This window comes from Coregonus lavaretus (assembly GCF_964263955.1).
Source record: "Coregonus lavaretus genome assembly, chromosome: 24".
Lineage (NCBI taxonomy): Eukaryota > Metazoa > Chordata > Actinopteri > Salmoniformes > Salmonidae > Coregonus > Coregonus lavaretus.
Genome location: NC_140011.1, coordinates 1,931,163 through 2,219,520, shown reverse-complemented (window position 1 = coordinate 2,219,520; position 288,358 = coordinate 1,931,163). Strand labels below are relative to the sequence as shown.

Here is a 288,358-nt window from a genome sequence, read left to right as displayed (position 1 = left end):
CTGACTTTGTTTCCTCCATCCAACAGGTCCAAGTTATCCTGTGCATTATAGGTTGACATTGAGAAAATATGAAACAAATTGTTACTTTAAAAGTATACAGTACAATGCAATGTTACTCCCTTATATATCACACAGTATCCTGTGCATACAGTATACCAAATAAACTTTGATTTTGATTTGGTAACATAATATTGATGGAATATGAGTACATTATAGTGAGAACATACGCACCGTTTATGACTTTAACCACATCTTCAATGCTCTCCAGGGTTGTTCTCGGGCTCCGAGAACTTCATCACACCTGTGTCGTATATGATGAGTGGTAGCAATTATTGCTGTCAACAAAAAGTCCGCTATGCTGCATCGTGTTCGAGGCTTTTATTAAAATCACGAATTTACAGCATAGATACAGACTCGCGATGTCCGGAGAACGGCTCCCCAGATTGCTATGGCCGTTCTGCCGTCTCATCGTTTACCCCCTATTTATAAACAATGCAAAAAGAGGAGTGACTCCCCTCTTCTGGCCAATCACCAGTCTCCCCTGGGGCATCACCCTCCCAACGCTACATTTGAACTAAGATCATAAAACAACATTCTTTGTTCCTCCAAAACATTTAACAAAGGCATAATCTTCAGATACGATATTCCCCCCCTTTCGAGACGAAATAAACGTCTCGAAAACAAACAGAATAAGATTATGACTATTAACCATTTATCTTATTGAGTATCTTTAACATTAAACCAAACACATTCTCCTCTAGAGTGTAAATACCTTTCTATGAAATACCTGTTTATGAAGTGTGAATACATTACTATGACATATGAAGTGTGAATACATTACTATGAAATATGAAGAAATCTCTATGGAGTGTAAGAGCGAAAAACTGTCTGGCAGCCATCCATCCATATCAATCAAGACAGTAAAATTCTCTCACGGTCCCTCTGCCCCAGGCAACCACCGTCGGTACTCCAGATAACCTCATAAACCATGTAAATGCATTTTGAAACTATGATGCAACTAAATACACATGTAAGGCCCTGCAAACAAAATCCTATCCATAACCATCCACTCTAAAGGCTGGTCAACCCATTGGACCTCAAAAGTGGACCTCTCCCTACCTAGACTTTCTGTCCCTAAGCATTCACCGAAATAAACAAAAACATCTAAGATCCTTACATGTAGTCAATAACATCAAACATCATTCTACAAAATTAATCCCTGAGGCTATTACACAATTATGTATTACACATGTCTATATTTCATTGCCGATACTGGAATGTAGTCCACTACACTTCATCTCCCCGTAGTCTCCTCTTCCAATGGACTTGTTGATGATGGAATCAGCCACACCCTCCTTGTTTCATCTCCTCCAGTCATATTGTCCCTTCATATTGTCTTTGTCTGAATATTCCAATCTCCCCATGTTCTCCCAAATGCCTCTGGAATGAAAAGAAAAGAAACGACCAAACAGTATCTTTTGCAAAACAGCCACTTTCAAATTAAACCTCAATTTCACCTAAGAATTTAAAAAATGATATATAAATGATGTATGAATCACATAAACCTATCCCCCCCTTTGATTCATAAATCATATCAAAATCATCCCAATATTGAAAAAAAAAATTTTTGAAAAAGAATCAACTCATTAAAAAATGATATTTATCCATCAGTAGTCCATCCATCTTCCTCCAGATCCGGAACAGTCAACACCGGCATCGGAGTGTTGTCTCCAGGAATCACTCTCCAACCTATCTCAATATCATAACTTTCTCAAAGATCAGTAACAAATTACAAACATCACAGTGTTATCAAAGCTGTCATTAACCCATCACTGCCCCTACTGGCCTAATTGATCTTGCAACCAAATCTTCTCAGATCTCCCAAACACATCCCTTATAATGCATCTATAACCCCAGTGATCTTATCTGAACTATCTGGACTCAAAGTATAACTAATATTTATCAATATGATCTTCCCAAATGTTACACCATACCATGAATAAAGTCCCCCCTTCTCCCTTAGACTTATTCTTCAATGATAGGCTTGAAGCCTATGACATGTCGCTTTTCATCCTATTTTGAACTCTAGTTTCAAATTGATCTGTGTTCGGTGCTATTCCTCTTTTAATAGTAAAAGCCTCATATGGAAGCTTCAACGTTGACATGTAACCAAATCCTGTTAATTCATAATGTAAGAATATATATTTTATCATCACAAACCCACCAAATATCTCTAAAATTCCCCATAGTCATAGGCAAAAGCTAATCTTTTACCCATCAAAGTCCTGCTCTTCTTACTACCTGATACCTAAAAAGTAACATATTTCTCATTACTACCCTTAAGGTCATGCTTATCCAAACTTATCATATAACATCACACTCTGATCTTCCCATAAACATACCCCTTACCTCATATGTTTTATTAGAACAAAAACAACTTTTATCCCTCAATATTTCACCTGAATACTTCAGGATTCCATTGTTACCTGATATTCTTTTCCCATTTAACAATTCCCATATTAATTCACTTAACCCAATTCCACCTAACCCTAGGCTTAAACCACTGTTCTGACAACTACATTATTTTATCTGTCAATGACTGTTGCCAATACCCCAGTCATGACAAATCATAAGACTGACCCATACCTGATAGAGGCTGCGCAACCGTCTAACATGTTTGGGATGGAATTCTCAACAGACATGGACCCTCAAGATTCCTCACTGATCTTACAGAATGAGTTAATCTATCTCTAATTTCCACAACCGAAGAACGAGCGGTACTGATCAGATACCTCTCCCTGTTCCGTCATTAAAATCAAAGACCTCATCCTGTATCTCCATGATGAATCTATATTCTCTCTACTACTCTCTGTTCTCCTATTTTAACCCTATTCGTACTATCATTGACAACACTCTCCATCCGTAACCTAAACCCCTGAGTCCTTCTTGCTAACCCCCTTTAATTTCAGAACAGTTGTTGTCGGTATCATACTCCTATATTTGCTATTGCCATAGTATCATTAATCCCTTCCAAAGTTACCATTAAAGTAGTTGATTTAGCTGCTGTATCAACCCTAATTACTTCTAGTGCAAAGTTTCCCATTATCCTCGGTGTATTATCTACTGTTGGAGTGACTACTGTCCATTCAGTTCTACTCCTCCTGAACTCCCTCAATGACTGTGGAGGCTACCACAGACCTCAACTCTTCCATTATAAGCGTTACTTTATGAATTACATAGCCCTTTAACCAATAATTCCTAACCGGAACAAATTCTAATGCTTGCCCTAAATAAGTACACATATATTCTCCCTGACCTTTCTCTGTAACATTACGCAACATAAGTGAACAGTCACTCCTAACCCTCTTCTAAACTATACCTCCTTTTACTCCTGGTCCTGATAACAATACTTATTCTCCATAATTATCTCTCCATATGGGAGGAACGTCCCCATCCTAAACCCTAATAAGTATTTTCCCCCTAAAATTGGTGCTGTATTGGTTCCCTTATAATCAAATGCGATATATTTATGGCTTTAATAACTATCCATGTTGAAAGAGTTAAATTGCTTCTCCCTGTTGTTCTAATAGACTGAAGTGTTAATGTCCTTATTTACTCCTAGTTTTCCCCCAGTTTTCCCCTATATCTCAGTCCTTTCTCTAAATCCCTGACTTTCAAACTTTTGATTACACAAAATACACCTATAATGACCTTGATCTCCCTGCTGGAAACTGTAAATATAGATACTCAATCACCCTCAATCTTCTCTTATCATTCAGCAACACATACTTTCTCAATGCATCTGCCCCTATCAGATCTAAACTCCTACCCTATCTTCCCACTAAACTTTAAAATGTCCTTCCTCACTGTTCTCTCTCTGTCTTACTACTAACTTTGAAACTTAGCTTACTGTCTCAGAGTTCTTCCAACCCTAATCTACTCCTAACTTATTTTAATCTAATCTTTTCTCTCATAACATTTAAAACCTTTTCCCCTGATTTTCACAAAATCCCTTACCACCAAATTTGTAGAATATGTGATTGGGAAAGTTCCCCACCTGCTTCTGACTCATTACACACAGACTTGGCAAAACGACTAACCACCTTTTAGCCTAGCCTGAAATCCCTTAATGTAAGAATGTAACCCAGAATAACAGTCACCCTATTAAGTTTATTTTCCCAGACAGATTGTCTAATAGGCAATCTAATAGATTATCATCCTTCCTATGATATTATCTTTTTAAGCAAATGATTCCCAAAAACCCTACTTTTTAAAATATTCTACCAGACAGTCAGTCGTCTAGTGTACATCTTATTGTACGCTTCAATTTACACCATGCATCTCTTTCCCAACAATGCCATAGGTATATTGTCCTAATATTAGTATGTCTCTTTTACTTCCTCTTTGACTTTTATAGCAGAGCTCAATTGATTCCCTAAGAGTAATTAAACTGTTTTACTACATCAAATCCCTATCCTACCCTAATTAATTTTACATAGTGAGATGTTTAACCTATTTAGGCTGAACACATACATTTTCCCACTATTCACTATCACTTCTAATGGCCGGTTGTTTCAACTGTTAGCTATTTTCTCTTCCCCTCTAATCGAGGCTCTCAGCAATGCACCCCCCTTCCGGATCTTCTAGACACTAACAGGTGCCATTATGTGTCTGTCCAGAAACTGGCTTTGGATATGAATCAACTGGTACCCCCCTTGGCTGGTACAATTGCCTTTGATATTGTTCAGTTAAAGCTGTAACAGTGATTGTTGATTTGGTTCACTCTGATTCTTCATAACCAAAACTTATCTTCTCCACCCGTTGTATGATTGAGTTTTCAGAGTTTCTTCTTCTCCAATTCTTGGGATCCTCTCAGCAGTTTTCTTAGTCCTGTTCCTTCTCGTCGTTGACATATCAGTATTCTTCAACCTTAGTTCTAAGTTCTGTCCTTGAAATATCATCTTCCATCATCTTCTTACTTTTCTTCTGTGCCAGTCCTTGTAGGACAAACTCCTCTTGAAAATAAAGCACCTTTAATCTCCAAATCTTCATCGCTTTCTTCATCTTCAACTTCCATCAGAGATCAAATCTCGTGTACCCTTCTTCGTTTCTCTCTTGCCAACTTCCTTCTGATCACAGAGTCATATCCACCCATGACCTCTCTCAATCACTCTCATCTTCATCATCCTCATCTCCTTAAGTTCCCAGACATCCCGGTTTTCCTTCCTTCTGGAGTTTTGAATTCATCTTCATCTCTGAGGCAATAATCACTCTCCTGAATGATGACTGGAACTGAGGATAAACATCCCTAAGCTGTACTTTTTCTTCTCGTAAGGTGGGTGTCTTTTTGCTGAATCCATATGTGAGAAAGGTGTACTAACTTCTGCCATTAGTCTCTCCTAACACTACCTTAGTTAAATAATTACTATTTTAGTCAATTTTCCCCTATATCAACCCTTTTAAATTCCTTTATTGTGAACTATGTTATTTTAGACTGTATAGCCTCTGGCTTCCCCCCTTAAATTATTAATATAACCCTAACAACCCCCAAAAAAAACAAAAAAAATTCTTTTTTCCCAAAAAAAACTAAAATAAAATATGAATATTAAAAAATTCAATTAAATGCCTTATTCAAAAACCATTCAATTAAAAAATTAAAAACCAATTAAAAACTCAATTAAAAATTATGAATAATTTAAAACCAATTATTTATTCCTATATCACCAATTTATCAATTAGTGTTGACTATCTTACCACAACCCATCAAATGCAAGTAAATGCAAGTTAGTCATCTTCAGACTAAAATACCCATAAACAAAGCCTTTAACCCCTTGCTCTAACCCCTAATTATCATAAATTTACAGAAGAATCCTCAATCCATCCTTGATTCCCAACACATCTGTAATCAAACCCCAGTGATACAGAGCTTCCAAAATACAATTTTTAATGAAATAGTATTTGCCAAGCCTATGTAAAATTGTCATAACATCACATATCTTTAAATTGGAAAATGTTGCAACCTAGCCTGATATCTGATCCTCTGCTGCGTCATGTGATGTCACGTCATGTGACGTCACGCCACGCACACGTCAGCCCCTCCTCTCTCTCTCGTCTCGCCTCGCCGTTCCATGTTCCTCTCATATTTCAAAAAACATAGAAACACACAAGATTTCAGCAGTTTATGCAATTAACCAAGTTATCCACATTCAATATTCGTCCGTTTTACATTCGCTCTAAGACTTTAACTCAGGACGAATTATAGATCGCTCAAAAACATTTAAATTTTATTTTCATCCGTCATTTAATTTAATTTAATTCAATCTATTATAATCCGTTATTCAATTCAATGCATTATACTTCGTCAACATATATTTAATTTATAAATGTACTACATCTCAACAAATAGTTTCACGTTCGAATAACAGCCGTTTAACACCTAGGAGATTCTTTCCAAACTCTCTATTCGGTGGCTATTTTCCCCTTCAGACCCCCCCCAAATGGGACCTATGACCCTTACCCATAATGCCGTGTTTTGTAGGCTTAGCACATAACCACATGTTGTAGTTTTAGCCCTGTAAAATCACACGCATGCGCACATCCAATCAAAAACACATTTTCACCTCCACTAAACGGATACCAGTCCAGCTGTACCTTTCGTTCCCCTCCTAGTCAAACAACATTTAACAGCGCTCACAAAACATACAACCTGACTTACAGACAGTGACAAGTTTAAGAGACTTTAATCCATCGCAATGGAATCTCTAAGGATATCCGTTAGCATGTAGCACACCACACAATTAGCATGTAGCATTAGCATTTAGCTTAGCCCAAGGGACACTGCGACACAAAACACAGTTAGCATTTAGCCTTAAGCATTAACATTAGCATTTAGCCACGATGTACCACGTGGCCTGAAACAATCCAGCATTAACGCCAACCTCCAGCTAACTGCAGCCTACTAGCTATACAAATGAACACCCCGCACCGTGGCCAAATCATCATCATCGCAATTATCTCCGTCTAACTTTTTGTTGCCTTGAAAGATGAATCTCATATCAAGCGGTTATCCCCAACATATCTCCCGTCGGCTATAGAAGAAGTATAACATAAATACAACCATTCACTTCATAATTCCCGCTTAAGGAATCAACCTGACCCAATCTAACTAAGTCCGGATTTGTAGCCCATTCCTAAAGAATCGCCTCGATCAAGAGGTCTTTTCCGTATTCACGGTGCCCTAACTATGCAGACGTCTTCCACCATTTATTCTCTACCAATCCATTGTCACCCGTTACCAATGAATTATACACTTTCAATACTTAAATCCTACCGTTTAATGCTCTACATTCCAATTAACTGCCGTTCTTGATGGAATAAATTTTAGCAGACTCCAGTCGACCGCAATAACACCACCGATGCCAGGTCATAATGGAACATCCCTTCAATGTACACAAGTCATATCCAATCTAACCAACTCCGAAGCGGTAAGAACACTTTTTTCGGCCATGCTTCAGAGAGTTAGCCTGGCGGTTGACTGAAACACAGAAGAGATGCAAACCCAGCCCCACATTGGGCGCCATTATGTCGTATATGATGAGTGGTAGCAATTATTGCTGTCAACAAAAAGTCTGCTATGCTGCATCGTGTTCGAGGCTTTTATTAAAATCACGAATTTACAGCATAGATACAGACTCGCGATGTCCGGAGAACGGCTCCCCAGATTGCTATGGCCGTTCTGCCGTCTCATCGTTTACCCCCTATTTATAAACAATGCAAAAAGAGGAGTGACTCCCCTCTTCTGGCCAATCACCAGTCTCCCCTGGGGCATCACCCTCCCAACGCTACATTTGAACTAAGATCATAAAACAACATTCTTTGTTCCTCCAAAACATTTAACAAAGGCATAATCTTCAGATACGATACCTGCCACACCCGATTATTCGCCCTCATTCACTTCCATTTCACCTCCAGACCTCGATCCGGCGTACAGCTCACTCTGCTTACACTTTCCACAATTCTTCTTCAAAGAATCATCCCCCTTTTTTCCGCCATCTTCAACCGATTCAAGCTCACCCTCTACCTCCCTCACTCTCTTCGACCTCCTCCGCCACTCTTTTTCCCTCCATTTCCCATTTCTTGTCCACTTCCAGATATGCACCGAGTCTGAGATGATTAGCGCAAAGACACACCTAGCCCAAAAGGCCAGGCCAAGGAGGCTTAGGGCTCAACCCCCTTGTTTTTTTGTGTGTTTTTTTAACAATCCTTCTGTCTCTTCCCCTTCATCTATAAGGGATCATAGCTTTCACCTGGATTCACCTGGTTAGTCTATGTCATGGAAAGAGCAGGTGTTCTTAATGTTTTATATACTCAGTGTATATATACTCTACCAGTCAAAAGTTTGGACACACCTATTCATTCAAGGGTTTTTCTTTATTTGTACTATTTTTTACATTGTAGAATAATAGTGAAGACATCAAAACTATGAAATAACACATATGGAACCATGTAGTAACCAAAAAAGTGTTATGGTGGGAAATACACATGCAGAGATCATCCGTTCACCTACACCGCGTCTCACAAAGACACAGCGGTTGGAACCAAAAATCTCCAATTTGGACTCCAGACCAAAGGACACATTTCCACCGGTCTAATGTCCATTGCTCATGTTTCTTGGCCCAAGCAAGTCTCTTCTTCTTATTGGTGTCCTTTAGTAGTGGTTTCTTTGCAGCAATTTGATGGTGTATCAATACTGGTTGAGAGAATGCCAAGAGTGTGCAAAGCTGTCATCAAGGCAAAGGGTGGCTATTTGAAGAATCTCAAATATAAAATATATTTTGATTTGTTTAACACTTTTTTGGTTACTACTTGATTCCATATGTGATATTTCATAGTTGTGATGTCTTCACTATTATTCCTCTTCTGGCTGTGCCGGGTGGAGATCATAAGAGTACATGGCCGTTCTTTTGCAGTGATATTTGCTGTATCTGACCATTTCTGAAAGACAAAAACAATTGTAAATTGTTGTGGACCTCTAAACAGATCATTTGAATTCAATAATGTTTTGCAAACCCTGTGTAGCTCAGTTGGTAGAGCATGGTGCTTGCAACTCCAGGGTTGTGGGTTTGTTTCCCACGGGGGACCAGTATGAAAAAAATGTATGCACTCACTAACTGTATGTCGCTCTGGATAAGAGCGTCTGCTAAATGACTAAAAATTAATAATATGCTGCACTGCCCACGAATTCTGAAACATTTGTCTACTCTGAAAAAAATGAAAACTACAGTAAGCCTACTTACAGTGGTAGCCTACACACTTAAGTACAAAATATCAACTGTCTGTTCACCTGTTAAATTCTACTGTACGTTATAAGCCACTCTCCCTTTCGGATGCATAGAGCAAAGACTGAAATTCTAATCGGCCTAATTAAACGAGAAATATGCATGGTAATTTGTTGTATGGCCACTTCGGGAATATGAACTAATAATGCCTAGAAAAGGTGAGGAATTTATTCTGCAATGGTTATGATATACAGTGCCTTCAGAAAGTATTCATGTAAGGTTCTGTATTTATTTTCTTAGTCAACCGTGTTCTTGAACGTAGCCCTCTTTCTTTGTGTTCTTGAACGTAGCCCTGTCTTTCATTTCTGTTAATTGATTTCACCTGTGTTAGTTACTCACTTGGTCTCATCAGCTCCTTATTTAGTTCAGTTCATTCTGTTTGTGCCTTGTGAGGTATTGTTCGTTTTGACTCTACTAAGCTTTTTCCTAGTGTAGTGTATTGAGATTATTATGGTGTTAAATGTTTTTTAAGTGGAACTGAAAGAATGTTGATTCTAGTATCAAGAGGGAATGTTTTAGTGTAACGCCACATACAACAGACAGGAAGTGTGTTGTAGACAGGGGAGACTGGTGATTGGCCAGAAGAGGGAGCCCATCTTTTTGCATTGTTTATAAATAGGGGTAAACGAAGAAGAGAGGCAGAGCAGCCATTCTGAGGCGTCGCTCTCCGGGTGTCATGTCACCTGTCACTTATGCTAAAGCTTGTGATCTGAATAAACTTATGATCAAGGATTCAGTATGAGCGGACTCCTTTGTTTATCAGCAATAATTGCCACCACTCACTCGATACGACAAATGGCGCCCAACGTGGGGCTGGTCTGCATCTCTCCTCTGCTTCATTTATAGCCGCCAAGCTAACTCAAGCTAACTCGGTCTGAAGTCATGACCAGGCAAGGGTGAGTTTTTTCCTCACAAGCTTTGTGAGATTGTTAGTTTTGATACTGCTTGTGTACACTGGAGAGGTGTACCATACGACCGTGCCTCGTGGAGTTATTGCTGATTACTGGGGGTCTGGCTAATCATTATCAATTGTTGCACTGGTAGACAGGGCGGAAAGGGGGAGAGTAGGTTTGGAATTTTAGAGCGATCGATGGTAGAGATATTAACGGCAGATATTGGCAGAATGAAGTCAGGAATACATATTTAGGGCATTGTGAATCTGTTAAAGACCTCGAAACGAGGCGACTCGCAGGAGTGGGCTACAACTCCTGGGCGACGTATTAGACTTCGTCAGGTTGGTTCTGGGAACCATGAGTTGAACGATTGTATTTATGTTATACTCCTCTTATAGCCGACGGGAGATATGTTGGGGGTAACCGCTCGATATGATATTCATGGCTCAAGGCAGCATAAAGTTAGCGGAGATATGGATAATGATTTGGGCACAATGCAGGATATTTATTTGTGTGGTAGGCCGCAGTTAGCTAAAGGCTAATTCTAAGTGCTTGATTGTGGTTCAGGCCACGTGGTACATAGCGGCTAAGGCTAATTCTAAATGCTGGAGTGTGGGTCATGCTACATTGTACATAGCGGCTAATGCTAAATGCTAATGCTAAATGCTAATTGTGTTGCGTGCTACATGCTAACGGATATCCTTAGAGACCCCATTGCGATGGATTAAAGTCTCTTAAACTTGTCTCTGTGTGTGTAAGTCAGGTTATATGTTTTGTGAGCGCTGTTAAATGTTGTTTGACTATGAGGGGGAAACGGGAGGTACAGCTGGACTGTTATTCTGTCTGTTTGGGGAGGGAGTAGAAAATCTCCCTTCCACGGTGAAAAAGTATTTTAGAATGTATGCGCATGCGTTTAATTTTGCGACACTACACTACAGAAAGGGGGAGTTTATGGCACGAGATTAGGACACGTTTTGTTATACGGCACTAAACTACACCACGAGGGGATGCTAAAACTACAACAAAGGGGATTGTGGGTACAGGGTCATATCTCTGTGGGGCCTGCGTGTCGCAGGGAGAGAAATAGACACAGACGAGGAAACAAAGAGAAGATATATTTTGACACGAGTATTCTAGTTTAAACGGCGGATGGTTAAAGATGAAACTTGTTTTGTGACCTATTGAATTTATAAATTAAATATATGTTGGCGAAGTATAATGAATTAAATTAAATGACGGATTAAAATTAAATAAAAATGTTTTTGAGCGATCTATTTAGTCCTGAGTTAAATGACGGATTAAAATAAAATACGTAATGAATTAAATTAAGTCTTGAAGCGAATATGAACGAAGGAATATTGAATATGCTTGAAATAACTCCGTGATTGCATTAACTACTAAAATCTTTTCCTGTGTCTCTGTTCTTTTGTCATCTGAGGGAACGAGAGGAGAGAGGAGATACAGGAAGTGCTGACGTGCGTCACGTGACAAGGTGTGACGCAGGCAGAGGATCAGATATCAGGCTAGTTCACAAAATCATCCCTTACAAAATATTTGATGTTATGACCATTTCACATAGGCTTGGCAAATACTATTTCATTAAAAATTGCATTTTGGAGGCTCTGTGCATCACTGGGGTTTGATTACAATTGTGTTGGGAATCAAGGACTGACATTATTCTGTAAATTTAAGATATTTAGGGGTTATAGAGCAAGGGGTTACAGGCTTTGTTTTTGGGATTGCTTTGAAGTTGACTAACTTACATTTACTTGCGTTTGATAGGTTGTGGTAAGATAGCCACCACTAATTGATAAATTGGTTTGAATTATTCATGATTTTTAATTGATTTATTAAAAAAAAAAATAATAATAATAATGGGGGGTTGTTTAGGTTTATATTAATAATTACAGGGGGGAAGCCATAGGCTATATAGTCTAAAATAAGATAATTCATAATAAAGGAATATAAAAGAGTAGTTACAATGGGGAGAAAGGACAGCAAGGCTATATGAAGGTGATTACACCGATTGATATAGTACAAAATAGTGACCCTTTAACTAAAGTATTGCGAGGTTATCCGGCAAGTGAAACAAAAGTTGCCCTTCATTCTCAAACAAAAACTGATAAAAGATTCCAGCGATAAGATAAACAAAGCTATAGAGATAAGGCTAAGGGAAGGAGAGCTTAGGGATGTTTATCCTCAGCTTCCAGGGATCATCCAGGAGGGTGATTGTTGCATCAGAGATGGAGATGAACGAATAATAGATAGAGGACAAGCAGAAACGACAATAAAGATGAATCCAAAACTCCAGAAGGAAGGAAATGAGATGTCTGGAAGAGAAGATGGAACTTAAAGAAGACGAGGATGATGAAGATGAGAGTGATTGAGAAGAGGTCATGGGTGGATATGACTCTGTGATCAGAAGGAAGTTGGCAAGAGAGGAAAGAAGGATACTAGAGATTTGATCTCTGATGGAAGTTGAAGGAAGAAGGATACAAGAGATTCGAGTTCAGATGAAGACAGCGAGAAAGAGGAGACTGAAGGTGCTGTGTATTCAAAAGGAGTTTGTCCTACAAGGACTGGCACAGAAGAAATAGAAGGAGATATAGACCGATGCTTATCAGGCCTGGAGGAAGCGAGGACTTTGGGAGAGGTAAGAGAGTTAGAGGAACAGCTCGAGACGCTGAAGATACAGAAGAGGAGAAACTGCTGAGAAAATAATCCCAAGAATTGGAGGAGAAGAAGAATACATTGAGGCCAAGCAGCTGAAGAGAAGTAAGAAGATGATGGAAGATGATATTTTGAGGACAGAACTTAGAATATAAGCTGTTGAAGAATCCTGATATGTCAACAACAAAGAACAGGACGAAGAAACTCTGAGAAAACTCAATCATACAACTGGTGGAGAAGAGAAGCTTTGGTTATGAAGAATCAGAGTGAACCAAATCAACAATCACTGTTACAGCTTCAACTGAACAATATCAAATGCAATTGTACCAGCCAAGGGGGTACCAAATGTTCCATATCCACAGCCAGTTTCTGGACAGACACATAATTGGAGAGGAAGAGGACGAGAAGAAATAGAAGGAGGAGGAAGATTTCAGCTACACTTCCAGCAACTTTCAGAAGACTGTTATAATTGTGGACAGATTGGGTACTTTACCTGTGAGTGCAACAAGTCAGGAGGAAAAACAGAGAACATTTTTAAGGAAGATACAGGGGCAATTCAAGATCACCTGTTCTCCAGGTGAACCCTAAAGATTCTAGAGTGCCTAGAAGATCCGGAAGGGGGGTGTCAGCTGATAGCATCGATTAGAGAAGAAGAGAAAATAACTAACAATTAAAGTAAAACCAGAGGACTATGAGAAGTGATAGAGTTTAGTGGAAAAACTTATCTGTGTTCAGCCTAAAGAGGTTAAACATATCACTATGTAAAATTGACTAATTAGGATAGGGATTTGAGGTAGTAAACAGCTAATTACTCTTAAGGAACCAAGTGAGCTATGCTATAAGAACTCAAAGAGAAATTAAAATAGACATACTAATATTAGAGCATATACCTATTGCAGTGTTGGGAAGAGATGCATTGTTTAAATTGAATTGTACAATAAGATGTACACTAAACGGCTGTCTGGTAGAAGATTTTAAAAAGTAGGGTTTTTGGGAATCGTATTTGCTTAAAAAGATAATATCATAGGAAGGATGATAATCTATTAGACTGCCTATTAGACAATCTGTCTGAAAAATAAAGTTAAAAGGGGTGACTGTTATTCTGGGTTACATTCTTACACTAAGAGATTTCAGGCTAGGCTAAAAGGTGTTTAGTCGTTTGCCAAGTCTGTGTGTGAAGAAGTCAGAAACAGGTGGGGACTTTCCCTATCACATATTCAAAAAATTTGGTGGTAAAGGGATTTTGTGAATAAATCAGTGGAAATGTTTTTTAAAGGTTAGGAGGAAAACATTAGATTAAAATAAGTTAGGAGAACTAGGTTGAAGGAACTCTAAGACAGTAAGCTAAGTTTCAAAGTTAGTAGTAAGAGAGAGAGAACAGTAGTGAAGGACATGTTAAAGTTTAGTGGGAAGATATGGTAGGAGTTTAGATCTGTTAGGAGCAGATGCATTGAGAAAGTATGTGTTGCTGAATGATAAGAGAAGATTGAGGGTGATTGAGTATCTATAGTTACAGTTCCCAGCAGGGAGATCAAGGTAATTATAGGTGTATTTTTTATAATCAAAAGTTTGAAAGTTAGGGATTAGAGATAGGACTGAGAGTTGGGAAAAAGTGACACTAGTGGTGATAGATGGAAGTACAAGCAAAGACTTCAAATCTTTGGAAAATTGATTAAGTAACAATAAGGACATTAACACTTCAGTCTATTAAAACAACAGTGAGAAGCAATTTAACTCTTTCAACATTGATAGTTATTAAAGCCATAAATATATCGCATTGATTATAAGGGAGCCAATGGCTCCAGCACCAATTTTAGGGGAAAAAATACTTATTAGGGTTAGGATGGGGACGTTCCTCCCACATGGAGAGATAATTATGGAGAAGAAGTGTACTTATCTAGTGCAAGCATTAGAATTTGTTCCGGTTAAGAATTATTGGTTAAAAGGCTATGTAATTCATAAAGTAACGCTTATAATGGAAGAGTTGAGGTCTGTTGTAGCCTCCACAGTCATTGAGGGAGTTCAGGAGGAGTAGATTACAGTAGCCACTCCAAAAGTAGATAATACACAGAGGATATTGGTAACTGTGCCACTAGAAATAATTAAGGTTAATACATACTTTAATGGTAACTTTGGAAGGGATTAATGATACGATGGCAATAGAAAATGTAGGAAGTATGACACCGACAACAACTTTTCTGAAATTAAAGGGGGTAGCAAGAAGGTAAAATAGGAGAACAGATAGTAGTAGAGAGAATATAGATTCATCATGGAGGTACAGGATGAGGTCTTTGATTTTAATGGCAGACAAGGAGAGGTATCTGATCAGTACCGCTCGTTAGGGGAGAGAGAAACTAAAGGGAGTGGTTTGATTCTTCTGTTGTGAAAATTAGAGATAGATGGGCAGGTTCCAGCAGCTCATTCTGTAAGATCAGTGAGGAATCTTGAGGGTCCATGTCTGTTGAGAATTCCAGCAACAAACATGTTAGAGACGGTCGCTCGACCTCTATCAAGTATGTGTCAATCTTATGCGTTGTCATGACTGTGGTATCAGCAACAATAATCAGTAACAGATAAAATAATGTCGTTGTCAAAACATTTGTTTAAGCCTAGGTTTAGGTGTTATTGGGTTAAGTGAATTAACTTGTGTGAATTTGTTGGATGGTAAAGAAAAATCAGGTAACAGCGTAACTGAAGTATTGGAGGTGAAACCAGTGAGGGCTAAAAGCTGTTTGTTCTAATAAAACATATGAGGTAAGGGGTATGTTTGTGGGAATATCAGATTGTGATGTTATATGATAACTTTGGGTATGCATGACCTTAAGGGTAGTAATGAGAAATATGTTACTTTTTATGTACCAGGTAGTAGGAACAGCAGGACTTTGATGGTTAAAAGATTAGCTTTTGCCTGACAATGTGACTATGGGGAATTTTAGAGATATTTGGAGGGTTTGTGGTGATAAAGCATATATATTCTTACCTTATGGATAGACAGGATGTTGTTACATGTCAACGTTGAAGCTTCCATATGAGGTTTTTACCATTATAAGAGGGGTAGCACCGGACACAGAAATCTGAAGCTATATTTGAAATTGGATGAAAAGAGACATGGCTACATGTCATAGTCTTCAAGTCTATCATTGAAGGATACATCTAAGGGAGAAGGGGGGACTTTTTCCATGGTATGATGTAACATTTGGGAAGATCCTATTGATGATAATAGTTATACTTTGAGTCCAGATAGTTCAGATAGTTATATATGCATTGAAGAATATAAGGGATGCATTTGGGAGATCTGAGGGAGCAGAAGTCAGCGAAGACTTGGTTGCAAGATCAGGTAGGCCAGTAGGGGCAGTGATGGGTTACATTTAATGGCAGCTTTGATAGCACTGTGTGATGTTTGTAATTTGTTACTGACCTTTGAGAAAGCTATGATATTGAGATAGGTTGAAGAGTGATGTCTGGAGACAACACTCAGATGCCGGTGTTGACTGTTCCTGATCTGGATGAAGATGGACAAGTGGAACTGAATGGATAAATATCATTTTTGATTATTTGATGATTTTTCCCAAAAAACAAAAAAAAAAAATCTTTTTTTTTTTCAATATTAGGGTGATGTTGGTATGATTTTATGAATCAAGGGGGGAAGAGGTTAATGTGATTCATACATCATTTATATATAATTTATATATTCTTAGGTGATATTGATGGTCAATTTGAAAGTGTTGTTTTGCAAAAGATACTGTTTGGTCTTTCCTTTTCTTTCAGAAGCATTTGGGGGAACATATGGAGATTGAAATACTCAAACAGGGACAATATGAAGGGACAATATGACTGGAGGAGATGAAACAAGGAGGGTGTGGTCGATTCCATCATCAACAATCCATTGGAAGTCGAGACTACGGGGAGATGAAGTGTAGTGGACTACATTCCAGTGTCTGCAATGAAATATAGACATGTGTAATACATAATTGTGTCATATTCTTAGGTATTAATTTTTGTAGAATGATATTTGATGTTATTGAATACATGTGAGGATCTTAGATGTTTTTGTTTATTTCGGTGATGTTTAGGGACAGGGAATTTAGGCAGGGAGAGTTCCACTTTAGGGTCCAATGGGTTGACCAGCCTTAGAGTGGATGTTTTTGGATAGGATTTTGTTTGCAGGGGCTTACATGTGTATTTAATTGCATCATAGTTTCAAATGCATTTACATGGTTTATGAGGTTATCTGGAGTACCGAAGGTGGTTGCCTGGGGCAGAGGGACCGTGAGAGAATTTTACTGTCTTGATTGATGGATGGAAGGTTGCCGGACAGTTTTTCGCTCTTACACTCCATAGAGATTTGTTCATATTTCATAGTAATGTATTCACACTTCATAAAGATAGTAATGTATTCACACTTCATAAACAGTTGTTCATATTTCATAGAAAGGTATTTACACTCTAGAAAATAATGTTTTTGGTTTAATGTTAAAGATACTCAATAAGATAAATTGTTACTTGTCATAATCCTATTCTGTTTGTTTTCGAGACTTTTAGTTTGTCTCGAAAGGGGGGAATGTAGTGTATTGAGATTATGATGGTGTTAAATGTTTTTTAAGTGGAACTGAAAGAATGTTGATTCTAGTATCAAGAGGGAATGTTTTAGTGTAACGCCACATACAACAGACAGGAAGTGTGTTGTAGACAGGGGAGACTGGTGATTGGCCAGAAGAGGGAGCCCATCTTTTTGCATTGTTTATAAATAGGGGTAAACGAAGAAGAGAGGCAGAGCAGCCATTCTGAGGCGTCGCTCTCCGGGTGTCATGTCACCTGTCACTTATGCTAAAGCTTGTGATCTGAATCAACTTATGATCAAGGATTCAGTATGAGCGGACTCCTTTGTTTATCAGCAATAATTGCCACCACTCACTCGATACGACACTAGCTCGTTTGTTAGAACCAGTTTTAGCCTTCAGTCCTAGTTTTGTTTCGCCTACCTGTGTATGACCATTGCCTGCCTGTGACCACGATTCCTGCCTTTTGCGATAGCGAAATAAACACCTGCCACGCTCTGCGCGTTAATCTACACCTTTTTCTCCCTGAGTATTCATTACAATTCACACCCCTTTTACTTTTTCCAAATGTTGTTGTTACAAAGTGGGATTAAAATGTATTTAATTCAAATGTATTGTTAGCGGTCTACACAACATACTCTGATGTTAAAGCGGAAGAAGAATTCTAACATTTGTAATAAATTTAAAAAAGAGACAAATATTGAACCCCCTGAGTCAATACATATTAGAATCCTTCCTCTCCAGCAACTGAGTTAGGAAGGACGCCTGTATATTTGTAGTGACTGGGTGTATTGAAACACCATCCAAAGTGTAATTAATAACTTCACCATGCTCAAAGGGATATTCAATATCAGATTTTTCTATTTTCTACCAATACGTGCTCTTCTTTGCGATGCATTGGAAAACCTTCCTGGTCTTTGGTTGAATCTGTGTTTGAAATTCATGGCTCGACTGAGGGACCTTACAGATAATTGTATGTGTGGGTACAGAGATGAGGTAGTCATTCAAAAATCATGTTAAACCCTGTTATTGCACACAGCGTGAGTCCATGCAACTTATTATGTGACTTGTTAAGCACATCTTTACTGTTAATTTGACTAAATAAGCAACATATACTGTATAAATGAGGATAAGCTTGACTACATTTTAGCTTTATCAGTAGCAAAACACTGACTCTTGAAGACAAGATGTGCAAGGGTGGATAGAGAGTTTGGGTAGTTATATTTAGCTGTAAGAGTTTGATACTGCTAAGCAACTGCCCAACATGAACTCAGAAACAATTCAATTAATTATTCTCAGAAGGAAAAAAGCTATTTGAATTTACATGGTCAGAATTAGGGGCCTAACCCAAACTTGAGATTTGTGCTCTTAACTTGAACTTTCATGAAAATGATAAATCACTGTCAACGGGAGATTTTCACCAAAGATCAACTTGCGCATCTTTTATCTCAAGTTGGGATTTAACCATAGGTGAGAAGGTGAAGAGAGCCAACAACAAACCCCACAAAATGGTTGCCTCTCAAGTTTACACCCTTTTGACCCTGGCTGTCCCTTCTTGCCAACAAAGCCTCTATGGCTCTCTGGACGTCCATCCTCAGTACTCATGTTAGCAAACTGAGCCTGCTGAACTGACCGTGCTCACCCTTTGACCCAAACCTCACCCCTTCTCTCCCTCTTCCTTCTCAGCAGGGGTGCCCACTTCCTGGTCTCCCACTCACAGGCATCATGGGTAAAGTTGAAAAGGTGAAAGAGGGGTTACGGCAGTCAGTGGGTTGTGTGTGTGTGTGTGTGTGTGTGTGTGTGTGTGTGTGTGTGTGTGTGTGTGTGTGTGTGTGTGTGTGTGTGTGTGTGTGTGTGTGTGTGTGTGTGTGTGTGTGTGTGTGAAGGGTGAAAGCGGATGGTGGTTTGAAAGCCACTGCTCCAGTTTACAACCACAAGCATTTCGCTACACCCGCAATAACATCTGCTAAATATGTGTATGTGACTAATACAATTCAATTTGATTTGGGCACTGGGCCATAAATCAATTATTTCGCCCCCTCAGGACCAACAACGCTACCCTTTCTGTGGCCTGGATTTTGACAGTTCTGGGGGTAAACTTCCTTCCACCTTCCCTCCTTGCCCTACCCAGTAAACTGCCCAGTGTGTGTGTGTCAGTGTGTGTTTACAGCTACAGTGCCTTGCAAAAGTATTCAGATCCCTTGGATTTCTTCACATTTTATTGTGTTAGAAAATGTCATTTTTGTCAACAATCTATACTGAACAAAAATATAAATGCAACATGGAACAATTACTTTTTTTGTTGTTGGTATTTTACCCCCTTTTTCGTGGTATCCAATTGATAGTTACAGTTTTGTCCCATCGCTGCAACTCCCGTACGGACACGGGAGAGGCGAAGGTCAAGAGTCGTGCGTCCTCCGAAACACAACCCAACCGAGCCGCACTGCTTCTTGAAACAGTGCTCGCTTAACCCGGAAGCCAGCCGCACCAATGACAGGGCAACCGAGTCAGCGTGCACCCTCCCCAACCCTGGGCCAAATGTGCGCCGCCCAATGTGTCTCCCGGTCGCGGCCGGCTGCGAAACAGGCTGGACTCGAACAAGGATCTCTAGTGGCACAGCTAGCAATGCGATGCAGTGCCTTAGACCACTGTGCCACTCGAGAGGCCAACATGGAACAATTTCAATGATTTTACTGAGTTACAGTTCATATAAGGAAATCAGTCAATTGAAATAAATTAATTAGGGCCTCACCTATGGATTTCACATTACTTGGCAGGGGCGCAGCCATGGGTGGCCCTGGGAGGGCATAGGCCCACACACTGGGAAGCCAGACTCAGCCAAACATAATTAGTTTTTCCTCACAAAAGGGCTTTATTACAGACAGAAATACTCCTCAGTTTCCCGCAGGTGAAGAAGCTGGATGTAGAGGTCCTGGGCTGGGGTGGTTACACGTGGTCTGCAGTTGTGAGGCCGGTTGGACGTACTGCCAACTTCTCTAAAACGACGTAGGAGGTGGCTTATGGTAGAAAAATGAACATTAAATTCTCTGGCAACAGCTCTGGTGGACATTCCTGCAGTCAACATGCCAATTGTACGCTCCCTCAAACCTTGATACATCTGTGGCATTGTGTTGTGTGACAAAACTGCACATTTTAGAGTGGCCTTTTATTGTCCCCAGCACAAGGTGCACCTGTGTAATGATCATGCTTCTTGATATACCACACCTGTCAGGGGGATGGATTATCTTGGCAAAGGGATGGAAACAGGGATGGAAACAAATTTGTGCAAACATTTGAGAGAAATAAGCTTTTTGTGCATCTGGAACATTTTTGGGATCTTTTATTTCAGCTCATAAAACATGAGACCAACACTTTACATGTTGCTTATATTTTTGTTCTGTATACATACACAAAATACTACATAATGTAAAAGTGGAAGAAACATTTTAAATAAAATAATAATAACTAAAATATAGTTGTTGCATAAGTATTCAGCCCCTATGTTTAGGCAAGCCTAAATTTGTTCAAGAATCAAATGTGGCTTAACAAATCATAGAATAAGTTATATGGAATAATCGGGGTTGACATTATTTTTTAATGACTAATCCTTCCTCTGTTCCACATACATACATTTACATTTTAGTAATTTAGCAGACGCTCTTATCCGGAGTGACTTACAGTTACAGTGGGGGAAAAAAGTATTTAGTCAGCCACCAATTGTGCAAGTTCTCCCACTTAAAAAGATGAGAGAGGCCTGTAATTTTCATCATAGGTACACGTCAACTATGATAGACAAATTGAGAGAAAAATAATCCAGAAAATCACATTGTAGGATTTTTTATGAATTTATTTGCAAATGAAGGTGGAAAATAAGTATTTGGTCACCTACAAACAAGCAAGATTTCTGGCTCTCACAGACTTGTAACTTCTTCTTTAAGAGACTCCTCTGTCCTCAACTCGTTACCTGTATTAATGGCATCTGTTTGAACTTGTTATCAGTATAAAAGACACCTGTCCACAACCTCAAACAGTCACACTCCAAAGAGCTGTCAAAGGACACCAGAAACAAAATTGTAGACCTGCACCAGGCTGGGAAGACTGAATCTGCAATAGGTAAGCAGCTTGGTTTGAAGAAATCAACTGTGGGAGCAATTATTAGGAAATGGAAGACATACAAGACCACTGATAATCTCCCTCGATCTGGGGCTCCACGCAAGATCTCACCCCGTGGGGTCAAAATGATCACAAGAACGGTGAGCAAAATTCCCAGAACCACACGGGGGGACCTAGTGAATGACCTGCAGAGAGCTGGGACCAAAGTAACAAAGCCTACCATCAGTAACACACTACGCCGCCAGGGACTCAAATACTGCAGTGCCAGACGTGTCCCCCTGCTTAAGCCAGTACATGTCCAGGCCCGTCTGAAGTTTGCTAGAGTGCATTTGGATGATCCAGAAGAGGATTGGGAGAATGTCATAAGATCAGATGAAACCAAAATATAACTTTTTGGTAAAAACTCAACTCGTCGTGTTTGGAGGACAAAGAATGCTGAGTTGCATCCAAAGAACACCATACCTACTGTGAAGCATGGGGGTGGAAACATCATGCTTTGGGGCTGTTTTTCTGCAAAGGGACCAGGACGACTGATCCGTGTAAAGGAAAGAATGAATGGGGCCATGTATCGTGAGATTTTGAGTGAAAACCTCCTTCCATCAGCAAGGGCATTGAAGATGAAACGTGGCTGGGTCTTTCAGCATGACAATGATCCCAAACACACCACCCGGGCAACGAAGGAGTGGCTTCGTAAAAAGCATTTCAAGGTCCTGGAGTGGCCTAGCCAGTGTCCAGATCTCAACCCCATAGAAAATCTTTGGAGGTAGTTGAAAGTCTGTGTTGCCCAGTGACAGCCCCAAAACATCACTGCGCTCTAGAGGAGATCTGCATGTAGGAATGGGCCAAAATACCAGCAACAGTGTGTGAAAACCTTGTGAAGACTTACAGAAAACGTTTGACCTGTGTTATTGCCAACAAATGGTATATAACAAAGTATTGAGAAACTTTTGTTATTGACCAAATAGTTATTTTCCACCATAATTTGCAAATAAATTCAATAAAATCCTACAATGTGATTTTCTGGAATTTTTTTTCTCATTTTGTCTGTCATAGTTGACGTGTACCTATGATGAAAATTACAGGCCTCTCTCATCTTTTTAAGTGGGAGAACTTGCACAATTGGTGGCTGACTAAATACATTTTTTCCCCACTGTAGTACAGAACTACATTAGTCAAGGACTGAACTACATACATTTAAAACACATAGCCTACATATCAGTACATACACACAATATCTAGGTCAAATACATAATACAGTGCAAATGACAATACAAGATACACTACCGGTTAAAGGTTTTAGAACACCTACTCATTCAAGGGTTTTTCTTTATTTTTACTATTTTCTACATTCTAGAATAATAGTGAAGACATCAAAACTATGAAATAACACATATGGAATCATGTAGTAGCCAAAAAGGTGTTAAACAAATCAAAATATATTTTATATTTGATATTCTTCAAATAGCCACCCTTTCCCTTGATGACAACTTTGCACGCTCTTGGCATTCTCTCAACCAGCTTCACCTGGAATGCTTTTCCAACAGTTTTGAAGGAGTTTCCACATATACTGAGCACTTGTTGGCTGCTTTTCCATCACTCTGCGGTCCGACTCATCCCAAACCATCTCAATTTGGTTGAGGTCGGTGGATTGTGGAGGCCAGGTCATCTGATGCAGCACTCCATCACTCTCCTTCTTGGTAAAATAGCCCTTACACAGCCTGGAGGTGTGTTGGGTCATTGTCCTGTTGAAAAACAAATGATAGTCCCACTAAGCCCAAACCAGATGGGATGGCATATCTCTGCAGAATGCTGTGGTAGCCATGCTGGTTAAGTGTGAATTCTAAATAGATCCCAGTCAGTTTCAACAGCAAAGCACCCCCACACAATAACACCTCCTCCTCCATGCTTTACGGTGGGAAATACACATGTGGAGATCATCCGTTCACCCACACCGCGTCTCACAAAGACACGGCGGTTGGAACCAAAAATCTCCAATATGGACTCCAGACCAAAGGACAAATTTCCACCGGTCAAATGTCCATTGCTCATGTTTATTGGCCCAAGCAAGTCTCTTCTTCTTATTGGTGTCCTTTAGTAGTGGTTTCTTTGCAGCAATTCGACCAGGCCTGATTCACACAGTCTCCTCTGAACAGTTGATGTTGAGATATGTCTTTTACTTGAACTCTGTGAAGCATTTATTTGGGCTGCAATTTCTGAGGCTGGTAACTCTGATGAACTTATCCTCTGCAGCAGAGGTAACTCTGGGTCTTCCATTCCTGTGGCGGTCCTCATCAGAGCCAGTTTCATCATAGCGCTTGATGGTTTTTGCGACTGCACTTAAAGAAACTTTAAAAGTTCTTGAAATACTCCGTGTTGACTGACCATGTTACAACACAACTGATTGGCTCAAACACATTAAGAAGGAAAGAAATTCCACAAATGAACTTTTAAGAAGGCACACCTGTTTGTTGAAATGCATTCCAGGTGACTACCTCATGAGGCTGGTTGAGAGAATGCCAAGAGTGTGCAAAGCTGTCATCAAAGCAAAGGGTGGCTATTTGAAGAATCTCAAATATAAAATATATTTTGATTTGTTTAACACTTTTTTGGTTACTACATGATTCCATTTGCATTATTTCATAGTTTTGATGTCTTCACTATTATTCTCCAATGTAGAACATTTTAAAAATAAAGAAAAACCCTTGAATGAGTAGGTGTTCTAAAACTTTTGACCGGTAGTGTATATTAAATGGCTTTGTCTCTTCACTGTCCCCTTTGTGCAGTAAGATGTTATTTTATCTGTTATCATTTGTCCATTATTCTTTTTAAAATGTGCCTGTGCTTAGCTCCATTCTGTAAATTTTTTGTAGTGAAAAACTCCCTAGTCCTTAACGATTACAAGCATACCCATAACATGATGCAGCCACCACTATCCTTGAAAATATGGAGAGTGGTTCTCAGTCATGTGTTGTATTGGATTTGCCCCAAACATAACACGTTGTATTGAGGACAAAAGTGAATTGCTTTGCCACATTTTTTGCAGTATTACTTTAGTGCCTTGTTGCAAACAGGATGCATGTTTTTGAATATTTTTATTCTATACAGACTTCCTTCTTTTCACTCTGTCAATTAGGTTAGTATTGTGGAGTAACTTCAATGTTGTTGATCCATCCAAATTTTTCTCCTATCACAGCCATGAAACTCTGTAACTGTTTTAAAGTCACCATTGATTGGCCTAATGGTGAAATCCGTGAGCGGTTTCCTTCCTCTCCGGCAACTGAGTTAGGAAGGACGCCTGTAACTTTGTAGTGACTGGGTGTATTGATACACCATACAAAGTGTAATTAATAACTTCACCATGCTCAAAGGGATATTCAATATCTGCTTTTTTTATTTTATTTATACCAATAGGTGCCTTTCTTTGTGAGGCATTGGAAATCCTCCCTGGTCTTTGTGGTTGAATCTGTGTTCGAAATTCACTGCTCGACTGAGGGACCTTACAGATGATTGTATGTGTGTGGTACAGAGATGAGGTAGTCATTAAAAATCATGTTAAACACAGAGTGAGTCCATGCAACTTATTATGTGACTTGTTAATCTAATTTGTTGAACGTATTTAGGCTTGCAATAACAAAGGTATTGAATACTTACTTATTGACTCAAGATATTTCAGCTTTTCATTTTCAATTAATTTGTAAAAAGAATTCCACTTTGACATTATGTGTAGGCCAATGACAAAAAATCTCTATTTAACCCATTTTAAATTCAAGGGGTGTGAATACTTTCTGAAGGCACTGTAAGTATGTTAAAAAGCAGCTTTTCTGTATTGGAATGGTGTGGGCGTATACCTGTCATTTAAAATATTCATGTGAGTAGACAGCTGATTGGCCAGCTCTATGAGGAAATAGCAAGCATTTTTTAAATGGTCTTTTTGAGATACAAGTGTTTTTTTCTCCAATTTATGCTTTAGCCACAAATACGAGTATAGGATGAGTCAACAACCTTATTTGGATATGAGTTAACAGAATATTAACTTTTCCAAGTGAGATTTTCATTGGACAGTTACTTTAAACCTAACCTAACCTATGACCTGACCATCACCTTATGTTTTACTGCCCCCCAGTTGCAAGAGGTGACATCCCCAAAAACACCCCAAATAACTATACAACACAAATGGCTCATAGCCTCCCACACATGCATTCTGTCCCTAACACTAAAACTAAAACTGAAACGAAATAATATAAAACTAAATTGAAATATTTTTATACAACTAAAACTAAATAAAAACTAGCAAATCAGGTCTGAAAACGAATTGAAACTTAATTCCAAATAAAAATCGAAAAACAAATAGAAATAAAACTAATAGAAAAACACAAAACTATAATAACCTTAATGTGCACTCTGTGCTTGTGAGCATTTGTGGGTGTCAAACCTGGCTTTGAGAACATGACTTGTAAAATAGCTTAAAGCCATCCTGTTTGACTGATCATGAACAAATAAATGATTTGGTTTGAACCAATCATGTAAAGATTAGTGACTAAAGGAGGAAATAAGGGTGCATTTTAAAAGTATTAGAAATGTGGCTTCAGTGTGGACATTTCAAAGGGAGGAACAGCTGCCCCTCGAGGATCTGAAAGCCTGAGTACTTCACCGACATCAGAGGAGCAAGCAGCTCATTCAAGACCAGCCTTAAATCTATCGAGCCATTCTACTCCACCTGATCCAGAATAATCACTGTGATTCAGTCATCCAGGTCGTTCAGAAGACCAAAGAGAAGGCCCCGTCAGTCACCCTCCACAACCCCTCAGTCACCCTCCAACCTCTAAGGGACAGTTCAAAATTTTAATTGTCATAAAGAAATGCACCCTCCCCTCCCCTTGTACTGTAAAAACAAATTGCACCCCCTCTCCCCTCATAGAATTAACTCAAAATAATGTTTATGACCAAGTATAACAATAACTGTGTTTAAAAATGTGGATATAGACTTTAACACTTCAGCATGCTTTTGTGGCACAGTCGATGCCAATCAAGGCTACAGGCTTGGCTATATACACAGGGTACATTAAGCTCTCGACCCACTCCACTACAGCCCTGTCGATGTGGGTGGGGGCGTGCTCGGCCCTCCGTTTCCTGTAGTCCACAATCAGCTCCTTTTTCTTAATGATGTTGAGGGAGAAGTTGTTGTCCTGGCACCACACTGCCAGGTCACTGACCTCCTCCCTATAGGCTCTCATCATCGTCAGTGATCAGGCCTACCAACGTCGTGTCGTCAGCAAACTTAATGATGGTGTTGGAGTCGTGCTTCGCCATGCAGTCGTGGGTGAACATGGAGTACAGGAGGGGACTAAGCACGCACCCCTGAGTAGCCCCGTGTTGTGGGTCAGGAAGACCAGGATCCAGTTGCAGAGGGAGGTGTTCAGTCCCAGGGTCCTGAGCTTGGTGATTAGCTTGGAGGGCACTATGGTGTTCGATAGTCTCGAACAGAGCTCGTCCAGTTTGCTCTCAAGTGATTGTACATTCGCCAATAGAATGGAGGTGGTTAGATGACAAAAATGTCTCAACTACAGTTGCTGCATGTAAAAACTGAAAGAAGAAAGACATAGGACAAAGTGATCTTCTGTTAGACAACATAGTCTCGTCCAGATGCCGGCTCTTCTGCCTCTTTTGTGCCGTCACTTCCTCTTTCGAGTCCCGGAGATTAGGGCCTGGTCCGAAGTAAGCAGATCGTCCAGAGTTGCCGATTCGTTGAAGTAGAAATTGTTATCCAAATTGAGGTTAGTGATCACTGTTCTGCTGTCCAGATGATGATAGATGATAGATTCGGTGATAGGAAATGATGGCGGAGACATTATGTACAAAAAAAGCTAAGATCAATCATACAGTATGGTGGTTATAGGCATACTGTGAAATAGACTGCAAGTGATTTAAAAAAGTGGAATTTTGATAATATTACCGTTATATCAACACACTCGTCACTCCCGTTTAACAACTCTAACTTGCTTTGGCACAGCAGGCATCAAGCCACTTGCCGATAATGTTGCATAAAACGTTTGATAGGTGTATAATTTTTATTGAACACAATCAAAGTTAATAAAGATGCCTTCAATTGGCCAAATTATATGCATGCCCAATTTAAGCAATTTTTTTTTACAATGTGATACTGTGCTCCAAAGAGAACTTGAAATAACATGATGTGATCAATTAAATAATCAAAAGAAAAATATTTGATTGTATTAGCCTAGTGGTTATAAGTATTTAGGCATATCATGTGAAATGGGCCTCATGTGAAATCATTGTCAAACGTGCAAGAGATATTGTTATTAGTGATGCTAATCTTCGACATATTTCTGACATATTATTATTATTAATGGGACTTGCGAAGCAAAAGTCCTGACTTTAAATCTTCGTCATACTTCTTCTTCTATCAGCTACTTTGACCACTTTGCCAACAACTTAGACAAAAAGTTAGAGGGTATGACATCTTGCTATTCAAATCTGGACAGAACAGAATTATCTCTTATGAATCAAATGTTACAGCTGTTTGTCGGAGTTTAGAGTGACAAAAAGTAGCTAGCTAACATCAGCTAACAGCTCTCTCATCTCTCATCATTGAGTAGCCCAAATGTGGCCGTTGTGAGTACATGTGGCAGCTCAGGCAAAAATTGTGCCCCGTGCTCTAAATAACTCAACTGGCTAGTTTGCCTGTCTGTAAAGAGAAGGGCAGGCTGTACATTGATCCTGCTGCTCTGATTGGATAGAGTGAAGCTGTCTCTGTTCACTCGCTTCATATTTCAAACGATGACTTCTCATGGCACTTCTTTCAGTTTTCACACACAACAACTGTAGATTAGACTCTGACCACAACTACTGACCAACAACTACTGACCACAAACACACTACTGACCACAACTACTGAACCACAACTACTGACCATCTTGAAGAACGATCTGGCCTTAAAGGCCATGTACTCTTATAATCTCCAACCGGCAAAGCCAGAAGAGAACTGGCCACCCCTCAGAGCCTGGTTCCTCTCTAGGTTTCTTCCTAGGTTCCTGCGTTTTTCCTAGCCATCATGCTTCTACATCAATACAGATTTTTGGGGTTTTAGGCTGGGTTTCTGTATAAGCACTCTGTGACATCTGCTGATGTAAAAAGGGCTTTATAAATACATTTGATTGATTGATTGACCACAACCACAAAACTACTGACCACTACTGACCACGACTAATGAACCACACATCTACTTACCAAAACTACTGACCACAACTACTGACCACACCTACGACCACAACTACTGATCACAACCACACAACTACTGACCACAAACACACAAGTACTGACCACAACTACTGACCACGTCCATATTGCAGGGCCTAAAGAACCTGCAACACAACCACACAACTACTGACCACAACTACTGACCACACAACTGCTCAACTACTGGCCTGGTCTGCACTAGCTCTGGTCCAGCTCTCGTCCTAGGCATAGCTAACTAGCTCTGGTTTGCACTAGCTCTAGTCTAGCTCTGGTCTGCTCTATAAATTATAACAACTGAAATGTGCATAAATTAGTTTATAATACCCACCAACAATAATTATAACTCTTGAACTGTTCAAGCTAGTGACATCAAACCAAAAATGTTCAGGCTATCCTATTCTATCAACCAACCAACCAATCAATCAATCAATCAATCAATCAATCAATCAATCAATCTTTTCATCTACCTACTTTTTCCAACTATAAACAGTCACCACCATTACTATTGCAGACACTACCACTACTAGAACTTATTTCAAAACCATACATACTTTAAAACAAGCTAGCAAGCACAACACATTTTCTTCAGGAAATTTACTTTTCAGTGATCACTGTTAGCCTAAAGAGTTTATTTATTAGATAGAACTACAGCTAGCTATCAGTAGGTTTACATACAAACCTATTCAACAGAGTTAATTTGACTACCACAAAAATATTTTTAAAGCGCTGTTATCACAAGATTCACCATTATATTTCTCTCCCCAATTAATATCCTAAAACGTTCTAATCATTACTAAAATCAAACTTAATTTACACTGAACATTTAAAAAAAGTTAATTGTGCATCAATTTATCTGAAACCCACAGCATGAATGATTCAGAGTTGCTTTGCTGTGTTGTCCACATGATCCTGCCTTTTTCCCCCCTTCATCTGACAGAAGATCGCTTTGTCCTTTGCCTTTCTTCTTTCAGTTTTCACACGCAACAACTGTAGTTGAGACATTTTTGTGATCTAACTGCCCCACAATCTAAAGTAATAAGGTTGATATAGTAGTCTATCAAAGTAATCAGACCAATTATTTTACAACATTTTACTTTGACTATATGTAACTGCTTTGCTTTAAATAGTAAAGTAAAATTATTTTCAACTTCTTCCTTAACCACAAAAATACTTTAAGAGCTAAAGCAAGCCCCACAACTTTACTTGTAAAGTTACCATACTTGTAAAGTTACCATCTAGTTATTATTATTATTATTATTATTATTATTATTATTATTATTCCCACCGCTACTTCTCCTACAGCTAGTATGTGAAACATACCATTTCAACTTTATAATGCAAATATTATTTTAAGGTGACCAAAAGATGCAATTTTTTTAACACTGCTGTTCATGCACCTTTTAAGATACACACTCCAAACCAACTTAAAAATGCAGAAGACTCCACATTACAAACCCTGTAAAAAATAATTCTGATAACTATTATACCTTTTACAATACTCAACTTTTTGTAACTCCAAAAACTCCTATTAGTTAACACGGTGTTTCAAAACAAAGCTTAATTGCCTAGCAATCCAGCAACCAGTTTCATAAGAACAAGTAACTTGTTTTATGAGCTGAATTATGCAAATGTTGTCAAAATAACTTGTAAAATACCTGATGTTTCCTATAGTCCTCCAAATGCTTTTTCACTGATAAAATAAGCCATTTAGAATTCAGTCAATATCACTAGTGCTAGCAAAAAAGTAGCTAGCTAGCTAGCTAGCAAGTTTCTTATGTCTCTAGCTGGCTAGCTAGCGCTGTCTTTTAACAAATACAGACTAACTAGCTAGCATGCCATCCTTCAACATCTAAATCTGAGGTACCGTATGGAGCCCCCACAGATTTTTTAGCCCCTGGGGCCCCTAAAAGACTGCAGACTGTACCACTATTTTACAAACCTTTAATCTACAAAAAGTAATCGCCTTTGAAAAGTAATATACTGTATTTCTTGCCTATACTTCTTGCCCTGGATCTTCTGAAAGCCAAAAGGTATGACAGTAACACACTGTATATTACAATGAGTACAGAGGGAAACACAGCAGTCATGTAGGCTAAATTGTAGAAACAAATGGCTAATAAAGCTACTTTGCAATCCCCATATCAGGAGCTAACTACAGCTGTAACTGGGAAAATATCGCAGGCATTAGGTTGGAATAGTTCACAATTGCTGTGGACAATTATTTCAAGCTGTCTTTCAGTCAGAACTGTGCCTGGCACACAATCTTTTACTTTCAACCTGTTTCATGGACAAAAGTATGACACACTAGTTTTTCTAATTCCAGCTGAAGTGTATTTGTACATCAAGCTGCCTCGCTACAGTAACAGGAGTTAGGTTTCTGCTCCTATGAGTAGTCCGCCTCGCTCGTGCTAGGCTACTTATTTACTTACACATGGACTTTTGGTGGTGATTGTTGATCTGAGGCAGCATCATAATTCAGAATAATAATAATTGGGTCAGTGGAGCCAAACACAGCAACAGACAGAATATACACCCCCCAAAAGAGTTGAGTACAGCATCAAAAGCTCTGGAACTAACCAGCTAATTTACTAGTGGCTATTAAGCAAAAGGAACTCGTGGCCTTGGACCTGACACCATGTAAGTGTATGGTGTAGATCAACCAATGCCGCATATCAACCAATGACAGGCATGTTACAAAAACATAGGAGACGTACACAAGGGTCTCTAAACTATAACATACAGTATAAGATCTTGCCTAATTGGGGTCAAAGGCTGCCACAGCCCCCAGGGGCCAAAGCTGTGGTGCCTCCATATCTAAATATTTTTGGAGTAAATGAATCTACAGTGCCTTCAGAAAGTATTCACAACCCTTGACTTTTTCCACATTTTGTTGTGTTACAGCCTGAATTTAAAATGGATTAAATTGAGATTGTGTGTCACTGGCCTACACACAATACCACATAACGTCAAAGTGTAATTATGTTTTCATTTATTTTATTTTTTTACAAATTCATAATAGATGAAAAGCTGAAATGTCTTGAGTCAATAAGTTTTCAACCCCATTGTTATGGCAAGCCTAAATAAGTTCAGGAGTAATGATGTGCTTAACAAGTCACGTAAAAAGTAGCATGGACTAGTTTTTTACACAATTTTTGAATGACTAACTCATCTCTGTACCACACACATACAATTATCTGTAAGCTCCCTCAGTCGAGCAGTGAATTTCAAAAACAGGGAGGTTTTCCAATTCCTCGCAAAAAATAGCACCTATTGGTAGATGGGTAAAAATAGAAAAAGCAGACATTGAATATCCCTTTGAGCATGGTGAAGTTATTAATTACACTTTGGATGGTGTATCAATACACCCAGTTGTTACAAAGATACAGGCATCCTTCCTAACTCCAGGGCCGGATTAAGAAATCATAGACCACGGGGCTTAGTTTTTGTATAGCCCTCCCATAGCCATAATAACGTTTGCCATGTGGCATGGGTTACAGTTGAGCAGAGGCGTTTTTAGGATTTCCACACAAGGGGAAAAAATCTACCTTTTAAAAACACATTTCATGCAATTCTACGTAATTTATATGACAGATGTTAGGTGAACCTTTTTTTATACCACACAAATTACAGAAAAACCCAATTCCAGTGGGTCAGAAGTTTACATACACTAAGTTGACTGTGACTTTACACAGCTTGGAAAATTCAAGAAAATAATGTCATGGCTTTAGAAGCTTCTGATAGGCTAATTGACATCATTTGAGTCAATTGGAGGTGTACCTGTGGATGTATTTCAAGGGCTACCTTCAAACTCAGTGCCTCTTTGCTTGACATCATGGGAAAATCAAAAGAAATCAGCCAAGACCTCTGAAAAAAAATGTTGGACCTCCACAAGTCTGGTTCATCCTTGGGAGCAATTTCCAAACGCCTGAAGGTACAACGTTCATCTGTACAAACAATAGTACGCAAGTATAAACACCATGGGACCACGCAGCTGTCATACTGCTCAGGATGGAGACGCGTTCTGTCTCCTTGAGATGAACGTACTTTGGTGTGAAAAGTGCAAATCAATCCCAGAACAGCAAAGGACCTTGTGAAGATGCTGGAGGAAACAGGTACAAAAGTATCTACAGTTGAAGTCAGAAGTTTACATACACTTAGGTTGGAGTCATTAAAACTTGTTTTTCAACCACTCCACAAATGTCTTGTTAACAAACTATAGTTTTGGCAAGTCGGTTAGGACATCTACTTTGTGCATGACACAAGTAATTTTTCCAACAATTGTTTACAGAGATTATTTCACTTATTATTCACTGTTTCACAATTCCAGTGGGTCAGAAGTTTCATCTGTACAAACAATAGTACGCAAGTATAAACACCATGGGACCACGCAGCCGTTATACCGCTGTCACGGATTCAGCCGAGGCTGCTCCTCCTCCTTGCTCGGGCAGGCTTCGGCGTTCGTCGTCCCCGGAGTACTAGCTGCTGCCGATCGATGTTTCGGTGTTTGTCTTGTTTAGTCTTTATTATGTACACCTGTTTCCCATTATGTTTGATTGTGTTCCCTTTAATACCCTCTGTGTCTCATTGTGTATTGTGCGTTATTGTTTTGATCTTTGCGGCAGTTGCCCTTGGGTTTTGTTATTTTCCCTCGCTGTTCGAGGTTGCCAGTGTACTTTGTTTTGTTGCACTGTATCTAGTAAAAGTTCTGCAGTAGCTCTGTGTCCTGCTCTTGACTTCGCCTACCGCATACACGTCGCCCTGACAGAATAACGCACCTATTAGACATGGAGTCAGCAGGAGCGGCGGTGCCAGCTGGATCAATAGAAGAGCGCGTAGAACAACAAGCGGCTATGATCCAGGCTCTCGGCACCGCCATGGAACAGGTGGTGAAAACCGTGGAGCGATGGAAAAGAAGAAGTTGGTCTACACCTCCTCCGACGATACCACCACCATCAGCTATGCCCATCGCTTCATCTCCGGAGTCCAGTGGGATTCGGCTCTCGCTCCCGAGGGCTTATGATGGCACAGCTGCCGGGTGTCAGAGTTTCCTGCTCCAGGTGGAACTCTACCTGGCAACCATCCACCCGGCGCCCTCGGGATATGAGAGCGTGTCCGCCCTCATCTCCTGTCTGTCCGGCAAGGCGCTGGAGTGGGCCAACGCTGAGTGGGGGGGAATAGACGCCGACACAGTCAACTATGCAGAGTTCACCCGCCACTTCAGGGCAGTATTCGATCATCCACCAGAGGGTAAGGTGGCGGGTGAACGTCTATTCCACCTTCGACAGGGGAGGAGGAGCATGCATGAGTTCGCACTGGACTTCCGGACACTGGCTGCCAACGCGGGATGGAATGAGAGGGCCCTCATCGACCACTACAGATGTAGCCTGAGGGAGGACGTGCGTCGGGAATTGGCCTGCAGGGACACCAACCTAACCTTCGATCAACTGGTGGACATGTTGATTCGATAATTTCACCCATAAGTTAGGGATTCCTATAGTTCCAGTGGAGGTGCCCTTCCCTATCCATGCCCTAGATAGTCGCCCTTTGGGGTCTGGGTTGATTAGGGAGGTCACGGTGCCGCTCAGGATGAAAACGCAGGAGGGCCATGAGGAGATAATTCGGTTGCATTTGATTGACTCTCCTGCGTTTTCCATGGTGTTGGGGCTTCCCTGGTTGACGTCTCATGACCCCAACATTTCATGGCAACAGAGGTCTCTCAAGGGATGGTCTGATCAGTGTGTTGGGAGGTGTGTGGGTGTTTCCGTAGGGGCCACGACGGTGGAAAGTCCGAACCAAGTTCCCACCATGCACATTCCACCTGAATATGCCAATTTGTCTCTCGCCTTCTGTAAAAAGAAGGCGACTCAATTACCACCCCATCGACAGGGGGATTGTGCGATAAACCTCCAAGTAGGCGCTGCGCTTCCACGTAGCCATGTGTATCCTCTGTCTCAGGAGGAGACGACGGCTATGGAAACATATGTCGCCGAATCGCTGAGACAAGGATACATACGGCCGTCCACTTCCCCTGCGTCCTCGAGTTTCTTTTTTGTGAAGAAGAAAGATGGGGGTTTACGCCCGTGTATTGACTACCGTGGTCTCAATCAGATCACCATCAAATATAGCTATCCACTCCCTCTGATTGCTAGTATGACGGAGTCATTACACGGGGCGCGATTCTTCACAAAATTGGATCTCAGGAGTGCGTACAACCTGGTGCGCATTAGGGAGGGAGATGAGTGGAAGACAGCATTCAGTACCACCTCGGGTCACTATGAGTACCTCGTCATGCCATACGGGTTAATGAATGCTCCTTCAGTCTTCCAATCGTTTGTGGATGAGATTTTCCGGGACTTACATGGACAGGGTGTAGTGGTGTATATTGATGACATTCTAATATACTCCGCTACCCGCGCAGAGCATGTGTCCCTGGTTCGTCGGGTGCTTGGTAGACTGTTGGAGCATGACCTGTATGCAAAGGCGGAGAAATGTCTGTTCTTCCAGGAATCCATCTCCTTCCTGGGACACCGGTTGTCCGCGTAAGGGGTGGAGATGGAGATTGACCGTGTTTCAGCCGTGCGCAATTGGCCGACTCCCTCCACGGAGAAGGAGGTGCAGCGGATTTTGGGTTTTGCCAATTACTACCGGAGGTTTATCCGGGGCTTTGGGCAGGTAGCAGCTCCCATTACCTCTCTGCTAAAGGGGGGTCCGGTGCGTCTGCAGTGGTCGGCTGAGGCGGATCCGGATCCCTCTTTGGTGTTCCAAGTTGAGGTGGATGCATCCGAGGCTGGGATCGGTCCTGTACTGTCTCAGCGCTCGGGTACGCCACCTAAACTCCGCCCCTGTGCTTTCTTTTCTAAGAAGCTCAGTCCGGCGGAGCGCAATTATGATGTGGGGGACAGGGAGCTTTTGGCTGTGGTGCAAGCCCTGAAGGCGTGGAGGCATTGGCTTGAGGGGGCTAAACACCCTTTTCTCATTTTGACTGACCATCGTAACCTGGAGTACATCCGCGCGACGAGGAGGCTGAACCCTCGCCAGGCTAGGTGGGCCATGTTTTTCACCCGATTTGTGTTTACGCTCACCTATAGACCAGGGTCACAGAACGCTAAGGCAGACGCCCTGTCCCGACTATATGACACAGAGGTGAGGTCCATTGAGCCTACTCCCATACTTCTAGAGTCTTGTCAGGTGGCACCAGTGGTATGGTAGGTTGATGCGGACATCGAGCGGGCGTTACGTACCGATCCTACTCCCCCACAGTGTCCAGAGGGTCGGAAGTACATGCCGCTCGAGGTTCGTGATCGATTAATATATTGGGCTCACATGTCACCTTCCTCTGGCCATCCTGGTATTGGACGGACAGTGCACTGCCTTAGTGGAAAGTACTGGTGGCCCACTTTGGCTAAGGACGTGAGGGTTCACGTTTCCTCCTGCTCGGTGTGCGCTCAGTGTAAGGTGCCTAGACACCTACCCAGAGGGAAATTACAACCCCTACCCGTTCCACATCGACCGTGGTCTCACCTCTCGGTGGATTTCGTCACGGACCTTCCCCCCTCCCAGGGGAATACGACGATCTTGGTCGTTGTGGATCGGTTTTCAAAGGCCTGCCGTCTGATTCCTATGCCAGGTCTCCCTACAGCCTTACAAACTGCTGACGCCCTGTTTACGCACGCCTTCCGGCACAACGGGGTACCTGAGGATATAGTGTCTGATCGGGGTCCCCAGTTCACCTCTAGAGTCTGGAGGGCGTTTATGGAACGCCTGGGGGTCTCCATTAGCCTTACCTCAGGGTTTCACCCCGAGAGTAACGGGCAGGTGGAGAGAGTGAACCAGGATGTGGGTAGGTTTCTGAGGTCCTATTGCCAGGACCGGCAGGGGGAGTGGTCGGAATATGTCCCCTGGGCAGAAATCGCCCAAAACTCACTTCGCCACTCCTCAACTAACCTTACGCCTTTTCAGTGTGTGCAAGGTTATCAGCCGGTCCTGGCACCTTGGCATCAGAGCCAGATCGAGGCACCTGCGGTGGACGAGTGGTTTCGGCGCTCTGAAGAAACCTGGAACGCTGCGCATGTCCATCTACAGCGAGCGATCAGACGGCAAAAAGCGAGCGCCGATCGCCACCGCTCTCGACCCGAAACCTGCCCCTTCGCCTGCCCTGCCGGAAGCTGGGTCGGCGGTTTGTGGGGCCTTTTAAAGTCCTGAGGACATTGAACAAGGTATGTTATAGGTTACAACTGCCCATGAATTACCGCATTAACCCCTCGTTCCATGTGTCTCTCCTCAGGCCGGTAGTAGCTGGTCCACTCCAGGAGAGTGAGGTAGGAGAGGCTCCTCCGCCGCCGCTGGACATCGAGGGGGCTCCGGTGTACTCAGTCCGTTCCATCTTGGATTCGAGGCGTCGGATGGGCGCCTGCAGTATCTCATGGAGTGGGAGGGGTACGGTCCAGAGGAACGGTGTGGGGCCCTAGGAGGGACATCCTAGATCCCTCCATGTTGAGAGATTTCCACCGGAGTCATCCGACTCGCCCTGCTCCGCGTCCTCCTGGCCGTCCCCGAGGCCGGGATCGGCGCACGGCTGGAGCCGCGCGTCAAGGGGGGGGGGGGGGGGGGGTACTGTCACGGATTCAGCCGAGGCTGCCCCTCCTCCTTGCTCGGGCAGGCTTCGGCGTTCGTCGTCCCCGGAGTACTAGCTGCTGCCGATCGATGTTTCGGTGTTTGTCTTGTTTAGTCTTTATTATGTACACCTGTTTCCCATTATGTTTGATTGTGTTCCCTTTAATACCCTCTGTGTCTCATTGTGTACTGTGCATTATTGTTTTGGTCTTTGCGGCAGTTGCCCTTGTGTGCGGGTTTTGTTATTTTCCCTCGCTGTTCGAAGTTGCCAGTGTACTTTGTTTTGTTGCACTGTATCTAGTAAAAGTTCTGCCAGTAGCTCGGTGTCCTGCTCTTGACTTCGCCTACCGCATACACGTCGCCCTGACAACCGCTCAGGAAGGAGACACGTTCTGTCTCCTAGAGATGAACGTACGTTGGTGCGAGAAGTGCAAATCAATCCCAGAACAACAGCAAAGGACCTTGTGAAGATGCTGGAGGAAACAGGTACAAAAGTATCTATATCCACATTAAAACGAGTCCTATATCGACATAACCTGAAAGGCCGCTCAGCAAGGAAGAAGCCACTGCTCCAAAACCACCATAAAAAAGCCAGACTACGGTTTGCAACTGCACATGAGGACAAAGATCGTACTTTTCTGGTCTGATGAAACAAAAATAGAACTGTTTGGCCATAATGACCATCGTTATGTTTGGAGGAAAAAGGGGGTTGCTTGCAAGCCGAAGAACACCATCCCAACCGTGAAGCACGGGGGTGGCAGCATCATGCTGTGGGGGTGCCTTGCTGCAGGAGGGACTGGTGCACTTCACAAAATAGATGGCATCATGAGGAAGGAAAATTATGTGGATATATTGAAGCAACATCTCAAGACATCAGTCAGGAAGTTAAAGCTTGGTCGCAAATGGGTCTTCCAAATGAACAATGACCCCAAGCATATTTCCAAAGTTGTGGAAAAATGGCTTAAGGACAACAAAGTCAAGGTATTGGAGTGGCCATCACAAAGCCCTGACCTCAATCCTATAGAAAATGTGTGGGCAGAACTGAAAAAGCGTGTGCGAGCAAGGAGGCCTGCAAACCTGACTCAGTTACACCAGCTCTGTTAGGAGGATTTTGGCCAAAATTCACCCAACTTATTGTGGAAAGCTTGTGGAAGGCTACCCGAAAGGTTTGACCCAAGTTAAACAATTTAAAGGCAATGCTACCAAATACTAATTTAGTGTATGTAAACTTCTGACCCACTGGGAATGTGATGAAATAAATAAAAGCTGAAATAAATCATTCTCTCTACTATTATTCTGACATTTCACATTCTTAAAATAAAGTGGTGATCCTAACTGACCTACGACAGGGAATTTATACTTGGATTAAATGTCAGGAATTGTGAAAAACTTAGTTTAAATGTATTTGGCTAAGGTGTACAGTGGGGAGAACAAATATTTGATACACTGCCAATTTTGCAGGTTTTCCTAGAAGGCGAGGTCAGTACAGGTGCATCAAAGCTGGGACTGAGAGAATGAAAAACAACTTCTATTTCAAGGCCATCAGACTGTTAAATAGCCATCACTAGCACATTAGAGTCTGCTGCTGCCTATTGAAATCACTGGCCACTTTAAGAAATGGAACACTAGTCACTTTAATAATATTTACATATCTTGCATTACTCATCTAATACGTACAGTGGGGAGAACAAGTATTTGATACACTGCCGATTTTTCAGGTTTTCCTACTTACAAAGCATGTAGAGGTTTGCAATTTTTATCATAGGTACACTTCAACTGTGAGAGACGGAATCTAAAACAAAAATCCAGAAAATCACATTGTATGATTTTTTAGTAAATCATTTGCATTTTATTGCATGACATACGTATTTGATACATCAGAAAAGCAGAACTTAATATTTGGTACAGAAACCTTTGTTTGCAATTACAGAGATCATACGTTTCCTGTAGGTCTTTGACCAGGTTTGCACACACTGCAGCAGGGATTTTGGCCCACTCCTCCATACAGACCTTCTCCAGATCCTTCAGGTTTCGGGGCTGTCGCTTTAGTTACATATGGGGTAAAAAAACATAAAGTCAAAAATACAACAGAAAATATATATACAGTGTGTGCAAATGTAGCAAGTTATGGAGGTAAGGCAATAAATAGGCTATAGTGCAGAATAATTACAATAGTATTAACACTGGAATGCTAGATGTGCAAGAGATTATGTGCAAATAGAGATACTGGGGTGCAAAAGAGCAAAATAAATAACAATATAGGGATGAGGTAGTTGGGTGGGCTAATTACAGATGGGCTGTGTACAGGTGCAGTGATCGGTAAGGTGCTCTGACAACTGATGCTTAAAGTTAGTGAGGGAGATAAGAGTCTCCAGCTTCAGAGATTTTTGCAATTCGTTCCAGTCATTGGCAGCAGAGAACTGGAAGGAATGGCGGCCAAAGGAGGTGTTGGCTTTGGGAATGACCAGTGAGATATACCTGCTGGAGCGCAGACTACGGGTGGGTGCTGCTATGGTGACCAATGAGCTAAGATAAGGCGGGGATTTGCCTAGCAGTGATTTATAGATGGCCTGGAGCCAGTGGGTTTGACGACGAACATGTAGTGAGGACCAGCCAACAAGAGCGTACAGGTCACAGTGGTGGGTAGTGTATGGGGCTTTGGAGACAAAACGGATGGCACTGTGATAGACTACATCCAATTTGCTGAGTAGAGTGTTGGAGGCTATTTTGTAAATGACATCGCCGAAGTCAAGGATCGGTAGGATAGTCAGTTTTACGAGGGCTTGTTTGGCAGCATGAGTGAAGGAGGCTTTGTTGCGAAATAGGAAGCCGATTCTAGATTCTAGATTTAACTTTGGGTTAAAATGGTCACAAGAACGGTGAGCAAAAATCCCAGAACCACACGGGGGGACCTAGTGAATGACCTGCAGAGAGCTGGGACCAAAGTAAAAAAGCCTACCATCAGTAACACACTACGCCGCCAGGGACTCAAATCCTGCAGTGCTAGATGTGTCCCCCTGCTTAAGCCAGTACATGTCCAGGCCCGTCTGAAGTTTGCTAGAGTGCATTTGGATGATCCAGAAGAGGATTGGGAGAATGTCATTTGGTCAGATGAAACGAAAATATTACTTTTTGGTAAAAACTCAACTCGTCGTGTTTGGAGGACAAAGAATGCTGAGTTGCATCCAAAGAACACCATACCTACTGTGAAGCATGGGGGTGGAAACATCATGCTTTTGGGCTGTTTTTCTGCAAAGGGACAAGGACGACTGATCCGTGTAAAGGAAATAATTAATGGGGCCATGTATCGTGAGATTTTGAGTGAAAACCTCCTTCCATCAGCAAGGGCATTGAAGATGAAACGTGGCTGGATCTTTCAGCATGACAATGATCCCAAACACACCGCCCGGGCAACAAAGGAGTGGCTTCGTAAGAAGCATTTCAAGGTCCTGGAGTGGCCTAGCCAGTCTCCAGATCTCAACCCCATAGAAAATCTTTGGAGGGAGTTGAAAGTCCGTGTTGCCCAGCGACAGCCCCAAAACATCACTGCTCTAGAGGAGATCTGCATGGAGGAATGGGCCAAAATACCAGCAACAATGTGTGAAAACCTTGTGAAGACTTACAGAAAACGTTTGACCTGTGTCATTGCCAACAAAGGGTATATAACAAAGTATTGAGAAACTTTTGTTATTGACCAAATACTTATTTTCTACCATAATTTGCAAATAAATTCATTAAAAATCCTACAATGTGATTTTCTGGATTTTTTTTCTTCTCATTTTGTCTGTCATAGTTGACGTGTACCTATGATGAAATCCTTCTACCCCCCCTTACCCCACCCCAAAGAGAAAAATAAATAAAAATAACATATTGTAAAGTTGTTGTTCCACTGGCTATCATAAGGTGAATGCACCAATTTGTAAGTCGCTCTGGATAAGAGCGTCTGCTAAATGACGAAAATGTAAATGCTGCTGATGGCCATTAGTAGCCTACCAAACTTGCTAACTGCCTGGTACTCAGCACTCTATTGTCCCTCTAACCACTCTGACATCAATGCAAATCTAAACAAACACTTCATGAGAGCCCATGAGCTCATGTTGCGCAACATTACTAATATTAAGCACATTGCTTCTCGTTACAACAGGAACCACGGGAAAAGCGTCCTCCAGTCACTATGTAAGTGCATAGATTACATGTATTTTTCCCCTGCCCCAGGTCCAGAACAGAGGCTGGGAAACGCACAGTATTAAATAGAGCCATGACTACATTGAACTCTGCCACCCCAGGTAACTAAAGCTAGCAATAAAACCAGTTAAAAAACAGATAAAAGAACACCTTACTGCACAAAGGGGACTGTGAAGAGACACCGCCATTTTATATATATATATATATATTGTATTGTAATTTGCACTGTACTATGTATTAGACCTAGATATTGTGTTTATGTACTGATATGTAGGCTATGTATGATGTTAAAAATTGATGTATTTCAGTCCTTGACTAATAATTGTCTGTACTATGTCATGTGGACCACATGAAGAGTAGCTGATGCTTTTGCAGCTGCTAATGGGTATCCTAATAAATACCAAATTTGGTGTTTTGATAATGGTGGTGGAAAACGCTGTCTCAGGCGCCGCTCCAGAATCTCCCATAAGTCTTCAATTGGGTTGAGATCTGGTGACTGATACACACAATTTAACCCCACTATCACACACACAATTTAACCCCGCTATGCTACTTTGAGACCACTTTTAAAGTCACAGATCTCTTCTTCTAGCCATGGTAGCCAATATAATGGGCAACTGGGCATTTTTATATATGACCCTGAGCATGATGGGATGTTAATTGCTTAATTAACTCAGGAACCACACCTGTGTGGAAGGACCTGCTTTCAATATACTTTGTATCCCTCATTTACTCAAGCACTTCCTTTATTTTGGCAGTTATCTGTATATTGCAGTAATATGTTTCATTCAAAAATGTTTCAAGTCAAATGAACTTGATTTGGTGGTCCTCTGTAGCTCAATTGGTAGAGCATGGCGCTTGTAACGCCAGGGTAGTGGGTTCGATCCCCGGGACCACCCATACGTAAAAATGTATGCTTTGGATAAAAGCATCTGCTAAATGGCATATTATATTATATTATTATTTGGAATTATTGCAATGGTTGTGTTACAATAACGTGGGGACCATTCAATTTGATTGTTTCTGACTGCTATCATTAGTAGCATACATTTCGATGAATGTCTCTTTACGCAAGGCATTGGAAATAATTAAAAGTTGATGAGAAACATAGCTAACTAGGAAAAAACTAACATTTTCAAAACGCTACTGTCTGTTACTATGCACAATAATCAGTTTTCTACAGCCTGCAGCTTACATTAGCAATCAGCAATATGCCACTTAAGCGTCCAAAAGGGAATTATCCTATTATTCATATTTGAGAATGTCAATAAAGGGTTTCCTGTAAATATTTAAGTGCTTGCAGACTGGTTGACTCCCATTTCAAAGAGCAGCGTGTGCTCACTTCACTTTCCTTTTTCTTGTTGTATTTTACCCCCTTTTTCTCCCCAATTGCAATCCAATCTCATTGCTGCAACTCCCCAACGGGCTCGGGAGAGGCGAAAGTCGAGTCATGCGTCCTCCGAAACATGACCTGCCAAACCGCGGTTCTTAACACCCGCCGGCTTAACCCGGAAGCCAGCTGCACCAATGTGTCAGAGGAAACACTGTGCAACTGACGACCGAAGTTAGCCTGCAGCACGATGAGCAAGGTAAAGCCCCCGGGCCAAACCCTCCCCTTCCCCGGACGACGCTGGGCCAATTGTGCACCGCCCTATGGGACTCCCGGTCACGGCCGGTTGTGACACAGCCGTGGATCGAAGCCGGGTCTGTAGTGACGCCTCTAGCGCTGTGATGCAGTGCCTTAGACCGCTGCACCACTCGGGAGGCCTTGGCTTTTTTTTGGTCAACTTTTCACATACATTTTGCCTTCACATTTCAATTTAGAACACATTTGTGAAATTAAAATAGACATTTAAAAATCATTGCCAACCCCAACCCGCCCGACAACCTCAGAACGGTCATAAGAAAAACAACATACTTCTCTTTCTTGGGCTTGGTGTTGATGTCTCCTAGTACGTTGATGTCGGAGAAGTCTATCCTGAACTTGCTGAGCAGTGTGGCCATCCTGAGGAGAAAATGGAATAACAAACGCTTTATAAAACACTGAAGCCACATTTCATGCAACTTACATCCAAGAGCTCCGGAGAGACCGCACAAGCCACTGAGGACATCAAGAAGCCATTTGAAAGGATTGCCGCTGTTTGAAGTAGCACAGCGAACAGGTGCGAGCTGAAGTCGATATTTTGGAGAGAAAAAAAAGCTGTTGTGGCTGTTGAGAGGCTTTCTGTTTATGACAGTCATTTCCCTAGGCTTTTTTAAATCTAGGGATAACTTCTCCTCAAAACATTTTCAGCGTCAGCGACTCCAAACATGTCATGTCTGCCTAGGTACGGCGACTTTTATATCCAACAACTTTTATATCAAAGGGATACTTGAATCCTCAATTACATGCGGAGAGTTTGGATGGGATATTATTGCAATAAAGTATTGAACGAATGATGTCCAAAAAAGATAGATTGCCAATACTGAAACTTTTTTAAATTAGTGAGGAAATGTCTGTTCCTGGTTTTTCAAGTAATGAACGCACAAACATGTGGCTTGTGACACACACACACACACACACACACACTCTAGGGTGGAAGGCCTGGGTTGCCAGTGCGGTGCTAATTTTAGCCAACAAAAGGAGGCAGGAGGCAGCTGTGGGGGACAATGAGAGTGAGGGTCAGGACATTTGCGTTGGACAATAACACTGCCGCCACGTTGGTTTGTAATTTACAGAACACAGAGAGAAAGAGACTGAAAGAGAGAGACAGAGAGAAAACAGAAGAGTGGGAGAAAGAGAGAGATAGAGATGAATAGAATCAGAAATAGTGTGAAAGAGAGAGAGAAAGATAGAGACCCTAACCTGCTTCTGTGAAGCGAATACAACAATACATTGTTATATAAAAAGACATGCAGATTTAATGTGGTGGTGGAACAACGTGGATTTAATCCCGTAGGGCCGTGCCCATGCCAGTCAGTGACTAAGCAGTATTTTTGGAAGGCGATGCAGCTTAGGGCTCTGACGGGCAGCTAAGAGCAGAGCGAGCTCATTCCTCGAACCAGTAACACACTGATCTTATTTAGCATTGGAGGTATTAGGGGTTTGAGAGTTTTAGAGGGAATTTGCCAGACAGACCTAAATCTAGGATGTAAGAGAATATAAAAATGTATTACTCATTATGGAATGGAAAGAATGGAAGAATAGGAAAATGCGTCATTCACTAATACAATGTACAGAACAAGTATTTGATACACTGCCGATTTTGCAGGTTTTCCTACTTACAAAGCATGTAGAGGTCTGTAATTTTTATCATAGGTACACTTCAACTATGAGAGACGGAATCTAAAAAAATAAAATCCAGAAAATCACATTGTATGATTTTTAAGTAATTAATTTGCATTTTATTGCATGACATAAGTATTTGATCACCTACCAAACAGTAAGAATTCCAGCTCTCACAGACCTGTTAGTTTTTCTTTAAGAAGCCCTCCTGTTCTCCACTCATTACCTGTATTAACTGCACCTGTTTGAACTCGTTACCTGTATAAAAAACACCTGTCCACACACTCAATCAAACAGACTCCAACCTCTCCACAATGGCCAAGAACAGAGAGCTGTGTAAGGACATCAGGGATAGAATTGTAGACCTGCACAAGGCTGGGATGGGCTACAGGACAATAGGCAAGCAGCTTGGTGAGAAGGCAACAACTGTTGGCACAATTATTAGAAAATGGAAGAAGTTCAAGATGACGGTCAATCACCCTCGGTCTGGGGCTCCATGCAAGATCTCACCTCGTGGGGCATCAATGATCATGAGGAAGGTGAGGGATCAGCCCAGAACTACACAGCAGGACCTGGTCAATGACCTGAGAGCTGGGACCACAGTCTCAAAGAAAACCATTAGTAACACACTACGCCGTCATGGATTAAAATCCTGCAGCGCACGCAAGGTCCCCCTGCTCAAGCCAGCGCATGTCCAGGCCCGTCTGAAGTTTGCCAATGACCATCTGAATGATCCAGACGAGGAATGGGAGAAGGTCATGTGGTCTGATGAGACAAAAATAGAGCTTTTTGGTCTAAACTCCACTCGCTGTGTTTGGAGGAAGAAGAAGGATGAGTACAACCCCAAGAACACCATCCCAACCGTGAAGCATGGAGGTGGAAACATCATTCTTTGGGGATGCTTTTCTGCAAAGGGGACAGGACGACTGCACCGTATTGAGGGGAGGATGGATGGGGCCATGTATCGCGAGATCTTGGCCAACAACCTCCTTCCATCAGTAAGAGCATTGAAGATGGATCGTGGCTGGGTCTTCCAGCATGACAACGACCTGAAACACACAGCCAGGGCAACGAAGGAGTGGCTCCGTAAGAAGCATCTCAAGGTCCTGGAGTGGCCTAGCCAGTCTCCAGACCTGAACCCAATAGAAAATCTTTGGAGGGAGCTGAAAGTCTGTGTTGCCCATCGACAGCCCCGAAACCTGAAGGATCTGGAGAAGGTCTGTATGGAGGAGTGGGCCAAAATCCCTGCTGCAGTGTGTGCAAACCTGGTCAAGACCTACAGGAAACTTATGATCTCTGTAATTGCAAACAAAGGTTTCTGTACCAAATATTAAGTTCTGCTTTTCTGATGTATCAAATACTTATGTCATGCAATAAAATGCAAATTAATTACTTAAAAATCATACAATGTGATTTTCTGGATTTTTGTTTTAGATTCTGTCTCTCACAGTTGAAGTGTACCTATGATAAAAATTACAGACCTCTACATGCTTTGTAAGTAGGAAAACCTGCAAAATCGGCAGTGTATCAAATACTTGTTCTCCCCACTGTATATACTAAAGTATGTGGACACCGCTTCAGATTAGTTGATTCGGCTATTTTAGCAACACCCGTTGCTGACAGGTGTATTAAATCGAGCACACAGCCATGCAATCTCCATAGACAAACATTGGCATTAGAACGGTCTTACTGAAGAGCCCAGTGACTTTCAACGTGGCACCGTCATAGGATGCCACCTTTCCAACAAGTCTGTTTGTCAAATTTCTGCCCTGCTAGAGCTGCCCGGGCAAATGTAAGTGCTGTTATTGTGAAGTGGAAATGTCTAGGAGCAACAACGGCTCAGCCGCGAAGTGGTAGGCCCCACAAGCTCACAGAACGGGACCGCCGAGTGCTGAAGCACGTAAAAATCGTCTGTCCACGGTTGCAACACTCACTACCAAGTTCCAAACTACCTCTGGAAGCAACGTCTACACATTAACTGTTTGTCGGGAGCTTTATGAAATGGGTTTCCATTTCCATGGCCAAGCAGCCGCACACAAGTCTAAGATCCCCATGCGCAATGCCAAGCGTCAGCTGGAGTGGGAACGCGTTCTCTGGAGTGATTAATCACGCATCACCATCTGGCAGTCCGACGGACAAATCTGGGTTTAGCAGATGCCAGGAGAACGCTACCTGGCGGAATGCATAGTGCCAACTGTAAAGTTAGGTGGAAGATGAATAATGGTCTAGGGCTGTTTTTCATGGTTCTGGCTAGGCCCCTTAGTTCCAGTGAAGGGAAATCTTAACGCTACATCATACAATGACATTCTAGACGATTCTATGCTTCCAACTTTGTGGCAACAGTTTGGGGAACGCCCTTTCCTGTTTCAGCATGACAATGCCCCTGCTCACAAAGCGAGGTCCATACAGAAATGGTTTGTTGAGATCGGTGTGGAATAACTGGACTGGCCTGCACAGAGCCCTGACCTCAACTCTATCGAACACCTTTGGGATTTTTTTTATATTTATTTCACCTTTATTTAACCAGGTAAGCCAGTTGAGAACAGGTTCTCATTTACAACTGCGACCTGGCCAAGATAAAGCAAAGCAGTGCAATAAAAACAACACAGAGTTACATATGGGGTAAAAAACAAAGTCAAAAATACAACAGAAAATATATATACAGTGTGTGCAAATGTAGCAAGTTATGGAGGTAAGGCAATAAATAGGCTATAGTGCAGAATAATTACAATAGTATTAACACTGGAATGCTAGATGTGCAAGAGATTATGTGCAAATAGAGATACTGGGGTGCAAAAGAGCAAAATAAATAACAATATAGGGATGAGGTAGTTGGGTGGGCTAATTTCAGATGGGCTGTGTACAGGTGCAGTGATCGGTAAGGTGCTCTGACAACTGATGCTTAAAGTTATTGAGGGAGATAAGAGTCTCCAGCTTCAGAGATTTTTGCAATTCGTTCCAGTCATTGGCAGCAGAGAACTGGAAGGAATGGCGGCCAAAGGAGGTGTTGGCTTTGGGAATGACCAGTGAGATATACCTGCTGGAGCGCAGACTACGGGTGGGTGCTGCTATGGTGACCAATGAGCTAAGATAAGGCGGGGATTTGCCTAGCAGTGATTTATAGATGGCCTGGAGCCAGTGGGTTTGACGACGAACATGTAGTGAGGACCAGCCAACAAGAGCGTACAGGTCACAGTGGTGGGTAGTGTATGGGGCTTTGGAGACAAAACGGATGGCACTGTGATAGACTACATCCAATTTGCTGAGTAGAGTGTTGGAGGCTATTTTGTAAATGACATCGCCGAAGTCAAGGATCGGTAGGATAGTCAGTTTTACGAGGGCATGTTTGGCAGCATGAGTGAAGGAGGCTTTGTTGCGAAATAGGAAGCCGATTCTCGATTTAACTTTGGATTGGAGATTCTTTATGTGAATCTGGAAGGAGAGTTTACAGTCTAACCAGACACCTAGGTATTTGTAGTTGTCCACATACTCTAGGTCAGACCCGCCGAGTGAGGCGCTGTGTGCTCTAAACAACTATTGGCTAGTTCTTCTGTGCGTGCTGGTAGCTGAAAATTACTTTTATCTGATCACAGATAATTACAACAAATATTTGTGTCATAATCGTATTTTGAAAATTCTTCTCGTTTACTCCAAGTACTCGGTACACCCCTATTGAAAATGGTTGTCTAGCAATGATCAATAACCAACTTGACAGAGCTTGAATAATTGTTTTAATAATAATGTTTTGTACAATCCAGGTGTGCAAAACTCTTAGAGACTTAACCAGAAAGACTCACAGCTGTAATCACTGTCAAAGGTGATTCTAGCATGTATTGACTCAGAGGGTTTGAATACTTATGTAATCAAGATATTTTAGGGGTGTGTTGTCTACCATCATTCACTTCAAAAAAGTATTTTACAAACATATGCGTCCATTACAATCTATGCAAGAATCAGAATGCATGATTTGTCACCAGTACTTGAAAATGTGAACAAAACATTAAATAAAGGAATTATTAATACACAAATCATTTTCTGAAAGTGATTTATTGATTCAAGTGGCCCGTGCCGGTGTTATGATACTGATGATTTGTTGCCACAGATGGTCTGTTTACGTTTCTACTGTTGTGGCTAGATGGAGTAGCTAGGCCTACAACAGCTCTTTCTAGTGGTCGCGTCGGGGACAACAGTTGTTGACAATTGTAGCATTGTAGCTAAGCTTAACCCTAACCCTTATTCTAACCTTAATCTCATTATCTTAACCTGCTACGTTTATTCACCTGGCCTGCTGCGTTAGATCTCCTAATCTGCCACGTTAATTATCCTAACTTGCTATGTAAACAAACCATCTGTGGAGACAATTCATCAATACCACCACTCCGGCAGCCAATCACATCACCCTTGACACTCACTTGGAGCCATTCAGTGTTGTTGTTTATGTATGTAGCTAGTGGGCTAAGCTGTAGCATTAGCATTGTCTTTCAAAAGGAGACTCACAAATTCTGGAGATTTTTGTCAATTCTGACAATGATTCCAAGTATGACAGTGATCAGATTCTGACAGTGACAATGAGGAGCTGCCCCCCAAAATTGTGGCCATTGAGAACCCTGAATCTGAGGACCCCTTGCCCACCGACAAAGTCCCAGGTCCCTCTGAAGATGCTGGTGGTGATGAAGTACAGGAGGTCCGCGGTAGCTTGAAGGCTTCCAGCCATTTCACCCCTCCTTGCCCTGCTGTTGGCTTTGATGAGTCCCAGTCTGGAGTGCAAAGCCCCTTGCCATCTCCCTCTGAGGCAGAGTGCTTCAAGCTGTTTCTGACAGAGGAGCTGGTGGGAGAAATAGTGGAGGAGACCAATCGCTATGCCTTGGAGCTAAAAGAGAAGAGAGAGCCACAGAGAAGGTGGACCACCTGACAGGAGGGAGAAAGATCAAACCAGACTGTGTGCTTGACTATAATCGCAAAATGGGGGCAGTGGATAAGGCGGACATGATAAACAGCTTTGTGGCATGCGCTCGGAAAACCACCAAGTGGTATAAGAATATATTTTTCCCTCTGATCGACACTGCTGTTGTCCTCAATGGCCACATACTGTTGAAGTCGGAAGTTTACATACACCTTAGCCAAATATATTTAAACTCAGTTTTTCACAATTCCTGACATTTAATCCTAGTAAGAATTCCCTGTCTTAGGTCAGTTAGGATCACCACTTTATTTTAAGAATGTGAAATGTCAGAATTATAGTAGAGAGAATGATTTATTTCAGCTTTTACTTCTTTCATCACATTCCCAGTGGGTCAGAAGTTTACATATACTCGAATAGTACATTTTACATTTACATTTTAGTCATTTAGCAGACACTCTTATCCAGAGTATTTGGTAGCATTGCCTATAAATTGTTTAACTTGGGTCAAACGTTTCGGGTAGCCTTCCACAAGCTTCCCACAATAAGTTGGGTGAATTTTGGCCCATTCCTCCTGACAGAGCTGACACGTTTTTTCATTTCTGCCCACAAATGTTCTATAGGATTGAGGTCAGGGCTTTGTGATGGCCACACATTTTGCCACAACTTTGGAAGTATGCTTGGGGTCATTGTCCATTTGGAAGACCCATTTGTCACCAACCTTTAACTTCTTGACTGATGTCTTGAGATGTTGCTTCAACATATCCACATAATTTTCCTTCCTCATTATGCCATCTATTTTACAATTACATTTTAGCCATTTAGCAGACGCTCTTATCCAGAGCGACTTACAGGAGCAATTTGGGTTAAGTGCCTTGCTAAAGGGCACATTGACAGATTTTTCACCTAGTCGGCTCAAGGATTAGAACCAGCGACCTTCGGTTACTGGCACAATGCTCTTACCCTCTAAGCTACCTGCTGCCCTTTGTGAAGTGCACCAATCCCTCCTGCAGCAAAGCACCCCCAACAGCATGATGCTGCCACCCCCGTGCTTCACGGTTTGGATGGTGTTCTTCGGCTTGCAAGCAACCCCCTTTTTCCTCCAAATATAACGATGGTCATTATGGCCAAACAGTTCTATTGTTGTTTCATCAGAACAGACAACATTTCTCCAAAAAGTACGATCTTTGTCCCCATGTGGAGTTGCAAACTGTAGTCTGGCTTTTTTATGGCGGTTTTGGAGCAGTGGCTTCTTGCCGAGCTGCCTTTCAGGTTATGTCGATATAGGACTCCTTTTACTGTGGATATAGATACTTTTGTAACTGTTTCCTCCAGCATCTTCACAAGGTCCTTTGCTGTTGTTCTGGGATTGATTTGCACTTTTCACACCAAAGTACGTTAATCTCTAGGAGACAGAACGCGCCTCCTTCCTGAGCGGTATTACGGCTGCCTGGTCCCATGGTGTCTATACTTGCGTACTATTGTTTGTACAGATCAACGTGGTACCTTCAGGTGTTTGGAAATTGCTCCCAAGGATGAACCAGACTTGTGGAGGTCTACCATTTTTTTCTGAGGTCTTGGCTGATTTCTTTAGATTTACCCATGATGTCAAGCAAAGACGCACTGAGTTTGAAGGTAGGCCTTGAAATACATCCACAGGTACACCTCCAATTGACTCAAATGATGTCAATTCGCCTATCAGAAGCTTCTAAAGCCATGACATCATTTTCTGGAATTTTCCAAGCTGTTTAAAGGCACAGTCAACTTAGTGTATGTAAACTTCTGACCCACTGGAATTGTGATACAGTGAATAATAAGTGAAATAATCTCTGTAAACAATTGTTGGAAAAATTACTTGTGTCATGCACAAAGTAGATGTCCTAACCGAATTGCCAAAACTATAGTTTGTTAACAAGACATTTGTGGAGTGGTTGAAAAACGGGTTTTAATGACTCCAACCTAAGTGTATGTAAACTTCCGACTTCAACTGTAGTTCACCGCCAGCTAACAAGTGAGATGATTACTGAACAAGGTTTTTTGTAATTGGACATACAGTTCACATACAAATCAAATACAGTTCTATCATGCAATTATATTGACAATATCTCACCCACCTCCCCACTCCCTTAGGTATCCACCTTTCCCTTTCCCTCATCCTCCCTACTCCCTCTTCAAACAGTATGTTGCTGGCATACAAAAGCTGTCCTCAATCTTCGGCATTAAAGATGTCCAGTTCCAGTTATGATGTTGGCAAGTTATGTTAAATACTGTGTGTGTGGTTTCTGAAAGTACAGATTAAAGAGGAATTATTAGTAATTAGAATAAAATATCAGGATATAGCAATAAAACAATATTACAAGTAACATAATAACTAAATAGCTCCATAAGGAGGCAGGGCAGAGCTATGTAGGCCAAATGAATACACAGGCCAATGCAATGGTCATGATAAGGCCAGGGCAGCTTCAAAGGATACAACATAAGCGAATACTTATTTGACGCCATTAGCATTGTTTTACAGAACTAATAGAAAAATGTAACTACATAAGCACAATTGGATATAACACCATAAAGGTTATAAAATCAGTACCTCGCGTCTCCGCGATTATAAAGGAATAGACACAGAATACATTATGCTCCATACCACAGGAGGTTGGTGGCACCTTAATTGGGGAGGACGGGCTCGTGGTAATTCCTGGAGCGGAATATGTGGAATGGTATCAAATACATAAAACACATGGTTTCCATGGTTTCCATGTGTTTGATGCCATTCCATTAGTGCCGTTCTGACTATTATTATGAGCCGTGCTCCCCTCAGCAGCCTCCTGTACTCCATACATAAATACGGTGTCCTACAGTAGAAATGACATAACATGATATACAGAAACTGTATTATGATAAGGTAATAAGGCACTTACTTTGATAGGAACGCACAGAGTAATTATTAGTAGGGAAAACAACAATGAAAGCAATGCGAGTGCCAGCCGGAAAATGCACCAGAGGGGAAAAGTTTGGGCAGGATCTGTTCTGATCATATGGTGGGGACGCTATATTGAAGATGTTTGCCTGTTCTGGTCTGGCTCAGAAGATGAGCTTATTTCCTTCCACCAATACCTTAACATTATTAACCCTAACATCAAACTAACTATGGAGTACAGCAAGGATAACATTCATTTTTTGGACCTTGACATCAGTAAAAATGACAAAGGTTATTTGCACACATCAGTCTTTAGGAAGCCTACAGATGGGAATAGCATTCTGAGGGCAGACAGCTTCACCCCAAAAGGCTAAATGAGAACATATACATATGGCCAATTCCAAAGAGTCCGCAGAATTTGGAAACAAACTGCAGTGTCAAATCTGCTGAATTGGAGAATCGCTTCTTGAATTGGTGTTACAGCGCTCAGGTTCTGAAAGATGCAGGTACAGTGGGGAAAAAAAGTATTTAGTCAGCCACCAATTGTGCAAGTTCACCCACTTAAAAAGATGAGAGAGGCCTGTAATTTTCATCATAGGTACACGTCAACTATGACAGACAAATTGAGATTTTATTTCTCCAGAAAATCACATTGTAGGATTTTTTATGAATTTATTTGCAAATTATGGTGGAAAATAAGTATTTGGTCACCTACAAACAAGCAAGATTTCTGGCTCTCACAGACCTGTAACTTCTTCTTTAAGAGGCTCCTCTGTCCTCCACTCGTTACCTGTATTAATGGCACCTGTTTGAACTTGTTATCAGTATAAAAGACACCTGTCCACAACCTCAAACAGTCATACTCCAAACTCCACTATGGCCAAGACCAAAGAGCTGTCAAAGGACACCAGAAACAAAATTGTAGATCTGCACGAGGCTGGGAAGACTGAATCTGCAATAGGTAAGCAGCTTGGTTTGAAGAAATCAACTGTGGGAGCAATTATTAGGAAATGGAAGACATACAAGACCACTGATAATCTCCCTCGATCTGGGGCTCCACGCAAGATCTCACCCCGTGGGGTCAAAATGATCACAAGAACGGTGAGCAAAAATCCCAGAACCACATGGGGGGACCTAGTGAATGACATGCAGAGCGCTGGGACCAAAGTAACAAAGCCTACCATCAGTAACACACTACGCCGCCAGGGACTCAAATCCTGCAGTGGCAGTACATGTCCAGGCCCGTCTGAAGTTTGCTAGAGTGCATTTGGATGATCCAGAAGAGGATTGGGAGAATGTCATATGGTCAGATGAAACCAAAATATAACTTTTTGGTAAAAACTCAACTCGTCGTGTTTGGAGGACAAAGAATGCTGAGTTGCATCCAAAGAACACCATACCTACTGTGAAGCATGGGGGTGGAAACATCATGCTTTGGGGCTGTTTTTCTGCAAAGGGACCAGGACGACTGATCCGTGTAAAGGAACGAATGAATGGGGCAATGTATCGTGAGATTTTGAGTGAAAACCTCCTTCCATCAGCAAGGGCATTGAAGATGAAACGTGGCTGGGTCTTTCAGCATGACAATGATCCCAAACACACCGCCCGGGCAACGAAGGAGTGGCTTCGTAAAAAGCATTTCAAGGTCCTGGAGTGGCCTAGCCAGTCTCCAGATCTCAACCCCATAGAAAATCTTTGGAGGGAGTTGAAAGTCCGTGTTGCCCAGCGACAGCCCCAAAACATCACTGCTCTAGAGGAGATCTGCATGGAGGAATGGGCCAAAATACCAGCAACAGTGTGTGAAAACCTTGTGAAGACTTACAGAAAACGTTTGACCTGTGTCATTGCCAACAAAGGGTATTGAGAAACTTTTGTTATTGACCAAATACTTATTTTCCTCCATAATTTGCAAATAAATTCATAAAAAATCCTACAATGTGATTTTCTGGAGAAAAAAAATCTAATTTTGTCTGTCATAGTTGCTCCTGAGCTCCTGAGTGGCGCAGTGGTCTAAGGCACTGCATCGCAGTGCTAACTGTGCCACTAGAGATCCTGGTTCGAATCCAGGCTCTGTCGCAGCCGGCCGCGACCGGGAGACTCATGGGCGGCGCACAATTGGCCCAGGGTAGGGGAGGGAATGGCCGGCAGGGATGTAGCTCAGTTGATAGAGCATGGCGTTTGCAATGCCAGGGTTGTGGGTTCGATTCCCACGGGGGGCCAGTATAAAAAAAAAATATGTATTCACTAACTGTAAGTCGCTCTGGATAAGAGCATCTGCTAAATGACTAAAAATGTAAAATAAAAAAAATCATAGTTGACGTGTACCTATGATGAAAATGACAGGCCTCTCTCATCTCTTTAAGGTGGAGAACTTGCACAATTGGTGGCTGACTAAATACTTTTTTTCCCCACTGTATAAGGGCCGGACGACTTGACAGAGACAACTTGTTGCTAAGGGGAGTGCCTTGTGATGCACCAGAGAGAGTGTACTTTGTCACAAAATACAGCACTGAAGCAGAGAACATTAAAATAATCATCCAAAGTGATACACTACTACGCCAAGTCTTCCCAGAGGCACCAGTCATAAGCTTTAAGAGATGTCCAACCCTAAATTACAAATTAGTCCACAGCTATCTTCCTAGTGACTCTCAAAAAACTTGGCTAGACCACAAACCCAGAGGTTATTTTAAATGCTACCAGTGCAACCATTGCAGAAATATTGCACAGAAAAAGTATTTTGTTGACACAGCTTCTAAAATGGAGTATCAAGTCAAGCATTTCATTAACTGCAAAACCACTCATGCCATCTACAGATTGGAATGTCCACAGTGCAAGGTGTTCTACATTGGACAGACAAAAAGACACCTTCAAGACTACCATAAGGGTAGGCAATGACGACTACCCCATGGCAAGGCACTACAAGTCCTTACACGATGGCGACCCTGCGCTATGGGTATTGATCATGTTCCGGCCTCAATTAGAAAAGGGGACAATCTTAAACAGCTAAACCAAAGGGAAAGTTTTTGGATTTACAAACTACAGGCCACTAAGTGTCCTGGTTTAAATTAATATATTGATTTCTCACCTTTCCTGTAGGGTCGTGAGAGGTCCCTTTGCTGTCATCTAGTGGGCATTTTGCTGTATTGCCCTCAGCTATGTTTAGACTGTTATGGTCCATGTTTGCTGTGATCTAGTGTACTATAAAATAGATGTCTCTCCTATTCTTAACACTTTGCCCAGCCATATTCAAGGTTAGAACTACCTTTCTAGGGGTTCTGGTGCTTCTAGCCTTGATAAGCATTTTTGATACCATATCTACAGTATTTCACTTTTTAATGTGTATAGAATTGCTTACTAGGTTTTGTCCAATGAATTCTGTAACCACTCCCCCTTCAAATTAGGGTTGATTGGAAAAGCTGTTTAAAAGAGGACATTGTATTATCATATCTTTGTAATCCCTGACGAAGGCCATGCAGCCGAAACGTGTCAGAGTTCATAAACTTTGTTTCCATTGAACATGCCATACAAATCAAGGCATTTTTATTAATGAAGAGTGCCTTGGTCCTCCTTTCTTTTTGATGACCAATTTACCCCTTTTACCAAACAGCACCTTCTGTCTACCAAAACCTACTATTGTGTACCTTAGCAGTGCTTCCCTTCCTTCTTTTTTTTCTTCTAATAGTTTACATGCTATCAATAATCTAAGCCAAGCCTGTCTGTTTTGCCCCATAGTTGTGCACGCGTTGGTTTTGTTGCTAAACAACCAACCTGTCTATAGGCTCCTGCCCTATGGGACGTTCTGGCTCGGACAAGGCCACAACTTTCAATTATACTGAACAAAAATATAAACGCAACATGTAAAGTGTTGGTCCCATGTTTCATGAGCTGAAATAAAGATCCCAGAAATGTCCCATACGCCCAAAAAGCTTATTTCTCTCAAATTTGTGCACATATTTGTTTACATCCCTGTTAGTGAGCATTTCTCCTTTGCCAAGATAATCCATCCACCTGACAGGTGTGGCGTATCAATAAGATGATTAAACAGCATGATCATTACACAGGTGCACCTTGTGCTGGGGACAATAAAAGGCCACTCTTAAATGTGCAGTTTTGTCACAACACAATGCCACAGATGTCTGAAGTTGAGGGAGTGTGCAATTGGCATGCTGACTGCAGGAATGTCCACCAGAGCTGTTGCCAGATAATTTAATGTTCATTTCTCTACCATAAGCCGCCTTCAATGTCGTTTTAGAGAATTTGGCATTACGTCCAACCGCAGATCACATGTCCAGGACCTCCACATCCGGCTTCTTCACCTGCGGGATCGTCTGAGATCAGCCACCCGACAACTGATGAAACTGTGGATTTGCACAACCAAATAATTTCTGCACAATCTGTCAGAAACTGTCTCAGGTAAGCTCATCTGCGTGTTCGTCAATTGCATTTTATCGATGGCAATTTGAATGCACAGAGATACCGTTACGAGATCCTGAGGCCCATTGTCATCACATTCATCAACCGCCACCACCTCATGTTTCAGCATGATAATGCCCCATGTCACAAGGATCTGTACACATTTCCTGGAAGCTGAAAATGTCCCAGTTCTTCCATGACCTGAATACTCACCAGAGATGTCACCCATTAAGTCTGTTTGGGATTCTCTGGATCAACGTGTATGACAGCATGTTGCAGTTCCTGCCAATATCCAGCAACTTCGCACAGCCATTGAAGAGGAGTGGGACAACATTCCACAGGCCACAATCAACTCTATGCAAAGGAGATGTGTTGCGCTGCATGAGGCAAATGGTGGTGACACCAGATACTGACTGGTTTTCTGATCCACGCCCCTACCTTCTTTTTTAAGGTATCTGTATTCCCAGTCATGTGAAATCCATAGATTAGGGCCTAATGAATTTTTTTCAATTGATTTATTTCCTTATATGAACTGTAACTCAGTAAAATCTTTGAAATGGTTGCATGTTGCGTTTATATTTTTGTTCAGTGTAATTGCATTAGTTTTGTATAATTCTCAAATTCGTTCAATCCGCTTAATTTATAGCTTTATAATGTGTATACACTAATTTTCCTTTTATCTTTAGGTCCTGCAAAGGTTTACAGTAAACCCACAGAGATGTCTTCATTGGAGAATGACTCCTCTCTGGGAGACACACATGGACTGAATACAGAGCCCTCACCTAGAGACACTGAATCCAATGTTGAGCAGAGCAGATGAGAGCTGCTCTGCCAGAGGGCACTGGCAACGGGAGAGAGAGGAATAAAAGCCAGAAAAACAGAAATACTACTAAAGGGGCACAATCCAAAGAAACAAAACGCTTCAAGTGTGATGTTTGTTAGAAGACCTTCAGCCGGAAACAAGTGGCTGGTACAACACAAGCTAACTCACACAATACCCTTCAAATGTGATGTTTGTGAAAAGACATTCAGCAGGAAAGGGTCACTGGAAGCTCACAAGCTAAGTCACACAAGTGTGCTGTTTGTGAGAAGACCTTCTGCCTGAACCGCTTGCTGGTACGTCACATGCTAATTTACACAGGGGATAGACAGGCCATTCGCTTGTGGTCAATGTGGCAAAACATTTAGAATAGCCAAGCAGCTCGAACATCACATGTTGCATCACAAAGAAAAAACATTTAGTTGCAAAGTCTGTGGAAATACATTCTCTACAAAGAAAGATCTGAAACAGGGTTTCACGTCAAGGACTCTGTTTATGGTGCACAAAAGAATCCACACTGGTGAAATACCATACAGCTGTGTGTGGAAAGAGTCACAGACAGCGTGGTGGCTTAAGAATTCATTAGTGATGTGCAGTTTGTGAACATTTCGTTATTTTTGAATGACTCTTTTTACTGCCTCGAGAGTCATGATTTGTTTTTCTGAGTGACTCATTAATTTTAGTAGTTTGTTTGACCTGCTGGCCGCAATGAATTCTACTGCAGGATTAGTACGCGCTCCTCCGGTGACTCCGGAGATGTGCTCCGACCAACAACTGTCTGTCATATACAGTTGAAGTCGGAAGTTTACATACACCTTAGCCAAATATATTTAAACTCAGTTTTTCACAATTCCTGACATTTAATCCTAGGTCAGGTCCTCTGTAGCTCAATTGGTAGAGCATGGCGCTTGTAACGCCAGGGTAGTGGGTTCGATCCCCGGGACCACCCATACGTAAAAATTTATGCCCACATGACTGTAAGTCACTTTGGATAAAAGAGTCTGCTAAATGGCATATTATTATTATTATTATTAAAGTTAGGATCACCACTTTATTTTAAGAATGTGAAATGTCAGAATAATAGTTGAGAGAATAATTTATTTAAGCTTTTATATATTTCATCACATTCCCAGTGGGTCAGAAGTTAACATACACTCAATTAGTATTTGGTAGCATTGCCTTTAAATTGTTTAACGTTTCGGGTAGCCTTCCACAAGCTTCCCACAATAAGTTGGGCCCATTCCTCCTGACAGAGCTGGTGAAACTGAGTCAGGTTTGTAGGCCTCCTTGCTCGCACACGCTTTTTCAGTTCTGCCCACAAATGTTCTATAGGATTGAGGTCAGGGCTTTGTGATGGCCACTCCAATACCTTGACTTTGTTGTCCTTAAGCCATTTTTCCACAACTTTGGAAGTATGCTTGGGGTCATTGTCCATTTGGAAGACCTATTTGCGACCAAGCTTTAACTTCCTGACTGATGTCTTGAGATGTTGCTTCAATATATCCACATAATTTTCCTTCCTCATGATGCCATCTATTTTGTGAAGTGCACCAGTCCCTCCTGCAGCAAAGCACCCCCACAGCATGATGCTGCCACCCCCGTGCTTCACGGTTGGGATGGTGTTCTTCGGCTTGCAAGGCTAACCCTTTTTCCTCCAAACATAACGATGGTCATTATGGCCAAACAGTTCTATTGTTGTTTCATCAGACCAGAGGACATTTATCCAAAAAGTACAATCTTTGTCCCCATGTGCAGTTGCAAACCGTAGTCTGGCTTTTTTATGGCGGTTTTGGAGCAGTGGCTTCTTCCTTGCTGAGCGGCCTTTCAGATTATGTTGATATAGGACTTGTTTTACTGTGGATATAGATACTCTTGTACCTGTTTCCTCCAGCATCTTCACAAGGTCCTTTGCTGTTGTTCTGGGATTGATTTGCACTTTTCACACCAAAGTACATTCATCTCTAGGAGACAGAACGCGTCTCCTTCCTGAGCGGTATGACGGCTGTGTGGTCCCATAGTGTTTATACTTGCATACTATTGTTTGTACAGATGAACGTGGTACCTTCAGGCGTTTGGAAATTGTTCCCAAGGATGAACCAGACTTGTGGAGGTCTACAATTTTCTGAGGTCTTGGCTGATTTCTTTTGATTTTCCCATGATGTCCAGCAAAGACGCACTGAGTTTGAAGGTAGGCCTTGAAATACATCCACAGGTACACCTCCAACTGACTCAAATGATGTCAATTAGCCTATCAGAAGCTTCTAAAGCCATGACATCACTTTCTGGAATTTTCCAAGCTGTTTAAAGGCACAGTCAACTTAGTGTATGTAAACTTCTGACCCACTGGAATTGTGATACAGTGAATAATAAGTGAAATAATCTCTGTAAACAATTGTTGGAAATATTACTTGTGTCATGCACAAAGTAGATGTCCTAACCGACTTGCCAAAGCTATAGTTTGTTAACAAGAAATGTGTGTGGAGTGGTTGAAAAACAAGTTTTAATGACTCCAACCTAAGTGTATGTAAACTTCCGACTTCAACTGTATGTGTGCAGGCAAAATAGACCATGCTGCAGGCAGCTTAGAGAAGAAAAATACATGTTTAGAACTGATAATTGATTGCATAGTTCAAGAATGAATGCATGCAATTAATTGATTATTGAATGTTATGATGGACACAGCTTTGTAGAACCAAAACATACATAGTCTCTGCTCAACAAACAAGAGAATGAATAGTTTGGGGTGCTGCAGCTCGCAAATGGTATTGTGCTTATCACCTTCACAGCAGTCAAGCAATGCATTCCGCCAAGAGTTGTTCACAATCTGGTCCAGTTGCGGCCACAACTAGACCTTGTTTCAAATGTACCAATAAATATTATTATTTGTATGCCTAGCAATCAACAAATGTATATTGTTTAAAGCACACTTCTTAAAGTCTCAGTCACAAATGACTGTTCACCCATGACTGCGTGGCCAAGCACGCCTCCAACTCAATCATGAAGTTTGCAGACGACACAACAGTACTAGGCTTGATTACCAACAATGACGAGACAGCCCACATAGACGGGACCGCAGTGGAGAAGGTGGAAAGCTTGAAGATCTTTGGCGTACAGATCACTGACAAACTGAAATGGTCCACCCACGCAGACAGTGTGGTGAAGAAGGCGCAACAGAGCCTCTTCAACCTCAGGAGACTGAAGAAATTTGGCTTGGCACATAAAACCCTCACACACTTTTACAGATGCACAATTGAGAGCATCCTTTCGGGCTGTATCACCGCATGATACGGCAACTGCACCACCCGCAACCGCAGGGCTCTCCAGAGGGTTGTGCAGTCTGCCGAACGCATTACCGTGGGCAAACTACCCGCCCTCCAGGATACCTACAGCACCCGATGTCACAGAAAGGCCAAAAAGATCATCAAGGACATCAACCACCCGAGCCACAACCTGTTCACCCCGCTATCATCCAGAAGGCGAGGTCAAGTACAGGTGCATCAAAGCTGTGACTGAGAGAATGAAAAACAACTTCTATTTCAAGGCCATCAGACTGTTAAATAGCCATCACTAGCACATTTGAGTCTGCTGCTGCCTATTGAAATCCCTGGCCACTTTAAGAAATGGAACACTAGTCACTTTAATAATGTTTACATATCTTGCATTACTCATTTAATACGTACAGTGGGGAGAACAAGTATTTGATACACTGCCGATTTTTCAGGTTTTCCTACTTACAAAGCATGTAGAGGTCTGTAATTTTTATCATAGGTACACTTCAACTGTGAGAGACGGAATCTAAAACAAAAATCCAGAAAATCACATTGTATGACTTTTAAGTAATTCATTTGCATTTTATTGCATGACATAAGTATTTGATACATCAGAAAAGCAGAACTTAATATTTGGTACAGAAACCTTTGTTTGCAATTACAGAGATCATACGTTTCCTGTAGGTCTTGACCAGGTTTGCACACACTGCAGCAGGGATTTTGGCCCACTCCTCTATACAGACCTTCTCCAGATCCTTCAGGTTTCGGGGCTGTCGCTGGGCAATATGGACTTTCAGCTCCCTCCAAAGATGTTCTATTGGGTTCAGGTCTGGAGACTGGCTAGGCCACTCCGGGACCTTGAGATGCTTCCTACAGAGTTACTCCTTAGTTGCCCTGGCTGTGTGTTTCGGGTCGTTGTCATGCTGGAAGACCCAGCCACGACCCATCTTCAATGCTCTTACTGAGGGAAGGAGGTTGTTGGCCAAGATCTCGCGATACATGGCCCCATCCATCCTCCCCTAAATACGGTGCAGTCGTCCTGTCCCCTTTGCAGAAAAGCATCCCCAAAGAATGATCTTTCCTCCATGCTTCACGGTTGGGATGGTGTTCTTGGGGTTGTACTCATCCTTCTTCTTCCTCCAAACACGGCAAGTGGAGTTTAGACCAAAAAGCTCTATTTGTGTCTCATCAGACCACATGACCTTCTCCCATTCCTCCTCTGGATCATCCAGATGGTCATTGGCAGACTTCAGACGGGCCTGGACATGGGCTGGCTTGAGCAGGGGGACCTTGCGTGCGCTGCAGGATTGTGTTACAGGATTGTGTTACGTAGTGTGTTACTAATGTTTTTCTTTGAGACTGTGGTCCCAGCTCTCTTCAGGTCATTGACCAGGTCCTGCCGTGTAGTTATGGGCTGATCCCTCACCTTCCTCATGATCATTGATGCCCCACGAGGTGAGATCTTGCATGGAGCCCCAGACCGAGGGTGATTGACCGTCATCTTGAACTTCTTCCATTTTCTAATAATTGCACCAACAGTTGTTGCCTTCTCACCAAGCTGCTTGCCTATTGTCCTGTAGCCCATCCCAGCCTTGTGCAGGTCTACAATTTTATCCCTGATGTCCTTACACAGCTCTCTGGTCTTGGCCATTGTGGAGAGGTTGGAGTCTGTTTGATTGAGTGTGTGGACAGGTGTCTTTTATACAGGTAACGAGTTCAAACAGGTGCAGTTAATACAGGTAATGAGTGGAGAACAGGGGGGCTTCTTAAAGAAAAACTAACAGGTCTGTGAGAGCCGGAATTCTTACTGATTGGTAGGTGATCAAATACTTATGTCATGCAATAAAATGCAAATTAATTCCTTAAAAATCATACAATGTGATTTTCTGGATTTTTGACCTATGATAAATATTACAGACCTCTACATGCTTTGTAAGTAGGAAAACCTGCAAAATCGGCAGTGTATCAAATACTTGTTCTCCCCACTGTATATACTGTATTCTATAATATTCTACTGTATCTTAGTCTATGCCGCTCTGTCATTGCTTGTCCATATATGTACAATTGAAGTCGGAAGTTTACATACACTTAGGTTTGAGTCAATTGGAGGTGTACCTGTGCATGTATTTCAAGGCCTACCTTTAAACTCAGTGCCTCTTTGCTTGACATCATGGGAAAATCTAAAGATATCAGCCAAGACCACAAAAAAACAATTGTAGACCTCCACAAGTCTGGTTCATCCTTGAGAGCAATTTTCAAACGCCTGAAGGTACCATGTTCATCTGTTCAAACAATAGTACGCAACTATAAACACCATGGGACCACTTAGCCGTCATACCGCTCAGGAAGGAGACGTGTTCTGTCTCCTAGAGATTAACGTACTTTGGTGCGAAAAGTGCAAATCAATCCCAGAACAACAGCAAAGGACCTTGTGAAGATGCTGGAGGAAACAGGTACAAAAGTATCTATATCCACAGTAAAACGAGTCCTATATCGACATAACCTGAAAGGCCGCTCAGCAAGGAAGAAGCCACTGCTCCAAAACCACCATAAAAAAGCCAGACTACGGTTTGCAACTGCACATGGGTACAAAGATCGTACTTTTTGGAGAAATGTCCTCTGGTCTGATGAAACAACAATAGAACTGTTTGCCCATAATGACCATCGTTATGTTTGGAGGAAAAAGGGGGTTGCTTGCAAGCCGAAGAACACCATCCCAACCGTGAAGCACGGGGGTGGCAGCATCAAGCTGTGGGGGTGCTTTGCTGCAGGAGGGACTGGTGCACTTCACAAAATAGATGGCATCATGAGGAAGGAAAATTATGTGGATATATTGAAGCAACATCTCAAGACATCAGTCAGGAAGTTAAAGCTTGGTCGCAAATGGGTCTTCCAAATGGACAATGACCCCAAGCATACTTCCAAAGTTGTGGCAAAATGGCTTAAGGACAACTAAGTCATCACAAAGTGGTCATCACAAAGCCCTGACCTCAATCCTATAGAAAATGTGTGGGCAGAACAGAAAAGGCATGTGTGAGCAAGGAGGCCAACAAACCTGATTCAGTTACACCAGCTCTGTCAGGAGGAATGGGCCAAAATTCACCCAACTTAATGTGGGAAGCTTGTAGAAGGCTATCCGAAACGTTTGACCCAAGTTAAACTATTTAAAGGCAATGCTACCAAATACTAATTGAGTGTATGTAAACTTCTGACCCACTGGGAATGTGATGAAAGAAAGAAAAGCTGAAATAAATTATTCTCTCTACTATAATTCTGACATTTTACATTCTTAAAATAAAGTGGTGATCCTAACGGACCTAAAACAGGGAATCTTTACTAGGATTAAATTTCAGGAATTGTGAAAAATTGAGTTTAAATGTATTTGGCTAAGATGTATGTAAACTTCCGACTTCAACTGTATATATTCTTAAATTCCATTCCTTACTTAGATTTGTGTGTATTGGGTATATGCTGTGAAATTGTTAGATATTACTTGTTAGATATTACTGCACTGTCAGAGCTAGAAGCACAAGCATTTTGCTACACCCGCAATAACATCTGCTAAACAAGTGTATGTGACAAATAACATTTGATTTGATCTATAGGCTATATTTCAACTTGTGAATTTGAAATCATTTTCTAATCATTTTTATTTTCTAATAGAAGTAGCCCATTTCACTGTTGCGGACAATTTATATTTGGGGTTTTGCTGAACCGGACAAACTTCTTCTCTCTTTGATGAGAGCCCAAGCACCTCCCTAGTTTTTCCCCAGATCAAGTATACAGACATTTGCGCAGTCTAGCACAAACTTTTTCCCCCTGGCACATTTTCTGGCTGGCGCTCAGATTGCCTTCATTGTTGTTTTCCTTACAAATAACAAATAATGTGCGTTCCAATCAAAGTAAGTGCCTTATTTTCTGTATATTGTGTTGTTGTGTCTACTGTAGCATACCGTATGTATGTATGGAGCATAATGTATTTACTATTTTATTCACGTTTTCAAGTACTGGTGACAAATCATGCATTCCGATTCTTGCATAGATTGTAATGGGCACATATGATGTGTTTAAAATACTTTTTTGAAGGTCGTACTGATTATGATGAGCTAATGCTAAGCTATTTGCCAGCTATGTGTGGCGCCATGTTTGTTGACATTATACAATGCATTCAGGCTGTCACGTAAACTCTGTCAGACCAAATATGTTATAACAAAATGAGATGAGGGATAGGGCTGTGGCGGACAATCCATTTCGTCAGCCGGTGATTGTCAAGCAAATAACTAATGGTCTCACGGTAATTGACCGTTAATTGACATACACACATTTAGCATCTCCTGGCTTCCACATATAGCCCACAAGCCATTTAAAAAAGTATAATAAATCCATGTAATATAGCCTACACCTTCACAATAAATCCATTATTTCTCTTAGACAGGTCTAAAGAAAAATTATCTGAAAAAAATGTAGTCTATTTCAAAAGAACAGAATAGCATACTCTGAGTTGTCCTTATGTTAGTTCCTGATGTGGCTATGCCAAATGGCTGTGGGCTACACTAGCTCATTTAGCAGACAAGATTTGCTTAGAGTTCCATGGCATTATTTTATAGTATTAAGAATACAAATGAACATAGCTGAATAAAATAGAAAGGATATTAATCTATATTCTAAGTTGAGCAGTTAATAATAATAATAATATGCCATTTAGCAGACGCTTTTATCCAAAGCGACTTACAGTCATGTGTGCATAAATTTTTACGTATGGGTGGTCCCGGGGATCGAACCCACTACCCTGGCGTTACAAGCGCCATGCTCTGCCAATTGAGCTACAGAGGACCACAAAGAAACAGGTATTTTCATATGCTTAATTTAGAGTTATTTATGTAACTTTAGTTGTGATACAAATGTTGGACTATATGTTTATATTTTTTACTTTTACCCCCTTTTTCTCCCCAATTGGTAGTTACAGTCTTGTCCCATCGCTGCAACTCCCTTACGGACTCGGGAGAGGCGAAGGTCGAGAGCCATGCGTCCTTCGAAACACAACCCTGCTAAGCCACACTGCTCCTTGACACACTGCTTGCTTAACCCGGAAGCCAGCCAAACTAACGTGTCGGAGGAAACACCATCCAGCTGGCGACCGAAGTCAACTTGCAGGCACCCGGCCCGCCACAAAGAGTCGCTAGAGCGCGATGGGACAAGGAAATACCGGCCGGCCAAACCCTCCCCTAACCCGGACGAGGCTGGGTCAATTGTGCGCCGCCTCACGGGTGTCCCGGTCACAGCCGGCTGTGACACAGCCTGGGATCGAACCCGGGTCAAGTGGTGATGCCTCAAGCACTGCAATGATGCGCCACTCGGGAGGCCTATATGTTTTGATTTTGTATATACAGTGGGGGAAAAAAGTATTTAGTCAGCCACCAATTGTGCAAGTTCTCCCACTTAAAAATATGAGAGAGGCCTGTAAATTTCATCATAGGTACACGTCAACTATGACAGACAAATTGAGGAAAAATATTCCAGAAAATCACATTGTAGGATTTTTTATGAATTTATTTGCAAATTATGGTGGAAAATAAGTATTTGGTCACCTACAAACAAGCAAGATTTCTAGCTCTCACAGACCTGTAACTTCTTCTTTAAGAGGCTCCTCTGTCCTCCACTCGTTACCTGTATTAATGGCACCTGTTTGAACTTGTTATCAGTATAAAAGACACACCTCAAACAGTCACACTCCAAACTCCACTATGGCCAAGACCAAAGAGCTGTCAAAGGACACCAGAAACAAAATTGTAGACCTGCACCAGGCTGGGAAGACTGAATCTGCAATAGGTAAGCAGCTTGGTTTGAAGAAATCAACTGTGGGAGCAATTATTAGGAAATGGAAGACATACAAGACCACTGATAATCTCCCTCGATCTGGGACTCCACGCAAGATCTCACCCCGTGGGGTCAAAATGATCACAAGAACGGTGAGCAAAAATCCCAGAACCACACGGGGGGACCTAGTGAATGACCTGCAGAGAGCTGGGACCAAAGTAACAAAGCCTACCATCAGTAACACACTACGCCGCCAGGGACTCAAATCCTGCAGTGCCAGACGTGTCCCCCTGCTTAAGCCAGTACATGTCCAGGCCCGTCTGAAGTTTGCTAGAGTGCATTTGGATGATCCAGAAGAGGATTGGGAGAATGTCATATGAAACCAAAATATTACTTTTTGGTAAAAACTCAACTCGTCGTGTTTGGAGGACAAAGAATGCTGAGTTGCATCCAAAGAACACCATACCTATTGTGAAGCATGGGGGTGGAAACATCATGCTTTGGGGCTGTTTTTCTGCAAAGGGACCAGGACAACTGATCCGTGTAAAGGAAAGAATGAATGGGGCCATGTATCGTGAGATTTTGAGTGAAAACCTCCTTCCATCAGCAAGGGCATTGAAGATGAAACGTGTCTGGGTCTTTCAGCATGACAATGATCCCAAACACACCGCCCGGGCAACAAAGGAGTGGCTTCGTAAGAAGCATTTCAAGGTCCTGGAGTGGCCTAGCCAGTCTCCAGATCTCAACCCCATAGAAAATCTTTGGAGGGAGTTGAAAGTCTGTGTTGCCCAGCGACAGCCCCAAAACATCACTGCTCTAGAGGAGATCTGCATGGAGGAATGGGCCAAAATACCAGCAACAGTGTGTGAAAACCTTGTGAAGACTTACAGAAAACTTTTGACCTGTGTCATTGCCAACAAAGGGTATATAACAAAGTATTGAGAAACGTTTGTTATTGACCAAATACTTATTTTCCACCATAATTTGCAAATAAATTCATAAAAAATCCTACAATGTGATTTTCTCGATTTTTTTTCTTCTCATTTTGTCTGTCATAGTTGACATGTACCTATGATGAAAATTACAGGCCTCTCTCATCTTTTTAAGTGGGAGAACTTGCACAATTGGTGGCTGACTAAATACTTTTTTCCCCCACTGTATTGTAAGGCTGCATGATGTGACTCTAATGATGATTTGAAAAAGGTTGCATGAAATGCATGAGCTCTGCTTTGATTTTTGCGCAGGCTGTACACGCTTCATCAGTCTCTCATTCACAGTTTGACAAGCACTTGATAATGCCTCAAATTTCCCGGCTGCATCTCCTTTGTGTGGCTGTAATGCCCCCTAAAACAAATCCATGCCTTTTGCGGCCAGTGCCCTTGTGGCCTTGGGCTGAATATAATAATTATAATTCCCTTCTCCCGGCTGCATGCCAAAGTACCTTTCACTCACATGGCTCTCCATCACATGATCGGGTCTTTCTCACAGGCTACAAGTGAAGACAGACACATCCGGGACGTAACTGCGTGTGTCCTTATCCAATTCCAAAGCGCATATTACTGTCCACATTTACTTTTCGTCAGCCAACAAGATGAGTAGGCCGAACGAACAGCAAAAGCACTAGCCTATGTCAATCTGCTATCCCCCATAGTACAAAAGTTGACATATTCAGTGCAATAAATAAATATTCCCAACATAGTCTGGGACGGTTGTGGGATGCGATAGATTCCAAATTAATACAACCACTAGCACAAAAAATATATATTTTAAGCAATGAGCCTGAATAGATGTTGATAAACTATTAGGCTATTTCTTCACATTCTAAGCGCAGCAATGCACACATGGCAGTAGGCTATAAGCGCAAATGTTCCATTAGCAGAAAACACCATTCTCAAAAGTGACCACAAATGCGATTATGCATGTAATGCTTTTATAATAAAGGTGCATTTTAATGGTGAAAATTATCTTCCCCAAACTTGAAACTCGCGAGCTGCGGATGTATGCCAGTTAGGCTTTATACCCGTTGTAAAGAGGATTCATGTGCTTAATTTTAAGAAGTTATTTGGCCACTTTAGTTCTGATACACACATTATCAAACCATATTGGCCTATGGGCTAGGCTACATGAGGTGTGCGACTATGATTTGAAAAATATTGCTAAAAAAAGCATGTGCTGTTTCCTGCCTTAAACTGGGCATCATTCACAAGTGATAATATATCATTCTATGTCAATCTGCTGTCGGAGCTAGAAGCACAAACATTTCGCTACACCCGCAATAACATCTGCTAAACACGTGTATGTGACAAATAACATTTGATTTCATTTTGATTTGATTTGATAATATATCATTCAAAAGTGATAGGCTAATATTGTCATCCATCACACTATTCTTGATTTGATCTTGTCTTTACACATACTAAATAATATATGTGTGAAATTTGTTTTGATTTAGAATGGACCAATATCTTGCACCTGTCAATACATGTCATCTATGCACTTAAATAGCGAAAGGAGGAAGCTTTTCCTGTGGTTCATTTTCATGCCAGCCAGGTAGGCTATACTCCAGTTGTAAAGAGAAGCAATGTGCTTAATATTAGGAAGGTTGAGAAATAAATATAGTAGGTCTAGCCTATAGAAAGCTGATGGGATCCTCTTCTTTTTAATGGAGGTCATCACTCTGTTTTCTAAAGCAATTGCATAGCCTATAGAAATGTTGCGCAACATGAGCGTCTGCTAAATGACTTAAATGTAAATGTAATGAGCTCATGGGCTCTAATGAAGTGTTTGATTAGATTTTCGATTACATTTGCATTGATGTCAGACTGATTAGAGAGACAATAGAGTGCTGAGTACCAGGTAGTTAGCAAGTTTGGTAGGCTACAAATGACCATCTGCAGCATCAGAGCCTAATTTGACTGCTGTCATGACTCATGACCGCCGGTGTGGTGGTAATACGGTCACCGTAAAAACCCTAGTCCAGACACCACATGATACAATTTGTTCAGGACTATAGGTTACACTCTTTCGTCTCTCTGTGTTTCATAATTTTCCTTCAATTCGAAGAAAGCGAAGGTAACCTGCCTAAATGACTTCCGCCCCGTATCACTCACGTTGGTAGCCATGAAGTGCTTTGAAAGGCTGGTCATGGCTCACATCAACACCATCATCCCGGAAACCATAGACCCAGTCCAATTCGCATACCACCCCAACAGATCCACAGATGACGCAATCTCATTCACACTCCACACTGCCCTTTCCCACCTGGACAAAAGGAACACCTATGTGAGAATGCTGTTCATTGACAGCTCAGCGTTCAACACTATAGTGCCCACAATGCTCGTCACTAAGCTAAGGACCCTGGGAATAAACACCTCCCTCTGCAACTGGACCCTGGACTTCCTGACGGGCTGCCCATAGGTGGTAAGGGTAGGCAACAACACATTTGCCACGCTGATCCTCAACACGGGGGCCCCTCAGGGGTGCGTGCTTAGTCTCCTCCTGTACTCCCTGTTGACCCACGACTGCGTGGCTAAGCACGACTCCAACACCATCATTAAGTTTGCTGACGACACAACGGTGGTAGGCCTGATCACTGACAACGATGAGACAGCCTATAGGGAGGAGGTCAGAGACAACAACCTCTCCCTCAACATGAACAAGACAAAGGAGATGGTCGTAGACTACAGGAAAAGGAGGGCCGAACACGCCCCCATTCATATCGACGGGGCTGTAGTGGAGAGCTTCAAGTTCCTTGGTGTCCACATCACCAACAAACTATCATGGTCCAAACACACCAACAAAGTTGTGAAGAGGGCACGACAACGCCATTTCCCCCTCAGGAGACTGAAAAGATTTGGCATGGGTCCCCAGATCCTCAAAAAGTTATACAGCTGCACCATCGAGAGCATCCTGACCGGTTGTATCACCGCCTGGTATGGCAACTGCTCGGCATCCGACCGTAAGGCGCTACAGAGGGTAGTGCGTACAGCCCAGTACATCCTTGGGGCCAAGCTTCCTGCCATCCGAGACCTATATACTAGGCAGTGTCAGAGGAAGGCCCAAAAAATGGTCAAAGACTCCAGTCACCCAAGTCATAGACTGTTCTCTCTGCTACCAAAAGGCTCCTTAACAGCTTCTACCCCCAAGCCATGAGACTGCTGAACAATTAATGAAATGGACACCCGGACTATTTGCATTGTCAACTTTTTTGAAAATATTTTTTTTTTTTGTAATTATTTTCTTAACTCTATTTTCTTAAAACTGCATTGTTGGTTAAGGGCATGTAAGTAAGCATTTCATGGTAAGGTCTACACCTGTTGTATTCAGTGCATGTGACAAATAACATTTGATTTGATAATCATATGATTTATGAGCAGAATCTAACCTGGGGTGTATTCATTAGTCGGATTCTGTTGCAAAGCATTTTGTCTGTTGCAAAATGTTTTGCAACGGAAATCGTTTACTCCAAACGTAAAACATTTTGCTATGAAAATTAGAGTTTCTATTGAACTAATTCAAGTAAGTTTGCTTCTGTTTGGTTTACCAAACAGTAAACGGTTTCGTTGCAAAACGTTTTGCAACAGACAAATGTTTTGCAATGGAATCCAACTAATGAATGCACCCCTGTGTATGATCAGCTGTTGACCCTATCAGAGAGGGTGGAAAATACAAAAAAATGTCATGGTTTGACTATCCAGTAGCGGTGCGTGGGTAAAATCACTGGGGAAGCCAAGCCCCCCCCCAAAAAGCCATATTACAACCTATGTGTTGTGATAATTGCGTTATCTGCTCTATTACCTATTTGTTCATATGCCTTGCGACCATGATATACAGGCCTAACGGTCTGTGTACACTAGCATGCGGTAAATCACCGCATCCCGCATCGGCTGCCCAGAGTGGCTCGCTTTTGGGTGTGCTGGCAGCATATAGCAGCACTTCGGTTGTGCATCAAGAATTCAGCATAGCAAGTTTGTATGAAGGTCTGGTTATTAAATGTATAAATAGTTTAATCCATTCTCCATTTCATGCACATGCATCTTTCTATCTATCTATCCAATGTTATCATGATTTGTTATAAGATATATTATACTTTAGTCATCCACAATGACCTGGCGATGTAAAAATCTAATAATTACATTATCTTCCATATTCCTGCAGCTACAGTACCTTGCAACTGGAGATTCCTTCAAAACGATTGCCTGCAGTTACTGTGTAGGGCACTGCACGGTTGGGTGACCAGGGGCATCTGGGACTGCCTCGTGGGGGAATTCAGGTGTGTGAAGGCTACCTGTGTCCTGCATAACTTCATGAGGATAGACACGAGGACCAGGAGGGGACCTGCAGCTCGCCGCCGTGTGCCAGAGGAGAGGTCTGCTGCTCTGCAGGATGTTGCAAGGATGGGGGCCAACAACGCAGCAAGGGAGGCAATGCGTGTGTGGGAGATCTTCACCACCTACTTCTTTGAAGAGGGTGCTGTTCCCTGGCAACACCATATACTATACTATGCAAAGGCTCTTTTAAGAACCACCCACATTGCAATAAGAGTATTTTTCCATTTACTTAGCTATGTCAACTGAAGTTATTCAGTTTCCAGTTTCTCTCCCTTTGATTTCTACTTCTCAGGTGAGGGTGCTGTTCAGGTAAGGGTGATGTCTGTACAAAAACAAAATAGGCTCTTTGAAGAGTCACCCATATTGAACAATTAGACACCCTACAACCCACACCTACAAACGTATGTATCAATCTGATTGAGGGATTGTGTTGTGCAATAAGCAGGCTCAGGCCGAGTGGCACAGTGGTCTAAGGCACTGCATCGCAGTGCTAGCTGTGCCACTAGAGATCCTGGTTCGAATCCAGGCTCTGTCGTAGCCGGCCGCGACCAGGAGACCCATGGGGCGGCGCACAATTGGCCCAGCGTCGTCCAGGGGAGGGAAGGGAATGGCCGGCAGAGGATGTAGCTCAGTTGGTAGAGCATGGTGTTTGCAACGCCAGGGTTGTGGGTTCGATAAAATAATGTATGCGCTAACTGTAAGTCGCTCTGGATAAGAGCGTCTGCTAAATGACTAAAATGTAAATGTATAACTGTGGCTCCTTCAAAGAACAGGCAAGAGGACCAACCATGGAGAATAGTAAGACACTATTATTTATATTCATATAACTATGCTATATTGTTTGTCCTCGTGTGTCAATACATGTTTTTTAGTATAAAGTACTCTGCAGCCACTCAGTGTGGACACCAGGTGAGGCCACATACACAGATTCCTGTTGAACACTGTCTCTTTAACTACATTATTTTCTCAATAACAGTCTCTCCTTCACTTCATCCCTCTCCCCCCTTCTCCCTAAATCCTCTAGGTTATATCAGCTGTGTCAGTGAACCCCTCCCACTTCTGAACTGCCTGACACATAGACGGCACAGCATGATCAGAGGTGAGAGGTCAATTGGTCAACAGGAAGTATTATTAAAGAGATGCTTTACATTAAAATACAGACAGAGATGTAGTAGTCCCAGAGTTAATGATCCAAGGTTTTGCATTTCACCTCCTGATGATGATGACTGACAGTGTTAGAATACAAAAAAAACACAAGGCTTAATCATGCGATTTCTGTCTCCATCTGTCTCTTGTCTGCAGGTATGTTTTGATGTGAGAGAGGATGCCAACCTCCAGTCCCGTCATCACCACCTCACCCGCTCTAAGATAACTCTCGGCCAACTGGGGCCTCAAGGCTGGTTATGAGACACCGCTAGAGACACTATTATGTAATTGTGATGAACTGAGAGAATATTAGGGTAGCACTGTAATTCATTAATCATATGCTGTCTTCCCTGCTCCTCTGTTCTTAGCTCTTTCCCTTTCTGTCTTTGACACTCTCTCACACCTCTCTCCCCACCTCCTCTTTCTTCCTCTGTTTTTATAATGCACACCAGATGTGTGTTGAAGTACAGATTGAACTTGCATTTATAATATAATATTACAATTATAATATTTATAATGCATGTATTATGTATTTATAACACTTGGATAATGAACTTCTTTCAATAACGCTTTTCACATTCTCTACTGGAATTGGTTCACATTCTCTACCGGTTGAAATTAAGTCTCTAATTTGATTAAATACTACACATACCCTGTGTCCTCAGATCAGTGCAGATGAAGGAAATTAGATATTGAGATTAGCCTGTTTTGGAGTATTTACATGATGGACAGGAAGTGTAGTGTACTGTTTAAAAAATTCTGGTTCTGTTAATTAATTAATTACAAATCAGCCTTAACTAGGATGGAAGCAAATGTAAGTAATTATAACATCATAACGAATCATTTGAAAAATGTACAGTTGAGAGGAATACACTATCAGTCAAAAGATTGGACACACCTACTCATTCAAGGATTTTTCTTTACTTTTACATTGTATAATAATAGTGAAGACATCAAAACTATGAAATTAACACATATGGAATCATGTAGTAACCAAAAAAGTGTTAAACAAATCAAAATATATGTTATATTTGAGATTCTTCAAATAGCCACCCTTTGCCTTGATGACAGCTTTGCACACTCTTTGAATTCTCTCAACTAGCTTCATGAGGTAGTCACCTGGAATGCATTTCAATTAACAGGTGTGCCTTCTTAAAAGTTAATTTGTGGAATTTCTTTCCTTCTTAATGCGTTTGAGCCAATCAGTTGTGTTGTGACAAGGTAGGGGGGGGGGGGGGGTATACAGAAGATAGCCCTGTTTGGTAAAAGACCAAGTCCATATTATGGCAAGAACAGCTCAAATAAGCAAAGAGAATCAACAGTCCATCATTACTTTAAGACATGAAGGTCAGTCAATACGGAAAACGTCAAGAACTTTGAAAGTTTCTTCAAGTGCAGTTGCAAAAACCATCAAGTGCTATGATGAAACTGGCTCTCATGAGGACCACCACAGGAATGGAAGACCCAGAGTTACCTCTGCTGCAGAGGATAAGTTCATTAGAATTACCAGCCTCAGAAATTGCAGCCCAAATAAATGCTTCACAGAGTTCAAGTAACAGACACATCTCAACATTAGCTGTTCAGAGGGGACTGTGTGAATCAAGCCTTCATGGTCGAATTGCTGCAAAGAAACCACTACGAAAGGTCACCAATAATAAGAAGAGACCTCCTTGGGCCATTAAACACTAGCAATGGACATTTGTCCTTTGGTCTGGAGTCCAAATTTGAGATTTTTGGTTCCAACCGCCGTGTCTTTGTGAGACGTGGTGTGGGTGAACGGATGATCTCTGCATGTGTATTTCCCACCGTAAAGCATGGAGGAGGAGGTGTTACAGTGTGGGGTTGCTTTGCTGGTGACACTGTCTGTGATTTATTTAGAATTCAAGGCACACTTAACCAGCATGGCTACCAAAGCATTCTGCAGCGATACGCCATCCCATCTGGTTTGGGCTTAGTGGGACTATCATTTGTTTTTCAACAGGACAATGACCCAACACACCTCCAGGCTGTGTAAGGGCTATTTTACCAAGAAGGAGAGTGATGGAGTGCTGCATCAGATGACCTGGTATCCACAATCCCCCGACCTCAACCCAATTGAGATGGTTTGGGATGAGTTGGACCGCAGAGTGAAGGAAAAGCAGCCAACAAGTGCTCAGCATTTGTGGGAAGTCCTTCAAGACCGTTGGAAAAGCATTCCAGGAGAAGCTGGTTGAGAGAATGCCAAGTGTGTGCAAAGCTGTCATCAAGGCAAAGGGTGGCTATTTGAAGAATCTCAAAATATATATTTTGATATGTGTAACAGTTTTTTGGTTACTACATGATTTGACGTACAAAATAGTAAAAATTAAGAGAAACCCTGGAATGAGTAGGTGTGTCCAAACTTTTGACTGGTACTGTATGTTAGTTAATATAGAGAGAAACGATTATGCATATTTTTTTGTCATAAAGTTAATTTACGAAAATCGCTATTTAGCAAGCTAGCTGACTAGCTAACATTAGCCAGCTAGCTAGCTAGATTTATGGGCGTGCTGACATGAGTATGAAATTGTAATTTGTGTTGTTTAATGTTTCAGGGACTGTTTCATCCACACACCACCAAAAAAGGAATAACATATTTGCATACACATAACTAGAAAGCATGAATTTAATGCCATTCTTGCTTAAACAATGCATTTCAACATTTCTCATCACCCAATTTCTATTACTTTTTTTTACACAGGAAACCCTGTACAATCTCTATCCTCTATTGCTGACTTTCCATCTAACATTATTTTTCAACATTTCTCAAATCTAATTACCTCTGTTATCAACTAAATTATAGCCACCTCTTATGAAACCCCCAATCTGTCATTGTTTAGAATACAGCAGATATAGGTAACAGTCCTTTCTAAGTAGGCTACAAATAACACCAAACACATGCCATAGTTGACCAGCATATATTGAATTTATCTCCATAGTATTAATATCCAATGTAGTGATTGACGTTCCTTAATGGAAAGCCTAAATTGGCTTTGTACAATATTATATTAATTATGTCTCACCCATGACGTATGTGTACATTTGGGTGAGCAAGTTAATATATAATTATTATTCCAATTATTATTTTATGAAGTCTCTAGCCTCTCATTCAACCCAAATCCCCATCATCAAATATACTCCCAGTAGAACTGAAGAAAAAAAAAAAACAGACTGTGATTTCCAGGACACTGCCCCTTTGTTTCTGGCCTCACTATCTCCCCGAGAAATGGCACTCCCTTAAGGTCTCTCCCGATCTGCTCTTGGTAAACTGCAAACCTTTTAACCTCAATATGTGTTGCTGTGCTTTTCTCCACCCTATCAAAGTATTTTTAATGGTCCTGCTTATCTCTGGTCTCATTTCACTGAGGAACACTATATTTTTAATTGCTGATGGTAGGGCGTATCATTCCCCTGTCTCTGGTCTGGCTCGGGTATGCCACTGTTTGCGTTAAACACATATTTAACCCTCTCTAAGTACTGACTGACAGTCTCACTATCCTCTTGTTTACACTCATGTACTTTAGAGAAGTCTGCATGACGATGGTAATGTTCTCTGAGGCTATTACACAATTCAGTTATTTTCCCAACATACTCTCCGTGATCGGCCCATGGCAAAAGTGCCCTCTGGGCATCCCCTGAAACCCACTGCCCTCTAACATCTAAGGTTGCTGGGGCCACTTCATCCCCTGCCAATAGATTAGGTAAGGCTATCAGTGGGTACTGGCCCCCTCCTACTCTCTCATCTCCTGACTCATAATGACTCCCTCCTGAGCTTAGCTCTGAATCCTCCTGTTCCTCTCTTTTCTGTTTCTTTAGATCATTACCACAATTTACATGCATTTGTTTAATCATGGACTCTAGTTTAATTACTCTCTTTTCTGTTTAATTTCTGCAATGACCATTTGGGTTGCTGCTGTTATTCCAAACATTTCATTAGAACCTAAACTGTACTATCTTCCTTTGCCTTATCCTCAACCCCCCTCTCTGCTCCCTCAGTTTCCCCTTGGTTCTGGTAAGGGGGTGGAAACTCCAAAATGGCAGCCTGCTGTGGCACCCTTCCCCTCACCACTACCACCTCATCGTCTGGATTTATTCCTCCAGGCCTGTTCTGCCAGGGAGGTGTATAGTCTCGATCTAGACCTTTCTACAGGGGGAGCTGTGGGTTCTGTCTTAGACCTCTCTCTCTCTCTCTCTCTCACTGCTTCTTTCTCCTTTACACACCTTATGTATCTGTTTAAGCATGGATTCGAGTTTATCTGCGTCCAGACGTCCCTCAAAACCATACCTCTCCCTCCACCTGGTTACATAATGGAGAATTCTTCTATCCCTGGATTCCATAAATCTCTCATCTCCGGTTGACCCCGGGACCTCCTTGGAGGGTTTGCTTCCCATATTGGCAAGACTCTTTGATCGTCCAATACCCAAAACTTTGAACAATTACTTTATGGCTTTTACCAAATTCCTGAATCTCACCTTTATTTGAATTTAGATTACTTCCAACTCTCTAATAATTGTTTTTGTCACTTTAACTGAGTTGTTAGGTATTAAATAATTTTACAATTTTGCCTTTAATGATTTATTCGATCTTTAATTAATTTCTTATATGTTTCTTCCTCAAAATAGTCAATTATAATTACTTACTTCCTCACACAACCTATTTTGGTCCATGTCTTTGGAATGTATTCTTAGATGTGACTTTTGAGCAAATATTAAGTCTCACGCAAGATTATTGGTTAACACTACCGGCAACTTGGAGTTTGTACTTAGACAAATTACGGCCCCAATTTCATGACGTGGAGTTTGTACTTAGACAAATTACGGCTCCAGTTCCATGACTTGGAGTTTGTACTAAGACAAATTACGGCTCCAGTTTCATGACTTGGAGTTTGTACTAAGACAAATTACGGCTCCAGTTTCATGGAACGGATAGAGTTACTGCTAATCTACAGTTGTTTGTGACTTATAATATTATATTTCTCACACATACTATTTTAATTCCTCCTGGTGTACTTTTGACAACCCTCTTTCACATTGTCTCAACACAAGGCTAGTTTATGTTCGGTAATGGCCTCTCTACCCGGAGTCTATTTCGGAACCCCCCCCCCCACTCCCCCCTCCCCCCTTTGCTACACCACTAGTATTTCCTACTTATTTAGAATACTCACGCGCGGTTTTCTCTAGATAAGCGTCTAAAAACACGATGGCAAGACTTCCTTGAGGTTTTTGGTAATCATTCTCTGTCCTTTACAAGAATTACAACAGTTATTCAGATAATTTCCCCCAAAACCCATGAGTAAAGACTACTGACCTTATTCTTGTAGCTGGGACTCAATTTGGTTGGATCTCGTCACCGTTCCTGTCGTGAACAAGTTCACCGCCGGCCTGGATTAACCCTCAATCTTAGAGGTTAGGACTTTGTCCCACGGATCTTAGATCCGCCCGTGCACAGTTTCGGGGTTCCCTGGGACGACAGACAACGGGTGTTGAGATCCGGCTCGAAGGACCAAGCTGTTACGAGAATTTCTATCCCAATGTTTCAAAAAAATGAATTTATTACTCAGTCTGTATCCCAGAGGTTGTAAATCTCTAATAATCAGACCAAGCAGCCCAGCATACAATCATCAGGGTTTATTCATGAGAACGTTCTAAAACAAAATGGTCGTAAAATAAATGTATATGCACACGTCAGAGAAAAAATCCCTCCCCTCTGTAGGCAGGCTGTAGTTTCCCACTTTATAATTGCTCTCCTGACCATCAGTTCACACACACACACACACACACACACACACACACACACACACAAACCTAACAGTTTCTCTCCTCCCTAAATTCCTCAGTTATCTTGGTTTCTCAGTTGCCTGTAGACAGTTATCCTTGTCCTTTGTTGTCTGGCCTAACTCTTACTCACATTGCTAAATAGTAGCACAATGTCATAATCTTTCCTGGTCCTACACTCACACATTACCAGGTAGTATATTCTAACACATCTCACACAGTTTCAGAGTGTAATAATTAGTCACTACTAAGAAAGTACTAATCATACTTAAAACAATAACATTTCACATCTATATTTAAGGGTGGAACATTTAGTCATTACTTTTAACCTGATTCCTATATCACAGGTGTAGCATATCAAGAAGCTGATTAAAAGGCATGATCATTACACAGGTGCACCTTGTGCTGGGGACAGTAAAAGGCCACTCTAAAATGTGCAGTTTTGTCACACAACACAATGCCACAGATGTCTCAAGTTTTGAGGGAGCGTGCAATTGGCATGCTGACTGCAGCAATGTCCACCAGAGCTGTTGCCAGATAATTTAATGTTAAGTCCCGAGTTGAGCTCACTCAGTTTAGGGCAACGCTGATTGGCTATTATTATATTTTTAAAATAATCAAGGGAGGCCAAATGCTCATAGCTTCCCTTGCATGCCATACAACATGCCATACAACAGAGGCATTTGGCCTCCCTTGATTATTTTAAAAATATAATAATAGCCTTGTGACTGCAGGCCGCCCAACAACCTGCCCGCTTGACCCCATCCCCTCCTCCCTTCTCCAGACCATCTCCGGTGACCTTCTCCCCTACCTCACCTCGCTGATCAACTCATCCTTGACCGCTGGCCATGTCCCTTCCGTCTTCAAGAGAGCGAGAGTTGCTCCCCGTCTCAAAAAACCAACACTCGACCCCACTGATGTCAACAACTACAGACCAGTATCCCTTCTTTCTTTTCTTTCCAAAACTATTGAGCGTGCCGTCTTTAGCCAACTCTCTTGCTATCTCTCTCAGAATGACCTTCTTGATCCAAACCAATCAGGTTTCAGGACTGGTCATTCAACTGAGACTGCTCTTCTCTGTGTCACGGAGACTCTCCGCACTGCTAAAGCTAACTCTCTCTCCTCTGCTCTTGTCCTTCTAGACCTGTCTGCTGCCTTTGATACTGTGAACCATCAGATCCTCCTCTCCACCCTCTCCGAGCTGGGCATCTCCGGCGCGGCTCACTCCTGGATTGCGTCCTACCTGACCGGTCGCTCCTACCAAGTGGCGTGGCGAGAAGCTGTCTCCGCACCACGTGCTCTCACCACTGGTGTCCCCCAAGGCTCAGTTCTAGGCCCTCTCCTTTTCTCCCTATACACCAAGTCACTTGGCTCTGTCATATCCTCACATGGTCTCTCCTATCATTGCTACGCTGACGATACACAACTAATCTTCTCCTTTCCCCCTTCTGATAACCAGGTGGCGAATCGCATCTCTGCATGTCTGGCAGACATATCAGTATGGATGACGGATCACCACCTCAAGCTGAACCCTGGCAAGACGGAGCTGCTCTTCCTCCCGGGGAAGGACTGCCCGTTCCATGATCTCGCCATCACGGTTGACAACTCCGCTGTGTCCTCCTCCCAGAGTGCGAAGAGCCTAGGCGTGACCCTGGACAACACCCTGTCGTTCTCCGCCAACATCAAGGCGGTGACCCGCTCCTGCAGGTTCATGCTCTACAACATTCGGAGAGTACGACCCTGCCTTACACAGGAAGCATCACAGGTCCTAATCCAGGCACTTGTCATCTCCCGTCTGGACTACTGCAACTCGCTGTTGGCTGGCCTCCCTGCCTGTGCCATTAAACCCCTACAACTCATCCAGAATGCCGCAGCCCGTCTGGTGTTCAACCTTCCCAAGTTCTCTCACGTCACCCCCCTCCTCCGCACACTCCACTGGCTTCCAGTTGAAGCTCGCATCCGCTACAAGACCATGGTGCTTGCCTATGGAGCAGTGAGGGGAACGGCACCTCTGTACCTTCAGGCTCTGATCAGTCCCTACACCCAAACGAGGGCATTGCGCTCATCCACCTCTGGCCTGCTGGCTCCCCTTCCTCTGCGGAAGCATAGTTCCCGCTCAGCCCAGTCAAAACTGTTCGCTGCTCTGGCACCCCAATGGTGGAACAAGCTCCCTCACGACGCCAGGACAGCGGAGTCACTCACCACCTTCCGGAGACATTTGAAACCCCACCTCTTTAAGGAATACCTGGGATAGGATAAAGGAATCCTTCTACCCCCCCCCCCCCCCAATTGTAAAGTGGTTATCCCACTGGCTATAGGGTGAACGCACCAATTTGTGAGTCGCTCTGGCTAAGAGCGTCTGCTAAATGACGTTAATGTGCCCTTGAGCAAGGCACTTAACCCTAATTGCTCCTGTAAGTCGCTCTGGATAAGAGCGTCTGCTAAATGACTAAAATGTAAATGTAAATGTAAAATGTCATATTTTTCACCAGACAGCATCAGATAGATGGGCTACACATACAGAGACAAGGGAGCGCTGTTTTGGGGGGGGGAAGCTTGGCTTCCCTAGGCATCCATGAATACACGCCACTGTGACTGAGCTGGCAGAACAGTCATTGCATCCTGTGAATCCAAAATCATAAAGCTGGCTTTTATTTTGAAAAAGGTGAAATTGACCCGGAAGAACATTGCTAAGTAGCCGGAAGAAGGTTTGCCGAAAAAAATTGCAACAAGAGGCATGCATCCATAGAGAATGATAGAGGCCTCTAGTGGCCAATAATCTTTTTTGTATGGGCAGTGTCATTGAGGGCTCCCACCATTTTAATGTAGTCAACTGGGTGGGACTTCCGACTTCATTTGCTGATCCCTACTGGTGACCCTATTGGAGTCATGTCCAACCAGGTCATCAGGAGGGGTAAGCCAATCGTGAAGAAGTAAATTGACTACTTCAAAATGGAGATTGCCTCAGTGGCGCTGCCTATGCTGTCACGGACGCTATTATAGCACAGATACATAAATGAGTCCTCTATCTATCTCTATGGGTGCATCATTACCTTAGTGGATGCATCCATCGAGCTGGATTGGACATAGCTACCTAACGGTAGTAAATGTATTAATCTACGTTTAGGTAAATCGTGACTGTATATGCAATAGTATTGGTGCGTGGAATGCTTAACATTAGATAATCGTTAACTTCGGAAAGAAGCAGATGACCTCATTCCAGTTAGCCAGCCAGAAAAGCTAACGTAACGTTTATTTTCTCAGCTGATAAACTAACGACTTTTTGACATCTAGCAAAATGGACTATTCTGATATTTATAACTAGCGTTCTATTGTTTTGTAGAACGCAAAGAATAACTGGTTTTCCTGTCCGCCTTGGCTAGCTAGCTTGTGAGCTAGCTAGCACAATACCTCCCACCGATACGGGTTCTACGGGAAATGGTAAGTTTTACTACCTTTTCTATAGCTAGCTTTTTACTAATAGCTAGCTAGATCACGTAAATGTTCTTAATGTTGACGTTAGTTTCAGTAGTAAGGTGCATTGTACACAAACGTTAGCTAGCTACTTGGCTAGCTAGCCAGCAACTAACAGTTCAAGGAATGTAACTAGCGTTTGCTAAAGTTAACGTTGCCTAGTTAAGCTAGCTAGCCATCAGCCAAGCTATCTAGCTTAGCTAGACAACGCGTTAACTGTAGCAAACCCTAGTTACATTCCTTGAACTGTTAGCTATTACTTTAAATAAAAGGGGCAAAGCTAGCTAGATAGTCAGAACAGTAGATGTTCTACTCAAGAGGCAGTCTTGTCTCTACGTTAGTTAGCTAATAACTAATGTTGCCTTAAACATGTAACGTTCAAGTAGGTAACTAGCTAGGCCTAAGTAAACAATTGAGGTAGACATTTGTTGGTAGTGTTAATGAAGTCAAAGGTGATCTTTGAGAACAATGTATTTTAACCACGTTTTAAAGGTAAACTCGGCGAAATGACGTTGACACCAACAGCACCGCAGTTATTGAGATAAGCGAGATGTAATGCTTCACTCTGTCACATACATGATCTACCCATGTGCACAGATTCGCTTCACGCTGTTAGTTTGGTAGCCACGGGACCAAAACAATCAAGAACTTTAGCCTCGCGTTTCAACACTCTTAGCTGTTGCATACATTTACCCACTAAGTTGTTTGTTTACTTTCTGCATCTACATCATGTCGCTGAGTCTACCTTTAAACAAATAATAATGGTATGTAGAGAATTATCATAATTACTGAACCCTGTAACCGCAGGTCGACGTTCTCATGTGCCCATGGAGAAGGCGGCCTTTGAGGGGTGGCTGGAGTCGGTCTCCACCTCTTTCCTCACACTGAGCGACCAGCAGCGCAACCAGACCCTGGACCAACTCATCTCGCTGAGCGGTGCTGTCCAGCTTCGGCACCTGTCCAACGTACTGGAGGCGCTGCTCAAGCGGGACTTCCTGCGACTGCTGCCCCTGGAGCTCACCTTCTACTTGCTGCACTGGCTCGACCCGCAGACCCTGCTCACCTGCTGCCTGGTGTGCAAGCAGTGGAATAAGGTCAGGCTCTCTCTGTCATGGTGGTGTATAAGCAGTACAACCAAGGTCTGGGGCCCGTTCAGCAGGACACAATGTTTTGGAACGTTCAGATAGAAAAACATGTTATGTAGGACAAACATGAAGAACAATGAATCATGTTGGCTCTATTCATGGCATTTCTATCTGCAACGTTAGACAACGTTTGGAAACTGAATGTGGCCCAGGCTTCATGTTCTACCCTTTTCACACCATCGTGCTGACCCGAACCATACTGTGCTGGCTTGGTTATTTTCTTTCTACTTTCACCTTTCCAGTGTGGTTCCGGCAACTATTGGTGGATGCATAACCAGGCCAGCACAGTACAACTCAGTATGTGTGAAAGGGGTATTTGTTAATAGCTGGTGTGCAAGTAATTGAATAAGGCCAGGGTCTCCCACATATGACACTAGCGACAGATTTTCATGGGAATATTCTAGAATCCGCATAAAGAAAATGTGCATTTTCCAACCAGTGGTGTTTCGACCAAACTGACTTGTTGTGGATAAAAATCAGTGGGTGACGACATAGTACACTCAATGTACTTTTTGCTTAAGTTTTCATTTACCGGATACAAATCTAAAGTTCTCAATGTGTTTCCATCGTATTTTCAACTGTACCGATAGTTTTGTCACAAACTGTTGCGTTAAATAACAAACGTTCCTACTCTGGTCTTGGCACGTGCACTCTAGTCAACAGCTCGCAGATACAGTGCGGGTAGGCTAGTCACATAGTCCCGTGTAGCTTAGTTGGTAGAGCATGGCGCTTGCAACGCCAGGGTTGTGGGTTCGATTCCCACGGGGGACCAGTATGAAAATGTATGCACTCACTAACTGTAAGTCGCTCTGGATAAGAGCGTCTGCTAAATGACTAAAATGTAAATGTAAAATGAGGTTATTATGGAAATTGAGAATATTTTTATTTGTCAAGCATCGATCATCATGTCACCAGAATAAGACCTTCGATATTTATTGGAAAGGTGCATCAAGATCACCGTGCACTTTCACCACCCTATGAAGTTCATAACTTATTTAATCAGTAGCCTAATAAACTGCATGGTTTTCCCGAGTGGTAGTACCACACATCCATATCATTGTGTGACATCGCGATATGTTGGTTATTATATCAATATTTGCGCATAAAGGCGTTTCCACTGCCATTTCTCGCATAATTAATTTTACTGACACAAAGATCCCACCATGTCGAACAAAAGAGATTCGGTCGGCATTTATAAAATTCTACCGAAACTTCCTGTTTCCATCACAGCTGTTGTGATTTTTTTTAAATACAGTATTACTTTACTCGCATAACTGGATGGAAACGTGTTTACTGATAACATTTTGTTGAAGGATTGAGATAAAAAATGTACTAGTGGTGCAAGTAAGGACCTATTTTAACATGTGTGTTGTAAAATGGGACTTACTCCAACATTACTGAGGTTAACTTGGATATTGGACCTCCACATTTTGAACATTTCCTCCTAAGATTTGCCTCGGTTAGATTTGACGTATGTTTGGGTTTCTTTGTCCTCAGTTCCGGTTTAACTATATAATGTTTTTGGTAACTCCCGCAGGTGATCAGCGCGTGCACAGAGGTGTGGCAGGGTGTGTGCCGGGACCTGGGCTGGCGCATCGACGACTCCATCCAGGACGCGTCCCACTGGAAGGGTGTCTACCTCAAGGCCAAGCTGCGCATGATGCAGTTGAAGGACCAGGAGGCCTTTGAGACGTCGTCGCTCATCGGGCACAGTGCGCGCGTCTACGCCCTCTACTACAAGGACGGCCTTCTCTGCACAGGTGGGTTATAGGCGTATGGTCATTCTGGGGTGTGGTGGAGTGGTCTTCAGTGTTCTACCATAACTTTGACCGGGCGGCCCTCTTACTTTACTCTGTGCCGTCTTTTGCCTCTGTTGGGTTGAATTTAAGGTTTAGGTGTTAGCATCTGTGAATAATGCTTCAATTTGCCCTTTTGTGCAAAATTGAGTATCTGTAACAATCGCTAGTTTGCTGGAGGTCTTTTGTAGTCTGTTAAAATGTTGCCGTTACATTCATACATGTAATTGTTTAATTCCTCATTGTAAAACTCACATTATTTCGTAGGCTCTGATGACCTTTCTTTAAAATACAATTTTAAAGCTGCAACCTCTAATAGCTCCGATGCAATAATTTAGTTCACCAACGTTTCGACAGCCAAGCTGTCTTCATCAGCGTTTCATTGTGTGTAATTCCGCATTGTAAAATTCACAAATTATTTCGTAGGCTCCGATGACCTTTCTGCCAAACTGTGGGATGTTCGCACCGGGCAGTGCATCTACGGCATTCAGACGCACACCTGCGCCACAGTGAAGTTTGACGAGCAGAAGCTGGTGACGGGGTCCTTTGACAACACCATCGCCTGCTGGGAGTGGAGCACGGGGGTCAAGATCCAGCAGTTCCGTGGTCACACGGGTGCAGGTCAGTGTACCGCTGGGGTCCCTACCTTTCCCAGTTGCTGACTTAGGGGTGTTACATCCATTGTTCATTTGGGTTTTAGGAAATAACTTTTGTGAGTTAGGCATTCTTGTGCCTTGTGGTTCCTAGAGACAGCTGGACTGTGCTGATCTGTGGGTTTTTGATTGACAGGCAAATATGAACTCTGTGATTTTATGCATGGGAGCTGCCACTTCAAGTAGCCTCCATAGCCCGGTTGCAGAGACCGTATCAGGGTCTAAATGGCTCTATTTTACAATAATAAAAACATCTTAAGGCTACGAATTATGATGTTCACAAATGGCATAGCCATGTGTGTTGGTGTACTAACGCCAGGTCTCTCTCCTTGGCTCTGGCAGTGTTCAGCGTGGACTACAACGATGACCTGGACACGCTGGTGAGCGGCTCTGCCGACTTCTCGGTGAAGGTGTGGGCCTTGTCGGCAGGCGCCTGCCTCAACACCCTCACGGGACACACAGAGTGGGTCACCAAGGTAAACCTGGCTGTCAACCTCCTGTCCTGGGTTACGTTCAGGATCGCTGCCCAACTGCAGATTTTGAATTGGAAAATGTAATCAGCATGTTTGTGGGGATCCATTGAGGACCTGGGGCAGAATACCACAACACTTTTTTTGCTAATCTTTATCACATAATGAGTAGATATTTGGGATGCAAGGTGATTTGTAGATCAGTGATTGTGCCCATTGTCTTGTGCAAATGCCTGTGAAATGGATGAAAGGAGAAGGTTTTGCAGTGTTGCAATCCATAACAAAGGCCTATCTAGCACATTCACTGTTTTTTTTGTTTTTTTTGCTGGTACGTTTTGTCTACAAACTGCAAGCTGCCCAGTGTAAGAATACTAGATGAAGGACCCAAACCTGTCTCGCATCTTAAGACTATCAAACCTTTTCCCCTGTGTAGGTGATTCTTCAGAAGAGTGAAGTAGAATCCATGGTGCACTGTCCTGGTGACTACATTCTGTTGAGTGCAGATAAATATGAAATAAAGGTAATATGGTTAATTCATTTGTGCTTCTTTGCATCTGCTGCTTCTTCAACTTTCATGCAATAATTGACCCTGTGCTCTGTCTTTTGTCACTGTAATACTTAAGATGTTTGACCACAGTGCTGTGTTATCTCTACAGAGATGCATATATTCACACACCCATTCATTTGTTTATATGTATCATTGGTTATTTCACAGGTTTGGCCTATAGGCAGGGAAATCAACTGCAAGTGCTTGAAGACCCTGTCTGTGTCAGAGGACCGTAGTGTGTGTCTGCAGCCTCGCCTGCAGTTTGACGGCCGCTACATTGTCTGTAGCTCGGACCTGGGGGTCTACCAGTGGGACTTTGCCAGCTTCGATATCCTCAGGTAAAAACTGCCCAGGGCCTTGTTTCCTGATAGAAACAGAACTTTAACCCTCAAAACAACCAGGTTGAAAACGACTTGCTGTGAATAAGCCACAAAATCCTCAGAACTTTGGAGTGAGTATATCACTGACAATATCCATGGTTGCGAACAAAATGAGTTGTGTGGGTGTTCATACATGGAATGTAACGGAGCTCTTTATACCTGCCAACAATCAGTTGCTGAATCTCCTCCTTCTTTCCAGGGTCATCAAAACGCAGGACCCTGCCAACCTCTCCCTGCTCAGCTTCGGCGAGGTGTTTTCGCTCCTCTTCGACACCGACTTCCTGTATGTCATGGACCTGAGGACAGAAAAGATAACGGGCCGTTGGCCTCTGCCTGCCTACAGGAAGTCCAAACGAGGTTCCAGCTTCCTGCCGGGAGTCACCTCCTGGCTCAATGGGCTGGATGGGCGAAATGACTCTGGCCTCGTGTTTGCCACGAGCATGCCTGACCATAGCATTCACTTGGTTCTGTGGAAAGAAAACCGATAGAAAGCTAGCGGCGAAACCTACGATGGCTAGGTTGTCAATTGCTATGTAAACGGGGTGCTCCGACTTTCGAAACCCACCGCCAAGTTAGATAATGCATGGGCCAAAGTTGTTTTTCTACCTTTTTTCTCTCGACACATGCTCTCATACATACATACATACATGCATCATGTGACATGCTGTCAGAAAGAGTATTGGAGATGGCTTCACCAACCACCATAAGACGCACCGAAACGCTGCTATGAATACAAGGGGATGAAAGGCCCAGTTCAGAGGGCCAAGGCAGCAGTTGGTTTTAGTTCCAACCCTGCCATGGGTCCTCTAACTTTGAAGGAAATACAAGGACCGGGAGGGTGGCTGAATGAAGACCGAACTCTCGGAAAACGGCGTGGTCAATGACAAAAGTTGTCTATAACCATTATTGACTGTGACAATTTTACAAAAACATTGCAAAACATGTCAGGCTCTACAGCTGTAGACATTTCCCCTGTATTACCATGTATCAGAATTTTTTAACTTCGGGCAGGGTTCTCCAAGCAGCAACGAGGCGGGGAGTTGCCTTAATAACACAGTACTTCTTTACAAGGAAGTACATCTATGACTTTGGCACAGTGTGGCCTAGGTTTTTCCTAGACTGTCACCAACCATCCCCATGAGAGTTTGATGTTGAAATGTTCAAAGTGGTTTGGTGCATCGGATTTGTACCATATGAAGCTTTGTTGGATATTCAATGTAACTCCATAGTTTGATAATGCTTTTCTTAGGGGTGCTTGTTTTTAAAGTCAACTTCAGACATTTAGTTGTGCCTTTTCATTTGATTTGAATATTCACCTAGGTGTGACAAATCAAACTAAAATTCAATTATTACTAGGCACATTGCAATAAGATAATGACTGCGTTGTAATTGTATATCTTTTTTTATCTTTTGTACTCTCCATACTATAACCAACGCATATAATGTATTTCTAATCTTACTAGGCTTGTCACGATACCAACATTTTACAAATGATACCAGGCCAAGTATCACGATACCATGTTGGAAAAAAATCAGTGGCCTAGCATCCTGTTTGCCCCGGACGCTTGTTCACATTTTCTAAACGTTCTCCAAAAACCTGTCACTGAAATTCACACTTCTACTCAATACAACACATTGAATTTAACTTCACACTGTTCAGTGTATAATATAATACTGCATAGAATGGCTAATTTGCTCATTTGCAAAGGCCTACATGGAATGGGAGGAAGGAATATACATACATAATGATCTGCATGACATTGTCATTAAGTGGACAACACTCTGTCTCCCTCACACTCATTCACACACACACACACCACTCTCCCTCCCACAAACACACATACTCCCATGCTCACAAGTTTGAAAAGGATAGGCACCAAACAGAATTTAAGGAGCACCAGAAAGTAATAGATTTTTGATATAGGTTAGGCTTACATTAGGCCTATATTAATCCTACCTTTTGAAGCACATCTCATGAGTAGCAGACCCTTTTCCTTTCTTCCTGTGCCAATCAAATTAGCCTAAACCTACTGTCAAGTTACCAGGTTGTTAGCTAGCTAGGGAACATGACTGAACAACGTTGTTTGTTATCAAACCAATAATTAAAGAACCGGTATTAGTTTAAAAAGGCCCGCGACATGGTTTGTGAAATTATATAAAAAGTTTGCGAATCCCGATAAAGAAAAAAAGGCATCTCCGGTAATATGGGTCATATTTTTTGAACTGTTTAGCCTAGCTCGAGATGATAAATTTTTTTGCTGTAAAGCTGCAAGCATGCCTGTCACGAAACGGTGCTCTGTAGCTCAATTGGTAGAGCATGGCGCTTGTAACGCCAGGGTAGTGGGTTCGATCCCCGGGACCACCCATACGTAAAAATGTATGCACACTTGACTGTAAGTTGCTTTGGATAAAAGCGTCAGCTAAATGGCATATTATTATTATTATTATCTCTCTGACACTAACGCTGCATGACGGTGAACTTGCAAAGTCTACTCGGACTGGTCGATGCGCTTGGTTATAACAGGCGATAAATTATACTATGTATCAACATTGCTCGCTTTGCGCGCTACTCCAATGTAACAAATGTACACATCTAACAGACTCATCAGGGCTAAATTATATATTTTAAAACTGACGGAGGAATAGACTCGCATGAAGAGCAGACAGAGAGAAGCATGTGAGTGAGGGCTGGTAGAGGATGCAGCGCACTGATTACAGCTGACACCTGATATGAAAGTGAAGTGGATATCATTGGACCTGCGCATACAAGAGACTAGTGGCTGTTCCTTAAATTCAACTGAATTTATCAACAAAACTGACTTTATAAACATTTTATAACAGGCACCAGCAGGTTCTTTAGATAGGTAGGGCTGAAAAAGTCGGTAGTATCATGAAACGGTACTACGGTATTCTAAAATGTTGGTATCGTAAGTATCATGCCATTTTGGTACCTTGATATTACCGTGGTACTGGTATACTGTGCAACAAAATCTTACCACAATTTACCCTACAGGATTCACTTGAATATTTATTGTGAATTGCAGTATTGAAGTATAGAGAAGGTTTCTTTTTCGACAGGCTTTGAAGTTGCACGTTTGCACAATGTAGTGATTGAGAGTGAGCAGGTGGTTATCAGCTTGGGAGTCAATGCAAGGCTTGACTCGCAGCTATGTATTATTGTGACATTAGGTTCAGCAGTGTACTTGGCAGACCCAGAGGAACCGAGTCCCTAATTTCAGAGCAAATCCCCATCCATGCAGTTTTTAAATGTCCATTTCAACACTATTACATTATTTGTGATTTTCTCAAAAGATCACATTGGTTGCTCTTAGGTGAATTTAGCCCAAAGATTGTTTCCATACTCAGAAAGAAACTTCAAACATATTAGGAGTCTTCCCAGTTCCCATGCTGTGACAAGACAGCAGCCCATGATAAGTGAAAAGACGGGATAGATTTTACACCAAGGCTGTTTCTGAAAACGTTAATAGCTGTTAAATGCATGCTTCGTTCATCCTTGTTTTGTCAATTCCTTGCCCTCCCTCTCAAAGCTCATTGGAGGAGATCCGAGGGAGGGACCTAGGATCTTCTCCTCCAATGCACTTTGAAAGGTAAAGAGGTGGTTGAGGAAACAAGGACGGAGGCAACAAGGATTTGACAGCTAGTAACATTTTCAGACATAGCCTATGCTTACCTTCTCCCAAGGATTCCTGAACCCCACTTTGAAGTTCTGTAATCTGTACAGACAGGTAGCTCTCTTGCCATTCTGTTGATGCCTTACTAAGCAGATGGTAAATGGTCTGGTAAACCTAGACATTTTTGCTGATACATCTGTTTCGAAAGGATCTCATGTTTCATTAGTTCAAACAAGAAGGCCTCTGAGGTCAGACCTCACTAACCTGTATTGCACTGTAACAGCATCACACATCCATCCACAATCATATTTTTTCACTTGCATACATCAGTCAGCTTAATTCAGGTCTGTTGGTTGTATATAACTGTATTGCAGTCTTTCAAATAAATGGAAGTCGCTAACCCTAATGATAGTTTTCCACCCTGTGTTAAATAGGGAATAGGGTTTCCTTGCCTTGAAAGCCGTCTATGTACAAGGAGAGACAGCAATCCACACTTTTCTCTTTAACTTTCTTAAAGTACAGTGGGGAAAAAAAGTATTTAGTCAGCCACCAATTGTGCAAGTTCTCCCACTTAAAAAGATGAGAGGCCTGTAATTTTCATCATAGGTACACGTCAACTATGACAGACAAATTGAGAGAGAAAAAATCCAGAAAATCACATTGTAGGATTTTTTATGAATTTATTTGCAAATTATGGTGGAAAATAAGTATTTGGTCACCTACAAACAAGCAAGATTTCTGGCTCTCACAGACCTGTAACTTCTTCTTTAAGAGGCTCCTCTGTCCTCCACTCGTTACCTGTATTAATGGCACCTGTTTGAACTTGTTATCAGTATAAAAGACACCTGTCCACAACCTCAAACAGTCACACTCCAAACTCCATTATGGCCAAGACCAAAGAGCTGTCAAAGGACACCAGAAACAAAATTGTAGACCTGCACCAGGCTGGGAAGACTGAATCTGCAATAGGTAAGCAGCTTGGTTTGAAGAAATCAACTGTGGGAGCAATTATTAGGAAATGGAAGACATACAAGACCACTGATAATCTCCCTCGATCTGGGGCTCCACACAATATCTCACCCCGTGGGGTCAAAATGATCACAAGAACGGTGAGCAAAAATCCCAGAACCACACAGGGGGACCTAGTGAATGACCTGCAGAGAGCTGGGACCAAAGTAACAAAGCCTACCATCAGTAACACACTACGCCGCCAGGGACTCAAATCCTGCAGTGCCAGGCGTGTCCCCCTGCTTAAGCCAGTACATGTCCAGGCCCGTCTGAAGTTTGCTAGAGTGCATTTGGATGATCCAGAAGAGGATTGGGAGAATGTCATATGGTCAGATGAAACCAAAATATAACTTTTTGGTAAAAACTCAACTCGTTGTGTTTGGAGGACAAAGAATGCTGAGTTGCATCCAAAGAACACCATACCTACTGTGAAACATCATGCTTTGGGGCTGTTTTTCTGCAAAGGGACCAGGACGACTGATCCGCGTAAAGGAAAGGATGAATGGGGCCATGTATCGTGAGATTTTGAGTGAAAACCTCCTTCCATCAGCAAGGGCATTGAAGATGAAACGTGGCTGGGTCTTTCAGCATGACAATGATCCCAAACACACCGCCCGGGCAACGAAGGAGTGGCTTCGTAAGAAGCATTTCAAGGTCCTGGAGTGGCCTAGCCAGTCTCCAGATCTCAACCTCATAGAAAATCTTTGGAGGGAGTTGAAAGTCTGTGTTGCCCAGCGACAGCCCCAAAACATCACTGCTCTAGAGGAGATCTGCATGGAGGAATGGGCCAAAATACCAGCAACAGTGTGTGAAAACCTTGTGAAGACTTACAGAAAACGTTTGACCTGTGTCATTGCCAACAAAGGGTATATAACAAAGTATTGAGAAACTTTTGTTATTGACCAAATACTTATTTTCCACCATAATTTGCAAATAAATTCATTAAAAATCCTACAATGTGATTTTCTGGATTTTTTTTCTCAATTTGTCTGTCATAGTTGACGTGTACCTATGATGAAAATTACAGGCCTCTCATCTTTTTAAGTGGGAGAACTTGCACAATTGGTGGCTGACTAAATACTTTCTTCCCCCACTGTAACTGTCCAGTGAAAATCTCACTTTTAAAAGTTCATATTCTGTTAACTCATACCCAAATAATGTTGTTGACTCGTCCTATACTCGTATTTGTGGCCAATGCATAAATTGGAGAAAAAACACTTCAAAACCCCACCTCAAACTTGTATCTCATACAGACCATTTCAAAAATGCTTGCTATTTCCTCATAGAACATGTCATATTGGCTCATTGGCTGAGCTGGCCAATCAGCGGTCTAGTGGCATTAATATTTTTTATAGCTGGTATACGCCCATACCATTCTGTTGTTGGGGTACACCCACACCATTCCAACACAGAAAAGCAGATTTTTAACATACTTAATTACTTCTACGATACGGATTGAATCCAGCTCTTAGTTCTAAAACTCCATAAAACGGTCGTCTTTTCTCTGTTGTTAGATCTGCTTTAAAAGTAGACCTCTTACAGAAATTTTGGAAGAACTGAAAGAAGTGACAATTTCGTGGAATTTAATAAGCACTCTAATAAGAGAAGATTCTATAGAATGTCACAGTTTTTGTTGACTTGAGGGTAAGGAGCCAGAAAGAGGAAATAGGGGTAGGTTTAATAAATTACTGCAGGGCAATTCGCGGTAATGGAATTAGCAGATGCTTTTGATATGTTCTTCCAAGAGTAGGTGATCCTAGCGAATCCCCCATTGTAAAATATCTAAACAAATATTTGAAAGAGAACCATTGATTGACTACCGCCCTGAGGCACTCACGTCGGTAGCCATGAAGTGCTTTAAAAGGCTGGACATGACTCACATCAACACCATCATCCCGGAAACCCTAGACCCACTCCAATTCGCACACCGCCCCAACAGATCCACAGACCACACAATTGCGCTACACACTGCCCTTCCCCACCTGGACAAAAGGAACACCTATGTGAGAATGCTGTTCATTGACTACAGCTCAGCGTTCAACACCATAGTGCCCACAAAGCTCAAAACTAAGCTAAGGACCCTGGGAATGAACAACTCCCTCTGCAACTGGATCCTGGACTTCCTGATGGGCCGCCCCCAGGTGGTAAAGGTAGGCAACAACACATCTGCCATGCTGATCCTAAACACTGGGGCCCCTTAGGGGTGCATGCTTAGTCCCCTCCTGTACTCCCTGTTCACCCACGATTGTGTGGCCAAGCACAATTCCAACACCATCATTAAGTTTGCTGACGACACAGCAGTGGTAGGCTTGATCACCGACAACAATGAGACAGCCTATAGGGAGGAGGTCAGAGACCTGACAGTGTGGTGCCAGGTCGACGACAACCTCTCCCTCAATGTGAGCAAGACAAAGGAGCTGATTGTGGACTACAGGAAAAGGAGGACCGAACACGCCCCCATTAACATCAACGGGGCTGTAGTGGAGCGGGTCGAGAGTTAAGTTCCTTAGTGTTCAAAGACTCCAGTCACCCAAGTCATAGACTATTATCTCTGCTACCGCATGGCAAGCGGTACCGGAGTGCCAAGTCTAGGTCCAAAAGGCTTCTTAACAGCTTCTACCCCCAAGCCATAAGACTGCTTAACAATTAATGAAATGGCCACCCGGACAATTTTTCCAACAATTGTTTAGACAGATTATTTCACTTTTAATTTACTGCATCACAATTCCAGTGGGTCAGAAGTTTACACACACACAGAAAATGATGTCATGGCATTAGAAGCTTCTGATAGGCTAATTGACATAATTTGAGTCAATTGGAGGTGTACCTGTGGATGTATTTCAAGGCCTACCTTCAAACTCAGTGCCTCTTTGCTTGACATCATGGGTAAATCAAAAGAAATCAGCCAAGACCTCAGAAAAAAACATTGTAGACCCCCACAAGTCTGGTTCATCATTGGGAGCAATTTCCAAACTCCTGAAGGTACCACGTTCATCTGTACAAACAATAGTATACAAGTATAAACACCATAGGACCACACAGCTGTCATACCGCTCAGGAAGGAGACGCATTCTGTCTCCTAGAGATGAACGTACTTTGGTGCGAAAAGTGCAAATCAATCACAGAACAACAGCAAAGGACCTTGTGAAGATGCTGGAGGAAACCGGTACAAAAGTATCTATATCCACAGTACAACAAGCCCTATATCGACATAACCTGAAAGGCCACTCAGCAAGGAAGAAGCCACTGCTCCAACACCGCCATAAAAAAGCCAGACTACGGTTTGCAACTGCACATGGGGACAAAGTACTTTTTGGAGAAATGTCCTCTGGTCTGATGAAACAAAAATAGAACTGTTTGGCCATAATGACCATCGTTATGTTTGGAGGAAAAAGGCTATTGCATGCAAGCCGAAGAACACCATCCCAACCGTGAAGCAGGGGGGTGGCAGCATCATGCTGTGGGGGCTTTGCTGCAGGAGGTACTGGTGCACTTCACAAAATAGATGGCATCATGAGGAAGGACAATTATGTGGATATATTGAAGCAACATCTCAAGACATCAGTCAGGAAGTTAAAGCTTGGTCGCAATTGGGTCTTCAACTGGACAATGACCCCAAGCATACTTCCAAAGTTGTGGCAAAATGACTTAAGGACAACAAAGTCAAGGTATTGGAGTGGCCATCACAAAGCCCTGACCTCAATCCTATAGAACATTTGTGAGCAGAACTGAAAAAGCATGTGCGAGCAAGGAGGCTTACAAACCTGACTCAGTTACACCAGCTCTGTCAGGAGGAATGGGCCACATTTCACCCAACTTATTGTGGGAAGCTTGTGGAAGGCTACCCGAAACGTTAAACAATTTAAAGGCAATGCTACCAAATACTAATTGAGTGTATGTAAACTTCTGACCCACTGGGAATGTGATGTGCCTGGTATAGAGGTCCTGGATGACAGGAACCTCGGCCCAAGTGGTGTACTGGGCCGTACGCACTACCCTCTGTAGCGCCTTGCGGTCGGATGCCAAGCAGTTGCCATACCAAGCGGTGATGCAGTCAAGATGCTCTCGATGGTGCAGCTCTATAACCTTTTGAGGATCTGAGGGCCCATGCCAAATCTTTTCAGCCTCCTGAGGGGGAAGAGGCGTTGTCATGCCCTTTTTACAACTGGGTTGGTGTATTTGGACCATGATAGGTCCTTAGTGATGTGGACACCGAGGTACTTGAAGCTCTTGACCGTCTCCACTACAGCCCTGTCGATGTGAATGGGGGTGTGCTCTGCCTCCATTTCCTGTAGCCCACGCTGCAAAGCTAACTTGGCTAGCTCGCTAAGAGGCCAGCTAACCTCACTAACATACCCTGCTTGTAACACGGTAGCATTGCTAGCTCCCTTCTTTCGTCTAGTAAAACATACGTTCACCCGTTTTGTGTTAACAAAAACGTCTCAAGGCTCTTTCGGTCGCGGAATACACTATCAGAAGGCTAACTCTCCCTTATGTGGTTTCCTTCAGCCACCACTGAGCTAGACATGGCACAACTTCACCACGAGGTAGCTGCTAATTGTTTACGCATTACTATGCTCAACTATCTAGCATTAGCGGTGAGGCTTCTAACTAGCTAGCTTACAGTGGCTAGCTCGCTGGAAAGCAAGCTAACCACACTAGCACATACCTGCACATACGGCTGCATAAGCATGGCTAGATAACTTGGAAACAAGTTCCCTACCTGCCAAGATGGTAGTATTGCTAGCTCCCTTCTCTTGTTTAGCACAACCTACATACACCCGTTTGTGTTTACTAGACTGACCGGTTTAGTCTCATGGCATTACGGTTATGGGTGATTTTCAGACCGAATTCGAACAACGCACCACACTGTTCCCTTCGGCTTGGACTGTGCTAGCTATAGCTATTGCTAGCTAGCTAACACCTACTCTGGCCTCACGGCTAGCGTTCATGCACAGTGCTCACTTCAGCTAGCCATTAGCCGCAAGGCATCTAATGAGCTAGCTCATGCCTGTCAAGGCTAATTCACAGCAATGCTGAAAAGCCAGCTACTATTGGCCAGCTTGCTACTTTCGTTTAGCACACCTATTGTTCACTAGTTTTTTGTTGGCTAAACTCAGGGGAGAACGACTGCCCCCTCTCATTGAAGCCATGGAAGTTCAAGGCCGAACGCAGTACTGCAGGCATAGTCATAATACCCATAAAACCTAGCGGTCAAGCAAGGAAATGGTTCCAATCGTTTTTCCATCATTCATTTTTCCCATAGGGGATTTTAGAAACACTTAAAATAAGGGCTGTGTTTCATGTAGACTTACCCTGGTGTAACATTTTGATAACTGTGTAAATCTCTCTAGGACAATCTGTCTTTCGCCATTCACTGTGGCTCTTTTCCCCTTGCCTATGGCCTTTTTGCCTCTGACTTATTGTGCGAGCAAGCAGTCAAGCCATCTCTGAGACGCGCCGCTCCGGCTTTCCCACCAGAGGGCGCTGCCACTCTAGACAACAAGGCAGGAGAACCCTAACCATATTCGCTTCCCCATTCTACGGGAGAACAGGTTTCCAGGGCACACTGTGAAACCACCTTAGCCCTTTTTAGGTTCTGAGGGGCGTTTTTGTTCTACATGGCAAAGGTGACTTGGTTCTATTATTAAGGAGAACACCCTCGATTGAGCTAAACGTCAGTCAGTATAGTAATTCTTTACGGCGACCTCATCAGGCTTCAGAGCCCCAGACAGCTATCTGGTACTCCTCAGTCCACAAAGCTTCAGCTTTTCCTCATCCCGGTATTACTGCGCTTGGTTCACGCAACCGGGCCACTGCCTGCTCTGCCTCCCTAACCTACAGGAGTGAGTGGCTGTATGGTGTGAAATCCGATTCAAAAGTCAAACGAGGACGAGATGGCGCGACACTAAGAGTCGAGAGAGAAGGAAATGGTAGAGCGAGCAGAGGACGGGTCCCGCGGGTGCACAGCCCAGTCAAGAGCGCAAATTAAACTTGAGAGCTTGCAAGTGTGACTTTGAGCGAGCATAACATCATTGTCATATATCAAAAAGAAAAAAGTATTAAACAGTACATACGTGTAAAAAATTAATGTGAACGCATTAAATTGTCCACCGGCAATAGTCACTTTTTCGTTCTCAATTTATCAAACTCCTCCCTCAAGTCTTGGCATCTTTGGGTTTGGATTTCAGGCAGATGGGGGGGCGGGATTAAGGCAGGTACGTGTTTAGAAACCTTAGATTGGTAACTTTCACTGGAATGATGGAAGAACTTACAAATTACTGCCGTTGGCCAGTCCAGTGTTGTGATTGGCTATTACGAGCTTTCTGTTTGCGACACACTGCAGAGCCGTCTGTTTAGCTAGCTAGCTGGTTTGAGCATTACAGTTTTTTACAATCACTTTGGCACTAATTTCAGAACCTTGACGTCATTTTTCAAAACTCTAGACACAAAACTCAAAACGGTCATCACTTGTAACACAGGCTGTCCAATGTTCAAAACATTGCATTGTGCATTCATATCTTTAAAGAAATCTTGCACTTGCACAATCATTGGTTCAAAAAACAAATGTATTGTGAAATACCAATGAAACATTAATTTAGATCACCCACACACAAGCAACCAATAGTTTCGCTGTGTCATTGTTCGTACAATCATTAAATATTGTAGTACAAAATAGGTGATACATGTTTCATTATGGTACTACATGTAAATACATCCCTGTAAAAGTACTGCAGTAGTAGAGAGAATACTACAGACACAGTTGAATCATTGAACAAAATCTGAAATATTGATGAAATACAATACAGTACTGTAAAACATCAAATGCAGTGTTCCTCAACTTGCTTACTTGTACTGTAAAAAGCAAAACATAGGAGTGATTACTGTACTTCTACATTTTCATCAACTCTGTCTTGTGGATTTGGCCACAGGTTCTCATCTACATCACAATGGATGTTTTCATTAGCCAAACATCTTGGAAAAAACCTTTGGGCATGGCGAATCCAGACCTGACACTGGTCTGCCGTGATGTCATTGCATGCGACATCCATGGCCTGGAGAAGAGTGACTTGTTCATGAGGGCGCCTATCATAAACCTTCCATCTCCATGTGGAGAAAAATTCCTCAATCGGGTTAAGGAAAGGAGAGTATGGGGGTAAATACAGGGTGGTAAATTGTGCATGGGCCTGAAACCATGCTTGCACCATATGAGCATGGTGGAACCTGACATTATCCCACACAATGACATAGGTCACGCCATCAGCTCTACAGACCTGATCGAGCTCATCAAGGAAGGTTACAAGGAGAGCTGCATTATATGATCCAATACTAGGTCTGCGTCCCACCACACCATCTTCTGATATAGCCACACACATGGTAATGTTGGCCCCACGTTGTCCAGGTACATGGATGGTTGCCCGCTGGCCAATGAAATTCCGACCTCCCCTCCTTGTCTTGGCAAGGTTAAAGCCTGCATCATCCAAATATATGAATTTGTGATGGTTGTCATCAGCATCCAGCTCCATCACCCTCTAAAAATACATTTTGGAAAGAGATTACAACAGCCATCTTGAAACTGAACATACTCAGTCCTCATTTGCTTCACTCTGTCTGCATTTCTTTCAAAAGGCACACGGTATAGTTGTTTTTAAGACACCTGGTGCCTTTTCAGCATGCGTGCAATAGTCGGCAAACTTATGGATTCCACATTGTTCAACATGTCTTCATCGTCCAAGATATGCTGCTGAATTTCTGTAAGGCGAATATCATTTCTGGCCCGACCCAAATCGACCACAGCCTGCTCTTGTTGGTCAGTCAGAATTTTGCCTCTGCCTCCCCTATTTGGCCTAGTCTCAATTCTACAGGGAACATTACAGTAAGAAGACACTTACTCTGTGATACACATTGGTATGCAGTCATTTGACAATTGAGAGTAGCATAATGTTTAGTGCATGCTGACGACTTACCGGTTCTCATTGCGGAAAGTTCTGATTATTGAGGCCACGGTTGACCTTCTGAGGTTTGGTTGTATCATTGTAGCCGCCTCAGTCATTGTCATGCCATGATTTTTGACATGGTCTACAACTATTGCTCTGATTTCTTTGAACACTCTTTGCTGTTGCTGCCGCTGTCTTGGTCCGTGTCCTTGTCCTCTACCACATTCCCCCACACCTCTCAAACGAGGCCCACGACCACCTCTCAGAAGGGGTGCTTGTCCCCTGCCATTCCTTTGACCAACACGTCTTCCTCCCACCACTGCTTGACCTCTTGTGACCTGGATCACCTGCCGGCTCCATGTTACAGTACTTATCGCTATGTTGTTGCAAGTGGATTCCAATCAATTCTTTATATACTCGTTCCACAATGTGAACTCAATCATCAGTAATGAGTTGGCAGAATTGGACAAGCAATTACAAGGGCCTGCATCCATACAGTGCAATACTGTCAATACTGTAAATAGTCTGAAAAGGTGGTACATGGGACCATAGAAACGGTGTCTGATAAAGAATGATGAAATATTACATCCATAGATAATGTAGTCTAATTGGTTCATGCTCCACGCTAATTGGTGACAATGAATCTCGTTATCTTGAAACTTTCATGATCTAAACATGGAATATTGTTTGTCTGTTTCCATACAACTATGCATTAAGAGTAATGCAACAGTTACTTATCATTTTGAGCAGTTGTATCAATTGATTGTTGGATAATTGTAATGAAATGAGTAGACACTCATCTGAAATGTAATGTGTGAATTGCCTTTTGAAATAGTAGTACCTAGATGTTAAGTTGTCATATTGAACAGGTGATTTTTTAAAAATGAACAAATGATCTTAGTTATGTGTATTGTATCCAAGCAATTGAAAAAAGTGTTAGTTTTGAAAAATGTGCATTTTGATCATTGGTTGTGAGTTTTGTGTCTAGAGTTTTGAAAAATGACGTCAAGGTTCTGAAATTAGTGCCAAAGTGATTGTAAAAAACTAAGCGCTGAACGTCTTGGGGATAACCAATTGAATGGAGAAATACATTTTAATAGTTATACTATACCTTGAGTTGAGTGGAATCTACTTGCTACATTTAGCTAGCTTATTACTTGTTAGCCAGCAACGTTACTTGTTAGCTAGCAAACACCATAAAACGAGTCCAGTAATTGCAGGCAGGAGCCAATATGTAGGGTATTAAGCCCAAGGACACACACAGCTCATGGGGGATTTTGAATTATATGAAGACACAAAGGGGAGGATCTGCTACTAATAGAATGTAAACTGACATACAGTATGATAAACCAGCTAAACTCAGGTTAGCATGTCATAATCAGCTTTATTCGCACTTTACCCTAATTGATCCTATACATTGCTCTGGATAAGAGCATCTGCTAAATGACTAAAATGTAAAAAAAAAAAAAAAAAAAAAGCTACATTATAATTTATGCATATATGAGATGTGCAAAGGACAGTGTGCAGTTCTGGGATGATAGTGCAGGGTACATAGTCTATGGATGCAGAGTCCATGGATGAGAGGACCAGGTGGATGGTTGTTTCTCCCACGACAAGGGGGAGAAACTGTTCAGGTCGTGATTGATCTGAACCGTTTGCCAGAGGGGAGTCTTTGGAAGATGTGGTGGAAGGGGTCGGCAATAATCTTTCCTGCATGCTTCCTTGCCCTGGAGTCGTGCAGGACCTTGATGGAGGGCAGGTGGCAGCCAATGACCCTCTTAGCAGACCGGACAATCCGTTTCAGTGATGGAGGAAGTGAGGATGGACTGATGGTAATTTAGAACTGAATCAGTACACACAGCATTCAAAAGAGGACTGAGGACCAAACAACACCATGCATTTACCAAACATTGCACTGAGGAAAACATATTTTGTTATACTAATTGTCTGATTGGGAACTACCATCGTCTATCAATTACAAAATCCCAAATTATTTATATTTGACAAGTTTTATTGAATAGAGTCAGTAATAGTAGTCAAATCGCATAGGGAGTCTCATCAGATCAGATGTTGTCAGCAAGCCAGAGCAATCTGTGGAAAGAGCACAAGTAGAACAAATAAGTGCAAACAGAATAAATGTATCATTCAACATAAGATTGCACCTAAAACAATGACATGAGCTCTCTCCCAATTAATCTCTGCTGAACTCCTCACTTCCGCTCTACTCGCATCCTTCTCAAAACCCATTGGAGGGGCGAGGAACCTTGGGTTGTCTCCTATAATGGGGTTTTAGAAGGAGGCATGATGGTCAGTCCTTGCATCCATAGCTCTGTCTATGAAAAAAAAAATGTGAGTGGTTACATTTCTCCAGCCCCATCCCTCAGCCTTTTACGAAACGGGCGAAGAGAACGCTTTGTTATTGTTTCAATTGCTGATTGCCGCTTTAAGAAACACAGAAATTAGCATACAAGTATGTTTAAGCATACATGACTGTTGGAAGTGTGGTGCCATACCTTTAGCTCCCAGGTGCAGCAGAGCTGACACATGAAATATTAAGTTGTGGCAGATGTCTTGACCACCCTCTGGCTGTTCTGTAGACAGCAGTAGCGCTGGAAGGTGTCCCAGGCACTGTTTATGGCCACGACACCTCCCTCAGAACCAGTGAAGATCTCCGGGTTCTTACAGTGGGGCATCAGCATAATCTATAGAGAGGGCAGAACAATACAGAAGATGGAATTAGATTTAGTACCAACTTAAAATTATTGTACAATCCATAAACATTGGTAAAAAGGTAAACAAAAGTATGGCAATGGAGTTTGAGGAAGGCGGTGTGATACATATGTGCTGAGTTGTCTAAGGCATAAGATGAGTGGGTGACTCACTGGTCCAAACTTGAGGTCCTATGCATCTTTGGTGTTGTAGTCCAGGGCGATGAAGTAGAAGCCTGACTCCACCTGATCAAATGTGTTTTCTCTACACACACTGACCTCTCTCCTGAGAACAACTGAAGTGAGAGAGAGGAAAAGTCACAGACAGAGTTCAATTGGAGTTTAAATGTTTCAACATCTTTAATGTTGCATTCAAGATAACAGTCCATTTTAAGACTGCTGTGGCCGTATCAAAAGAGGAAACTATGGTTAATCATTTAGCCAAATAAGTGATAAGATGTGGGACTGAGCCGAGCTGTAGGGCAATCCACGCAACTTGTCAGTCAGCATGACTCAGTATTGAACAGCATGCTGTCAGTTCATGCCCAACCCACCTAGTGGGGGAGCTAACCTCCTATAGGTTCACTTAATCCCTTACCTACACTACTCATATTGTTTAGCAATGACTATCACATACATTCAGTATAGAACTATCTTTCTAACCAATAGACCATGTGGTTAAACCACATGGCATAATGTTTGTTAGTTAGCTAACGTTAGCTAGCTGACGTTCACCTAGCTTGCCTCATCAAAAGCCTGCTTTAATAACAGAAGACAAAATAACTACCTACTTCAATTTCAATATTGAAATCATAGTTGATTAGTGTTGGTGAAACCATAAGGAGAGGAAGTACAAAACCATCGACGCTAGACAGAGAGGAATATGCTTAAGCAAAAGGCAGTTTATTAAACACAGAGATAGCTGGTACTGCTCAAGCTACATGCATGGGCCCAATGCATGGACCCAATCAATTGCCTCTTATGGAGACAGTTGAGAAGGACAAAAAACAGAGTTTACAGCATTACTTTATACAATGTAACATAGAGGAAGGGGTCCTTCTTCTAGTCCCTTGATTGGTTCCCGAGGCGTAGGAGGCGGGTCTGCTCTGTCCAGAGCAGAAGCCCCATTGGTGCACGGCAGAGTCCTCTGCCCTTGGCACCCGACCAGTAGAAAGAAGTGGAGTTTGTGTGTGCGTAACTCGTGAGGCATGAGAATGAGTGTGCGTATGCATGGAGATGTGTGTGTGAATGTGTGTATGTTCTCAAGGGAAAACTCGTGGGGAGCCACATAGATTGTGGCCTGTGGCGTGGGTGTTGTCCTTGACAAGATATGGTCCTCTGTCCATTGTACTTGCATAGGAACAGCATTGATTGAAAACAAGCTCCTAACACAGAATGGGTCATGCACAACATTTTAGTCAGACCAAGCTATAACATTTTATATTTACTACGACATTAGCTAGCTAGTTTCTCTACTTAACATCTATCGAACTTACCTCTAATTTTGTCAGCCATCGTTCACCTATCACTGTCCCCTATGCTCATAAATCTGGTTAGAGAGCAGTGAAGCTGTGATTGGTCCAAAAACCTGACCAATTGCGTTTCAGTAGACTGCTACTGGCTATGTTCATTGGCATACTATGACAACAGTAATTTCTGAGTCTTGACATGTAGTAAGTATTTCTTCAGGCGAACAAAAATCTCTGCTCTCGGATTGATTTACTGCGTGAGGAAATGCAGTTCTGCTCGTTCAAGCCCTCAAGTTTAATTTGTGCGCACCACACTGGCCTGAGCTTGCGGCACACATCCTCTGCTCGCTCTCGACCATAGTTCTCTCTCGACTCAAATGTTTGTTCGTGCAATGATGTTTTGTCTAGCTCGCGCACGCCATCTCGCGTCCGTTCGACTTTTGAATTGGAATTGACACCATACGGCTGAGGATATATCTTCGCTCTTGACATTTACATTTACATTTTAGTCATTTAGCAGACGCTCTTATCCAGAGCGACTTACAGTTAGTGAGTGCATACATTATATTTTTTTATACTAGCCCCCCGTGGGAATCAAACCCACAACCCTGGCGTTGCAAACGCCATGCTCTACCAACTGAGCTACACCCCTGCCGGCCATTCCCTCCCCTACCCTGGACGACGCTGGGCCAATTGTGCGCCGCCCCATGGGTCTCCTTGACAACCCTCCTCCATGGAGCAAGGCCAAGACATACCAGTTACGTAGTTGTTCTACATCCCAGGATTAGGAATAGTGCACTGCAGTCATTTCCTTCTTCCTCTGGATATATTGCCTGACGTCTTGCCGCTGGCTGCTTTGTCCGGAGAGAGCCTGCCTCCCGCATCTATCCGTACTGACTTGCTGCAGCCTGGTAGAAGCGATGACTGAGGGCCCTGGAAGAACCCTTCCCCAAAATAGTGACCACACCATTTGGGGTGGGAGAGCTGACACACCCATGAAAATTGCGTGATGCCATATGCTTTTCCTCCTATGTTGCCTACCCTCCCTTTTCCGTCTACATTTTAAAGTGAAAAATCTGAGTCTTACCATGGAGCTGCGTTAATAAAGCTGTAGTTCAATTGAACAGTAACTGAATGCCTCGATGCCTGTCTGCCTGCTTTATATAGCAATGACTCACTGTCTGTAGGAGCGAACGATTATCGTGAACGTGGGGATGTACCTAATAAACTAGCCACTGCTTGGACATAAAACACAGGACAATCATGTTTTTGACTGCACTGGGCCGTTAGGCAGTTTTAGTATAGGGCTCTACTAGGCCCCGCACAAACCGCAATGGATGAGATGATCCAAGCCCCCTGCGCTGCACTATAACACACTTTCCATTGAATCTCGTCCTCAACCGTGTCCTATGTGCTCTGCCTCCAGGGCACTGGCAGAATGATTGTGATTGGTTGGATGAAAGCTCAGTAATCGGCAGAGTGACAGGTCAGTAGGTGGAGTTACAGGTGAGAGTCAAATAAGGAAAAGGCTCACAGTGAGGTAGGTTGGAGGTGGACGGAGGGTGTTAAATGTGGGTTGCGTGTTCCAATCCTAATGCTTTTGTTTTCCAACATACTTTAATAATCACAACATTAATCTACTGACATTCTAAATGAGTAACTGACCGAATAGCTTTATATATGTGAAAAAACACGAGTGGTGTCTTCACCCTGCTGACACAGTGGGCTAGGCACTGCGATTAACATAATTATAACTCTTAAATATAATTTGCCTACTACACAATCACTCAGCTGTTCTGGTGGTTTAAAGGTATCTCCAGTTATAGGCTGTCAACTTTGGGATTGATTCGATCTGTATCTCTGAAGTGTGTTACAGATTGCGCAATCAAAATGTAAAGGTCATTTCCGATTAAGCCAACATATGCACCTTCTTGTTTTGAAAACAACCTATGTGGCGTCGATATGAGTAAAACTTTTATTCTAGTGTCAAAATTGACTACAAAGTGTAAATAGGATAATTTGGTCATGAAGTCAGTCTGATCCAAAACGGAGATTTGCAAGATAGGAAAAAATGGTATGTCGTGGAATGAAGGGTACCGTAATGGTTTTCTTTGGGTTGGGTTTATTTAAATTCTGCTGGCAGCTTCCAAGTAATCATCAATTTGGAGCGGATTGTAATGCCCATGGTCAATTTGGTTTAACATTCGATATCCCTATGAGGCTAGTTGGGACCACCAGTAAATTACACAAGAGGTAGCGAACTTCCGGTAGAGGGCAGGTATACAAGATGGCGTATTGAATACACAGCGGTACAAATCACCTCAAGATAAAAACATAATATTCAATATCAGTAATTTAGACTAAATATTAACATTTCATATATTTGAGGGTAATAACATTCAATCTGGATAATAACACAAAACAAATTATAAGGCTAGAGAAATGTATCGACAAATATTTCAACACGCAACACCCAAACATGACGGAAGATAAACGAGGAGAATCATTCTCCAAGAGAAAACGGGACTCCTCGACTGATACAGATGATTTATGCTTTTCACCACTGGGACTGGTAAGTGTGGAAAGCGACCTGTTGAAGTCGATAAATGACAAACTGGGCATACTAAAGTTGGTCAGTAATGATGTAAGAGTTGAAGGCGAGTCTTGAAATGAGTGACGGAAAAGCTGCGATAATGGAGAGCGATACAAAAAAACTAAAAGGGGCAGTTACTAGGATGGAAACGAACGTTAAGGAACTTAAAAAGGAGAACAACTTTCTGAGAGAAGCCTTACTAGATATACAAACTAGATCGATGAGAGAAAATCTAGTACTTACGGGTATCCAGGAAAAAGAGGGAGAGATTACAGAAAAAATAGTGAGGGACTTCTTTCTGACAGCGCTTTAAATTCCACTCGCGGCTGTCGACAAAATCCAACTCGAACGTGTACACCGTTTCGGACAAAGAGGACAGAGATATGAGCATCCAATCGTTGCCAAATTTGCTTTTTTTAAGGATAAAGTAATGGTTTAAAGGTAAAAGACTTGCTGGCACGAAAATAGGCATGAATGATCAGTTCCTGAGGGAGATTGCAGAACGGCGCAAAGTTCTGTACCCAATCTTCAAGGAAAATAGATTAAAAGGGAAGCGTGTTGCTCTTGTTGTCGATAAACTGTATATTGACAACCAAATGTTCCGCGACACAAAGACTACTCCATGGCTATTCTGAAAGTTCTAATAGAGGAGTCGAATAATAGAACACCCAATACTAGCCAAGGTAGGGATTGTAATAATAAAGCACATTTATAGTAGGTATAGTATTTTCTAAAGGGATAAGACGGTATTACAAGAAATGATAACAAGCAAAATAATACATCTTCAAATAGAACTAAATTAGAACACAAGTACTCAATCAACATAGTGGAGATAAAAACATAGCAAACAGAAGACATAGAAGGCACAGTATGTGGGTATGTGTGGATGAATTGTGATGGAAGGTGTGGTGTGCGTTTTTGTGTTTGAATAAGTGTGGCGTTAAGTGAGTGAGAAAGGAAATGGTTGCATATCCCAGAACCAACGTGTGTCTCTGAGCAGGGGTTGTGAGAGAGAGCTTTCAATGAGGGATATACATTTTTTAATATAGTATACATCTAATATTTTTTGATTGAACTCCTGAGTGGCGCAGTGGTCTAAGGCACTGCATCGCAGTGCTAACTGTGCCACTAGAGATCCTGGTTCGAATCCAGGCTCTGTCGCCGTCGGCCGCGACCAGGAGACTCATGGGCGGCGCACAATTGGCCCAGCGTCGTCCAGGGTAGGGGAGGGAATGGCCGGCAGGGATGTAGCTCAGTTGATAGAGCATGGTGTTTGCAACGCCAGGGTTGTGGGTTCGATTCCCACGGGGGGCCAGTATAAAAAAAAAATATGTATTCACTAACTAAGTCGCTCTGGATAAGAGCGTCTGCTAAATGACTAAAATATAAATGTAAATGTCTATCATGATGGAACGATCCCCAACCCTATATCATAGACACCCACCTGAGCGACCCATACACCAAAGAGAAGTCCCCATCGTTTTATGGACTTGCTGTGAGGTCCCTATATGCAGCCAAAACAGTAAAATAAATGCGGTCAGAGACATACTTGAGCAGCACTGTCCCCTCAAGATTCTGAGCCTGTCTGGCAGGGTTGGTCCTACAAAGCCAGAGCCCCCTGATGGGAAAGCATAATATACAAGGAAATTCTCAAAGCTGCTAATGAGAACCTTGACGACCTTGTACCTAGCCGGTGGGTACCCCCACCCAGGTAGTGGCAGTGCTGGCAACACTGGCTGCAGTAACCCATGGGGAGGGGGTCACACTCGGACAATCAGAGAGGGGGCTTATCATTGTGGCCCAGGTGGCACAAAATAATCAAAGGTCTGATTGCACGGAGATACTTGGGAAAAATGGTTACAACGGGGGACCAGAATGTTTGTGTCTCAGGTGAAGAGGGTGGATCTGATCTCCATCACCTAGGACTTCACATAGATTAAATAGAAAAATCAAATCTCACATTGTTGTCAATTTTTTCTCAATCTTGCATGCTTTCTCAAACAGCTGTAACTGAATATGCATTCGTAAATCAGTTCCTTTCTTGAGTTGGGCTCTGGGGTGTAACAACCGTTGAGCATCTGATTTTATGGTTGATTGTGGAGGAAAGGGGTTGAGTGTGTTAGAGTATGTGCGTGTGTGTTTATCCCACATCTGTTGCAAGGGGGTAAGGATGTTAGGGAGAATATAGGATGAACCACAATAATTGCTTGGTAAAATAAGAATTGCTTGTCAAACATGTAATGTAATACAATGGCAATCCGGGTTATAGGTTAAAATCCTATGCATGAACTGCCGACATTATTACACATATTAATTGATAATGATGGAAAATAAGATATGCAAGATATTTGAATATATATATTTTTTTAAATAGCTATATTTGAATAGATATATATTTTTAAATAGCTATATATACAGTGAGGAGAACAAGTATTTGATACACTGCCGATTTTGCAGGTTTTCCTACTTACAAAGCATGTAGAGGTCTGTAATTTTTTATCATAGGTACACTTCAACCGTGAGAGACGGAATCTAAAACAAAAATCCAGAAAATCACATTTGTATGATTTTTAAGTAATTAATTTGCATTTTATTGCATGACATAAGTATTTGATACATCAGAAAAGCAGAACTTAATATTTGGTACAGAAACCTTTGTTTGCAATTACAGAGATCATACGTTTCCTGTAGGTCTTGACCAGGTTTGCACACACTGCAGCAGGGATTTTGGCCCACTTCTCCATACAGACCTTCTCCAGATCCTTCAGGTTTCGGGGCTGTCGCTGGGCAATACGGACTTTCAGCTCCCTCCAAAGACAGTTGAAGTGTACCTATGATAAAAATTACAAACCTCTACATGCTTTGTAAGTAGGAAAACCTGTAAAATCGGCAGTGTATCAAATACTTGTTCTCCCCACTGTATATGGAGGCTTAAATATCCTGATCTAGTGAGATATACATGGCAGAGACTCAATCAAGCTAGTCGTCTTGACTTCTTTCTTATGTCATTCTCGTTGGCACCAAAAGTTTAAAAAAGTATTGATAGGGGGAAAAAGTATTTGATCCCCTGCTGATTTTGTACGTTTGCCCACTGACAAAGACATGATCAGTCTATAATTTTAATGGTAGGTTTATTTGAACAGTGAGAGACAGAATAACTAAAAAATCCAGAAAAACACGTCAAAAATGTTATAAATTGATTTGCATTTTAAATGAGGGAAATAAGTATTTGACCCCCTCTCAATCAGAAAGATTTTTTCTGGCTCCCAGGTGTCTTTTATACAGGTAACGAGCTGAGATTAGGAGCACACTCTTAAAGGGAGTGCTCCTAATCTCAGTTTGTTACCTGTATAAAAGACACCTGTCCACAGAAGCAATCAATCAATCAGATTCCAAACTCTCCACCATGGCCTAGACCAAAGAGCTCTCCAAGGATGTCAGGGACAAGATTGTAGACCTACACAAGGCTGGAATGGGCTACAAGACCATCGCCAAGCAGCTTGGTGAGAAGGTGACAACAGTTGGTGCGATTATTCGCAAATGGAAGAAACACAAAAGAACTGTCAATCTCCCTCGGCCTGGGGCTCCATGCAAGATCTCACCTCGTGGAGTTGCAATGATCATGAGAACGGTGAGGAATCAGCCCAGAACTACACGGGAGGATCTTGTCAATGATCTCAAGGCAGCTGGGACCATAGTCACCAAGAAAACAATTGCTAACACACTACGCCGTGAAAGACTGAAATCCTGCAGCGCCCGCAAGGTCCCCCTGCTCAAGAAAGCACATATACATGCCCGTCTGTAAGTTTGCCAATGAACATCTGAATGATTCAGAGGAGAACTGGGTGAAAGTGTTGTGGTCAGATGAGACCAAAATCGAGCTCTTTGGCATCAACTCAACTCGCCGTGTTTGGAGGAGGAGGAATGCTGCCTATGACCCCAAGAACACCATCCCCACCGTCAAAAATGGAGGTGGAAACATTATGCTTAGGGGGTGTTTTTCTGCTAAGGGGACAGGACAACTTCACCACATCAAAGGGACGATGGACGGGGTCATGTACCGTCAAATCTTGGGTGAGAACCTCCTTCCCTCAGACAGTGCATTGAAAATGGGTCGTGGATGGGTATTCCAGCATGACAATGACCCAAAACTCACGGCCAAGGCAACAAAGGAGTTGCTCAAGAAGAAGCACATTAAGGTCCTGGAGTGGCCTAGCCAGTCTCCAGACCTTAATCCCATAGAAAATCTGTGGGAGGGAGCTGAAGGTTCGAGTTGCCAAACGTCAGCCTCGAAACCTTAATGACTTGGAGAAGATCTGCAAAGAGGAGTGGAACAAAATCCCTCCTGAGATGTGTGAAAACCTGGTGGCCAACTACAAGAAACGTCTGACCTCAAAGGGTTTTTCCACCAAGTACTAAGTTATGTTTTGCAGAGGGGTCAAATACTTATTTACCTAATTAAAATGCTAATCAATTTATAACATTTTTGACATGCGTTTTTTTTGATTTTTTTGTTGTTATTCTGTCTCTCACTGTTCAAATAAACCTACCATAAAAATTATAGACTGATCATGTCTTTGTCAGTGGGCAAACGAACAAAATCAGCAGGAGATCAAATACTTTTTCCCCCTCACGGTATATATATATATATATATACACACACACACACACAGTGTCTTGCAAAAGTATTCATCCCCATTGCCGTTTTTCCTATTTTGTTGCATTACAACCTGTAATTGAAATGGATTTTTATTTGGATTTCATGTAATGGACATACACTAAATAGTCCAAATTGGTGAAGTGAAAAAAATTGCTTATTTCAAAAAAGTATACAAAATAAATAACGGAAAAGTGGTGCGTGCATATGTATTCACCCCTTTTGCTATGAAGCCCCTACATAAGATCTGGTGCAACCAATTACCTTCAGAAGTCACATAATGAGTTAAATAAAGTCCACCTGTGTGCAATCTAAGTGCCACATGATCTGTCACATGATCTCAGTATATATACACCTGTTCTGAAAGGCCCCAGAGTCTGCAACACCACTAAGCAAGGGGCACCACCAAGCAAGCGGCACCATGAAGACCAAGGAGCTCTCCAAACAGGTCAGGGACAAAGTTCTGAAGAAGTACAGATCAGGGTTGGGTTATAAAAAAATATCAGAAACTTTGAACATCCCACGGAGCAACATTAAATCCATTATTAAAAAATTGAAAGAATATGGCACCACAACAAACCTGCCAAGAGACAGCCACCCACCAAACTCAGGGACCAGGCAAGGAGGGCATTAATCAGAGAGGCAACACAGAGACCAAAGATAACCCTGAAGGAGCTGCAAAGCTCCACAGCAGAGATTGCAGTATCTGTCCATAGGACCACTTTAAGCCATTCACTCCAGAGCTGGGCTTTACGGAAGAGTGGCCAGAAAAAAAACATTGCTTAAAGAAGAAATAAGCAAACACATTTGGTGTTCGCCAAAAGCCATGTGGGAGACTCCCCAAACATATGGAAGGTACTCTGGTCAGATGAGACTAAAATTGAGCTTTTTGGCCATCAAGGAAACGCTATGTCTGGCGCAAACCCAACACCCCTCATCACCCCGAGAACACCATCCCCACAGTGAAGCATGGTGGTGGCAGCATCATGCTGTGGGGATGTTTTTCATCGGCAGGGACTGGGAAACTGGTCAGAATTGAAGGAATGATGGATGGCGCTAAATACAGGGAAATTCTTGAGGGAAACCTGTTTCAGTCTTCCAGAGATTTGAGACTGGGACGGAGGTTCACCTTCCAGCAGGACAATGACCCTAAGCAACAATCGAGTGGTTTAAGAGGAAAGTGGTAGGCATGTTGTGTAAATCAAATGATACAAACCCCCCCCAAAATCCATTTTAATTCCAGGTTGTAAGGCAACAAAATAGGAAAAATGCCAAGGGGGGTGAATACTTTCTGTAGGCACTGTATCCTGCTTTGCAAATCAAGCACTTCTGAAGGTGATATCTTGTTTAAAAACAATTTGTAATGGATTGAATGCCAGTCTGGCGCAACTAAGAAATGCATGAGATGCTAGTTATAGGTGGATAAAGGAAGAACCTAAACAAACATAAGTTTAAAAAAAAAACACCCAAGTTCTTCAGTGATGATTGATTGATTTATTGCAATAAACATGTACAAAGTATTGGTAACCTTAATGTCAAAATGTTAGAAAAAAGCATATCTGTGACAGTTAACAGTACAGCATATCAATATAAATACAGAGGATGAAGACGTCTCAACATGGCTTGGCCACAAGTTACAGGCAACATGTTTTGGTCTCTTGGACAGAGCACAGTAGTGTCAGGTTTCGGCTAAATAATGACGTTTTGAGGATGTTACAGTATTCCACTCCTCACACTTATACATAGATGAAAAAAGCAACACACACTCACGACAAAGATCCCCGGTCGGTTGTATTGACATACATTTTCTTATTTATATATTTAAATATAAATGTAGAGTAACCCGTGTTTTTGTTTGTAACATTGTTGCTTTGTATAGTAACTGAGGGTTGAGTGGTTTACTCACCGGTACACAGAACAGATCTTAGTAAGATTGTACCATCTGGTTTCTAAAAAGCTTTACAATCCCCCACCCATTTAAAAAAAGATAATTACATGCTTTGCACATATTTCAAAGAAATATAATTTTATACACTAGTATATTTACACTATATGTGTATATAGACACATTCATAATCACATGGCGTAGTCATTCTCTAGATAAAGGACACAGAATGGTGAGATGCAGTCATGTGGGTGGTAATAGTTAATTGAACCTGAAATACAAAGCACACTGCACTTGGATTTCCATGTGGGACTGAAATCTAAAAGGATGTAGCTTATAGCGAAAACATTGAGAAAACTCGGCACTGCAGAAGTAAAAAATAAAAGCAACTCCCAGCAACTTTAGTGTTTATCAGATTTACATTCAACTGACCCAAGCCTCTTGCCGAAAAAGTCACATTCTTTTTTAGAAATTGCATAAAGGATAAGAACTAGGGAAGAGAGGGGCAATGACGTGGTTGGCCTTAGATGCTATGACATATAGACAGCGTTCTGGGTAAGGCTTGGGCAATACTGTACATTATAAACGCAAATAGCCCTGTTTTGATCCAGTATCTTTCGGCAGTTCTTATTATAAAACCCTCATTCACAAGTTAAAGAAACAGTTAACATGGCCACCTGCTTTGGGACATTTTCACCCCGGCGAGAAAGGCCCCACTACTTTAACTCTCCCAGAACAATGGCAAAGTGTGCTGACAATAGGTTTATGGGCCAGCCTAAATGGTCAGAAATTAACTGAGGGACAGTGGAAGCTTTCAAATAAACCATGCATGGGATTTTATCCCAATATCTTATTACAGTAGCTCACCTGCATAGAGGTATGCATCAGTGCTCTCTTGAAACATGCTAATCCATAGCTTCTACCTACAATTTCCCCACTTTTGAACACTCAAAAAGAACAGCCACTGAAAGATACTCAGCAAAGTGCCTACTCATCTTCACAGGCTAGACAGAGTGGGAGTTGTTTTTGCATTGAACAGAAACAAAACGGGGGAGAATTGAGGCTACTAGTCCAATGTACATCAGGGCAAGCAGACAAACAGCCAGACACGTGGGCATGAATGAACGCAGGACTCCGGTCCACTGTTTAGTGGTATACGTAACACAGTCTACACCAGAGTATGTCCAGGGACCATTGTCTGAGGCAGAATGAGGTAATGCCACCACTACTGGAGAAAAGACTGACACGAAACATCACTTTTCTAGCAATGGTTGAACCTGCAGCAAGCACAAATTCCAGACTGTTCCATGTAACAGACTAAGTTAGGGGGGCTTTCTTGAAATGGAAACACAATAATAAGATGGTATATACATATACAGAATTGTTTTTAAAATACTGGATAAAGTAGAGTGACAGTACCTTCTTCTTTATGCAATACTCCTCTGTAGCTACATCTGCACTGACCCACTAGTTCAATCATACAACTTAGAAGAGAAATACAATGACAACAATCATTACTTCTAGCATTAAGGCAAAGTCTTAATTCGGTTGTAAGGGCTAGATCAGTTCCTTCATAGATTCACTCCAATGTGGGGAACCTGCGGGGCCGTGTCCTAACTTGAGATATGCAAGTAACTCAGACTTTCAAGTCTCCCATGGACATGGATACACGAATTCCGCAAAAGGGTTTGAGTAAAATTGGAGCATCTGAAGTTAGGATTCAGCCGATAGATTCCACTATGGTGACATAGACTTCAATGTGGGGACCTACTTGAGTCTTGGTTGAAATACTTGTGTTAGCAGCTTTTGTGAGACAACTGGCTCTTTAGCATGGCAAAGCTAATCTGAAGCTAAGCCCAATTCTAGCCAACTGCAGTAATTTCTGACACAGTGTGGAAATAAGAACCCTGGAACTTCAAATTCAAGACCCACGGATGCTTTTTGTTAAGAGACTCTTCGACGTCATCTAATCAACTTTCAGAATTGAAGCAGATTGCCTCTAGTATTAAGTAAGTAGAGGGTACTGCACTAGGAATTATATTTCATTTACACAGCTTAAAAGGAAGACAAATAAAAACTTAAGAGAAAATAAAATCAGAGGCCAGAAAAAAAAAAACAGGAAACCATTTAGGGATGGAGGGAGAGGAGGAAAATAAACAGCAGAGAAAGCTTTTTATGCCATCAAGTGGAGACTGTGCTAACCTCCTACAATCCACTTGCATAAAAATCCTCAATAAAAACAAAGATGATTACATTTAAAACCTAATAACGAAAATAACTCTTATCCATCTATATATATTTTTCATACCGTTCAATCTGGGTAGAGCGATTAATAGTTTAATTATTTTTATTTCAACTGGAAGGCACATCCATAAGGCTATAAAAAGTGTTGCAAAGCATGCTTCTCTCCCAACACAAGAAAATGAAACATTTGAGGGGGATTATTGCTGCATTGATATTTTTTTAAATGATCTATAACTTAAAAACGTGACATCAAGAAGAATCTGAATAATAATAACAATATTAATAACAACATAATGTGAATAGCCTGCACAGGCGCTTTCAAGACAGAGAGGAAATCGACTTTGTAAATTAAATTGTTCACTTCTTTGCACGTTAGGAGGTTGGAGGTGTTAGCCAGAAGTGCAGGAACGAACACCCTCGTGTTCTTCAGTCTCCATTTTGAAAAGAGTAGTGGGGACTTCACTGACCGACTGCCCTTTCACATACAGTATATATACACAAAAGTATGTGGACACCCCTTCAAATTAGTGGATTCGGCTATTTCAGCCACACCCGTTGCTGACAGGTGTATAAAATCGAGCACACCGCCATGCAATCTCCATAGACAAACATTGGCAGTAGAATGGCCTTACTGAAGAGATCAGTAACTTGCAACGTGGCCCTGTCATGGGATGCCACCTTTCCAACAAGTCAGTTTGTAAAATGTCTGCCCCGCTAGAGCTGACCCGGTCAACTGTAAGTGCTGTTATTGTGAAGTGGAAACGTCTAGGAGCAACAACGGTTCAGCCGCGAAGTGGTAGACCACATAAGCTCACAGAACGGGACCACAGAGTGCGTAAAAATCGTTTGTCCTCGGTTGCAACACTCAGTACAGAGTTCCAAACTGCCTCTGGAAGCAACATCAGCACAATAACTGTTCACAGTGAGCTTCATTAAATGGGTTTCCATGGCCGAGCAGCCGCACACAAGCCTAAGATCACCATGCGCAATGCCAAGCGTCGGCTGGAGTAGTGTAAAGCTCACCGCCATTGGACTCTGGAGCAGTGGAAACGTGTTCTCTGGAGTGATGAATCACGCTTCACCATCTGGCAGTCCGACGGACAAATCTGTGTTTGGCGGATGCCAAGAGAAGGCTACCTGCCCCAATACATAGTGCCAACTGTAAAGTTTTGTGGAGGAGGAATAATGGTCTGGGGCTGTCTTTCATGGTTCGGGCTAGGTCACTTAGTTCCAGTGAAGGGAAATCTTATTGCTACAGCATACAATGACATTCTAGACGATTCTGTGCTTTCAACTTTGTGGCAACAGTTTGGGGAAGGCCCTTTCCTGTTTCAGCATGACAATGCCCCCGTGCACAAAGCAAGGTCCATATAGAAATGGTTTGTTGAGACCGGTGTGGAAGAACTTGACTGGCCTGCACAGAGCCCTGACCTCAACCCCATCGAACATCTTTGGGATGAATTGGAATGCCGACTGCGAGCCAGGCCTAATCGCCCAACGTCAGTGCTAGACCTCACTAATGCTTGTGGCTGAATGGAAGCAAGTCCCTTCAGCAACGTTCCAACATCTAGTGGAAAGCCTTCCCAGAAGAGTGGAGGCTGTTATAGCAGCAAATGGGGGACCAACTCCATATTAATGCCCATAATTTTGGAATGAGATGGTCGACGAGCAGGTGTCCACATACTTTTGGTCATGTAGTGTAAGAGGCTGGACCTCCACACCATATCCTTTATCATTACTATATTATCATCAATTGCTACTGTTTCTACCTTCATTGAAGTGTATGTGTGCGTGTCTTAGTTAGGACTGGCGCTGGGATGGGAAGTCCCAAAGGCAGCGTGTGTGTGTGTGTGTGTTTAAGAGTAGAAGGTGAGGACGCTCTGGTGGTTGCCGCGCACCAGCAGGAGGGGAGGCAGGTCCTTGGACAGAGTCTCCAGCCAGGACATGTAAAGAGCACTGGACACCGCTCCCTTTCTGGCCAAGGGCATGCTCCTGTAGATAGATAGATAGATAGATTTAGGAAGTCATACTGTCATACAGTGTGCTTACCAAAAGGCACAATAGGGAAGATAACCTGTTGAGAAAAATACCCATGGGGTAGAGGCTAGGAGTCGATTTGGGATTGGGCGTATGTCCACAAAAGCTTAGTTAAAATGTACCCTAGGTCTGATGGGCTCCCGTTACATCACCAATACGGTCACACTCCCTGGGCAGTTACATAAAGAGTTCTTCACATGGGCTGGCTATCAATAATGTGACCAGCCCCACCATCAGGTCCCACTTTTATTGCATTAGTCTTGTTTCCCCACAGACTTCACAACAGCACTCACTCTCTCACACAATGTGATGAGGGACAGAAATAGCCCTATCCGTTTCGGATCCTTTCAAATCTCACCCTTGTGCCCCGTATATCAACAGCACAATAAACAACTCAATACCACACGCATACTTCAATAAAGTGCAGTTTGACTAACAGAGCATTGAAACATCATATTCTACACATCCATTAATGAGATACAAAATGGAGGTCCAGTGACACTGGCCCCATTCAGTATCAGTGGTGGAGGTGAGAAGAGCAGTAGTGATGTGGTGTTGTGAATAGGATAGGACAGCAGGGACTGAAGCAGAGCCAAGCCAGTGGTGGAGAGAGACAACGCTAGGGCAATTAACCTACAGCCCTACTGAATGAGTGCGAGTGGAGTATTGTCTGTGTGCGCCCATGCATAGAGAGGGAAGGACGAGTGAGGAAGCAGAGGGAGAATAAATGAGAGGAAAATGGAGAGGGGGAGAATAGGAAAATAGGTAAATATAGCAGAGAGAAAGGAGGATGAAGAGTGGATTGAGAGAGAGAAGGGAGAGCAACAGAGCGAAAAGGTGGAAGAGAAGAGGCAGGGAAGTGGGGGGAAATGGAGGAAAGGTGACAGAGGATGACAGAGGAGAGTGAGTGTTTATGTGAGGGCGGCTGGCGTCTCAGTTTACAGGGCACCCAGCTGATTCACTTAGCAGCTGTTATTACAATTTACATTTTAGTAATTTAGCAGACGCTCTTATCCAGAGAGACTTACAGGAGCAATTTGGGTTAAGTGCCTTGCTCAAGGGCACATTGACAGATTTTTCACCTAGTCAGTTCTGGGATTCTAACCAGTGATCTTTCGGTTACTGGCCCAACGCTCTTATCCGCTAGGCTACCTGCCGCCCCCAGACACAAGGCCTCAATACACACACAAAAATAAATGCTCTTAAATCTACTTACATGACAATGAGGTTAGCTGTGCTTGAGTGCTCCTTCAGCAGTTCGTTCAGTCTGATCTGACGATTAGTCTGAGAAGAACCAAAACAAAAACACAGGTTAAGGTGGACACACATCCGTCGGGTTACGAGATTACCATCTAAAGCAGCAGCCACACTTTGCTGTAGGATAGGCAGATATGGGAGTACTTTCATCCCCATATAGCTCATCAAAGACATTGGGCACAATACCAGACTCTGGAGGACCCCATTTCAAAATGGTTTATAGGCTTGGTTCTATTTGGCTCCTAGCATCCTAAAGATAGCCCCTACCACTTCCATGTTCACAGATCTGAAATAACTGGATAGGAGTAAGTAATATGGTGATGGCTAGAGTGGTTAGATTTACCTTGGCCCTAAAGAGCTCCAGCTCGTTGTCTGTGATCCTCCAGGGCTCGCTGGCCTTCAGTGCCTCCGCTGTATCCTGCTCCATGTCGTCCTCCTTCAGCCGGTACGGCTCGATCATCTCTTCAAAAGCAGTCACACTGCACAACCACACGGGATCAAAGGTTAGTAAATGATTAGTTAGAAACATTAGTACACACGCACAGTATATTTGACAGGCCAGTATATTGGAGTTTATACACTGAGTATATCAAACATTAGGAACACCTTCCTAAGATTGAGTTGCATCCCCTCAAGAGCCAACACTGTCATGATTATTGAATGTGTCAAAGTTCAACCCAATGCTATGTGAGAGCATACGTCATCACACAACAGCTATCATAGTCCCATGCAACGACAGGGTTGTGGGTTCGATTCACACGGGGGGCCAGTATGAAAATGTATGCACTCACTAACTGTAAGTCGCTCTGGATAAGAGCGTCTGCTAAATGACAAAAGAAAAAAAAAAGAAAAGAAAAAAAATCAGAGCACGCAACAGATCAGTGTACTGTCGACACTCGATCTGTTGTTTTTATGAAATAGTTTTTAATCATGTCAACAACAACTATCTTTAACCATTGGAAGTTCTGATAGCTGGGAACGCAAGTTTGTGTCCCGGATTCCTGCTAAAAAAACACATTAGTTAGCGGTTAGCCATCATGCTAAGAGAGCAAGATAACGCTAGCAGTGTTAGAGTCAAAACACCAGTGGTATTTGCGTCTAAATCTGGGCTCAAATGCGCTAGGTGCGAGATGATATCAATGCAAGAGGAGGAAAATAAGTTGGAACTCATTAATGAACATAAATTCTTTGTCTGTTCCAAATGTATCATCATCAAGCAGCTTAGGGAAGAGATTCTCAATCTGCTAGCTCAGCTGCGGGAAAAACAAGATGTGCTTTCTAAGTACTTTGATGCAGCCTAGGCACACAGAATTTCTGTTCTGAATGCCTCTTACAGCCAAGGGGTCGATGAGTAGGGCGGTACTGATCTGCTCCAATCCACTGGACAGATGGTAAACTCAACTCCGCGGCCAGTGGGGGACTGGACACTGGGAAGGCGAAGGAGGTCGGGTGGGAGGCAGTCTGGTCGGCCTCCATATATCCTAGTAGATCAGATCCAGCTATTAAACAGCTTTGCCCTGCTGGAGGTGGACATACCGGCCCTGGGGCTAAGCTCTGATCCTGGGAGTACACCAACAGCCAGCAGCCGTCCAGGGGAACCCTCCACAGCTCAGCCGGTCGCTGACCAAAGGAAACAAGGTCTTGGGCCCTCCTCCATCTCCCCGAGGATTCCGACGCCAGCCACTGCTACATGTTCGGCTCGTCAGGCTGGCATGAGTCGAAGCACACCTCCTCCCCGCTGCCCGAGGCAGGCCCGTTCTGTTCTCCCTCTTCCTTCCCCATCGGATTCCATCACAACCACCATTGTCGTGGGCAACTCGATGGTAAGAGATTTTGGCCTGCCTGCGGCCTGTGGGTTGACCAAGGTCCACTGTCACCCAGGCGCCCGTGTCCAAGACATCAACTCCCTCCTGCCCACAGTTCTAGCCAACTACTCTAATATTGGCACCATTGTCACTCACGTTGGATTTAACGACATTCACTCTCGGCAATCTGAGGAACTGAAGAAGGACTACAATATTCTGTTGAACACCCTTGTTTGCACAGGGAAGAGAGCAGTCATCTCTTGCACCCTGGCGTGCCCTAGAAGGGGTTCGGAACGTTACAGCCGCCTCGCTGCCCTAAACGAGTTCCTGAAGAAACTGTGCAAAGACAGGAATGTCTCCTTTTTTGACAATTTGAACTTGCTTTGGGATTCACCCTGACCGCAGGGGTTCCAGGATTATCTCCAACATAGCGAACTGCTCAAGAGACTGACGGTCTGGGTTTGGTACCGCTCCAGTCCTCCCTGTCATAATAAGCAACAGAAGACATGGAAATTGTATTATATTCCTGAGAAATAGAAGTGCAGTAAATGTAATCTAAATCTATGTTTCTTTAACTGTTAGCTCCGAGGGTATTGTCTGCAATAATCATATGCACATAGAATTGAATTCCACTGTTTGCACTGAAACTGTCTGCATTAGGAAGAAGCCAACTGTGGGCAGCCCACTTACTACCATTTACTCAAATGTAAATGTCACTGACATGTCTACCTCAAATCAGCCTTTCAGAATAGCACTAAAAACAAACAAGCAAACCAGAAAATGACTAAAAATAGCCCATATTAGCATACAGTATGTAGCCTGAGAAACAAGGTTCATGAAATTGACAATTTATTAAGATCAGAAAATATTCATATTCTGGCAATCTCTGAAAGGCACACACCTGTCTATATAAGGTCCCACAGTTGACAGTGCATGTCAGAGCAAAAACCAAGCCAGGTCGAAGGAATTGTCCATAGAGCTCAGAGACAGAATTGTGTCGAGGCACAGATCTGGGGAACGGTACCAAAACATTTCTGAAGCATTGAAGGTCCCCAAGAACACAGTGGCCTCCATCATTCTTCAATGGAAGAAGTTTGGAACCACAAAGACTCTTCCTAGAGCTGGCCGCCTAGCCAAACTGAGCAATAGGGGTAGAAGGGCCTTGGTCAGGGAGGTGACCAAGAACCCGATGGTCACTCTGACAGAGCTCCAGAGTTCCTCTGTGGATATGGTAGAACCTTCCAGAAGGAGAACCATCTCTGCAGCACTCCACCAATCAGGCCTTTATGGTAGAGTGGCCAGATGGAAGGCAATCCTCAGTAACAGGCACATGACAGCCCGCTTGGAGTTTGCCAAAAGGCACCCAAAGGACTCTGACCATGAGAAACAAGATTCTCTGGTCTGATGAAACCAATATTGAACTCTTTGGCCTGAATGCCAAGCGTCACGTCTGAAGGAAACCTGGCACCATCCCTACGGTGAAGCATGGTGGTGGCAACATCATGCTGTGGGGATGTTTTTCAGCGGCAGGGACTGGGATGCTCGTCAGGATCGAGGGAAAGATGAACGGAGCAAATACAGGTGTGCCAAGCTTGTAGCGTCATACCCAAGAAGACTCAAGGCTGTAATCGCTGCTTCAACAAAGTACTGAGTAAAGATTCGGAATACTTACGTAAATGTGATAAGTGTTGCATTTTTTATACATTTGCAAAAATTTATAAAAACCTGTTTTTGCTTTGTTATTATGGGGTATTGTGTGTAGATTGATGAGAAAAACAAACAAAATGTAATCCCTTTTAGAATAAGAATGTAACGTAACAAAATGTGGAAAAAGTGAAGGGGTTTGAATACTTTCCGAATGCCCTGTATTGGAAAGATATAAATGCAAATGGAGGTGTTGCCATGTATGTCCAGAGTCATATTCCTGTTAGGTTGAGAGAAAATCTTATGTCTGTGGATGTGGAAGTAATATGGCTACATGTTCATCTATTATTGTAGGAAGTTGCTATATAGACCACCAAGTGCTAAAAGTCAATATTTGGACTATATGTGTGAAACGTTGGATAATGTATGTGATATCAACAGAGGTATATTTTCTGGGTGACCTAAATATTGACTGGTTGTCATCAAGCTGCCCACTCAAAAAGAAGCTCCAAGCTGTAACTAGTGACTGCAATCTGGTTCAAGTCATCAGTCAACCTACCAGGGTATTTACAAACAGAACAGTAACTAAATCATCCACGTGTATTGATCACATCTTTACTAACGTTGCAGAAATCTGCTCTAAAGCAGTATCCACATCCACCGGATGTAGTGATCATAATATAATAGCCATATCTAGAAAAACAAAGTTCCAAAGACTAGACCTAAGTGTCGAAGATGTGAAAAATATTTGTTGGTCTGATGTGTGTAATGAGGAACATCCGGATGCTACAAGAAACTGACTGTTAGAACTGCCAAATACCAATGGATAGATGGGGAATTGAAAAACTGTATGGCTGAGAGGGATAAGGCAAAGGGAATAGCAAATAAGTCTGACAACACAGCAGACTGGCAAACCTACAGTAAATTGAGAAATCATGTAACAAAAAGAAGAAGAAACTATACTATGGAACAAAGATAAATGATATAAAGAATGATAGTACTTTAAATTAAATTCTTGTTCATAACAAAACCCTTTGATATTGCCAACCACTTTAATACCTTTTTTGTTTACACGATTAGCAAACTTAGGTATGACATGCAGACAACAAATGCTGAGCCTTCATATGCATGCATAATGGACCAAATAATGAAAGACAAGCACTGTAGTTTTGAGTTTCACAAAGTGGCAGTGGAAGAGGTGAAAAAATTGTTGCTATCTATAAATAAGGACAAACCATCTTGTACCAACTAGGGCTTTTACGTTGACCATATTACCGCCACACCGGCGGTCACGAGTCATGAAGGCAGTCAAATTACACGTGACTGTTCACTGTAATTAGGCTTCTCCCAGCTCTGATGTTAACGTTAGCTTGGCTCTCTCTGTGTGTTCGTGCCATGGAAGGAGGGGTTTTTCATTGGCAGAGAACAATGGCTAGCTAGTATGCTAACTATTCTAGCTAACTAACTGGCTAAATAAGTTGACGACGAACTCACTCAAACTGTCAAAACTAACCCAAAACTTTACACAACGTTAGACACGGACACGAATGATCTGCTTGGCATGTTAACACACTGGTGGTTTGTTGTAACCGAGTATTGGTGCTAAACCGTGTTATTGGAGGCTGGCATGCTACTTGGCTATGGCGTCATAGGATTCAGTGCCCTGGACGGTTTTCACAGAAGAATACTGTACCAAGTTAGCTAGCTGAATAAACTAAGTTAGTCTATTCCTAGAAACATTGAACCACTGTAGTTTACAACAATTATAATTTCTAAAGTGGAAGTTGGGAGAGTTATATTTGAGTGTTTCAGTGAAACGTAAGTGAGGGAGGCTCTCCCGCTCTCTCGCTTTCCCAGATGTTTAGTTCATTCCGATCTCCTTTGCATTATTGTAGCCATTTTCTGTAGCCTGTCAACTATGCGTCTGTCTATCCCTGTTCTCTCCTCTCCGCACAGGCTATACAAACGCCTCACACCGTGTGGCTGCTGCCACTCTAACCTGGTGGTCCCTGCACGCACGACCCACGTGGAGTTCCAGGTCTCCGGCAGCCTCTGGAACTGCCATTCTGCGGCCAACAAGGCAGAGTTCATCTCAGCCTATGCTACCCTCCAGTCCCTCGACTTCTTGGCGCTGACGGAGACATGGATTACCACAGAAAACACTGCTACTCCTACTGCTCTCTCCTCGTCTGACCATGTGATCTCGCATACCCCGAGAGCATCTGGTCAGCGGGGTGGTGGCACAGGAATCCTATCTCTCCCAAGTGGACATTCTCTCTTTCTCCCCTGACCCATCTGTCTATCTCCTCATTTGAATTCCATGCTGTCACAGTCACTAGCCCATTCAAGCTTAACATCCTTATCATTTATCGCCCTCCAGGTTCCCTTGGAGAGTTCATCAATGAGCTTGACACCTTGATAAGTTCCTTTCCTGAGGATGGCTCACCCCTCACAGTTCTGGGTGACTTTAACCTCCCTACGTCTACCTTTGACTAATTTCTCTCTGCCTCCTTTCTACTCCTCTCCTCTTTTGACCTCACCCTCTCACCGTCCGCCTCTACTCACAAGGCAGGCAATACGCTGGACGTCATCTTTACTAGATGCTGTTCTTCTACTAATCTCACTGCAAATCCCCTCCAAGTCTCCGACCACTACTTTGTATCCTTTTCTCTCTCGCTCTCCTCCAACACTACTCACTCTGCCCCTACTCAGATGGTAATGCGCCGTCGCAACCTTCGCTCTCTCTCTCCCGCTACTCTCTCCTCTTCCATCCTATCATCTCTTCCCTCTGCTCAATTCTTCTCCCTCCAATCTCCTGATTCTGCCTCCTCAACCCTCCTCTCCTCCCTTTCTGCATCCTTTGACTCTCTATGTCCCCTATCCTCCCGGCCGGCTCGGTCCTCCCCTCCTGCTCCGTGGCTTGACGACTCATTGCGAGCTCACAGAACAGGGCTCCGGGCAGCCGAGCAGAAATGGAGGAAAACTAGACGCCCTGCGGACCTGGCATCTTTTCACTCCCTCCTCTCTACATTTTCTTCCTCTGTTTCTGCTGCTAAAGCCACTTTCTACCACTCTAAATTCCAAGCCTCTGCCTCTAACCCTAGGAAGCTCTTTGCCACCTTCTCCTCCCTGCTGAATCCTCCTCCCCCTCCCCCCCTCCAACCTCTCTGTGGATGACTTCGTCAACCATTTTGAAAAGAAGGTTGACGACATCCGATCCTCGTTTGTTAAGTCAAATGACACCGGTGGTCCTGCTCACACTGCCCTACCCTTTGCTTTGACTTCTTTCTCCCCTCTCTCTCCAGATGAAATCTTGCGACATGTGACGGCCAGCCGCCCAACAACCTGCCCGCTTGACCCTATCCCCTCCTCTCTTCTCCAGACCATTTCCGGAGACCTTCTCCCTTACCTCACCTCGCTCATCAACTCATCCTTGACCGCTGGCTATGTCCCTTCCATCTTCAAGAGAGCGAGAGTTGCACCCCTTCTCAAAAAACCTACACTCAATCCCTCTGATGTCTTTCTTTTCTCTCCAAAACTCTTGAGCGTGCCGTCTTTACCCAACTCTCTTGCTATCTCTCTCAGAATTACCTTCTTGATCCAAACCAGTCAGGTTTCAAGACTGGTCATTCAACTGAGACTGCTCTTCTCTGTGTCACGGAGGCTCTCCGCACTGCTAAAGCTAACTCTCTCTCCTCTGCTCTCGTCCTTCTAGACCTATCTGCTGCCTTTGATACTGTGAACCATCAGATCCTCCTCTCCACCCTCTCTGAGTTGGGCATCTCTGGCGCGGCTCACTCTTGGATTGCGTCCTACCTGACAGGTTGCTCCTACCAGGTGGCATGGCGAGAATCTGTCTCCGCACCATGGTGTCCCCCAGGGCTCAGTTCTAGGCCCTCTCCTATTCTCGCTATACACCAAGTCACTTGGCTCTGTCATATCCTCACATGGCCTCTCCTATCATTGCTACGCAGACGACAAACAATTAATATTCTCCTTTCCCCCTTCTGATAACCAAGTGGCGAATCGCATCTCTGCATGTCTGGCAGACATCAGTGTGGATGACGGATCACCACCTCAAGCTGAACCTCGGCAAGACGGAGCTGCTCTTCCTCCCGGGGAAGGACTGCCCGTTCCATGATCTTGCCATCACGGTTGACAACTACGTTGTGTCCTCCTCACAGAGTGCAAAGAGCCTTGGCGTGACCCTGGACAACACCCTGTCGTTCTCCGCTAACATCAAGGCGGTGACCCAATCCTGTAGGTTCATGCTCTACAACATTCGCAGAGTACGACCCTGCCTTACACAGGAAGCAGCACCGGTCCTAATCCAGGCACTTGTCATCTCCCGTCTGGATTACTGCAACTCGCTGTTGGCTGGGCTCCCTGCCTGTGCCATTAAACCCCTACAACTCATCCAGAACGCCGCAGCCCGTCTGGTGTTCAACCTTCCCAAGTTCTCTCACATCACCCAGCTCCTCCGCACACTCCACTGGCTTCCAGTTGAAGCTCGCATCTGCTACAAGACCATGGTGCTTGCCTACGGAGCTGTGAGGGGAACGGCACCTCCGTACCTTCAGGCTCAGATCAGTCCCTACAACCAAATGAGGGCATTGCGTTCATCCACCTCTGGCCTGCTGGCCCCCCTATCTCTATGGAAGCACAGTTCCCGCTCAGCCCAGTCAAAACTGTTCGCTGCTCTGGCACCCCAATGGTGGAACAAGCTCCCTCACGACGCCAGGACAGCGGAGTCACTCACCACCTTCCGGAGACACTTGAAACCCCACCTCTTTAAGGAATACCTGGGATAGGATAAAGTAATCCTTCTACCCCCCCTTACCCCACCCCAAAGAGAAAAATAAATAAAAATAACATATTGTAAAGTTGTTGTTCCACTGGCTATCATAAGGTGAATGCACCAATTTGTAAGTCGCTCTGGATAAGAGCGTCTGCTAAATGACGAAAATGTAAATGCTGCTGATGGCCATTAGTAGCCTACCAAACTTGCTAACTGCCTGGTACTCAGCACTCTATTGTCCCTCTAACCACTCTGACATCAATGCAAATCTAAACAAACACTTCATGAGAGCCCATGAGCTCATGTTGCGCAACATTACTAATATTAAGCACATTGCTTCTCGTTACAACAGGAACCACGGGAAAAGCGTCCTCCAGTCACTATGTAAGTGCATAGATTACATGTATTTTTCCCCTGCCCCAGGTCCAGAACAGAGGCTGGGAAACGCACAGTATTAAATAGAGCCATGACTACATTGAACTCTGCCACCCCAGGTAACTAAAGCTAGCAATAAAACCAGTTAAAAAACAGATAAAAGAACACCTTACTGCACAAAGGGGACTGTGAAGAGACACCGCCATTTTATATATATATATATATATATATTGTATTGTAATTTGCACTGTACTATGTATTAGACCTAGATATTGTGTTTATGTACTGATATGTAGGCTATGTATGATGTTAAAAATTGATGTATTTCAGTCCTTGACTAATAATTGTCTGTACTATGTCATGTGGACCACATGAAGAGTAGCTGATGCTTTTGCAGCTGCTAATGGGTATCCTAATAAATACCAAATTTGGTGTTTTGATAATGGTGGTGGAAAACGCTGTCTCAGGCGCCGCTCCAGAATCTCCCATAAGTCTTCAATTGGGTTGAGATCTGGTGACTGATACACACAATTTAACCCCACTATCACACACACAATTTAACCCCGCTATGCTCCTTTGAGACCACTTTTAAAGTCACAGATCTCTTCTTCTAGCCATGGTAGCCAATATAATGGGCAACTGGGCATTTTTATATATGACCCTGAGCATGATGGGATGTTAATTGCTTAATTAACTCAGGAACCACACCTGTGTGGAAGGACCTGCTTTCAATATACTTTGTATCCCTCATTTACTCAAGCACTTCCTTTATTTTGGCAGTTATCTGTATATTGCAGTAATATGTTTCATTCAAAAATGTTTCAAGTCAAATGAACTTGATTTGGTGGTCCTCTGTAGCTCAATTGGTAGAGCATGGCGCTTGTAACGCCAGGGTAGTGGGTTCGATCCCCGGGACCACCCATACGTAAAAATGTATGCTTTGGATAAAAGCATCTGCTAAATGGCATATTATATTATATTATTATTTGGAATTATTGCAATGGTTGTGTTACAATAACGTGGGGACCATTCAATTTGATTGTTTCTGACTGCTATCATTAGTAGCATACATTTCGATGAATGTCTCTTTACGCAAGGCATTGGAAATAATTAAAAGTTGATGAGAAACATAGCTAACTAGGAAAAAACTAACATTTTCAAAACGCTACTGTCTGTTACTATGCACAATAATCAGTTTTCTACAGCCTGCAGCTTACATTAGCAATCAGCAATATGCCACTTAAGCGTCCAAAAGGGAATTATCCTATTATTCATATTTGAGAATGTCAATAAAGGGTTTCCTGTAAATATTTAAGTGCTTGCAGACTGGTTGACTCCCATTTCAAAGAGCAGCGTGTGCTCACTTCACTTTCCTTTTTCTTGTTGTATTTTACCCCCTTTTTCTCCCCAATTGCAATCCAATCTCATTGCTGCAACTCCCCAACGGGCTCGGGAGAGGCGAAAGTCGAGTCATGCGTCCTCCGAAACATGACCTGCCAAACCGCGGTTCTTAACACCCGCCGGCTTAACCCGGAAGCCAGCTGCACCAATGTGTCAGAGGAAACACTGTGCAACTGACGACCGAAGTTAGCCTGCAGCACGATGAGCAAGGTAAAGCCCCCGGGCCAAACCCTCCCCTTCCCCGGACGACGCTGGGCCAATTGTGCACCGCCCTATGGGACTCCCGGTCACGGCCGGTTGTGACACAGCCGTGGATCGAAGCCGGGTCTGTAGTGACGCCTCTAGCGCTGTGATGCAGTGCCTTAGACCGCTGCACCACTCGGGAGGCCTTGGCTTTTTTTTGGTCAACTTTTCACATACATTTTGCCTTCACATTTCAATTTAGAACACATTTGTGAAATTAAAATAGACATTTAAAAATCATTGCCAACCCCAACCCGCCCGACAACCTCAGAACGGTCATAAGAAAAACAACATACTTCTCTTTCTTGGGCTTGGTGTTGATGTCTCCTAGTACGTTGATGTCGGAGAAGTCTATCCTGAACTTGCTGAGCAGTGTGGCCATCCTGAGGAGAAAATGGAATAACAAACGCTTTATAAAACACTGAAGCCACATTTCATGCAACTTACATCCAAGAGCTCTGGAGAGACCGCACAAGCCACTGAGGACATCAAGAAGCCATTTGAAAGGATTGCCGCTGTTTGAAGTAGCACAGCGAACAGGTGCGAGCTGAAGTCGATATTTTGGAGAGAAAAAAAAGCTGTTGTGGCTGTTGAGAGGCTCTCTCTTTATGACAGTCATTTCCCTAGGCTTTTTTAAATCTAGGGATAACTTCTCCTCAAAACATTTTCAGCGTCAGCGACTCCAAACATGTCATGTCTGCCTAGGTACGGCGACTTTTATATCCAACAACTTTTATATCAAAGGGATACTTGAATCCTCAATTACATGCGGAGAGTTTGGATGGGATATTATTGCAATAAAGTATTGAACGAATGATGTCCAAAAAAGATAGATTGCCAATACTGAAACTTTTTTAAATTAGTGAGGAAATGTCTGTTCCTGGTTTTTCAAGTAATGAACGCACAAACATGTGGCTTGTGACACACACACACACACACACACACTCTAGGGTGGAAGGCCTGGGTTGCCAGTGCGGTGCTAATTTTAGCCAACAAAAGGAGGCAGGAGGCAGCTGTGGGGGACAATGAGAGTGAGGGTCAGGACATTTGCGTTGGACAATAACACTGCCGCCACGTTGGTTTGTAATTTACAGAACACAGAGAGAAAGAGACTGAAAGAGAGAGACAGAGAGAAAACAGAAGAGTGGGAGAAAGAGAGAGATGAATAGAATCAGAAATAGTGTGAAAGAGAGAGAGAAAGATAGAGACCCTAACCTGCTTCTGTGAAGCGAATACAACAATACATTGTTATATAAAAAGACATGCAGATTTAATGTGGTGGTGGAACAACGTGGATTTAATCCCGTAGGGCCGTGCCCATGCCAGTCAGTGACTAAGCAGTATTTTTGGAAGGCGATGCAGCTTAGGGCTCTGACGGGCAGCTAAGAGCAGAGCGAGCTCATCCCTCGAACCAGTAACACACTGATCTTATTTAGCATTGGAGGTATTAGGGGTTTGAGAGTTTTAGAGGGAATTTGCCAGACAGACCTAAATCTAGGATGTAAGAGAATATAAAAATGTATTACTCATTATGGAATGGAAAGAATGGAAGAATAGGAAAATGCGTCATTCACTAATACAATGTACAGAACAAGTATTTGATACACTGCCGATTTTGCAGGTTTTCCTACTTACAAAGCATGTAGAGGTCTGTAATTTTTATCATAGGTACACTTCAACTATGAGAGACGGAATCTAAAAAAAAAAAATCCAGAAAATCACATTGTATGATTTTTAAGTAATTAATTTGCATTTTATTGCATGACATAAGTATTTGATCACCTACCAAACAGTAAGAATTCCAGCTCTCACAGACCTGTTAGTTTTTCTTTAAGAAGCCCTCCTGTTCTCCACTCATTACCTGTATTAACTGCACCTGTTTGAACTCGTTACCTGTATAAAAAACACCTGTCCACACACTCAATCAAACAGACTCCAACCTCTCCACAATGGCCAAGAACAGAGAGCTGTGTAAGGACATCAGGGATAGAATTGTAGACCTGCACAAGGCTGGGATGGGCTACAGGACAATAGGCAAGCAGCTTGGTGAGAAGGCAACAACTGTTGGCACAATTATTAGAAAATGGAAGAAGTTCAAGATGACGGTCAATCACCCTCGGTCTGGGGCTCCATGCAAGATCTCACCTCGTGGGGCATCAATGATCATGAGGAAGGTGAGGGATCAGCCCAGAACTACACAGCAGGACCTGGTCAATGACCTGAGAGCTGGGACCACAGTCTCAAAGAAAACCATTAGTAACACACTACGCCGTCATGGATTAAAATCCTGCAGCGCACGCAAGGTCCCCCTGCTCAAGCCAGCGCATGTCCAGGCCCGTCTGAAGTTTGCCAATGACCATCTGAATGATCCAGATGAGGAATGGGAGAAGGTCATGTGGTCTGATGAGACAAAAATAGAGCTTTTTGGTCTAAACTCCACTCGCTGTGTTTGGAGGAAGAAGAAGGATGAGTACAACCCCAAGAACACCATCCCAACCGTGAAGCATGGAGGTGGAAACATCATTCTTTGGGGATGCTTTTCTGCAAAGGGGACAGGACGACTGCACCGTATTGAGGGGAGGATGGATGGGGCCATGTATCGCGAGATCTTGGCCAACAACCTCCTTCCATCAGTAAGAGCATTGAAGATGGATCGTGGCTGGGTCTTCCAGCATGACAACGACCTGAAACACACAGCCAGGGCAACGAAGGAGTGGCTCCGTAAGAAGCATCTCAAGGTCCTGGAGTGGCCTAGCCAGTCTCCAGACCTGAACCCAATAGAAAATCTTTGGAGGGAGCTGAAAGTCTGTGTTGCCCATCGACAGCCCCGAAACCTGAAGGATCTGGAGAAGGTCTGTATGGAGGAGTGGGCCAAAATCCCTGCTGCAGTGTGTGCAAACCTGGTCAAGACCTACAGGAAACTTATGATCTCTGTAATTGCAAACAAAGGTTTCTGTACCAAATATTAAGTTCTGCTTTTCTGATGTATCAAATACTTATGTCATGCAATAAAATGCAAATTAATTACTTAAAAATCATACAATGTGATTTTCTGGATTTTTGTTTTAGATTCTGTCTCTCACAGTTGAAGTGTACCTATGATAAAAATTACAGACCTCTACATGCTTTGTAAGTAGGAAAACCTGCAAAATCGGCAGTGTATCAAATACTTGTTCTCCCCACTGTATATACTAAAGTATGTGGACACCGCTTCAGATTAGTTGATTCGGCTATTTTAGCAACACCCGTTGCTGACAGGTGTATTAAATCGAGCACACAGCCATGCAATCTCCATAGACAAACATTGGCATTAGAACGGTCTTACTGAAGAGCCCAGTGACTTTCAACGTGGCACCGTCATAGGATGCCACCTTTCCAACAAGTCTGTTTGTCAAATTTCTGCCCTGCTAGAGCTGCCCGGGCAAATGTAAGTGCTGTTATTGTGAAGTGGAAATGTCTAGGAGCAACAAAGGCTCAGCCGCGAAGTGGTAGGCCACACAAGCTCACAGAACGGGACCGCCGAGTGCTGAAGCACGTAAAAATCGTCTGTCCACGGTTGCAACACTCACTACCAAGTTCCAAACTACCTCTGGAAGCAACGTCTACACATTAACTGTTTGTCGGGAGCTTTATGAAATGGGTTTCCATTTCCATGGCCAAGCAGCCGCACACAAGTCTAAGATCCCCATGCGCAATGCCAAGCGTCAGCTGGAGTGGGAACGCGTTCTCTGGAGTGATTAATCACGCATCACCATCTGGCAGTCCGACGGACAAATCTGGGTTTAGCAGATGCCAGGAGAACGCTACCTGGCGGAATGCATAGTGCCAACTGTAAAGTTAGGTGGAAGATGAATAATGGTCTAGGGCTGTTTTTCATGGTTCTGGCTAGGCCCCTTAGTTCCAGTGAAGGGAAATCTTAACGCTACATCATACAATGACATTCTAGACGATTCTATGCTTCCAACTTTGTGGCAACAGTTTGGGGAACGCCCTTTCCTGTTTCAGCATGACAATGCCCCTGCTCACAAAGCGAGGTCCATACAGAAATGGTTTGTTGAGATCGGTGTGGAATAACTGGACTGGCCTGCACAGAGCCCTGACCTCAACTCTATCGAACACCTTTGGGATTTTTTTTATATTTATTTCACCTTTATTTAACCAGGTAAGCCAGTTGAGAACAGGTTCTCATTTACAACTGCGACCTGGCCAAGATAAAGCAAAGCAGTGCAATAAAAACAACACAGAGTTACATATGGGGTAAAAAACAAAGTCAAAAATACAACAGAAAATATATATACAGTGTGTGCAAATGTAGCAAGTTATGGAGGTAAGGCAATAAATAGGCTATAGTGCAGAATAATTACAATAGTATTAACACTGGAATGCTAGATGTGCAAGAGATTATGTGCAAATAGAGATACTGGGGTGCAAAAGAGCAAAATAAATAACAATATAGGGATGAGGTAGTTGGGTGGGCTAATTTCAGATGGGCTGTGTACAGGTGCAGTGATCGGTAAGGTGCTCTGACAACTGATGCTTAAAGTTATTGAGGGAGATAAGAGTCTCCAGCTTCAGAGATTTTTGCAATTCGTTCCAGTCATTGGCAGCAGAGAACTGGAAGGAATGGCGGCCAAAGGAGGTGTTGGCTTTGGGAATGACCAGTGAGATATACCTGCTGGAGCGCAGACTACGGGTGGGTGCTGCTATGGTGACCAATGAGCTAAGATAAGGCGGGGATTTGCCTAGCAGTGATTTATAGATGGCCTGGAGCCAGTGGGTTTGACGACGAACATGTAGTGAGGACCAGCCAACAAGAGCGTACAGGTCACAGTGGTGGGTAGTGTATGGGGCTTTGGAGACAAAACGGATGGCACTGTGATAGACTACATCCAATTTGCTGAGTAGAGTGTTGGAGGCTATTTTGTAAATGACATCGCCGAAGTCAAGGATCGGTAGGATAGTCAGTTTTACGAGGGCATGTTTGGCAGCATGAGTGAAGGAGGCTTTGTTGCGAAATAGGAAGCCGATTCTAGATTTAACTTTGGATTGGAGATTCTTTATGTGAGTCTGGAAGTTGAGTTTACAGTCTAACCAGACACCTAGGTATTTGTAGTTGTCCACATACTCTAGGTCAGACCCGTCGAGAGTGGTGATTCTAGTCGGGTGGGCGGGTGCCAGCAGCGTTCGATTGAAAAGCATGCATTTAGTTTTACTAGTGTTTAAGAGCAGTTGGAGGCTACTGAAGGATTGTTGTATGGCATTGAAGCTCGTTTGGAGGTTTGTTAACACAGTGTCCAATGAAGGGCCAGATGTATACAAAATGGTGTCGTCTGCGTAGAGGTGGATCTGAGAGTCACCAGCAGCAAGAGCGACATCATTGATATACACGGAGAAAAGTGTCGGCCCAAGAATTGAACCCTGTGGCACCCCCATAGAGACTGCCATAGGTCCAGACAACAGGCCCTCCGATTTGACACACTGAACTCTATCTGAGAAGTAGTTGGTGAACCAGGCGAGGCAGTCATTTGAGAAACCAAGGCTATTTAGTCTGCCAATAAGAATGCGGTGGTTGACAGAGTCGAAAGCCTTGGCCAGGTCGATGAAGACGGCTGCACAGTACTGTCTATTATCAATCGCGGTTATAATATCGTTTATGACCTTGAGCGTGGCTGAAGTGCACCCGTGACCAGCTCGGAAACCGGATTGCATAGCGGAGAAGGTACGGTGGTATTCGAAATGGTCGGTGATCTGTTTGTTAACTTGGCTTTCAAATACTTTCGAAAGGCAGGGCAGGATGGATATAGGTCTGTAGCAGTTTGGATCTAGAGTGTCACCCCCTTTGAAGAGGGGGATGACCGCGGCAGCTTTCCAATCTCTGGGGATCTCAGACGTTATGAAAGAGAGGTTGAACAGACTAGTAATAGGGGTTGCGACAATTTCGGCGGCTAGTTTTAGAAAGAAAGGGTCCAGATTGTCTAGCCCAGCTGATTTGTAGGGGTCCAGATTTTGCAGCGCTTTCAAAACATCAGCTGTCTGAATTTGTGTGAAGGAGAAGCGGGGGGGGGCATGGGCAAGTTGCAGCAGAGGGTGCAGAGTTGGTGGCCGGGTTAGTGGTAGCCAGATGGAAAGCATGGCCAGCTGTAGCAAAATGCTTGTTGAAATTCTCGATTATTGTAGATTTATCGGTGGTGATAGTGTTTCCTAGCCTCAGTGCAGTGGGCAGCTGGGAGGAAGTGCTCTTATTCTCCATGGACTTTACAGTGTCCCAAAACTTTTTGGAGTTAGTGCTACAGGATGCAAATTTCTGTTTGAAAAAGTTAGCCTTTGCTTTCCTGACTGCTTGTGTATATTGGTTCCTAACTTCCCTGAAAAGTTGCATATCGCGGGGGCTATTTGATGCTAATGCTGTACGCCACAGGATGTTTTTGTGCTGGTCAAGGGCAGTCAAGTCTGAGGAGAACCAGGGGCTATATCGGTTCTTAGTTCTGTATTTTTTGAATGGGGCATGTTTATTTAAGATCGAGAGGAAATTACTTTTAAGGAACAACCAGGCATCCTCTACTGACGGAATGAGATCTATATCCATCCAGGATACCTGGGCCAGGTCAATTAGGAAGGCATGCTCGCTAAAGTGTTTTAGGGAGCGTTTGACAGTGATGAGGGGTGGTCGTTTGACCGCGGACCCGTTACGGACGCAGGCAATAAGGCAGTGATCGCTGAGATCCTGGTTGAAGACAGCTGAGGTGTATTTAGAGGGTATGTTAGTCAGGATGATATCTATGAGGGTACCCATGTTTACGGATTTAGGGTTGTACCTGGTAGGTTCGTTGATAATTTGCGTGAGGTTGAGGGCATCTAGCTTGGATTGTAGGATGGCTGGGGTATTAAGCATATCCCAATTTAGGTCACCAAGCAGTACAAACTCTGAGGATAAATGGGGGGCAATCAATTCACATATGGTGTCCAGGGCACAGCTGGGGGCTGAGGGGGGTCTGTAGCAAGCGGCAACAGTGAGAGACTTATTTCTGGAAAGGTGGATTTTTAGAAGTAGAAGCTCAAACTGTTTGGGCACAGACCTGGATAGTATGATAGAGCTCTGCAGGCTATCTCTACAGTAGATTGCAACTCCACCCCCTTTGGCAGTTCTATCTAGACGGAAAATGTTATAGTTGGGGATGGAAATTTCAGAATTTTTGGTGGCCTTCCTGAGCCAGGATTCAGACACTGCTAGAACATCAGGGTTGGCAGAGTGTGCTAACGCAGTGAATAACTCAAACTTAGGAAGTAGACTTCTGATATTTATGTGCAAGAAACCAAGACTTTTGCGATTACAGAAGTCATCAAATGATAGCGCCTGGTGAGTAGGAGTGATACTGAGGGCTGCAGGGCCTGGGTTAGCCTCTACATCACCAGGGGCCTCATGTATCAATCTTGCGTACGCACGAAAACACGGCGTACGCCAGCTTTCACGTTCACGGTCAGATGTACTAACAGTGAAATTAACGTAAGAATGTGCGTTCTTCCACGTAAACTTCAGGCCTGGCGTACGTACATTTTTGTGATGTTTGTCCGTTGGCGACTCATAGAGGCAATAAAGTGAAGTGGCAAACATTACACTACGAACTGTTCTATCGCACCTGCCAGATATTGCTTATAATTTGTAATTGATAAATGATTTGCCATATTATTGTCACACGAGTCTTATTAGAATATTCTATTAATTATGCAATTAAGTAAGAACATATATAAAGGATGTGAAAATTGATACAACCCGTCTAGCAATGGCAGCTTTGGCTTTATTAGAAGACATTTTCAATGGACAAATCCGGAGAGAACGAGTTTTTAGGGACCACGGTGATTTTCTGGCCCACGACGATGACTGGCTCATCAGCCGTTTCAGATTTCCAAGGGCTATACTCTTGGAGCTCTGCGCTGAGTTGGGTCCGAATTTGGAAAGAGAGACAGTGAGGAGCCACGCATTACCCGTTCCTTTACAGGTGCTTACTACACTTGGTTTCCTAGCAACCGGTTCTTTCCAAAGAGAACTGGCAGACCGCTCAGGAATAAGCCAGTCGTGTTTGAGCCGTGCAATGCCACCTGTATGGGACGGCATCATCCGCTTGTCTACCAGGTATATAACGTTCCCATACGATGCAGGTGACCAGCCAAACATCAAAGCGCAATTTGCAGCGATAGCCGGTTTTCCTAATGTAATCGGAGCGATCGACTGCACACATATTGCTATAAAGGCGCCATCTGAAGACGAATTTGCATATGTGAATCGGAAACATTTCCATTCAATAAATGTGCAGATTATATGTGATGCACAAATGCGCCTAACAAATATTGTGGCAAGGTGGCCTGGGTCAACCCATGATTCATATATCCTTACAAACAGCATGGTTGGGATGAGACTCCAAGCTGGCAGGGTGCGCGATGGGTGGCTACTTGGTAAGTTATGCATTTAAATGTATGGTTCTATCTAAAAGTAAAATGTTTGTGTCTGTAATTATTATTACTGCCCATCAGGAGACAGTGGTTATCCACTAAAGACGTGGCTGTTAACCCCCCTCACCAACCCACAAACTGACCGAGAGCGCAGATACAATGATGCCCATTCCCGCACTCGGTCAGTTGTGGAGCGGGCGATTGGGCAGCTGAAATGTCGGTGGCGCTGCCTTGACAGGACCGGGGGGATGCTGTTATACCGCCCTGACAAGGTTTGCCGCATCATACTGGCCTGTGGAGTGCTGCACAATGTCGCGCACAGGCATGGCATACCCCTTGGTGAGGTGGGGGCACCGCCAGATGACCCTGACCCAGGACCAGTATATGTGCAGCACAATCAACAAGCCATTCAGGCCCGTCAACGTGTAATTACGACAATATAAATGGTACTCAGACACAAAGTTCATTTTTTGACCAATTCTTTTAATGAATGGCTTATTTCTGTGAGTGCGTCAGTGACATTTTTAAGGTGACTGTTCATTTCTTCAATGGCCCTAACAATTTGTTGTTGTGACTCCAGAACAGCATGCGTCAAGACATGGCCAGATGGACGGGCTTCAGCACTGGGGGGAACATTAGAGACACGGGAGACGCTGGACTGAATGGGCTCTGGCTGCTCAGGTGGTGCGGACTCTGAGTGCGTGCCAGTGGACGTTCCTGCGGTTCCTAAGTCCAATTAAACACAGGCACATCTTAACAGTAATTTGAGTCTGTTCCTTATTAATGGGTACACGCATTTGCAATAAAAGCAGTGGATACGTGAAATCTCTGGTGTACCTTTTGCTATATTGCATGCATTTTAAAATTAAACGGTGGCTGGCTATGTATATCAAAGTTAAGGAAATAAATCTGAGTCACCTTGCTGGCAGTCCTGTAGTATATCTGAGTCTCCTACATCAGCGGATACGATTCCAGAGATTAACGTGTCTCCTACAATAGAGGCAACTCTCTGATCAAAGGGTGCAAGTTCATCGGTCCCTGTACCACCGCCTGTTCTGCCCACACTTTGTCGGTGCGCAGCAGTTCTCCGCTTAACTTCCACCTTTATGTCTGACCATTTCTTCTTCAGTTCATTTACGGTGCGACTCTCAGATCCCACCGCGTTGACGGCATCAGACAAACTCGCCCACTCTTTTTTCTTTCTTTTGTTATTAATTCCAGAGGACAGATTTCCAAATAAAACATTTTTTCTTGTTTCTACCTCTGATAGTAGCACCTCTAATTCGTTTTCAGTGAAATTTCGTTTCTTGCTTGCTTTAGCCATGTTCTTGCAGGTTTCTTTTGCCAAATTGGACTAATTACCATATTTAAATTGATTTAATTGAGGGAGGAGACAGGGTGTGGTGTGGTGCTCGTGCATGTGCGCTCAATTTCGCGTTGATTGGGATGTACAAAGAGAATGTATGTGGAATGCTGCGTACGCAGAGATTCATACATCATATTTTTTTGGTGCGTACGCACATTTATGGCTTTGTCCGTACGCAATGTTTTAGTATGAATTCAACGCAAGTCTTTGTACATGAGGCCCCAGAGGAACAGAGGAGGACTAGAATAAGGATACGGCTAAAGGCTTTAAGAACTGGTCTTCTAGTGCGTTGGGTACATAGAATAAATGGGGCAGATTTCTGGGTGTTATAGAAAAGATTCAGGGCATTATGTACAGACAAGGATATGGAAGGATATGAGTAAAGTGGAGGTAAACCTAAGCGTTGGGTAACAATGAAAGAGATAGCATCGCTGGAGGCATCAATTGAGTCGGTCTCCGCGTGTATAGGGGGAGGGGCAAAGGAGCTATCTAAGGCAGGTTTAGCTAGGCTGGGGGGTCTACAGTGATATAGTAAAATTAGAAATAACCGAAACAACAATAAACTAACCATGTTTGGGCTGAGGCTAAACATAAACAGGATGTAGTACCGTAAAAAGGAACAGTCCAGCAGACATCAGCTGTATAGCTGAGTTATCATAAGGTCCGGTGGTAAACTAGTGAGTAAGAGGCCACGGCTAGCGTGTGCTAGCGGGCCGGGGCTAGCAGATGGATGGAATCTTCGTGGTTAACGTCGTAACCACATCAGACGATGTGGGGATGAATTGGAACGCCGACTGCGAGCCAGGCCTAATCGCCTAACATCGGTGCCCGACCTCACTAATGCTCTTGTGGCTGAATGGAAGCAAGTCCCTGCAGCAATGTTCCAAAATCTAGTGGAAAGCCTCCCAGAAGAGTGGAGGCAGCAAAGGGGGGACCAACTCCATATTAATGCCCATGATTTTGGAATGAGATGTTCGACGAGCAGGTGTCCACATACTTGTGGTCATGTAGTGTACTTTCAATACATTCCCATTGGCAGTATAGATCTACAGTGAATAGAACAGCAATAAAGATCTGTAGTGAATAGAAGGTGACTCACGCTCTGCGGTCGTGGTCGATCCTGTTGATCTTGCCTCCGATGAAGACGCGGATCTTGCAGTCCTTCCACTTCTTCTTGTTGGTGAGCAGGTAGGGGATGAGCAGGGTAAGGCCTGGCACAGTCACAATACAGAGACACAGTCAGTCACCATCTGCCTTTGGTGCAATGCAGCAATACCAGTCTCTTCTTACTGATGTGCAGAGTTATGGTCGCACACTAAGGTCTCTTTAAATGTTTTCAAAGTGTCAACATGGCTGCTGTGCCTACTCCACTCATGTTGGTGCAATGTTACTTGTCCAATGTATGTTTTTCAAATTGCTCAGTGGCATGTTACTCTTGTTACATATGTTACTCACCGGTGATATTCACAACCAGTAACAGAAGTGATATTCTCAACCAATTCTAATTGTGAGCGCAGCACGCTTTAGACTGCTCAGTCATCCTGACCTCTTCCTGAATTGACTGTCCTGAATTCTATACTCAATACAGTGTTTGTAAATCTTCATACTACAACCAAGCTGCTCTGTAACAGCAACCAATAGGCAAAAAGTAACCACAAATCACCCCCTGGTGGTCTGGAGGGCCAAACTCACCGCCATCGTCAAAGAGCCACCACACGTCCACGGTGCCCTTGCCCTGTTTCCTCTTGAACAGCTGACTGGCGTCCAGCAGCCTCTGGTCTGCCACGTTCAACCTCTGGGGGCTCTTGTCTGTGTGGCCAAAAAAGTGCTATGTCAGACACTAAGATCAAGACAGGACAGGAAGTTGCATCCTCAATGAGGGAGACGACTTAGCTAGAAATTCCTCACTATGTGTGACTAAGACTGGGCACACATTCATAAAGTGTCTAGGATCCGTTTTGTCTTTCAGATCATAATGAATAAGATTATACGGACCTGATCCTAGATAAGCACTGTGGTCATTAGCAAGACAGCCTAAACAGATCTGGCACCAGGCTGTGTGTGTGACTTACTTTGAGTGTGTGATAGAAATCCAAGGAAGTGGGGTTTTTATCTAACAGTCACGGTACAATGGAAACCATCTCTGAAGTGGGCTCAGTGGAATGTAAACTGTGTGCAGTCAGTGAGTGTCTTTATTGTAACATTCCCTTCTCTACTCGGTCTGTCTTAGTGAATGTCTGTGACTTGGCTAAGGTGACAGAATGGATATCAAACAGCTGTACCTGAAAAGCATATGACTATTACAACAGGAGAGCGAGACATAGACGGAGAGGAAGAAAGAGAAGAGGGACAAATCCAAAGAGCAGCCTGCTAGAAAGGAACAGACAGAGACAGTGACAAAGTACTGAAGACAGTGTCATCTCTGTTGAGAGAAGAAACAGACACTTAAGACTGAGGAAGTCCAGGAAAGAAAGGATGTAAAAGAAAATACAACATCAGAGCACACACACACGCAACGGTGCTTCAGAGACTGCGTTAGAGCTACAGGAAGCCAGAGTGAGTTAGGAGCGGAAAGAGGAAAGGAGGAAAAACGTACACAGTTATTCCCAGAGCCAGGCAGCTAGCAAGGCAGTTAAGACTACTAGATGACAGAGAAAGACAGAGTAACAAAGAGTGAGAGACAGTGTGTGCATGACGGTGAGAGCAATAGAAACAGAAAACCAAACTCAACCAGGTTCGACGGCTTTTCGAAAGCTCATGACAGAGTGAGAGCAAGATACTTTTTTTTTTTTAATACGGTTATATGACCGAGAGAAAGAATGAGTATGTGTGCGAGTGAGTGAAAGTAATAGAAGGAGAGAAAAGGAAAAGTAAGGTAACTCAAAGGCGGACTGCCTGCCTTTTTTCAACAGGGGCTTCGTTGCGGCTTTGCATTCGTCATCGTCATCTGGATAATGTAAAAAAAAAAAAAAAGATGGAGGGAGATAAAGAAGAAAAAGAGAGCGAGAGAGAGAATGGAGAAGTTAATGTTTATGCTGTTGCCGCCATGATTGGAAACATGCGTCAATAACACCGCTACAATGAGGGGTCTGTTCTGGGGGGTGGGGGGTGCGTGTGTTAGGGAGCCGCTATGTCATTTATCCCTGCGCCAAACAAGATGGAATGGGCTCCAATGGAAAAGTAATCAGTGGTAACACACAAGCACACACACTTGGGGTCCCTCAGGAAAGGAATTGTGAACCCCGGCAATGGTTAGAAATCGTGTAATCGGAAAACTCCACTACTGGCTTAGTTGTGGACGGGCACTTTGTACATTTCTTGGGACATGCCATTAGCTAGTGAAACCAGTGTTTATAGCCAGGACACACCCTTTAGTCTTCACAGAGACCAAAATAATTGGCTGCAAAACACTGCTTCACGACAACTTCACAGTTTAACCCATAAGATTCTAAGCTCTGTCTAAGCCAGGGGAGGGGGGTTCTACTAAGCTACACTACCGTTCCAAGGTTTGGGGTCACTTAGAAATGTCCTTGTTTTCCATGAAAACATACATGAAATGAGTTTGAATAGGAATTATAGCAGAATGAATAGGAAATGTAGTCATTGGCAAGGTTAAAAAATATTTATTTTTAATTGAAATAATAATTGTGTCCCTCAAACTTTGCTTTCGTCAAAGAATCCTCAATGTGCAGCAATTACAGCCTTGCAGACCTTTGGCATTCTAGTTGTCCATTTGTTGAGGTAATCTGAAGAGATTTCACCTCATACTTCCTGAAGCACCTCCCACAAGTTGAATTGGCTTGATCGGCACCTCTTACGTACCATACGGTCAAGCTGTTCCCACAACAGCTCAATAGGGTTGAGATCCGGTAACTGTGCTGGCCACTCCATTTTAGACAGAATACCAGCTGACTGCTTCTTCCCTAAATAGTTATTGCATAGTTTGGAGCTGTGCTTTGGGTCATTGTCCTGTTGTAGGAGGAAATTGGATCCAATCAAGCACCGTCCACAGGGTATGGCATGGCATTGCAAAATGGAGTGATAGCCTTCCTTCTTCAAGATCCCTTTTACCCTGTACAAATCTCCCACTTTACCACCACCAAAGCACCCCCAGACCATCACATTGCCTCCACCATCCTTGACAGATGGCATCAAGCACTCCTCCAGCATCTTTTCATTTGGTCTGCGTCTCACAAATGTTCTTCTTCCTCAAACTTCGATTCATCTGTCCATAACACTTTTTTCCAATCTTCAACTGTCCAGTGTCTGTGTTCTTTTGCCCATCTTAATCTTTTCTTTTTATTGGCCAGTCTGAGATACGGCTTTTTCTTTGCATCTCTGCCTAGAAGGTCAGCATCCCGGAGTCACCTCTTCACTGTTGACGTTGAGACTGGTGTTTTGCAGGTACTATTTAATGAAGCTGCCAGTTGAGGACCTGTGAGGCATCTGTTTCTCAAACTAGACACTAATGTATTTGTCTTCTTGCTCAGTTGTGCACCGGGGCCTCCCACTCCTCTTTCTATTCTGGTTAGAGCCAGTTTGCGCTGTTCTGTGAAGGGAGTAGTACACAGCGTTGTACGAGATCTTCAGTTTCTTGGCAATTACTCAGAACCAGAATAGATTGACGACTTTCAGAAGAAGTTTATTTGTTTCTGGCCATTTTGAGCCTGTAATCAAACCCACAATTGCTGATGCTCCAGATACTCAACAATTTCTGATCAATTTTATGTTATTTTAATGGACAAAAACATTTCTAAGTGACCCCAAACTTTTGAACGGTAGTGTATATGCAATTGTTTTAAGAAGGTCATCCCAAGGATCATTTAGCTATTTGATTTAGAATTTGAAATATACAAAAATATACCCAAAATTATTTGATAAAAAAAACACATTTTGGCCTTCCTGCTATTAGCCCATACAAACACATTGAATAACAGATGCACTACATAGAACAACAGATAGTCCCCAAGAAATCCAAATAAGTTTGTTCTCTAGTGTCTGTCCTATAAGAAAGATCAGGATATTATTTTTCTGTCTCCATATGTCCTTCCATTAATTTTTTCAACTGGTGCCGGGTGACCTTTCAACAAGTCTTGTGAGGCTTGTGGGCGTCCTAGAGCAAAACAACCGACGTGCATGTTCGTGAGGGGGTCACATTAGTGGGGATCACATTAGTGTGTAGCCCAAACTGTTCGGATGCTACAGACAGAAGTTGGCAGATCGGCTGTACCGACTTCAGACGAGACCCATGAGGGGTCGTAGAGCAAAACGGAGAACACCATCGTGTTCGTGAGAGTCTCATCTTTCCATAGAGGGGTCATAATAGTTTTGTAGGCCAAACCGTTAGGACGCTACAGACGATTTTGTGAGAAGACTGATTTTCGGGATCTCATAGTCTGACACACTGCTCTAGCTCTGTAACTTTTCACCGCAGATTCGTAAATGCGACATAGGCGGATGCGGTGGATTGAGATGCATCCGATGCAAAAAAACAGATCTCTCTAGCTTAAACTGACAGATTTTTATGCAGATATTTTTATTATACTAATTACATTTCTGCAGGGGCGCAGATGTCAACCTTAAGGAGTTAAAAAACATACAACGCCTTGGCCTAAATCACTTAATTCTGAAGTATTTTGGAGAGGTTTTCTGGTCGAGTGTGAGAAGATGGAGAATAATGTTGTGAAAAACTTCCATTCTTCTCTGCAGATCCTCTCAAGCTCTGTCAGTTTGGATGGGGAGCGTCGCTGCACAGCTATTTTCAGGTCTCTCCAGAGATGTTGGATCGGGTTCTGGCTGGGCCACTCAAGGACATTAAGAGACTTGTTCCGAAGCCACTCCTGCATTGTCTTGGCTGTGTGCTTAGGGTCATTGTCCTGTTGGAAGGTGAACCTTCGCCCCAGTCTGAGGTACTGAGCCCTCTGGAGCAGGTTTTCATCAAGGATCTCTGTACTTTTCTCCGTTCAGCTTTCCCATGATCCTGACTAGTCTCCCAGTCCTTGCCGCTGAAAGACATCCCCACAGCATGATGCTGCCACCACCATGCTTCACCATAGGGATGGTGCCAGCTTTCCTCCAGATGTGACGCTTGGCATACAGGCCAAAGAGTTAAATCTTGGTTTCATCAGACCAGAGAATCTTGTTTCTAATGGTCTGAGTGTCTTTAGATGCCTTTTGGCAAACTCCAAGCGGGCTGTCATGTGCCTTTTACTGAGGAGTGGCTTCCGTCTGGCCACTCTACCATAAAGCCTGATTGGTGGAGTGCTGCAGAGATGGTTGTCCTTCTGGAAGGTTCTCCCATCTCCACAGAGGAACTCTGGAGCTCTAACAGTGTGACCATCGGCTTCTTGGCACCTCCCTGACCAAAGCCCTTCTCCCCCGATTGCTCAGTTTGGCTGGGAGGCCTGCTCTAGGAAGAGTCTTGTTGGTTCCAAACTTTCTTCAATTTAAGAATGATGGAGGCCACTGTGTTCTTGGAGACCTTCAATGCTGCAGAAATGTTGTGGTACCCTTCCCCAGATCTGTGCCTCGACACAATCCTGTCTCCGATCTCTACAGAGAATTCTTTCGACCTCATGGCTTGGTTTTTGCTCTGACATGCACTGTCAACTGTGGGGCCTTACATAGACCAGTGTGTGCCTTTCCAAATCATGTCCAATCAATTTAATTTACCCCAGATGGACTCCAATCAAGTTGTAGAAACATCTTAAGGATGATCAATGGAAACAGGATGCACCTGATCTCAATTTCAAGTGTCATAGCAAAGGGTCTGAATACTTATGTAAATAAGGTATATTTTTATATATATATATATACACACACACACACACACACATACATATATATATATATATATATATATATATATATATACATATATACATACATACATACATACACACACACACACACACACAGTGGGGAGAACAAGCATTTGATACACTGCCGATTTTGCAGGTGTTCCTACTTACAAAGCATGTAGAGGTCTGTAATTTTTATCATAGGTACACTTCAACTGAGAGAGACGGAATCTAAAACAAAAATCCAGAAAATCACATTGTATGATTTTTAAGTAATGAATTTGCATTTTATTGCATGACATAAGTATTTGATACATCAGAAAAGCAGAACTTAATATTTGGTACAGAAACCTTTGTTTGAAATTACAGAGATCATACGTTTCCTGTAGGTCTTGACCAGGTTTGCACACACTGCAGCAGGGATTTTGGCCCGCTCCTCCATACAGACCTTCTCCAGATCCTTCAGGTTTCGGGGCTGTCGCTGGGCAATAAGGACTTTCAGCCCCCTCCAAAGATTTTCTATTGGGTTCAGGTCTGGAGACTGGCTAAGCCACTCCAGGACCTTGAGATGCTTCTTACGGAGCCACTCCTTAGTCGCCCTGGCTGTGTGTTTCGGGTCATTGTCATGCTGGAAGACCCAGCCACGACCCATCTTCAATGCTCTTACTGAGGGAAGGAGGTTGTTGGCCAAGATCTCGCGATACATGGCCCCATCCATCCTCCACTCAATACGGTGCAGTCGTCCTGTCCCCTTTGCAGAAAAGTATCCCCAAAGAATGATGTTTCCACCTCCATGCTTCACGGTTGGGATGGTGTTCTTGGGGTTGTACTCATCCTTCTTCCTCCAAACACGGCGAGTGGAGTTTAGACCAAAAAGCTCTATTTTTGTCTCATCAGACCACATGACCTTCTCCCATTCCTCCTCTGGATCATCCAGATGGTCATTGGCAAACTTCAGACGGGCCTGGACATGCGCTGGCTTGAGCAGGGGGACCTTGCGTGCGCTGCAGGATTTTAATCCATGATGGCGTAGTGTGTTACTAATGGTTTTCTTTGAGACTGTGATCCCAGCTCTCTTCAGGTCATTGACCAGGTCCTGCCGTGTAGTTCTGGGCTGATCCCTCACCTTCCTCATGATCATTGATGCCCCACGAGGTGAGATCTTGCATGGAGCCCCAGACCGAGGGTGATTGACCGTCATCTTGAACTTCTTCCATTTTCTAATAATTGAGGCAATAGTTGCTGCCTTCTCACCAAGCTGCTTGCCTATTGTCCTGTAACCCATCCCAGCATTGTGCAGGTCTATAATTTTATCCCTGATGTCCTTACACAGCTCTCTGGTCTTGGCCATTGTGGAGAGGTTGGAGTCTGTTTGATTGAGTGTGTGGACAGGTGTCTTTTATACAGGTAACGAGTTCAAACAGGTGCAGTTAGTACAGGTAATGAGTGGAGAACAGGAGGGCTTCTTTAAAAAAACTAACAGGTCTGTGAGAGCCGGAATTCTTACTGGTTGGTAGGTGATCAAATAATTATGTCATGCAATAAAATGCAAATTAATTACTTAAAAATCATACAATGTCATTTTCAGGATTTTTGAAGTGTACCTATGATAAAAATTACAGACCTCTACATGCTTTGTAAGTAGGAAAACCTGCAAGATCGGCAGTGTATCAAATACTTGTTCTCCCCACTGTATATATACACATTTGCAGAAATATCGAAAAACTTGTTTTCGCTTCGTCATTATTGGGTATTGTGTGTATATTGATGAGAAAACAATATCTTTCATCCATTTTAGAATAAGGCTGTAATGTAACAAAATGTGGAAAAAGTCAATGGGTGTGAATCGTCCATATGTTTGAAAAAAAAAAGTATATGATTTTTAGGCTATATCGCCAGCCCTATCCACAGGGTCATGGGACTCCCTACGGGAGGAAACAATTAAACATGACGTGTGTGGCGTAAATAGAATTCCGGGTCGGGAATCAACTGAATTTCCCAGCCTGTCCGTAAAACACTGTGGGAACAGTTTCCCTGTTTGTTTGTCCACAGTTTAAGGAGGCAGCAGACACAGACAAAAACTTGAAGCCATCTGTGTGTGTGTGTGTGTGTGTGCGCACATGAGTATACATGCATGAGATATTTTTGTGTATGTTTGTGTACATGCACATGTGTGTGTGTGTGTGTAAACAAACAAGGACACACACTCTGTAGTAAAGCCATCTGTGGGCTGTGGAGACTAACAAACTGGGCCCAGTGGGAAGGCTGGGGGTCACAGGGTCAGAGGCCACTTCCTCTCGGCGTAGAGCAGCTTACTCAGTGTAGCCTAGTGAGTGGCTGGCAGGAGGAGCATAAGGGAGGCCTTTGAGAGATCTAGAGGGGGATCAGCAAGTGGCGGTAAACTGCTTTCAGAATTCTTACATCCTGACCCATAAACCCCTTCCTCTTTCTCAAGAGCCAAAACAGCACATTCACATTGTGATTTCATAACTTTGGTACAGTATCAAACCATTGAATGTCTTCACAAACGCCTAATGTTCCATATCTCAATGTGAAGTTATTAAAAATAAGGTGACCAACCCTCCTGCTCTTGCAGAGCGACAGAGTGTTTTCGTCCTGCACAGCTAGCAGGACTTCGATTAGCCGAATCAGGTATGTGCACACAACCACTGGTGTGAAAGCTAAGTAAAAAGGCACTCACTGTTTATGTGTGGGTTACTTTAGAATGACGCCTGACCTTTCTGGATGGCTGGGCTGTTCTGGACACTGGTGGCCTTGGACGAAGGCTTGGACGAGTCTCCGTCAGAGTCCTTCATGTCGATGGACACAACCAAGTCCTTCATCCCTGACGTCTTCTCCAGCGATGACAGCAGGTCATCTGTGAAATGACAAAGCGAAACCATTAGCCAACTGAAAACCATGTTTACCGGACGTTCTGTTAACAAATTATCCGTGATGCTGAACTATTAGCCTAGTGCAAAAATAACATCTAGAAACGTCAAAAACCAATTACCTGGAAAATAGCATGGGCTTTGTAAGTGGAATACAACTTAAACAAGAGTAATTTGTGTGTCCACTAAACACAGATGTGAACGGTAACTCTTAAAATGTAGGAAATAATCTTGATGATGGGGTTAGTTGATGGGTAAAAGGCAAACAGTGTTCTAAAATGGTGGCTGAACCATTTGGGCCAATTTAGGTGAATTTAGGTGGACAAGCAGAGTCGACGCCAACTATTGGCCATGGTACAAGCCAGGTCAAGTGACTGGACTAAGGAAGATGAATTCAACTAGAAAGTACAAGCAGTCATGTATGGCTCTGTAAAAATCGATGCAGTTGCTTCCCACAGACAAGCAAAAACTTGAGTTTTATTTTATTTGAATGCAGTTATTATCTACATGCATTGACTAAGACTTATTGGTGAACGAATGGTATGTGAGTAACACGTCTATGTATCAACCAAGACATTATCTTCCTTATTATGTAGAACAAATGGGTTTCAAATCCAAAACTAAACAGAGATAGAAAATGTTAACCTTTAAGTGAAGATGAATAAGAAGGTTAACAGGGAGTGACTGCGTAAGAACAAATCAAAGAGCCTAACGTCTTTAATCTGCAGCTGGACTGTCTTTGGAAGGTTAATCTACTGAAAAATCCCTTTGAGTCACTTGTTTGATTCATCTCTCTCCAACTGTAACAACCACACCTCATAATTGGATGCTCTCGATTCCAGGTGTAGTTGCAATTTGGCCCAGACACAATCGTTGCGCTGAACAAATTAACATGACGCGGCAAAATACTGGTGCTTCAATAACTGAATAACGTTTTTGGAGGAAACAAATATGAGACAAGCTGATAAGATTAGTCATTTGGCAAGGGAGTGTTTGAGCATGTGTGTGTGGGTAAGTATATCATGTCATTTGGTATGAAAGTGTTTCAGTGTGTGTGTGTGTGTGTGTGTGTGTGTGTGTGTGTGTACACCTTGTTCTGAGATGTGGGACACGTCTAGTCCCTCCTTCAGTCTGAGGACCACGGCACCATACTGGAAGTCAAAGGCATCGCTGAAAGGCACAAACAAACAAACGCATTCTGTTTGCATTTCACAGGAAGACGCTTGACACTGAGCAGGGCCTGTGTGTGTTTGTGTGTATGTGTATAACACACTACATTAAATGTGTACTTTTCCACTCGGACTAAACACGTATACACACTTTAACCAGGCTAACGCAAACAAACTAGCTAAGGACTCAAGCCACAATGAAAGAGGCCAAGTTTCGAAGGACAAAGTAAAATGCCTTACTGGTTGAGGTGGGATCTTAACAGACCATGTGAAAGCATGACTTCACCCATTCTATAATACTGCAGGAACTGATTCAACCTAAATCCATTGGTCATAATCTCATAACCAAGTTATCGTTACTCATTGTGTATTATTACATGTTTAACTTTTCTATTATTTATCTATTTTCTTTCTCTCTGTATTGTTGGGAAGGGCCCGTAAGTAAGCATTTCATTGTTAGTCTACACCTGTTGTTTAAAATTTGATTTGTGACTCTGAATAAAAGTTGACAGAGCTTTTCATAAGTTCAAAGTAGTGTGTGTATGTGTGTGTGTGTACTATTCCATATAGAGTACTTTGGTTGTGTGTCAAAGCTTGTTATCATCACAACCCACCGCATGTTCAGGTGCTTTAAAACAATTACTGTTCTAAATCAGGTGTCTTTGTGGACAGCCTTTTGATGAGGTGGCTTGCAAAGCCCCCGCTTACTCACTGGATCATGTGGATGTAGGTCTCCACGTTCATCATCTCTCCGTCCCTCCAGTCGCTCTTGTAGCCAATCACCAGAGTGTTGGGCCTCAGGCGACCCAGTCCGGCAGCCTTGGGTAAAACAGAGGGGGAGAACAGGTCAGAACAACCTAAAGCAACTACTAAATAAATCCCTATCAGGAGTTTCAACTCCCTACTGTAGATCAATTCACAGGGTGCTGCACCTCCCAAAGATAAGCTTACGCAATCGCTTTCAAGCATGAAAAAGTCAGTTTGGCCGGCGATCATAACATCAAAGTGCACCACCTGCGTTGGGGTCAATTCAATCTCAACCATTAAAATATTTTTTCCATGTCATTAGACCATTCCATGGAGTTGAACTGGAGTTGACCTCAACACCACACTACCATGGGTTTCAATATATTATCATGCACTTTGACTGAATGTGCTTGAACTATAGGAAAAATAATTCAAACTTAGCATAAGTCCAAAGGCTTGTGTTTCTAGGGAAACAAGAGTAGAATTCAAATATATATAGAACAAAAATGTTATACTTATAAAAACAATTACAGCAGATCCCACCGCTTCCACCAATTGCAGCGTGTCTGTTCTCACCTGTAACAGATACTGGGTGCCCTGTCTCATGTCGTCGGCGAACACAGGGGTGTAGAAAGCCTTGGTCTCGTTTTTCAGCAGCCAGCGCTGGTAACGCGTCTGGTCGTTGGACAGCTCTTTGAAGTTGGGCCTTCTGGAGCCCTGTGGACACAACACACATAGATAAGAACACAGTCACGCTAAAGGCTAAGTGTAGCATTTAGCAACTCATTAACAAACGTAGATGGAAGAAGCCCCAATTCAAACAGCCACTTCTTAAAAGGGTCTTGCATATTTCTAAAGAGAAGGGCTTTAGTGTAAAAAGCATCCCTAAGCCAGAAAAATGTACGGCCATTAGGAGGGAATGTTTTCACTGTTGGCTGGTGTTGGAGCACTCTTTTCTTTGCCAGTATTAATTGAAGAATAGAGAGAGTGTGTGTGTTTATGAGAGAGAAAGAGAGAGTGAGAGATGGAGAGCGAGAGAAACACGGAGAGAGAGGGCACTGTTGGAGGGCACTATATTCCACAGTAGGCCCAGAGGACCTGTGGAGGGATCTGTGCGGAGGCCTCATCACATCCAGACAAATGTGCTTTTGATTAAGGCCAGAGACTTTTTGCTGCTACTGGCGGGGGAGTGTCTGTAAAGTGCCCTTTTACATTGTGGGCACAGCGCATTTCCCCAGTCCCACACCGCCTTAATGGAGCGGTAATTTTATTGCCCCCTGGTAACCCACAAGTGAGGGATTTAGATGAAAAAAGTCGCTAAAAGTTGTGAAAAATCGCTAATTGGGAGCAATGACTCAATCAACGGGAACTGTGGATTTTAAAGTAAACAGGGGATTCATATGAGCAACACAACAAACAAGGTCCAAAACAATAGGGCAGCCACTGTGTTCTGTTTCCCGCAAATTGGTTCTAATGGTATTCAATGCAATTCAGTTAATAAAGCACTTAGTCACTGGTAGTTTACTAGAATAAATTATGACATTGCATTGAGATCAGTCATCTAAGGTGTAGTGTATGCTATAAGATAAGAGTGAAACATTGTGAAATGGAGCCAAAGTGGCCCCGTTGTGTGCCATAGTACAGTTATGGGATGAGCCAAAATGATCTCCAGGTAGGCAAAGTCTCTGGTTACTCACCGTGCGCACATGGCCGCAGATCATCAGGCCCACGTTCTTGGTGAAGGCGTGGACCAGGTGGAGCAGAGCCGGACGGGAGTTGGGGTATCCCGTCATCACCAAGCACTGGGGTCTGTGGTAAAACATAGTCAATACGAAAACAGCATTTAGCTAGCATCCATGCTAATAGTAAGTGGTACACATACTAGGGACACCAAGATCTAACCCAAGGGTGGCCAACCCTCCTCATGGAGACCTACTAGATAAGCAGGCATTTGTTACAGCCCTGCTCCAACACACCTGATTCTACTAATCAAAGTTCTAATGAGCAGCTGATTTAGTAGATTCAGGTGGGGGTTAGAGCAGAGCTGAAACAAAAGCATGCACCCACTAGCTCTCCAGGAGGGTTGGCCAACGGCCACCGCTGGCCTAACCCTTTTGACTTTCTCCGCTAGGTCACATGCACACAGTACTCCTCAGTGCTTCATCTCACTTAATGTCTTCTAATGACCTTGAGAGAAGAAGTTTTAATCTCCTCGGTGAGGAACAAGAACAGACTTGGATGGAGAGCTCCGGAGTAGCGCACATCAAAGCAAAGCTATGTTAAGCACATGGGATTACGAGAGCCAGGAGGGGGGGGGAGAAAAGAGCATGAGTAACACGTTTCAATTCTGAAGACAATATCAGATGCTCCATAATCTCTCACTGCCGGTTTATTGCCATGGGAACGCTTCCAGGGTGAATTGCGCAATCCGAATAGCATCCATAGCAACTCTTACAGTCCATGTGTGAGTGGGTGAACAATAGAGCATGAGATTGTCGTGTTGTGGCTCGGACAACTTTGACACAACGGTTTAGTTCTGAGGGTGACCTGATGGAGCGCTTTTCCTATATCAGTGTTTCTGAACAAGACCCTGAATGAGAGTACGCTTGATTAAAATCAAGGTAAGCATCAATTAGATATTGTATCACTAGAACACTAGTACATCACATATCTAGTTAGCTAGATGGAATGATTCCAAGTTTCAAAGTAGGCCGCTAGTTTCAAGCGTACACCTCTAGGCGGAGCTTGGCGCGGGAGTCACGGGTGGCGATGAACGAAAGTCCACGTCGCAGTAGGGAAGTCCGGGCAGGCGTAGGTCGGAAGTGTTTGGAGAGTTTTTTTGTAAGACAGTGCTTCGACTGTTAGATGCATCCCCTGCTACGGTCCATGCATGAAATAGTGGAGGAGGGCACTCCACTTGACTGCCAACGCACCAGAGAACGAGAGCCCACGTATGGACTATTCAGCCCGCCATCTTTCCAGTCCAGATTTATATACTCCCCCAGAAATGTTCAATGGAAAGCCTTGCTTTATCTTGTTGTGGCCCCTGCCTTCCCCGAGAGAGCTAGCGGGCTCTTGGGTAGTTGCCAGCCTCCGTGCCATGCCATGCATGTGTGTGCGTCTGTCTGTCTGTCTGTCTGCCCCCTTGTTTGTGTGGTTGTGGCTGTGTCCACGTCTTTGAGAAAACACGGTTCTATACCCTAACTCCCATGCTCGCCACCGTTGCTATATGATGACCGATGCTAGGTTTCCGAGAATAGACAATTTAGTCTCACACCTTTGTCCTCTGAGGCGAGGCAGTGTGAAGGATGCCAAGTGTCTGCCACTGTTGTCCCAGGTGTGCAGCTACACAACCCTCTCCAAGGGGATGTGTCATGCCAAGACGGAGAGAGGGCTCTGCTGTAGCCTGACTGGACAAACAGCAATATCCTCCCCTGCCACTCAGATGCAGTCGGAGCCTGCTGCAGCCTTACCGGATCTGCACGCCTCAGTGAGCATGTGTTAGCGACAACTTGCCGAGCAACATCGAAGGGTAATTAAGTGGAGGAGTTGTTAATCAAATTTGCCTATCAGATACTTTTAGAACTAACAAGGCAACAGCCTTTATGACAATGTGAATGACGGACATTTCCTGAATACAGAACATTTTACCCAGTCAATAATTTAAAAGTAGGATAATGAAACTTTAACAGCTGGACGACGCTGGTGGATGAAACTAAGGTGGTTTATTGAGTGTCAAGAATAAAGCCTTTCTACGGGCGAATGCATTTCAAAGACCAGACCTTTCCTTTGGTCTAAGAAGTGAGTGTGTGTGTGTGTGTTCTATACTGTACCTGAAGTTCTTGATGTGGTCCTCAACACTGCTGAGGTGCAGACTGTGGGTCAGGGCCTGGTGGTATGTCAGAGCCTGGGTCGAGGAGCCCCAGTTCACATCTGGAAGACAGGACAAACATAGTCACATTCTGGAGTCAGGACCCTGTATGGGTGGCCATTAGCCAGTCAGGCCATTGGAGCAAGTTCCATGCAGTGTGGGAGTCCGTAGGGATGCTGTGCATGTGTGTGTAGAGCTGTGTGTGAAGCTGTGACTCTGCATGTGTGAGAATGTGTGTATAGAGCTGCGTGTCAAACTGAGTGTGTGAAGCTATTTGTGTATGTGTGTGTTCATACAAGTGTGCCTCGTGGATGTCTATATTCATGTCTGATGCTCCCCTGGGGTTTCCAGCGCGGGTCAGGTGTGTTTACCCAGAGCCAGCGGTCCCATATGGGAACTTCCTACCATGTGGGACCCAATTGGCCATCTGACCCCTATGGGAATCTCAACAGTCCAGTCCCCAGCTTGCTCCAGAATAGAAATCAGCCCAGCCAGGCCAGAGAGCCTGAGCACTAATACAGTCGAACACATGTAACCGCATGTATCCACACCCTCACCCGCTGCCCCCTCCCAGCACTAGACATTTCAAAGCCCCCCATTTAATGTCAACGCTGCCTTGCGTGGGTGGGCAGCTTAAGAAAAGTTAACAGGAGAATGAGCCAGCCCTTTGGCAAATCACCATAGAAACATTGGAGGGAAAGTCTATTAATGTACTAGGTAAAAATTATAATGTATAAATCCGTATGCTAATCAACAGACTGAATCGCGAAGTTGACAGAATATTTTTGTGAAATCATATGTTCTACCTACCCTGCAAATAGAGAGCTATTGTTTTTGACAACCCACATTCTGCTTTCCTTGATTCAAATGTAACGCCCTTAATACAGCATCACATTGTGAATAGATGGTTCATTTCAGCTGTAGTCATATTAACATTAGTTTCCACAACCCTGCATTTAGCTATAAATACATTTCAACCGTGTTGGGCTGCACTGCAGCAGAGGGTGCGCAACAAAAACATAATTGTGATGCAAATGCTTACCACTACACCAAAATACATGTGTGCATCAGCAATAAAAAAGCTTGAAATATCAATAGTGGGGCCTGATTCACATTTTGTTTTCAAAGCATCCTTGGGCGTCAGGGGACTTTCAGTGCATTGTGCTAATGTGGTTTAGTCATAAAGGTTGATATTTCAGTGGAATCAAAATAACTAGGAAATGATTTACACTAAGTGGTGAGGTGTAATTCACAGCGATTGACATTCAACACATGCTCTTTTGGGGAAATTGCTATGTTTTTTCAAATTAAAAGGGTAGGCTAATTCATGAAAGAATATGGTAATACTATTTGTAAAGTAAGATAATCATAATCCACGTTAGCCAAGTTTCACAATGATCACCTATCTTGGCAAAATAACACTAGTCGATGTTGAGGCAATCCAAGATGGCCGACTTGGCCTGGTGCTGAGTTACTCACCGGGCTTCTTGTAGCTCACGTAGATGTAGAGGCCCATGACAATAACGTTGGTCATTAGGGCTGCCCACCAATTGATGACGAACATGACCACGCAGCACAGCACAGCTCCAGCCAGAGACACCCACATGTTGTAGAACTTGAAGCTGGGGCGCCACCCTAAGGGTCAGAGAAACGTTAGGTGGACTCCCTTATAAGTACCCTCATAAAAATTCACTTTGGGGGCCAGCCATACCAAAGGGTGCCAGCATATGACCTTTGTCCTTATTGTAAAATACTGTAGAGAGGTTTGAATGGGTTTATAACCAAATTTAAGGAATAACATGTGAACATGAACAGAGGTAGAATCCAAAAGGTTAGATCAAATCTGCCACTCATGTCTATGAAGATCCAGCAAGTCGCTATGGAGAGCTGCTTACCATAGCTGACAGCTCTTGTTCATTTATAACTTGCATTACTTCTTCACATATTCCAACAAACATCATTGTTATAAATTAAATTACTGAATCATAAAAAATGGGAGGCGGCTCAATGTCACTAATTTAAGAAAAGAGCATGGATATGCACTTGGATTAAAAATGGTGTTTAAAAAAATTGGAGTTAGCAACCAGTTAGAACATTGTACAATAATGTTACATCCACTACTGGATACCGGTTAATTAGGTACTAAAGAGACTAGACTAGTGGGAGTTTAGTAAACTGGAACAATGGGGTACAGTTTAACTGTGCGCACAGTTACACAATGACAAGAACTACAAAAACCACAGGATGTAAAGGGTACATTGGAGTGACGTCATTCTTTGCCCCATGACCGTTTTTACATACACTCATGGGAGAGCGAAAATGGGCTCTAGGTGGCCAGAAAAGAAGGAGTTAGACATTGCCGGTTTGAGTTTCCAGAGGCGAGAAGCCAAGTGTCTATTGCCTTGCCTCTTGGTGAGTCATGTACCCTTTAAATCTGTGTAATGAAATGGTCTGCGCTGACAATGTCAGAATTAGATATAAAATCTGTACCTGGCGTTCTCCTAGGACTTTTTTTTGTGTGGAATTAACAGAAAAACAAACACCACTTTATACGTCAACTGCTGGATGATACAACAGGTTGAAAAGATCACATTTATTTCACAATTAAATGGTTGTTTCAAATTCGTACACCCGTTTGTTTTTTCCATCACGACTAAGGCACAACTGATGACCACTAGGCATAAAAAATTACAGTCAATCTAAGCAAAGACCTTGATTTCTTGACACCAATAGACTGACAGTTGAAACTGAGTGGACGTCTTCCATCTTGGATTAACCAAGTGATTCATTAATTAATGACACTGTGCCATCATGCCAAGCTAGCCTCACTGCTAAACCACAGCCCCTGGAGGTTTGACCTTTACACAAATCACATCAGTCAGAAAAACCGTCAAATCCAATATATGGAATGTGTTGCATTGAATAATAAGCAGCAGCACACGTTGCTTCCCAGCAGTATTGTCAGTATCAATTATTTGCATAATACTGAGTGTCATTGAGACAATCCCATTTCTTCCAATCTACTTCCTTAAGAAGCAGACTGTGGGCCTTATCAGATAAAGATCGCAGTTGCCATTCTTTAATAAAACAATTGTCCAGTTATGAAAATGTTCCCATTACTCAGGCATGTCATTACATCTGTTATCTCAAGGCTTAAGCTATTTGGGAATGGCAAAGACATATGAGACTTGATGCAACGCATAACAGTGGAGCCATATTAAATAAGTGTTATTCACTAAGAATGACAGAGCCCCCACCTATAAATAATTTGTTTGGAAGTCCTATAATTTCCTATTAAATCTCGCCTTTAAGCCTAATGATTTAACTCCTAAGACTCATGACTTCATTCTGGCCATAGTCAGGACCTTTGTGGCTCTGTTTTTTGGTCGCATTGAAATTCCGGACTTTCTGCAGATATAACTTTTCCTCAGGAAAGTGTTGTTGTTGTCCAAAAAGGCCTTACCTGGAGAGTTGGCCAGAGAGGCGTGGAATACAGAGAAGTTGATGAGAGCATAGGAGGCCAGGAAGAAGTTGGAGATGATGGGAGCAATAACATTCAACTGGGCTAAAATAAAGACACAAAAACATGGCAGTTTAGCTGTTCATAGGGAACTGTCCATACATTTACATTTTAGTCATTTAGCAGACGCTCTTATCCAGAGCGACTTACAGTTAGTAAGTGCATACATTTTCATACTGACCCCCCGTGGGAAACGAACCCACAACCCTGGCGTTGCAAGCGCCATGCTCTACCAACTGAGCTACAGGGGACTATAGACATTCAATAATGCACTTTAGGACTAAATTATACGACTGAATGACATATTACTGACATACTACAGAATGTCATATTGTGAATAATAGTTTAATTGTTAGATGTCTAAACCTGGACAGCGTAAGTACCAATTAGGATGAAGGCCAGAGCGATGCAGAAGGTGAGGATGTAGCCGCGAAGGGGCTCGTTGTTCTTGCCATAGCCCTTGGCGAACATCTCAAGGCCAGGGTAGATATTGTCTTTGCAAAGAGCCTGGAGGAGAAGGAAAAACCATTGGAATTGGACACCGCTATACTAATCAGCGGATGGGACACTAGACGACGACCAGAGGAACATTGGGATACATTACGAGATCACAATCTTGCCTTTGATTTGTGTCTATGGGACAGTAACTGTAACTGGACATGCATAAACTCTGCAGGCTATTCCAAACAGTAAGGATAATATGTAAAAATGATAAAGTGACTAACAAGGACAGATTAAGGAAGCGGGATCTGGGGAGGGAGTCTAGGGGCTTACCTGGAACACTTTGGGGGCGCTGACCAGAGAGGCCAGGGCAGAGGACAGAGTGGCGGAGAAGATTCCGGCAGTGATGATGGGGCCAAACCCGGACACAATGCTCATGACCTAAGGAAAAGGCATGATACCGGTTAAACAGCTGAGCCCATAAGGCCATACCTTTCTTCGACAACTTCTGTCCCACCCGGGACGAAGAGGACTAAGTATATACGTTTCTACAAGTTCCCATCACCACTCAACTGTGATAGAGTTGGACTTGGACAGCGACGGGTGAGCTTGTGTCTATCTCTGGTGGGACGTAAGCTTGGCTCATATGGTGTCGAGTAAAGACTAAACCATGTATTTAGATTGTAGGTAGGTAGGTATTGTAGTTAGGTATTGTAGGTTGTTTATCTAGGTAGTTATTGTAGGTTATTGTAGGTAATTATTGTAGGTAAGTATTGTATTCGACTGAGCCCGGTGAAGCACGTAGCTAGCTAACTCACTACCTGGACCAATAAAGCTAGCTAGCTAGCGGGTAGCTACTGGTAACTATTAGCAACTGTGGATAGTTGTTTCCAATGTTATTCCACGCTTAAGAGTACCTGTAATTATGCCAACTAGCTACCTACCATTCAGCTGTTTTTCTTACCTCATTTTCTGAAGCGTTAACGTTAGGTAGTTAGTAGCTACTGTACTCGAAATGTAATAATAATAATATGCCACTTAGCAGACGCTTTTATCCAAACCGACTTAGAGTCATGCGTGCATACATTCTTGTGTATGGGTGGTCCCGGGGATCGAACCCACTACCCTGGCGTTACAAGCGCCGTGCTCTACCAGCTGAGCTACAGAGGATACCTGGATAGCTAACTAAACAATAGCTGGAACGACCTAGCGTTAATATTTGGAGACGTTTCTCTCCGTTGGGACAGACGCGAACTGGCTGAATCGATTCAGTGGCTACCTTTGCACTTAACTGGCTAACAGTAGCTACTAAGGGTAAGCTATAACCTACATTTATTTTTGTTTTGTTTTTACATACTGGTAACCAGAGTCGTTCAAGGGAATTCGGGACATGGGTGACTAGCTAACGTTAGCTTGGCTCTCTGTGTGTTCGTGCCGTGGGAGGAGGGGTTAGTTATGTTGGCAGAGAGCAATGGCTAGCTAGTATGCTAACTATTCTAGCTAACTAACTGGCTGAATAAGTTCACGACGTACTCACTCAAACTGTCAAAACTACCCCAAAACCTTACACAACGTTAGACACGGACACGAATGATCTGCTTGGCGTGTTAACACACTGGTGGTTTGTTGTAACCGAGTATTGGTGCTAAACCGTGTTATTGGAGGCTGGCATGCTAGTTGGCTTTGGCGTCATATGATTCGGTGTACCAAGTTAGCTAGCTGAATAAACTAAGTTAGAGTCTATTCTTAGAAACATTGAACCGCTATAGTTTACAACACTTATAATTTCTAAAGTGGAAGTTGGGAGAGTTATATTTGAGTGTTTCAGTGAAACGTAAGTGAGGGAGGCCCTGCTCTCTCGCTTTCCCAGATATTTAGTACATTTCATTCCGATCTCTTTTGCATTATTGTAGCCTTTCTCTGTAGCCTGTCAACTATGGTCTGTCTATCCCTGTTCTCTCCTCTCTGCACAGGCCATACAAACGCGTCACACCACGTGGCTGTTGCCACTCTAATCTGGTGGTCCCTGCGCACACGACCCACGTGGAGTTCCAGGTCTCTGGCAGCCTCTGGAACTGCCGTTCTGCGGCCAACAAGGCAGAGTTCATCTCAGCCTATGCTACCCTCCAGTCCCTCGACTTCTTGGCGCTGACGGAAACATGGATTACCACAGAAAACTCTGCTACTCCTACTGCTCTTTCCTCGTCTAACCATGAGTTCTCGCATACCCCGAGAGCATCTGGTCAGCGCAGCGGTGGCACAGGAATCCTCATCTCTCCAAAGTGGACATTCTCTCTTTTTCCCATGACCCATCTGTCTATCTCCTCATTTGAATTACATGCGGTCACAGTCACTAGCCCATTCAAGCTTAACATCCTTGTCATTTATCGCCCTCCAGGTTCCCTTGGAGAGTTCATCAATGAGCTTGACGCCTTGATAAGTTCCTTTCCTGAGGATGTCTCACCCCTCACAGTTCTGGGTGACTTTAACCTCCCTACGTCTGCCTTTGACTAATTTCTCTCTGCCTCCTTATTTCCACTCCTTTCCTCTTTTGACCTCACCCTCTCACCGTCCCCCCCTACTCACAAGGCAGGCAATACGCTTGACCTCATCTTTACTAGATGCTGTTCTTCTACTAATCTCACTGCAACTCCCCTCCAAGTCTCCGACCACTACTTTGTATCCTTTTCTCTCTCGCTCTCCTCCAACACTACGCACTCTGCCCCTACTCAGATGGTAATGTGCCATCGCAACCTTCGCTCTCTCTCTCCCGCTACTCTCTCCTCTTCCATCCTATCATCTCTTCCCTCTGCTCAATCCTTCTCCCTCCGATCTCCTGATTCTGCCTCCTCAACCCTCCTCTCCTCCCTTTATGCATCTTTTGACTCTCTATGTCCCCTATCCTCCCGGCCGGCTCGGTCCTCCCCTCCTGCTCTGCTGAATCCTCCTCCTCCTCCCCCCCCCCTCTCTGTGGATGACTTCCTCATTTATTAAGTCAAATGACACCGGTGGTCCTGCTCACACTGCCCTACCCTATGCTTTGACTTCTTTCTCCCCTCTTTCTCCAGATGAAATCTTGCGACTTGTGACCTTCTCCCTTACCTCACCTCGCTCATCAACTCATCCTTGACCGCTGGCCATGTCCCTTCCGTCTTCAAGAGAGCGAGAGTTGCACCCCTCCTCAAAAAACCTACACTCAATCCCTCCGATGTCAACAACTACAGACCAGTATCCCTTCTTTCTTTTCTCTCCAAAACTCGAGCGTGCCGTCTCTAGCCAACTCTCCTGCTATCTCTCTCAGAATGACCTTCTTGATCCAAACCAGTCAGGTTAAAACTGGTCATTCAACTGAGACTGCTCTTCTCTGTCACGGAGGCTCTCCGCACTGCTAAAGCTAACTCTCTCTCCTCTGTTCTTATCCTTCTAGACCTATCCGCTGCCTTTGATACTGTGAACTATCAGATCCTCCTCTCCACCCTTTCCGAGTTGGGCATCTCCGGCGCTGCTCACTCTTGGATTGTGTCCTACCTGACAGGTCGCTCCTACCAGGTGGCGTGGCGAGAATCTGTCTCCGCACCACGTGCTCTCACCACTGGTGTCCCCCAGGGCTCAGTTCTAGGCCCTCTCCTATTCTCTCTATACACCAAGTCACTTGGCTCTGTCATATCCTCACATGGTCTCTCCTATCATTGCTACGCAGACGACACAATTAATTTTCTCCTTTCCCCCTTCTGATAACCAGGTGGCGAATTGCATCTCTGCATGTCTGGCAGAAATATCAGTGTGGATGTCGGATCACCACCTCAAACTGTACCTCAGCAAGACGGAGCTGCTCTTCCTCCTTGGGAAGGACTGCCCGCTCCATGATCTCGCCATCACGGTTGACAACTCCATTGTGTCCTCCTCCCAGAGTGCAAAGAGCCTTGACGTGACCCTGGACAACACCCTGTCGTTCTCTGCTAACATCAAAGTGGTGACCCGATCCTGCAGGTACATGTTCTACAACATTTGCAGAGTACGACCCTACGTTACACAGAAAGCGGCAGAGGTCCTAATCCAGGCACTTGTCATCTCCCTTCTGGATTACTGCAACTCACTGTTGGCTGGGCTCCCTGCCTGTGCCATTAAACCCCTAAAACTTATCCAGAACGCAGCAGCCCGTCTGGTGTTCGACTTTCCCAAGTTCTCTCATGTCACCCCGCTCCTCCGCACACTCCACTGGCTTCCAGTTGAGGCTCGCATCTACTACAATACCATGGTGCTTGCCTACGGAGCTGTGAGGGGAACGGCACCTCCTTACCTTCAGGCTCTGATCAGACCCTACACCCAAACGAGGGCACTACGTTCATCCACCTCTGGCCTGCTAGCTCCCCTACCTCTACAGAAGCACAGTTCCCGCTCAGCCCAGTCAAAGCTATTTGCTGCTCTGGCACCCCAATGGTGGAACAAGCTCCCCCACGACACTAGGACAGCGGAGTCACTGACTACCTTCCGGAGACACTTGAAACCCTACCTCTTTAAGGAATACCTGGAATAGTATAAAGCAATACTTCTACTACCCCCCCCCCCCCCCCCCATAAAAAAAAAAAAAAAGTGCTTGTCCCACTTGCTATCGTAAGTCGATTGCACCGATTTGTAAGTCGCTCTGGATAATAGCGTCTGCTAAATGAAGTAAATGTAAATGTAAAAATAGATATTGCCACAAAATGGCTCTGTTGCGCCTTCTTCACCACACTGTCTGTGTGGGTGGACCATTTCAGTTTCTCAGTGATGTGTATGCCAAGGAACTTGAAGATTTCCACCTTCTCCACTGCGGTCCTGTCGATGTGGATAGGGGGGTGCACCCATCTGGCAGTCTGACAGACAAATCTGGGTTTGGCGGATGCCAGGAGAAAGCTACCTGCCCCAATGGATAGTGCCACCTGTAAAGTTTGGTGGAGGAGGAATAATGTTCTGGGGCTGTTTTTCATGGTTCAGGCTAGGACCCTTAGTTCCAGCGAAGGGAAATATTCCTGAAACAGGAAGGCCCTTTCCTGTTTCAGCAAGACAATGCCCCTGTGCAGAAAGTAAAGTTCATACAGAAATTGTTTGTCGAGATCGATGTGTTAGAATTTGACTGGCCTGCACAGAGCCCTGACCTCAACTCCATCGAACACCTTTGGGATGAATTGGAACGCAGACTGCGAGCCAGGCCGAATCGCCCAACATCAGTGCCCGACCTCACTAATGCTCTTGTGGCTGAATGGAAGCAAGTCCCCACAGCAATGTTCCAACATCTAGTGGAAAGCCTTCCCAGAAGAGTGGAGGCTGTTATAGCAGCAAAGGGGGGACCAACTCCATATTAATGGCCATGATTTTTTAATTGGATGTTCGACGAGCAGGTGTCCACATGCTTTGTAGTGTAGTCATGTAGTGTACCTGGAAGTCGTTCTGGAGTCCATATCTGCAGTTGTACTGGCCATCGACACCCTTGCAGGAGGAGAAGTCATAGCTAAACTTGCAGGCGGCGTCAGTGCAGTTGGCCATGAACTGAGCGCTGAGTGTGTCATTGTCGTTTCCTGTGGCGTCTCTCACGATGCAAGAGCCTTTAATGAGAAACAAGAGACAAATACAAATTCTCACAAACTCTCTATCTGTAATCTGTATAATTTATTCGGTCTTGTTGGGGGCAAATTAGAAGAAATTCCACATACCAGTAGAAATGGCAACCCCCAGGTAGACAATGCCAGTGATCAGAATGGCTAAGAGTGTTCCTCTTGGAATGGACAGTTGTGGGTCCTGTGAATTTAAAGAAATGCCTAGTCCCCCACACTGATTTCATATAAAGTCCCACACATTAAGCCTTTAATCAAGACAATATGAGTTCCATTGATTTCATCCATTTTATATGGATTGGGATAAGTAATCTGCTTGTTTGTGATTTTTTTTAAACAATGACCAGGGGTTCTTACAGAAAGATCTCCTGAGATGTTGGCGCCGGCCAGAATGCCAGTGGCTGCAGGGAAGAAGATGGCAAAGACGGAGAAAAACGACTCTGTGCCTCGGAAGTCCGGACCCATGTTCTCCATCATAATTGCACCTTAGAGCAAGAGAGCAGGGGGGAGAGAGCAATAGAGAGAAAGGTGGGGTGAGCAGAACAAGAGAGAACGCATGAGAGAGCAAGAGTTACACAGCATGCAGTGTGCATCTTAGGACAATCAGACTCGATCAGTTGATCTTAGAGTTGGGAATCAGGTCGCAAAGTGAATTTCAAATAATCCAACTGGTTTGGTCTTGAGATTTCAGCAAAAATCTCTAGTACAACTTTAAGGAGTAGCCAGTGCTTCATGCCGCGTACAGTAGTCATGTAGATCATGAGTTCAGAGAAGAATACATAAATTCAGAATCATAGCTCCACAACGAAACCGCCGGTAGTGTGACAATCTAATTTCCCTTGACACGTCTTGGACAGTCTTTACTTTAGCTTGACAGTCATGTCAGTTCGTGTTGTGTAAAGGGAGAACCAAAGAGGGTCGTACTGTCATAGCCAAAGAAGCCCTGCGACTCCTTGGACTTGAGGGGGATGAAGGAGCCGATGAAGTAGTTGAAGATGGCCGTGATCAGAACGACCAGCAGGAATATCTGAGCCTGTGGACAGAATGAACATTTGGACATGTTAGCTACACTTTCACCACACCTCCCAACTAGCATTAACCACAAAACAGAGCATGCATTACATCTAGCCTACTGCACATCAATGTCTGCATTCAGTCAGTCTGGAAGGAATTCTGCTTATTTTAGGTCAATTTCAGCTTGACGTCAGAGATGAGTTGCAGTTCAATATCACCTTAAGTTCTAGATAGAAACTATGACTGAGGGCTCTATTCAACCAAACCTAGTTGTATGTTATCTTACCTTAGCTTCCCATTCCATCCCTGCCACGGAGATACCCAGGAGAAGGATGACTGTGATGGTGCCGATGATTCGGATGTCATTGATCTCATCCGTCATGATACAATCCACGTTCTGTGAGAAATCACAGGAGAATATCAACTTCACTGTCAGAGCAAGAGGTAGGAGAAATCCTCTCAAATTCATCCCATGTTCCTATGATACTGGCTAGTTGAAAAAGCACTGCAAATATTTTGATAGACTTTTAATTAAAATGCAACATAAACAATTAACCAACCCCATCTAAAAAGGCAGAAAGACATCTGACCTAATTTTATTACCAAACGTGGAATTTAAAAAAGAACACTACTGAAACGCAAAACAAATTCAGGGGCATGAAAGTCTGATGAACAGAGAAAACAACAATTAATTATCCTCAAATCAATTTAATGCTGCTTACACTTGACACTAATGGCACGCTTCAATCAGCAAAGTGCAAAACTACTGCCCTCATCTGTGACCAAGGAATAACCAATAGGTCGTGTGTGGAGGAAGGATTAGGATGAGTCATCATTATTACCTTTGCATGAGCCGCCCCTAAAAACAGTGGGTTTTTAGTCCTCCTTGCAAACAACCCAAGAATAAACACTGAACATCAGGAGACCCAAAGCATCCCTTACCGAAATGAGATTACGCTTATTAGAGATGTTGAAACAATGGTGTTAAAAAGCAGCATTATTGAATCTTCATGATAAACTTTTGAGGGAAAACCAAAGATTTCATCAAAGTGAACAAAGTAACCAATAAAACTGTGAAAGAAAGTGTTGATCTTGGATGGTGACGTGGGGATGGATTGGGTGACTTACTCCGAGGAGCTCCACAACCGTCTCGGCGAAGCCCACCACGTACATGGCGACGGCCACAGCGTTGGCAAAGGCAAAGATCAGACCAATGGAGCCGCCAAACTCTGGCCCCAAACTTCTGGATATCAAATAATATGCCCCTCCTGCAAAGACAGACAGATGGACAAAGCATTTTTAAATGAAAGGTGAAACACAAATCGTTTAATCAAATAACTGTTATATGTAGGCTAGCCTATTTAATTTACATACATCAGTAATACTAACTGCAGTACAGCCTAGTCCACTCACCTCAACGACACCCTTAAAACAACATGTCTGCTCAAATGAGTGGAAAGGATGGAGGGGCTCCAAGATGGGAGCCAAATTAATTGACACATTTAACTGCACAATGAGTTCGTAGTGCGACAGTCCGAGTAGTGTTCCTCGTTGATCTCTCTTTATATGACCTCTCTGCTGATAGCTTTGGAGAGCACCTCAAGTGATCATACAGACACGAGTGGGGGACAAGACAAAGGCAGGAACCAAAACGACTCATTTACATTTTTAGTAATTTAGCAGACGCTCTTATCCAGAGTACATGTACAGTTAGTGAGTGCATACATTTTCATACTGGCCCCCCTGTGGGAAACGAACCCACAACCCTGGCATTGCAAGCGCCATGCTCTACCAACTGAGCTACAGGGGACTACATCTGTGAGGGCATGCGTGGGTGGAGAAATGAATGTGGGGTCATGCTTGAGCACATGGGTAATATTTTGCTGGCTCTATTCGTTCCACCTACACAAGTCCACTCAAGCGTCAACATCAGTACGTCAAATTAAACAACCGTTCAGGAATATCCCTTGAAAGTCAAACTTTTAGAGAGCACATTTTGATTTGCCCTCTGTAAAAGGGACATTTTGATATTGAGAGACCATTTGGAGGGAGATGTGGGAATAACTGGAATATGTGGAAATATTAGTTTGGATGGGATTAAAATCCTACACGGTGCTGTAATTGGGAGTATTACATTAATCCCTACGAATGGCATGTGATTTCAATCTACTCTTGACAGACGACAAATAACTAATTTTACTGCATCATAGTGCACCAACTTTACTTTGCTAGAGCAGGTGCAGTAGCAGCAGGAGGAACTTTCACTTAGGCAAATGTTTGTTTGAACATGTTACAGATATTACATTTTCTCCATTCCCCCTTCTGATATCCAGGTGGCAAATCGCATCTCTGCATGTCTGGCAGACATATCAGTGTGGATGTCGGATCACCACCTCAAGCTGAACCTCGGCAAAACGGAGCTGCTCTTCCTCCCGGGGAAGGACTGCCCGCTCCATGATCTCGCCATCACGGTTGACAACTCCTTTGTGTCCTCCTCCCAGAGTGCAAAGAACCTTGGCGTGACCCTGGACAACACCCTGTCGTTCTCTGCTAACATCAAAGCGGTGACCCGATCCTGCAGGTTCATGCTCTACAACATTCATAGAGTACAACCCTACCTTACACAGAAAGCGGCACAGGTCCTAATCCAGGCACTTGTCATCTCCCGCCTGGATTACTGCAACTCGCTGTTGGCTGGGCTCCCTGCCTGTGCCATTAAACCCCTGCACCTTATCCAGAACACTGCAGCCCGTCTGGTGTTCAACCTTCCCAAGTTCTCTCACGTCACCCCGCTCCTCCGCACACTCCACTGGCTTCCAGTTGAAGCTCGCATCTACTACAAAACCATGGTGCTTGCCTACGGAGCTGTGAGGGGAATGGCACCTCCTTACCTTCAGGCTCTGATCAGACCCTACACCCAAACGAGGGCCTGCTAGCCCCCCAACCTCTACGGAAGCACAGTTCCCGCTCAACCCAGTCAAAGCTATTCGCTGCTCTGGCACCCCAATGGTGGAACAAGCTCCCCCACGACAGCGGAGTTACTGACCACCTTCCGGAGACACTTGAAACCCTACCTCTTTAAGGAATACCTGGAATAGTATAATAGTAATCCTTCTACCCCCCCCCCCCCTCTACAACCACTGTCTTTTGTCTAAACTAACACCTGACTTATTTCACCTGCTAGCACTGACTTGTTTAAAGAAATGTACTTACTGTGATCAAGATGTGGTTGTCCCACTGGCTATCCTAAGTTGAATGCACCAATTTGTAAGTCGCTCTGGATAAGAGCGTCTGCTAAATGACTTAAATGTAAATGTAATATTACCAAGGGGCAAAAAAAGGTTTTAGCCTTTGTGAAAAGTTTTAGCATTCTACCGAAGGGTAATGGATTAGCCCACTTCGAAAGAAAATCAATTCATGGAGGAGCGGATGTTGAAACTAGATAGTGTGCATGCTTTGGTTACTGTGCTGTTCTAGACAAAACAATAGCCACTATATGGAGCCTCTCTTGCCGCCTGTAGTCGAAAACAATCTGGCTGTGGTAGTGTGAAACCTTACGAGAATGAATCGAATATGCAGTCTCCAGGAGGAGTACCCTGCAGAAAACACAAATATCCTTTACTACAATATGATTTCATCACCAGGACATTTTAAACTAAATATTTTGTTTTCCCTTGCCCTCGCCCATGTGGAGAGTGTCCTAACATCCATTTCAGACCTCCCTGCCAGCACTGGTCTCTTTCAGTGACTTGAGGGAGAACTGCTGCGAATTTAGAAACACAATATTGAATTTCCCCTCATGCTGCGACAACTGGGACCAATGTGTGGACAGTGTTTTCCCCCTCCTTCATTCGACTCCAAATTAAATCAGGGAACATCTCATTGAGGCCCTCAACCGATAATACATCTTCAGTTCCGTGCATGATGGTAATAATGATAGCCAAGTCCAGCTGCTAAAAATCACACCTGTACAAGAAACCTAATTCCATATCCAAACACAGGAGACTAAGCAAATGTCACGTGAGCCGGCCACTGCTCTGCGGGATGCACGTTTGAATGGATTCCAGAGAAAAGTTAAAAGCTTAGCCTAAATAAGACTAGCGTGGGAGCCCTCAGCCCCATTCATCCAAACATGCCAAGAAAAGGTAAGAACAAAACCACACTGTAAATAAAAAATCAGCATGAAGCGACCTTGCACAACTTTCATCAGTCATGTATCATGATAAATATATGAATGTGGAATTATGAATGCAAAACTGAGCACTAAGCAGACTGTTGGGAGAGCCATCTCTTGAATGATTAATTTTTTTCTACAGTATTAAATCTATTGATGTGAGAGGCTCATTTCTATGCACCAATAGTCTAGTCTAGTGTTTGGAAGTGCCAAGATCAGACAGCGCTGGTAAAAACGGTAAAGGGCAATTCCACGATAACAGGTTGATGCCAAGACTCAGATTTTTCACTTTAAAATGTGTCAAACATTTTCCACTGAACATTTTACAAAAACACTGATGATCATCCTTATGTCCTCCGTCACCTAATCTAAAGCCTTATTATAAATAACCAGACATTGTAAACGGTTAATGATTCATGAGAAGCACATTTATTAATATGTGTGCTGGTATGAATACATATGTTTATGAACTGAATAGACAGGTAACAGGTTGGCATGCTGCAGGGTTTACAGGCATGATTGGAGCCTGGGTTTTCTTTTGAGTTTATTAGGCCTACCTTTTTGTTCATCGTCCTGTTTGTTTTTGTAAATACTTTTACAGTCGCCGGCTTATCTTCACGTTTGCTAATAAAAGCCTCACTCTGGGCAAGAAAAAAAACGTAAACATCCACACTCACGGAAAGTTCTCCCCTCACCACTCAGACCACTCCCAGACATTTCAAGCAAAAGTCTTGCTTAGGAAATTGCTCTTTGTTAAAAGCCATGTTTCTTTTTGACCATTTTAATTGAAAACAATCACAGTAAGGTACTTAATTGTTACCCAGAAACGATTTGATATTAAGATAAAAATGGCTGCATTGGACCTTTAAAGATGCAAAGGTTCATACCTCCTCGTACAAAGCCGTTGGTCGCAATCGCTGAGGTCGAAAGGCCGGTGATGGTGGTCACAACTGTTGCCATGAGAACGATCACACAGGAGAGAACTGAAAGAAAATGGAGGACATGATTAACTAGCGACAAAACAAAATCAGCATTAACATTTTCTACAAACACCTAGGAGGCAAATAACTGCAATAATGAGCATCAATAAGCAGCTAACTTGCTTGTTGAGCCTCTTTCTCTCTCACTCGCTCTACCTCTCCTGGTATTCACACATGGGTTAGGGTTAGATGGCCTGTGAATCGTAGCGGGCACCGCTACAAAAACAAGCTAGTGCGTGACAGTTGCCTGCATGGGTTGCCGTGAGGCAGCATTTCGCATCTGGATGGTAAAATGGTCGAAAGGTGATGGGAGAAAGAGGGGTGGTTTGGTCGGTTGGCTGGGGGTTCGGGGTGACGTTGTGTGTGAATTAAAACAGTAATTCACATGAACTCCAAGATCTACTCCATGGTGTAGTCTTACCAATTCCCGCCTGGCCCACGATCCATGACATGCGGATGAAGAGCATCACGCCCCAAATGTTCAACATGCAGCGCACCTGCACAAAGGAAGGGGTGGCAGTTAGGATGCATGTCTGGTAATGGGAACACTTCACCCAACAAAGTGCTTTCCAATAACCTGGCCTTGGAACATTGCTGGTGGGAATCCACTAGATGTCCAAGACCTGATGCAGGATTCAATCACAATTTGGCCTGAATGAATGTTAATGGCACAATTCCAAACCTAGTGAAAGTAGCAGTTTCACCGACTTGTCTTAAAAATTGCTACGAGCACCAAGATTGCAACTTAAGGTTAGAAGAAAGGTTCAAACAGTGATTTAAGTCCTAATATAAATTGGAAAACTCTTTGGACAACAATGAAATACAGAATATAAAATTTTGCTATGACGTGAAAAGAAATGTTGGCTGCCCGACTAGCCCTAGTCTTTAAAAGATAACATTTGAAAACCTGGCCAAGGCTGATGTAAGGAAAATTGAACATTTAATAACCAGCCTAATCTAAAATCAAATCACTGTCAACCTCTAAGAACATTAATCAGTATCTACCACATTTTATCAATTTCAGTGCAAATATCTTGTCATTGAGTAGTATCATAAACTCATTGATTAGTATCATACCCACCAGGAATCTTTTCTCTAGTCAGAATGTGGAATACAGAATAAAAGTAGGGCTGGCACAATTACCGTGTAACCGACAGTTATGGATGAAGATTGTCATGAAAGTAAAATAACAGTCATAACCGTAATTGTATTTATTTTTTAAATTGTGGAACAAACTGCTGACTGAAGACAGGACAGCCGGGCATTCGTATGGTTGAGTCCATTTCTGCAGTAACATGGACTCCTAACATGATGAAACTTTGTTGCTCCTTGCTGAAACAATTAAGGTGTTGTAGCAAATGAGTCTTCGGTTGCCTAGGCAACACCCCCTCTTCACTGTAGCAGCAGCACACATAGAAATATAATGAATAGAATGTGCTTGGAACTTCTAACCCTGGCAATTTGACTAGTAAACTCATGGGTACACTCGCAGTGGCTGCCTGGTATTGTGACGCAATAATTTCCATGGCAATGTAAAATGTTCATTCAAATTATGTTAACTGATGTGGCTCATGCAATGGAATGTATTTTTTGTCCTGTCAGTTGAGTTGAATCAACAAATCATAGCACATACATTGTCTTACATCAGATAGCGCGTCGATTCCACCTGCACTGATCTGTCTCGTACCTCGGAAAGGATAATGGGATAGATGACCTAAGATTACGGTTATCCTACCAACGGGACATTAAAAACTGTAATATATTATGTTTCACCGAGTCATGGCTGAACAACGACATGGATAACATACAGCTAGCGGGCTACACGCTACATAGGCAGGATAGAACAGCAGACTCCGGTAAGACAAGGGGTGGCAGTCTGTGTATATTTGTAAACAACAGCTGGTGCACAAAATCAAATACTAAGGAAGTCTCAAGGTTTTGCTCGCCTGAGGTAGAGTATCTCATGATAAGCTGTAGACCACACTATTTACCAAGAGAGTTTTCATCTATATTTTTCATAGCTGTCTATTTACCACCACAAACCAATGCTGGCATTAAGATTGCACTGAATGAGCTGTATAAGGCCATAAGTAAACAGGAAAACGCTCATCCAGAGGCAGCGCTCCTAGTGGCCGGGGACTTTAATGCAGGGAAATGTAAATCTGTAAACCTAATTTCTACCTGCATGTTAAATGTGCAACCAGAGGGGGAAAAAAAAACTCTAGACCACCTTTACTCCACACACAGAGACGCATACAAAGCTCTCCCTCGCCCTCCATTTGGCAAATCTGACCATAACTCTATCCTCCTGATTCCTGCTTATAAGCAAAAACTAAAGCAGGAAGCACCAGTGACTCGTTTAACAAAAAAGTGGTCAGATGACGCAGATGCTAAGCTACAGGACTGTTTTGCTAGCACAGACTGGAACATGTTCCGGGATTCTTCAGATAGCATTGAGGAGTACACCACATCAGTCACTGGCTTCATCAATAAGTGCATCGATGACGTCGTCCCCACAGTGACCGTACGTACATACCCCAACCAGAAGCCATGGATTACAGGCAACATCCGCACTGAGCTAAAGGGTAGAGCTGCCGCTTTCAAGGAGCGGGACTCTAACCTGGACGCTTATAAGAAATCCCACTATGCCCTCTGACGAACCATCTAACAGGCAAAGAGTCAGTACAGGACTAAGATGAATCGTACTACACCGGCTCTGACGCTCGTCGGATGTGGCAGGGCTTGAAAACTATTACAGACTACAAAAGGGAAGTACAGCCGAGAGCTGCCCAGTGACACAAGACTTCCAGACGAGCTAAACAACTTCTATGCTCGCTTTGAGGCAAGCAACACTGAAGCATGCATGAGAGCACCAGCTGTTCCGGATGACTATGTGATCACGCTCTCTGTAGCTAATGTGAGTAAGACTTTTGAGCATGTCAACATTCACAAGGCCGCAGGGCCAGACGGATTACCAGGACGAGTACTCCGAGCATGTGCTGACATTTTGAACATGTCCCTGACTGAGTCTGTAATACCAACATATTTCAAGCAGACCACCATAGTCCCCGTGCCCAAGGACACTAAGATAACCTGCCTAAGTGAATACCGACCCGTAGCACTGACGTCTGTAGCCATGAAGTGCTTTGAAAGGCTGGTCATGGCTCACATCAACACCATTATCCCAGAAACCTTAGACCCACTCCAATTTGAATATCGCCCCAACAGATCCACAGATGATGCAATCTCTATTGCACTCCACACTGCCCTTTCCCACCTAGACAAGATAAACACCTACGTGAGAATGCTATTCATTGACTACAGCTCAGCATTCAACACCATAGTGCCCTCAAAGCTCATCACTAAGCTAAGGATCCTGGGACTAAACACCTCCCTCTGCAACTGGATCCTCGACTTCCTGACGGGCCGCCCCCAGGTAGGTAACAACACATCTCCCACACTGATCCTCAACACGGGGGCCCCTCAGGGGTGCGTGCTCAGTCCCCTCCTGTACTCCCTGTTCACCCATGACTGCATGGCCAGGCACGATTCCAACACCATCATTAAGTTTGCCGACGACACAACAATGGTAGGCCTCATCACCGACAACGATGAGACAACCTATAGGCAGGTGGTCAGAGACCTGGCCGTGTGGTGCCAGGATAACAACTTCTCCCTCAACGTGACCAAGACAAAGGAGAAGATTGTGGACTACAGGAAAAAAAAGGACTGAGCACACCCCCATTCTCATCGACGGGGCTGTAGTGGAACAGGTTGAGAGCTTCAAGTTCCTTGGTGCCCACATCACCAACAAACTATCGTGGTCCAAACACACCAAGACAGTTGTGAAGAGGGCACAACAAAGCCTATTCCCCCTCAGTAGACTGAAAAGATTTGGCATGGGTCCTCAGATCCTCAAAAAATTCTACAGCTGCACCATCGAGAGCATCCTGACTGGTTGCATCACAGCCTGATATGGCAACTGCTCGGCCTCCGACCACAAGGCACTACAGAGGGTAGTGCGTACGGCCAAGCTTCCTGCCATCCAGGACCTCTATACCAGGCGGTGTCAGAGGAAGGTTCTCAAAATTGTCAAAGACTCCAGCCACCCTAGTCATAGACTGTTCTCTCTGATACCGCACGGCAAGCGGTACTGGAGTGCCAAGTCTAGGTCCAAAAGACTTCTCAACAGCTTCTACCCCAACCCATAATACTCCTGAACAGCTAATCATGGCTACCCGGACTATTTGCACTGCCCCCCCCACCCCCACCCCATCTTTTTATTCTGCTGCTACTCTGTTAATTATTTATGCATAGTCACTTTAACTCTACCCACATGTACATATTACCTAAACTACCTCAACTAGCCGGTGCCCCCGCACATTGACTCTGCACTGGTACCCCACTACTGTTATTTTATTTTACTTCTGCTCTTTGTTTCTCAACACTTTGTTGTTTTATTTTACTTTTTTATTTAAAAAATAAATGCATTGTTGGTTAAGGGCTGTAAGTAAGTATTTCACTGTAATGTCTACACCTGTTGTATTCGGCGCATGTGGCCAATAAAATGAGATTTGATTTGGATCAAACATAGTCCGGCTACAATGGGCTGCCACAACATTGAAAAATATTACCTAGGTGACATCATCTACTGAACCCCATTTCTGCTTCAGAACTGCCTGAAATAATCTAAGCTGAAACAATTACATTTACATTTACATTTTAGGTCATTTAGCAGACGCTCTTATCCAGAGCGACTTACAGTTAGTGAATACATATATATATATATATATTTTTTATACTGGCCCCCCGTGGGAATCGAACCCACAACCCTGGCGTTGCAAACGCCATGCTCTATCAACTGAGCTACATCCCTGCCGGCCATTCCCTCCCCTACCCTGGACGACGCTGGGCCAATTGTGCGCCGCCCATGAGTCTCCCGGTCGCGGCCGGCTGCGACAGAGCCTGGATTCGAACCAGGATCTCTAGTGGCACAAAAATGTTTATTTTTTTTGGTGTGGAAGTCTGAGTCGCCCCATTTTACATCTAGCTAAGGAATATTGTGCTTCAATGAGCAGTACTTCTGAAGTTTTACTATGGGCACGAAAGCTAGCATAATTTGTTGGCAACAATGGAGCCAGTCACTGAAATCTTCTTTGACTGAAACGATGCTGCTAAACAACCAGCTACCTACTTAGTGCTGCACACACAATGCTTAATCTTCCAACAAATGCTAGCTATCAAGCTACTGCAGCTAGTAGTGATAATGCTTACATTATGATGTTTCATGAAGCAGCTGTTCTTCTACCACAAGTCATTGCAGTAGCCTCCCGAGTCAGCTGCTGTGCTCAGCTGACCCAACAATACTATCGCGGAGAAACATGCTGATCTACAGACCGATTTCTGATAAGTCAGTTACTCTTAATTGTGGGGCTGCATGTCTACAACTTCAGGGTAATTTAAACAGGCTAAGCAAGCTTTTTATGTCAGTGAAGGAAGAGCTAGCTGACTAGCTAGCTAGCTATGTCAGTAAGCTAGCTAGCTACAACAGTTGGCTACACAGCGGATCAAGTCACTGCACTGGCGACCAACGTCCTTGCACAGAATTTGTGCAGGAGAGAGCCATCTGGTTTGTTTTTATTTTCTCACAATTACCTGTCACAACGTTTGAAATAATTTAGCTAGTAAGTTATTCTGCCTATTTAATGGAGAGTCATACGAGAGCGCAGTGATATACATTTCTTTTTAGGAACTAATGTTTTAATTTTTTTTATGGTGGATGCTCAATATTTAAAATTGAATACGAGTTCCGCGTCCTACAAGACAAATTGGTTGCAGGATGAGCATCGCCATCTGATGAGACAATGCAGCACAAATTGATGGGTACACTTCCTGCTTTTACTTCCTGCTTTGCTTCTATGGGTACACTCGCAATGGCCGCCAGTCCACCCATTATGCCATCATTGACTTGAATGGGGAAACCCGTTCTATTCTTTTTATTTCTATGGCAGCACATGCTATTCTAACGGCTATTACAGTGACTGCGGTCATTTGGCTGGCCAATAACAGTCATCCAAAATTCCATGACCGTCACAACCCTGCTGCTATTAAAACAGTCAGATGGGTGAGAGAGCACAGATGATGAGGAAGGAGAGGAAGGAAGGCTTTTACATGTCAAAATACAAGCTGGGTAACAAGAAACAGATTTTCTGAGAAAGAACTAAGTGTGCTGCACATCATCTGTCAGAACTTCAAACAAAGTGGAAATGGCTTTAAATAAACTGTTTCTACTAGTTGTCATGAATGTAGTTAAAAATACTTAACATTTTGGATACTTTATGTAATGTGTGACAAATTCATACAACCCTGCCAGATTCTTACACTAGACTCTCAGAAACATTCTATGGCCTGTACAGACCTCGAAGGATTAATCACCAAAGCAATTCTTGCTAGTAGCACAGAATCTTGAGTAGAGTGTGATCGACTCACACACATACATCTCAATTATTGAGGTTCCTCTTTGACTGCTATAGGATCTGATAAAATACGCTTAGACAGCCAAGGGAATCTTAAGTCGAATGATATGTGCATATTGATATCTGAAATCCAAATAATTCGTAGTTACCACCTGGGAACTTAATACTGAAGAGGCCTTGCTTGATTGTGGGGTCCTGAATGAATTTCTCTGTACTTTGAATGAGAGGGCAGAAAAATATACTATGGTCAAAATCCTGACTTGAAATGCACGTACAGTCAGGATTTACATCTATGCCATTGAACATTGTGTTCAAGAATAACTTGAGGACACTGCATTCCCTACAATGTCAGAACTAAAAAGAGAAGTGCTTATGATGCAGTAGCAATGGTAGAGGCAGGGGTCACAGAGAAAAGGCAGAAAGTGTAGACATTTAAAGGGAGGGGGAGATGGAGATCGAAATAGAGGGATGTTGATGGGGAAACGTCACATTGTGTCACATTACAAAAGGTAACCAGGAGGACAAAGCTCTCAGGAGATCCAAAAGGTCCAACAGAGTCTGTCGGTTGACCACTCACCAGCACCCCTTTGATCCATCCGAACTTGACCGCTCCCTTAGGCTCGGCCGCCTCCTTGGCTGCGGCCTCCTCGGCCGGTGTCAGCTCATCCCCGTTGGCGAAGCCATCCTCAAATGGTTCCTGTAAACAAAACGAGACAGACCGCTATGGTCAGCATACACAATGGAGAAAGACATCTGAATAACAATATCTCTGAATTAAATTGTTGTTCACCCATGTTTATTCATTTCTATAAACAATCTACCAGATTTGTATCTTTATCTGACAGAACATGTATTCTCTCACACACAGACACTGATTAATCTGTCCTCGTATCAGCTGGAGAAGGTCAAACACAGGAAGCATCCCTCCTGTGCAGAGACAATACCGTGACGTGGGTAGCTGTCCCACCGGGTCGGTCTCTCAGGGCCCACAACCCAACCTGTTCCAGCTATGTGTCCCAGGACGCTCACAGCCTGCACCCCACCCCCGACCACTCACGAACTCGGATAAATCCTGCGCATCGAGCTACTGTTTCGGGCCAGTTTTTTCAAACGTTTTATTTAGTTTTATTCATAAGTGTTTGTGTCAATTACCTGCTACCAACTAGCCAGCTAGCTAGCAAGGTTGCAATGGAGCCCACTTCCCCTGGAATAGCTAACAAACGTTTCCAGAGCTGTAGAAGCGCTTGTCCAGGACAATATTGACAATCCGGAGTTCCAATGAGGCAATTGTTTGCTTGCGGAGGATTAAAGGAATGAGCTGGCAATCCTTAGCTAGCAAACTTCAATTCTGCGCGCACTTATGGGGATAACACAAATTGGAACTCTCTCGTTCTCAACTCCTGTGGCTGGTCGCCGCTCGGGCCTGATGGATGTATCCCCGCCTTGTCATCTGTCCCTATCCAAAAAGCCTGTGCTACCTGGAACTTGCCTGCCAAGGAAGCCATCTCCATCTGCTTCTCCTCCTCCATCTTGTAGTTGAGTAGACGGAGAACATCAAGAGGATTGCTCCAATCAGCTGCTAAGCGGACTGGAGTGTCCCTGACTCCAGGGGGGCACTGGGGCACTGGCTGCTGCGGGAGATCTGGACCTATCGCCGGGAGTAGCGGGCGTATGCTATCCTGCTTCTCGTGGGCCCGTGAAAGGGTCAACGAATTGTGTGAGGGGTAGGAATGGGCGGATTTCTCCATTCCCTTCTCCGGCCATTGTATTGGGCAGTTCAATGGTGAGAAATGTCTCACCCCCTGGAGCAAAAACGTTGTGCTATCCAGGAGCACGAGTACCGGACATCAATAACCTGATCCCAAACATTTTAAAACATGCATCAGGAAATTGAGTCTATCATAGTTCATGTGGGATTCAATGACATTATGAAGGGCAGCTCAGAACAGCTGAAGATAGATTTTAAAGAACTGATTGGGTCTCTGCTTGACACCAACAAACACCCCATAATACCCTCCCATAATACCCATCGTGGCATCGAACGTTCCAGCAGAGGCGGCATTACCATTATAAGGCTGCATTGGGACAATGTATTATCAATGACTCAAGCCCAGCTCAGTTAATCCCTACCATTGTGTCGCTAAATTGTCATAATGCTTCAGCAAATGTACATTATCCCAGGGGCATTGGAAGACTTAATTAATTTCTGTCCCTCTAAATGCCCTGAATGCCTCTGCTGATCCTACAGCTATTGAATGAAGTAATTATGTGCCTATGAACCAGAGTTATACTGTTAGCACTGAGGCGGTGTGACCTAGTAGGAAGTCCACTGTGCAGCTCACCCTGCACTAACAGAAATAACATGAGCATGTCTACTTCTGCTAAGCTTCTCAGTAAAGCAATGAAAACAATCAAGCATCCCAGAAAAGTGCTACAAATAGCCCACGTTAACATATGTAGCTTAAGAAACAAGGTTCATGAAATCAATAATTTGCTAGTAACAGATGCCATTCATATTCTGACAATCTCTGAAATTCACTTAGATAATACCTTTGATGATACAGTGGTAGCAATACATGATTATAACATCTACAGAAAAGACAGAAATGCCAAAAGGTGGAGGTGTTTCCATTTATATTCAGAACCACATTCCTGTAAAGCTTAGGGAGGATCTTATGTTAAATACTGTTGAAGTAATATGGCTACAGGTTCATCTGCCTCACCTAAAGCCCATTCTGGTGGGAATCTGCTATAGACCACCAAGTGCTAACAGTCAATAGCTGGATAACATGTGTGAAATGCTTGATAATGTATGTGATATCAAAAGAGAGGTATATTTTCTGGGTGATTTAAAATATTGGACTGGCATTCATCAAGCTGTCCACTCAAGAAAAAGCTTCAAACTGTAACTAGTGCCTGCAACATGGTTCCGGTTATCAGTCAACCTACCAGTGTAGTTAAAAACAGCACAGGAATTAAATAATCAACATGTATTGATCACATCTTTACTACTGCTGCAAAAATGTGCTTTAAAGCAGTATCTAAATCCATCGGATGTATTGATCACAATATAGTAGCCATATCTAGGAAAACCAAAGTGCCAAAGGCTGGGCCTAATAAGAGGTCATACAATAAGTTTTGTAGTGATTCCTATGTTGAATATTTGTTGGTCTGTGGTGTGTAATGAGGAGCAACCAGACGCTGCACTTGACACATTTATGAAATTGCTTATTCCAGTTACTAATAAGAATGCACCCATTAAGAAAATGACTGTAAAAACTGTTAAATCCCCGTGGATTGACGAGGAATTGAAAAATGTTATTGTTGAGAGGGATGAGGCAAAAGGAATGGCAAATAAGTCTGGCTGTACAACCGATTGGCAAATGTACTGCAAATTGAGAAATCATGTGATTAAACTGAATAAAAATAAGAAACTACTATACTATGAAACAAAAATAAATTACAAAGAATGACAGAAAAAAGCTTTGGAGCACCTTAAAATGACATTTTGGGCAAAAAGGCAAACTCAGCTCCATCATTCATTGAATCAGATGGCTCATTCATCACAAAACCAACTGATATTGCCAATTACTTTAAAGATATTTTCATTGGCAAGATTACCAAACTTAGGCATGACATGCCAGCAACAAACGCTGACACTACACATCCAAGTATAACTGATCAAATTATGAAAGACAAGCAATGTAATTTTGAATTCATTAAAGTGAATGTGGAAGAAATTTAAAAAATATTGTTGTCTATCAACAATGACAAGCCACCGGGGTATGAAAATGTGGATGGAAAATGACTGAGGATAATAGCGGATGATATTGCCACTCCTATTTGCCATATCTCCAATCTAAGACTACTAGAAAGTGTGTGCCTTCAGGCCTGGAGGGAAGCAAAAGTCATTCCGCTACCCAAGAATAGTAAAGCCCCCTTTACTGGTTCAAATAGCCAACCAGGGGGGATTGGAGGGACGCCATGTGCGACTGACGTGTTTTCCGTTTGCTCCCGTGGTATTTTTAAAGTTTATGTGAATTTTGCAGCAAAACCGTATTTATTTTCATATATTATTTTGGTGATCCCTTCCCGTAAAAACCAAGACTACTTTACTTCCAAATATCAGCATGTCGACGAAACATAAGGCCAAAAGCATGACTTTGAGAAAACCCGGCCTACAAGACACACTCTCATCACCGCCCTCCCCTGAGCCTGACGACCCGGGGACTGATACTCTACCCGGGGGGGCGACTTGGCCTGGCGGCGCTGAAGTGAACATTCTCGAGGCCATCAAACTACTACGCTCTGAGATAGTTGAAATGAAAACGGAGGTGGTTGCTACGATTGAGGCCCGAATAAAGGAGGTTTCTGATACTTTAAAAGCAGATCTAACCATCCTGCGGAACGAGACAGTGCCGGCAATCGCATCACTCAAAACAACAATGGAGTCGCACACTACAACGATTGCAGCACTGGAGACCTTCGCTACAAATGTCTCCGACTTAACTACATCCCTGGAGGCTGACGTGAAACGCCTAGCTGCGGACTTGAAAAAGGTGAAGGAGAGCTGTGTAAGTTTGGAGGGATTCTCTCGCCGCAATAACCTGAGACTTGTATCAGTCCCAGAGTCAGCGGAAATGCCTCGCGCCACGGATTTCGTTTCTGGGCTGCTGAAGGATGTTCTAGCCTTGGATGAAAAGCCCCTGATTGATCGTGCCCACCGGTCGCTGCGCCCAAAGCCCCGGGATGGGGAGAGGCCCCGTGACATAATTCTTCGAGTGCACTTTTTCCATGAGAAGATGGAGATTCTCCGACGAGCCCGCAATACCACTCTGAGCTTTCAAGGACAGAACTTCTCCATCTACCAGGACTACTCCCCCACTGTTTCCAGGCAGCGCGCAGCTTTCGGACAGGCCAAACGACTACTTCGGGACCATCCAGGTGTGAAGTACGGACTGCGATTCCCGGCCCGTTTATGGCTATCTCATGATGGTAAAGACTACACATTTGAATCTCCGGATGAGGCTCTCTCTCACATTCAACGTCACATCAAGAAGTCTTGAACTTTCTCATAGTTCAGCAACTGTTGCTAGCGAACTGTGGATAGTAAGTAACCCACCTGTGGTACAACTATGTTTAGCTACAAAATGCTAATTTTGTATAGTTTGGGGGTTGGCGTACCCATTCAGGCTTATTTGATGTGATCTAATGTTTTGATCATCTAGTGTGCTTGCCTTACAAGCATTCAGTCATTTTAATCTCATTGTATTGCGGTTTTACTATACTCCTGTGTTTTCTAGGCTGTCTTGCTCACCTATTCAGTTTGTTTACATAGTGTCTCATTGACTCAAAATATTCTTGGTTATTTGCTTACTGCATCCGTTTGCATTGACCCAGTAAACAGTAAATGCTTCCCGAGGCGACACGTTTTTTTGGGGTCTTCACTTAAATTTTAAGGCTCAGAGCGTCATTTATGCCCAGCAAGCGTTAAACGTTGCGCACACGTAGTTTTTTGGTCTTGGTTGTAAGCTGTCTCAGCATTCAACTAGACAACTATTATAATAATAATAATTATTATCATTTTTGATTGTCTTACTACGATTTCCTTACTTCAAATTAGGTTTTCGGCTGAGAGCCGTTACACATTCTATTTATTTTCTTTATTTTCTCTCTCAAATGCCTGTTATAAGACTGGGAATATAATTATATACATCTACAAGTGGTGCTTTTGTAATTTCGTCTGCACAAGGGATTCACCTTAATTTCTTTTATTTAAAAAATGATTATCTCTTTTTGCTGTTTGATCCACTAACAAAACACGACTTTAAAGAGCGGGACTGTGGGTTTAGGTTTAAGACCGCACTCTCACAGACATACTGTGCGAAGAGAACATGCTCTATTTAGGCTTGTACCTCGTTTGGGGAGGTACTGTCTGGGATGGGGGGAGGGGGTGGGGGGAGGGGTTGAATTGTTCAGTTCTAATGTTGTCATTCTGTCTTTTTTTTTTTTTTTTTCGGTACTTTTTCTCAACATCTACCACCGTACATTATTACTCTGAGACAAGTTATTCTGGGGTTTCTGGGCGCTCATTGCTTTTCCATTCTATGCTCTAATGACGGGGTTGTATAACGGGAATGCCCAGAGGGGCCGAAACAATGCGATCAAATACATTTCGTGGAACACCAAAGGGGTTAATAACCCAGTGAAACGTAAGAGGGTGTTGACACACTTAAAGGGTTTGAATGCAAATGTTGCATTTCTACAAGAGACTCACTTGAGGACTGGTGAGCACTTTAGGATGCGTAGGGACTGGGTTGGTCAAGTGTTCCACTCTAACTTTCATAGTAAATCAAGAGGGGCTGCCATTTTGGTTGATAAAGTCACTCCCTTTGTAGCTTCTGAGGTTATTGCTGATCCTAAGGGACGATACGTCATAGTAACCGGTAAACTGTTTTCTACCCCTCTTGTTTTGGCTAGTGTTTATGCTCCCAATTGGGATGACAAGTTTCATTTCTTCCTTTTTGTCTGCTATACCCAATTTAGATTCTCATTTATTGATTTTAGGGGGGGATTTCAACTGCAAAATGTCCCCAGTTCTCGACAAGTCCTCACGAACAACTACAGGCCCATCTAAATGTGCCCTACTTATTCAAGCCTTTCTTCAGAAATATGCCATGTTTGAGGCCTGGCGTTTCCTACATCCTACAGATAGACAGTATTCCTTTTATTCTCATGTTCATCAAACATACTCCCGGATTGATTACTTCTTTTTGGACAAAAAACTTTTGCCTAACCTTCGGCAGTGTACTTACAAGAGTATTGTTATTTCGGACCATTCACCATTAGTGCTTGAACTAGAGTTTCCCCAGCGACCTCCTATGTGTTATCAATGGCGTCTTAACCCCATTTTACTCTCAGATAAGGAGTTTGTCAATTTCATTTCTTCTGAAATCACCTTATTCCTAGAAGCTAATTCAACACCAGGTATGTCCTGCTCTACCATATGGGAGTCTCTCAAAGCATACCTACGTGGCCAAATTATTTCTTATACAGCCAACCAAAACAGAGTTCGCTCTCAGCGACTTCGGGACCTGAGCGAATCCATAGCCACATTGGATGAGAAGTATGCCACGGTTCCTTCCTCTGATCTGCATAAAGAGCGCCAACTGCTCCAATCTGAATTTGATGAGCTTTCTACCAGGCAAGCTGAACAGCTACTCTTGCGAGCTCGGTACAGAGTGTATGAACAAGGCGACAAGGCCAGTAAACTCCTTGCACATCAGATCCGTAAATCTGAGGCCTCACGTTTAATCCCACAAATAAGGACCCCGTCTGGTGCCACCACAGTTATACATAAAGAGATCAATGATCAATTCAAACAATTTTATTCTGCGCTATACACCTCTGAATCCCCTCAAGACCCTTTGCTGATTGATTCCTTCTTTAATGGCCTGAATATGCCTTCAATTGATACAGACACCCATGACTATCTAGAAGAAGAATTTACACCTGAGGAGATTGCAACAGCAGTGTCCGCAATGAAAAGCGGTAAATCACCGGGTCCGGATGGTTTTCCAACCGAATTTTACAGGACGTTTTCTGGTCTGCTTTGCCCATTCTTGTCTCGACTATTTGCAGAGTGCCTTAATGCCTCAAAGCTACCGCCTAGTCTTTATCAAGCTTCAATTTCATTACTATTAAAGAAAAACAAAGACCCTCTGGAATGTGGATCCTTTCGCCCAATCTCGCTTTTAAACTGTGATTACAAAATCCTAGCCAAGCTTTTAGCCATCCGTATGGAAGGCTCGCTGCATCAAGTAATACACTCTGACCAGACTGGCTTTATGAGAAATAGGCATTTGTTTTTCAATATTAGGCGCCTTATGAATATACTGTACTCCCCTGCGTCGGAGGACCCAGAGGTGGTGGTCTCACTTGATGCAGAAAAAGCGTTTGACCGCGTTGAGTGGGATTACCTAACAGCCACCCTTTATAGATTTGGCTTTGGCCCCAAATTCATTGCGTGGATAAAGATTCTTTATTTTTCCCCCATGGCTTCGGTACGGACTAACAACTTGTCCTCTGACTATTTTCCCTTGCACCGCGGATCCAGACAGGGCTGTCCACTCTCCCCCTTGTTGTTTGCTTTGGCAATCGAACCTCTCGCCATTGCATTACGCTCTAATGATGCCATTCAAGGAATAATCCGGACGGGCTCAGAGCAGAAGGTCTCGCTATATGCGGATGACCTCCTTTTGTTTATCTCTAACCCTGATACCTCATTGCCACGCGCCTTATCTGTTCTTAAAAGGTTTGGATCAATCTCAGGGTACAAGCTGAATCTAGGCAAGAGTGAGCTTTTTCCTGTAAACAAGGCTGCTTTAAAGTGCTCTTTTACAAGCTCTCAGTTTAGGATTGTCCGGGATCAATTCACCTACTTGGGAGTCAAAGTGACAAGGAAATATTCAAATCTGTTTCAGGAAAACTTGGTTGCTCTAGCAGACAGTTTGAAACAATCTTTTGCTTTTTGGAATGCGCTACCTCTTTCTCTTATCGGAAGGATTAATGTCATTAAAATGAGTGTGTTGCCCAAATTTCTATATTTATTTCAATGTCTACCCATTTTTATTCCAAAATCTTTTTTTATTTCACTGGATCAAACATTCATGCATTTTATTTGGGATGGCAAGGTACCACGGATTGGTAGAAAACATTTACAGAAGCCTAAGTCATTGGGGGGTTTAGCTCTACCAAATTTTCAGACATACTATTGGGCTGCAAATTTCAGAGCCCTTCTGTACTGGCTGCAGACTGATCCTACTGGCCCTAGACCAATCTGGGTCCAGATGGAGTCTGAATCGTGTAAACCTGCTGCACTTTCTTCTGTGTTGTGCTCGTCTCTCCCAGTGTCCCTAGGCAAAAGGTGTATCAACCAAATTGTAAAGCAGTCTCTTAAAATTTGGAATCAGTTCCGCTTAGCCTTTGGCCTCCGAGGCTTTTCTCTATCAGGCCCAATCAATCAGAACATTTTATTTCCTCCATCTTTGAATGATGGGGCTTTTGACATCTGGCACTCACTAGGCCTCTCCTCACTAGCCCAATTATTCTTTGATGATACATTTGCCTCTTTTGCTCAGCTACAGGAAAGGTTCAACCTCCCCCAATCCCACTTTTTCCGCTATCTCCAGACTAGGAACTTTGTCAGAGCTAACACACCTGAATTTCCCCATAGGCCTGTGAATACAGCTATAGAGAGCATCCTGGAGCTGAACAAGCTTCCTAGGGGCGCAATTTCAGATGTATATGCAATCATTCATGACTTACAGAACCCTTCTTTGGTGCCTTTAAAGACTCGATGGGAAAAGGATTTGGGGGAGGAACTTGGGGAAGACACCTGGGAATCTGTGCTGCGCAGGGTGCATTCATCCTCTTTTAGCACTAGACACAGCCTCATTCAATTCAAGGTGGTTCACCGTATCCACTGGTCTGGGGCCAGACTTGGAAGAATATTCTCTGATTTTGATCCTACCTGTGTCAGATGTAAAATTGAACCGGCCACACTGTTGCATATGTTCTGGGGCTGTCATAAACTGTCAGGTTTCTGGGAATTAATATTTAAATGTTTCTCTGATATATATAACACTATTATAGATCCCTCTCCCCTTACAGCCCTTTTTGGAGTACTGCCCATAAGCACCCCCCTGTCAAGAATCCAGTCGGACACTGTTGCTTATACAACTCTTTTAGCTAGACGGCTAATACTACAGAACTGGAAGATGGCAGCTCCCCCATCTTATAAATATTGGGTGAGAGATGTGTTGTGCTCTCTGAAACTAGAAAAAATTAAATTCAATTCACGTGGGAACCCCAAACTGTTTAATGAGGCTTGGGCTCCATTCCAGTCTTACTTTAAACAGTCCATCCTCTGATAGCATTCCTATTAAAACCAAAATAAGTCTGTATTTGACCCCCCTGTGACTCAGGGGTTGGATGAGCATTTCTCTGTGTTTTTTTTCTGGGGTGGGGGTGGGGGGCATTAAGGCTGATGTGCTTATTGATTGTGACCTGCGGATGCCCTGTTCATCTCGCCCGGGCAGAGACTAAGGTGTGAGCTTGTTTTTCCCAGATATTTTTATTTTTTAATTCTGTTCACGCCTACATAAAATTATCAATATTCATTTTTTATTTTAAAGCATTGTAACTTTTTATTTTTGGTCCAGTGGATCATTGGTCTGTGGCCTTGACTGTCTGTGAGTGGTTGCATTTCTCCACCCCATCCCTTAACTGTTTACAGGAACAATGGTGAGGTATTTGCTCTGTCCCTATACTATAGATTGCCCTTTAACCTTTTGTAGCCTTCTGCCTGGTGTGTTTAACTTGTCCAAAGTATGGTATCTTTAAAGTTTTTTTTTTTTTTTTTTTTTTTTTTTTTAATATGTATTATTTGTATTTTTGTCTAGTTGAGTATATTATTTATATTGCTTTGTCTTGTCTGTGTGTGTGTAAAACTTAATAAACAGAGTTCTCAAATAGCCAACCAATCAGCCTGTTACCAACCCTTAATAAACTTTGAAAAAATTGTGTTTGACCAGATACAATGCTATTTTACTGTAAACAAATTTCAGACTTTCAGCACGCTTATTGGGAAGGACATTCAACAAGCACGGCACTTACACAAATTTGCGATGATTGGCTGAGAGAAATTGATGATAAAGAGATTGTGGGAGCTGTTTTGTTAGACTTCAGTGCGGCTGTTGACATTATCGATCATAGTCTGCTGATGGAAAAACTTGTGTTATGGCTTTACACCCTTTGCTATATTGTGGATAAAGAGTTATCTAACAGAACACAGAGGGTGTTCTTTAATGGAAGCCTCTCCAACATAATCCAGGTAGAATCAGGAATTCCCCAGGGCAGCTTTTTAGGCCCCTTACTTTTTTCAATCTTTACTAATGACATGCCACTGGCCTTGAGTAAAGCCAGTGTGTCTATGTATGCGGATGACTCCAAACCATATACGTCAGCTACTACAGCGAGCAAAATCACTGCAACACTTAATAAAGAGTTGCAGTTAGTTTCGGAATGGGTGTCAAGGAATAAGTTAGTCCTAAATATTTCAAAAACTAAAAGCATTGAATTTGGGACAAATCATTCACTAAACCCTAAACAACTAAATCTTGTAATAAATAAATGTGGAAATTGAGCAAGTTGAGGTGACTAAACTGCTTGGAGTAACCCTGGATTGTAAACTGTCATGGTCAAAACATGTTGATACAACAGCAGCTAACATGGGAAGAAGTCTGTCCATATTAAAGTGTTGCTCTGATTTTAACAACACTATCAACAAGGCAGGTCCTACAGGCTCTAGTTTTGTCACACTGGGACTACTGTTCAGTTGTGTGGTCAGGTGCCACAAAGAGGGACCTCGGAAAATTACAATTGGCTCAGAACAGGGCAGCACAGCTGGCCCTTAAATGTACACAGAGCTAACATGAATAATATGCTTGTAAATCTATCATGGCTCAAAGTGGAAGAGAGATTGCATTCATCACTACTTGTTTTTGTAAGAAGTGTTGACATGCACCAAGCTGTCTGTTTAAACTACTAGCACGCAGCTCAGACACCCATGCATACCACACAAGACATGCCACCAAAAGGTCTGTTCACAATCCCCAAGTGAAGAACAGACTATGGGAGGCGCACAGTACTACATAGAGCCATGGCTACATGGAACTCTATTCCACATTAGGTAACTGATGCAAGCAGTAGAATCAGATTTGAAAAACAGATAGAAATCCACCTTATGGAACAGTGGGGACTGTGAAGAGACACACACAGGCACATAAGACACTCACTCTACACACACGTACACATGGATGTTGTATTGTAAATATGTGACAGTGGAGTAGTGGCCTGAGGGAACACACTAAATGTATTGGGTAAAGTGTTATGAAATGTAATGTCATGTAACATTTGAAATTGTGTATATAACTGCCTTAATGTTGCTGGACCTCAGGAAGAGTAGCTGCTGCCTTGGCAGCAGCTAATGGGGATCCATAATAAATACAAATACCAGGGACAGCACAGGAGAGGAAGCCCCATCCCAGCCACACATTCAAAGACCTTTACAACATCCCGTCCCTGGGCGCCCCACCTATTAACGCAAGACAAAAAGAGGCCCAGAAAAAGAGGAAGCTCGAAGACAGGATCTTAAACCAGCCTCGACTTCCTGCGTTACGGGCACTGAACAAAAGGCTGACCCCAAACAACATTTACATATGTATAGTAGTGATGGGGGGGAAAAAAATTGATAGTTACATATCAGGATATTATTTTTGACGATATCACATAATTTGGACAATATCGCAATAGTATTTTTGCACTAGTTGGCTGTACCTGCACCAAAACTCCACAGTATTTCTTCTTAATAGTTTGTTCTCAATCTTCTTTTTAAATAGGGAGACAATTTGTTTTCAGCAGTTTTATTTCCCTGACTGATCAAAACTCTTTTCTCATGTTCTCTCGTCTCTCTGCAGCAGACATATGGTGAGCACTATGTTTGGAATGTCGAATTGCAATAACGTCACAGTATCGAATCGTGAGAATCGCAATACATACAGTGCCTTGCAAAAGTATTCATCCCCATTGGCGGTTTTCCTATTTTGTTGCATTACAACCTGTAATTTAAATTGATTTTTATTTGGATTTCATGTAATGGACATACACAAAATAGTTGAAATTGGTGAAGTGAAATGAAAAGAATTACTTGTTTAAATTATTATTGTTTTTCCATCGGCAGGGACTGGGAAACTGGTCAGAATTGAAGGAATGATGGATGGCACTAAATATAGGGAAATTCTTGAGGGAAACCTGTTTCAGTCTTCCAGAGATTTGAGACTGGGACGGAGGTTCACCTTCCAGCAGGACAATGACCCTAAGCATACTGCTAAAGCAACACTCGAGTGGTTTAAGGGGAAACATGTATATGGCTTAGAATGGCCTATTCAAAGCCCAGACCTCAATCCAATTGAGAATATGTGGTATGACTTAAAGTTTGCTGTACACCAGCGGAACCCATCCAACTTGAAGGAGCTGGAGCAGTTTTGCCTTGAAGAATGGGCAAAAATCCCAGTGGCTAGATGTGCCAAGCTTATAGAGACATACCCCAAGAGACTTGCAGATGTAATTGCTGCAAAAGGTGGCTCTACGAAGTACTGACTTTGGGGGGGGTGAATAGTTATGCACGCTCAAGTTGTTTTTTTGTCTTCAAAGTGGTAGGCATGTTGTGTAAATCAAATGATACAAACTACCAAAAAAACTATTTTAATTCCAGGTTGTAAGGCAACAAAATAGGAAAAATGCCAAGGGGAGTGAATACTTTCGCAAGCCACTGCATTGTATCGGCACCTAAGTAATAATATCGTATTGTGAGGTCCCTGGCAATTCCTAGCCCTAATGTAAAGTGAAAAGCCCACTCGCCACTGGCGGTGTGGAAAAATAAGTGACCATCGACTGCATGCAAATGTCCGCCTGGCTGCGCGCTCAACAGGGCATTGACGTTCTGCCAGGGTTCGATACACCACTCAGGCCCAGAGAGAGGGCCAGACAGCGGAGTCACGGTCAGCCACGGTTCCATAGTCTCTGTTTCGGGAGGACTTTAAATAAACATAGGAACAGGAGATAAGATCTAACCGACGTGATAATGCAGGGCTTGTTCTCTTCCACGGTCCTAGGATTGGCATTCCGAGGCCAGCGATACCACAGACTTTAAGCTGGTCATTGTACTGTGCCCTAAGGCACATTAGAGGATCATGAGAGATTACATTTAAAGAGTTTTTATTGAATGCATGTATGTATGACATTGGGTTTATTGATCGCCCCGGTCCGCAGGGTGACCGTGACGCAGAGCAGATACAGGCTGGCTGATACAGCAGGGGCATTTGCCCTCCATATTCAGTGATCAGGACAGTGATTTTCGCCCCACTCCGGGCACTTTGCGACATTGACTCATCATGCTAGCTATCGGATGGGCACGTTCGTTGGCCAGCATTATCGAGTTGCAGAACAAAGCGCTACCATCCCACGATCATTCATTTAATTTGCTTTAACTTACATTCTGCCCTTTAATCATCAATGTACATAGTGACTGTTTGTGAAGTTATGCTGCTATAGCTACTACCGAACAATGCAGAATGACTGTGCAAATGTTCTACTTGTAAGATCGATAATTTTTTCAACAAAGTAATGGATAATGTATTAAGCAATGGATGAGAGTCATAAAATTAGATTAAGCTAGATGTGGTCTATACTCACTCCATGCGTCACTTGCAGCAGTTTGCACTCTGTACATGTCTCTAGAGAAAAGGTGAAGAGGGGAGCATCTCCTCCTCCTCACACCACACTTTTCCTTGGGGTCTCTTGCCTTCTTCCTCAGCATTCTGAGTTCCTCACTCAAGGACAACCCCCATCCCGTCACCTCTCATTCGTCTTGGCAACCACTGTGCTGACTGAAGTAGCACTGAGCTGCACTCATCCACTTAAAACAGAAGAGCCTACCGAGTGTTTTTGTATTATCTGATGGGAAAGCGGATTCTCTCGGGAAGCTCTGACACTATCACACAAAACGTAATCCTCCCTTTGGGTTTTGGGTATACAGAGATTAAACAGCTGCAGGGAGGGATTAAAAATATGGGGGGAACGGCACCATCTACTCTAGCATGTCTGGTAGGTAAACTGAGGTCTATTGGAGGCATGGTTCCATTACAATGGGTATATAAATAGGTGTATAAATTATACAAGAGCACTGGCATGTACCCCAGCATATGACAGGGTTGGGTTGTCTGGATAGGAGGGGAGACTCAGCATTTGCGTCGCCAAGGCCATCTGTCAACAGGGGCTCCCTGCTTGCATCCCCTAACAATGACTCGGCAGCCTCGATGGGGTCTGGTGGTGGCAAGTACACTGGGCTATTGAAGGAGGAGATGGGAGATTCTAGGAAATTAAAAAAGGGACGGTATTGTTGGTTGGCTCGGGTGTTGTCAACGCCCCTCTGTGGGGGACCAGGGAGGCGCTGCCAGGGGCCAGGTGAGAGGGGGCATGTGGGGACTAGGTGTGGACAAGCATAGGGAGGGTGGGATGAACAGCACACTTATTGAGCTATAAGAGTCTCTACTACTGCCTCAATAGGTATGTCTAGTCAGACTGCTGTAAGTAACCAACCTCTAAAACAAAGGAGCTCGCCTCAGCTATGGTGATAGCAGTGAAATTGGAATTTGGCAGTCACCAGCTCACACGGAAGACATCCTCATAAAAAGCTGACAAACTAAAAAGCTTGGTATCAACACAGGAGGAAGAGATCAGGAAACCAACAAACAATATCCATAGCGTTCCACCATTAGGTCATGGCACAAACAATAAATGAGCTCCTTGTGAGGGGCAAGGCCCAGAGCCTCAGGAAGTGAGTCATGCATCCCATCTCACTCTCATCCCATCTAACTCTCAGCTCCCTCGGTCTCTTTGTTAGTCAGCAGCCCTCAGGGTGTCTCGGTTTCGGAGAGGCTCATGTCAACAACCTATTGTTCAGAATAAAATCTGATCTTGAGTGTTGGCTAGGTCATCCTAGTCTGGGACACTTGATTCTTCTGACTTCACTACAGCAGCATTGCATTACTCAGCCTTCCAGTGAGTCTAAAAAGTCACTACATTCTATAGGGATTTTACAAAGCTGGTAAAGAATTCACACATCTAAAGCACATGGCCTTTCCCCTAATCACTTTTTGCATGCTAATGACTAGAGCTGGAAAACTTACCAGACTAAAGGCTGGTTTATACTACGTCTATCGACATGTCTGTATACAGTTGTCGCAGTGACATCAAGAACATTCTATTGTTGTCCGACATCAAAGTTGTTGTTACGAAACCCCTACCTGTCCCAGACCTGCTGTTTTCAACTCTTAATGATCGGCTATGAAAAGCCAACTGAGAGACCTGAGCCCTAGGACCATACGTCGGGACTACCGGCCGTGGTGACTCCTTGCTGTCCCCAGTCCGCCTGGCCTTGCTGCTATTCCAGTTTCAACTGTTCTGCCTGCGGTTATGGAACCCCTACCTGTCCCAGACCTGCTGTTTTCAACTCTTAATGATCGGCTATGAAAAGCCAACTGAGATTTACTCCTGATTATTATTTGACCATGCTTGTCACTTATGAACATTTTTGAACATCTTGGCATGGTTCTGTTATAATCTCCACCCGGCACAGCCAGAAGAGGACTGGCCACCCCTCATAGCCTGGTTCCTCTCTAGGTTTCTTCCTAGGTTTTGGCCTTTCTAGGGAGTTTTTCCTAGCCACCGTGCTTCTACACCTGCATTACTAGCTGTTTGGGGTTTTAGGCTGGGTTTCTGTACAGCACTTCGAGATATTAGCTGATGTACGAAGGGCTATATAAAATAAAATTGATTGATTGATTGTTGTCGTTATGAAAAAGTATAAAAACTAAAACTACAGGCTGCATGACATCAGCAGCCTGGTGGTCCAAAATAGCATAACTGGTGTATTTAACACCAATAAACCCATCCATTTAAAAATTAATGTAGTATATGACAATCTAGAAAACCAGCAAACTAAAAGCAACTTTCTAAACAATGTTTTGATTTGTTTCTAGCTTGTTAGCTAGCTAGCTAGCTAACGTTAAGTTAGCTGGATTGCCAGTTCAAATAATGTCCATTATCATATAGCTGACGTCTTAACTTTAGCTAATTTGTATTCATTATTACAGGAAAATAAACTCGCAACAACCTGAAAATGTTAGAACTTGGACACCGTCTCATTGGCCTAACGTTATATCCTAAATTGACTTTGGTGCAGGTCATGTTGTTCTTCACATTACCGTATCTGGTAAACACAAACAATGTCAAATAAAATCCAAGTTTATTTGTCACATGCACATGTTACAAAAAGGTGTAAATGGTACAGTGAAATGGTTACTTGCATAGTGGAGTATTTTGTTTAGACATGTACAGAGGCTTGCGAAAGTATTCTACCCCTTGGCATTTTTCCTATTTTGTTGCCTTACAACCTAGAATTCAAATGGATTTTTGGGGGGTTGTATCATTTGATTTACACAACATGCCTACCACTTTGAAGATACAAAATATTTTTTATCGTGAAACAAACAAGAAATAAGACAAAAAAACAGAAAACTTGAGCGTGCAAAACTATTCACCCGCCAAAGTCAACACTGTGTAGAGCCACCTTTTGCAGCAATTACATCTGCAAGTCTCTTGGGGTAGGTCTCTATAAGCTTGGCACATCTAGCCACTTGGATTTTTGCCCATTCTTCGTAAACCACTCGAGTGTTGCTTTAGCAGTATGCTTAGGGTCATTGTCCTGCTGGAAGGTGAACCTCAGTCCCAGTCTCAAATCTCTGGAAGACTGAAACAGGTTTCCCTCAAGAATTTCCCTGTATTTACCGCCATCCTTCATTCCTTCAATTCTGACCAGTTTCCCAGTCCTTGGCAATAAAAAACATCCCCACAGCATGACGCTACCACCACCATGCTTCACTGTAGGGATGGTGTTCTCAGGGTGATGAGGTGTTGGGTTTGCGCCAGACACAGCATTTTCCTTGATGGCCAAAAAGCTCAATTTTAATCTCATCTGACCAGAGTACCTTCTTCCATATGTTTGGGGAGTCTCCCACATGCCTTTTGGCGAACACCAAACATGTTTGCTTATTTTTTTCTTTAAGCAATGGCTTTTTTTCTGGCCACTCTTCCGTAAAGCCCAGCTCTGGAGTGTACGGCTTAAAGTGGTCGTATGGACAGATACTCCAATCTCCACTGAAGAGCTTTGCAGCTCCTTCAGGGTTATCTTTGGTCTCTTTGTTGCTTCTCTGATTAATGCCCTACTTGCCTGGTCAGTGAGTTTTGGTGGGCGGCCCTCTCTTGGCAGGTTTGTTGTGGTGCCATATTCTTTCAATTTTTTAATAATGGTTTTAATGGTGCTCCGTGGGATGTTCAAAGTTTCTGATATTTTTTTATAACCCATCTGTACATCTCCACAACTTTGTCCCTGACCTGTTTGGAGAGCTCCTTGGTCTTCATGGTACCCCTTGCTTAGTGATGTCGCTGACCCTGGGGCCTTTCAGAACAGGTGTGTATTTATACAATGAGATCATGTGACAGATCATGTGACACTTAAAGTCCACCTGTGTGCAATCTAACTAATTATGTGACTTCTGAAGGTAATTGGTTGCACCAGATCTTATTTAGGGGCTTCATAGCAAAGGGGGTGAATTCATTTGCACGCACTACTTTTCCGTTATTTTTTTTATTTTTTTTATTTCACTTCACCAATTTGGACTATTTTGTGTATGTCCATTACATGAAATCCAAATAAAAATCCATTTAAATTACAGGTTGTAATGCAACAAAATAGGAAAAACGCCAAGGGGGCTGAACACTTTTGCAAGGCACTGTAGCAAGCTAGCTAGCTAAACAACTAACCATAATCCCAACTCATAACTTTACCACCCTGCATGAATCTACAGGTAGCTAAAGCTAACCAACTAGATTCAAATGTTAGCTCTTCGGATGTGGCAGGGCTTGAAAACTATTACAGACTACAAAAGGGAAGCACAGGTGCGAGCTGCCCAGTGACACAAGCCTTCAAGATGAGCTAAATCACTTCTATGCTCGCTTTGAGGCAAGCAACACTGAAAAATGCATGAGAGCATCAGCTGTTCCGGATGACTATGTGATCACGCTCTCCGTAGCCGATGTGACTAAGACTTTTAAGCAGGTCAACATTCACAAGGCCGCAGGGCCAGACGGATTACCAGGACGTGTACTCCGAGCATGCGCTGACCAACTGGCAAGTTTCTTCCCTGACATTTTCAACATGTCTGTAATACCAACATGTTTCATGCAGACCACCATAATCCCTGTGCCCAAGAACACTAAGATAACCTGCCTAAATGACTACTGACCTGTACCACTCTTGTCTGTATTCATGAAGTGCTTTGAAAGGCTGGTCATGGCTCACATCTACACCATTATCCCAGAATCCCTAGACACACTCCAATTTGCATACCGCCCCAACAGATCCACAGATGATGCAATCTCTATTGCACTTCACACTGCCCTTTCCCACCTGGACTAGAGGAACACCTACGTGAGAATGCTATTCATTGACTACAGCTCAGCGTTCAACACTATAGTGCCCTCAAAGCTCATCACTAAGCTAAGGACCCTGGGACTAAACACCTCCCTCTGCAACTGGATCCTCGACTTCCTGACGGGCCGCCCCCAAGTGGTAAGGGTAGGTAACAACACATCTGCCACGCTGATCCTCAATACGGGGGCCCCTCAGGGGTGCATGCTCAGTCCCCTCCTGTACTCCCTGTTCACCCATGACTGCATGGCCAGGCACGACTCCAACGCCGTCATTAAGTAGGCCTGATCACCGACAACGACGAGACAGCCTATAGGGAGGAGGTCAGAGACCTAGCTGTGTGGTGCCAGGATAACAACCTCTCCCTCAACATGATCAAGACAAAGGAGATGATTGTGGACTACAGAAAAAACTAAACAAAAAGAGGACTGAGCACGCCCCCATTCTCATCGACGGGGCTGTATTGGAACTGGTTGAGAGCTTCAAGTTCCTTGATGTCCACATCACCAACAAAATATCATGGTCCAAACACACCAAGACAGTCGTGAAGAGGGCACGACAAAACCTATTCCCCCTCAGGTGACTGAAAAGATTTGGCATGGGTCCTCAGATCCTCAAAAAGTTCTACAGCTGCACCAAGAAAGCGCATCCTGACTGGTTGCATCACCGCCTGATATGGCAACTGCTCTGCCGCCGACCGCAAGGCACTACAGAGGGTAGTGCGTATGGCCCAGTACATCACTGGGGCCAAGCTTCCTGCCATCCGGGACCTCTATACCAGGCTGTGTCTTGAAGAAGGCCCTAGAAATTGTCAAAGACTCCATCCACCCTAGTCATAGACTGTTCTCTCTGCTACCGCACGGAAAGTGGTACCGGAGCACCAAGTCTAGGTCCAAAAGACTTCTCAACAGCTTCTACCTCCAAGCCATAAGACTCCTGAACAGCTAATCATGGCTACCCTGACTATTTGCATTACACCCCCACCCCCTCTTTTGCGCTGCTGCTACTCTGTTTATTATTATATTTACATTTTAGTCATTTAGCAGATGCTCTTATCCATGCATAGTCACTTTAACTCTACCCACATGTACATATTACCTAAATTACCTCGACTAACCGGTGCCCCCGCACATTGACTCTGTACCGGTACCCCCTGTAAATAGCCTCCTTACTATTATTTTATTTTACTGCTGCTCTTTAATTATTTGCCATTTTTATTTTTTGTTTAACACTTTTATTTTCTTAAAACTGCATTGTTGGTTAAGGGCTTGTAAGTAAGCATTTCACTAAGGTCAACTCCTGCTGTATTAGGAGAATGTGGCAAATCACATTTGATTTTTGATTTGATTTGACAGAGCTTGAAGAATTTTGAAAAATAATTTTAAAATGTTGCACAATCCAGGTGTGGAAAGCTCTTTGAGAGAGCTGTAATTGTTGCCGAAGGTGATTCAAACATGTATTGACTCAGGGGGTTGAATACTTACAGTGCCTTGCAAAAGTATTCATCCCCCTTGGAGTTTTTCCTAATTTGTTGCATTACAACCTGTAATTTAAATGGATTTTTATTTGGATTTCATGTACTGGACATCACAAAATTGTCCAAATTGGTGAAGTGAAAAAATTAAACTTTCAAAATATTCAAAAAATTAAATAACGGAAAAGTGGTGGGTGCATTTGTATTCACCCCCTTTGCTATGAAGCCTCTAAATAAGATCTGGTGAAACCAATTACCTTCAGAAGTCAAATAATTAGTTAGTCCACAAACTACGTGCCACATGATCTCAGTATATATACACACCTGTTCTGAAAGGCCCCAGAGTCTGCAACACCACTAAGCAAGTGGCAACACCAATCAAGCGGCACCATGAAGACCATGGAGCTCTCCAAACAGGTCAGGGACAAAGTTGTGGAGAAGTACAGATCAGGGTTGGGTTATAAAAAAATATCCTAAACTTTGAACATCCCACGGAGCACCATTAAATGCATTATTCAAAAATCGAAAGAATATGGCACCACAACAAACCTGTCAAGAGAGTGCTGCCCACCAAAACTCACGGACCAGCCAAGGAGGGCATTAATCAGAGGCAACAAAGAGACCAAAGATAACCCTGAAGGAGCTGCAAAGCTCCACAGCAGAGATTGGAGTATCTGTTCATTGGACCACTTTAAGCCGTACACTCCACAGAGCTGGGCTTTATGGAAGAGTGGCCAGAAAAAAGCCATTGCTTAAAGAAAAAAATAAGTAAACACATTTGGTGTAGGCCAAAAAACATGTGGGAGACTCCCCAAACATATGGAAGAAGGTACTCTGGTCAGATGAGACTAAAATTGAGCTTTTTGGCCATCAAGGAAAACGCTATGTCTGGCGCAAACCCAACACCTCTCATCACCCCGAGAACACCATCATGCTGTGGGGATGTTTTTCCATCGGCAGCGACTGGGAAACTGGTCAGAATTGAAGGAATGATGGATGGCGCTAAATACAGGGAAGTTCTTGAGGGAAAACTGTTTCAGTCTTCCAGAGATTTGAGACTGGGACGGAGGTTCACCTTCCAGCAGGACAATGACCCTAAGCATACTGCTAAAGCAACACTCGAGTTGTTTAAGGGGAAACAACGGGAGGGTTATGGGGAAACATTTAAATGTCTTGGAATGGCCTAGTTAAAGCCCAGACCTCAATCCAATTGAGAATCTGTGGTATGACTTAAAGATTGCTGTACACCAGCGGAACCCATCCATCTTGAAGGAGCTGGAGCAGTTTTGCCTTGAAGAATTGACAAAAATCCCAGTGGCTAGATGTGCCAAGCTTATAGAGACATACCCCAAGATACTTGCAGCTGTAATTGCTGCAAAAGGTGGCTCTACAAAGTATTGACTTTGGGGTGGGTGAATAGTTATGCACGCTCAAGTTCTGTTTTTGTGTATTATTTCGTGTTTGTTTCACACAAAAAAAGATTTTGCATCTTAAAAAAGTGGTAGGCATGTTGTATAAATCAAATGATACAAACCCCCCAAAAATCAATTTTAATCCCAGGTTGTAAGGCAACAAAATAAGAAATAATGCCAAGGGGGTGAACACTTTCGCAAGCCACTGTATTTAATCAAGATATATTAATGTTTTATTTTTCATATTATATACAGTGAGGGAAAAAAGTATTTGATCCTCTGCTGATTTTGTATGTTTGCCCACTGACAAAGAAATGATCAGTCTATAATTTTAATGGTAGGATTATTTGAACAGTGAGAGACAGAATAACAACAAAAAAATCCAGAAAAACGCATGTCAAAAATGTTATAAATTGATTTGCATTTTAATGAGGGAAATAAGTATTTGACCCCCTCTCAATCAGAAAGATTTCTGGCTCCCAGGTGTCATTTATACAGGTAACGAGCTGAGATTAGGAGCACACTCTTAAAGGAAGTGCTCCTAATCTCAGTTTGTTACCTGTATAAAAGACACCTGTCCACAGAACCAATCAATCAATCAGATTCCAAACTCTCCACCATGGCCAAGACCAAAGAGCTCTCCAAGGATGTCAGGGACAAGATTGTAGACCTACACAAGGCTGGAATGGGCTACAAGGCCATCGCCAAGCAGCTTGGTGAGAAGGTGACAACAGTTGGTGCGATTATTTGCAAATGGAAGAAACACAAAATAACTGTCAATCTCCCTCGGCCTGGGACTCCATGCAAGATCTCACCTCGTGGAGTTGCAATGAACATGAGAACGGTGAGGAATCAGCCCAGAACTACGCGGGAGGATCTTGTCAATGATCTCAAGGCAGCTGGGACCATAGTCACCAAGAAAACAATTGGTAACACACTACGCCGTGAAGGACTGAAATCCTGCAGTCACCCTGCTCAAGAAAGCACATATACAAGCCCGTCTGAAGTTTGCCAATTAACATCTGAATGATTCAGAGGAGAACTGGGTGAAAGTGTTGTGGTCAGTTGAGACCAAAATGGAGCTCTTTGGCATCAACTCAACTTGCCATGTTAGGAGGAGGAGGAATGCTGCCTATTACCCCAAGAACACCATCCCCACCATCAAACATGGAGGTGGAAACATTATGCTTTGGGGGTGTTTTTCTGCTAAGGGGACAGGACAACTTCACCGCATCAAAGGGACGATGAACAGAGCGATTTACTGTCAAATCTTGGGTGAGAACCTCCTTCTCTCAGCCAGGGCATTGAAAATGGGTCGTGGATGGGTATTCCAGTATGACAAGGACCCAAAACACACGGCCAAAGCAACAAAGGAGTGGCTCAAGAAGAAGCACATTAAGGTCCTGGAGTGGCCTAGCCAGTCTCCAGACCTTAATCCCATAGAAAATCTGTGGAGGGAGCTGAAGGTTCGAGTTGCCAAACATCAGGCTCGAAACCTTAATGAGTAGCAGAAGATCTGCAAAGAGGAGTGGGACAAAATCCCTCCTGAGATGTGTGCAAACCCGGTGGCCAACTACAAGAAACGTCTGACCTCTGATTGCCAACAAGGGTTTTACCACCAAGTACTAAGTCATGTTTTGCAGAGGGGTCAAATACTTATTTCCCTCATTAAAATGCAAATCAATTAATACAATTTTTGACATGCGTTTTTCTGTATTTGACCCCTCTGAACAGTCTCTCACTGTTCAAATAAACCTACCATTAAAATTAGACTGATCATGTCTTTGTCAGTGGGCAAACGTACAAAATCAGCAGGGGATCAAATACTTTTTTCCCTCACTGTATATATTTTTATAATTGTTCGAGTATTTTGTGTAGATCATGGACAAAAAATGTCAATTCAATCCATTTTAATCCACTGGGCGAAAAGGATCCCCTGATATGGACATCTTTACAAGACACACTTTGATAGGGGGTAAAAGCTACCTGGTAACATAGCTAGCTAACAAATAACGAAATTGCCTTCCCTTCAGGGATTTATTTTTACCCTCTATCAAGCCTCAAGGTGACAACTAACGTTTCAAAACATTTAGGCGTATTTTGTATTATTGGTTAATATAAGATAGCTGACTAACTAGCAACTTGGCTAGCTAGCTTGTTCCAGTTAATTTTCTCGTCATGAATGAAACCAGTAGTGTAGCTACCTGGTGGTATGGTTATGTGAAATTACAACATTTTCTTGAAATATCGACACAATTTTGATTCATGATTTATGCATTGACAGTTCGGAGTGCATCACAGACAACTCTTGTTTTTTTTTTACTAGGCAAGTCAGTTAAGAACAAATTCTCCACTACCATAACGTTAGGTCTGGACTGCGAGGGACCGCCGCTGACGACACAATCTGCACCCATCGCATCCATAACAAACAGGGCAGGCAGGGGTATTGAGGGTGTGCAACTTTTATTTTCTGTTAAATTAAATAAATATTTAGCAAATATTAGCCTACGTTTGCATCTTTACGGAAAATTTGTTGTGATTGGAGCTCTGGATTTGCTATGCTGCATTTTAAAAACAGAAACAGATGTGCTTTGGAAATAGCAACTTCGATTAATGATGTTTGCCTTTCCGTGTCTTGTATAGCCTACTACTGAATATGGCGCAAATGTATGCTCAGATATGTCATCTTCATGTGAGAAGCACAATGACTTTCGGTGCCTGAACAGGTAAAATAATTTGGCCGCTGGACCTTTCATGAGTCGGATTTAGCCAGTTTTCGATCAGACATAAGAGGATGAATATTGTATATCACGTAAGGATATCTATCGAAATGATGCATAAATGATCAGGTAATGACTACAGATATGATACATTTCTGAAAATGTGGATGCTTAAGTATAAAGGCTTAGATGTCAGCATGTTGACACATACCCTTTCCGGAGTTAGAATATTCTACAAATATGTAAGCGAGTGCACACGTATCAGGTGCATGTCTTGAACGTATCTCACCCCAGATATCTCCCTGGACTCATACGGTAGCAGGGAGATTTCTGAGGTCCGGATTGGATATTTGTAGAAACTGTCCCATTACTGAGAATATCCTAGCTCTGTATGTGAAATTAAGGACATGCATATCTGGAGCATGTCTACTTCCTTAGATCTAATAAAATGTTAGATATCCAAAAATATATAGATCAAGATATCCCCTGATAATGACCCTTTTCGCCCAGTGATTCCACTTTGTAACACAACAAAAATGTGGAAAAAGTCAAGGGGTGTGAATACTTTCTGAAGGCACTGTATCCCTACTGGTATGCCATCAAGCCCTGGGGTTTTTACAGACTAAAATGATTTAATTGCCTCAAGATGTTATGTTAGCCTTCACACGTCTTTCTGTATATTTGTTAATTTTTCATTATAATTATTAGGAAAAAAATCCTTACAGTTAACATCATTCAGTGGAGATGGAGGAGACTTCAATGAAAATATTAAATATTTTGCTTCCTCTTCCAAAATATAATTTGGTGAATCATCTTTTTGGTAGCATTTCTATGTTTGGTAGCATTTCTATGTTGAAGATTCAAGAAAGATGTAGTGGATTTTTCACTATTTTCCATCCAGTTTGCTTTATTTTTGTACAAAATTACACTTGATTGTTCAATAAGTTCCTCCAGTTCTTTGTTTTTCCTCCAACTTATTCTGTGCCTCTATAGTACAGTTCATTGACTATCTACCTGTGCTGTTAGTTCCTTTATTTCCTTTGTTAGTCTAATCTCTTTCGACGGAAACTGCTTTTGTTTTAAAGAAGAATATTGAATGGCCTCTAAAAAAGGTATATTTGAAAGTGTCCCATACAATAAGGGGATCAGCTGTACCTATGTTGTGCAAGAAAAAATGATGTTCTAAATTCTTTAGTCTTAAAAAGAAATTGTCATTCAGTAGGCTTTTTTTACATTTCCAATACTCCCGTTCACATGGAAATTCTCTAAGAGAGTTACAGTGCCTTCAGAAAGTATTCATACCCCTTGACTTATTTCACTTTGTGTTACAGCCTGAATTCAAAATGGATGAGAGATAAAAGAAAAAAATTAAATAATCACCCATCTACAAACAGTAGCCCATAATGACAAAGTGAAAACATATTTAGAAATGTTTGCTAATTTCTTGAAAATGAAATAGATACAATTTACATAAGTATTCACACCCGAGTCAATACTTTGTAGAAGCACCTTTGGCGGCGATTACAGCTGTGAGTCTTTTTGGGTAAGTCTCTAGGAGCTTTGCACACTTGGATTGTACAATATTTGCACATTATTATAAAAACAAATCTTCAAGCTCTCAAGTTTGATGATCATTGCTAGACAGCCATTTTCAAGTCTTGCCATAGATTTTCAAGCAGATTTAAGTCAAAACTGTAACTAGGCCACTCAGGAACATTCAATGTCGTCTTGGTAAGCAACTCCAGTGTAGATTTGGCCTTGTATTTTAGGTTATTGTCCTGCTGAAATGTGAATCCGTCTCCCAGTGTCTGTTGGAAAGCAGGCTGAACCAGGTTTCCCTTTAGGATTTTTCCTGTGTTTAGCTCGATTCCGTTTCTTGTATCCTAAAAAACCTCCCTAGTCCTTGCCAATGACAAGCATACCCATAACATGACGCAGCCACCACCATGCTTGAAAATATGAAGATGGGTACTCAATGATGTGGTGTGTTGAATTTGCCCCAAACATAACGCTTTGTATTCAGGACCTAAAGTTCATTTCTTTGCCATATTTTTTGCAGTTTTACTTTAGTGCCTTATTGCAAACAGCATGCATGTTTCAGAATATTTTTATTATGTACAGACTTCCTTATTTTCACTCGGTCATTTAGGTTAGTATTGTGGAGTAAGTACAATGTTGATCCATCCATCCTATCACAGCCATTAAACTCTGTTTTAAAGTCACCTGAGCGGTTTCCTTCCTCTCCGGCAACTGAGTTAGGAAGGACGCCGGTATCTTTGTAGTGACTGTGTATTGATACCCCATCCATACTGTAATTAATAACTTCACCATGCTCAAAGGGATATTCAATGTCTGCGTTTTTATTTTTGACCAATCTACCAATAAGTGCCCTTCTTTGCAAGGCATTAAAAAACCTTCTTGGTCTTTGTGGTTGAATGTGTGTTTGAAATTCACTGTTTGACTGAGATAATTGTATGAGTGGTGTACAAGGATGAGGTAGTCATTCCAAAAATCATGTTAAACACTATAATTGCACACAGAGTGAGTCAATGCAACTTATTATGTGTCTTGCTAAGCAACTTTTTACTCCTGAACTTAATTAGGCTTGCCATAACAAAGGGGTTGAATACTCAGACTCAAGACATTTCAGCTTTTAATTTTTTTATTAATTTGTAAACATTTCAAAAAACATAATTCCACTTTCACATTATGGGGTATTGTGTGTAGGCCAGTGACACAAAATCTCAATTTAATCAATTTTAAATTCACGCTGTAACACAAAATGTGAATAAGTCAAGGGGTGTGAATACTTTCTGAAGGCATTGTAGGCTATCTCATACCATTACTGGTTTATAGGAGTAGGCTATATTTCTGAAATTCCCCCCTAAGCTGCCGGCTGAGTGCAGAGCAGTGAGACTGAATACAATGAGGAAATTATTTCCATTATTAATTTTATCATATGGCTGCAGCTGCATTGGACTATATTTTCATCTCATTATGCGCAATGTATAGGATTGATTGGCAGTAATCTACACTTCTCTAATGTATATCACAAGAGGCTACAACCCTAATGGCGGGTTGAGGACAAACCCATTAACACAGTGATTTAATTTGATGGCTTCGGCCTGACTGTTCCTGAAACAATTATTGTTGCTCTGACTTTATGAGTGTTCAGATGAGGGAAAACAAATTGAGATGCACCGTCACGAAGCGAATATGATATTTTCTGGATTAACAAGCCAATTCAAAATGTATTTAGCTGGATATTTACTAGACGCAAAGGCGATTTTTCACAGGTTTTTCACAGGAGGGCAGGCGAGGCTTCTTATTGATTGGATTGGGACAGTCGAGGTATAGAGACGAGTCAGTCATGTCATGACTAAAAGCAACATGAGTCATACTGGGTGAGGAGGTTCGGGGGAAAGTAGGGAGCTGCTGAGAATTCTGCATTAGCACATCAAACCGTTTAGTGTCTAGCCTCAACATAAATTAGCAGAATATGGTTCATTTGATCAATAAGTCCAACAGGTAGGCCTACTAGCTAGCTTGTTGAGACAATATTGTCACTAACAAATGGGATTATGCAAAAATGTGTTAACTTTTTGATTTAAAAGTAATGGAATTTATCACTTTGCCACACACAGACTTGAGGCTATTTGGTGAAATCCAGTTGCTGACACTGCATTTTTCTTGGTAGCTTTTCTACTTGTTAATGTTAACCAGATTGGGCATTTTCAAGTTGTTACACTTCTAGAATAAATAAATTACTCTGCATTGTGGGTAAATGCAATACTCCCTGTTTGCTCGTTCTACCATTTTACATGAAGTAGCCTAATTCATTTCTGTCATTCATGCGCAGTAATATGAATCACTTCTAAATTATGAGCCAACTGTATGATGAATGGCAAACACACTGCCTGTGGTGAGACAATTTCGACTTTAAGGAGTGACACAATAAAGCTCAGAGTCCAAGCATGGCCAAATCAGTTCCACTTCTACTGTAGTCCATCATTATGGCTGTACTAGGTTTATAGAGGCATATTTTCCCCCAGTAGACTGATAAGGAGCTTGGATCACATGTAATGCAGTCCCAAAAGGCAATAATAAAGAGATCTAGGGACCTTAAGTTCTTTGTGGCAAAGTTTCAAGTTGTCACGTGCACAAGTACAGTGAAATGCCTTTCTTGCAAGCTCATTCCCAAAACAGTAGTTAAAAAGTCATAATTAAGCATTGTCTGGTTATGTTTAGTTGTTATTATTTAACCTTTATTTAACTAGGCAAGTCAGTTAAGAGCAAATTCTTATTTACAACGACGGCCTACACCGGCCAAACCCAAACGATGCTGGGCCAATTGTGTGTGTGTGTGGGGGGGGGGGGGGGGGGGGTACAGCTGGACTACATAGGAATTTTTATACACCATATTTTGCTGCCTGGAAGGGGCACAAGATGCTGCTTCTATTCTGCAGAAGGAGAGAGAGAATCAGGGTAGCTCAAATACAGCTTGAGGACATGCCGAGAACTGATATTGTACTGCTGGCTATCTCCTAAAAAACAACATTACATTTTACATTTTAGTCATTTAGCAGACGCTCTTATCCAGAGCGACTTACAGGAGCAATTAGGGTTAAGTGCCTTGCTCAAGGGCACATTTACGTCATTTAGCAGACGCTCTTATCCAGAGCGACTCACCAATTGGTGACACAGGCATTTCCATATTAAAAAGACCCATAACCACCAACATGTGAAGATCATATGAGCATGCCAAATTGGGTGTCAAACGAAAGCTAAGAGTCTCTATTCTTGGGAAATTAAGGCATACAGTGCATTCGGAAAGTATTCAGACCCCTTGACTTTTTCCACATTTTGTTACGTTACAGCCTTATTCTAAAATGGATTCAATTGTTTCCCCCCTCATCAATATATATACACACACACACACACACACACACACACACACACAACCCCATAATGACAAAGCAAAAACAAGTTTAGACATTTTTGCAAGTGTATAAAATAAAACAGAACTATCACATTTACATAATTATTCAGACCCTTTACTCAGTACTTTGTTGAACTACCTTTGGCAGCGATTACAGCCTCGAGTCTTCTTGGGTATGATGCTAAAAGCTTGACACACCTGTATTTGGAGAGTTCCTCCCATTCTTCTCTGCAGATCCTCTCAAGCTCTGTCAGGTTGGATGGAGAGCTTCACTGCACAGCTATTTTCAGGTCTCTCCAGAGATATTCGATCGGGTTCAAGTCCGGGCCACCCAAGGACATTCAGAGACTTGTCCCGAAGCCACTCCTGCATTGTCTTGGCTGTGTACTTAGGGTCATTGTCCTGTTGGAAGGTGAACCTTTGCCCCAGTCTGAGTTCCTGAGCAGTCTGGAGCAAGTTCTCAACAAGGATCTCTTTGTACTTTGCTCCGTTCATCTTTCCCTCTATCCTGACTAGTCTCCCAGTCCCTGCCGCTGAAAAACATCCCCACAGCATGCTGCTGCCACCACTATGCTTCACCGTAGGGATTGTGCCAGGTTTCCTCCAGAGTTCAATCTTGGTTTAATCAGACCAGAGAATCTTGTTTGTCATGGTCTGAGAGTCCTTTAGGTGCCTTTTGGTAAACTCACAGCGGGCTGTCATGTGCCTTTTACTGAGGAGTGGCTTTCGTCTGGCCACTCTACCATAAAGGCCTGATTGGTGGAGTGCTGCTGAGATGGCTGTTCTTCTGGAAAGTTCTCCCAACTCCACAGAAGAACTCTGGAGTTCTGTCAGAGTGATCATAGGGTTCTTGATCACCTCCCTGACCAAGGCCCTTCTCCCCGATTGCTCAGTTTGGACGGGCGGCCAGCTCTAGGAAGAGTCTTGGTGGTTCCAAACTTCTTCCATTTAAGAATGATGGAGGCCACTGTGTTCTTGGGGACTTTCAATGCTGCAGACATTTTTTGGTACCCATCCCCAGATCTGCCCCTCGACATGATCCTGTCTCAGAGCTCTACAGACAATTCCTTCGACCTCATGGCTTGGTCTTTGCTCTGACATGAACTGTCAACAGTGGGACCTCATATAGACAGGTGGGTGCCTTTCCAATTCATGTCCAATCAATTGACCACAGGTGGACTCCAATCAAAGATGTAGAAACAACTCAAGGATGATCAATCGAAACAGGATGCACCTGAGCCATATTTCAAGTCTCATAGCAAAGGGTCTGAATACTTATGTAAATAAGGTATGTTTTTTATTTTTTTACAGAATTGCTAAAATTTCAATACAATTATTTCCGCTTTGTCATTATGGGGTATTTTGTGTAGATTGATGAGGGGAAAAAATTACATAATCCATTTTAGAATAAGGCTGTAACGTAACAAAATGAGGAAAGAGTGAAGGGGTCTGAATACTTCAACCATTTTCCATCCAAAAAATTGGGAATACGCAAAGACTTTGATTTCTGGTCAAACAGATGGAAAAGTGGTCTTGGACAACATCTACCAGAAAAAGGTCTTAAAAGGTATTAGGAATACGTCAAAACAGTAAAGTAAAGACCCCTGCTAACTAATAAACACATTATTTTCCTTCTTTAAGTGTAAAGGCGTACCAGTGTTTCCGCTGCAGTTATGTTGCTGTGGCTAGACTTACTTACGAGCCCTTTCCCAACAATGCAGAGTTAAAAAAGAAGACTGAACCATCTAGTATTTTGCCTGTGCTTATATCTGTATTCCTTTCACTTTTATTCTGAAAAAAACTCACTAGTCCTTGCCCATGACAAGCATACCCATAACATGATGCAGCCACGACCATGCTTGAAAATATTAAGAGTGGTACTCAGTGATGTGTTGATTTGCCCCAAACATAACGGAAAATAAACTTAATTTATTTCCCATTTGTTTTTGCAGTATTACTTAAGTGCCTTGTTGCAAACAGGATGCATATTTTAGAATATTTTTATTCTACACAGGCTTCCTTTTCACTCAGTCATTTAGGTTAGTTTTATGGAGTAACTACAGTGCCATTCAAAAATCACCATTGGCCTCGTGGTGAAATCCCTGAGCAGTTTCCATCCTCTCCAGCAATTGCGTTAGGAAGGACACAATTACATTTTTACATTTTAGTCATTTAGCAGACGCTCTTATCCAGAGCGACTTACAGTTAGTGAGTGCATACATTTTCATACTTTTTTTCATACTGGCCCCCCGTGGGGATCGAACCCACAACCCTGGCGTTGCAAACGCCATGCTCTACCAACTGAGCTACAGAGGGCCAGACGCGCATGTGTCTTTGTAGTGACTGGGTGTATTAATACACCATCCAAACCCTAATTAATAACTTCACCATGCTCAAATGGATATTCAGCATTTTCTTTTTTTTATTGAAAAACCTCCCTGGTCTTTGTGGTTGAAATTCACTACTCGATTGAGGGACCTTACAGATAATTGTATGTGTGGGGTACAGAGATGGGGTAGTTATAAAAATATATGTTAACCACTATTATTGAACACGGAATGAGTCCATGCAACTTATTACGCGATTTGTTAAGCACATTTTTACTCCTGAACTTATTTAGGCTTGCCATAACAAAGGGGTTGAATACCTATTGACTCAAGACATTTCAGTTTTTCATTTTTTATTAAATTGCAAAACATTTCAACAAACATTCTCCTTTGACATTATGGGAACTGTGTGTAGATCAGTGACACATTTCAATGTAATTAATTTTAAATGCAGGCTGTAACACAAAATTTGGAAAAAGTAAAGGGGTGTGTACTTTCTGAAGGCAATGTAGACAAACTCTTGGTAAATAGTCAGGCGAGTAGAACTCAGGTGAGTAGAACCTTTTTCTGTCCTGTTCTGTTTTAATGGCCTTGGTTAGAAAGAGGGGGATCCCAGCTTTCCATTCCTACTTTATTTTTTTATTTCTCAACTCCTAAATAAGTGTTTTAAGCAGTGGCATGGTTAAGCACATTACCACTCTGCAATTCCCCTTGAGTGCAAGTAGGGTAACTTGGGGTAAAACATGGTGGTGGGGGGGGGGGGGGGGGGGGGGTCTGTGAGAGGTACAGGCAAGAGGTGTGTTACCGTGAGTGGCGGATTCCCCCAAATTACCCTAACAGGTAAGCCTACATTACATTCACTGTGTCCAACTAGTTAAATGATCACATTTGGGATCTGGCTAATGATTAGCCCAATAGTGTAAATGCAGACAGGCAACGCCATGCTTATTAGGCAAACCCACACCTATTTGTTTATAGCCACTATGCTGCATCAGTTGGGCTACTGGGTGATAATGCTTATTGCTAATAGCATACCTGATCAAATGGACCATGCATAGGCTATATCCATGCTCCAATAAGTTTAAATAATTTTACCAATATGTTATTGGCCTACTTTCTGGTGTTTTAAAAACAAAAGTTCAACACTCACCTTCTGCTACCATTTCTGTCAACACGTTCACGCATACAGTTTGACACATACGTTCAATAAATCCAACGTATGCACCACACAGAATGCACTGCAACTGCCTCTGCAATGCAATGCTGCAAAGCAAACGCAGCGTTCCATTGGAAATGAATGTACTTCTGGTGAAAAACACATTTCATGCAATTCATCCACACAAAGCCCCCTGATAGGAGAGCATAATATACAGTTGTGGTGAAACATTGAGAATGACACAAATATTAATTTTCACAAAGTCTGCTGCCTCAGTTATGATGGCAATTTGCATATACTCCAGAATGTTATGAAGAGTGATCAGATGAATTGCAATTAATTAAAGTCCCTCTTTGCCATGAAAATGAACTTAATCCCCAAAAAACATTTCCACTGCATTTCAGCCCTGCCACAAAAAGACCAGCTGACATCATGTCAGTGATTCTCTCGTTAACATAGGTGAGAGTGTTGACGAGTACAAGGCTGAAGATCACTCACATGCTGATTGAGTTAGAATAACAGACTAGATGCTTTAAAAAGGAGGGTGCTTGAAATCATTGTTCTTCCTCTGTTAACCATGGTTACCTGCAAGGAAACATGTGCAGTCATCATTGCTTTGCACAAAAAGGGCTTCACAGGCAAGGATATTGCTGCTAGTAAGATTGCACCTAAATCAACCATTTATCGGATCATCAAGAACTTCAAGGAGAGAGGTTCAATTGTTGTGAAGAAGGCGTCAGGGCGCCCAAGAAAGTCCAGCAAGCGCCAGGACCGTCTCCTAAAGTTGACTCAGCTGCAGGATTGGGGCACCACCAGTGCAGAGCTTGCTCAGGAATGGCAGCAGGCAGGTGTGAGTGCATCTGCAAGCACAGTGAGGCGAAGACTTTTGGAGGATGGCCTGGTGTCAAGAAGGGCAGCGAGGAAGCCACTTCTCTCCGGAAAAAAGCTTGTCTGGAGAAGACAAGGTGAGCACTACCATCAGTCCTGTGTCATGCCAACAGTAAAGCATCCTGAGACCATTCATGTGTGGGGTTGCTTCTCAGCCAAGGGAGTGGGCTCACTCACAATTTTGCCTAAGAACACAGCCATGAATAAAGAATGGTACCAACACATCCTCCGAGAGCAACTTCTCCCAACCATCCAAGAACAGTTTGGTGACGACCAACGCCTTTTCCAGCATGTTGGAGCACCTTGCCATAAGGAAAAAGTGATAACTAAGTGGCTCGGGGAACAAAACATCGACATTTTGGGTCCATAGCCAGGAAACTCCCCAGACCTTAATCCCATTGAGAACTTGTGGTCAATCCTCAAGAGGCGGGTGGACAAATTGACAAACTCCAAGCATTGATTATGCAAGAATGGGCTGCCATCAGTCAGGATGTGGCCCAGAAGTTAATTGACAGCATGCCAGGGCGGATTGCAGAGGTCTTGAAAAAGAAAAGGTCAACACTGCAAATATTGACTCTTGCATAAACTTAATGTAATTGTCAATAGAAGCCTTTGACACTTATGGAATGCTTGTAATTATACTTCAGTATACCATAGTAACATCTGACTAAAATATCTAAAAACACTGAAGCAGCAAACTTTGTGAAGACCAATACTTGTGTCATTCTCAAAACTTTTGACCATGACCGTACAAGGAAATTCTCAAAGCAGCTAATGAGAACCTTGACGACCTTGTACCTAGCCGGTGGGGTGCCACCCAGGTAGTGGCAGTGCTGGCAACACTAGCTGCAGTAACCCTACTGACATTCAGAGAGGGGGCATATTATTGTGACCCTGGTGGCACAAAATAATCAAAAGGTCTGACTGCACAGAGATGCTTGGGAAAATGGTCACAATGGGGGACCAGCGTGTGTGTGTGTTTCAGGGGAAGGTGGTGTATCTGATCTCCATCACCTAGGACTTGACAATGGTTAATCTCCCCATTTTTGCTCAGTTTTACATGCCTTCCCAAACAGCTGCAACTGTATATGCAAGTCCTTTCTTGAGTGGGGCTCTGGGATGGAACAATTGTTGAGCATCTGAGTTTATGGTTGCTTGTGGGGGAAAGGGGTTGAGTGTGTATGAGTGGTTGTGTGTGTGTGTGTGTGTGTGTGTGTGCGCGCGCACGCAACAGTGTTGCTTCCGTCCCTCTCCTCGCCCCTACCTGGGCTTGAACCAAGGACCCTCTGCACACATCGACAAGTCACCCTCGAAGCACCGTTACCAATCGCTCCACAAAAGCCGTGGAGGGAAACAACTACTTCAAGGTCTCAGAGCGAGTGATGTCACCGACTGAAACGCTACTAGCGCGCACCGCTAACTAGCTAGCCATTTCACACTGGTTACTCACCCACCCTTTGACCTCCTCCTTTTCCACAGCAACCAGTGATCCAGGTCAACAGCGTCAATGTAACAGGGAAAATATATGAATGAAGCACAATAATATTTTGCTAAAATATGAATTGCTTGCCAAAAATGTAATTTTTTTAATGGCAATCCTGGTTAGAGGTAACAATCCTTTGCATGAACTGCCTACATTAATACTAATAATATTTGTTAATTATGGAAATTAAGATAAGCAGGATTTGTAATATATACAGTGGGGAGAACAAGTATTTGATACACTGCCGATTTTGCAGGTTTTCCTACTTACAAAGCATGTAGAGGTCTGTAATTTTTATCATAGGTACACTTCAACTGTGAGAGACGGAATCTAAAACAAAAATCCAGAAAATCACATTGTATGATTTTTAAGTAATTAATTTGCATTTTATTGCATGACATAAGTATTTGATACATCAGAAAAGCAGAACTTAATATTTGGTACAGAAACCTGTGTTTGCAATTACAGAGATCATACGTTTCCTGTAGGTCTTGACCAGGTTTGCACACACTGCAGCAGGGATTTTGGCCCACTCCTCCATACAGACCTTCTCCAGATCCTTCAGGTTTCGGGGCTGTCGCTGGGCAATACGGACTTTCAGCTCCCTCCAAAGATGTTCTATTGGGTTCAGGTCTGGAGACTGGCTAGGCCACTCCAGGACCTTGAGATGCTTCTTACGGAGCCACTCCTTAGTTGCCCTGGCTGTGGGTTTTGGGTCGTTGTCATGCTGGAAGACCCAGCCACGACCCATCTTCAATGCTCTTACTGAGGGAAGGAGGTTGTTGGCCAAGATCTCGCGATACATGGCCCCATCCATCCTCCCCTCAATACGGTGCAGTCGTCCTGTCCCCTTTGCAGAAAAGTATCCCCAAAGAATGATGTTTCCACCTCCATGCTTCACGGTTGGGATGGTGTTCTTGGGGTTGTTCTTGGGATTTGTGTCTCATCAGACCACATGACCTTCTCCCATTCCTCCTCTGGATCATCCAGATGGTCATTGGCAAACTTCAGACGGGCCTGGACATGCGCTGGCTTGAGCAGGGGGACCTTGCGTGTGCTGCAGGATTTTAATCCATGACGGCGTAGTGTGTTACTAATGGTTCTCTTTGAGACTGTGGTCCCAGCTCTCTTCAGGTCATTGACCAGGTCCTGCCGTGTAGTTCTGGGCTGATCTCTCACCTTCCTCATGATCATTGATGCCCCACGAGGTGAGATCTTGCATGGAGCCCCAGACCGAGGGTGATTGACCGTCATCTTGAACTTCTTCCATTTTCTAATAATTGCGCCAACAGTTGTTGCCTTCTCACCAAGCTGCTTGCCTATTGTCCTGTAGCCCATCCCAGCCTTGTGCAGGTCTACAATTTTATCCCTGATGTCCTTACACAGCGCTCTGGTCTTGGCCATTGTGGAGAGGTTGGAGTCTGTTTGATTGAGTGTGTGGACAGGTGTGTTTTATACAGGTAACGAGTTCAAACAGGTGCAGTTAATACAGGTAATGAGTGGAGAACAGGAGGGCTTCTTAAAGAAAAACTAACAGGTTTGTGAGAGCCGGAATTCTTACTGGTTGGTAGGTGATCAAATACTTATGTCATGCAATAAAACGCAAATGAATTACTTAAAAATCATACAATGTGATTTTCTGGATTTTTGTTTTAGATTCCGTCTCTCACAGTTGAAGTGTACCTATGATAAAAAAATTACAGACCTCTACATGCTTTGTAAGTAGGAAAACCTGCAAAATCGGTAGTGTATCAAATACTTGTTCTCCCCACTGTATATATTACTCTTACAGAATTTCCATGTGGGCGAGGATATTGGAAATGTAATCAAAGCTTATTGGATTATAACTTGTTTTTAACTAGGACAGAAGAATGTATAACTGACTTTTTCCCGACATAACATCGGTAAAGCAGATCCCCTTATTGTATGGGACACTTTTAAAAGTGCCTTTAGATGCCATGCATTTCAATTTGAATGTATGATCGGTTTTCTATAATGATCCGTTATTGATCTCAAAGGAGAAGCTTGGAAAAGGTAACAGACGAGTAATGCCGTCCTGCATCGTTGAGGCCCTTCGTAGAATGTATCCTTCGCGTTCAGGAGTATACGTTGGATTCAAGGAGTCAGAACCACATGATTCTCTAGAATGTATGAAGACTGAACACGTAATGACACAAAGTTTTATTACACAACATCCATGTAAACAAGGTGTACAAGGTGGCTATGACTATGTGAACAACAAAGTTACTTGTTCTTCAACTTGTTCCCAAATAAAGCTTGTTTTTATGACAAACATATTCCCAAATAAAGACAACACTGTGTGTTGTAGACAATCAATTTGTAATAAGGTTATAAAAGTAAACACATACAACTAATAGAAAAATACACTTTTGAATAAGTAAATGAACATAAACATGTTCTACACTACTACTTTAGCAATTCAACTACATATGTAGCTTCTTATTTGACATCTAGGCTATCCGTATCCTTATCCCTGTCCTAGCTAGTGAAATGCTGCTTGTTTTCCTCATCCGTATTTCCATATGTGTAGCCACGCGCTCTGTAGACAAGCGAGAGATGACATGCCTACTCCGGAGCGTCAGCCTTGTTGCTCATGTGAGCAAAACAACACTGGCAATGTGCTTCGGCTGAAGTATCTAGTCAATTTTCTTCAAAAGCACAATTGCGGATGTTTGTAGAAAAAAAAACTATAAATCAAATTTTTCTACAAGCCCCCCGAAAACATACGTCTTTAGAATTTTATGTGGAGACGTTTTGAAGCACGTTTTTGGCTCATGCAAGCAACTAAGCCAGTCAAAGAAATCTCATGAATGGAACTTTGACCAAAACAACTAAACTCATTTAGTTCTCAAACTTTGCATCTGCACTGCTCCTCATGTAAATGTGTTTTAGTAAAATTGTCTGTAGCAATTGTTAAAAGTAGACTCAGTGTTTCCCCTAGGATTTTTTCCAGCAGCGGTGGCAAAGTTAGAGTGGTGGTGGGCATGGCCAATGTCGCAGGCTCTGACCAGAAATGTTAGAGGCTGTCCTCTTGGCCACAGAGACCAAATGTTTTAAAGCAAATTTTCTGCAATTCTGCACATTCTGCCATGGGCAGTGTGAAATTTTTACAGTTACAAAGCAAATTTCCTGCAATTCTACACGTGCCATGGCTTATGCCGTGTTCTTATGCTATGTGTGTGACTCAAACATAACAAAATCAATGGGGGCCCCATGCCATGACATTATTTGCATTTTCTATTCTCCCTGAATGTCTAGTTTTTATTTTGGTGATTGTTAGTTCTCAAAAATTCTTATTTAAAAATATATAGCTCCATCATCTTTTCCATATACTTTCTACATCTGGTTTTAGTCGTTTAAGTTTACACTGAAAACGTACCATCCCGAAAAGTAGCCTGCCACTGCTAAATGAATATAAGACAAACACTGGTAGACTTCTGCATATACTGTAGGTGTATGGTTTGTTAAACTTTGCAATCAATGGTTTTTGCTTGGCATACATTTTTTATTTAAAAAGAGAGTCTCAGCGTCACTCTGTTACCATGGAATTGCCCAGCAGCAACACAGTGCAGGCCATTGCAGTTCCACACACTAAACGCCCTGGGTTTGACTCCCAGAGAGTTTGAACATGAATAATTAATTAGTTGGATGGATTTGTTTTTTTTTGCAGGAGATTTGAGGCACTCATGCTGTGACATCTGATCGTTCTCAGAGACCCAGAGAAAGTGAAACACAGGGCAAAGAAAGATATCCTAAAAAGCCATTACTGTTAGCCTAATAGCTGAAAAAGTTTGACACAAATGTACAGTTCAACGTGCAAAAAAGACCCCTGTTCTGTATGCTCGGTCATGTACTTTTCATCAGTGCGTGTAACTACTTGAAGATGATGCAGCGTGAATGGAAATAATTGTTGTATGCCAAAAGACACCAATACTGATGATAGCATGTGGCTATGGCTAGTAGCGAATTACTGATCTGTCCTGCTTCCATATCCAATAGCTACAGCAGGCGACAGGAAATAAGTTTACTTGTGAAGGTCAACACTGTTTTGTCACAAAGTTAATGTTTTCAGAAGCCAGGCCCATGCAGGGCTCGACATTAAGGCTTGTCGGACAACCAGAATATAGATTTCAGTTGTCCGAATGGACAAGCAAAAAAATCACAATATAAAACAATTAGGCCTACTCCCATCAGGCAACGGCAGCGCACAGCAGGGCAGTGCATGGTTGACATTGAGTAAATTGCCTATATTCCTATAGCCTATTTAAATAAAAATGTCAGTTTAATGCACGCTAGATTTCTCCTGCCGCACTATTTCATGATCAAACAATGAATTAATCTAACGGCGTTCTAGGCTATATCAGAAAGTTAAGTTGTTTTTGAATAACGCGAAAACATGGGAGGCCTAAGGTAATAATAAGAGAGATAGGAGAAACAATAGCAAGATATACAAATCTAATGAGAAATTTGAACAAACCTTACACTTGAAAAAGCATTATAAAAAGACAGAAATGAGGCATGCATGTAAGGCCAGAAAAAAATAATTCCTAATCCTTGCCATTGCGAACCAAATGACCAAAAGCCTAATCCTACTAACTGAAATACTAAAAAAGCATTAAGACAAATTAAAGTTCTGAAGAGTATTTTCTTAACTATTCTAATAAAAGTGTTTGTCCTAAAGTTACAGCTTTTAAATGGGAATAATTATGAAAGTCAGAGTCTATGCTATTCTCATTCAAAGATTTATTTTGAATGTCAAATATTTTAGGGCACAAGAAGTGAAATTTAGCAAACAATACCAAGATGGAGAAATTAAATGAGAAGTCAAAAGAAAACTTAGGCTACAGCTGAGAAAAGAAATATGTAGTTTACATTTACGTCATAGTTGGCCTGGGCCTATTTCCATATTATTCAAGCAATGTGCAACCTACCTACAACGCATACAGTAGTCTAGGCCAATAAGAGAGGAGGATGAAGAAAAAAAATGTGAATCCGTTTATAATTATCCAGTTCTGTGGACAGCAGAGTTGCTCTGCAGCCCACTGAAAAAAAATTCAGATCCTTCCTATGTCCTACTTCAATCATTTTCAGTCACTCTTTTGGCCGATGGTGTTACGGAATTTTTTGTTTTGTTGGGACAAGTGACTTCAGCTTTCGGACAAGTAAAAAAAAAATCTGTCCTACTTGTCCAGAGGACAAGTGGCTAAAAAAGTTAATGTCAAGCCCTGCCATGTGAGAAGAATTTGTGAAAGCATCATAGGCCTATTAGTGGTCATGTCAGGGGTGTACTGTTCAGTAAATAAAAATTAGCCACAAGTCTTCTATTAAAGACCGAGAAAAGATTTACACTCACAAAAATAAAAAACAAATTGTCAGTATGGAAGTATTTAGTCCCTAAAAGAGAAAGTAAAAAAAATTGCTGTGGAGTTTCAGACACAGCTGAACCAACCCCCTCAATCTGTGACTGCGTGGCAGTGCTATCTTGTGTCCTTCCCAGAGAGAGTAGCCTACTCCAAGAAAATATTGTAATCATTCTTACTGTGACTCTCACAAAATATGGCCGGGGATAAGAGAGAAGCCAGACTCACACAAGAACATTTGCACAACCACTTACAAGTGACTGCCAAATGGCTTGTGTATACATTACACCAGCTGCAGACCCACAACACAGTCTAGAACTGAGACAAAAGGCCTCCCTCTCGCTCCCTCTCCAGTCGCAGGCTAGACCAGAAGCCCCGGACCTGCTTCCTCTTCCTGTTTCTGACACTGCATGCAATCTTGGGCACAACCAGCAAAGGGGGGGGCAAGGAGATAGAGCGAGAGAGAACATAAACACAAGCCCACGTGGAGTTGGTCCTAGCCAGCTAGGCTACTGCACATAGCCTCCCTTGTGCAAGCTAGCTAACTTCATGACAGCTTCCCATTTTAACAACGACAAACGGTGCAAGTCTTACCTCAGACAGCGCTCCAGATTAACATTTTCCCCTGGTGGCACTGGTGCCACTAACTTTTTCAGTTGGTGGCACCAGCCCATGATTTGGTGGCACCCCAAAAGAAATTGCAGCGTCACACAATACATTTTTGTCATCTTATAAAGTCAATCACAATGCTTTATTAAGAAGTGTAATAGACAACTGTGATGGTATTTAAAATCAATCGAGATGAATTTGTCTTCATCTTTATGTTCACTAATATTATATATTATACACCTGAGGAAGTGGAAATAAAACACATTAGCTACATCTCTAAATATAAACACCTACTGCTAGTAGCCATGTATTAATCTAAAGTAAATGTAATGCCTTAAAAACAACTTTGAAGTCAGTGATTATTTTGCTTGAGAGTGATCAGGGACGTGCAACTATAGTTTTCCTTCACAGAAAATATATTAGTGCAACACATTTGGCAGAAAGTTGCTTTATTTTCAGAAGTGCTACGCTATTTGGCTGGCAGCCACACAAACAAATGAGCTTACGATGAAAAAGCAAGGTATTTTTTTGCAAAAACGATGCATGGCCATCATGGTTCTAATGTTTATCATAGAACGAATGTAGCACTACATGTCCTAATGTTTTGCTTGAAGTTAATCTTGTTAATCTACCTGAGAAAAGTAGGCTGGCTACACTGAGAAAAAAGTACCAGAGAAAAAAACTAACACATCAGTCAGAGCGCCGTCTGCTGATCTGCTGCCATTCGTTAATTCTCAGAGTGGAGAAGTGCAACTGAAGCACAAAATCAGTCTGAAGCCGAGCAGAAATTACAATAAGAAGCATTTTAGATATGCGTTTACAAAACACAGCAAGAGATTTTACGTGATTCAAATATTTTTTTTCCCTGCATGAAAAATTAGGAATTCTGCGTTAACGTGACCCCTAAGTATAACTTGCTAGTTATCTAAATAAAGTTACTGAAGGAATAAGGTGACGGGGCATCATATTGTGTAAGCTTTCTGCCGTGTTTGAAAAGTCAAAGCCCTTTGGATGTGTTCTGTACAGCTGCCACTGCTATCTGTTAATTTCATTGCCTTTGTTAAGAGAAGGACAGGATGATGACATGAACATCTCTGAAACCACCCAACCCTAATTCAAATGTAGTGCAACATTGGGCTTGTAATGGTTACAGTAGAAGTCACAGCCATCACTTAGGCCTATTCAATTTGAAGGGTGCACTCTGACCTCTACTCTTTGGCCATTTAACTCTATTTGCATTCAACTCATGGTGACAGCCACCAGACGACCTACGTCACAAGTCACCACAAAACACTAGCGTGAGTGACAGACAGACCTCTGCCATTGCAGGCTGAGGCTCCCAGCGTCGATGCTCAGCTGTGATCGAACTGCAAGCATGTGGTACGAGAAGCTACAACTGATAACAGGTTATTAATGCTGAAAAGACGTCAAACATCGGGCTTATCTAGATGAGATCTAGCCTAGATCTAAGGAAGCGCATTTTCACCTCAGCTGCCATTTCCTTTTTGCAATCATCGGAACTAGGGCTGTGGCGGTCATTACATTTTGTCAGCCGGTGATTGGTCAAGCAAATAACTGCCGGCCTCACGGTAATTGACCGTTAATTAACAAACGCATTTAGCATCTCCTGGCTTCCACGCTTAGCCTACAAGCCACTGATGCAGACCTTTGGAACATCTACATTTTAAAAAGTCTAATAAATCCATGTAATATAGCCTACAACATCACAATAAATACATTATTTAGTTTAGACAGGTCTAAAGAAACATGATATGAAGAAAATGTAGTCTATTTCAAAAGAACAGAATAGCATACTCTGCGTTGTCCTTATGTTAAGTCCTGATCTGGCTATGCCATATGGCTGTGGGCTACACTAGTTCATTTAGCAGACAAGATTTACTTAGAATTCCATGGCATTATTTTATAGTATGAAGAATACAATTGAACATAGCTGAATAAAATAGAAAGGATATTTTCTCCAAACGATTTGAGGGAGTGACACCAAACTGCGTGCGTCCTTATCCAATTCCGAGGCGCATATTGAAGATATTGGAAGAACTGTCCACATTTACATTTTGTCAGCCAACAAGATGAGTAGGCCTAACGAACAGCAAAAGCACTAGCCTATGTCAATCTACTATCCCCCATAGTACAAAAGTCAGCCTATTCTATTCTGTGCGAGAAATAAATATTCCAAACATAGTCCGGGACAGTTGTCGGATGCCATTGATCCCAAATTAATACAACCACTAGCATCAAAAAACCTGTTTTAAGCAATGAGCCTGACACAACAGACGAGAACGTTTAGCTTAAAATGTTGATAAACTATTAGGCTATTTCTTCACATTATATGCGCACATGGCAGCATGCTATAAGCGCGAATGTTCCATTAGCAGGTAAACACATTCTCAAAAGTGACCACAAATGTGATTATGCATGTAATGCTTTTATTATAAAGGTGCATTTTTGTGGTGGAAATAATCTTCCCCAAACTTGAAACTCAAACACTGCGTATGTATAACAGTTAGGCTGTACACCCGTTGTAAAGCGGTTAATCCGTGATTCATTTTAAGAAATTATTTGGCCACTTTAGGTTGTGATACAAACCTTATCAAAACATATAGGCCTATGGGCTCGGCTACATGAGGTGTGTGACTATGATTTGAAAAAGTTGAACAAAAAAAAAGCATGCGCCATTTGCCTTAAACTGGGCATCATTCACAAGTGAAAAAATATAATTCACAAGTAATAGGCTAATATTGTCACCCATCACACTATTCTTGATTTCATCTCGTCTTTACATACAGTGGGGAAAAAAAGTATTTAGTCAGCCACCAATTGTGCAAGTTCTCCCACTTAAAAAGATGAGAGGCCTGTAATTTTCATCATAGGTACACGTCAACTATGACAGACAAAATGAGAAAAAGAAACCCAGAAAATCACATTGTAGGATTTCTAATGAATTTATTTGCAAATTATGGTGGAAAATAAGTATTTGGTCACCTACAAACAAGCAAGATTTCTGGCCCTCACAGACCTGTAACTTCTTCTTTAAGAGGCTCCTCTGTCCTCCACTCGTTACCTGTATTAATGGCACCCGTTTGAACTTGTTATCAGTATAAAAGACACCTGTCCACACTCCAAACTCCACTATGGCCAAGACCAAAGAGCTGTCAAAGGACACCAGAAACAAAATTGTAGACCTGCACCAGGCTGGGAAGACTGAATCTGCAATAGGTAAGCAGCTTGGTTTGAAGAAATCAACTGTGGGAGCAATTATTAGGAAATGGAAGACATACAAGACCACTGATAATCTCCCTCGATCTGGGGCTCCACGCAAGATCTCACACCGTGGGGTCAAAATGATCACAAGAACGGTGAGCAAAAATCCCAGAACCACAACGGGGGACCTAGTGAATGACCTGCAGAGAGCTGGGACCAAAGTAACAAAGCCTACCATCAGTAACACACTACGCCGCCAGGGACTCAAATCCTGCAGTGCCAGTACATGTCCAGGCCCGTCTGAAGTTTGCTAGAGTGCATTTGGATGATCCAGAAGAGGATTGGGAGAATGTCATATGGTCAGATGAAACCAAAATAGAAATTTTTGGTAAAAACTCAACTTGTCGTGTTTGGAGGACAAAGAATGCTGAGTTGCATCCAAAGAACACCATACCTACTGTGAAGCATGGGGGTGGAAACATCATGCTTTGGGGCTGTTTTTCTGCAAAGGGACCAGGACGACTGATCCGTGTAAAGGAAAGAATGAATGGGGCCATGTATCATGAGATTTTGAGTGAAAACCTCCTATCAGCAAGGGCATTGAAGATGAAACGTGGCTGGGTCTTTCAGCATGACAATGATCCCAAACACACCGCACGGGCAACGAAGGAGTGGCTTCGTAAGAAGCATTTCAAGGTCCTGGAGTGGCCTAGCCAGTCTCCAGATCTCAACCCCATAGAAAATCTTTGGAGGGAGTTGAAAGTCCGTGTTGCCCAGCGACAGCCCCAAAACATCACTGCTCAAGAGGAGATCTGCATGGAGGAATGGGCCAAAATACCAGCAACAGTGTGTGAAAACCTTGTGAAGACTTACAGAAAACGTTTGACCCGTGTCATTGCCAACAAAGGTTATATAAAAAGTATTGAGAAACTTTTGTTAGACCAAATACTTATGTTCCACCATAATTTGCAAATAAATTCATAACAAATCCTAAAATGTGATTTTCTGGATTTTTTTTCTCATTTTGTCTGTCATAGTTGACGTGTACCTATGATGAAAATTACAGGCCTCTCATCTTTTTAAGTGGGAGAACTTGCACAATTGGTGGCTGACTAAATACTTTTTTTCCCCACTGTATACTAAATAATATATATGTGTGAAATTTGTTTTGATTTAAAATGGACCTTTATCATGCACCGTTCTCGAAACAGGGTCAGCGGGGGGGGGGAAATATAATCATCTATGCACTTACAGTTGAAGTCGGAAGTTTAAATACACTTAGGGTGGAGTCATTGAAAAACTAGTTTTAACCACTCCACACATTTCTTGTTAACAAACTATAGTTTTGGCAAGTCGGTTAGGACATCTACTTTGTGCATGACACAAGTAAGTTTTCCAACAATTGTTTACAGACAGATTATTTCACTTATAATTCACTGTATCACAATTCCAGAGGGTCAGAAGATTACATACACTAAGTTGACTGTGCTTTTAAACAGCTTGGAACTTTCCAGAAAATGATGTCATGGCTTTAGAAGCTTCTGATAAGCTAATTGACATAATTTGAGTCAATTGGAGGTGTACCTGTGGATGTATTTCAGGGCCTACCTTCAAACGCAGTGCCTCTTTGCTTGACATCATGGGAAAATCAAAAGAAATCAGCCAAGACCTCAGAAAAAAAAGTCTGGCTCATCCTTGGGAGCAATTTAAAAAACGCCTGAAGGTACCACGTTCATCTGTACAAACAATAGTAACCAAGTATAAATACCATGGGACCACGCAGCCGTCATACCGCTCAGGAAGGAGACGCGTTCTGTCTCCTAGAGATGAACGTACTTTGGTACGAAAAGTGCAAATCAATCCCAGAGCAACAGCAAAAGGTGAAGATGCTGGAGGAAACGGGTACAAAAGTATCTATATCCACAGTAAAACGAGTCCTATATCGACATAACCTGAAAGACCGCTCAGCAAGGAAGAAGCCACTGCTCCAAAACCACCATAAAAAAGCCAGACTACGGTTTGCAACTGCACATGGGGCCAAAGATCGTACTTTTTGGAGAAATGTCCTCTGGTCTGATGAAACAAAAATAGAACTGTTTGGCCAGAATGACCATCGTTATGTTTGGAAGAAAAAGGGGGATGCTTGCAAGCCGAAGAACACCATCCCAACCGTGAAGCATGGGGGTGGCAGCATCATGCTGTGGGGGTGCTCTGCTGCATGAGGGACTGGTGCACTTCACAAAATAGATGGCATCATGAGGAAGGACAATTATGTGGATATATTGAAGCAACATCTCAAGACATCAGTCATGAAGTTAAAGCTTGGTCGCAAATGGGTCTTCCAAATGGAAAATGACCCCAAGCATACTTCCAAAGTTATGGCTTATGGACAACATAATCAAGGTATTGGAGTGGCCATCACAAAGCCCTGACCTCAATCCTATAGAACATTTGTGGGCAGAACTGAAAAAGCGTGTGCGAGCAAGGAGGCCTACAAACCTGACTCAGTTACACCAGCTCTGTCAGGAGGAATGGGCCAAAATTCACCCAACTTATTGTGGGAAGCTACCCGAAACGGTTGACCCAAGTTAAACAATTTAAAGGCAAAGCTACCAAATACTAATTGAGTGTATGTAAACTTCTGACCAACTGGGAATGTGATGAAAGAAATAAAAGCTGAAATAAAATCACTCTACTATTATTCTGAAATGTCACGTTCTTAAAATAAAAGTGGTGATCCTAACTGACCTAAGACAGGGAACTTTTACTAGGATTAAATGTCAGGAATTGTGAAAAACTGAGTTTAAATGCATTTGGCTAAGGTGTATGTAAACTTCCGACTTCAACTGTAAATAGCATCATCATTTTCATGCCAGCCAGGTAGGCTATACTCCTGTTTTAAAGAGAAGCAATATGCTTAATATTAGGAAGGTTGAGAAATAAATATAGTAGGCCTAGCCTATAGAAAGCTGATGGGATCCTCTTTTTAATAGAGGCCCTCACGCTGTTCTCACGCAATTGCATAGCCTATAGAAATGTTGCGCAACATGAGCTCATGGGCTCTCATGAAGTGTTTGATTCGATTTTCAATTACATTTGCATTGATGTCAGAGTGATTAGAGGGACAATAGAGTACTGAGTACCAGGCAGTTAGCAAGTTTGGTAGGCTACTAATGACCATCAGCAGCATCAAAGCTTGGAGAAGCCTAATTACCAGGACTAAACGATCACATGGAATTTGACTGCTGATGTGGCGGTAATACGGTCACCGTAACAGTCCTAATCGGAACACACTACACACAACTTCTGCTTCCTAACATCTGAGAGTAGGCCTATAATGAGTGAGAGTAATGGGTGGACATTGAGGTCAAAGCCTATCTGTGGATTGCATGCTCGCTACATTGTCACTTCCAGCTCAATCAGTTAATAAGGCCTAGCCTGATCACCAGGCTTCCTGCTCTGAAAAGGGCCACGGGAGACAACCTGTTGACTGCAAGCCCTGGCCACGGGACTGGTATTGCCATGGAGACGTGGGCTTTTGTGAAGCCTGACCTGGTGTACCATTGGGAAACATCTGCCACGCAAAGCAGAGAGTGCCGTCAGCCCTTTAATTCAGCCCCAATGAGTGATTGTTCTTTCCACATCTGCATCCAGTATAAAATGTCACTAGAAATGATGTAGTATTAGCTGGAGCTCCTCCAAAAGGTACAACGGAAATGTAATAACAAGAAGGGAAGATGTCCCCCTTCTCAAGAGGGCGATAACCGGAGATGCTCAACTTCCCCCAGAACAAGTTTGTGCAGGGCTCTAAATTAAAACATTTAATTGGTAGCACCAGTGGCGTGGCCAGAAATTCATTGGTGGGTGGCCCTGCAGAAATTTGGATGGGGGGGGGCAGTATAACACCCATCTATTCTGTTATACAGTGAGCTCCAAAAGTATTGGGACAGTGACAACATTTTTGTTGTTTTGGCTCTGTAACCATCTCTTGGCTCTGTACTGAAATGATTCAATGACGTTAAAGTGCAGGATATTTTCATCCATATTGGTTGAATAGTTTAGAAATTACAGCACTTTTTGTACATTGGAACTCACTGTATTTCATCAAATCTGACTAACACAGTGCACTGCTTGCTATTAATTCTATCTGATGGTGTTTGCATGTTTAGGTAAAAATACATATAATGTCCCATTTGGAGCACTGACAAGAGCAGTAAAAAATATATACATTTGTTTTCTTTTAGTTTTTTTGATCAATCTGATTGGGTGGACCTGGGTAGCACTGGTGCCCCAACTTAAACAAGTTAGGAGCACAACATACAATTTAGGAGCACCAGAAGATATCTTTTAATTTTTATATTGAGATATAGCATATTGGGCCTATATGAATTCTAGCTACTTTTGAAGCACATGTTGTGCTCTAGAAACTAATATTTGACCATGTAAATATGTTTATTATAGAAAAGCTAAACTCTTGACACAAAAACCTGTCATTGAAATGACAGATCATTTGTGGAATATTAGGTATCTACATTGTGTAAAAGCACTACCTATTGAGATGCATTACCAAAGATGGTTTAGTATGAAGATACGTAGAAACTGCTTCTCCAATAGAAATCCGCGATCACGCTTCTAAGCATTGTCATGTCGACGTTGGCTAGCTAAGCCCATGCGCAGAAACACGTCATCAGGTATAAGGGTCGTCTCGCGACAAGCTGTGCATGTGCAGGCTGTCAAATCAAAAGGCACTCCTTCGATATAAAGTTGTTTTTGACAAATGAAAACGTGTCAGTTTGTCACTTTCACAAGGTTGGAGTAATAACATATTAATCTACTTAACACATTGGCTTGAATCTAGGTTGTGCCTTTAGATTTTTAGAAAATTAACAAGTAATGGAGAATCTCACTTCTCTCATTGACCTTGATATACAATACCAGTCAAAAGTTTGGACACCTACTCTTTAAATGGTTTTTCTTTCTTTATTTTTTTGTAGAATAATAGTGAAGACATCAAAACTATGAAATAACACATATGGAATCATGTAGTAACCAAAAAAGTGTTAAATAAATCTAAATAGATTTGAGATTCTTCAAATAGCCACCCTTTGCCTTGATGACAGCTTTGCACACTCTTGGCATTCTCTCAACCAACTTCCTGAGGCAGTCACCTAGAATGCGTTTCAATTAACACGTGTGCCTTCTTCAAAGTCAATTTGTGGAATTTAATGCATTTGAGACAATCAATCAGTTGTGTTGTGACAAGGCAGGGGGTATACAGAAGATAGCCCTGTTTTGTAAAAGACCAAGACCATATTATGGCAAGAACAGCTCAAATAAGCAAAGAGAAACGACAGTCCATCATTACTTTAAGACATGAAGGTCAGTCAATACGGAACATTTCAAGAACTTTGAAAGTTTCTTCAAGTGCAGTCGCAAAAACCATCAAGCGCTATGATGAAACTGGCTCTCATGAGGACCGCCACAGGAATGGAAGACCCAGAAATGTTCATTAGAGTTATCAGCCTCATGAGTTCAAGTCACAGACACATCAACATCAACGATTCATAGGGGACTGTGTGAATCAGGCCTTCATGGTCGAATTGCTGCAAAGAAACCACTACTAAAGGACACCAATAAAAATAAGAGAATTGCTTGTGCCAAAAAACACGAGTAAAGGACATTAGACCGGTGGAAATGTGTCCTTTGGTCTGGAGTCCAAATCTTTGTGAGACGTGGTGTGGGTGAACGGATGATCTCCGCATGTGTAGTTCCCACCGTAAAGCATGGAGGTGGTGGTGTTATGGTGCTTTGCTGGTGACACTGTCTGTGATTTATTTAGAATTCAAGGCACACTTAACCAGCATGGCTACCACAGCATTCTGCATCGATACGCCATCCCATCTGGTTTGGGCTTAGTGGGACTAATTCTTGTCTACAGGACAATGACCCAACACACCTCCAGGCTGTGTAAGGGCTATTTGACCAAGAAGGCAAGTGATGGAGTGCTGCATCAGATGACCTGGCCTCCACAATCCCCCGACCTCAACCCAATTGAGATGGTTTGGGATGAGTCGGACGGCAGGGTGAAGGAAAAGCAGCCAACAAGTGCTCAGCATATGTAGGAACTCCTTCAAGATTGTTGAAAAAGCATTCCAGGTGAAGCTGGTTGAGAGAATTCCAAGAGTGTGCAAAGCTGTCATCAAGGCAAAGGGTGGCTATTTGAAGAATCTCAAATATAACATATTTTGATTTGTTTAACACTTTTTGGGTTACTATATGATTCCATATGTGTTATTTCATAGTTTTGATGTCTTCACTATTATTCTAGAATGTAGAAAAAAGTAAAAATAAAGAAAAACCCTTGAAAGAGTAGGTGTTCTAAAACTTTTGACCGGTGGTGTATATCAAAATCTCTCTTTCTTATGCTCCTTACATTCTGTTTCTCCTTACATTCTGTTTGGTGCCTAACATGTTTTAAGTCGGGAGCAGTGTGTGTATGTTTGTGGGAGAGTGTGTGTGATGGAGGGAGTGTGTGTGTCGAGGTGTTAGCTGAAGAGTAGGCTTCATGCAGTGTTTTTTCCCCTTACTGCCACAATGGCATGCATGTATATTCCTTCCTCCCATTCCATGTAGGCCTTTGCAAATATGAGCAAATTAGCCATTTTATGCAATATTCTATTATACAGTGAACAGTGTGAAGTTAAATTCAATATGTGTTGTATTGAGTAGAAGTGTGACTATCAGTGACAGGTTTAGTGTGGCACAAACACATAACGTTTAGAAAACGGGATTAAGCGTCCGGGGGACGGGACGAACAGCATGCTAGGCCACTGAATCCCCCCCCCGGTATCGCAATAGTACTCGGTATCGTGACACTTGGCCTGGTAGTCAAATGTTGGTATCGCGACAACACTACTTACTTAAATAACTAGCAAATTAAACTTAACGCAGAATTTTCATAAAATGCATAAGAAATATCTTGCTGCATTTAATTAAAACGCAGATCTAAAATGCTTCTTATTGTAATTTCAGCGCTCTGACTAATGTGTAGCTACTTTCCTTGGTGTAGCCAGCCTACTTTTCTCTGGAAAATGCATGATTATCTTTAAGCAAAACATTAGGTAATGTAGCTGGCAACATTCCTTCTATGATAAACATTAGAAATATGATGGCCATGCATCGTTTTTGCAAAAAGTACCTTACTTTTTCATTGTAAGCTCATTTACTTGAGTGGCTGCCAGCCAAATAGCATTGCACTTCTGTTGCCATCTAATGAAAATGAAGCAATTTTCTGCCGAATGTGTTGGACTAATGTATTTTCTGTGAAAGAAAACTGTAGTTGCACGTCCCTGACCACTCTATTGAAGAAAAAAAAAAAACACTTGAGTTTCAATATAAAATGCGACCCCTGTCAATACACAGCTGGACTCACATGCTCTCGCTTTCTCCCGTTGTGCTATTTACAAACAAACACATGACTGGCTCAACTGTTCTGGGGAACTACGGTAAGCTTCATAATGTAAAATATTGTGACAGGTGAAATGAAGAATGCGATCTGCTTTAACTCCTAACGTATTGCACAAGTTGACTGCAGGTATTTACTTAAAGTAGCTACAAATATATGACAATTTATTGAAAAACTTCAAATAAATAGTTTCAATGGTATTGACGGTATTGAAAAACCATCCCCTTGGCTATTTCCAAATACCTCAGTATACACGGTATACCGCCCAAGCCTAATATCTATGAGTATATGCAACCAAAATCGTTGCACTTAAGGGCCCTGTAATTTCAGAAGACTGATCATGTCAAATAAGGGACTATCCAATCATTCATGTGGCTACATACCATACAATAAAAACAAAAGTCAGGTGTCACATCACCTGACATGTCCCTTGGTCTCCCCACCACCGAGGGCTTCCTATTGGTGTCCATGGAAACACATAACTGGGAATTCGGTTCACTGAGAAAAGCCACTGAAAAGCACAACAATGTCTATAGGGGGGGAACACAGGTCTGTCGACAATGCCCTATTAAAATGGCCTCTTCTTAAAGATGAGGCCCTGCCTACCCAACACTCCACAGAGAGAGGGAGGGGGTCAAGACTTCACACTACATTTGCTAACTGCTAAAGAATGGATTGGTCAGCGTCTAACAACATGAGCCAATGGGAACACAAAAGTACCGGCACTCAGCATCACCATCCAAAGAATGTATGAGAACAAAACCCACATGCTGACATGACTGTAATTGGATTGTAACAGACAGTGATGGCATGGGCATATTGCAGACTTTGTACCCAACTTGAACTGGAAATACACAAGAGGTCGTAATCGGAGCAATAAGGGCATTGCATCCAAAAGGCTTTAAACATTGACAAAGGTTAGCCAATACCAAAGGCTTACTTACCGTAAGCTGTGCTCTCTTTTCACTGGGTCACGTGTTCAAATGACATTAAACATCTAACTGGGATATAGATAGACATTACAGGCAGACATGTCTACTCCATGCCTGGTCCCCCATTACTAAGGCCAAGAAGCCACACAGTACTGACTCACACTATAGTTGGAAGTTAGCTGGCTGTTTGGGCTCTCGTCAACTGTAGTGGCAGTGGGAAGACGTCAATATTTCAGCACAATCCGCTTCTGCTTGGCCGCCCGGCACTGAATAAATCTGCCGTGTGTCAGGGTTTCCCCTCTTGCTGGTCAATATAATGAGTTGCATGCGGCTATTGCTGCTACTGCCGAGTAACAGGTTCAGGGCCCAATCGGAACACAGTAAAAGGCTACCATCTACCCCGCCAAAAAACGGGTGGCAGCAGCAGTAGTATCGGAAAAGTGCCACATTACAAATGCAGAATGATGCCCCTTTTTATTCTATTTCAGTGGAATCTGCAACTGCCATTGGTTGCATCACTGAGAGTTTGTGTGTGGAATGGAGCCAGTGTGCCTAGCAATGGTCAGTTAACGTTGCAGTCTATCACTTGACAAGTCCCCTTTTAGCAACACTAACAATGGCTAATTGGTTGACTGATTGATTTCTGTGTAGGTCCACAGGCACAGTTCGATTGGGTACAGTGGAATTTCCATTTAGCTCACTCTACTGATAATAAAAGGGAAACACTTTTCAATGGTAGTAGTGAGACCTTGGCTTTGAAGCTACAGGCACGAACAGACTGAATTTTCCCGCTCTGTGGCACAGAGCGGGAAAAGAAATCCAGCAAAAAGGGTTAGGGTTCATTGATGTTGACTGATTAGAACATATAGCGTATGTGGACAACTATAGCAAATGCCCTCAAATTTTATACTAGGAGTATCAGTTAACACTACCAGTACAAGTAATTCTAAGGTGGTGAAATAACTTTAATATAGTCCTTCTGCATACAATAGGGCTGCTCTTCCAACTACATGACCTTGGACCAATAGGATGCTACTTTTCATTAAAACGTTGGATGTCTACACACCGTGTTGCTCTCTTGATACCAATTGATGAATAGGAGCATAGGAGGAAGGGTTGGGCTTAGTTTATAATACAGAAAATACTAAGCTTCGGCTTAAGCATGCAGAAAAATGTGACATCTATATTTATAGGCCTAACCATAGCAAAATATAACGGTAAATTTGACCAGTGTCCGGTTACTGACAGCTGCCGATGTACAACCGCACGCATTTGGCCAAAAATGCCACATGTTCAACTGATGCCACCAGGACAAAAATGGTGACAAGTACAACAATATGCTGACTAAGGCCCTGTTTGGAATAGTAGAAAAAAACAGCACTTCCTCGCTTTCTTAAAGTAAATGCAAATCTGGAAAGAGTTGGATTGGTGAAAGCAGTATAGGATGGACACCTTGCTTTCATTTATTCAATCACGTATAGATCAGCCATTAACCTACTTCAAGAAAAGGGAGGAATGAGGAATGTGTTTATGTATTCAAACAGGATGTCAAAAGGTCTATGGTAATGTATTATGCAGCTGGGATACATATCAATGCTGGGATAAGGAGACGACCACAGATCGAACCGCATAAACCAATAGTGGAAACTAAGGAGGAGAGATTGCTCTACTATAGTAGGAAACTGATGCTGAGATTGTAGTATGACTAGAATCGATTTTCAGTTTGGGTTTCAATGAACCATTACTCCTCATGTAGCCTGTTATATACTGGGTCACCAGAGCATGGCACACAATTGCCCAGAAAGGACCCATGTCAAAGCTAACATGTTGAGGGTTGTTGCTTTACAAGTTCATCATGCTAAATATACTGTCCCACGTCTTCCGAAGATCATAACTGTGTACTCTACATACAAGCTGTAAGGCTTACAGTTCCAAAAGGCATATGGGAACTGTCTCCACTCTCCATCCATACTGGCAGGTAGAATGGACACCACAAGAACATCTCAAATAAAATATGACCCAAAATGTAGGGATTGAGAGGACATTGGTGGAATGTGGAAAATCACGTCTGGAGATATGGAGCCGAGACAAAGGCTAATGGATAAAGGGAGGGGTCATGCAGACAGTTAAACTTGAGCGTCCTCCCGTGTGTCCATCGGGAACGGACCCCGCCTCCTTACCATGATGTCTCTGAGACATAACAGACCCTGGAATGTCAACATGGCACACGGCCTTCCGTTGTTTTTCCTTTCATCTTCCAATAAGTTGAACAGAACGATATGGAGAGCTCAGGGCTGGCATGCCATCTCAATGCCATGGGCATGCCAGGGAAATGGTGTCAACGCTTAGCAGTAATGCGCTGGAATTGAGAGCTACGTTTGGGGTATTATTAGGGGCGCGTTTCAAATAGAGAAGGATTTCGGTAGATTTGCTGACCAAATGAAAGGGCTGACATTGTGGACACTGGCCAGTGTGCCTGGGATTGCGTTGTCATGGTAAAGTGTGAAAGACTTCAGTACTCAGCTAAACCCATAGGCTACTCGACATTAAAATGATATCAATTTTAACCATCATTGTCAAATGTCAGGTACTCTAAATTAGGACGCAATTAACTATTTGAGAATGATGTTAGGCAACTTCTAATATTACAAAGCAGGAAGTGGGTGTGTCTTGACCGACCACATCAAAAGCCAAGTAAAATGTCTTCAAGCAAATAACAAAATGCCAATAGAATACTTACAGCATAGCTTCACCAAAGCAACAATGATTTGAGTGACTGAGGATAAGTAGCTAGATAGTGTACATCAGAACAGATAGCTGAGCTGCGAGATGCATGATGTTCTCTAGCCTCTTCGCTCCAGGAGACCTGTACACACTGAGAGACAGGAAAAGTTACTCGGAAATAGGTAAACCAGAGGGCTGGTAAATATATGTTTTCAGGTATACCTGTAGCTATTCAAAATATGCCTAGTCAGACCATTACTCTGTTCCAGCTTGCTGATTGGCTTGATTAGACAGGTACTGTTTGGCGTAGCCCAGAGAATTCTCAACCAACCTTAGCTTGTTGATACTTTCTTCGAAATGTCCATGTTTAGTTGCAGGGGTTTCGTTTGAATTTAGAAAATGCACCATTATTAAATTAAATAGTTTTGCTCCATGAAGTAATCCAACAATGTGTATGTCGCCATCTTGTCTATTTCAAATCTACTCTCACTGATTGAGATAGGTGGGTGTCCACAACAAAGTGCCGCATGTCATGATGACATTCACCTGTCTCAATCAATGAGAGAAGATCAACTAGGCATGGACGTATAGAATACATTTTCTTCCAAATTGGGAATTGAGGAAGTATCAACAAGTTAAGGTTGGTCAAAAATGTTCTGTGCTACACCAAAAAGTACCTAACCTGTAACGGCTAATGGAGTATCACATTAGCCCATTAAAATCTGCTAGCCAGGATACGGGATGTAGCCTTCAGCGATATTGATCACAATACTGTAGGTGCTGATACAATATGTATTACCATTTTCACGATTCTATATAGAAAAACGCATGGCAAATATTTTATACATTGATTTGCATTTTAATGAGGGAAATAAGTATTTGACCCCTCTGCAAAACATGAATTAGTATTTGGTGGCAAAACCCTTGTTGGCAATCACAGAGGTCAGACGTTTCTTGTAGTTGGCCACCAGGTTTGCACACATCTCAGGAGGGATTTTGTCCCACTCCTCTTTGCAGATCTTCTCCAAGTCATTAAGGTTTCGAGGCTGACGTTTGGCAACTCGAACCTTCAGCTCCCTCCACAGATTTTCTATGGGATTAAGGTCTGGAGACTGGCTAGGCCACTCCAGGACCTTAATGTGCTTCTTCTTGAGCCACTCCTTTGTTGCCTTGGCCGTGTGTTTTGGGTCATTGTCATGCTGGAATGCCCATCCACGACCCATTTTCAATGCCCTGGCTGAGGGAAGGAGGTTCTCACCCAAGATTTGGCCCGTCCATCGTCCCTTTGATGCGGTGAAGTTGTCCTGTCCCCTTAGCAGAAAAACACCCCCAAAGCATAATGTTTCCACCTCCATGTTTGACGGTGGGGATGGTGTTCTTGGGGTCATAGGCAGCATTCCTCCTCCTCCAAACACGGCGAGTTGAGTTGATGCCAAAGAGCTCGATTTTGGTCTCATCTGACCACAACACTTTCACACAGTTCTCCTCTGAATCATTCAGATGTTCATTGGCAAACTTCAGACGGGCATGTATACGTGCTTTCTTGAGCAGGGGGACCTTGCGGGTGCTGCAGGATTTCAGTCCTTCACGGCGTAGTGTGTTACCAATTGTTTTCTTGGTGACTATGGTCCCAGCTGCCTTGAGATCATTGACAAGATCCTCCCGTGTAATTCTGGGCTGATTCCTCACCGTTCTCATTATCATTGCAACTCCACGAGGTGAGATCTTGCATGGAGCCCCAGGCAGCGGGAGATTGACAGTACTTTTGTGTTTCTTCCATTAGCGAATAATCGCACAAACTGTTTTCACCTTCTCACCAAGCTGCTTGGCGATGGTCTTGTAGCCCATTCCAGCCTTGTGTAGGTCTACAATCTTGTCCCTGACATCCTTGGAGAGCTCTTTGGTCTTGGCCATGGTGGAGAGTTTGGAATCTGATTGATTGATTGCTTCTGTGGACAGGTGTCTTTTATACAGGTAACAAGCTGCGATTAGGAGCACTCCCTTTAAGAGTGTGCTCCTAATCTCAGCTCGTTACCTGTATAAAAGATACCTGGGAGCCAGAAATCTTTCTGATTGAGAGGGGGTCAAATACTTATTTCCCTCATTAAAATGCAAATCAATTTATAACATTTTTGACATGCGTTATTCTGGATTTTTTTGTTGTTATTCTGTCTTTCACTGTTCAAATAAACTTACCATTAAAATTATAGACTTATCATTTCTTTGTCAGTGGGCAAACGTACAAAATCAGCAGGGGATCAAATATATATTTCCCCTCACTGTATGTCTGCTGTAGAGGGACAAGAGAGAGCCATGAGAAAAAAAGAGTTTTGATCAGTCATGGAGATAAGTGCAGAAAACAAATTGGCTCCCTATTTAAAAAGAAGATGGAGAACAAGCTATGAATGAAAAATACTTGAGTTTTGGTGGTACAGCCAAGGAGCACAAACATAATATTGTGATATTGTCAAAACAATACAATATATCATGAAAAATGTGACTGTAAATATTAAACTCCTGTTATGGCCGGTACGTACTTCCAAAAAAGTTCTAAACAAACATTTACAAGCAACTGAAAAAATGCTTCTTCGGCACCCCCAATGTATTTAGCTGTTGTAGACTTCAACCAGTGCGTGGCAGTAATGAGTGATTTACACTGAACAAAAACATAAAACTCAACAATTTCAACGATTTACAGTTCAGTTGAAATAAATTCCTTAAGCCTTAATCTATGGATTTCACATGACTGGGAATACAGATTTGCATCTGTTGGTCACAGATACCTTTTTTAAAAAGGTAGGGGCGTGGACAAGAAAACCAGTCAGTATCTGGTGTGACCACCATTTGCCTCATACAGCGAGACACATCTCCTTCGCATAGAGTTGATCAGGCTGTTGATTGTGGCCTGTGGAATGTTGTCCCACTCCTCTTCAAATGAACAAAATTACCTAATTTTATTTATACACACACACACACTGCTCAAAAAAATAAAGGGAACACTTAAACAACACATCCTAGATCTGAATGAATGAAATAATCTTATTAAATACTTTTCAAAAAGTATTTAAGACAACAAAATCACACAAAAATTATCTGTGTAAGGACATCAGGGATAAAATTGTAGACCTGCACAAGGCTGGGATGGGCTACAGGACAATAGGCAAGCAGCTTGGTGAGAAGGCAACAACTGTTGGCGCAATTATTAGAAAATGGAAGAAGTTCAGGATCACCCTCGGTCTGGGGCTCCATGCAAGATCTCACCTCGTGGGGCATCAATGATCATGAGGAAGGTGAGGGATCAGCCCAGAACTACACTGCAGGATCTGGTCAATGACCTGAAGAGAGCTGGGACCACAGTCTCAAAGAAAACCATTAGTAACACACTACGCCGTCATGGATTAAAATCCTGCAGCGCACGCAAGGTCCCCCTGCTCAAGCCAGCGCATGTCCAGGCCCATCTGAAGTTTGCCAATGACCATCTGGATGATCCAGAGGAGGAATGGGAGAAGGTAATATGGTCTGATGAGACAAAAATATAGGTTTTTGGTCTAAACTCCACTCGCCGTGTATGGAGGAAGAAGAAGGATGAGTACAACCCCAAGAACACCATCCCAACCGTGAAGTATGGAGGTGGAAACATAATTCTTTGGGGATGCTTTTCTGCAAAGGGGACAGGACGACTGCACCGTATTGAGGGGAGAATGGATGGGGCATTGTATCGCGAGATCTTGGCCAACAACCTCCTTCCCTCAGTAAGAGCATTGAAGATGGGTCGTGGCTGGGTCTTCCAGCATGACAACGACCCGAAACACACAGCCAGGGCAACTAAGGAGTGCCTCCATAAGAAGCATCTCAAGGTCATGGAGTGGCCTAGCCAGTCTCCAGACCTGAACCCAATAGAAAATCTTTGGAGGGAGCTGAAAGTCCGTATTGCCCAGCGACAGCCCCGAAACCTGAAGGATCTGGAGAAGGTCTGTATGGAGGAGTGGGCCAAAATCCCTGCTGCAGTGTGTGCAAACCTGGTCAAGACCTACAGGAAACATATGATCTCTGTAATTGCAAACAAAGGTTTCTGTACCAAATATAAAGTTCTGCTTTTCTGATGTATCAAATACTTATGTCATGCAATAAAATGCAAATGAATTACTTAAAAATCATACAATGTGATTTTCTGGATTTTTGTTTTAGATTCCGTCTTTCACAGTTGAAGTGTACCTATGATAAAAATTACAGACTTCTACATGCTTTTTAAGTAGGAAAACCTGCAAAATCGGCAGTGTATCAAATACTTGTTCTCCCCACTGTGTGTGTATGTATGTATGTATGTATGTATGTATGTATGTATGTATGTATGTATATATATATATATATATATATATATATATATATATATATATATATATACACACACACAATCTATTACAGCTATTTAGTTACTTTTGTAGCTCTTCATGAACATGTTGGTCCCATGTTTCATGAGCTGAAATAAAATACCCCAGAAATGTTCCATATGCAGAGAAAGCTTATTTCTCTCAAATGTTGTCCACAAATTTGTTTACATCCCTGTTAGTGAGCATTTCTGCATTACCAAGATAATCCATCCACCTGGCAGGTGTGGCATATCAAGAAGCTGATTAAACAGCATGATCATTACACAGGTGCACCTTGTGCTTGGGACAATAAAAGGCAACTAAAATGTGCAGTTTTGTCACAACACAATGCCACAGATGTCTCAAGGTTTGAGGGAGTGTGCAATTGGCATGCTGACTGCAGGAATGTCCACCAGAGCTGTTGCCAGAGAGCCACCTACAACGTTGTTTTAGAGAATTTGGCAGTACGTCCAACCGGCCAAACATCCGCAGACCATGTGTATGGCGTCGTTTGGGTGAGCGTTTTGCGGATGTCAACGTTGTGAACAGAGTGCCCCATGGAGGCAGTGGGGTTATGGTATGGGCAGGCATAAGCTACGGACAACGAACACAACCACATTTTATCAATGGCAATTTGAATGCACAAAGATACCATGACGAGAGCCATCGGCAGGGACTGGGAAACTGGTCAGAATTGAAGGAATGATGGATGGCGCTAAATCCAGGGAAGTTCTTGAGGGAAACCTGTTTCAGTCTTCCAGAGATTTGAGACTGGGACAGAGGTTCACCTTCCAGCAGGACAATGACCCTAAGCATACTGCTAAAGCAACACTCGAGTGGTTTAAGGGGAAACAGTTAAATGTCTTGGAATGGCCTAGTCAAAGCCCAGACCTCAATCCAATTGAGAATCTGTGGTTTGACTTAAAGATTGCTGTACACCAGTGGAACCCATCCAACTTGAAGGAGCTGGAGCAGTTTTGCCTTGAAGAATGGGCATAAATCCCAGTGGCTGGATGTGCCAAGCTTATAGAGACATACCCCAAGAGAGACTTGCAGCTGTAATTGCTGCAAAAGGTGGCTCTACGAAGTACTGACTTTGGGGGGGTGAATAGTTATGCACGCTCAAGTTGTTTTTTTGTCTTATTTCTTGTTTGTTTCACAATAAAAACTATTTTGCATCTTCAAAGTGGTAGGCATGCTGTGCAACGCCAGGGTTGTGGGTTCGATTCCCATGGGGGGCCAGTATAAAAAATTATTTGCACTCACTAACTGTAAGTCGCTCTGGATAAGAGCGTCTGCTAAATGACTAAAATGTAAATCAAATGATACAAACCCCCCAAACAAATCCATTTTAATTCCAGGTTGTAAGGCAACAATATAGGAAAAATGCCAAGGGGGGTGAATACTTCCACAAGCCACTGTATGTTCTGATTTTTAATATGTTCTAAGGCTGCATGATGCGACTAATGACGATTTGAAAAAAGTCGCATGAATGGCATGAGCTCTGCTTAGTTTTTTGTGCAGGCTGTACAAACTTCAGTCTCTCATTCACAATTTCACAATCACTTGATAATGCCTCGAATTTCCCAGTGGCATCCCCTTTTTGTGGCCGTAATGCCCCCTAGAAAAATCCATGCCTTAGCGGCCAGTGGCTGTTGTGCCCTTGGGCTGAATAATACTTTTTTTTCCCCCCTTCTCCCTGCGTGCTCGGGTCTTTTTCACAGGCTACAAGTGAAGACAGACACATTGGGGATGCAACTGCGCGCGTCCTTATCTAATTTCGAGGCGCATATTGAAGATATTGGAAGAACTGACCACATTTACTTTTGGTCAGCCAACAAGATGAGTAGGCCTAACGAACAGCAAAAGCACTAGCCTGTGTCAATCTACTAACCCCCATAGTACAAAAGTTGGAATACATGTCATCTATGCACTTAAATAGCGAATGGAGGACACTTTTCCCGTGGTTCATTTTCATGCCAGCTAGATAGGCTATACTCCTGCTGTAAAGAGAAGCAATGTGCTTAATATTAGGAACGTTGAGAAATAAATATAGTAGGCCTAGCCTATAGAAAGGTGATGGAACATCCTCTTTTTAATAGAGGCCATCACTCTATTTTCTCACACAATTGCATAGCCTATAGAAATGTTGCGCAACATGAGCTATCATATGAAGTGTTTGATTCGATTTTCGATTACATTTGCATTGATGTCAGAGTGATTTGAGGGACAATAAGAGTGCTGAGTACCAAGCAGTTAGCAAGTTTGGTAGGCTACTAATGACCATCAGCAGCATCAGAGCTTGGAGAAGCCTAATTACCGTGACTAAACGGTCACATATTACCGCCGGTGTGGCGGTAATACGGTCACCTTAACAGCCCTAACCACAAGTGGACTCTAATCAAGTTGTAGAAACATCTCAAGGATGATCAATGGAAACAGGATGCACCTGAGCTCAATTTCGCGTCTCATAGCAAAGGGTCTGAATACTTACTTAAAAATTATAAAAATCTGTTTTCGCTTCATCATTATGGGGTATTGTGTGTAGATTAATGAGGGAAATTTTTTTTTAATCAATTTTAGAATAAGGCTGTAACGTAACAAATTGTGGAAAAAGGGAAGGGATCCGAACACTTTCCGAATGCACTCTATTCCCATAAAACTGATTGAGATCAAATAACTGGCATGCAGATGCAATTTGGACATTTCACTGGTAAAACGTGAATCATTCACAATTTACTGTGATGATGCCATGGCCCATTGATGTTAGGCATGCCTAACTTGGTGTTTGAGGGTAAAAATACTACATTTTCTGGAGACAATGTGTGTGGGTATAGGCAGACGTTGCAATTGGAGGATGCATTGTATGCATATTCTATAATGACATTCATCTATAGGCTACATCTGTCAATACAAACTTTGAGGGGGTGGGGGGGTGCTGCAAAATGTTGTTATGAATGTAGGCTACACTGTCCCGCAAAATCATCCTGTTGTCATGCATTTGGGTATTTTAAATGTGGTCACAGTCCTCAAGTGGAACTGTCAGATACACTGAAATATTGATGACAGGCCAGAGCAAAAACATTTGTTTACCTAAGTAAAACATCCTATTGATTGTCAATTCCTGTAGTGACTATTTCCTACTTTATGACAAAAGCGTTCATTCTTGTGAACTGAAACTGTGCGTTCTCTGCGCTGCGTAAACTGATATCCAAATAATCTGTAACCACACTATACCACAATAACGTGTACATGAGTTTCTATCGAAGAATGCGCAAAGCTGCTCCTTTCCATACACTTACGTCTCACCAATGTTACCAATAACAGGCATGTAGCTACTTAGCCATAATTTTAAAACAAGCATAAGAGACTGTAAAATGAGCCACTGTAAACAATATAGGCTTGACCGCAACTATGTCAAAATTACATTTTGCACAGAGCCACATCTGTGCTTTCAAGACAACTAGGAACTCGTAAAAAAAAATTATGAGGTCGAATCATGACGTCAGTGATCTTCAGGTCGAAAAGTCAGAGCTCTAGAAAGAGGCCCAAATTTCCCGCCTCGGAATTCCGAGTTAAAACCCATTTCCCCAGTCAGAGCTCGTTTTTTCCCAGTTGTCTTGAACGCACTGAAGTCGGAGATTTCCTAGTTCCCAGTTGTTTTGAACGCGGCATCTGTCCTAGCACGGGCTACGGGGCTAGCATCCTTGTAAAAAGCATTAATTCGTGGTTGCTTACCTTGTCAAGTTCGTCGTGCAGCGCCGAAAGGGTGGGTCTTATCAGCTTGTCCCCCAGTGGAGCAGCACTTTGCCGGTAGAAATCGATGTTGGGCACAGCATCGATGGTGTTGTGGCCAAAAGTCCTCAGGTAATAGGTGTTTGTATGGGTGTCGTAGTGGTAGTGATGCTGGCCTCCTGTCGAAGAATGCAGGCTGCCCTCGCTCATTACGGTGTCTCCATTCTGGAAACCTTCAGCGGGCACTACTTCTGGTGGGCTCGCTCCACTCGGATCCACAAAGTTCACCACTCGGAACCGGCCTTTTGCCTCCTCGCCACCCGCCGCTGGCTCCGAACCTTCGGGGGCGGGGGTGGCTTTGTCGCCAGATGCGAGCGTGGACTCATCCGAGCAGGGCGTTTTATCAGCGGCGCTGGCTGCTTCAGCCACTAGGTCCACCTGGAACCGACTCGAGCTGTGTGTCGGGCCGGCGGGCTTCAAACCTGTATCCACGGTCAGTCCCTCATTTTCTGGCGCCTGGTTCTCTCCCTGAGCGGGAGGCGTGGAGGATGGCGCTGACATGGCAAATATTGCCGATGAATGAACGAGCTTGCAGAAACAAACCTAGCTAGCTAAATGTCCGGCACAACTCGTGTACAATAGCAAAGCTACACTGCTTCTAAACCCAAGTACTTTCCGACATAGAAGGAAGTTAGGCAGCTCACTCTCCTGATACCGTCCAAGTGGAGGAAGACCGTCGGGATATTCGCTCCCACAGAAACGCGGTGCTTCTGAATTCAGAAAAATGCGAATACTATTTCTTCCTTTCTCAAAAAGGTAGTCCACAGACATGTGGAGAGTTACAAATGGAGAAGGGTGGCTTGCTATTTGCCTCACTATATACCTTCAAAAAAGCGAGGAAAAGGCATCAACTTTCAGCGCTGGCTAACGCTTCACGGTCCTCTCGCTTTCAGCACAGTTGTACAAAAGCGAATAAAATTCGCGGTGTGATGTTTTCGGTGCTTTTTAGAGTGGATGCTGCATTGACCTTGACGCAACTCTTCCTAGACTCACATTGCATCCTCGCTGCAATACACGCTGCAGTAGGGCATTGTCAAATATATTGAAGGGTGGGTTCCAAACGGGAGGTAGAGCTCGCGAGATTTCAGCTCATCTTTTTTTAAAGGGAAAATAGGGGAAGGCGTGTATCATTTTTTTGTTGTTGTACCTTATACGAAGTCTGTACCAGTTACATTTACAGTCTGTAGGTGCGGTGGCGAAAAAGTTATACAATCAATAAAGCAACAAACCAGAGATGAGTAGTATGACCATGAAATTAAAGTTGCCTACCACAAATTCTGATCATAGAAAACATTACAAGTTTGAAGTAATGTCAATTCATACAGTGTAATTTACAGGATGTCCAGACAAAACTGAGAATTTGGCCTGAGCTTATTGCAATGTAATAATTTAAGTCAGTGACTTTTTTTCAGTTCAAAGTTACTTTATAGTCAAACATATCATTATGGTGTAGTTAGTATCCTCCATTATGGTCATGTGTGGCTTATTTTTCAAATTTAATCTACTTGGCAGATGTGCTTGGAACTTTTGGTGGAATGCCTTTAATGTAAACAATATGTGGAGACGGGATGTAGACATAGCCCACCCTTCCATTTTCTAAACTCTTGTCATAAGGTGTAGTTTTGTAAATAAAGGCTTGTGCCTAAACTTTAAAACTCATGCACCTGTTTGTTATAACAACGGAGAGGGCATGTTGTAGCCTCTAGCAAGATAAAGATCTGTAGGTTTACACTATGCCAAGCCGTAATTGGTCTGTGTTTGGAGGTTGTCTGGGTCAAAACGCACCAGCTGTTGTACTTTTTGTTTTTCACCAATTCAATTAGGGGCCACCCTAACTTTACAGTACATGTTGAGGTTCATTGTAACTTTTTCCCCCACAACAACAAACCTATTCATATAATGATTAAAGTATATCTAATCCTAATCTGTATTGGTGTTTGTAGTCAAGATTAGGTACAGGAGAAACAAAGAGATCGGATTGCTGTGTGTTTTAGTGTTTTCTTGTAGGCTACATTACTGATGCAAAGGGATCTTGGAGGGCTGTCAGGAGAGTGGCTGTTCAGGGCACATTGTTGTGGGTGTGTTTAGTGTTACATCTACATGCATAGGTCATATTTATATCAATGGATCGTCAGCAATGTGACACCACACCCCTAATTCCTGATCGTCCCCTCCCTACAACACACTCTACCCTCTCCAAGCCAACCAAACGTGTGGTAACACTTTACCAACAGCTATAATGCATTTTTTGTGAACAATTGATTTGAATTGAGTCACAAAGGCAATACAATTGATAAAAAAACAAATGTTCCCCCTTTTTGAAGAAGCTTTGCACACTTGGCATTCTCTCAACCAGCTTCATGAGGTAGTCACCTGGAATGCATTTCAATTAACAGGTGTGCCTTGTTAAAAGTTAATTTGTGGAATTGATTTCCTTGTTAATGCATTTGAGCCAATCAGTTGTGTTGTGACAAGGTGGGGGAGTATACAGAAGATAGCCCTATTTGGTAAAAGACCAAGTCCATATTATGGCAAGAACAGCTCAAATAAGCAAAGAGAATTGACAGTCCATCATTACTTTAAGACATTAAGGTCAGTCAATATGGAACATTTCAAGAACTTTGAAAGTTTCTTCAAGTGCAGTTGCAAAAACCAGCAAGTGCTATGATGAAACTGGCTCTCATGAGGACCGCACAGGAATGGAAGACCCAGAGTTACCTCTGCTGCAGAGGATCAGTTCATTAGAGTTACCAGCCTCAGAAATTGCAGCCCAAATAAATGCCACAGACACATCTCAACATCAACTGTTCAGAGGGGACTGTGTGAATCAGGCCTTCATGGTCGAATTGCTGCAAAGAAACCACTACTAAAGGACACCAATAAGAAGAAGAGACCTGCTTGGGCCAAGAAACACGACCAATGGATATTAGGACGTTGGAAATTTGTCCTTTGGTCTGGAGTCCAAATTTGAGATTTTTGGTTCCAACCACGGTGTCTTTGGTTCCAACCACGGTGTCTCCGCATGTGTATTTCCCACCATAAAGTATGGAGGAGGAGGTGTTATGGTGTGGGGGTGCTTTGCTGGTGACACTGTCTGATTTACAGTTGAAGTCAGAAGTTTACATACACCTTCGCCAAATACATTTAAACTCAGTTTTTTACAATTCCTGACATTTAATCCTGGTAAAGATTCCCTGATTTAGTTCAGTTAGGATCACCACTTTATTTTAAGAATGTGAAATGTCAGAATAATAGTGTAGTCCCCTGTAGCTCAGTTGGTAGAGCATGGCGCTTGCAACGCCAGGGTTGTGGGTTCGTTTCCCACGGGGGGCCAGTATGAAAATGTATGCACTTAATAACTGTAAGTCGCTCTGGATAAGAGTGTCTGTTAAATGACTAAAATGTAGAGAGAATGATTTATTTCAGCTTATATTTCTTTCATCACATTCCCAGTGGGTCAGAAGTTTACATACACTCAATTAGTATTTGGTAGCATTGCCTTTAAATTGTTTAACTTGGGTCAAAAGTTTCAGGTAGCCTTACACAAGCTTCCCACAATAAGTTGGCTGAATTTTGGCCCATTCCTCCTGACAGAGCTGGTGTAACTGAGTCAGGTTTGTAGGCCTCCTTGCTCGCACACGCTTTTTCAGTTCTGCCCACACATATTCTATAGGATTGAGGTCAGGGCTTTGTGATGGCCACTCCAATACCTTGACTTTGTTGTTCTTAAGCCATTTTGCCACAACTTTGGAAGTATGCTTGGAGTCATTGTCCATTTGGAAGACCCATTTGCGACCAAGCTTTACCTTCCTGACTGATGTCTTGAGATGTTGCTTCAATATATCCACATAATTTTCCTTCCTCATGATGCCATCTATTTTGTGAAGTGCACCAGTCCCTCCTGCAGCAAAGCACCCCCACAGCATGATGCTGCCACCCCCATGCTTCATGGTTGGGATGGTGTTCTTCGGCTTGCAAGCACCCCCTTTTTCCTCCAAACATAACGATGGTCATTATGGCCAAACAGTTCTATTTTTGTTTCATCAGACCAGAGGATATTTCTCAAAAAAGTACGATCTTTGTCCCCATGTGCAGTTGCAAACCGTAGTCTGGCTTTTTTATGGCAGTTTTGGAGCTGTGGCTTCTCCCTTGCTGAGCGGCCTTTCAGGTTATGTCGATATAGGACTTGTTTTACTGTGGATATAGATACTTTTGTACCTGTTTCCTCCAGCATCTTCACAAGGTCCTTTGCTGTTGTTCTGGGATTGATTTGCACTTTTCGTACCAAAGTACGTTCATATCTAGGAGACAGAACGCGTCTCCTTCCTGAGTGGTATGACAGCTGCGTGGTCCCATGGTGTTTATACTTGCGTACTATTGTTTGTACAGATGAACGTGGTACCTTCAGGCGTTTTGAAATTGCTCCCAAGGATGAACCAGACTTGTGAAGGTCTACAAATTTTTTTCTGAGGTCTTGGCTGATTTCTTTTGATTTTCCCATGATGTCAAGCAAAGAGGCACTGAGTTTGAAGGTAGGCCTTGAAATACATCCACAGGTACACCTCCAATTGACTCAAATGATGTAAATTAGCCTATCAGAAGCTTCTAAAGCCATGACATCATTTTCTGGAATTTTCCAAGCTGTTTAAAGTCACAGTCAACTTAGTGTATGTAAACTTCTGACCCACTGGAATTGTGATAGAGTGAATTATAAGTGAAATAATCTGTCTGTAAACAATTGTTGGAAAAATTACTTGTGTCATGCACAAAGTAGATGTCCTAACCGACTTGCCAAAACTATAGTTTGTTAACAAGAAAGTGGATGAAAAACGAGTTTTAATGACTCCAACCTAAGTGTATGTTAACTTCCCAACACACCTCCAGGCTGTGTAAGGGCTATTTTACCAAGAAGGAGATTGATGGAGTGCTGCATCAGATGACTTGGCCTCCACAATCCCCCGACCTCAACCCAATTGAGATAGTTTGGGATGAGTATGATGGCAGAGGGAAGGAAAGCCAACAAGTGCTCAGCATATGTGGGAACTCCTTCATGACTGTTGGAAAAGCATTCCAGGTGAAGCTGGTTGAGAGAATGCCAAGAGTGTGCAAAGCTGTCATCAAGGCAAAGGGTTGCTATTTGAAGAATCTCAAATATAAAATATATTTTGATTTGTTTAACACTTTTTTGGTTACTACATGATTCCATATGTGTTATTTCATAGTTTTGATGTCTTCACTATTATTCTTCAATGTAGAAAATAGTAAAAATAAAGAAAAACCCTTGAATGAGTAGGTGTGTCCAAACTTAATCCCCTATCTGCACTGCATGGTAGACTGCTATCCACTGTCAATCATTTGGCTGTACTGTACAAGATTACAAGATTTCCACTTCAAAGGTCTGGAAGTGTGCCTGTAGTAGGGTAGTTGGAGATCTTGCTGCTGCGGTGTGAGCAGATCTTGGCACGGCAACATCTTTGCTCAGTAGTGTTCTAAGGCCAGAGGTCAGATCCACCAGTAAGTTTCTTCTCCTCATTACCCAGCTCCTCTCTAATCCTGTTAATACAATTCTTTACAGCCCAGGAGCTCATTACAGTGAGACCAGGCAGCCAGGCCAGGCAATGACAGCCACTCACTCTGTCTTCTTACTAGCTCACTACCTCAGACAAAAGTCTGCACTGGTCACACAATTGAATTATAACAAATTAGCTTTGGATGTTGAGGTGGGATGAGCTACGTGCCTGTCAAATAGAGTGCCACAGTGATGTTGTCATAATACCCATAAAACCCAGCGGTCAAACATAGAAATGGTTCCAATTGTTTTTTCACCATTCATTTTTTCCATAGGGGATTTTAGAAACACTTCAAATTGAGTCTGTGTTTGGTGTAGGCTTACCTTGGTGTGGCATTGTGATAACCATGTAAATCTCTCTCGGACAAGGTGACATTTATCAATATATTCAGCTCTATTTACTCTCAGATTTTAAAATGCTAATTAGCTTTAAAGTAGACATCATGCAAGACTACAAATCCCTGCAAGCTCCTGCACTTCATCTCTAGCCGACACCTTGCTGTCAGCTAGCTAGCTACTATCTACCTTGATCCAAAACAAAATGTTTATCTACTGTTCCATATTTTATTTAAGTAAAAGGCATAAGCTGACGCACACCCACATTTTGTATAGAGGTGCTGACTAACTGAAAGTAAACTATTAAAATAAATAAATAAAGTCACACACTTGAATTATTCTCCCAAACATTTAATGGGTATTAGGGCTGGGCGGTATACCATATTTTACAATATACCAGTATTAATGCATGGACCGGTTTGGATTTACTGTACCTTTTATAACGGTATTTGAATGTTTGGTTTATTAACGTCCATTTTTATAGTTTACTCCGCTACTTGAGTCATCTCTCTCCGCTCTCTCTCTCTCTCCATGCCGCTTTCCACACAGACCTAGCCCCACCCGCTGTCACTCAAGGAGTGCATTTGTTGTTGCTCGAGTACGAGACACTTGCGTTCAGTCTGCATGGTCAATGCTGCACATGTAAAAATGTTGATGACTATGATGCTGTTTCCACTTTCCTTCTTAATATAAATCCACAAGCGTTCTATAATTACAGCATTCGTTTGTGTTTCTTACATCTGAAAACAGCTCGTTTGTCGTTTCTTAGCAAGTTGTGGCTATGTCGTGTTAGCCACTGATGCTAATTGCAAGCTAGCAAATAAATGTACTGAGTCAGAGCAATCGTAGCTACCTATACAGCCTGAAACCAGTGATTGTGTAGGCCTAAATCAGCACGTTGTTTGTGGAACAGTATCTTCTAAATCAAAGCGGAATAGGCAAAACATGAATATGTTAGCTACATGAAGTAGTAGCTAAAAGAAAACATTTAATGTTGCCAAAGATTAGAGGGTCACCTAGGAAACATTGACCAACACTTTGGTTCCTACCCTGTCACAATAGCTCCTCCCTGGCATTTTCATCCGTTGTCATGTCAAACAACACTTTATTCAAAGTGCCCACTATTATCTTCTAAGTATATGGAATTAGAATAATCATATTTGTTCCATTATTCCAACAGTTTCACCCAAGTGTTTTGATCTAAGTTGCAAGTCAAATCGCAATTGCAACATTTGGTTAAAAATAAGGCCTAGATGTTTTGCCCATATTGTGCAGCTCTATGTGGCATTGTGGAAATGATCTCAAACGAGTACAGGAAATGCAGTAATTGATGAAAATGCAGATTTTTTTGACAGTTTAAGTGTAATTGAACAGTATAAAACAATCAGAATGACGAGAGACATTGAAATCACTTACAATGTACAGTCGTGGTCAAACGTTGGGAGAATGACACAAGTATTGGTCTTCACAAAGTTTGCTGCTTCAGTGTTTTTAGATATTTTTGTCAGATGTTACTATGGTATACTGAAGTATAATTACAAGCATTCCATAAGTGTCAAAGGCTTTTATTGACAATTACATTAAGTTAATGCAAAGAGTCAATATTTGCAGTGTTGACCTTTCTTTTTCAAGACCTCTGCAATCTGCGCTGGCATGCTGTCAATTAACTTCTGGGCCACATCCTGACTGATGGCAGCCCATTCTTGCATAATAAATGCTTGGAGTTTGTCAGAATTTGTAGGTTTTTGTTTGTCCACCCGCCTCTTGAGGATTGACCACAAGTTCACAATGGGATTAAGGTCTGGGGAGTTTCCTGGCCATGGACCCAAAATGTCGATGTTTTGTTCCCCGAGCCACTTAGTTATCACTTTTGCCTTATGGCAAGGTGCTCCATCATGCTGGAAAAGGCTTTGTTCGTCACCAAACTGTTCTTGGATGGTTGGGAGAAGTTGCTCTCGGAGGATGTGTTGGTACCATTCTTTATTCATGGCTGTGTTCTTAGGCAAAATTGTGAGTGAGCCCACTCCCTTGGCTGAGAAGCAACCCCACACATGAATGGTCTCAGGATGCTTTACTGTTGGCATGACACAGGACTGATGGTAGTGCTCACCTTGTCTTCTCCGGACAAGCTTTTTTCCGGAGAGAAGTGGCTTCCTCGCTGCCCTTCTTGACACCAGGCCATCCTCCAAAAGTCTTCGCCTCACTGTGCTTGCAGATGCAGGAACCTGGCGCTTGCTATTGTACTCCTGAGTGGCGCAGTGGTCTAAGGCACTGCATCGCAGTGCAAACTGTGCCACTAGAGATCCTGGTTCGAATCCAGGCTCTGTCGCAGCCGGCCGCGACCGGGAGACTCATGGGCGGCGCACAATTGGCCCAGCGTCGTCCAGGGTAGGGGAGGGAATGGCCGGCAGGGATGTAGCTCAGTTGATAGAGCATGGCGTTTGCAACGCCAGGGTTGTGGGTTCGTTTCCCACGGGGGGCCAGTATAAAAAAAAATATGTATTCACTAACTGTAAGTCGCTCTGGATAAGAGCGTCTGCTAAATGACTAAAATGTAAATGTAAATGTAATGCACTCACACCTGCCTGCTGCCATTCCTGAGCAAGCTCTGCACTGGTGGTGCCCCGATCCCGCAGCTGAATCAACTTTAGGAAACAGTCCTGGCGCTTGCTGGACTTTCTTGGGCGCCCTGCAGCCTTCTTCACAACAATTGAACCTCTCTCCTTGAAGTTCTTGATGATCCAATAAATGGTTGATTTCGGTGCAATCTTACTAGCAGCAATATCCTTGCCTGTGAAGCCATTTTTATGCAAAGCAATGATTATGGCACGTGTTTCCTTGCAGGTAACCTTGGTTAACAGAGGAAGAACAATGATTTCGAGCACCACCCTCCTTTTAAAACTTCCAGTCTGTTATTCTAACTCAATCAGCATGAAAGAGTAATCTCCAGCCTTGTACTCGTCAACACTCTCACCTGTGTTAACGAGAGAATCACTGACATGATGTCAGCTGGTCCTTTTGTGGCAGGGCTGAAATGCAGTGGAAATGTTTTTTGGGGATTAAGTTCATTTTCATGGCAAAGAGGGATTTTGCAATTAATTGCAATTCATCTGATCACTCTTCATAACATTCTGGAGTATATGCAAATTGCCATCATAAAAACTGAGGCAGCAGACTGTGAAAATTAATATTTGTGTCATTCTCAAAACGTTTGACCACGACTATGTGTTGCCACACTACTCATAAAGCAAATGTAGAACTTGTATTATTCAAAAACATAAAAATACCGTGATATGATATTTTGCCCATATCGCCCAGCCCTAATGTGTATAGCAACCAACGTTTTGGCATGCAATGCCTTCGTCAGGGTTACATGGTAAATGCTTGAACCAGGTTATGTAGACAAACAGTGCAATTAGTGCAGCCAATGAACACAGTTGTGTCATAGTAATTAAGGTAATGAGGGATGAAAAAGTGAAACTGTTAAACATATTTTACACCATGTCAAGATGTTGAATACATGGGGCAATTATTTACTGTCACGTACGTTAAGGAACGGGACGGACCAAGGTGCAGCGTGAAAGGCGTACATGTTTATTAAAGAATAAACACACGACACAGTAACCAAAATAACAAAACTTAACCGTGACGGTCCAAAGGCTAACACACAAGCCTAAATCAGGAACACAACAAAAACCCACAACACAGGCAGGAAAACTGGCTGCCTAAGTATGATCCCCAATCAGAGACAACGAGTGACCGCTGCCTCTGATTGGGAACCACACCCGGCCAAACATAGAAATACAAACCTAGAAATTCACACCCTGACCAAACTAGCTGGAGTTCTATAGGCCAGGGCATGACAGTATCCCACCCCCCACCCCACCCAAAGGTGCGGAGTCCGACCGCACAAACCTGACTGAATAGGGGAGGGTCCGGGTGGGCTTCCAGCCTCGGTGGCGGCTCCGGAGTGGAGCCGCTGACCGGAGCTGGACTGGGCACCGGTGGAGCGGATTGCTCTGGCTCCGGAGTGGAACGGGCACGGGCCGTGCCGGACTGGCGACGCGCCCCACTGGCTTGGTGCGACGAGCAGGAACAGGCCGGGCCGGACTGGCGACGCGCACCACTGGCTTGGTGCGAGGAGCAGGAACAGGCCTGGCCGGACTGGCGACGCGCACCACTGGCTTGGTGCGAGGAGCAGGAACAGGCCAGGCCGGACTGGGAACCGGCGCTGGAGGTCTATGACTGTCTCCGTCCTTTACACTCCGCGCCCCGTCCTCCTCCAGTGAGGACTCCTCCTTGAGCACCCACGAGTGCAGTGGTCGAGGCTCCTCTCTGTCGCTCCCCGACCACCCTTTTAGCCCCCCCAAAAAATTCTCTCCACCCTGATCCCTTTCAGGGCCTCCATCTGCCTTGCCAGATCCTCTCTTATCTCCCGCCAGGTTCATCCTCTCTGCTCCTCCTGGGCACGCTGCTTGGTCCATTGGTGGTGGGTTTTTCTGTCACGTACGTTAAGGAACGGGACGGACCAAGGTGCAGCGTGAAAGGCGTACATATTTATTAAAGAATAAACAGTAACCAAAATAACAAAACTTAACCGTGACGGTCCAAAGGCTAACACACAAGCCTAACACAGGAACACAACAAGATCCCACAACACAGGCGGGAAAACTGGCTGCCTAAGTATGATCCCCAATCAGAGACAACGAGCGACCGCTGCCTCTGATTGGGAACCACACCCGGCCAAACATAGAAATACAAACCTAGAAATTCACACCCTGACCAAACTAGCTAGAGTTCTATAGGCCAGGGCGTGACATTTACATAATTGTATGTTAACATGATTAGATATAATAGAATACATAATGTTAATATCAACAATCATTATTGTTACATTTAATTTACTTTCATATTTGTTTCATTATTTAATTTCATATCTTCTTGTGGTTCAAACATAAAGCATAATGAGCATCATCAACATGGGAAACATGATATGCAGTGCTAGCTGTGGGCAAAATATGTTCATTGGGTTGAACTGTTAATAGAAAGGGCCTGAGATCAAATTCAATATTCAAACCACTAGGGGAGGAGATCCACTGGGCCTCCCTCTGTAGTAAAAGGGTCTCAATGTTACATCTCCTTGATAGGGTAAAATGCTCAATACCTATGTATTTGAGGGAGGAGACAGGATGGTTAGCTTCAACAAAGTGGGCTGCTACTGGGTAGTCAGTGTTCTTACACCTGATTGAACTGCAGTGTTCAGCTCTTTGTTGTTTTAACTGTCTTTTCGTTTGCCCAACGTAAGCTTTACCGCACGGACAGGTGATGAGATAGATGGCCATATTTTATTTAACTAATATTTGTTGGCTTATTTATGTTTTTGGTCTTGTGTCTTGTACATAATACTTTCCTAGTAGTAGTCAGATATTTACAATGTTCCATGAATAGGCTAGTTTTCTGCAAAGAAGCTAGCTACCTAGATAACATTAGCAACATGTCTTATTTTACCAGATCCTCTTCTCCTTCGGCCGGTAGACGTCTACTATTTAATCCCTTATTTCTGCCAACTATATGAACAAGGTGAAATCTATTTCAATTTATTGTGTCAGAATGCACTGCTGTATTAAAGCAATTCAGAAGTAACTTGTTGACATGTTCTGCTGCAGATTCAAAGCCAGATAAACTCATTGCAGAATGTATCCATGAATAAGCATACGGTAAAACTTCAATTAATAGCCCAGCCGGTTATTTGCTTAAATCGCTGAACACAACCGGCGCTTATTAGAGACAGGCTTCTATTTGAGCCAGACATCTATTTCCTTAATGCACACAGCTTTTGCTCAATGAAATGTTGAAAAGACTACCACACTGATAATTGTGACCAGTATGATCAGTATAAACATTATAATAATAAATCCATCGCAGATCAGACTTGCAAAGACTAGGCTGCCTATCATATCATATCCCCCATAGTTGCAATGCGATCACACCAGATAGACTACCATATTCAACATAATCCAGGTCCCCAGGACATCGGGAGATGCCTTCAATACTGTGCACTAGGGGCAAATTAGTTTTTTCTGTTTTATCAACCTTAACCCTTACCTCCCTTCACTTCACCCATAGACGTTTATCCCCCCGGACAAACGTGGAATACTGAATTGAGACCGTGAGATCTTGTTGCTAGTTGAGCCTACCATGTCAAACCACACTGCTGTTTCATCCATGGCAATGATGTTGCTTTCCTTTCTCTTCTTTTGCGCAATTTTTACAGTATTCACTGAAGTCCACTTGTAAATAATTCATTTAGACCTGCCGTTTATTTGAAACAGGCGTTTATATTCTGAAATGTGTGCCGATTCCAGGTTACTATAAGGAACAGGAGGCTATTTGAGACTGCGTTTAATTGAAGTTTTACTGTATTTTTTTGACAAGAATGCACCTAGTCGCCAATCAACCACTTCAAACACATATATATATGCCATTTATACATAACATACAAACATCTGACTTGAAGTAAAGATTCAATTATTTATTCATCAATGCCACAAACCTGGGACATCGGAGAGCACCATATCAACTATAATTACTATTCGAAAGCGCACAGATTCTTCTGCTTTTCCATTATAGAAATTAGACCAGCACAAATTACACACAATGTAAAACAGCATATTTAAAATGTTGGTGGGTGAGTTACAAATGGAGAAACAACTGGATGCGTAAGGTAGTTTTAATATACAATACTAGGTCAACTCCAGCGGAATGAGAAACAAACATTCACACTTAAGACTTAAAACAAGGAAGCCATGCCTATACGCAGCTATATCAACACCCTTCTTCTCAATTTTGCTGCTGTCAATTGTAAGCAGCACATTTACCACTGCATTCAGTCTGAACCCCAGAATAAACAGGGGGAGGAAGTCATTACAAAAAAAAGTGAAGGAAGCAGCATTGGGAAAATGGGTAAAGGTAGCGTGGATTTATAGAGATAAAATGGAGAGTTCCAAAGTGTCTGAAGTTGAGGGACCATGGGGTATAGAAGGCATAGTGTGGAATAAGTGGTAGCTAGATGGTTGGTTGGCCATATAGTAATAGAATATAGAACATAGAATAAACATAAAATGTGGGTGCTGGTGTGCTTCTGCACCCCTTTTAGGTCGTTTTCACACAAATATCCGGCCACCCATGTCCAGTCATACTCGGGGTATAACCGTGTCCTTCGACGGCATTCCGTCTCAGTTGAAGCAGCGAAATTGTGACTCATTTCAGAAGACTAGGCGTATGTCGCGCGTCACTACTTCACAGGAGAGGCATTTGAAAGTAAACTTTTTTTAAATTCGTTTTTGGCCAGAAATGCCTTCTGGAACATGTGAACTTTCATGTGCCTTAATAACAAACTTGTATGCCATCTGTAAATACAAATAAAATGGTTAAATTATGAGCCTAGTTGGTTTAGCCACAGAAAAAGACAGGACACTTCCCGCTAGCCATGATTGGCTGAGATAATGGATGGACTGGACATGCTGAGAGATGAGTACAGATTGGTCTGCCATGTAGCACGATTCTGTCTATAACATCAGCTGGTCAGTATGTGTAGGTAATCCATTCTAACGCAACTTATTTTGAAAGATATCACGTAGTTATCAAACTGCAGTAGAATGCCAGTGGAATTAGAGTATGATAGCTAAGGAGAAAATTCTGCCGTTTGATTGCAAATATACAGAGGGAGTCGAAAAGAGAACACACAGAAGGCTGTTGTATAAAACACCTGTCTCCGGATTACATCTTCAAACTAAGGGCAACCATGGCATCCGTGACAGAGAGGGAGACGCGTCCATCCATGTATACGGGTAAGACAGTCTAGCTAGCTAAATTTTCAGATATTAAACGTTTCTAATTTTGTCAGGAAGTCATTTTCATTTCAAGTTACAGCATACTGTTAACGAGTTAGCTTACGTTAGCTGGCTCGCTCGCTAGCTAACGTTACGTGTATGATCTGTGTAGTAATATTATTTGTATCTCAGAGCGATTTGCATTGCTAGTTATAGCCTAATGTTAGCTAGCTAGCTAACATTGAACCTGGTTGGTTAGCTACCTGCAGATTCATGCAGAGTAGTACGTTTTATTTTATTTTATTTTTTTACCTTTATTTAACCAGGTAAGCCAGTTGAGAACAAGTTCTCATTTACAACTGCGACCTGGCCAAGATAAAGCAAAGCAGTGCAATAAAAACAACAACACAGAGTTACATATGGTGTAAAACATAACATAGTCAAAAATACAACAGAAAATATATATACAGTGTGTTCAAATGTAGCAAGTTGTGGAGGTAAGGCAATAAATAGGCCATAGTGCAAAATAATTACAATTAGTATTAACACTGGAATGATAGATGTGCAAGAGATGATGTGCAAATAGAGATATTGGGGTGCAAATGAGCAAAATAAATAACAATATGGGGATGAGGTAGTTGGGTGGGCTAATTTCAGATGGGCTGTGTACAGGTGCAGTGATCGGTAAAGTGCTCTGACAACTGATGCTTAAAGTTAGTGAGGGAGATAAGACTCTCCAGCTTCAGAGATTTTTTATGTTATGAGTTGGGATTATGGTTCATTGTTTTGCTAGCTAGCTACATGTCTAAATAAAAGACTCCACTATGCAAGTAACCATTTCACTACACCTTCTGTATCCTGTGCAAGTTTGATTTTATTTGATATAGTATGTGTTTACCAGAGATGGTAATGTGAAGAACATGACCTGCATCAAAGTCAAATTAGGATATAACGTTAGGCCAACGAGACAGTGTCTGTTCAAAAATTATCCGGTAGAATGCCCTGCTTTTATTTCGTCACAACCTCAAGCTATTTTCTGTAATTGTCTCGCCATTAACTTGTAAATAATGATCTTGTTGTGAGGTTATTTTCCTGTAATAATGAAGACAAATGAGCTAAAGTGAAGACGTTGCCAGCTATATGATATGGGTCATTATTTGAACTGGCTAGCCAGTTAACTTAACATTAGCTAGCTAGCTAGCTAACAAGCTAGAAACAAACCAAAACATTGTTTAGAAAGTTGCTTTTAGTTGCCTGGTTTGCTAGACGTATACTAAATTCATTTTTAAACGGATGGGTTTATTGGTGTTAAATACACTAGTTGTGCTATTTTGGATCACAGGCTGCTGATGTCATGCAGCCTGTAGTTTTTGTGTTTATACTTTTTCATAACGACAACGACAAGTTTTATGTCGGATGACAATAGAATGTTCATGATGTCACTGTGACAACTGTCGATAGACGTAGTATAAACCAGCCTTTAGTCTTGATATCTTTGGTTGTTTAGTACATGGCCTCACATGTGAATCCTTAAAGAGATGGGTGGGGCTAAGGCTTAAGAGGGTGTGAACGATGCTGAATGGGTGTAGACAAAGAAGAGCTTTCAGTAGGTTTACCAAAACATTCAAGGCCATTTTATCAAAAGTGAGGTTACAAGTTCATCAACTTTCAAAGCAGAATTACTTTCCCATTGTTCCTCAACTGTGGTGTATGATATACCATTTTCTAGCTCCGTGTCTCTACTTTTATCCAATGTAAAAAACACAATTTCAAATTTTGCTACATAAGACCGAATCGAGCCGGTTGGTCACAATTGTGGTCATTCGTGTATCTGTGAATCACAACATTAAAGACGATGAGTGATCACAGCATTTCCACAAATTGAGCCTTACACAATACAACTTAATCATAGAGGACAGCGTTTTGCTGACAACATGGTGGGATACACTAGTTCTACGGTGTGAGAATAATGGAAGAGTCTTACACCATCTGTAGGTCCATTTGAGTGTGTGTGGTCAATTACAGATGTAATCTTAAAGGAGAAGTTTACCCAAAATCCAGAAACTCCCAAGTGATTCCATACATTGAAACTAGTTCAGTGGAGTTTGTGCTCTCCCTGTCTCTCTCCCTGGACTGCAGAACTGAGACAGCTGTGACTCATGATGTAGGCCTCGCTCTGGATGTAGGCCTCACTCTGTTCCGTTGTTAGTGAACACATGATTCCCAAATCCGTGAATTCTGGACAAATTCATTTTTTATTGAAAGCGTATGGCCAAATTTGCTATTTTTGTGAAAAGTACTATCGGGTTTTGAGTCAGGAAAGGTGTACTTTTTTCACCTAAAACATTTGCGATTATTTTATATCATTCTTTTATGTTGCCGACTGCCACAGCAGCAGAGATGGGTAACAACTGCACATGTATGCCCTCATGGGGGAAACTCTGCTCACGATATGCCCTTATATGGAGCTTGATGTCACAGTTTTATTTGGTGGGAGAAGGAGCTGGTGCGAAAGTTGATAGAGTCAGGCCTATCGCAGGTAAAGTTAGTTGCGCAAAGTGGGAAAATAAATGGTAGCAAGAGCAGGATGTTGTCCCTGGCTGCACTTTATACAGGAAATAAAGGGAGGAAAGCACCAAATTCACAGTTATCCGGTAAAAGATAAATAGAGATGCAGAAGATGGTTAATAAATTATTAATAGTAAATACGATGTACAAACCCCTGCAGCCAACCTTACATCGCTGCGTGTGTGTAGCAAGCATTTCAGCGATGATGCGTGTGAACGAGATATGCAATCTGAAATTATGGGGATAGAAAACTGAAGGACACTAAAAGATATAGCTGTTGCTACGGCTACCAGCTCTGCACCCTCCGCTGCAACTTGCCCATGCCCCCCCCCCGCTTCTCCTTCACCCAAATTCAGATAGCTGATGTTCTGAAAGAGCTGCAAAACCTGGACCCCTATAAATCAGCAAGGCTAGACAATCTGGACCCTTTCTTTCTAAAATTAGCCGTCGAAATTGTCGCAACGCCTATTACCAGCCTGTTCAACCTCTCTTTCGTATCATCTGAGATCCCCAGAGATTGGCTGCCGCGGTCATCCCCCTCTTCAAAGGGGGTGACACTCTAGATCCAAACTGTTACAGACCTATATCCATCCTGCCCTGCCTTTCGAAAGTATTTGAAAGCCAAGTTAACAAACAGATCACCGACCATTTCGAATCCCACCGTACCTTCTCTGCTATGCAATCTGGTTTCCGAGCTGGTCATAGGTGTACCTCAGCCACGCTCAAGGTCCTAAACGATATAATAACCATGATCGATAAAATTAAATACTGTGCAGCCGTCTTCATTGAACTGGCCAAGGCTTTTGAATCTGTCAATCACCGCATTCTTATCGCCTGGTTCACCTTCTACTTCTCAGATAGAGTTCAATGTGTCAAATCAGAGGGCCTGTTGTCTGGACCTCTGGCAGTCTCTATGGGGCTGCCACAGGGTTCAATTCTCGGGCTGACTCTATTCTCTGTGTATATCAATGATGTCGCTCTTGCTGCTGGTGACTCTCAGATCCACCTCCACGCAGACGACAACATTTTGTATACATCTGTCCCTTCATTGGACACTGTGATAACAAACCTCCAAACGAGCTTCAATGCCATACAACGCTCCTTCCGTGGCCTCCAATTGCTCTTAAACGCTATTAAAACTAAATGCATGCTCTTCAATCGAACGCTGCTTGCACCCGTCTGCCCGACTAGAATCACTACTCTCGGCGGATCTGACTTAGAATATGTGGACAACTACAAATACCTAGGTGTCTGGTTAGACCGTAAACTCTCCTTCCAGACTCACATTAAGAATCTCCAATCCAAAGTTAAATCTAGAATCGGCTTCCTATTTCGCAACAAAGCCTCCTTCACTCATGCTGCTAAACATGCCCTCGTAAAACTGACTATCCTACCAATCCTTCACTTCGGCGATGTAATTTACAAAATAGCCTCCAACACTCTACTCAGCAAATTGGATGTAGTCTATCACAGTGCAATCCGTTTTGTCACCAAAGCCCCATATACTACCCACCATTGTGACCTGTACGCTCTCATTGGCTGGCCCTCACTACATATTCGTCGCAAACCCACTAGCTCCAGGTCATCTATAAATCACTTCTAGGCAAATCCCTGCCTTACCTTAGCTCATTGGTCACCATAGCAACACCCACCTGTAGTATGCGTTCCAGCAGGTATATCTCACTGGTCATCCCCAAAGCCAACACCTCCTTTGGCCGCCATTCCTTCCAGTTCTCTGCTGCAAATGACTGGAACGAACTGCAAACATTTCTGAAGCTGGAGACACTTATCTCCCTCACTATCTTTAATCATCAGTTGTCAGAGCAGCTTACCGATCACTGCATCTGTAATTAGCCCACCCAACTACCTCATCCCCATATTGTTATTTACATCGTTATTTATTTTGCTCATTTGCACCCCAGTATCTCTATTTGCACATCATCTTCTGCACATCTATCCACTCCAGTGTTAATACTAAATTATAATTGTAATTATTTTGCACTATGGCCTATTTATTGCCTTACCTCCATAACTTACTATATTTGCACACACTGTATATACATTTTTATTGTGTTATTGACTGGACGTTTTGTTTATTCCATATGTAACTCTGTGTTGTTGTTGTTTTTACCGCACTGCTTTGCTTTATCTTGGCCAGGTCGCAGTTGTAAATGAGAACTTGTTCTGAACTGGCTTACCTGGTTAAATAAAGGTGAAAAAATAAAAAAATAAACTTGTTTTTCCATAGACTGGATCTGGCTCATTGCCAAAACACAAAGGCACGTTTGAGAAGAGAAAGCGACAAAGCAAGCGTGCAGAGGGACAGTGCATTCGGAAAGTATTCAGACCCCTTTTAACTTTTTCCACATTTTGTTACGTTACAGCCTTATTCTAAAATGGATTAAATAAAACATTTTCTCATCAATCTACAAACAATACCCCATAATGACAAAGTGAAAACAGGTTTTTAGAATTTAGAATTTTTGTATAAAAATAAATTAAAAAATACCTTATTTACGTATATTAAGTATTCAGACCTTTTGCTATGAGACTCGAAATTGAGCTCAGTTGCATCCCGTTTCCATTGATCATCCTTGATGTTTCTACAACTTGATTGGAGTCCACCTGTGGTACATTCAATTGATTGGACATGATTTGGAAAGGCACACACCTGTCTATATAAGGTCACACAGTTGACAGTGCATGTCAGAGCAAAAACCAAGCCATGAGGTCGAAGGAATTGGGTGTGGTCCTCTGTAGCTCAGCTGGTAGAGCACGGCGCTTGTAACGCCAAGGTAGTGGGTTCAATCCCCGGGACCACCCATACACAAAAAAAATGTATGCACGCATGACTGTAAGTCGCTTTGGATAAAAGCGTCTGCTAAATGGCATATTATTATTATTATTATTAGGAATTGAGACAGGATTGTGTCGAGGCATAGATCTGGGGAAGGGTACCAAAAAATGTCTGCAGCATTGAAGGTTCCCAAGAACACAGTGGCCTCCATCATTCTTAAATGGAAGAAGTTTGGAACAACCAAGACTCTTCCTAGAGCTGGCCTCCTGGCCAAACTGAGCAATCGGGGGAGAAGGGCCTTGGTCAGGGAGGTGACCAAGAACACGATGGTCACTCTGACAGAGCTCCAGAGTTCCTCTGTGGAGATGGGAGAACGTTCCAGACAGACAACCATCTCTGCAGCACTCCACCAATCAGGCCTTTATGGTAGAGTGGCCAGACGGAAGCCATTCCTCAGTAAAAGGCACATGACAGCCCGCTTGGAGTTTGCCAAAAGGCACCAAAAGGACTCTCAGACCATGAGAAACAAGATTCTCTGGTCTGATGAAACCAAGATTGAACTCTTTGGCCTGAATGCCAAGTGTCACGTCTGGAGGAAACCAGCTACTGCAAATCACCTTGCCAATACCATCCCCATGGTGAAGCATGGCGGTGGCAGCATCATGCTGTTGGGGATGTTTTTCAGTGTCAGGGACTGGGAGACTAGTCAGGATCGAGGGAAAGATTAACGGAGCAAAGTACAGAGAGATCCTTGATGAAAACCTGCTCCAGAGCGCTCAGGAACTCAGACTGGGGTGAGGTCCTTGAGTGGCCCAACCCAAGCCTGGACTTGAACCCAATCGAACATTTCTGAAGAGACCTGAAAATAGCTGTGCAGTGACGCTCCCCATCCAACCTGACAGAGCTTGAGAGGTTCTGCAGAGAAGAATGGGAGAAACTCCCCAAATACAGGTGTGACAAGCTTGTAGGCTGTAATCGCTGCCAAAGGTGCTTCAACAAAGTACTGAGTAAAGGAACTGAATACTTACAGTACCAGTCAAAAGGAGGAAAGCACCAAATTCACAGTTATCCGGTAAAAGATAAATACATTGTAGAATAATAGTGAAGGCATCAAAACTATGAAATAACATGTTAAACAAATAAAAATATTTTTTATATTTGAGATTCTTCAAATAGCCACCCTTCGACTTGATGACAGCTTTGCACACTCTTGGCATTCTCTCACCCAGCTTCATGAGGTAGTCACCTGGATTGCATTTCAATTAACAGGTGTGCCTTGTTAAAAGTTAATTTGTGGAATTTCTTTCCTTCTTAATGCGTTTGAGCCAATCAGTTGTGTTGTGACAAGGTAGGGGGGTATACAGAAGATAGCCCTATTTGGTAAAAGACCAAGTCCATATTATGGCAAGAACAGCTCAAATAAGCAAAGAGAAAGAACACTCCCATCATTACTTTAAGACATGAAGGTCAGTCAATACGGAGAATCTCAAGAACTTTGAAAGTTTCTTCAAGTGCAGTCGCAAAAACAATCAATTGCTATGATGAAACTGGCTCTCATGAGGACCGCCACAGGAATGGAATACCCAGAGTTAACTCTGCTGCAGAGGATAAGTTCATTAGAGTTAACTGCACCTCAGAAATTGCAGCCCAAATAAAAGCTTCACAGAGTTCAAGTCAAAGACACATTTCAACATCAACTGTTCAGAGGAGACTGTGTGAATCAGCACCAATAATAAGAAGAGACCTGCTTGGGCCAAGAAACACGAGCAATGAACATTAGACCGGTGGAAATGTGTCCTTTGGTCTGGAGTCCAAATTTGAGATTTTTGGTTCAAACCGCAATGTCTTTGTGAGACGCGGTGTTGGTAAACGGATGAGTTGCCCCAACACACTCATCCAAAAGTTGTGATGACACAGAGGACCTGTTTTGTTGAGCAAGAGCAGTGGCAGCCAGGGAAAGTGTTGGGAAAATAATTAGGTTACATCTTGTTGTCTTTATGTGAATTACATCGGTGGGGGCAGTTACCCCATTGGGCTAGTTACTCCCTAGTACCCTAAAGTTTAGCTACTTACTCAAAATATTATCTTTAATTTCAGTTGAAGAAATGAGATGAAATTATCTCTGTGACTAAAATGTACATTTACATTTTTTAAGTCATTTAGCAGACACTCTTATCCAGAGCGACTTACAGAGTGAGTGCATACATTTTCATACTGGCCCCCTGTGGGAAACGAACCCACAACCCTGGCGTTGTAAGCGCCATGCTCTACCAACTGAGCTACAGGGGACTGGACAAGAGTTTTTGGAGAGATTGAGAGCTTTTCAGTGATAAGCTCAATTAATATTAGTAGCAGGACGCCCACACCCGGCTGTTTGCGGACAGAACCGCAGACAGGCTCCGCTCTGGTTCCTCCTCCGATTATACACATCCCGCATGCAACTGTCTTGCTTCTCTGTAGCTAACCAGTCACCACCAGCCTTCTAGTTAGCTACCCTTTGCCTGGTTAAGAAACACAAGCAGCTTTACGAAATTAAAAACAGTAGCAGTGTTGAGTTTAATAGTCTAGCTATGTTTTTCTCTCCCTTGAGTATGGAAAAGAAGGCTGTCTTTGAATTTGTAGTTTCGCTCAACCCTTCAATTTCCCCACTGCATTTCATAGCCAGGTTCTGTAGCCAACATAGTCAACTCTCCCTCTTTTCCTCAGAGAAAACGACTTGATTCTAACCCTTACTGTTCAAAATATATAACCCATTTTACATTCATAAAGCATTTTGCGGGCCGTTTTAAATCTAGGCTACTTGTGGACCGAACAGTTAACCATTTGTTTGGGCTACACCTTGTTCAGTCATGTTACCTCATGACAGTAGCTAGCTATAGCTAACAAACTGGGGCGTGTTCAGTAGGACACAACATTTTGGAACGTTCAGATAGAAATATGTAATGTAGAACAAACATGGTGGCACAGAAAGAAAGGTAAAGGGATAGCAGACAATTTATTGACTAAATTCCTCTTGCCACTACACTTTATCTAACTGGGTAAATAACTTTATTTTGCGTTAATGGGGACCCAGTGCCTTAGACTAGAGCACATGGACCAGTACTCGAGCACTGGGACTCGGGCTTCAGCCATAGGGACTCGTGACTCGACCATTGGTGACTCGGACTTGGACTCGGACTCAAGCACTGGGGACGCGATTCAGACTCAAGGATTAGTGACTCGACTACATCACTGGGCGAAACAGTCATTAGCTCCCGTTCAAAGTCATTAGCTCCCGTTCAAAGTCATTAACCCCCCTTCTACTTTTGGACACCAATGTGGCTGCGGCGTCTGTGGAATGTTGATAACAATGGCAATGACACGACCGAGTGACGGAGGCGCAACCCATACTATTTTTCGGCACCATCTGGTGATTGTGTTTCTCTCTCGCTCTATCTCTCGCTCTCTCTCTCTCTGCGCTTGTATGTGTCTGTTTGTTTTGTATGTAATGTGCAATATCTATGTAAGCTGAATTAGGAATTTACATGGCCAGATAATTCTTATATATTCTTATATATAGTATGTTTGTCATATTTCTGCGAAAGGGAAGAGATGCAGACAAATATGTTGGTAGGACAAGGCTATGTATATTTGTGCACATGGAAGTCAGTGATTTATGTTTACTATAGGTTACTATAGGTTAATGAGGCAATACAAATGTGATGTGACTAAAATGTGACTAAAATAAAAGGGCATTTAGTTGACTGAAATGGGCCACTGTTTTCATCATTTTGACAATAACTAGACTAAATCATTATTCAAATGACAAAAATGTGACTAAGACTAGACTAAATATAAAAGAAGAGTGCCAAAATTAACACTGCTTAAGAGATGGCGATGTATCAAATAGGCCTAGCTTGTGCATCACTATCACTAGCTAAACAGGGGAAAAATAATTTAGGTAGCTAACTTGATTCTTCTTACAAGTTAAAAGGCATAAGATAAGTGTAAACCCCTATACCTCAGCGGTGTAAACATGGGCGAGAGAGCGTTTCCTTCCACCATAGTTTTTGCACCAGTCTTGGCGCTATTGCTTTCAAATCCAAGTCACATTGAGATTGACTTTATAATTTAAACCTAACCTATCCTATGATCTGACCCATCACCTTATGTATTAGTGTCCCCCAGTTGCAAGAAGTGACATCCCCAAAAAGACACAAAAAAACACTATACAACACAAATGTCTCCTACACTCTTAGAAAAAAGAACACAAATGTCTCCTACACTCTTAGAAAAAATGAGTTCCAAAAGGGTTATTTGGCTGTCCCCATAAGATAACCCTTTTTGGTTCCATGTAGAACCCTCTATGGAAAGGGTTATACATGGACCACAAATGGGTTCTACCTGGAACCAAAAGGGTTCTACCTGAAACCAAAAAGGGTTCTTCAAAGGGTTCTCCTATGGGGACAGGCAAAGAACCCTTTTAGGTTCTAGATAGCATCTTTTTTTCAAAGAGTGTAGCCTCCCAAGCATGCTTTCTGTCTCTAACACTAAAACTGAAACTAAATAATATAAAAACTAAATATAAATATTTTCATACAACTATTCAACTATTAACTACAAAACGATTATATCCTTGGTTCCTAACTAGCCCCATAGAGATGTTGAATGTCAAACCAAATTGACCATGGGCATTACGACCGGGTCGCGTGCAGCTGCGCTACGAATTAATGATTGAAATAAACCCAACCCAAGGAAAACTGTTACGGTATCCTTCATTCCGTGACATGTCATTTTTTCCTATCATCTCGCAAATCTCAGTTTTGGATGAGACTGACTTTATCACAAAAATAAATGTTTCTGACTCGATGTCACATAGGCCATTTTCAAAACAAGAAGTTGCTTTTTAGGGGCAATCGCTCTTTAAAACTAAAGTGTACAAATGTACGTACAAACTAAATATTATATTTTCCCCCTGTGGATAGAGGTTTGTTATGTTATGTTTTTGCAGCATGCTGCATCTTGTGGAAATTCATCAACCTCTACATCTCCTTCATTATTGAAGCAATCTGCCAACAATTTCAAATGGGGGTTCCCAGTCTCAAAGGACTGGGACTTCTGTCTTGGGACTTCTGAGTCTGGTTATGGCCATGCAACTCGTCAGGACCTTGATCAGCTGAATTAAATGTGATATATTGCGGATATCATCCTTGATGACACTTACTAAAATTGGACCTATCAACCCATGAATGAGTGTATTGATGAGCAAGTGCATGTTGCATTGGTACTCAGGGGCACTTCAGACATGAAACACAGACACCAAATGTTGACCAATTATGAAAATATGTGAATGAAGGAACAACGTTTTGCTTCTTTCAAGCAAATTATTAATTCAAGGCTCACCATCAAACTCTTAGAATTAAAATGACAGTCATTGAAAGAAAAATTCTGCTTTAGGTTTTAGTCTCTCGCTCTCTCTCCCTATCTCCTTTCTCCCCCTCTTCCCCTCTATCCTCATCTCTCTCTTTTCCCTCTCTCCTTTCCCCCCTTTCTCTTTCTCCTCTGTTACCATGATACCTTACACCTCCCTCTATCATTGCTGTCTTACTTTCTCCTGAAAAAAAAGTCACCTCTTGGTCAGGAATCACAGCTTGTCTCTATAGCCACAGGAAAGGAAGTTTCATCCCACCTCCATCTAGTTTTACAATCCATCTTGGAATGTTCACACTGAGTTTGTGAAGACTGTTCGACTTTCCCTAGTAGTGTGGCCCTGGTGTAGCCACTTGCAATAACATTTATAATTTTACAACAATAACATAATATTACAAAAATATTAGTAATATTATGATTACTACCATAGCTATTAACCACAGCGAACATTGAATTCGAACATGTCAGAAGTGTGTAGTACTAGTTAGTTACTCTCATTGGCTTTGAGTGTATGATAGTATGGCTCCTCCCACAGACAGTCAGTTGTTCCGAGCCTCCACACTAACAGAAAGGCACCTTTGACACTAACAGAAATGCTCATTTGACGGAGTCACTGAAGAGGAGTGTAAGGGTGTTGCGACCTGGCCCGTTTGGGGGATGAATAAGGGGCGCGTCCGCAAAGCCTCGCCGCTGGGACTTCACAGGTCATCGCTTGTCTCCAGTCTCTTCCAGTCTTTTCACACAATTACCTATTTTTTTCTGGAGCCATGGACAATCACCGGGATTATCTCTCTTTGTCATTCTGGCTGAGAAAAAAAAAAATCTAATCCCCAGCTGGGCTGAGGGCTGAAGGCTTCTTACAGCTGAAAGGGAGGGAATCCAGCTGTCAACAAAGCAGGGGTGCCTGGGAGGTTTGGGGTTAGATGAAACAGGTCTTGTGGAGATTCTTATGAATTTATAGAAGGTGAACTTACACTTTATCTTAAGGTTTTTAAAGTATAGTCAATACTCGTCCATTTGATGAAAAAAAAGGTGTTGTAAATTTACCTAAATGTTAAATGTTGTGCAATATTTTTCAGAAAATAGGCTACCTTTCTCCGATAATCGCATATATCTGGGTGAACAAGTATAGTGGTGTGCCGCATTTCTTTAAATTGTCTTCACAAATCTGACCTCAAACTGTCAACGACCGAGCGCTGCTTTATACCTCTGAAAAAGTTGAAATGGAGTTGAAATATTCATCTGTCGCTGGGCACAGTCGCCCACATTAGTTCTGAAACACTACTCAAATGTCAACCAATTCTGTTCATTATTTCATAAGTTTATGAACATAATTGGTATTATGTAAGATTTATGGCATTCATGAACAGTCAGTCAATACAACTCCTTATCCACAGACTTCCATCTAATGTCGATGCTCGTTCTAATTTCAACTATTTTCTCATGAATATGTTTTTCAGAGCACCTAGTGATGTCACTGGTGTGAATAATCCTTAGTTTCTCGTTCTTCAGTCATCTCTGCAACAGCCTTTTTTCAAACAAGCCATACTATTATTTTTTATTATTTTATTACTATGTTGAACTTCTAGGAACCATTTGTTTCACGAGTGCACTTTAAAGACCAGTGTGATTAGTGAGAAATCACATTATGTTCCTCCGTTATGTGAACCATGACATTTAGACACCCGATTTATGACACGTATATTTGTTTAGGGTTGCAAAATTCCAGTAACTTTCCCCAAATTCAATGATTTCCTGTTTATTGCCTCCTGACTCTGGGAATCCTCCAACAACGATTTCTGGAAAAACTGGGGATTTTGGAAAAGTTACTAAAAATTTGCAACCCCAAATTTGTAGCAGTGATTTAAGGTTAGACCATTACATGACTCCCTAAGATCCATTAAAACATCAATCATAAATGATAGTATGACACCTAATGATGCTTTCCTCAAAGATCCACAACTTTAGAAAACGTTCCCTTATGAGTCTCATTAAGTCACTAACTAACGTTTTCATAGGAATGTTCCTGTGATGTGCAAGGAATGTTTCCAAGAGACCATTCCCTTAATGTCAACTAGAACTTACCCAGAATGTGGTTACCATCTTCTAAGAACATAAGATATTAATGTCCTAGACATGTTTCATGGGAATGTTGCAAGAACATTCATGTGTCCAGTTTTCTGTGGGTTAGGAGAATATTCCATCAACGTCCCACCAAACATACACAGAACATGGTTGCCATCAATGTTCCCTCTAAACTGCACGCGTGCAATCGGATGGCTCAGATTACCTTGTCTGCAGTAAGTAGCAGGCATAAGAAATCTACAGCCAAATTGATACTGTGAGATTTCAAAACGTTTAAAACCATGACTAGAGAGAGACTGTCAATGAATACAGCAAAGATCTGCTGTTTTTACGAGTGAGTTCATGTTTAAGTTCTTACTCAGCACTGTCAACACTTTGTATTCAACACTTTTATTAGCCATAAAATGCACGTTCTTCCTATTTCTACTCAGCGCTACAACAAGCACTGCAGCAGTAATGAATGAGTAGGAAAGTGTATCTATAGGCTTGCGTTGTTGTTATTATTAGTGGCTTAGGTCTTTTTTAATGTCGAGGAATATTTCACTTTCTCTGTTCATTGGAGTAACAACATTAATTTTTGCATGAGGTAGAAATAATGCGGTACGACTCAAGTTTCGCCATCAGTGCAATTCAAGCAAAGCCAATATGCGGTGATAATGTATAGGGCCTATAACTTTACTGCACAAACCTCATTGCTACAGTACTATTTTTAATTGGTTAATGTTGCACAGGCTTACATTTTTTAAGTCATGTTAAAAAAATACTGAGCGGTAGATCTCGGCTTGCATTTTGACTCAAAGTGATCTTGACTCAGAAAAGGTTGGTGACCACTGTTCTAGAGTTTTCCCTGTTAACACTATCAATGTTTCCCTTTACTGTGGCAATTGTGATCGAATCAATGTAATATTAGCTACTTTCAATGCAACATACCGAAACAAAATGAACTATGTGTGGTGAATGATGGATGGAGTCAGGCACAGGAGTAAAATAACCGGATGCAGAGTTTATTCCTTCCAGACATACAATGCAGCGGCAATCGAAACAGGTACAGGGGAAACAATCCTCCCTGACCAAACACAGTCTCAGAAAATACAATAAATTGAATGACACAGGGGAAAATCAACCCTGGCCAAAAAAATTAGAGAGTATCTCAACCGAGCTACTCTCCTCCCACATAGAACAATCACTCACAAAGACAAGGGGCCAGAGGGAACACTTATACACATACTACTCAGGGGATGAGCACCAGGTGTGTGTGATTGACAACACAAGACAAGACAAGTGGAGTGATGAGAATGGGAGCGGCAGTAGCTAGCAAGCCAGTGACGACGAACGCCAAAACCTGCCCGAACAAGGAGGGGAGGCAGCCTCGGCGGAAGTCGTGACACTATGCAAGAGATTTTGTTGTAGGCAGAATGCATCAGAGTAGGATTCTATTGCATTGGCACACACTACTCAGCCCGCACTCTACACAGACCGGTGCGTCATAAACAATCAGAGCTGCAGTAGGCCTACAGTAAATGCAAATAGACCATTGCCATATATGGATCTGTGCCATTTACGTTGAACTGGACTGTTTACAGCATGAGCGGTTCTGAGTAGATGCGCTTGTTTTGAGATCAAAGCGAGAGCTGCATGTAGCGACGTGTGCACATTTTGTTCATATCCTTTGCTAGTTAGTGAGTTATTATCCCAGTTATAGATCATTGTAGTTAGCAATAGGGGAGTGATCGCTTCCTACAAAAGCACAAAAAATACATTTCTAGACATCTTTGAAAAGAGAGTCAGGTAGATATTTTTTTGTCTTAAAGGGGCAGTGTTGTATTTTAAGACAGGCTTGAATAAGCTAAGTAGCCAATAGGCAGATGGTAGCATAATTTGTCTGCTTCTCTGTAATAATGGTATGGGAATAATAATGCATTTTATTTTGTAAAGTGGTTTCTTGCATCAAACAACACAACATTTTTGTCTGAAGGACAAGTGGATCAACAGGTTAATGTCAAACCCTTTCAAAAGTCTCATGGAATGTAGGCCTACATTGAACACCAGACATTGGCTACTACTGTAGGCTGAATGATAGAACAGCTATTTCCATGTTAAAATGTTATGAGATGCATTTTATCCATTATCCATTTTATCCAAGTACAGACATACTATTGTAAATATACACATTTCTGATCTTCGTAGAATATGGCAACCATGTTCGGGTATGTTTCTATCAGAACCAACACACCACCTGGGCCAGGTTTGGGCAACAAATTAGGCAGTGGCGATTTTAGCGTGTACATCTTGGTGGGGCAAACTCTCCCAAATGTTTTTGATGCATGCCAGCAAAGCCACAACAAAACACTAAACAATACATTAATTGCACTATATCGGTGACAAACGGTGCCCACAAACTGTTAGGGCCTACATAATTTTTTTTATTTATTTTTATTTTTCACCTTTATTTAACCAGGTAAGCCAGTTGAGAACAAGTTCTCATTTACAACTGCGACCTGGCCAAGATAAAGCAAAGCAGTGCAATAAAAACAACAACACAGAGTTACATATGGGGTAAACAAAACATAAAGTCAAAAATACAAACAGAAAATATATATACAGTGTGTGCGAATGTAGTAAGTTATGGAGGTAAGGCAATAAATAGGCCATAGTGCAAAATAGTTAAAATTTCGTATTAACACTGGAATGATAGATGTGCAAAAGATGATGTGCAAATAGAGATACTGGGGTGCAAATGAGCAAAATAAATAACAATATGGGGATGAGGTAGTTGGGTGGGTTAATTACAGATGGGCTGTGTACAGGTGCAGTGATCGGTAAGCTGCTCTGACAACTGAAGCCTAAAGTTAGTGAGGGAGATAAGAGTCTCCAGCTTCAGAGATTTTTGCAGTTTGTTCCAGTCATTGGCAGCAGAGAACTGGAAGGAATGGCGGCCAAAGGAGGTGTTGGCTTTTGGGGATGACCAGTGAGATATACCTGCTGGAGCGCAGACTACGGGTGGGTGTTGCTATGGTGACCAGTGAGCTAAGGTAAGATGGGGATTTGCCTAGCATTGATTTATAGATGACCTGGAGCCAGTGGGTTTGGCGACGAATATGTAGTGAGGGCCAGCCAACGAGAGCGTACAGGTCACAATGGAGGGTAGTATATGGGGCTTTGGTGACAAAACGAATGGCACTGTGATAGACTACATCCAATTTGCTGAGTAGAGTGTTGGAGGCTATTTTGTAAATTACATCGCTGAAGTGAAGGATTGGTAGGATAGTCAGTTTTGGAGGTGAAGGAGGCTTTGATGCGAAATAGGAAGCCGATTCTAGATTTCACTTTTGATTGGAGATGCTTAATGTGAGTCTGGAAGGAGAGTTTACAGTCTAAACAGACACCTAGGTATTAGTAGTTGTCCACATACTCTAGGTCAGACCCACCGAGAGTAGTGATTCTAGTCGGGTGGGCAGGTGCAAGCAGCGTTCGGTTGAAGAGCATGCATTTAGTTTTACTAGTGTTTAAGAGCAGTTGGAGGCTACGGAAGGAGTGTTGTATGGCGTTGAAGCTCGTTTGGAGGTTTGTTAACACAGTGTCCAATGAAGGGCCAGATGTATACAAAATGGTGTCGTCCGCATAGAGGTGGATCCGAGCTTCACCAGCAGCAAGAGCGACATCATTGATATACACAGAGAATAGAGTCGGCCTGAGAATTGAACCCTGTGGCACCCCCATAGAGACGGCCAGAGGTCCAGACAACAGGTCCTCCGATTTGACACATTGAACTCTATCTGAGAAGTAGTTGGTGAACCAGGCGAGGCAGTCATTAGAGAAACCAAGGCAATTTAGTCTGCCAATAAGAATGCGGTGGTTGACAGAGTCGAAAGCCTTGGCCAGGTCGATGAAGACGGCTGCGCAGTACTGTCTTTTATCGATCGCGGTTATAATATCGTTTAGGACCTTGAGCGTGGCTGAGGTGCACCCATGACCAGCTCAAAAAACGGATTGCATAGCGGAGAAGGTACGGTGGGATTCGAAATGGTCGGTGATCTGTTTGTTAACTTGGCTTTCAAATACTTTCAAAAGGCAGGGCAGGATGGATATAGGTCTGTAACAGTTTGGATCTAGAGTGTCACCCCCTTTGAAGAGGGGGATGACCGCGGCAGCTTTCCAATCTCTGGGGATCTCAGACGTTATGAAAGAGAGGTTGAACAGGCTATTAATAGGGGTTGCAACAATTTCGCCGGCTAATTTTAGAAAGAAAGGGTCCAGCTTGTCTAGCCCAGCTGATTTGTAGGGGTCTAGATTTTTCAGCTCTTTCAGAACATCAGCTGTCTGAATTTGTGTGAAGGAGAAGCGGGGGGGGGGGGGGGGGGGGGCATGGGCAAGTTGCAGCGGAGGGTGCAGAGCTGGTGGCCGGGGTAGTGGTAGCCAGGTGGAAAGCATGGCCAGCCGTAGCAAAATGATTGTTGAAATTCTCGATTATTGTAGATTTATCGGTGGTGACAGTGTTTCCTAGCCTCAGTGCAGTGGGCAGTTGGGAGGAGGTGCTTTTATTTTCCATGGACTTTACAGTGTCCCAAAACTTTTTGGAGTGAGTGCTACAGGATGCACATTTCTGTTTGAAAAAGCTAGCCTTTGCTTTCCTAACTGATTGTGTATATTGGTTCCTGACTTCCCTGAAAAGTTGCATATCGCGGGGGCTATTCAATGCTAATGCAGTACGCCACAGGATGTTTTTGTGCTGGTCAAGGGCAGTCGAGTCTGAGGAGAACCAGGGGCTATATCTGTTCTTAGTTCTGAATTTTTTGAATGGGGCATGCTTATTTAAGATTGAGAGGAAAGCACTTTTAAAGAACAACCAGGCATCCTCTACTGACGGAATGAGGTCAATATCCATCCAGGATACCCGGGCCAGGTCAATTAGAAAGGCCTGCTCGCTAAAGTGTTTTAGGGAGCGTTTGACAGTGATGAGGGGTGGTTGTTTGACCGCGGACCCATTACGGACGCAGGCAATAAGGCAGTGATCGCTGAGATCCTGGTTGAAGACAGTGGAGGTGTATTTAGAGGGTAAATTTGTCAGGATGATATCTATGAGGGTGCCCATGTTTACAGATTTTGGGTTGTACCTGGTAGGTACAACCCTACCAGGTACCTTACAGATTGAGGGCATCTAGTTTAGATTGTAGGATGGCCGGGGTGTTAAGCATATCCCAGTTTAGGTCACCAAGCAGTACAAACTCTGAGGATAGATGGGGGGCAATCAGTTCACATATGGTGTCCAGGGCACAGCTCGGGGCTGAGGGGGGTCTGTAGCAAGCGGCAACAGTGAGAGACTTATTTCTGGAAAGGTGGATTTTTAGAAGTAGAAGCTCAAACTGTTTGGGCACAGACCTGGAGAGTACGATAGAGCTCTGCAGGCTATCTCTACAGTAGATTGCAACCACACCTCCTTTGGCAGTTCTATCGAGACGGAAAATGTTGTAGTTGGGGATGGACATTTCTGAATTTTTGGTGGCCTTCCTAAGCCAGGATTCAGACACTGCTAGAACATCAGGGTTGGCGGAGTGTGCTAACGCAGTGAATCACTCAAACTTAGGGAGGAGGCTTTTGATGTTAACGTGCAAGAAACCAATGCTTTTACGGTTACAGAAGTCAACAAATGATAACGCCTGGGGAGTAGGGGTGATACTGGGGGCTACAGGGCCTGGGTTAACCTCTACATCACCAGAGGAACAGAGGAGGAGTAGAATAAGGATACGGCTAAAGGCTTTAAGTACTGGTCTTCTAGTGCGTCGGGTACAGAGAAAAAAAGGGGCAGAATTTGTAGAATAGATTCAGGGGGCTGCTATAGCACTGGTGAGCAAGAGGCCACGGCTAGCGTGTGCTAGCGGGCCGGGGCTAGCAGATGGATCTTCGTGGTCGACGTCGTAACGGGAAACCTGTTGTAATCACTTCAGATGATTTCGTAGGCAGACCAGTCGTGTTGGATCGGCGGGGCTCCGTGTCAACACTAGGAAGTCCCATCCGGTTGACAGAGAGGTAGAAAGCCGGGAGAAGGGCCTGGCTCGCGGCTAGCTCAAGGCTGATTAGCCAACAACAACGTCCATTTGATTGCAGCTATCTAGCTACGATGATCTGGTGTTAAAGGTCCAGTGAATCAGTGATTCCGGCAGAAAAACCGATATGTTCTGGGTCGATAACGCACTGTGCAGACAGTGCAGACTGGCCGATAATAGTCCAGGCTAGAGCTGGCTGGTAGGTAGTGCAGGCCACGGACAATGGTGAGAAACCGCTAACGGTGGCTAATAGCAAGTAGCTAGTTAGCTGGCTACTCCCGTCCGGTAGACAGAGAGGTAGATATCCGGGATATGGCCCTGACTCAAGGCTAACTGGTGCTTGCTTCAGGGGCAGTGGTGATTAGCCAAACAGCAACATCCAATTCGGTTGTGGCTAGCTAGTTGCGATCCGGTGTTAATGTCTAGTGATTCAGTTATTCCGGCAGAAAATCCGATGTTCTGGGTGAAAACCGTTAATGGTGGCTAATAGCAAGTAGCTAGTTAGCTGGCTAACTGGTATCAACTGGAGATTCTAGATAAAAGGTAAGTCAATAATAGAATCCGTTCCACATTGAGTGAGGCAGGTTGCAGGAAAATATATTTTGTAGAAGGATGAAAAGTGTGATAGGGAAATATGTACGAAAAATAAAAATAAAAAATACAAGAAACAGGCTATTTACACAGACACACAACAAAGACCACGACCGCATTACTACACCATCTTGGATACATAAAGCTGTCACAACAGCAGAGCTTTCTTTTCAGCACCATGGAGTGAATCCTTACCACTGCTACACCTGGCTATCAGCGGAGCCTTGTCTGGCAGCAAAACAGTTAATTCAGCCTTGTTTACTGCCTTTTTAAAACACATAGCTGATATGGCTGACTTGCTTAAACAAATGTGGTTTCTACTGACAATTGAGATGTACAAACTATGGCATAAGGGAAAGACGAGAAGCAATCCGTAATTTCGATTAAGACATTAATGAGCAAGCTAGGACGGACATAGTCAATATAACTTTTTGTTCAGCACTTTTGAAATGTACAGCGACAGAATTCAGAACATGGGCCGTTCTTACAGTATTCTCCCTGTACACCAAGTCAGAACCGTAGGATAAATAAAGGGGGCAGAGTTCCCAGTTGTCTTGAACTCACTGAAGTCTGAGATTTCCCAGTTCTGAGTTTCCAGTTGTTTTGAAGACAGCAGAAGTCATGCTGGATTGACAGCATGGCCAATGTATACAAACTTTTCTGGCCCATGGTGTTGCATGTGAATGTTTATCCTTTTAAGCTTGGAAAATAGACCCTTAAACCCAGACTTCGACCACACACCCCTCCACTGAATAGCAGGTTAGTGATTGCTTTGCAAAGCTTGTAGTTAGCCACTGATTCTGTCCAAACCACTCATTGTTGAATTTGCGATTTCCAACCTGTTGTGTAATTTTTATGTCCAATGGCCGATGAGCACCGATACGTTTTATCTATAATATCTCTTCTTATAACAAGGCTTGAAAAGGATTTGCCAGTAGATTGTCGACTTGATTCATGGTCCTCTGTAGCTCAGCTGGGAGAGCACGGCGCTAGTAATGCCAAGGTAGTGGGTTCGATCCCCGGGACCACCCATACACAAAAAATGTATGCACGCATGACTGTAAGTCGCTTTGGATAAAAGCGTCTGCTAAATGGCATATCTTATTATATTATGAATCAAATCATATCAAATCAAATCAAATTTTATTGGCCACATGCGCCGAATACAACAGGTGCAGACATTACAGTGAAATGCTTACTTACAGCCCTTAACCAAAAGTGCATTTATTTTTAACAAAAAAGTAAAATAAAACAACAACAAAAAAGTGTTGAGAAAAAAAGAGCAGAAGTCAAATAAAATAACAGTAGGGAGGCTACATATACAGGGGGGTACCGGTGCAGAGTCAATGTGCAGGGGCACCGGCTAGTTGAGGTAGTTGAAGTAATATGTACATGTGGGTAGAGTTAAAGTGACTATGCATAAATAATTAACAGAGTAGCAGCAGCGTAAAAAGATGGGGTGGGGGGGCAGTGCAAATAGTCCGGGTAGCCTTGATTAGCTGTTCATGAGTCGTATGGCTTGGGCTAGAAGCTGTTGAGAAGTCTTTTGGACCTAGACTTGGCACTCCGGTACCGCTTGCCGTGCGGTAGCAGAGAGAACAGTCTATGTCTAGGGTGGCTGGAGTCTTTGACAATTTTGAGGGCCTCAGTGACACCGCCTGGTATAGATATCCAGGATGGCAGGAAGCTTGGCCCCAGTGATGTACTGGGCCGTACGCACTACCCTCTGTAGTACCTTGCGGTCGGAGGCCAAGCAGTTGCCATACCAGGCGGTGATGCAACCAGTCAGGATGCTCTCGATGGTGCAGCTGTAGAATTTTTTGAGGATCTGAGGACCCATGCCAAATCTTTTCTGTCTCCTGAGGGGGAATAGGCTTTGTCGTGCCCTCTTCACGACTGTCTTGGTGTGTTTGGACCATGATAGTTTGTTGGTGATGTGGACACCAAGGAACTGGAAGCTCTCAACCTGTTCCACTACAGCCCCGTCGATGAGAATGGGAGTGTGCTCAGTCCTCTTTTTTTTCCTGTAGTCCACAATCATCTCCTTTGTCTTGGTCACGTTGAGGGAGAGGTTGTTATCCTGGCACCACACGGCCAGGTCTCTGACCTCCTCCCTATAGGCTGTCTCATCGTTGTCGGTGATCAGGCCTACCACTGTTGTGTCGTTGGCAAACTTAATGATGGTGTTGGAGTCGTTCCTGGCCATGCAGTCATGGGTGAACAGGGAGTACAGGAGGGGACTGAGCACGCACCCCTGAGGGGCCCCCGTGTTGAGGATCAGTGTGGCAGATGTGTTGTTACCTACCCTTACCACCTGGGGGGCGGCCCGTCAGGAAGTCCAGGATCCAGTTGCAGAGGGAGGTGTTTAGTCCCAGGATCCTTAGCTTAGTGATGAGCTTTGAGGGCACTATGGTGTTGAATGCTGAGCTGTAGTCAATGAATAGCATTCTCACGTAGGTGTTCCTCTTGTCCAGGTGGGAAAGGGCAGTGTGGAGTGCAATAGAGATTGCATCATCTGTGGATCTGTTGGGGCGGTATGCAAATTGGAGTGGGTCTAGGGTTTCTGGGATAATGGTGTTGATGTGAGCCATGACCAGCCTTTCAAAGCACTTCATGGCTACAGATGTCAGTGCTACGGGTCGGTAGTCATTTAGGCAGGTTATCTTAGAGTCCTTGGGCACGGGGACTATGGTGGTCTGCTTGAAACATGTTGGTATTACAGACTCAGCCAGGGACATGTTGAAAATGTCAGTGAAGACACCTGCCAGTTGGTCAGCACATGCTCGGAGTACACGTCCTGGTAATCCGTCTGGCCCTGCGGCCTACGGAGAGCGTGATCACATAGTCATCCGGAACAGCTGGTGCTCTCATGCATGCTTCAGTGTTGCTTGCCTCGAAGCGAGCATAGAAGTGGTTTAGCTCGTCTGGAAGTCTTGTGTCACTGGGCAGCTCGCGGCTGTTCTTCCCTTTGTAGTCTGTAAAAGTTTTCAAGCCCTGCCACATCCGACGAGCGTCAGAGCCAGTGTAGTACGATTCAATCTTAGTCCTGTATTGACTCTTTGCCTGTTTGATGGTTCGTCGGAGGGCATAGCGGGATTTCTTATAAGCATCCGGGTTAGAGTCACGCTCCTTGAAAGCCGCAGCTCTACCCTTTAGCTCAGTGCTGATGTTTCCTGTAATCCATGGCTTCTGGTTGGGGTATGTACGTACAGTCACTGTGGGGACGACATCATCGATGCACTTATTGATGAAGCCAGTGACTGATGTGGTGTACTCCTCAATGCTATCTGAAGAATCCCGGAACATGTTCCAGTCTGTGCTAGCAAAACAGTCCTGTAGCTTAGCATCTGCGTCATCTGACCACTTTTTTATTAACCGAGTCACTGGTGCTTCCTGCTTTAGTTTTTGCTTATACGCAGGAATCAGGAGGATAGAGTTATGGTCAGATTTGCCAAATGGAGGGCGAGGGAGAGCTTTGTATGCGTCTCTGTGTGTGGAGTAAAGGTGGTCTAGAGTTTTTTTTCATTCTGGCGTATTCCACTACGCTCGCCGAGCATTTGTCCTGGTTCGCAAAGTGCTGGCCAGATTGTTGGAAAATGACCTTAATGCCAAGGCAGAAAAGTGTCTGTTTTTCCAGCAGTCTGTCTTCTTCCTCGGATACCACATTACCACCTCAGGTGTGGAGATGGAGGGAGATCGCATTTCAGCCGTGCATAATTGGCCGACTCCAACCACGGTTAAGGAGGTGCAGTGCTTTATTGGCTTCGCCAACTACTATTGGAGGTTTATCCAGGGCTTTGGCAAGGTCGCAGCTCCCATTACATCTCTGTTGAAGGGTGGGCCATCCCGGCTCCGCTGGTCTGCTGAGGTTGACAGGGCCTTCAGTAACCTGAGGGGTCTGTTCACCTCAGTCCCAGTACTGGCCCACCCCGATCCATTACTACCGTTCATTGTGGAGGTGGATGCATCCGAGGTAGGGATAGGCGCTGTCCTATCTCAATGCTCGGGCACGCCACCCAAGCTCCGCCCCTGTGCCTTCTTCTCTAAGAAGCTCAACTCGGCGGAGCAGAACTACAACGTTGGTGATCGGGAGCTGTTGGCTGTTGTCCGAGCTCTGACCGTGTGGAGGCATTGGCTCGAAGGGGCGAAACACCCTTTCCTCGTCTGGACGGACCACCGTAACCTGTAGTACATCCAGGCAGCGAGGAGACTGAATCCTCGCCAGGCCAGGTGGGCTCTATTCTTCACCTGGTTTGATTTCACACTATCAAACATCCCGGGTACGAAGAACGTGAAGGCAGACGCATTGTCACGGCTGTATGACACAGAGGAGAGGCCCAGAGACAACACCCCCATACTCCCGGCCTCCTGCATTGTGGTGCCGGTAGTATGGGCGATGGACGCGGATATAGAGCAGGCGTTACGCACAGAGCCATCTCCACCTCAGTGTCCAGCAGGACTGCAGTACATGCATGCTCTTATCCGTGACCGTCTGATCTATTGGGCACACACGTCACCCTCCTCTGGTCACCCAGGTATCGGTCGTACAGTGTGCTGCCTGACCGGAAAGTACTGGTGGCCTACCTTGGCTAAGGACGCGAGGGTGTATGTCTCCTCCTGCTCGTTGTGCGCCCAGAGTAAGGCACCTAGCCACCTCCCAGCGGGTAAGTTACAACCTTTACCAGTTCCACAGCGACCATGGTCTCACCTGAGTGTTGATTTCCTTACCGATCTTCCCCTCTCCCAAGGTAACACCACCATCCTGGTCATTGTGGACAGCTTTTCCAAGGCCTGCCGCCTCCTTCTTCTGCCCGGTCTCCCGACGGCCCTGCAAACTGCAGAGGCCCTGTTTACACACGTCTTCCGGCACTACGCGGTACCAGAGGATATAGTGTCTGACCGGGGTCCCCTGTTCACATCCAAGGTCTGGAAGGCGTTCATGGAACGTCTGGGGGTCTCGGTCAGCCTGACCTCTGGTTTCCACCCTGAGTCTAATGGGCAGGTGGAACGGGTAAATCAGGATGTGGGTAGGTTCCTGCGTCCTACTGCCAGGACCAGCCGGGGAAGTGGTCGGTGTTCTTGCCATGGGCCGAATATGCCCAGAACTCTCTCCGTCACTCCTCCACTAACCTAATGCCATTCTAATGTGTTTTAGGTTACCAACCTGTTCTGGCACCGTGGCACCAGAGCCAGACCGAGGCTCCTGCAGTGGATGACTGGTTTCGGCGCACGGAGGAGACGTCCACCTCCAACACGCCGTGCGTCGTCAGAAGGCCAACGCGGACTTCCACTGCAGTGAGACCCCGGGCTTCGCACCGGGTGATCGGGTCTGGCTCTCGACCCGGAATCTGCCCCTCCGCCTGCCCTGCCGGAAGCTGAGCCCGCGGTTTGTGGGGCCGTTCAAAGTCCTGAGAAGAATCAACGAGGTTACCTATAGGTTATTACTCCCCCATGATTACCGTATTAACCCCTCATTTCCGGCCGCGACCGGGAGACCCATGGGGCGGCGCACAATTGGCCCAGCGTCGTCTAGGGTAGGGGAGGGAATGGCCGGCAGGGGATGTAGCCCAGTTCGTAGAGCATGGCGTTTGCAACGCCAGGGTTGTGGGTTCGTTTCCCATGGGGGGTATAAAAAAAAAGAAAAAAAAAAAGAAAAAAAAAAGTAATGCACTAACTGTAAGTCGCTCTGGATAAGAGCGTCTGCTAAATGACTACAATGTAAATGTAATGTGTCTCTCCTCAGGCCGGTGGTAGCTGGTCCGCTCCAGGAGTCTGAGGTGCGGGAGGTCCCTCCGTCTCCTCTGGACATCGAGGGGGCCCCGGGGTGCTCGGTACGTTCCATCCTGGATTCGAGGCATCGGGTAGGGGGCCTTCAGTACCTTGTGGAGTGGGAGGGGTACTGTCCAGAGGAACGGTGCCAGGTCCCGGTGAGGGATATCCTCTATCCCTCCCTGTTGCGGGATATACACTGTCGCCATCCGGCTCGCCCTGCTCCGCATCCTCCTGGCCGTCCATTTGTTTTGTCTTGTCAATTACACACACCTGGTTCATATTCCCCTCATTAGTAGTTGTTTAAGTGTTCCCTCTGCCCCCTTGTCCTTGTGGGTGATTATTCATTGTGAGGATTAGTAGCTCGGTTGAGCTCAGTATTTTGTATTGCCGGGGTATTTTCCCCGTGTGCATGTTTGTTCCAGTGCGCCTGTTTTGCGCACTGGACTAGTTACGCTGGATTACGGAATAAACTCTGTATACTGTGATTTACCTCCCTGCGCCTGACTCCTTCAAATCACGCATCACACCAATCAAAGCTATGGTGGAACTAACGTGATTTGACGTTATTTTATCTGTGGCCAATGACCTTGAGCCTTCTTTGATGGGCACTTCTAATGTAAATCAATTGCAGCACCCAAGGGGCTTGAATTTACGAGCTCTCCCAGTAGATTTTGCGGTGACGTAGTGTCTCTAGGAGTGATCAGAACACTGAGCCAATCATGGCGCAACCTGAGAACATTACCAACCCGTACGCTCCGTATTTTCCGCTGGCTGCCCCACCACCACAGAATGCACTGAGCTAGGCTGAAACACCTGCATTTTGGAGCTGCCTTACTTAAGAAAGCAAAAAAGAGACCATGTTTGTATGCGGCTTTATTAACTCAATGATACTTTTTTCCCATTGTTTGCAAACTGATATGTGACACGTATTAATGGCAAAATGACGGGCAACAATATATATATATATTTATTTTCTTTGCTAAACTGGAGAGCCCTGCGGTTGCAGACGGTGCAATTGCCGTACCAGGTGGTGATACAGCCCCACAGGATGCTCTCAATAGTGCATCTGTAGAAGTTTGTGAGGGTCTTAGGGGCCAAGACATATTTTTTCAGCCTCCTGAGGTTGAAGAGGCGCTGTTGCGTCTTCTTCACCACTCTGGTGTTTTTTGAGTGATGTGCAGAGGAACTTGAAGCTTTTCACCCTCTCTACTGCGGCCCTGTCGATGTGGATGGGGGCATGCTCTCTCTGTTTTCTCCTGAAGTCCACGATCAGCTCTTTCATTGTGTTGAGGTTGAGGGAGAGGTTATTTTCCTGGCACCACTGCGCCAGGGCCCTCACCGCCTCCCTGTAGGCTGTCTCATCGTTGTTGGCAATCAGGCCTACCATTGTTGTGTCGTCAGCAAACTTGATGATTGAGTTGGAGACATTCGTGGTCACGTAGTCATGGGTAAACAGGGAGTACAGGAGGGGGCTGAGCACGCACTCATGTGGGGCCCACGTGTTGAGGATCAGCGTGGTGAAGGTGTTTTTGCCTACCTTCACCACCTGGGGTCAGCTCGTCAGGAAGTCCAGGAGCTAAAAACCCAGGGTAGTGTAATTGCGGTACGAGCTGACATATCGGTGAGCGGCTGCACTTGTGTGTCACAAACCACTCCCTTCCTTATTACCCTTACCGTGTTAGAAGTTCAAAAACGGTGATATAAACTGTAGGCTCTATCGACGATAGGAATAACTCTCAAATGTCAAACCATTGATGTTAGGTTAATGCACGTTTTCATGTTAATTTGAATGGAGGATTTAAAGCCTATCAATCGAATTTGAGTGTTTGAATCTTTTTAAAGTCTATGGTTTGAACTTGTAATGCGGCTGCATGAACTTCTAACGTGGTTGCATGGGATTTGTTGGATTATAGTCTGTGTGGTTTCATTGCATCCAATGGCAGTGTCCACGATAAGGTAACGCAAATAGCCGCTTGTGGATTCGCAGTTCTAACACAGTTCCACCTCCTACACCTCCAAAACAACACTATGCGGATGTCAATCTGATTAAATCTAGCCCTAAATCTTTGACAAGTGACATATTGCATTAGGTTTCATGTCCAGCATGCAGTAATACAGTCCAAGCTTGTGTGGACAGTGGTACGTGTCCAGGTGAGTTTGTTTGTCATCACAGCCTGGTTTGTTGTGGTCATATTTTTGGCCTTTCAGTCAACAGGGCTCCATGACTTTGACTAGAGAATGTCCTCCTAAGCCACTATAAGGTGAATTGTCTGTCTTAATAACTGTCATCAGGCAGCAATGGGAAGGTTATTTGAACAGTAGTAGGAGGAGATGTGGGATTGTATAGTATTGGGGTTATAAAAATGAGAGAATCAAAATCACTCTTGTAAAAGTGTAGTCATATACTTGCAAGAACATTTGTTTAAAAATAATTTTCTTAGAAAGTATTTAAGTATTTCTTTAAGTTTATTACAGGGCCATGATGTTCCGTAATAGTACTCCATGTGCCTTGCATCAGTGCAAGTACGTGGACAATTTGATGTGCAGATGCAAGTGAAAATGTTTAATGTGTTTGTTGATAAGAGGAGTTATAGGGTGTTAGATAACTATTATCTCTCTTCCTATGAGGAGGAGATATATACTGTTTTGCCAAACAACGCAGCGAAAGGGTTGCCATCACAGATAAAATGCAGGTGAAAATATTTATACTCAAGAAAGAGGTTCTGTAGATTTGCCGGCTAAAGTTTGGTTGAATCCTACAATGACTGCCGTAAATGCAAACTCACAATAATGTGTGGTCGAAATCCATTGGGGGAAGGGATAGTGAGTGACCAACCTCAATACCAATGTAAAAAACTAGCTATTGTTCAGCTGTTGTTCATATTTCTGAATTCATGTGTTATTGTATGTGCTTACTTTCACAGCATGTGCTTAATGACTAGTAAATGACTAGTCATCTGCTAAATGACTTAAACTTAATGTGAGTTTATTCCGTTTTTCCACAAAAGGCTAGCAATGGCATCCGTAAGAGCAGGTAGCACTCTGTCAAACATCCTCTGCTGACTTTAAGCTTCTTTCCTCTAAAAGTTCCCAGCACAGGTTAAAATGTATTTCCTGGGATGGCAGAGGCTTACCATGCCATTTTCCCACAATGCTAATTCCCCATGGCAATCAACAGGGCAGGGTATGGTGACCTGATATGTGTTAATTATTGTTGATATGAAGAACGCATCCTATCAACTTGTGCACACTGATTGTTTTTAGATACTGTTCTTCTGTAGAAGTGTATACTTCTCTCAACATAGCAGTGCAATTCAGAATTAATAGATACATGGACTTCACTGCAATGTAGATAACAGTAGTAAATTATATTTCCATGACAATAGATAGTATATTGATATATTCAAAAGGTATTGAAAAAAAATAAAAAAATGCTTTGAATAACCATTAAATGAACAATTTCAGTAGTAGTATGAGAAGCTATTGATGTTGTACTTCCCTGGCATACTAACCAATGTGAGTCCTTGCAATCTCTGCTCAAGGATAACTTCTGTCATCACCTACAGTACCAACCCAGCTAACAATTCTAGGGAGAGAGAACGTTTTTGTAATGTTACCCCTAATGTTACCCTAATCTTTGAGTGTCCAGTTTTCCGTTACTTAGGGGAACACTTTTTGCATATTTTGGCGTTAGAGTTAGGAGAATATTCCCTTAATGTCAAACAGAACATACCCAGAATGTGGTTAGAAAATTCTATATTAATGTTCTAGACACGTTTCATGGGACGTTGCAAGACGTTCATGTGTCCAGTTTTCTGTGGGTCAGGAGACTATTCCAACAACATCCCACCAAACATACACAGAACATGATTCCCTTAGCAGGTCTTGAACCCAGTCCACCAGCACCAATGATGAACGCCCTAACCACTGTCCCAATAAGGGATACCTCTAGGACAGTGTTTCCCAAAGTCGGTCCTTGGGCGCCCCCTGGGTACACATTTTGTTTTTTGCCCAAGCACTGCTCAGCTGATTCAAATAGTCAAATCTTGATGATGAATTGGTTATTTGAATCAGCTGTGTAGTACTAGGGCAAAATCAAAAACGAGCACTCAGGGGTGGCCCCAGGACCGAGTTTGGGAAACCTTGACTCTAGGACATGCTTATTGGGCCAGTATAGTTAGGTCCTGTCCTGTCCAGAAGAAACCCTACCCCCCTCCTCCCTAGGCACTTGTGTAGATCTGAAACTACTTGATAGGTTTAACACTGTAAGCAATAGGGTGAATGAACATTGAAGTACATCTCAACTCTGTTAAAAGTATACTCAAGTAAACATATATCAATCATAGTGATTCAGGAGTATCATTAAAACAGGTTAACATGCCCCACCAACATTAGACTATACTGAAAGACCATAAATTGCTGAAATAAATCAATAAAATCAATGATGAGATTAGTCAGATTAACCGATACATGACATGGACATTGTGGTGTAGCAGGAAGATTGGCATACCGTGAACCAAGAGGTTTTGAATTCAAATCCCAGGTGAGAACTGTTAAATAATAATGACTTTATAAATGAACATGCACAATGTAAACATGTACACTACCGGTCAAAGGTTTTAGAAAACCTACTCATTCAACGGTTTTTCTTTATTTTTACTATTTTCTACATTGTAGAATAATAGTGAAGACATCAAAACTATGAAATAACACATATGGAATCATGTAGTAACCAAAAAAGTGTTAAACAATTCAAACTATATTTGAGATTTGAGATTCTTCAAATAGCCACCCTTTGCCTTGATGACAGCTTTGCACACTCTTGGCATTCTCTCAATCAGCTTCACCTGGAATGCTTTTCCAACAGTCTTGAAGGAGTTCCCACATATGCTGAGCACTTGTTAGCTGCTTTTCCTTCACTCTGCGGTCCGACTCATCCCAAACCATCTCAATTTGGTTGAAGTTGGGGGATTGTGGAGGCCAGGTCATCTAATGCAGCACTCCATCACTCTCCTTCTTGGTAAAATAGCCCTTACACAGCCTAGAGGTGTTTTGGGTCATTGTCATGTTGAAATGTAGAAAATAGTAAAAAATAAAGAAAACCCTTGAATGAATCATTGTTCTAAAACTTTTGACCGGTAGTGTATGTCAAATATCTAAGTTTAAAACACTATGTTTAAAGCACTGTGTATGTGTGAGTATCCCTAACCTTGCCAACAGACAAAGAGCTATGAATGGATCAGTGGTTCACCAATCAGGGCCTTGGAAGTTGGTGCTGCAGGGTTATTTTACACTGATCTTAACTTTTTTTTAATATACTGTCCCCACCATAATTTCATATAACCGAAAACAGCTTCTGGACATCAGAACATCGATCACTAACCTCGAGTTGGACAAAAATGTCTACGTTCTGCTTACTCCGGACCAGGCCATTATCCCCGGGACTCGAAAGAGGAAGCGGCGGTGAAAAAGAAGCAGGCGAGCCGGAACCCTCACGAGACTACGTCTGCGAGAAAATAGAACGCCATTGCCCTCTGTTCTATTTGCGAATGCGCAATCACTGGTGAACAAACTGCATGAGCTCCATTCAAGACTATCCTATCAACAGGAACAGAAACTAATATTCTATGTTTCTCAGCGTTGTGGCTGAACGAGGACATGGATATACATCTCACTGGTTTTTCAATGCATCGTCTAGACCGGACAGCAAACTCGGGTAAGACAAAGGGAGGAGGGGTGTGTCCCTTCGTTAACAACAGCTGGTGCACGATCTCTAATGTTAAGGAAGTCTGAAGTTTTTGCTTGCCTGAGTTAGAATACCTCATGATAAGCTGCAGACCATACTACTATTTTTCATAGCTTTCTATTTACCACCACAAACCGATGCTGGCACTAATACCGCACTGAACGAGCTTTATAGGCCCATAAGCAAACATGTAACTGCACATTAAGAGGCAGCGTTTCTCGTGGCCGGTGATTTTACAAAATGTTTACCAGCATGTCACCTGTGCAACTAGAGGTGACAAAACTCTAGATCACCTTTATTCCACACACAGAAACGCATACAAGGCCTTCCCTCTCCCTCCCTTTGGCAAATCAGACCATAACTCTATCCTCCTGCTTGCTGCTTCCAAGCAAAAACTCAAACAGGAATTACAAGTGACACGCTCAATACGGAAGTGGTCAGATGATGCGGATGATAAGCTAAAGGACTGTTTCGCTCGCACAGATTGGAATATGTTCCAGGATTCATCCGATAACAATGAGGAGTTTACCACATCACCAGCTTCATTAATAAGTGCATTGACGACGTCGTCCCCACAGTGACCGTACATTCCTGTGACGTATACGCAGTGAGTCAGGAAGCAGGTGCAGAAGAGAGTTTTTTAATAAGACAAGGCAGAATGAACAAAACAGGAGTAGCGTACTGAATGTGAAAACAAACCAATACTGCATGATGACTGAGGCTACTGAGGGCTAAATAAAGGGAAGGTAATCAAGATGATGATGAAGTCCATGTGTGAGTAATGATGTGGAGCAGGTGTGCATAATGATGGTTGCCAGGACCGTTGGTTAGTAGACCGGCGACGTCGCGCGCTGGAGAGGGGGAGTGGGAGTAGACGTGACCCCCTCCGAAGCGCGGCTCCAGCCGCAGGATGATGCTGGCCAGGAGGACGGATGGCGGAGATGGAAATCCTGGACGATGTTGGGGTCCAGGATGTCGGCCGCCGGGAACCAACAGTGCTCCTCTGGACCGTACCCCTACCAGGTACTGAAGCCAACCCCCACGAAGTCGGGAGTCCAGTAGGGACCTGACGGCATAGACAGGGGTCCCATTGATGTCCAGGGGATGCGGAGGGGTGTCGCGGGGGATGGCATCAGCCAGGGAACCAGGAACCACTGGCCTGAGGAGGGAATCATGAAAAGAGGGTGAGATCCGGTAGTTGGTGGGGAGTTGTAAACGGTATGTTACCTCGTTGACCCTCCGGAAGACCTTGAAGGGCCCCACAAACCAGGGGGTCAGCTTCCGGCAGAGCGGGAGGTTCCTGGTGGAGAGCCAGACGCGATCACCAGGATGGAAGATGGGAGCCTCACCTGGGCATAGTTCCAAACTTGTCCACCGCAGGGGCTTTGGTCTGGCTCGGGGTCCACTGGGCCAGGGCCAGCTCATATCCCAGGACGCACTGTAAGGGAGTTAGCCTGGTAGAGGAGTGATGAAGTGAGTTCTGGGCGTACTCCACCCAGGGAAGGAACTGGGCCCACTCCCCCTGCTGGTCCTGGCAGTGAGGAACCTCCCCAGCTCCTGGTTGGTCCTCTCCACCTGCCCGTTTGACTGAGGCCGGTACCCGGATGTGAGGCTGGCCGTTGCTCCCAGCATCTCCAAGAAGGCTCTCCATACCCGCGATGTGAATTTGGGGCCATGGTCGGAGACGATGTCCTCCGGAAGGCTATAGTGCTGGAAACCCAGCAGGAACAGTGCCTCAGTGACCTGGAGAGAGGTGGAGAGACCAGAGAGAGGGATAAAATGACAGGATTTAGAGAATCTGTCCACAAGTTGACATAGCGGGCGATGTCCTGCACCAAGGTGGGCCACCAGTACTTATTGGAGATGGATTGAATGGTGAGGGTGATACCTGGGGACGTAGATGCGTTCAGGAGGGCAGGTAGTAGGAGCGGGTTCCCTCTCCAGAGCCTGGCGGATGTCCACATCTACATCCCAAAACATGGGGCCAATGATATGGGAGGACCGAAAGATGAGCTGGAGGGCACTTACAGGACTCTCAACCAACGTGGAACCACAGCGTATGGGAAAGCAGGTCTTCCAACATCCTTGTGCCGAGGCGGTGATTTTCATCCTCGACCAGGAGGTGGTGGGGTTATGACGTTGGAGCCACGGGAGGCCGAGGATGACTTTGTGTACGGGTGCGGTGATGATGAGGAAGGGAAGGCTTTCCTGGTGCATGGGTCCCATGGTGACGGCGAGTGGTGCTGTGATGTGCATGATTTTGCCAGATTCCAATGGTCTATTATCCAGGGCTTGGAAAAGGAGAGCAGAGCAGGTACGAGGTTATGTTCAGGGAGGAGGTGAGGTCCTGGTCGATGAAATTACCCACGGCACGGAGTCCACTAGAGCTGTAGAGAGGTATGGGCCCTCAGATCCTCAACAATATCTAGAGTTGCACCATTGAGAGCATCTTTTATTTTTTTTTGGGGGGGGGGATAGATCAGCTTTAATATTGCAGATAGATTGTAACTTCCATCAATGTAATTGTCTGCATCACTTCCAAATCCCCCATATGTTTTTTTCCCTCTGAAATATATATATGCATATATATATAT

The 288,358-nt window shown here is 43.0% G+C and overlaps 2 protein-coding genes across 4 annotated transcripts; one reads left to right on the top strand and one right to left on the bottom strand.

The window, feature by feature from the left end:
- The first annotated feature begins 82,326 nt into the window (after positions 1 to 82,326).
- LOC311099277 (F-box/WD repeat-containing protein 2-like) lies at positions 82,327 to 89,888 on the top strand. 2 transcript variants are annotated; one of them, XM_084139987.1, is made up of 9 exons: positions 82,327 to 82,540; positions 82,639 to 82,736; positions 83,577 to 83,863; positions 85,452 to 85,674; positions 86,137 to 86,331; positions 86,706 to 86,839; positions 87,267 to 87,353; positions 87,549 to 87,718; positions 87,960 to 89,888. In XM_084139987.1, the coding sequence occupies exons 3-9, from the start codon at positions 83,597 to 83,599 to the stop codon at positions 88,246 to 88,248; spliced, it is 1,365 nt and encodes a 454-aa protein (XP_083996113.1). In that variant the 5' UTR covers positions 82,327 to 82,540; positions 82,639 to 82,736; positions 83,577 to 83,596; the 3' UTR covers positions 88,249 to 89,888. The 2 variants fall into 2 exon arrangements, with proteins under 2 accessions (XP_083996113.1, XP_083996112.1); XM_084139986.1 differs by having other exon boundaries at positions 82,327 to 82,736.
- A 27,861-nt stretch (positions 89,889 to 117,749) lies between these two features.
- Positions 117,750 to 241,516, bottom strand: LOC311100027 (solute carrier family 12 member 2-like; the record flags this gene model as incomplete). Of its 2 annotated transcripts, XM_084140757.1 has the most annotated exons (27): positions 117,750 to 117,885; positions 119,147 to 119,214; positions 119,531 to 119,666; positions 129,750 to 129,836; positions 140,367 to 140,478; positions 140,960 to 141,076; positions 142,167 to 142,214; positions 148,805 to 148,945; positions 150,049 to 150,128; positions 150,840 to 150,946; positions 151,451 to 151,591; positions 152,572 to 152,683; positions 154,708 to 154,807; positions 156,225 to 156,380; positions 158,209 to 158,310; positions 158,649 to 158,772; positions 159,040 to 159,147; positions 164,125 to 164,291; positions 164,400 to 164,484; positions 164,658 to 164,785; positions 165,225 to 165,333; positions 165,601 to 165,711; positions 166,443 to 166,582; positions 170,376 to 170,471; positions 170,890 to 170,965; positions 177,522 to 177,641; positions 240,959 to 241,516. In XM_084140757.1, the coding sequence occupies 27 exons, from the start codon at positions 241,514 to 241,516 to the stop codon at positions 117,750 to 117,752; spliced, it is 3,465 nt and encodes a 1,154-aa protein (XP_083996883.1). The 2 variants fall into 2 exon arrangements, with proteins under 2 accessions (XP_083996883.1, XP_083996884.1); XM_084140758.1 differs by lacking the exon at positions 142,167 to 142,214.
- Between the last annotated feature and the right edge of the window lie 46,842 nt (positions 241,517 to 288,358).

Coding starts and splice junctions, on each gene's coding strand:
- LOC311099277 (XM_084139987.1), top strand. CDS start 83,597: ATGGAGAAGGCGGCCTTTGAGGGGTGGCTGGAGTCGGTCTCCACCTCT. Junction 85,675..86,136: donor GGACGGCCTTCTCTGCACAG/GTGGGTTATAGG, acceptor ATTATTTCGTAG/GCTCCGATGACCTTTCTGCC. Junction 87,354..87,548: donor CAGATAAATATGAAATAAAG/GTAATATGGTTA, acceptor GTTATTTCACAG/GTTTGGCCTATAGGCAGGGA.